Consider the following 288,358-nt stretch of genomic DNA (forward strand, 5'->3'; position numbering starts at 1 on the left):
AATATTAACAATAGTAATAGTATTAATAATAATAATAAGTAGCATTTATGTATCATTTTAAGGTTTGCAAAACATTTTACATATATTATCAAATTTGATTCCCCAATAACAGCAGGAGGTAGATGCTATTATTATCCTCATTTTGTAGATGTGAAAACTGAGGCTAACAGAGGTTAAATGATTTGCCCAAGGTCATACAACTAGTAAGGAGAAATCTAATCAAAGCTGACTGTTGGAGGTAGGCCTAGCAGCCTTCTTCATCCCCACCCTCCAGCTTCATAAAGCACTTTGTTTTGCCCCTCTGTGGTAAAATTTTTTTTACACATTTGTTCTTTTCTGGACTTTTAAAAACCCAATTTGTTTCTACTTACAAAGAATTCTCAATGAAGAACCTCTCTCCACCAATGCAGATAGGCATCTTGTCTATAATTTAGAGTTATAGAGAATGCTCAGACAATGAGAGGTTAACTGAATTACCTATAATCATATACTTGTATATGTCAACTTGAACCCAGGGCTTTTTGGCTCCAAGGCCAGGAAACTACTAAGCTGCATGGCTTCTCAGAAGTAATGTATTTACCATTTGTTGTTATGATACAAGGCATATCCCACTATATTCTGGGCAGGGCTTAACTCAAACCAATGCCATGATAATTTATGTTCAATATTGGAATGGACTGAGATACTTGTTTATGTCATTCGACAATTAACAAAAAGAAATTTACTTAGCCATATGGAGAGATGGATATTCGACATGGCCATGCATCAGGGACACCTCTAGCTGATTCAGCTGGATGAAGCTTACCTGCCTCTGAGCTGACCATCATGGCCCCCCAGCTAAGAACTCTTGGAGTTCCTCCTGGCTGTTTTAGAAACTAACAAGTGATGTTCATATCTTGATTCTAAGATAATCAAGTCTTAAGGATGGTTTTAATTCTGTTTTAAGGGAAAAAATAGCCTAGCATGGGTGTGAACCAGGTTAGACTATTGCATCAGTCATACCCTATTATCTATCTATCCATCTATCCTCTATCATCCATCCATCCATCTATGTATCATCTATCATCCATCTCTCTATCATCTGTCTCTCTTTCATCCATGCATCTATCTATCTATCTATCTATCTATCTATCTATCTATCTATCTATCTATCATCCATCCATCATCTATCATCATCTATTTATCATCCATCTATGTATCATCTGTCTCTCTATCATCCATCTATCTATCATATATCTATCTATCCACACATATAACTATACATTGTTTCATCAAGGAAACACCCCATGTTTCTTGAAGAAACAAAGGGGGGACTGTAATGATTGTAATGACGCCACCTGCTGGAGACTTACTGTAGGAAAGCTCCACCATGAGGAGAAGGCCTCTGAGGGCAAGGCCATGCAGCTTTTCTTTGGCATCAGGAAGTGATGTTTGCTTGTGGGAGGAAGAGAGGGTGAGGCTGGCGCTCGCATGCTCTTTCCTCAGAACTCAGGTGGAGAAGGGAGCTAGAAATGCACTCTCCCTTTAATAGATAGGTGAATCTAGGCCTTTCTCTTTCTTTTCACCAAATTATCATTATCCTTAATAAATGTTTAAAAGTCTAACTCTTGCTAAAGCTTATAATTTATTGGTGACCACTCATTAGATATTTTAGACAGACTAGCTAGAATTTTAACCCCTTACAACATATATGTATATATGTGTGTATACACACAGTACCTACTGTGTGCCGGGCACTATACTAGGCATTGGGAATACAAAGACAAAAAAGAAAGAAAAATTATAGACCTAGATGTGTATATGTGCGTATGTGTATATATATATATATATATATATATATGTGTGTGTGTGTGTGTGTGTATGAAAGAGAGAGAGAATAGTGCCTGACACACAGTAGGTACTCTTTATGTGTGTGTATGCTAGACATTGGGGATATAAAGACAAAAAAGAAAAATAATTTTTTGCTCTCAAGGTGTGTGTTTACATGTATTAGTTTATAAGGCTGTAAGGACCATGAGGACAGAGGATACCATGATGACAGGGACTGTCTTTCTTTCTTTTTTTTTTTTTGCAGGGCAATGGGGGTGAAGTGACTTGCCCAGGGTCACACAGCTAGTAAGTGTCAAGTGTCTGAGGCCAAATTTGAACTCAGGTACTCCTGAATCCAGGGCCACTGCTTTATCCACTGTGCCACCTAGCTGCCCCCCCCAGGGACTGTCTTTCTTTTTCTTTTTTATATGCATAGCACTTAGCCCAGTGCCAAGCACATAGTAGGCACTTAATAAATGCTTATTGAATTGAAACTTTCTAGGCCTATTTCCTCATCTTTAAAATGAAGGGAGGGCAGCTAGGTGGCACAGTGGATAAAGCACCATCCCTGGATTCAGGAGGACCTGAGTTCAAATCCAGCTTCAGGCATCTGACAGTTACTAGCTGTGTGACCCTGGGCAAGTCACTTAACCCCAATTGCCTCACACACACAAAAAAACACCTAAGGTAACTTGAGCAACTTGGGCCTTAGTTTCCTCATCTGTAAAATGAGGGGATTAGATTATATGGCTTCTAAGATCACTCACAGCTCTGTATCTATGAGCCTTTGATCTAACCTGGTGACTTTGGCTAGACTGGCCCTTGGTTAGACAACCAAGCAGGGTTTGTCACTGAGGACATTCCCACTTGGCATAGGTCCTGCCAGAGAAGGTACCTTACTGGCCCTGCCTTCCAGAAGCTCAGATCAGCTTCATGCCCTGATGAAAGACTAGAGGATGACTCTAGAGGAGACCTTGCATTTATTGAACTGAATAAAGTGGGCTAAATTGTTGTTAGGCCCATCCCCCTTAATGAGATTTCACACACAGAGACTTGGGAAAGATTTCCGGATAAGGGATGAAGTGTGAGGCCAAGCACCTGACAGGTCTACTCACCTTTCTTCTGCCAAAATGAAGAAAGCTCATCATCCCTCACCCCAACCTGAGGCTAGTTTGTTTTGACAAACAGCCTGGGAAAGAGGGAGTTGCTGCTGACACACTGCTTCTAAGCCTTATCTGGAGAATGCCTGACACCAGCCTCTGAAGGAAGTTATAAAAATATGCTTATGTTGCTGGTCCGTCTTGATAAGATTTCCAAACTGGAGCCCAGGTTAGGAAAAAAAAACCCTAACAACTTCGGTTTCTCTGCTTTTGGCCCCAGATGAACCCAGACCAATTTTCTAGGCTGTTGTGATAAAATGGGGTGTGGCATCCCCTCTTGTCCACTGGTAGGTGTCAGGCCTACCCTTCATAGTCACCAACAAAGGGTAAAATGGGGGGGGGGAAGGGGAGGAGAATCTGTCTTCTCTTGTAGTGGCTTTTAAACCTCCCATGTTGGGGAACATGCTAACTTCATGAAGCCTCTCTCCTAGAGGACCTTTCTATATATTATGCTACCATTAATTTTTTCCCAAGATAAAGAAAATGATTATCAGGAAGTGAGTCCCTAACAGAATCATAAATCACAGAGTGACTCCCAGTTACTAAGCATCAAAGGAAGGGAGGCAGCGGGCAGCTAGGTGGCACAATGGATAAAGCACTGGCCCTGGAGTCAGGAGAACCTGAGTTCAAATCCAACCTGAGACACTTGACACTGTGTGACCCTGGGCAAGTCACTTAACCCCCATTGCCCTGAAAAACCCCCAAACAAACAAACAAAGGAAGGGAGGCAGAGACAGAATCCACAGACACAGAGACAGAAACTGAGGAGGTAAAGAAGGAACGTGCATTTATTTAAACAGCCTTTTAAGAATTGAAATAATCCCTTTCTGAATTCCTATTAAGACAAGATCTCAATTTGGGAGTAATCACTGGGGCTATTGTCTTTGCTTATTACTGATCTCTGAGCCACAGGGGTATGTTGGCAATTGTTTAACAACCAGCTCTCTGGGGAAAACTGTGCTTATGATATACTTTTAAATTTAATCTGGATTATTAACATTTTCTCTACCACTTTCTTAAGTCTAGCAATCAAAAAACAATAAACCAAGCCCTGTCTTATATCATCTACTAATTTCTGAGGTATAACAGTGCATGCTGAACATTGAACAATTGGCTTCCATGAGCTGGTCTAAGCTGGCTCCAGCACATCCCTATTGGGACTCCTCAATAACTCAAGACTGGAAATGATCACAGAATTCGGAAAACTAGACAGAGAGAGGGAAGCTAAGTGGTGCAATGGATAGAATCAGCATCTTTGTGAGTTCAAATCCAGTCTTAGATACTTCTTAGCTGTGTGATCCTGGGCAAGTCACTTAACTCTGTTTGCCTCAGTTTCCTCATCTGGAAATAGAGCTGGAGAAAGAAATAGCAAACCACTCCAGTACCTCTGCCATGAAAACCCAAATGGGGTCACAAAGAAACAGATACAATTGAAACAATGCAACAACAACAGCAACAACAGGCAGACACAGTCCATAAGGATGTACCTCAAGCAGCAGGTGGAATATCAGAGCTGGAGAAGATCATAAAGATCATTAAATTCAATCTTCTCACTTTGTAGATTGGGGAACTAAGGCCCAAAGAAGGGTAGTAACTTAGCCAAAGTCACTTATCGAGTCATTGGTACATCTGGGACTAACACCTCAAATCTCTGACTCGCAGAGCCAGGGCACCTTCGTTGTACCACACTCTGAATCTTGAAGTGAGAAAGATGCTAAGAGGTCATCTAGTCCATTCCCCAACCTGATTCCAGAATCCTGCCTACATTGTCTCAAACAAATACTAATCCAACTTCTGCTTGGACACTTTCAGTGACACTTTCCCCATGCCATAACATATTGAATCCCACAATAGAATGTAAACTCTTTGAGGAAAAAGACTGGTTTTTCTCTTTGCATTCTCAGCACCTAGGACAGTGCTGGCACATAATGATTAATAATAAGGATAGCTTGCATTTATATAGCACTTACTACATACCAGGCACTGTGCTAAGTGCTTTACACTCATTATTTCATTTGATCCCCACAACAACCCTGCAAGGTAGGTGCTATTACCGTATCACCCCCATTTTACAGGTGAGGAAACTGACGCAAACAGAGGTTAAGTGACCTGGCCAGGGTCACACAGCTAGTAAATATCTGAGGCCAGATTGGAACTCAGGTCTTTCAGGCCAAGAGTAACTGGTTTATAGGAGGTGCTTAATAAATGTTTATTCAATTGAATTAAACTGAATCCACTGGGTCACCTAACTGCCCTCCATAGCAGCTTCTTAATAAATGCTTATTGATTAACAGTTTACTGCACTTACAGTGAAATGATACAGTAGAAATAGTACTGTTCTGGAAGACAGAAGACCTAGATTCAAGTCCTAGACAAATGACTTAACTTCTCTGAACCTCATGTGTAAAATAGGATTAGCAATAATGGTACTACCTCCTCCCCAAATAAGGAGGAAAATCCTTTATCTATTTTCCAGGATTTTAGAAATATGAGTTATCATCGTGGACACCTCAAATTGTTAAAAAAAATTCATCCTATGAAGCCAAAAATCTGTCCCCCTGGAAACTTCACCTCTTGGGCCTAGTTCTGTACTATGCGGTTCCATGTAAGAACCCTCCAAATATTTGAAGGCATTTCCCATTTCCCATTAGTCTTGCTTTCTCCCATAATTTGCTCTACCTCCTAGCTTCCTTATTTCCATTCATAATACTACCATCCAGTCACCCAAGTTCAAAACTTCACATTGTCATCTTTAATAAACTCCCTCTCAATTGCATCCTTCACCCCAAAACCCTCAAGTACTATTGGTTTTAACCACTATGTGTATCTCCATCCCAACACACACAAGAAGGGGGCAGCTAGGTGGTGCAGTGGATAAAGCATTGGCCCTAGAATCAGGAGGACCTGAGTTCAAATCTGGCCTCAGACACTTGACACTTACTAGCTGTGTGACCCTGGGCAAGTCACTTAACCCTCATTGCCCTGCAAAAACACACACACACACACACACACACACACACACACGAATGTAAGCTCTTTGAGGGCAGGGACTCTTTCATTTATGTCTTTGTACCCCAACTGCCTAACACAGTGCCTAGTACATCTCTCTCCACCTGTTGAAATTCCATCTGTCCTTTGAGGCTTATGTTTGATGTGAACATGACAGCCTTTCCTCAATTCCCTCCATCAGAAATGCCCTATTCTTCCTCAGAGCAATCATAGCACTTCCCTTGAATATCTCTTCCCATGTTATTAAAAGTCTTCTTTGGGTTCTAGTTATTTGTATATGGCCTTGCCTCCCTTACTAGTTGTAGTTTCCTCAAGGGCAGGGATCCTATCTTGTCTCAACCAATTAGTAAGCATTGCACACAGTAAGCCTTTCATGCGTATTTGGTGGGGCAGACATGATCAGTTTCCAGACTTGTCTTTGGGGATTGCCTTCAGGGCCAGTTTATTAACCACACAAGACAGTTAGCTTCATAATCATACAGTTAGTCATTTTGGGCCAAATGTGATAGTACTCAGCTGACTTAGCTAATGGATTCACTTGACTTAGTCCCAAAGGACTTTTGGCCATTTCTAAAATTCAAACCCATCTTCAAATACTGAAATTTCCACCAGTAAAGGGATTATTCTAAGGAGTATGTTTCAGGATAGGGAAGCAATTGCAAGGGAGGTATACATTGAAGCAATGGCAATGTTATTGGATTAAGCATCCTTCCATTGGATTAAACATTTGCTCTGCAGGGTGATTTGAAATGGACAACACTCAGGTGCATAAGTTCCAGTATTTATTTTTCCTGAACTTGCGATTTCATTAGTAAAGAGAATTCCTTCTACTAATGCAAGTCTGCATCTTCTCTGTGATTTAAAGTCTTCAAGAGTTTCCTGAAGCTTCAAAGGTTAAATGACTTGCCCATGATCCCACAGCCAGTATATGTTAGATGCAGGATTTGAACCCACATCTCCCTGTCACTATAAGCCAAGCTATTTGCTCTTTTGTTTATGTCACATGACTTTATACACATGGCTCACATTTATGGTCTACCAAAGACTCATTCCTACTTCTACTTGAATGGTATAATATCTGACACTTAGTTAGCACTTAACAAATGTTTGATTAATTAAAAAGAATGACTGATGTCCCACATCTTCTGGGCAATAGAAAGGACTTCAGCTTAAAAGAGAGTTCTCTTTGAAAGTTTGAATAAACCACTTGAAAAGCAGCCTGAATGGAATATTGGTCTGAGGACATCTGTAACCTTTTTGGAGGGGTTGCATAATTCACCCCTAAGTCTTAGCCTTCTGATTATTGATAAGACAAGCCTCCTGACTCCTTAAACTCCTGATTTCTAGCCTAGAAAGATCACTCAGGATCATGTTGTCCTCAAGAGAAATGAAAATTTGGATATTCTCATTCTAGAGCATTTAATTTACACCAGCAAATCAATTAAGCACCTACTGTGTGTTGAAGACTATACTAGGCAGCAGAATACAAGAATTAGTAAGATTCAGTCTCTATCCTCAATGAGCTTACAGTCTAGGTTTGAAGAAAAGGCTACATATTAAAGAGATGTACACGGAGGAGAAATTCTCTTGTGGGAAGGAGCTAATATAATTTTCTTGTTTTTGAATACAGAGTTCTTTCAGCTTTCTTCTAGTAAAAGGCAAGTAACTCTTACCATAGGGAGTAAAGATGAATTCTTCACATTCGATTTGACATGAGGGTTAGGACATATTGAGGAATTAAGGGACTATTAAAGTTTAGCTTGGCCAACTAGATAGCAGGAGGGATGCACTTAAGAAGTAAGGGGAGATAATATTCAATAGACCCGGGACAGCACCAACTCCAGATTCCTTTCCCATCCCACCCCTCATTCAAGCTTTTCCCACCCCATCCCCAAAAAGAACTTTCCATTGCCAGGTGGTCACCACATCTACCCTCTATAAAAGCTTTGGCCTTTCTTCCATTTGAGGAGAATGTTTCTAAACCATCTCCTTCCTGTGAAGGGAAGTCTTTGACCTCCCTCTTGGTCACTTTCTCTAGCACCAGAATAAAAGACCAGCTTTATTCTAATTGGATTGTGTGAGAGTTGTAATTCTTTATAGAGGAATATCTAAGGACCCTCATCACCTATTCTCCCCTCCCCCCTCCCATATTTCTGGCGCCCAACATGGGACACGAGAAATTCCTCTTGCCACAAAACCCAGAGCTAAGAACTCCTTTTGTATATTTTCTCTCTCATGCCTGACTCTATCCCTTGCCGGTGCTCTTGGAGTGGTAGAGTTGGGAGTCAGTTTTTTCACTTGATGGTGGTGGACTGTGCGGCATCTCCCTAATCTCAGCCAGACATTCAAACCATGTTGGAATCCTCCCATGGGACAGAGAGAGAGCATATTCTGAGGGATTCCCCTTTGGGTGCATTCTGAACAATGGGCTAAATTTGATCTTGGAACTTGGAAACTTGAAAAAAAACAATTGGACTCATTTTGTGCTAGAGAAAGACCTCATGGTCTTAAGCCAGATCAGCCCCTACCACAGGGTCATACAGAGCTCTATTGCCTAATGAAAACAAGTTTCTCTCCCTCAACTGGTACAAATAAAGCCGGTTGACCAAATGACCACCTGTTATGTGCCTAGTAGTTGGTTAGGCACTGTTAGGAATAGAGAAAGAGGAATTATATGTGGTCCCTATCCTCTGAGAGTTTACAATCTACTTGAGGCTATACAGTTATCCCTTCCACACTGCAACTTTTCCCATCAAGGTGATGTAGGAGGCAAAAAAGGGGTTAACAGAAAAACCTAAGACCCAAGCTCTAATTCAGATATGAGCTCTAAGAAGTATTCAGGCCCCAGTTAATGGATAACTTCTTCATTAATATAAGTCAGGGCCTAGCTTTCCATGTACCCACATTAATCAGTACCCATAACAAGAACATAACAAGAACATAAAGGGGCAGGTCATATAACAATGATACACTGACAGGCTATAGAAACTCAAACTAAAAATAAATGATAAATGAAGATATTTTGAAACTAAGCATGGGAATCAGAAAGAGACATGTGCAGAAAAGGCCAAATTTGTCCCCAGATTCACCTTCTGATGTGCAAACCCCCAAAACACACCTCCATAGAAAAAAGGTACCCTCCTTGGGGGTTGGCTTAGGTCCCCAGGAATTTCAGATTAGGATAGGCCCTCCCCTGTACCTCCCTAAGGTAGAAATTATTATGAGACTGATAATCAACTAATCTATACTATAAATATAACTTATTTTCTTTCCTAATTTGAGAGATGCCTTTTCTCTATTCTGGTTCTCTCCCTGTGGTCACTCATAGTATTGCAATAAAACTTGGGAAACTGAGTCACTGAGTCTAGTAATTCTTTTGGGACAACTCACAATCAATTTGACCCTAATTCCATCACACATCTCTAGTCCACATCAAAGGTTTCAATACATCCCAGATCAGCATAAGAAATTAAACAGGATTTTGGGGGGAGTTTTGTGGAAGCCACAGATGACACATGAAGACCATCAGATGACACAGAAAGTTTGGAAACTCAGAAATGCATAAAATAGATGTATAGTATTGTATAATATTGGCATATTTTATTTTTTAACAATGTAATAAAAGGAAAAAATACAGACTTTTTCTCTGGTATGAAGGGAGGACCAAAGATTTTTCAGGGATTTTCCAGGTGGAGAGGGTGGGGGAGTACCAAAGCCCTAACCCCAGAGATGTGGAAGGGATAACTAACCGTACATGTGAAATAAGGTAAAATAGAATGTCTATCTACAAGTTCCTGCAGGCTTTAGCACCACCCGCTCTTTGAGAGAGTACACTGTAGAGTCAGAAAGGGACAAGAAAGTTGGAAGAAAACAGTGTTGTGGCTATGACTGCCTGGTGTACTGGCCACTAAGGACTAGGAAGGACAAAGGAAGCTCAACCCACGCCCTACCGGGGTGAGTCAAAGAAAGTGCAGCTGAACTTTTAGTTCCCAAACGGGAGTGTGTGTGTGTGTGTGTGTGTGTGTGTGTGTGTGTGTGTGTTTAGATTTTAAAAGATGAAACGTTCAACAGTGTGGAGAATTGAGATGGAGGGATGAGCCCTGTGGGAAGAACAATGGGGTAGGGTGGGGGCCAGGGAGTGGTCCAGAGAGAGATGAGAAGGGAATGCTTGAGGGGAGGGAATTCAAAGTCCCAGTGTATTACATCTCTATTTCATTGCTCCCTGTGTCTGCTATTAATAGCTATGTCCCACATGTGTTCACTTGAAGTTATTTGGAATATAGAACTTAATTGTTCCCCTGCTGGCAAACACAGCTAAGCCAACCACAGCACTGGCCAAACTTTTTTCTATCTGAAGTGCATGGGGCCTCATTTGCCTCTTGCCTGCTCCCTAGTGACTGTTGGACAGAAGCAGGTCATGGATTCTGGGTTTTTGTCTCCAGGTACTCCAGAAAGGAGTGACAACACAAAGGGTTTGCCTCTCTGATTCTACAGGAATAGAATTTCAAAGGCAATTGAAATTACTGTGGTGTGGTGGAAAGGGAATGAGCCAAGGAGGGCTTCTGAAGAGAAGAAGAGAGAATCAGTCTGCATTCATCTAGTCCCTCTCTCACATAAGTGTATGGTCTGGAGTAGTTTCTTTGCTTCTTTTTGCCTCAGTTTCCATTTCTGCAAAAACAAGGGGGCTGAAGTAGATAACAATTAAGATCCCTGCTGGGTCTGACATTCTGTGATTTTATATTAGGCTACCCAAGCCACTGCTATTCCTGGGTCAAAGGCAGGAATTTCTTTTAAAATGTCCTTATATTTTTCTCTTGAGGGTTCCCCCCCCTTTATCTGTCTTGTTAGGGCCATAGGCAAATACTTCAGTACTAATTCCCCTGATCCCAAAGTAGACAACAAATGACCCTGATAACTCAGTCTATTGTAAGTTAAATATTTTTAAATACACCTTTAAAGTACTTAAAGTCTCTTTTGGGACACCATGTCTTTTGAAAAGATCTGACCTTGCCTCTGACCTTGACCAGCCTCTTTTTCACCAATCTCTTGGTTCCTCTTTTTTTTTAATAAAAGTATTTTATTATTTTCCAGTTACACGTAGAGATAGTTTTCAACATTTGTTTTTATAAGATTTCAAATTTCAAATTTTTCTCCCTCCTTCCCCTCCCTCTCCCCCTCCCCTAGACAACAGGTAATCTGATATAATGTGTATATATATGTGTATATATATATTTTATATTAAGCATATTTCTGCATTAGTTATGTTATAAAAGAAGAATCAGAGCAAAAAGGAAAAACCTCAAAAAAGAAAAACAACAGCACCAAAAATAAAAGAAATAGTATGGTTCAATCAGCATCCATATTCCACAGTTCTTTTTTTTTTCTTTTCTGGATTTTCTGGAGAGCATTTTCCATCATGAGTCCTTTGGAACTTTCTTGTACCATTGCATTATTGAGAAGAATCTAGTCTATCACAGTTGATCAACACATAACGTTGATGATACTGTATATAATGTTATTCTGGTTCTGCTCATCTCACTCATCATCAGTTCATGCAAGTCCTTCCAGGTTTCTCTGAAATCCTCTTGCTCATTGTTTCTTACAGTACAATAGTATTCCATTACATGCATATACCACAACTTGTTCAGCCATTCTCCAATTGATGGGCAGCCCCTCAATTTCCAATTCCTTGCCACCACAAAAAGAGCAGCTATAAATATGTTTGTATATGTGGGTCCTTTTTCCTTTCTTATGATCTCTTTGGGAAAAAGACCCAAAAGTGGTATTGCTGAGTCAAAGGGTATGCACAGCTTTAAAGTCCTTTGGGCATAATTCCAAATTGCTCTTCAGAATAGTTGGATCAGTTCACAGCTCCATCTTGGTTCCTCTTGACCTAGCCCTAGACACACCCTCTTGCTCTTCCTTCCCCTAGATCACATTAGATTTCCCTTCTTCTCCACCCAGCTTGAATGAATGAATGAATGCATAACATTACTTATTATCCACTAAGTACTGGGGATATAAACAGAAAACCTGAGACAATCCCTGGCTCTCAAGGAGCTCACATGCTAATAGGAAGGCAAAACACATCTAAGAGCTTTCAGCTGTAAATCAGATGGAAAGGCCCAGTGGTCCTTTGGGTAAAGAAGAGGGTAAGGCATCTTCTTTGGTGTCATTTCCACTGACAAAACTGTATCACTTTCTGAAGTTGAAGCATTTGACAATGTCAAGGACTTTGGTGTTGAGAACCGTCTTTCCTAGGTCTTCAGGGTTGCTAAGAAGACAAAGGAGAAGGGGGACAGCTGCAACCCCTGCACAAGAAGTTGCCAGGTTCACAGTAGTTACTCCTCTGTATAATGGTTGTAGGTGTCAGACTAGAATCAGAGTTTGGGATGAGGGGGTAAGGAGGTGGGGAGGAGAGGTGCTGCTATTCCCAGAGTCCCTGGAGTCCCAGTCTCCACCTGGAGGTGGAGATGGGTCAGCCATTGGTATACTATGTGCCTGCCAGGTATTGTGCTAAGTTCTGGAAATACAAAGAAAGACATAAATATAGTACCTTCTCTCAAGGAGTTCACATTCTGGTGGGGTAGACAATAAGCACACAACTATGTATATAAAAGATACATGCAGAGTTGTTGAGTCATTTCAGTCATGACTTCGCGACTCCCTATGGGATTTTCTTGGCAAAGATACTGGAGTGGTTTGCCATTTCCTTCTCCAGCTCATTTTACAGATGAGGAAACTGAGGCAAACAGGATTCAGTGACTAACCCAGAGACATACAGGTAGTAAGTATCAGAGGCTGGATTTGAACTCAGGAAGAATCCTCCTGATTCCAGGCCCTTTCCACTATACTACCTCACTGCCCCTTATATACAGAGTAGATGGAAGGTAACCTCAAAGGGAAGGAGTAGGACGTTATTTGTCATAGGGGAAAATGGTGGTGGGGGTCTTTAGGTATTCCTCCGTAAAGAATTACTTTCTAGCACACAGTCCAACTGACTTTCCTCCTATAGACTTTTATCTCCCCTTACTTCTTAGGTGTGTCCATCCTGATATCTATTTGGCCAGTTTAAACTTTAATAGTCCCTTGATTCCTTGATATGTCTGTCCTGTCCTAAGCTCCATGTCACATTGAAGAGGAAAGGGTCCAGCAAAGGCCTCTTGCAGAAGGTGGGATTTGAGCTGAGTCTTGAAGGAAGTCAGAGAAGAAAGGCAGGATATGGAAGTAATGTTTCATTGTGGGTCCCAGAATGTGATCAAGAAAAGATCATAGAATATTACAGTTAGGAGGAACCTTAGAAATTATCTAGTCCACACCTCTACACGCACGCACACACGCACACACACACACATACACACATACACGCAACACAGAGCAAATTGAAGGCTAGAGAAAGACAACTAATAACAGAAAGAGGACTAGAACTCAGGCTCCTTGCCAGTACCCCTTCCCATACCCCATGTTGCCTCTACTTGCTTTTTTTTTTTTTTTTTGCAGGGCTATGGGGGTTAAGTGACTTGCCCAGAGTCACACAGCTAGTAAATGTCAAGTGTCTGAGGCCAGATTTGAACTCAGGTCCTCCTGAATCCAGGGCCAGTGATTTATCCACTGCACCACCTAGCTGCCCCCCTCTACTTGCTTTTTAAATTATAGAAGTATTACATGCAGCTATATGATGGACACACAGAGTTCCAAGGCAGGGGTTCTTTTTAAAAAATTATTATTTGTTTTAGGCTTTTAGATTATTTTCATTCATTCATTCATTTGTTCTTTCCTTCTTGTATTCATTTGTTTGTTTGTTTTGGGCTTCTGAGTTCCAAAGCCTCTCCCTCTAGGACATTGCTTCTTAATCCCTTCTGTGTCACAGCCCCCTCTGGCTGACTGGCAAAGCCTATGGATCCCTTCTCAGAACAGTGTTTTAAATATATGAGATAAAACAGAGGATTGCAAAAGAAACCAATTGTACTGAAATAGTTATAAAAATACTTTTAAATATAAGCTTGGGGACCCCAAGTTGAAAACCCCTTTCTTAGAGCCTCAAACACTAGACCGGAGGGGAGTCAAGGGATCCCCATCTACTAGAGAAAACAGGCAGTGCTTAAAGTCAGTCTCCATCCTTGTCCGGGCCGCAGGGTCCCCCTCCAGGAAAGAAATCTGATTATATTGGTTGGCCTTCTCCCTACTTCAGGGTGGGGGGTGTGAGGATTAATGGTCCCCTCCCCATCTTAAGTGCTATTTTAGGGACCCAGCCAATGGAGAGGGGCACATCGAATGACTCAACTATACCTTTTGGCCATGACTATTTAAATTAGTTTTGTTTTTTGGGTTTTTTTAAGAGGCTGAAGCAGGGGAAGTGGGTAGAAGTGGGAGAGGATGCTTGAGAGCACTCCCTTTGCTGAAACTGGACTAAAGGTTTCTGTTCTTGCTTGTTTTGCTGAGGACAGGACCCGCGTGGGCCAGACCCTGGAGAATCAGCTCACAACAGGAGGAAAGGCTCTGTCGATCCAGCTGGGAGGACAGAGTAGCCTTCAGCATTTGAGGCTTCCTAACACAAGAGAGGTCGGTGCCAAGGCCCAGGCCAGGATTAGCATTTCACCCTGGGCCGCTGCCCGGCCAGCAGGGAGCTGCTTGAGCCCCTGGCCGAGGGCAGATCTGGCTAAGGTTATTCATTCCCTGAGTAGGGCCCTGGGGAATTTGGTTCCCGGCCACTCCAAGGCCCCAGAGGGGGAGACTGCCAGAGGTCAGTTGGTCAGTTAACAAGTACTTAGTAAGCTCTTACTATGTGCCAGGCGCCATGCTGAGTAAGAACTAGGGATACAAAGAAAGGCAAAAATCAGGGACCCCTGTGTTTAAGGGGGTCATGGGCATGCATGTCCCAGCTTAGACAAACTCAAAGCCTTCTACCACCTACCTTTCCAGCTTCATCTTTTCAAAACAACAACAACAACAAAGAAAAAAAAAACAGCCTTAAAAAAAAAGCAGGTAAAGAGGAAAAAGCACTGGATTTTGCATCAGAAAACTTCACTTTCCAATCTCACCTCTATTCCTGGCTACATCTGTGACCCTAGGCACATCACTTCACTTCGCCAGCCTGGGCTTCCCCAGCTATAACAGGAAGGGGTTGGACTCCATGGCTTATGAGGTCCTTTCTAGCTCAAGACCAATGATCCAATGATAATCCACGTTTCTATAACGCTCTTTCACAACACCCCTAGAGGTTTGATCCTATGCCTCTTGGAGGAGCTAGTCTTAATCTTTTTAGAAATGAGGAAACTAAAACTCAGAGACAGGTACCTTGAGTCATACAAGTAGTTAGTGACCAAGCCAGAAGGACAGCTGCTGGGCACTCCTGGCTCCCCCCACCCCTGGACCCTGAGTTGGGGTTTTTGAGTTCCTTAGCCTGTCCCGGGGTGAAGAAGAAGAGGCCTGCACATATACAAACTTTCTTTGGGAACTATGGACCTGACAAACATTTGGGGGTGAAGGGTGTAAGGAGGGAAAAAAGACAAGGGTTAGAGTGAAAGTCTGCTTAGGCCCCCACTTCACTGGACCCAGACAAGACACACTCTCTCTTGCATTTGCCTGATCCTCCCAACCAGAAGAGAATTCTGGGATCCAGAACGAATAGACCTGACTCTACATCTTCCAGAGAAAAGAAATAGAGGCATCCCCTTGCAGAGCCCAAGCTGGTAGGACTCAAGAATGACCTTGTTAGATAGGCCTGTCCTGAGTTACTGGGTAAGCCGAACAGCCTCACCTTCTTCCATTCTGGCTTTTCCCTGGAATGAAGAGAAGCAGAGCATCTAATAATTAATTGATTATGGTTGATTATAATTGATTAATTATTAATGATGATTATTAGTAATTAAATAATGACTACTTATTTATTGACTAATTAGTTAATAATCATGAAGGATAGTCATGCTAATAGCATTTCTATTGCACCTACTTCATGCCAGGCACTGAGCTAAACACTTTTTATAAATATCTCCTCATTTGATCCTCACTACAAGGCTGGCAGGTTACTATTATTATCCCGATTTTACAAGAGAGGAAACTAAGGCCAACAGAGGTGGAGTGACTTGCCCAGGGTCATATAGCTAGAAAGTATCCAGGGGACAGATGTGAACTCAGGTCTTCCTGATTTGAGGCCCAGCGCTCTATCCACCTCACTGTGTATCTACCTCTAAGTGACTTCAAAAGAACATTTAATTCAACAAACATTTCTTAAGTTCCTTCTATATAAAAAGCACCATATCAAGGCAGGTAGGTGCTGCAGTGGATAAAGCACCAGCCCTGGATTCAGGAGGACCTGAGTTCAAATCTGGCCTCAGACACTTGACACTTACTACCTGTATGACCCTGGGCAAGTCACTTAACCCTCATTGCCCTGCAAAAAAAACAAAAACAAAAACAGACAAAAGTGCCATATCAGGTTGCTATGGATGACAAAGATGGAAAACAGATGATGATAGATTTAGAGCAAGGAGAGGCTTCAAAGGCCACCTATTATACTACCTTATTTTATAGATTTCATCAAAGTGATTTACACAAGAGCACACAGGTGCATGGGACAGATTTGAATTTCTGACTACAGAGCAACCTTCCTTCGACTGTGCCATGCTACCTGCTCTCAATCAATAGCTTCTCCAAATACAATCAGGAAGGGACAGGGGAATGACTGATAAGTGTGCCTCCCACTATATGTGCTACAAGGTAGCTATGAGTCAGATATAGTGACTGAAAATTTGAGGAAAGATCTCTAAGCTGGAGTAATTAAGGAAAACTTTTTACAGAGGAAGCAGCAGCTGAGCAGGTCTTTGAAGGAAGATGAATATGAGGAGGCGTGCATTCTGGGAATGGGATATATGTACATCCTGATGGTGGGAAAGGGCAAAAAACAGCAACAAGCCTGGCTTGGCCAGAATATAGAGTGCACAAAGGGGAGTAAGGTAAAACAAGGTTGGAAACATAAGTTGAAATCAGATGTTTGGTTTTGGTGCTGTTATTTTTCTTTTTTGAGGTTTTTCCTTTTTGCTCTGATTCTTCTCTTATAACATGACTAATACAGAAATATGTTTAATGTTATTATACATATATAACCTATATCGGATTACCTGTTGTCTAGAGGAGGGGAGATGGAGGGAGAAAAATTTGAAATTGGAAATCTTATAAAAACAAATGTTGAAAACTATCTCTACATGTAACTGGAAAATAATAAAATACTTTTATTTAAAAAATGAAAAAAAAGAAATCAGATGGTGGAGAGATTTAAATTCCAGGCTAAGAATTTTATTACTTTATCATATAGGCAATAGGGAGTAACTGATGTTTTTTGAGCAGGAAGGTGACACAGTCAGACCTGATCATTAAAATAACAAATTTGTCCACTCTGTGGACAGATTGAAGAAAGAATGGAGACAGGAAGATCATTTAGGAGGCTCCTTTAATAGGTCAAGTAAGAGGTGATAGAGGCCTGAACTAAGGTGATGAGAGCCTAATGGCACAAATGAAAAGGAGACCGATTTGAGGAACACTGTGAGGTAGAACCAATAAATTATGGCAATTAACTAAATGTAGGGAATCCAAAAGAGGAAGAATCAAAGATAACTCTGAAGTGTCGAGCCTGGGAAACTGAAAGGATGGTAGCACCATCAAGCAGAATAGGGAGGAACTGACTGGAGATGTAGGTTGATGGTTTCATTTTTTGACATGCTGAGTTTGAAGTGCTAAAGAAACATCCAAGTGATGTCCAGCAGGCACCTGGGAATGAAAGACTGAAACTAGAGGGAAGCTTGAGGAGGAAACATTTAAGAAGTTCTCTGTAGAGAAGTCATAACTGAAGGCATGTATGAGTTTTTAGGGGGGGGGGAGGAAGTGAAGAGAAAGAAAATGGCTAAGGGATATCCTTGGGTATGTACATGTCATTGGGCATCCTTCATTTTTGAAGAGGACAGTAACACCAGAAGGTGATGTCTTGACTTGTGCATGAATTGGAATTATTTCATTTATTTATTTACTTATTTATTTTTGCACAGCAATGAGGGTTAAGTGACTTGCCCAGGGTCACACAGCTAGTAAGTGTCAAATGTCTGAGGCTAGATTTGAACTCAGGTCCTCCTGAATCCAGGACCGGTGCTTTATCCATTGCGCCACCTAGCTGCTCCCATGAGTTGGAATTAAGCAAGGCAGAGACGCACAAAGTTTTCAGTCTCACTCTCCTTTGGAGAGTGTCAAAATAAAAAACCAGTGGTAAGTTTCAGAAGCCAGACTATAAGCGGTTGAAGACTGAGAGAGTAGAGTATGAATATAGGGGATTCTTTTGAAGGCTTAAGCCATGAAGGATCATACTTTGAAGAAATAGCATCAACAGAAAACATTGTTCATTTGAGGGGAGAAGAGATGTGTTTGGATAGGATTGAGTATGTTTGTAAGAAGAAAAGTAAAGGCCAATAGAGATGAAGATAAAGAAGATAAAGGCAGAAGAGTGAGAGAAAGAGGGAAAAGAGGAAAGAGAATCAGAATGAGTGAGGATGTAAGAGTTTGAGATATGATCATGTTTGCACTCAATTCTCGGCTTTATTCAATGTTAGCACAGGACTGATGCTGAATGACGTCTTACTATGAAATGTTACAAATTCCATTTCTGTAAATATCATTTATACAGCCTCCTATGGTTTACAAAGTATAGGTACTGCTATTCCAATCTTACAGCTGGGGAAATTGGGACTTAAAGAAGTGGGATTTCGTCTCTTACTTGTACACAGAGGCCTGGTAAGTGCTAGAAATGGGACTTGAAACCAAGTCTTCTGACTCAATGTCTGGTGCTCATGTGTTGTTGCCATAGACGGTACATTTAAAAAATAGCTGTTTACGTCTGTCGAGAGAGAGAGTAAGATTCATGCTTCCTTATGTTAGCCAGAAGATCAAATAAAGAGAAAGCCCTCACCTACCTGGTGCAGTAATTGATGGGCCAGTGTGCTGTTCTTTCACTTGCTTGTTCCTTTGCTATCTGAACGTCCCAGGTCCTTACAAACAAGGATGGACAGATGAAGAAACCATGGCTAGTGTTTTATGTCATTTTGTGTTTCATGTTGTTTTTAGAGGTGGGAGCACTGATATTCCCAGTGTGTTACCAGGTGCCTTGGCCCTACTTGAGTACAGGAGAAAATGGGTGGGATTAGCCATGATGGCTGAAAGAGAAGCCAGAAATTATGAAGAATGATTGGGAAATCTGGTCCGGTTGGATAAGTGAGAGTACTTGGGGGGAAAGATTGAAGCATGAATGTCACTCTGGTCTTTAGGAACCCAGTCTACCATTCTCCCTTAAATGGAATAGGGGAACACATCCTTTTGTCAGCAGTGGGGAAGACTATTCACCTATTACCTAAACTCCCATTTCTGTATTCTCTCTTCATGTCAGCGATTTCTGTGGCCATTTAACCATCTCTTGTCACTTTCATTAATATGATTCTATAGTCCTGGAAGCCACCTCCTCTTTGACCCTCGCTCACACCCCAGGCCCAGGGATTTCTGGGGTTCTGTTGTTCTGAGCATGTATATGTGTGTGTGTTTGTATTTATGTGTGTGGAGGGATATCTTTGGATAAATGTAAAGCACAACTATATTCTTGTCTCTCCATCTTCCAACTAATGGAGACTCAATACCATGTAGGACCATGCGTGCCTTCCTGCAGTGGTTGGAGAGGGCTGGAGGGATGAGGATAATCAGACTAAAAAATGTGATTTGTGTCTTTATAACTGTAGAGGAAGAATAATACCCCAAATCAGAAAGGATTTTTCTCTTTTGACACAAAGAATTTTCTTTATTTGGATTAATAAAAACAAAAAACTAGATTGGACATAGTGTTAAGAGGCATAAATATAATTAAAATATCAACAACAAAAAGATTAGCCCCAGTGAGCCAGTCAAAGCCAACACTGAACAATGGAATTAACAGAGCGCACATCTGAGGCTATATCTGGGCTCACCTCTATATTCTGACCAACTCTTGAACTCAAGGTATTAGTTAAAGATTAAAGAATGTCCAGGGGCAGCTAGGTGGCACAGTAGATAAAGCATGGGCCCTGGATTCAGGAGGACCTGAGTTCACATCCGGCCTCAGACACTTGACATTTATATATCACTGGGATCCTTTGAAATTAGTACTGATTAGAGACGATGAGATGGACTAAAAAATCTTTTATGGTACTCTCCAACCCTCTGAATCTCTAAATACTTGAACAATACGCAGGAAATACAATAGTATGTGGGCAAGCTACATTTTCTGCAAGTGAAAAAGAGCAGGACCCAGCTGTACAGTCTGAGTTGGGTGAGGTCAAAATAGGGAACTCACCCATTGATGCATCCCAGGTGGGGGGAGAGATAACATAAGCATATATAGCATAAAGTCAAAGACACCAAGTGAAACAGAACAGCAGGATACATATAAACACTGGCAAACAACATTTTGGAAAAACTTTAAATTACTTAAGAGGGACAAGGAAAATACAGGGAAATAGATTTCAGGTACAAACTTGCTATTGGATCAGCACTCCTTAAAAAAAATCTTTTAAAAATTCAAATATTTTGAGGGGCAGCTAGGTGGCGCAGTGGATAAAGCACCGGCCCTGGATTCAGGAGGATCTGAGTTCAAATATGGACTCAGACACTTGACACTTACTAACTGTGTGATCCTGAGCAAGTCATTTAACCCTCATTGCCCCGCAAAAACCCCAAAACTCCCCAAAAAACAAAACTAACAACAACAAAAAAGAAATGAAAGAAATAAAAAAGATTCAAATACTTTAGTCATTACTGTACATTGCAGAATTCACCTGAGAATTTTAGAATCATAAACTGAGAGGTGGAATGATCTTCCTGCCTCTTTTTTTTCCTTTCTTTAAATAAATGGATTAAAAGGCATGTTTGCAAAGCATTTAACAGTGTCAAGCACTGTCCTAAGCGAAAGGGACAAATATAAATATAAAAGTGAGACATCACTTGCTCTCAAGGACCTCCCGTTTTATTGGGGGCAGTGGAGGGGTTGGGTGGAGGCAGATATATAGCACAGAGAGCAGTGCCCTGGGGAGGGAATTAAAACCAAGGACTATAGAGAGTCAAGGGATGGTGAGTGGACCCTGCAGTAGTCAGATACACCCACATGTTGGGCTGGACGTGGTGGGTTGGGTGAGAGTGCAGCTACTCACCAGTCAGAACAGATTTGCCCCGGACCAGTTCCAAAACTAAGTGGACTGACTCCCTCAGGGAGATGGCCAAGAATCCAGAGGTGCTGCTGCTCTGGGCAAGGAGAAGGGGGCAGGGAGGGACAGTGACAGGATAGATGGGTGGATGGGGTGCTTATTTAGAAACAAGGAAAGGGCAGCTAGGTGGTGCAGTGGATAAAGCACCGGACCTGGATTCAGGAGGACCCAAGTTCAAATCCAGCCTCAGACACTTGACACTTACTAGCTGTGTGACCCTGGGCAAGTCACTTAACCCTCACTGGCCTGCAAAAAAGAAAAAGAAATTAAATTAAATTAAATTAAATGAAACAAGGAAATACTATTCAGCCAATACCTTCCATGAAAGCACAGAGCTTCTTTAGAATGAGGCAGTACAGGGTTGAGCTGAGCTTCTAGCCCCTGACAATGGCCTCTGTGAATTGGTAACAATACCATCTTCTATGCTACAAAAGGCCAAAGCTCTGTAAATGAGGGTAGGGTGATACTGTCTTCACAAAACAACTGTAAACCCAAATATTTTTGGAGCCAAATATTGATGATTTCCTCAACATCTTCCTTGTGGATCCCAAAACTAATTCTCATCCTATATAAATTCATTCCCATAAGAGCCTCTTATAGGGTTATAACATTTCCAATCCACTTTCTCATGGAAAAAACGCAAGCTTGTTTTCTTGTAAAGTGATTTGCAACTTCTTCTGGGATGCCAGGGAATGAACTAATTTGAAGGCTTCGGGGAATGCAGATTGTTTGGGGTTTTGTTGTTGTTTTGGGCAGAGAGCAGGGGAGTGTCTTTTACTATCCAGGGCATCCATCAGTGCTTACACAACCACCTCCCTTTGGTGATAATTTAGTGTTAACTTGGGTTTTCATCTTGCAGGAGATGGAACAGTGCATGGAATTAAGAAAACATAAATGCAACATAGACTTGCTGAGAGTTCAGAGAAATCTGTGAGAGGGAAAGAAAAGCAATGACAAAAACAAACCAAAAACCACCCCCAAAACCCGACAACAACAACTAAGCTTTCAAGCTCAAAACAGAGAAGTCAGGCTGCCTGGCTGATTTCTAGTGTAGCCCAGCAAGGGCCATTCAGTTCCTCACAAATCAACTCCCTCCCAAGGATTTCTCTCCAAGATGAATTCTGCAATTCTTTGTCAGGCCAGGCAGGAGAATCTAGGGATGGGAATTCCCTGAAGAATATAAAAATGGATCCTATGCTTCCAAAAAAGATCTAGGAAATCCCAGGGAAGATTCTATTTCTCCTCCCTCCACAAAGGGGCTGAGAGAAATATAGGCACTGAATGACCGCTTGTGTCTCTAGTAAGCCGGTGCTGAGAAACGCCAAAGATAGCCACGGGCAGCCACTCGTAACAACATCCAGAGGGCCCCCTTCTCTCTTCCTTAGGGACAGATGTTGTTTTCTCTGAGGCCTCTCTCCTGAGGAAGAAGTAGGCCCGGCCATGGCTCTCGATATTCTGGCTGCTTCCATGTTATCTCCTCCATCCACACAGGGGTCTTGCTTTCTTGTTTTGCTGGAATTTGTAGCTTGTGGGTTTTGTGCTCCTCTTCTCTAGGTGCTTGTTCTCTCTGAGTAAACCAGCAAGGCTTCTCCCAGGACACCCAGTAGAAGGCTGCAAATAATTATCGAAAGGTTAGCTTTCAACCCGCAGGAGATTCCTGGCCTCTGTCCACTGAAGGCCAGTGACCGCTGCCTTGTCCATAGCCGCAGCTCTAGTGACCCAATTGGCCCCAGCCCATGACACTCTGGCACCTTCCAGATTTCTTACCACCACTGAGTGAATGTCTGTGCAGGAATTGACATATTGAGATTGAAAAGAGTAGGGACAATCCTTCCGTATACCCTAGTTAAACATATTCCTCATATAAGAGCAACCAGATGGTCTCAGTGACCACAGGAATTCCATTGTCCTCCCCAATGCTGCTGCTTGGTATTTATTTCCCTTCTTCCTTTTCCTGCTCCAGGTGCTGCTACATAGGACCATATTTCCTGTCCCTGCATGTCCCCCAAGCCCACCTCCACCGCCCGACACACACACACCCTTCTGAGAAAGAAAGGAGATGTGTCCTGCTCTCTATAGCCAACGTCATCCCAACCTGGCCCATCTCCTTGTCCACTCATCCCTTTATCCCTCGGTCCCCTTTCTTGACTCCCCTTACTCCAACTGCAGCTCCAGTGACAAAACCGAAACCAAACCATTCCTGAGTTGGCTTTTCCCTGAAATGTCAGAGACTCTTATTTTACCTAGGCAAGTAGGTAGCAAAAAGACAGAGCCCAGACCTGGAGTCAGGATGACTGTAGTTCTCAGACAGTTACTGATTGTGTGATCCTAGGCAAATCAATAAAGTTCTATCAACCTTCGTTTCCTCATCTGTAAAATGAGGGCAATAATAAGCACCCACCTCAAGGTTCATTGCAAGGATCAAATGAAATAACACATTAAAGAGCTTTGCAAACCTTAAAGCACTATTCAAATGTTAATTATAAATATTATTGCTTCAGTCCTTTACAGGGACATGGGGAAGGTAGGGAAATTGGGTTGGATAGCTTACCCCAGAGTTAAAAAGTCCAAGCAACTCACTGCCTTTCATATTTCCAGTTCATGATGACAACAGGCTGTGACAAACTGAAGTTTGTCCACACAGGAATAAGCAGTTTGGTATAATACCATTTTCTTCATTTTTACATGAAAGTAGCTGGGTATAATGGCCCATGCCAGTAATCTCTGCTACTCTGGAGAGTCAGTAGAGCTTGGGAGTTGTGAGATGCAGTGGGCTAAGCCCACCCAGTGTCCCACTTAAGTCTGGCATCAACAGAGCAAGTCCTCAGGGGAGGAGAGCCACCAGGCTGCCTCATTAAATCAGCCCAGGTCAGAAACAGAACATGTCAAGTCTCCCAAGCCAATAAGTAATGGATTGGGTCTGTGAGCAGCCCCTACTGGATGAAACCCAGTCTCAAAAAAAGAAGAAAAAATCCATGAAAATGCAATGATTTAATGGCACCTTTTATATGAATGGCTTAAACTCCAGTCTTATGAGAGCAAGAAGAATGATATGGTGGTCAGAAGTGTGAGCTATTGGCCAAAAAACGTGAATGTAATATTAAAAGGAATTAAGAGAGGCATAATGTCCAGAATGAGGGAGCTAATCTCCTCTCTGTGTTCTGCCCCACTAATTCCCAAATATGTTACTCATAATTTTTATAATTTTTCATCATAAGAATGAATAAAGCTAGTATGTCAATATTCTGTCTTCTGCCAGTCCCCCTGACCATTCCCTTTCCAACCCCAGTCCCACTTCTAGTCACTATAGTAAATTTATAAGTAAAAGGGGGTAATAGCAGGAGACAAGATTGCGAAGGAGAGCCTATATGTTACATACAACCCATCGCAAAGATCAAAAGAGTATAACTTATAAATTGTATAATATATTACCCAAAAGTCACATCCTGGTAATAGGTGCTGAACTGAGGGAGCTAGGCCTTGCTGACAGGGCTTTCTGGTCCTACAACATGTAAATCTCAGACAATTTCCAGACATCCATAAGACCAGCAGAATACCAAATGGTGCTGATAACTCTGAGATGATGGAGACATGTTAACTTCAAACTTTCACAAACAACTTTGAGATGATTTGGATATGTTAATGAACTAACCCCAAAGTGGCACAGATAAGGGTTGTCTGTTTCCCCCTCCCAAAAAAAACCCCTATAAACATAAGACCTCAAACTTCTGATGATGAGAATTCTTCTATGTTCATCTAAGTCCACACTGCTGAGTGTTCCCCACTGTAATCCATGGTTACACGAGTGGTTCTCTGTGCCTCTCCCAATCCCCATCCTCTTCCTCACACTTCCTGCCTTCACCATCCCATCCCCCGTCCCCATGCCATCTGCCTCTGTACCCCTTTCACCACTTATTTGTGTATCCTCAGTGCCTTGTAAAAATGTAACTGCAGCCCCACTAGCCACTGCCATTGTGGGCTTTCCTGATGAGCAGTCAAAGAACAGAGCATGCCTGCCCCTGTTTCAGAATCTTATTATTTAATAAATTAACAATCAATTCAAGTCTCTCACAGGGTCTCTTAGTGGAAGAAGGGTTCAGGAGTCAGGTTTCTCTTCTGATAGCAAATGGCTAGTGTGATTTGGGGGTTTGGGGGGAGAGTATATTTCTTCTTCACCAGCTAGCTCATTCTGCAACTGTGGTGGTTGAAGGCTAGGAATGGAGAGAGAATGAGATATGTTCCCAACCCTTAGAATGCATTTCCCTATAGAAACTGTATTATATAAATAAGTTACACCAAAAAAAATGAAAGAAAAGTTACAAAGCTAGCTATACCACTCTCACCACTCTTTACCCATTTTATGCTACTTAAGCAATTCAAGCAATAAGCTGTAATTTGATCAGTGTAGGGACTCCCAGTAGAATTTCTACTAAGGATATTACAAGTACCCTTTACTCCAGTCTTTAACTTTTAGTGTTAGAGAGTTGCCAAAGGCTCTGACAGGTTAAGTGATTTGCCCATGGTCACACAGTAGTGCCAAGATGTGAACCTGGGTCTTCTTGACTCCAAACCTAGAATTCTACCTATTCTACCTACTTATTCTACTCATATTCTATACCATGTCATGCTGTCTCATCTGTAGCTAAAGCTTCTGAGTTCTAGCCTAGGAACACCAAGAGGGTTTCAATGAGGAAATGGGTTATGAGTTCTAAACAACTGATTTATCAACTTTTGGAATATCACCCTTGAGTGAGTTGGTGAATAATGTTGCCATTGTGGAGCTCCAGAATGGAGGCTGGCTCTCTTCAAAAATAGTCACAGCTATGGTTTTTCCAGTAACCGTGTATGGGGTGAAAGTTGGACTATAAGGAGAGCTGAGGACCACAGAATTGATGCTTTAGAACTGTGGTTCTGGAAGTCTTTACACAGTCCCTTGGACAGCAAGAAGATCAAATCAGTTAATATTTAAAGAAATTAATACAGGCTATTCACTGGAAGGTCAAATACTGAAGCTGAAGCTTAAATACTTTGGCCACATAATGAGAAGTTGGGACTCATTGGAAAAGACCCTGGTGTTGGGGAAGGTTAAAGACAAAAGGAGTAAAGGACAGCAGAGGATGAGATAGATATAAAGTGTCATGGAAACAATGAACTTGGACAGACTTTGGGAGATGGTGGAGGACAGAAGGGCCCGGTGTACTGTGGTCCATGGGGTCACTAAGAGTTGGAAATGACTGAATGACTCAACAACAACATGTCTTATTACTATCCTGGAGACCCCTTGTAGTGAACTTTTCAGAGGACATTGTCAAGAGTCCCACAGGATGGGCAGACATGAATGGGTTAAGATCTGAGTCATTGGAGGGAGCTTCCAAATCAATAAGCTCACAGATGCCTTTGAGGGTTGAGGGCCTTACTCAATTAGATTGCCCCCTAAATCTGTGTGATCCCAAAGAAAGTATACTCTTTTCCTACACAGGTAGGACAAGTATGGAGAGTCACAGTGAGCTGAGGTCAAGGGGGGGAAGGATGGTTTTTACACTTAAAAGTTTTTGTTTCTGCTCCATTTTCTCAAGGCCTTACTAGCTAGGTGATGTAGTGTATAGAGCACAGGGTCTGGAGTCAGGAAGACCTGAGTTCAAAGCCAATATCAAATACTTGCTAGCTGTGTGACCCTGGTCAAGTCACTTAACCTCTATTTGCCTCAGTTTCTCATATGTAAAATAAGGATACACTGGAGAAGGAAATGGCAAACCACTCCAGCATCTTTGCCAAGAAGACCCCAACAAAATCTATGTAGAGTCAAACACAACTGAACAACAACAAAAAGCTAGGTGATAAGAGCTCACCTAATTAGCCAATTTGTACAGAGAACCATACTGAACTAGTTGAAAGTACTTCCCCATTGGGGAGCCCAGGACCTTAGACAGTTCTTTTTCATGTACACAGTTATAGGCAGCTAGGGAGTAGAGTGTTGGACTTGGAGTCAGGAAGATCTGAGTTCAAATCTTGAGTCAGACATACTTACTAGCTATGTCATGTTGGGCAACCAATCAAGAAGAACCTCTTCAGTGTCTGCTGTGTGGTAGGTACTGTGCTAGGTGCAGGGGATATAAGTACAAAGAATGAAACACTCCCCACCCTCTGGAAGCTTATACTCTAGTCAGGGAGACAAGAAGTATGCCTGAAATATATATGTCTATGTCTATGTCTATGTCTATGTCTATGTCTATGTCTATGTCTATGTCTATGTCTATGTCTATGTCTATGTCTATGTCTATGTCTGTGTCTGTGTCTGTGTCTGTGTCTGTGTCTGTGTCTACATCTCTGTATTTATTAACCTTATATTTTAGCTATATATATATATAATATAAATATAACTTTATATTTTAGCTATATATATATAAATATATATATATATAGCTAAAATATAAGGTTAATAAATACAGATACATAAAAGTAGTTAAATTTAAGGAAGAGAGGAATTCTCGAAGATCGAGGTAAGGAGAGAGGACTTTCTAGACACTGGGGACAGCCGGTGTAAAGATGGAAAGTATTCCCTTCTTACCTCTGTCTTATAGAACTCTCTTCCTTTAAGATGATGTTCAAACACAAACTTATAGAGGATGGGGATTCTTTGTACCTGAACACCGCTTGTCCCATATATCCCATGTATCTATCCCATATACACAGTTACAGGCAGCTAGGGGGTAGAGGGCTGGACAGGGGATGGAGCGTTGTTTGTGAACAATAGAGCCATAGCCAATTAGTCTGGGTTGAAGAATAGAGGGGTAGAGGGATAGATGAGTAGATAGTAATGTCCATTGAGGCTAGAAAGATAGGTTGGGGTCAGATTGGTAAGGCTTTAAAAGCTAAATTGAGGATTTTCTATTATTTTTTCATCTGAGAGGCAACAGGAAGCTACTGGAGTTGATTGAAAAGGAGAGTCACATGATCAGGTCTGAGTTTAAGGAAAATTATTTTGTCAGCAATATGTAGGATAGACTGGAATGGGGAGAATCTTGAGGCACAGAGAGTAATTAGGAGGCTACTGCAATAATCTAGGCATGAGGTAATGAGGGGTGAAATAAGGTGGTAGCAGTGTGAATAAAGAGGACCAATTTAACTTCTTTCAGCCTCAGTTTCTTCAATTATAAGATGTAAATAAAAATAGCATCTAATTTATAGAGCTGTTGTAAGATGATATGAGAGAATACATGTAAAACATTCTGTAATCCTATGTCATATTAACAATTTGAAAAATAATTTGCAGGGCAATGATGGTGAAGTGACTTCCCCAAGGTCACATAGCTAGTAAGTGTCAAGTGTCTGAGGCCGAATTTGAACTCAGGTCCTCCTGAATCCAGGGCCAGTGCTCTATCCACTGTACCACCTAGCTCCCCCTATATTAACAATTTTTAATAGGCTATTATTATTGTGTGCTTTTAACTATTTCTGGGATCCCATTAACACAAAATCCCTGCTTTGGTCACTGAGGAGCAATAGCAGCTTAATGTAATCCCCTTAACAATAGGAAGCCCTTATAAAGCATGTGAAATGCCTCAGTGGAAAAGAGTGACTAAGGTAGAATTTTATACACTGTGACCCAAGGAGACACTTTGGAGTAGGGTGGATGGTCTCTCAGCACCACCTATTTTTGCTAGTTATAAAGCTGAGAATTCTTTTTGTCATCTTTCATTCAGTCGTGTCTGACTCTTCATGACCCCATTTGAGGTTTTCTTGGCAGAGTGATTTGCCATTTCCTTCTCCAGCTTATTTTCCAGATGAGGAAACTGAGGCAAACAAGATAAAGTGACTTGCCCAGGGTCACCCAGCTATTAAGTATCTGAGATCAGATTTTATTTAACTCAGAAAGGTGAAGTCTTCCTGACTCCAGGCCAGGTGCTCTATCCATTGCAGGACCTTAATAAATGCTTGTTGATAGAGTGACAATCAATACCCAAAGGCTGAACATAAATACAGAATCCTAAAAACAAAGGAATCATCCTTTTTGCCCCAAATCCCCTGTTCTGAAAGGAAGGAGAATTTATAGTTAGCAACACAGCAACAATGTTCAACAACCAAGGTCTTCTGTCTAATTTTGGATTACAATAGATTAATACACTCCCAACATGAACCCTTTTTATAAGCAAAACCATATAAATTTGAAGTATATTAATAAAAAATAAAGTTGAAATCTGAATTTTCTTCCTTTGGATTATCTGATCTTTTTATTTCAAGGGTATGAAGCTAGTCAGCAACAGTAATCATTCTAAATTACTATAACTATTATTATTAATGTTATTGGCATTTTTAGAAATTGACCAATATTGACTGTACATGTATGTTTTTACTATAGTTGGACAATGTATTTTGTTTTTGTTTTGTTTTTTGGTGGGGCAATGAGGGTTAAGTGACGTGCCCAGGGTTACACAGCTAGTAAGTGTCAAGTGTCTGAGGCCGTATTTGAACTAAGATCTTCCTGAATCCAGGGCTGTTGCTTTATCCACTGCACCATCTAGCTGCCCCCTGGACAATGTATTTTAAAGATGCCTAGTTCAAATCCTAATTGGGAAATAAACATGTTACTCAAATCCTTGATAGCATTTTAAATAGTATTTTCTTCACAGACCAACCTAAACTACAAGGGGTTATCAGGCCACTACCACGAGCTCTTTACCTATTCCTACCATTTCTGCTGACATCTACCCCAAGAGCTAATTAAGACAGTTGTATGTGTGCAGTGAGAAAAGGTCTCTGTATGAAAGATAGAAGCAAAATATGAAGCACAGTCTGACACTCCCTTGCTGGTGGGTCTTTTGTGGTTGGAAAAATTCTTTGAGGCTGAAAACATGCCCTCTTTAAACTCAAGGGTTCTCCAAAAAAATCAGGAAATTCCAAAGTCAAGGTTCCTTCTGTGGTGATCACACATGTTCTGTTGCCTTGTTTTGGGTACACGTACCACAGAGCAGGCACTGCTTTCCATTTTGTTGAGTGCACGTAACAAAATACACAAGTTCTGAAAAGTTGTGACAGGTTATGAAACATGACAGAGTTATATGTGAATGTTTTGACTGCTGCTCTTACTATCCAATCAATCTCAACACTTGGTTGCTTGCCAGTATCCCCATCCCAAGTTCTCATGTTCAGATCAACCTCAAATTGTTAAATGTTGAAAGATCACATAGGACCTCATGAAACATTATTATGCTAACGTTACATTGTAACAATTTAGAATCTGTCAAGCTTGAAATGATAGTGATTTGGGGGGAATCTCAAAAGCAGAATTGGAGAGAATCTCAAGAACAGAAACCAAGTCATTTTCCTTCTCATGAAATTTTGGTAGCTAAATTTCAACTTGCCCCCAATTCATGACATTCCTTAGATAGGCATCTTCCAGCTGGGTGGGGAAAAAGATGTCTAAGCATGGGACGAATCCTTTATTTTATATTTCTAAAGTGTAACTTATTACCAATTTTAGACATTTGTCCTACCACTTCTGATACTTTCCCCTAGGGCTTTGAACTCTGCAAGGCCATTGACTATCCGATTCCTCAGCTCCTTTCCTCTCTGTTTATATGAATTCTATACTTTCCTTAGAGCACAACTGTGCTTGTTGATAGACTTAGTGTGTATACATATGTACATACTTATGTGGATGTGCATAAAAACACATATATACACAAATACATATACACGAAAACATACACCAAGCAAAAGTGATATCTCCCTCCTCTACATACCCATAGCATTTATCTGTACCACTCATTTGACTCAATCATACAATGAATTGCGCGGTCATTTTTTTTACATGTAAATGTCTCATCTCCCGGACTGTAAGGTTCTTGAGGGTAAGGACATTGACTTTTTTTGTAATCCCCACAATACATTGTCATCAAAAACACTTGTTTGAATGAGGGATTAGTGTCCAGATTCAATCTGGGGAGTTAAGCAACAAAGGGAGAGCTTTTTCATAGAAATGCTTCCCAATGGAATGGAAAAAACCATCTTTACCCTCCCTACTCACCCACCTGATTCAGCCTCAGGGTGAGGAATGGAACAGTTTTGTCCTTGGAAGCCCCTTTTTTCTTTTACTGTGAAATCACCCAGCTCCATCTTATTGATCTGCATACTTGTAGGATGGAGGAGTTTGTGGACCACTGCCCCATGATCCTCCTCTCATCTGATGAAATATTTCAAACCATTACTTAAGTGTCACTTGCTATGCGGTATGAGGATAATGTTTTGTTTTCTTTTCCTCTTGTTCCTTCCTTTCCAGAACAGAAATTGGCCCCTATTCACTGCCTAGGAACTCTTTTTCTAGCAATTTTGAAAAATGAGGATAGATTCTTATCAGTCTGTGATGGTGTAGGTATCATCTTACCCACAAGCAGGGTGGGAAGAAGCTCCATGGCTTCTGAAACTCCTTTCTTAGCTCTACAGGCACCAAGAGGAAACCTACAGTGGAGTTTCTTCACCTCCTTGTCCTCCAAAAGACAAAAATCATCCCTTTCATTTGGCACTGAGTACATGATTCTTTCACAGGAACTAACAGCTGACATAGATTTCCTTCAAAGACCCAAATGTGGAAGCTGTCTCCACCCCAACACTTAGGCTAAAACTACAAAGCTTCTTCCTTCTGAGATTAAAAAAATCCTACCAGAATCCTGTTTTACTTTTGTAGCCAATGTAACTACCAAAAAGAAGATGTTCTACGATTAGGGAGGCCACAATAGACCACATTAAGTAGCAGGTATATATGGCCCTCCCAGACCAGCTCTGGAATGTTAAGACTTACTCTGAAAAAAATCATGCTAATCATCAGAATTAGTCATGAAAGCAAGCACCCTATAATACTGGCAATAATAACATTAACAGATAATTGTCCATTAATAATAATTAATCAATTAATTATATTATGCTCTAGAGTTTGTAAAACAGCTTATCTCAGCCTTGTAAATAAATGCAACATGGCATAGTGGATAGAGGACAGTAAGACTGGGGTTCAATCCTGACTCAACACATACTGGCTTCTTGATCCTGAGAAACTCACTGAACCTTTCAGCCCTTCAGGTAATTCTCTACAATTATCTGTTGTAAACTGGCCAAGCTACATTGGTAAAAGGGAGTTTCCTTCCTAGAAGTTCCCTACACCATATGAAATCATAGTATGGAACTCCCCCTAGACACAACTTCCAGTCAAAAAAAGATCTAAGTTCATAGAATATACCAGTCTACTTGAGTGTTTCAGAAACTTTCAGGCACCATATATGTGGGAGTTGCTTTTGCTGTTCTCATCATCATTATGACCACCCTGATATCTCCTTGATTCTGGATAGGGGGAACACTACTCAGTCTAAAGAAGAATGTCTTACCCTAATCAATGTCATTCTTTTGAAATCCTCCTAATCCCCTACCCCAAATCTATGTTATAATTCTTCATGGGCGGCTAGGTGACTTATTGGATAGAGTGCTGGTTCTGGAGTCAGGAATACCAATCTTCATGAGTTCAGATCTGGCCTCAGACACTTACTAGCTGTGTGCCCCATGGCAAGTCACCTAACCCTGTTTGCCTCAGTTTTCTCATCTGGAAAATAAGCTAGTTAAGGAAATAGTAAACCACTCCAGTGTCTCTGCCAAGAAAACCCCAAATGGGATCACAAATAGTAGGACATGGCTGAATAACAACAACATAATTTTTTTTTGGGCGGGGCAGTGGGGGTTAAGTGACTTGCCCAGAGTCACACAGCTAGTAACTGTCAAGTGTCTGAGGCCAGATTTGAACTCAGGTACTCCTGAATCCAGGGCTGGTGCTTTATCCACTGTGCCACCTAGCTGCCCCAACAACATAATTCTTGATACTGTTGAAAGAAAAATGAAAAATGAAGAAAAGATCTAGTTTTGAAATTAATTTTTAACTAGAATTTTTTCTTTCCCATTAGTTTTGAAGCATAATTAAATGGAAAAAAAACCCTTTATCTGCCAAATAAAACATTTACACCAAAACAGAAAAGGGTTTCTAGACATGGAAAGTTTTAAGCCTGAAAGGAATTCAGGGTGTCTTGTTTGAAGCAATCCCAACAATTCCAATCCAGTTGCCCTCCTACTCAGTATACTGCATTCGTCAGTCAAACACAGTGGATTAACCCATGAGCGAATATGTAGGAGGGGGTGGATGAAAACAGCACGATTACAGCTCAGACACCTCCTTGGAAGGGTGAGGAGGCTTCAGGCTGGGACTCTGCTATCTGCCATGTAGCTAAAGGTGATCTGCTTTGGCTGAAGCCACTTATTACCTCTTCAGGTTATTTTCCTTTATGGGATTAATTTTAATGTCTAGGACATGGCCACATGGATCTGATCAAAAAGAGCCAATAAAATATTTGTGGTTAGCAGAACACACCATTGTTTTCGCTTCCAAGCTAGTCCATGAAAGATCAGAAGCTCATAGACTTAGAGCAAGACCAGAGATACCATCTAGTTCAGACCCTCATTGTATTCTTTTTCTTACTTTGTTGCATTTATATTTTTAATGAAATCTTATTTTTAAAAATTAACAAGCACTTATTTTCTCCTCCTCTCATCTCCCTTTCCTCACTGGAAACTGAGAAAGAAACAAAAACCTTGTAATAAATATATGTAGTCAAGCAAAACAAATCACCATGTTGGCCATGATCAAAAAAAGTTTCTCTCATTCTGAACATTTAGTCCATCATCTTTCTTTGAGAGGGTAGGCAACATCCTTTGGCATCTATTTAGGGAATCATGGTTGATCATTGTATTGAGTTCTTAAGTCTTTAAAAGTTTGTTTTTACTATGTTGTTAAAGAATAAATTGTTCTCAGGGCAGCTAGGTGATGCAGTGGATAGAGCACTGGACCTGGCTTCAGGAGGACCTGAGTTCAAATCCAGCCTCAGACACTTAACACTTATTAGCTGCGTGACCCTGGGCAAGTCACTTAACCCTCATTGCCCTGCAAAAAATTAAAAAAGAAAAGAAAAAGAATAAATTGTTCTCTTGGTTCTTCCCTTGTTTGAAAGATGAGGTAACTGAGCCCCAGAGAGTTTAAGTGACAGGCCCATAGTCATGTAGATAATAAGGGTCGAGGCAAGATTCCTGTCCAAGTCCTCTGACTCTGGATACAGTGTTCTTTCCACAGTGCCACACCTCCTTCTCAACTGGGAGAAGGAGAACCAATGAACAACTCTATGTTTCATTAATCCTTCTGTACGGTCTTCCCTAGCCCTGTAGAACAACAACAAAAATCACATGGCAATAACAAGGGCTGGTCACTGCCAATGGATCCAGCTGTTCATTATTACAGCCTTCCAAGGGCTGTTCTTTCCTTGTAGTTAGGTCAATCATTAACACACTGCTGCTTCTCAAGATTTCCTATTCCTGGGATTGTTAAGGGTTCATACAAATCAATCCACGAATAGAGCTGGGGGTAAATCCCATAATAAATACGAGAAAAACCATGAGAAATGTATCATTTCCTAAGAGTGGAGAATTCCCTAACTCCTTTTACCAAGACAAAGTACAAACCTCAAACACTTATCTGTGAAGGCTTGTGTGATAGAAAGGTATCTTCTACTCTGTATTTATCTTGTATGGTCTCATTTATAGATAGATATATAGACATAGTGATATATAGATATAACTATATTCTAGAAATCTGGCATATATAGTTATATGTAGACATATATATATATTATATTATATTATTATATAGAGATATAACTAACTATTGACCTCCCTGGCTTCCTTTAAGTTCCACCTTCCCACAGGAAGCCTTTCCTAACCCCTCTTAATCCCAGTGTCTTCCCTCTGTTAATCTCTCATTTATGCTGTTCTGTAGCTTGTTTTGGATATATTTGTTTACATGTTGTAACCAAATTAGATTCTATGCTCCTTGACGGCAGGGACTGCTCTTTGACTCTTGTAGTATCCTCAGCTCTTAACATAGTGCCTGGCACATGGTAGACACTTACCATATGTTTATTGGCTGATTGATATAGATTTGATAGGTAGTCTTTCTCATCAGAATGTAAACTCTTTATATGGAAGGAACTGTTGTTGTCTTTCTTCCTATCCCTATCACTTAGTACATGGCCTGGTACATCATAAGTGCATAATAAATGGTTATTGATCATCTAGTGTCATGTACTTTATAAGTATCCGAGGTAGGATTTGAACCTAGGGCTTCCTGGCTCCAAGGCCAGGACTTTATCTTGAATACCACATTGCCTTTTAAATAACAAACACATGGCTTTCAATTAATTCTTTGCATATGGAAAATATCATACCACATTAGCAAGAACCAATTTTAGAAAGACAACTAGAAACCCTGATGTCTATTCTAACTCTGCCATAAGACAATATAATCACGAATTTGTTTTGCTTGCACAAATGTTTAGAGATGTTACAGCACCATGGTGGCCTAGAAAAGACATAGATTGAGAGCCAGAAGGGGCTTCAGAATATCTAGCCCTCTCATTTTACAGATTAGGAAACTGGGAACCCCAAAAGAGAAATGACTTGATTGAGGTCACACGGATAGCAAATGACATAGGTAGGATTTGAACACAGGGCTTTGGATTCTGGAACCAGCGTTCTCCCCTCTCTACCATTTCTGTCTCTTGGAGGAAAAAAAAATCTGAATTTAAGTCCTAGCTCTCTAATTAACTGGCTGTATGACCTTGAGGAAGTCTCTCCATAGCTTGGGGACCTTGTATTCTCACTACAAAATAGGGATAATAAAACCCAGCCTGCCTACCTCACAGGGTTGTTGTGAAGATCATCTGAGATAATGGATGTGAAAGTACTTTGTAAACTGTAAAAATAATCGGTAGGGTATGTTTGTTATTATGCTTGTGACCACAATTAGAAATACATGGCAGTTGCCACAGCTGTTTCCAATAATCCTAAGTAAGGAGGCATAAAAGTCTCCTTCCCCCCATCCCAGGCTGCTTATAGGTAGCTGACAAAAGCAGAAAGAGCCTGGGCCTCAGGCTAGAGCTCAAGATGAGCCATCATTGGGCTATGCTGACAGATCTCTCTGAATGGAGGATCAATCAGGAAACCAAGAGAGCACAGAAAGATAGATGTCTTTATAGCAGATCATCATGGTACTGGGAACCCATGTGTGTTTCTGGTCCCTGGAAAAAGTCTCATGCATTAGGCTATTTTTATAAGCTAACTGATATCTTAGGCTTAGAATGTGCTAAAGTGATGACACCATATGACAAGGTCAGTAGCAACTGTGTCCTTGACCACACCTTCCAAAACCTCTCTTTTGGGACTGCATAGCTCTGGCAATCAGGGTTAATGGGACCCTGACACCAGTGGCCAGCATACCCTCCAGAGTGAATCAAAATTCTCTGGGTGGTTGGGTATAGGATTTTGTGCCTTCTCCTACAGATGAAGAAACCGAGGTTCAGAGAAACCCAAGGTCACAAGAGTAAGAAATGGCAGAATTAGGTTCAAATACAAATGACTTTGTTGTTGTTGTTGTTATTGTTTTTATTACAAATCCAGCACTCATTCTGTACCACACTGCTCGTCACGAATCATGCCATCAAATTCAAATGCCCAATGGCCCTCTCCTATCACCGAATTTACCAAACCAACAGGATCTGGCCCCTGTGCTTGTACAAAATACCAAATCACCAGTGCCCATTTTATTCCTAAACAATGGTACTCGCCAAACCAACAGCCAACTCCCATCCTTAAACAAAATACTTACCAAGCCACCATTGCAATGTCCAGGACTGTGTCAAACAGCAAAATCGAAAAACCAGCTGTCATAACCTGCAGAAACAATTTTAAGAAAAGGTCTAAGTGGAGCATCTAGGTGGCACAGTGGATAAAGCACCAGTCTTGGATTCAAGAGAACCTGAGTTCAAATTCGGCCTCAGACACTTGACATTTATTAGCTGTGTGACCCTGGGCAACTCATTTAACCCTCATTGCCCCGCAAAACAAACCAAAAAAAAAAAAAGAGAAAAGAAAGAAAAGGTGTAAGTGACATCTGGCTTGTCCTTTCTCATGGACTCAGTTTAGTTCCATGCGGTAACACAGCATCCTTCCTTCTCATTTCCTGCCCCTCTTCCACATCCACCTCCCTCTGGTCCTTTGGCCCTACCTGTGATTCAGGTCATAATTGTGCATTTAATATTGCTTCTGAATCATTATTCTATGCACAGAATTTTTACATTTACTGATTCCTAGCAGCACATTAGGTGCTGAAAATGCCCTTTGCCAAGTTGTTTGGGATAAATGAAGGAGCACAAAGGACTCTGAGATCAATTTTCTTGCTTCTGAACTTTACTAGTTATTCTGTTGAGGATTTGTTTACCATGACTGGGTATACTTATTTCTACCTTCCAAGAAAGACAAACAACACAACAAAGAATTCCTTTCTTCAAAAACAAACAAAAGCCACTCTCCTAGAAAGCACTCAGTTGGGTTGTTAACTAGGATCTAAATAAACTAAAGCCACAACGTGTAGAAACATAGCCCTACACTAGAAGTAGAAAAGGGACTTTGGATTTTTAAAAAATAGCTCTTGCCAACACTTAAGAGTCTCTGACTGGCATTTAGGCCCCTTCTAGCCCCTCTCTCCTAAAAGGGGGCATGTGGTTTCTACTTACCACTTCCCATATCACACATGTCTCTAGGAAGGGCCTTTTATTAAAAGTGCTCATTTCTATCTTGTCTAACTTGTATAGAATTAATCTCCAGGACACAGTAATTTTAAGAGGCCCAACAATGCTTTGTAACATGTAGACCAGTAGCTCTGAATTATGTTTTACAAAGTATCTGTCCACCTGCCATTGTCCATAGCACATTCTCTTGCCCTCTACATGTCTGTTCTAAGGGTTTACAGGTTATAATGGGAAGAGTATATTAACTTACCAAGTTACCAAGTATGCAAGCTTCCAGAAGTCGGGGGAGAAAAAAACAGTTTCTCTACTTCTTCATTGGGCAGCCAAAATGGGGAAATGGATAGAACACCAGGCCTAGAATCAGGAAGACCTGAGTTCAAATCTATACTCAGGCACTTACTAGCTGTGTGACCCTGGGCAAGTGATTTAAACCTATGTCTCTGTTTCCTCATCTGTAAAATGAGCTGGAGAAGGAAATGGCAAACCTCTCTAGTATCTCTGACAAGAACCCAAAATGGGGTCATGAAGAATTGGACAGGACTGAAGTGACTGAACAGCAACTCCTTAATTAGCAGAAAATTATCTTGTTGTTGTTGATAAAGAGGCTCCAACTGGACCCATATGTCTTCAGGTAGGCTCACAGTGGAAAGTAAAGGATGAATGTAAGACTTTTTGAAGGGTCAAGGAAAGAATTTGGTGGCTGTTAGGGTGCCCAGTTTGGAACTTGATCAATTACTGTTGTATTATTATTGAACATTTTATGTCAATGCCTTGTTTCACCAGTGAGAAAGAAAAGATCTTAACCAGGTTTTGCTTCTTCTATACTCTTTATACCCAATGTCTAGCCCAGTACTAGTCATACAGGGTGTCCCAAAAGACTTAGTTCAATTTCAAGCTCTTAAAGCCTATTAAAAAAACTATGTACTGGAGACTAATTCTGTACAAATAAGGCAAGATGAAAATGAGCACTTTTAATAAAATTCCCTCCCTAGAAACATATGTCTCTATTAAAGCTGGGGCACTATGTATAGTAGACGCTTAAATGCCTCTAGAATTAAATTAGTGACTGGTTAAGAGAAAGAATCCAATCTACTATAGTTACTACTGTAAAATTAAAACAAACAGCCTGTTTTACATTCAGATCATTAAAATGCTGATTAGATCTGTAGGAATTTTAGGCAATAAGAAGTTGTTTGTATTAACTTGGGTTTTCTCCCTTCCTTTGCAGAGTTCCAAGTAAGGCAGCTGAATTATACTAGAAAAGGCACTGGACTGGGGGGTTCAAGGAAGTTTGGGTTTGAATCTTGGCTCAGCTATTGTATACCTGTGTATTGTTGGGAAAGACCTTTAATCTCTCTGAGCTGAGCCTCTGGGTCCTCATTTGTAGAATGAGAGGGTTGGGCTACACTGGGGGATCTTAACTGGGTTTTTAAAAATAATTTTGATAATTCTATTTCCCTAAAATTGGTTTCCTTGGTAATTATAGTTTATTATATTTAATTATATTTATTTTTATTTATATTTGTAATTATATTTAATTATATTTAAAAAACACTGTTCTGTTTCTCAATGGCAGGATGTGGGCGGGAGAAAATGCAGATATGAAAATAAAATTGGATTTAATAAACAAATAAATAAACATGATTAAGAGAAGTGGCCCAAATGCTTCGACAGACTGCCATGATTTAAAAAAATAAATAAATAAAGAACTCAGACTACACCATCCTAAGATTCATTATAGTTCTATGGGTAATAAACCCATAACTGAAGTACCCTTGTCTGACTTTTTACCTTCATTATCACAAAAACAGATGTGAAAAAAGGGATGGGGGGTGGGGACAGCTTTTTCTAAAGGGGAAATATCAGCATATAGTGTTGAGAGAATAGGGTTAATTCTCAGTGATTTAAGAATTGATTAACCAGTTTGTGGACGAACCAGGCCCCTGACTGCTGCCACAACTTCTACTTCTTTCCACCTCTCCTGCTGCCTAATCTCTACATGTATCATGGCCAGTCCACATGACCGCTGGAGGATTTGCCACAAATAAGTTACAGAGGCCACATGTTGGCAAATATGGTAAGAAGTGCAGAAGCTTAGTGGGGTATAAAGTTGAAGCTATTAGCCGAGAGTGGATGATTCCCTTTCTTCCCATTATCTATGGATTTCAATTAGTCATGCACACATTAGCATGGAGATTGAGTTGGCTATATTCCCAATGGATTATGAAGCAGCTTCCCTTTCTTGAAGCCCCAGGACTTCATGAAAAGAAGCAGGATTGAATTAATCTGATCCAGAGGCAAAGAGGAGAGAGGAGAGGGGAGAATGGCTGCATTGGGGGAAAAGGAAAAACTTGGTTCTATCCCTACCACCAAAAAACCCCCCAAAATAAAAACCACCCCAAATGGATATGAAAGTAGTTAAAACAGATTATAAAGGACAAACTAAAAACTGCTATAATTAAGGAAAACCGTAATGTGACTAATAAAACCTGCTAATCTAACACACTACCTCTGTCACCCCCAGCCTTGGGGGAAACACAATCCTGTCCAACTCTGCCACGGTCTATGGCCTGGATGATTAGATGATTACTTCAAATGAGGGACCCTGGTGGTCAGTGGCAAAGTAGTGATAATTGGTATTATCCTGGTGGTCAATGACAAAGTGGTTATAATTGATATTATTCCTACAGGCTATTTTAGGGAGCTAATAATAATTAATAAAGGCTTATGATCAGTATGACTCCTCAAAACCTATAAAAAGAGTTCAATTCTCCTTGGAACACTGGGAAATGTGAGATATAAGACCAAATCTCAGTTCTCATTTAAGGGTCCAAATTTACTATGGGAAGCAGAGACAACTTGGGTGACCCAAGAGTATCTCTGGCAAGGCTGGTTTCTATTTAGCCTATGGGCAAGCACTGTGGAAACACCATAGTCAAGGGAAGGGTACTTAACCCTGTTTAGAGATTATAATGTAACTGTACTAGCCAACATAAAATTATTATAATAATACCGTGCATGTCATTACTTATAATATTTCAATGAGACTGTGAACTCATCAACATTGATACTCCTTTCATTCATTCAGATCAAATCCATCCACATCTGCCCATACTGAGTAATACCAAGCCTGGCCATGTCCTTCCATAAGTCAGCTAGAGGGGTCCTCCTTTGGGGCTGAGGGCCTTCCTCAGCTCCCCTTGATCTTGTTTGCACACAAGCTGTTCAACAGTTATCTCTTGCTATTCTTACATTAAGAGCTCTTTTTCCGCCCAACTTATATGCAGTGAATAAAGCATTGGACTTGCAGTCAGGGGGCGGAGCCAAGATGGCGGAGAGGAAGCAGCAAGCTGCCTGAGCTCTCCTTCTGTTCCCTCAAAACAAACATTAAATCAAGCCTCTGGACGGATTCTGAAACTACAGAACCTGCAAAGAGACAGAGAGACACAGTCCTCCAACCAGAGATAATTTAGAAGACTTCAGGAAAAGGTTGGTCTGACTCGGGCAAAAGGGAGGCCCAGCGCAGGGCAGCAACCCAGCGCCGAGGGGGTCGGGGCAAGTCAGCAGGAGCTGCGGGCCACAGCCGAACAACTGAGGCTCCCGGAACCTGGGACTTGCAGTCAGGAAGATCTGAATTGGAACCTGCCTCAGACACTTACTAGCTGTGTGAGCCTCAGCAGGTAACTCGGCTTCTGATTGCCTCAGTTTCCTAATATGCAAAATGGGAACAATAATAATACTGACCTTACAGGGTTGTGAGGACAGAATGAGTTAACATATATATAGTAATTTGAAAACCTTGAAGCACTGTATAAATGCTAGCTCATTATTAGTATTATTATTGTTATCTTCAATTATTAAGAAACTATGGTATTCTGGGGGCAGCTAGGTGGCACAGTGGATAAAGCACTGGCCCCGGATTCAGAAGGACCCAAGTTCAAATCTGGCCTGAGACACTTGACACGTACTAGCTGTGTGACCCTGGGCAAGTCACTTAACCCTCATTGCCCCGCAAGGAAAAAAAAAAAAGAAACTATGGTATTCCATCAAGTCAATAAGCATTTATTAAGCACCTGCTATGTTCCAAGCACTGTACCAAGGGCAGGGGATATCACAGGCATGTGTTACTGGAAGAAAAATAGGTTTATAAAGATGGGTTTTTACTTCAGGGAGAATCTTAAGGACATTTAAGAACTGTGTATATTTTCAAAGTGCTTCAGAGTACAGTTATCCCCTTCAACATCTTGACTTTCCCCACCAAGGTTTTATCAAGGGTCAGCATAAAAAATTAAATGGGAATTTTGGGGGAGTTTTTCAGAAGCCACAGAGGATACATGAAGGCCAGCAGATAGCACAGAAAAAGTTTTAAAATTCAGAAATGCATAAAATATATGTATGGTGTTGTATAATAGCAATGTATTTTATCTTCTAATACCATAGTAATTCAGGCTTCTTCTTTAGAACCAAATGAGGGCCAAAAATGTTATGTTAATTTTCCAGATCTTGGGGGTTGCTGTGCCCCTAACTCCCATCGATATGGAAGGGATAACTGTATTTTGACTAACCAGATGGAATGGGGCAGGTAAAAAACTAAGATCAGATCCCCCAAATGAACTATTTAGCTACACAATCACATGCAGGCCAGCCACAGGCTTTCTGACCACCAGAAGCTGTACTTATACCACAATTAAGAGGAAATCTTATCTGTGCCACCTAGAAGCTGCCTACTCCTGAGGATGCCGACTCTACCTGTATTTCTTCTTATCTTTAAATAAACCATAAGTCTGCCAGAGGCCCTCCTTTGGGGCTGAGGGCCTTCCTCAGCTTCTCTTGATCTTGTTTGCACACAAGCCATTCAACAGTTATCTCTTGCTATCCTTACATTAATAACTCTTCCCCCCCCCAACTTATATGCAGTTAATAAGGCATGGGACTTGGAGTCAGGAAGATCTGAGTTGGAACCTGCCTCAGACTTTTACTAGCTGTGTGAGCCTCGGCAGGTCACTTGGCCTGTGATTGCCTCAGTTTCCTAATATGAAAAATGGGCATATATGGTGACAACTGTTCAGAGCACTGCCTGAAAATGAGACAAACCAAATTCCAACAATTCCAAGAGTAGCCTCCTCTCTGTTCTTCACATACAACACCCTGTCCCCCATCTCTTTGCCTTTTTGATGTCATTCACTCATGACCAGAAAGGGCTCCCTCCTCACCTCAAACTTACAGAATTCTTCTCTTTCTTGAAGATGCAGCTCAAACATAACCTTCTATGTCATCCCCTCACCTGTCAGTGACCTCCCTCCCAAACTACCTTGTATTTAACTACTTTGAATTTATCTGCATTTATTTACTTTTCATTTATTCTACATATAATATATATGCCCTTGCTGTCTCCCCTCCCCCTGTAACGTAAGTTCTTTATGAGTAAATCATTTCATTTATTGTGGTTGTATCTCCAGAGCCTAGCACACAGTAGGTGCTTAATAAATGCAGATAGGAAAAAAATAAATACAGATAGGTAGTACAGTGGATAGAATTCCAGGCCTGGATTCATGAAGATCTTTCTTCCTCAGTTCAAATACGGCCTCAGACACTTACTAGCTATGTGACCCTGGGCAAGTCACCTAACCCTGTTTGTCTCATTTTCTCCATCCATAAATTGAGCTGGAGAAGGAAATGACAAACCATTCCAGTATCTTTCACAAGAAAACCCCAAATGGAGTCATGAAAGATCAGAAATAACTGAAAAATGACAAAACAACAATAACAATAAATGTTTATGGGTTGATTGATTGAGGATAGAAAACTAGAAATAGGTATGTCTGCAGGACTCCAGTCCAAATCATTAGGGGCCAGATAGTCAATGACAGCTGAGATCTCAAAGCATAATAACCTAAACTAGGCACAGTCAATGTACTAAGAGAAAAAGGCAAGGGAATGTACAGAAACATTACCTAATCCCCATTCTCCCTCCCCCAACACCTTCTTTTTTAATTTCCTGGCTGAAGCTCACCAGGCCACCTACACAAAATGTTCATCACCATGGCACTGGTTTTCAGTCCCTGAAAATAGAATAAACTTCCCTGATTCAATCAGCTGTTGATGGCTGATACAGACTGGTTAGCCCCTCAACCAACTGATCTATCTCCACTATCAAATATAAAATCCTCTGCTTGGTTAATAAAGTCCTTCACAACTTAGCCCCTTCTTACTTTTCCAATCTTCTTACATTTCACTCCTGTCTTTGAACTCTAAGATCCAGTCACACAGGTCTTCTTGCAGGTCTTCAAACATACCACTCCACCTTCTGAGTCCACAACTTTTCTTTTTCTTTCTTTCTTTTTTCTGGGTGAGGCAATGAGGGTTAAGTGACTTGCCCAAGGTCACACAGCTTGTAAGTGTCAAGCGTCTTAGGCCACATTTGAACTCAGGTCCTCCTGAATTCAGGGCTGATGCTTTATCCACTGTGCCACCTAGCTGCCCGCTCTGAGTCCATGACTTTTCACAGGTGGTCCCCTGTCCCTGCAATACTCCCCCTCTGCCTCCTGGCTTCCTTGAAGACTCAATTTAAATCCCACCTTTCCCCATCAACCCCCACTGCAGGTGCCTTTCCTTTGAGCCTGCCTTCAAGTTACACTATACTGTACAGATCTTGTACATACAAGATTGTTTGCATCATCTCCTCCATTAGAATGTGAGCTCCTTACAGGCAGCAGCCAAGTTTTTGCTTTTCTTTGTATCCTCAGTGTTTACCTAACACAATGCCTAGTGCATAGTAGGTACCTAATAAATGATTCTTGGCTTCCATCTGCTGCTTGTTGCTGGTAGGCCAGATAAATACAAGACGGGCCCATAGAACTGAGTAGAGAGTTGCAAAGTATGGCTAGATAGAAGGAGGGGAGGACAGAGAAGAAGAAAGCAAGACAGGATCCTTTTTTTCTGTCACAAGTTGGAATTAGACTTATGTCTTTAAGACCTGATCAATTTCAAGATCTATGTCTTGCTGCTTATTAACTAGAGATCCATTAGTTTCTTTCTTTTTGTCCCTTTTTTTAGGGGGGTGGGGCAGGGTAATGAGGGTTAAGTGACTTGTCCAGGGTCACACAGCCAGTATGTGTCAAGTATCTGAGGTCAGATTTGAACTCAGGTCCTCCTGAATCCAGGGCCAGTGCTTTATTCACTGCACCACCTAATTGCCCCCATTAGTTTCAACAAAGCTTTCTGGCCTAGATTCAATGATCTCCTGGTACACCCCAAAGCCAAGGCAAACCCCACTCCAGGTATTTGGAGGGGAACTCAGAGAGCTCAGGCAGGTTCCTGCCTTTTCTCTGCCATCTTTAAAAACAAGAGAGGTTGAAAATTTTATCACTGGAGGATATTTCAAGGACCATCCAAGTCAAATCATTCATTTCACAAATAAAAAATTGAGATCTGAGATGTTGAGTCCCTTTGACATGGTCACATCATAGATAAATCACATTATAGGAAAATCAAACATAGAAAAAAATTGTATAATAAGATATGAGGTCAGAAAACAAGTGGCCAGTTGGTGGATAGAATGCTGGGCCTTGAGACAGGCAGAACTGAATTCAAATATGGCCTCAGATATTTACTAGCTATGTCACCCTGGGCAAGTCACTTCACTCTATTTGCCTTAGTTCTCTCATCTGTAAAGCAAACTGGAAAAGGAAATGAAGTCACAAAGAGTTGGTCACAGAAGAATGTGCTGAGATCATTTTCCAACCAAGGACAGCTTGGAAGGTCGGAAGCAGGGGGCTGCCGTGCTCACAATCTGGTGAGAGGGCTGAGCCCTTGGCAAGGAGGAGATTGTAGGGGTCTCTGCTAGTGCCAAGGTGGAGTTTGAGTTTTTCACCCCTGTTGGGAACCAGGAAGTAGGCTTAAGTAGCAGTGGCCCAGGTGTGGGAGGAGCACACGGTCTTCAGAGCTAACAAAAACAGCACTCGAAGTTTTGCTGTCTGTTTAATTAGCAAGTTGGCCTGGGGCTATCTATGGACCAGGAAACAGGCCAGGTGAGTGGAAACCCTGCCCCTCCTTAAATCATTGCAGCTGGGACCCCCTGAAGCTTGGGACAGTACAGCTTGGAAACAGTGCCCCACTTTAAGGAGCTAGAAGTCAAGTAAAAGATAGGCAAGATGAGCAGACAGAGAAAGGTGAGGACCATAGAAAGCTTCTTTAGTGACAAGGAAGATCAAGATGCACCCTCAGAAGAGGATAGCAACATCAGGGCTCCTATATCCAAAGCTTCCAAGAAAAAATATGAATTGGTCTCAGGCCATATTGGCTCTCAAAAAGTACTTTGAAGATAAAGTCAGAGAAGTAGAGGAAAAAATTGAAAAAGAAATGAGGGTGATGCAGGAAAGACATGAGAAAAAAGTCAACAGCTTGAAAAGCCAAATGGAAAAGCTCTCTGATGAAAATAATTGCCTAAGAATTGGGACTGAACAAATGGAAGCTAGTGACTTTATGAGAAACCAAGACACAATAAAGCAAATCCAAATGAATAAGAAAAGAGGGCAATGTGAAATATTTTCTTGGAAAAACTGCTGACGTGGAAAATAGATCCAGGAGAGATAATTTGAAAATTACTGGACTACTTGAAAACCATGATCAAGGAAAGCGCTTAGACATCATCTTCCAAGAAATTGTAAGGGAAAATTGCCATGATATTTTAGAAGCAGAAGGTAAAACAGAAATTCAAAGAATCCACTAATCACCTCCGGAAAGAGATCCCAAAAAAGAAAACTCCCAGGAATATTATAGCCAAATTCCAGAGCTCCCAGGTCAAGGAGAAAATATTGCAAGCTGCCAAAAAGAAAGAATTCAAGAACTGTGGAGCCCTAGTCAAGATAGCACAAGATCTAGCAGCTTCTACATTAAAGGACCAGAGGGCATGGAATATGATATTCCAGAGGGCAAAGGAATCGGTATTACCAAGAATCACATATCCAGCAAAACTGTGTATAATCTTTCAGAGGAAAAAAGGGGATTTCAATGAAAAAGGGGACTTTCAGGTATTCATGATGAAAAGACCTGAACTGAATCAAAAATTTATTATTTAGTTTCCAATAGCCATTGGACAAAGCACCCACCCCGGACCCAGGAAGACCCCAGCCCCAATCTGGCCTCAAACACAAGACACTCACCCACTGTATGACCCCAGACATGTCACCCAACTCCAACTACTCCACAAAAAGAGATAAACAAAAAATAAATACTTTGCAAATATCATCCCTTCATAATCAATTCCCACTTGTGCCCTCTGTCTAAATTTATTTCTATCATCTGCCCTAATACTGAGAAAGCTCTTATGGGTTAGATGTATCATTTTCTGTGTAGGAATATAAACAGTTTAACCTTTAACATCTCTCTTAATTTATTTTTCCTGTTTACCTATTTATGGTTCTCTAGGGTCTTGCATTTGAAAGTAAAATTTTCCATTCAGTTCATGTCTTTTCATCATGAAACTGATATTGATTGAACACAGACTTAAAAAGAAAAAAAAGAGTACTTGTGGACTGTACATATATAACCTATATCAGATTAGTTGCTGTCTTATGGAGGGCGAGGAAAGAGAGGAAGGGAGAAAAATCTGGACCTCTAAATCTTATGAAAATGAATGTTGAAAACTACCTTTAACAAACAGAAGAACATTGTACACAGTATCATCAACATTGTATGTTGATCAACTGTGATAGACTAGATTCTTCTCACCAATGCAATGGTACAGGAGAGTTCCAGGGGACTCATGATGGAAGGGGATCTCCAAATCCAGAAGAAAAAAAAAAGAACTGTGGAGTATGGATGCTGATTGAACAATACTATTTCTTTTGTTTTTTCTATTTTGAGGTTTTTCCTCATTGCTCTGATTCTTCTCCTATAACAGGACTAATGCAGAAATATGTTTAATGTTATTATACATATATTTTATAAATATATATGTATAATATTATTACACATACATATATATGTATATATACGTGTATGTATATATATATATATAAACCTATTTCAGATTACCTGCTGTCTAGGGGAGGGGGAGGGAGGGAGGGAGGGAGGGAGGGAGGGAGTGAGAAAAATCTGAAATTGGAAAGCTTGTATAAACAAATGCTGAGAACTATCTTTACATGTAACTGGAAAAAACAATAAAATACTTTTATCAGAAAAAAAAAAGAAAACTACCTTTACATGTTTATTATTATTTTTTTTTTAGTGAGGCAATTGGGGTTAAGTGACTTGCCCAGGGTCACTCAGCTAGTAAGTGTCTGAGGCCAGATTTGAACTCAGGTACTCCTGACTCCAGGGCCAGTGCTCTATCCACTGCACCACCTAGCTGCCCCTACTACCTTTACTTGTAACTGAAAAAGTAAATGTTTGTTAAAAACAAACAAACAAACAAAACCCCTCCAAGTTGGATTAACACCAGTTAGCCTACAAGAAGTTCTGTCCCCCTCAGACACATTCTCAGGGTCACCCTATAAATTCCATAGCACTCAGGCTATCTGAATTGTCTCACAATAGAGAGAGCTCAATTATGCCTACATCCCAATGAGCCAGCTTTGTTATGACTTCGGATATTTATTTAGGGAAATATGCTTTTGTTTTCAGGATTCTATTTCCTGCTGCTTAAGATTCCCTCAGCTCAGACTGGGAAGTTAACATAGAACCAACAGATGACTGGACATTATACTAGCAGCCTGAACTTCTGTGGGGGAGGAGAGCCTGGCATTCTGAGAGTCTGCTCAGCCTGCTTCATGGGAGTTTTTCCCAACCCTGGAAGCAAATATCCCTCTTCTCGTTTCCTAGAGGAAGAAACAGTCGTGGCAATGTGGACTGTGGCATGGGCAGTAAATAAGGCCAGAGCTGGAAAGAGGCCTGACCTGGTGCTAGAAGAACGCTGGGCTGGGAGGAAGATCTGAGTGCTCCTCCTGGCAATGCCACTCACTGGCCTATGGGAAAAGTTTTCTCACCTAGAAAATGAGGAAGTTGACCAAGGTGAACCAAGAGGTTCCTTTCAACTGTGACATTTTATGATCCTCTGTCCCCATGCTTGCTATTTCGCCATTTCATGCCCAATCATAGAGCCTAGCTGAGTCTCCCGATTCCCTCTCTAGTGCCTTCGTGTCTCATGATCCCTGCCCGGTGCCCTAGATGGCCATGAGCAGAAACGAATAACTCTCCCACCACATCTGAACAACACAGGCCTCCCCAGCCATAGGCTGGGAGTTGCCAAAAATATCAGAACTCAATACAATGTGTCAGCCATGCTGCTTTGAACTTCCTGCCTTTGTCAACAGATGTCACAACCTCAATGTTATTTGAACAGATTTGGGTGTTTAAAGTAGATCAGATTTTGTTTTTTAAATATTCATTTGGTCCCAAGACAAATTCCGTTTTTAAGGGGAGGGGGGAGGGGACAGACCCTGAGTCAGGTGTTTGGGGGAGTTGGATTGTCTTTTATGGGAAATGTGTGTCTGAGACTGAAGTGATTGCTTAGAGAAACTTTGTCGCACCCTAAGGAAGTGGTTTAGGGTATAGAGCTGGAAGGGACCTTGGACATCATCCAGTCTGACCCTTTCATTTTACAGTTGAGAAAGGCTCAGAGTCTCTTCCCCATGACCACAAAGGAAGGAAAGGAAATTTCCCAGCGCCTTCCCCCAACCCCCAAATACTGGCTAGGTTTTATTTAAGCTGATAATAAATGCAAAGGACTTGTATCCAAGTCCATAAACAGTCAAGACAAATATTCTTCCCTCTCCTGTAAGCCCTGCCTCCACAGGATCCTGTGTGGGCCTCTAGACTTAAAGTAATCCCCTGAGTGGAGGGTTTTGACCCTGAGGAGGAAGCATGCTTTGTTGCTGGAGAGTCAAGCAACCTTCTCCTCCAGTGGGCCTCACTGCCTCCAGAAACCCAGATAATCCTTCAAATTTAGGTGATTACCCCAGAGTTGAGAAGCCCTTGTTCAGAGAGCTAGAGTGAAGTCCTTTCTCAGACATGTACAGTCCATGCATCTCATAGTACCTCTGAAGGCAGGGTCTGGGTTTTATGTTCTACATCATGGCTCTAAGGGAAGGTTCTTGGCGTCTGTCAAAGAGCCAACTCAAAACTGAGTGATGCTCTTGTTTAGTCTTGTCCAACACTTTGTGACCTTGTGGACCATAGCACGCCAGCCTTTCTATCCTCCACTATCTCTGAAGGCCTGTCCAAGCTCACGTTTATTGCTTCCATGATACTATCCATCCATCTTATCCTCTGCCATTCCCTTTTCCTTTTACCTTCAATCTTAAATTTTCAATCCAATTAAGTAATACACAACACTTAACACTTAGGGCTAGGCCTGCATCCATGGCTTGACATCAGTTTCCATTTCTGGGACTCCCTAAATCATGCTGATTTCTTCATCAGTTTTTAAAGCCTCTACCTTCAGCTTAGATTCTCTAAAAGACCTGACATACAGCAAGATAAACAGTTCCACGTCTTCTGTACTGATCTTGGATATCTGCCAGGGCAGAAGATTTCTATTCTCCAAGGAGTCAACTGTCAAGCAAGACCTCCCTGTTCTTTTCCTTCAGGAGTCAGCAAACTGATGTCAGTATAAGTCTGGATGATGAAATATATTTGTTGTGAAGCTATTTTGCACCTTCAAAAATGGGTTTTAAAAAGGTTCAGTCTGTATTTTTTAAAATTACATTCTGGCAGCTTTGTATTTTGTAATCCCAGTCTCCTTCAAAAATCTGCTCATAAGGAAAAAACAGATGTACATCGAAAGAGCTAAATCAATATTTGTTCATTGATCGACTGTAGCTCAGAAGTTGGCTGATCTTAGGTGTGAATGTTGCTAAGCCACAATTGGATATCTCCACAAGTCCATTATTAGTATTATTCATGATAGCTCATACCTTTTGCAAATAGTTCTCAAAAGTCAGTGGAGCTGAAAAAGCACTACACTTCAAATCAGAAGAGGTGGATTCGAATTCTGCCTCCAATTTTTAATACCTGTGTTGCTGTGGGAAAGTCACTAAACCTCTCACCCTTTGTGTCTTCAGCTATAAAAATGGAGATGACTCCTAAACCACCTATCTTACACAGATATTGTAAGCACAGTCAAATGTGTCACATGCTTTATAAACTTTCTGGGTTTCCACTGTCACTATCATTCAAGGGGAAAACCAGCAAAGACTGAATTAGAGAAGAGGAGGAAGAAAGCTTGGAGCTGGTTGGGCAAACACTGAGAAGTGTTTTTTCCAACTGGGAAAAAGAATGATGGTGTTTTAGGCTGGCAAGCAGATTGTATGCGGCCATATTTCTTTCAACTTCTGCCAAATTACAGGGAAGGGAAAAGAAGAGATCTGGGAAAGGACCTAAAAGCTTGTGGGCAATGACTTTAATAGAAACTTAGGGGTGAGGAGAGTCATTGTATTCATTTTCTAAATGCAACCTTCTTTATCCAAAGTTGCCTATTAGAGCATTTGATGTCAAACTGGCTGGAGCAATGGAGCAATAAATATGCCCTCCTGAAGATTCTTAAGTGAATCAGGAGACTCCTTTCATTGTAGAGGTGGAAGCCTATGGGTGGGGAATACTGAATATACCATAGGCACCAAAGACAAATTGGTTAGCTTTACTGAACTGTTTTTGTCTCCTTTTTTAATCTTGTAAGAGATGGCTTTATGAGGAAGGAAATAAATAAATAAATAGATGAATGAATAAAAAAATAAACAAATAAATGTGTGTACACATATATTTATTTGTGTACACACATACATATGTGTATGTATGTGCATGTATGTATATGTATATCCATAGGTGGATATACATTTATTTCTTTTTAATAGTATTTTATTTTTTTCAGTGACATGTAAAGACAAATTTTAACATTCATTTTTTTTTTAGTGAGGCAATTGGGGTTGTGACTTGCCCAGGGTCACACAGCTAGTAAGTGTTAAGTGTCTGAGGCCGGATTTGAACTCAGGTACTCCTGACTCCAGGGCCAGTGCTCTATCCACTGTGCCACCTAGCTGCCCCTTAACATTCATTTTTTAAAAAAATTTTGAGTTCCAAATTTCCTGCCTCCTTCATTTCCCCTCTCCCTAAGGTGGTAAGCAATTTGATATAGGTTATATATATGCAATCATGAAAAACATATTTCCATATTATTCATGTTGTGAAAGAAGAAACAGAGCAAAAGAAAAAAAATGTGAAAAAGAAAAAGTGAAAATAGTATGCTTCAATCTGCATTCAGACTCCATCAGTCCTTTCTCTGGAAGTAGCTAGCATTTTTCATCATAAGTCCTTTGGAATTGTCTTAGATCACTGTATTGCTGAGAATAACTAAGTCATTCGTAGCTGATCATCACAATTTTGCTATTAATGTCTATAATGTTCTCCTGGTTCTGTTCACTTCACTCAGTATTAGTTCATGTAAATCTTTCCAAGTTTTTCTGAATTCCACCTGCTTATCATTTCTTATAGCACAATAGTATTATCATAACTTGTTCAGCCATTCCCCAATTGGTGGGCATCCCTCAATTTCTAATTCTTTGCCATCACAAAAAGAGCTGCTTTAAATATTTTTGTACATAAAGGTTCTTTCTTCTTTTTATTTTATCACTTTGGGATATAGACCTGGTAGTGTTATTGCTATATCAAAGGGGACACAGTTTTATAGCACTTTGAGCATAATTCAAAATTGCTCTTCAAAATGGTTGGATCAGTTCACAACTCTACCAAAAGTGCATTAGCATCCCAATTTTTAGAAGCAAGTGTGATACAAAAAACCCACAATTAAAATAAAATATTCATAAAAGAGAATCAAGAAGAAAAGGGGAATGAATATTCAAGAGTGAGTAGAAGTATTGATTAATCAGGAATTAATATTTACAATGCTTCACATTTAGGCAGTATTTCATGGTTTACAAAGTCATCACTTTACCACAACACTTTGGGATGGGTAGTGCAAAGTAATAACATCCTCATTTTCCAAAAGAGTAAACTGAAGCTCAGAGAGCTAGACTTTTTTGCCATTTTCATTTTGGGAAGTCACATAGTGGGAGGAGGCATAGAAAGATTTTGAGCAGGATTACAGATATGATCATTATTTTTCCCCAAAGATTTACTGAGCTTCCCTAGTACAGTGGAGGGCAAGTCATCTTTCCAGTCACCCGGGTTTTCATAACTTCAATGTCCTCTTCATCTTCTCACTTTTCCTCACCTCACATCTATAAAAACAATCAGCTGCCAGACTCCAGTGATTCTACTTCTGCTTCTCCCATCTGTCTCCTCATTACAAACATGGCCACAACCATAATGCAGGCCCTCATCACCTCTGGACTATGGCAATAGCCTGCTGATTGATCCCCTGCCTCAAGTTCCTCCCCACTTTATATTCATTCTCCATACAATTGTCAAAATGATTTCCTTGAAGTGCAGGTCTGACAATGTCATTCCCTTACTCAATAAACCCTAATATCAAATATTATTTCATCTAGATCATCCTGTTTTTATTTGTTTTGTGTAAGTTTTATAATGTACATAATTATTAGAGAAATAGTATATAATTTATACACATGCATATATATGTGTATATGTATATTATATACAGTGATATTGGAAATGCATGTTTAAAAATTTTTTGCGAATAAGAGTGATCAAAGAAATTGGGAGACCACAATTTTTTTGTTTTTGTTTTTGTGAGGCAATGAGGGTTAAGTGACGTGCCCAAGGTCACACAGTAAGTGTCAAGTGTCTGAGACTGGATTTGAACTCAGGTCCTCTTGAATCCAGAGCCAGTGCTTTATCCACTGCGCCGCCTAGCTGCCCCCTGAGACCACTAATCTAGATGCATGAATTGCTTACTTTTATGATTTAGTGGCCCCAGATATATCATTCATTTGAGTCCTTCACATCAATTATATTATTAATTTAAAAGAAAGGGCATGGAGTAGCTAGGTGGCACAGTGGATAAAGCACCAGCCCTGGATTCAGGAGGACTTGCATTTAAATCTGGCCTCAGACACTTGACATTTACTAGCTCTGTGACCCTAGGCAAGTCATTTAACCCTCATTGCCCTGTGCCAGAGAGAGAGAGAGAAAGAGAGAGAGACAATAGAAAAATGCATAAATGCCATGGGACCACTGCTTATATTGATTTCACAGACTAGAATCTGATGGGATGTGACCAATACCACCTCATAGGTCAATTTCATGTAGTTATAATAGGTTTTCACTGTCATATTTCAAGGGATGTGATTGGACCTGCCTTATATCCAAATCCATGTAATAATGAATAGGAAATAATGGAGCTCAACTTTATTTAAATGCTGCTCAGAGAAAATTCAATCTGATACATGTCATATGAATTGAAGGTTATAAGATCTAATTAAATAAGCTGGGAAGCAGAAAATAATATAAGCATATACCTGTGTTGAAAGAGATTTGACAACTTCTTCACTTGGCAACCAGTCAAAATGTGAAGAGTAATTATATAGTGGCTTATGACCACAGAGGGAAAGGGGGAGGTCTAGACAAGTTGAACCATTTCTCAGGCTTCAAACAACTCTTCTGCTCTTGTTTTCTATTGGAAATCTTCTGTATTCTTAGAGTGTGTTAAGGAAATAGTGTTCAGACCCAGGAAGAAGCTAATCCCACTGAATTCTGTCATGGACAGGACATATCTACAGTATCATATTCAGTTCATAAAATTTTAGAAAGGATACTCACAGGCTGCAAATTATTCGGTGGGGAGTACCAAGCACAGTGAGAGACCTCTAGGTCATAGGCTATAAGATGATTCTTTGAAAGAATTAAAGCTACTTAGTCTAGAGAAGACTTAGGGGAGACACGATAGCCAGGTTCACATTCTCCTGGTCATTTATCACCTTTATTAGCTTTGGAAGACATTTAATCTCTCTTGACCCCAGGCTTCTCCTCTATAAAACCAGAGGGTTAGATTCAATGACCTCTAAGGTTCCTTCCTACTCTAAGTCTAAATCTAATGATCTTAAGTATCTGAGGGGCCATTCCATGGATGAGACTTGTTCTTCTTGTCCACAGAGGACAGAAATAGGAGAAATGGGTGAGAGCTACAGGGAAAGAGATTCAGGCCCTATGTAAGGAAAACCTTCCTAGGAATTAGAGCTATCTGAAAGGAGAATGCCCTGCCTAAGGCAGCAGTGAGCTGCCCCTCACTTGAGATCTCCAAGTGAAGTTTTTTGATGACTACTTATTCAGGATGGTTTAGAGGTGATTTTAGTTTGAGTCAATATTGCACAGGATTGTCTTGGAGGTTCCTGAGATTGAGAAATCAGTGGATTTGCTCATCATAGTATTTTTCATCAGTCTTAATATCACATTTTTCATAGTACTTCATGGAAGAGGTGCATGCTTGAAGGACATTGGTCTTGTGTACTCATCAGCTACATATGGTGCCTCTAATTTCTGAGACTACGGAGAGACTATTGTGTGAACAATAGCTCTTTTCATGGAGCTATATAAATAATGGTTGTCCTTATGACATTTTGGCTTAGGATAGCAGCTGGTTTTTGCAAATGACCGAAGGGTTTGAGTTTGTGGCCTGTTAAATGTATGAAAATAATCTGCCACTAGCTACGTGTGACTCTCTACAAATTACTTCGCCTCTCTAATAGCTGTGTGCCAGACTGTTACTCTTGTTTTCCTTTAGGTTCTTTCTTTGCTATACCTTTTGAAGTTGTGGACCAAAGAGTCTTTAAATCACAACCTGATTCTTGTTCTCTTTTATTTTTAATTGTTCTACTTCACTACACCTCAAAGCAGCTGGTTAGATTTTCTATTCTCTGTTTTTTGTTTTTGTTTTTGGTTTTGGTTTTTTTAGTGAGGCAATTGGGGTTAAGTGACTTGCCCAGGGTCACACAGCTAGTAAGTGTCAAGTGTCTGAGGCCGAATTTGAACTTAGGTCCTCCTGAATCCAGGGCCGGTGCTTTAACCACTGTGCCATCTAGCTGCCCCCAATTTTCTATTCTCTGAAAATGGACTAAGGAGCTTTTAATTTCTACCTGAATCAGCTCTTCTCTGGGAAACTGTGGACACAGGGGGAAGTGTCCAATACGCAGGTGGTGATACAGGAATGGAGCTTAGGAGAGTTCTAAAGCTCAGACATGCCGATCTAGATGTTATCATCATAGACATGTTCATCAAACCCATCAGAGTTGATGACATCACAAAGAAAGATGGTAGAGGGAGAGAAGAGCCAAAAAAGGGGAAAAAGAAGAAAGGAAAGGACTGCACAGGAGATGACAGGAAAGGGGAGACAAGAGAAGAGAGCATTTTGATAAATCCAGTTATGGAGAGACATAAATGATAATCTAGCAAATGACGGAACACTTGGACAGGTGGAGCAGGTGCATCAGGAGAGAGAAGCATCACGAAAACTTGGAGAGGAGAGAATAGGCAGGAGAAAAAAGCATTCAGTAGGTCAAAGGGTTCAGAGACAGAAAAAAAAGTTTGAGGACTGAGAAAAAGCCACTCAACTTGGCAATTGAGAAATCATTGGTGATTTTGGAAAGACCAGTTTCAGTTGACTAATGAGGTCAGAAGCCAGACTGAAAAGGGTTGAGAAATGAGTGGGAGGGGACGAAATAGATTGCAACCAGTGTAGATAACTTTTTCTAGCAATGAAAGGGAGGAGAATACAGGACAATAGCTTGAGGTCATTCTATGGTCGAGTGAAGACTTTTTTAAGGATGTGGTGAGCACCACATGAAACTATCACCATCCCAGAGTGAAGAGGGACATGACTGGAATATCTGTCTGCATTCTGATGTTGCTCTGGCTTTCCTTTTTTCTTCCATATGAAAGCTTGATAAGTAAAGAGGGGACAAATTAGGAAGGAAGGCTTCTTCCCAGTCTATTGCAAGTTATTTCAGGTTAAAGCTTGGTAAACCCTGGAGCTGGCTTTCAATCTCATTTCACAAGGCATGCTTCACAAATCAGTTTCATTTAAAACCTATTTAAGACCTCATAGTCTGAATGTGAGGGTTAACAGTGGTAAAAAGATCAGCCATCCTGGGAAGGCCATGCTTTCAGCATCTAAAACAGGAGAATTCTGATTCATTTAAAGAGAATATTTAATAGTCAGAAGCTATATTTGGAAATGAGACAAATTTAAGCATCAAAAAGTTTCAGATGAATATGCCATAATTATATTTACCCAAGGCCCCTGAGGACTTTTTTTTAAAAACTCCCTTTGAAGGAGTAATAATTTCAGCACATCCTATTGTTAGAGTCAGCTATCCTGGGACTGAAAGAGCAGTTTTACAGACAGGTTTTGATAGACCCAGATGCTTCCTTCCTCTATTAACAGGTAGGAAATTGAGCACCCATTTGGGAAAAAAACCCCAACTAATTGCCATCTTTGATCTGCCTACTTCCTCCAACCGTGACTGTCCCTGAAGAAGCCAAGCCTCATCAAGAGCAGTGCCGCACATTGGAGTCATCAGGCCAATGGATCAGCTCCCATTTGGTTTGGGCTGATGAAGGAGAAGAAAAAGGAAGATGCGGGGGAGGAAGATGACTGCTCTCTTAGAAACTTGCCTTTGCAAAAGCTTCCCCCAATCAAGTTTCCACTTGAAAGATTTATAAAGGCCACAAAACTCTCGATGTTTCTGCTGTACAAGTCCTAGTGCCCAATACAGTACCAATGATGCTACTCATGAACACACCTCTTCACATATGTGGTAGCTAGATGAACCAGGACCTCCAGCCATTCTGGCATTGACCACCTTAGAAAGAGCTTCCACCACATAAGAAGTGTAAAGGAAGTTTGGTAAGCTTTATAGGGATTTGCACTGGCCACTTCACACCAAGAATGAAGAAAGCTGTGGCAGAAAACTATGGCTATGTTTCAAATACATTCCCCCCTCCAAATCTGAAACAAGTTAATAACCTTTTCGAACCCTATTCCCACTCATGTGTGGGCAGAGTGCACTGATGTAGTTAAAGGAAAATTCCTGTCCCCCTCCCCCATATCACAGTACAAAGGGAAGTCAGCCATATTCATAGAAACTGAAAAGAGGAGAGGCAATGGCAGAAGGGAAGTAGAATATAAAGGTCGTGGGGCTAGCAGTCAGAAGAGTTGGCTTCCAGGCCAGCTAGAACCTACTGTAGCTGTCTGATAGCTATTAGCTGTCAGAAAAATAGGTAAGCAAAACTGAGCAATGAAGCAAATCTGCCTGATAGTGTATGTAACCTTCCTTCCCCAAAGTCCCCCACCTCTCTACCTGGGCAGTATACCAGGGCCATGCCAGGAAACTGAATCACTTCCATATGAATTGTCTTTGGAAGATTCTGAAGATCACCTGGCAGGATACTGATGGTTTTTGTTTTGTTTTGTTTTTTATTTTGCTTTTTGTTTGTTTGTGCGTGTGTTGGTTTGTTTTGTTTTTTTGCAGGGCAATGAGGGTCACACAACTACTAAGTGTCTAGTGTCTGAGGCTAGACTTGAACTCAGGTCCTCCTGAATCCAGAGCTGGTGCTCTACTGTGCCACCTAGCTGCCCCCTGATGTTCTTTCTTGAATGAAACTGCTAAGCATTCAAACTCTACTGCAGAAAGTGCAACTCCAATGGGCTGGCCGTGTTGTTCAGATGCCAAATGTATGCTTGCCTAAAAGACTATTTTAGAGAAAACTGACACAAGACAAGTGCTCCCATGGTGATCATAATAAGCACACAAGGACATGCTCAAGGTCTCTCTGAACAACCTTGGAATTGAGTGATATGAGCTGCTGGCACAGGACCACAAAGCATGATGTGCCTGTATCAAAGAAGGTGCTGAGCTCTATGAGCAAAGTCAAATAGAAGTAACTCAAAAAAAATGTAAGATGCACAAATTTAGAGAATCCACCCCAAATGTTCACATGGGCTATTTGTGCCCGACCTGTGGTAGAGCATTCTGAGCTCACATTGGTCTGATCAGCCACAGTCAGACACACTGTAACTTGACTCCAATATAGGGATGTCATTTTGGTCCTCATTGAGCACAAAGGACAACAATCACAACCATCTGCTGCCTTGTGAATCCACACACTTAATGGCTTTAGCACCCCTTCTTTGGCATCTTCTCTACCATAAGGAGAGTGCATCCTTACACTGGTTCTCTAGACCAGTTTCCCATCTCTTAACTGAGGGGGTTAAATTAGATCATCTGTAACGACCCTTTCAGCTTGAATGATCTGAGATTCTCTTCATATACTAGGTTAGCTCTCCCTGGAAAAGAGAATTAGAATGGAAGAGAGAACAAACTAAGTCTTCATATTGAACACAGTCTATTTTTTTTTTGAGGAGTGAGAAAGCTTGGGCTGGGGCTGCTGTGGACTACCCCAGTATTAGGGCAAATTGAGTTGAATTTCTTTAGTTTTATACCAGTAAGCAAAACCAACTGGGTTGTAATCTTCCTCCATTACACATCCAAAGCTAGGAGAAATAGAACTGATTTGTTAAAGTGAAATGTATTTGTGTATTGTAAAATAGTTTAGAAAATAGATTTTAATTCTGCACCCTCAAAGATGGCAGAGGAAAGAGCTCCTGATACAATTACCCCAAAAACAGCAATAAAAGAACCCCATAGAGCAGAAAAACGCACAAAAATACAGGCTGAGATTATCTTCCAGCCATAGATCAATGAAAGGGGGCCATGCTGAGCTACTGGTAAAGTCCAACCCCCTGATTGCGCTGACAGAGACCCCAGGCACGTCTCACCAGAGGAATTTAACCCCTGAGCCTTTGAATCAGCTGCAGCACCAGCATCTTCTGGAACTAAGCCCTAAGCTCGTGGTCAGGTGAGAGGGTTGAACAGCAGGGGGTGGGGGTGAGGGGGAAGTGCAGGGGTGTCAGCGGGACCTAGGGAGGAATTGGCTGTCCCACCCCAGCAGGGAACCAGAAAGAAATCCTGAGTGTCGGGAGGCCCAGGTCGGGGAGGGGCACAGGCTTGTTGAAGCTAAAAACCATCACAGTGCTCTACTGGCTGGTTAACTAGCAAGTTGGCTTGAGGTTATCTTCAGACCAGAGAACAGGCCAGGTGAGAGAAAAACTTGCTCTCCCTCAAGCCAAAACACCTGGGACAGCAGTGTAGCTGAGTAGCAGGGCCCCCCAGTGGGGAGTTAAAAGTCAAGTAAAAGCAAGATGAGCATGTAAAGAAAGTTCAGAATTATAGAAAGTTTCTTCAGCACCGAGGAAGATCAAGATGCACCCTCAGAAGAGTATAACAATCTCAGGGCCCCTACATCCAAAGCTTCCAAGAAAAATATGAACTTATCTCAGGCCATGGAAGCTCTCAAAAGGGACTTTGAAGACAAAGTAGGAGAGAAAGAAGGAAGATGTAGAGAGGGGGAGGAAAGAATGGAAAGAGAAATGAAAGAGATTCAGCAGAATCATGAGAAAAAAGTCAACAGTTTGAAAAGTCAAATGGAAAAGGAGATAAAAAAGCTGTCTGGTGAAAATAATTGCCTAAGAATTAGGATTGAAGAAATGTAAGCTAGTGACTTTAGGAGAAACCAAGACACAGTAAAGCAAATCCAATTGAATGAAAAAATAGAGGGCAATGTGAAATATCTCCTTGGAAAAACAGTTGATCTGGAAAATAAATCCAGGAGAGATAATCTGAAAACCATGACCAAAATAAGAGCTAAGATACCATCCTCTAAGAGATTGTCAGGGAAAATTGCCCTGATATTCTAGAAGCAGAAGCTAAAATAGAAATTGAAAGAATATACAGATCACCTCCTGAAAGAGATCCCAAAAGGAAAACCTCCAGGAATATTATAGCCAAATTCCAGAAATCCCAGGTCAAAGAGAAAATATTGCAAGCAGCTAGAAAAAAGGAATTAAAATACTGTGGAGCTCCAATAAGGATAAAACAAGATCTAGCAGCATCTACATTAAAGAACCAGAGGGCATGGAATATGATATTCCAGAGGGCAAAGGAACTGGGACTACAGCCAAGAATCATGTACCCAGCAAAATGGGACTTCAATGAAAAAAGAGGACTTTCAGGCATTTGTGATGAAAAGACCTGAACTGAACAAAAATTTGACTTTCAAATACAAGACCCTGGAGAATCATAAAAAGGTAAACAGGAAAAAGAAATCACAAGGGACATTAAAAGGTTAAACTGTTTACATTCATGCATAAGAAAATAATACTTCCAACTCATAAGAACTTTTTAAGTAAGGAATACACAGAGGACACAGGTCTGAACTGAATATGAAGGGATGGTATTTGTAAAGCATTTATTTTTTGTGTATCCTTGTTCTTTGTGGAGCAAACAGGGTGGGTTGTCTTATGTCTGGGGCTGGATTTGGGCTCTGGGCCTCCTGGGCCCAGGGCTGGTGCTTTGTCCACTGTGCCACCTAGCTAACCCATGATGACATCTTTGAAATAGGGTTGAGGGGTAGGAGGAATAGACTGGGGGAGGGGGAAGGGGAGAGGTAGCTCACATGAAGGAAACAAGAAAAAAAGCTTATGGAGGGGAGGGGAAAAGGGGGAAGGAGTGGGGGAGTGAGTGAACCTTACTATGTTCAGAATTGTCTCAAAGAGGGAACAACATACATATTCAAGTGGGTATAGTTATATATTTTTGCCCTGAGGAAAAATTGGAGGGGAAGGAGATGGAGGTGGAATAGAGGGGAAAGAAGGAAGGGAAGTTTGGGGGAGGGAGCTGTAAAAGCAAAACACTTTCAAAGAAGGTGAAGATGTTCTGCATAAAAGCACATGTATGACATATATTGAATTGCTTTATTTCATAGGGAGAGTTGAGAAGGGAGGGAGGAAGAAAAATTTAAGAAAACAGAATTAGCTCAAAGACCTTAACCTCATCAGAGTGGGCTCAAAGAGGGAATAACACACACATACCCAATTGGGAAGAGTAATCTATTTAACCCTTACAGGAAAGTAGGAGGGGAAGAGGATGAGGAGGGAAGGGTGAATGAAGGGAGGGCAGAGCAGGGGAGGGGGCAGTCAGTAACAAAACACTTTTGAGGAGGAATAGGGTAAAATAAGACAGAAAATAGAGTAAATATCATTGGAAGGGAATAGGATGGAGGGAAATAGTTATGATGACTGACTGCAATGTCAAAACGTATGGTACTTACTCTCCTGGGCTATCGTGAAGAGAATTCTTTGTCAAGTTTAAGGTACTATATAAAAGTTATGATTCTATCAGAAAAACCTGGAAAGACCCACATGAACTGAAGCAGAGAGAAACGTACAGTATACAAAATAACAGCAATAGTGTAAGATGATCTGCTGGGAAGCACATGGTTATCTTCAGCAAGGCAATGATCCAATATAACTCTGAAGAACTTAAGAAAATTGTAATCCATCTACAGAGAAAGAACTGATGGTATTTGAAAACAAACACATTTTTTTGACAATTCCTTAATCTGAAGTTTTGTTTTTATCTGTTTTCTCTCACATCCTAGCTAATGTAGAGTTGTTTTCCATAACTACTCATGTATAATTTATATTGAACTGCTTGAGTTCTTGGGGTGGGGGTGGGAAGGGAGGGAGGAAAAGAAGTTGGAACACAAAGTTTTTTTTTAAAATGAATGTCAAAATTTGCTTTTACATGTAATAAAATTCTACAAAAAAATTCTGCACCCTCTTCCCCTATCCCATCCATAAAGACTTGCTGAATACAATGGGGGTTTAGAAGGCAATCCCAAATCAGTCTTTACACTGATTTCCCCCAGTGCAGGATCAAATGAAGAGTGGTAGGGAACTAGAAAAAAGCAAAAGGCTAAACAAGCCCTAATTCATCAGTAAAAGCAAGGACACAGTCTTGATCTAATGGCTACTGGCATAGGGTCAGCTCAGCCCATGTCCAGGAACCAGGCCATAACATGGAACTGAATGAGGAATTGAATAATTCTAGAAATATCTTTATTGCTGAAATCAGTATTTCAGAACTTACAAAACAGAGATACTTGCCCAAGGTAGTATGCATTATTTCTGCTGCTCTTTCCTGACCTGCGAGGCAGCCATTGATTATCTGCCTGTAGACTCTGGTATGCACATCAGCCCAAGGTCTCCCAGGTCTCTATCTGCCTGCTTGCCAGGCCGGTGGGTCTTCACCCAGACAACTGATCATCTGATGTCCCGGAATGTGAACACCAGAGCTGCATAGCAGCTGTTGGATGGCACACAGGGTCTTTCCCTGAAATTTAGTATGGAACATTTCTGAATGCACCACAAAGTCAGTGACTGCATCTGGCCTGAGAGTCATGGAACTGGAAGAGAGGGCAGAAGCAGCTGTTGAAAACAAACCATTGGGCAGTTGGGGTGGGGAGGAAAAGAAAGAACATCTGCCAAGTTCCAATTACCATTGGGAAACCTGCTGCCCTGTGAATCCACACATTTAATGACTTTGGCATACTTTCCATAGGCATTATGATACCCAAAGAACCACTGGACTGGGCAGCTGTTCAATGTCAAAGTTTCCCAGATCATATCAAAGGAAGGTGCCACCTGGAGACTAACTGCCTCGGGGTAAGAAGCAGCAGCTTAGTGGAGTGTAAACAAAATCATCACTTCACAGCAGCTGAACTCTGATGAATTTGCAATGGCCTATCTTGGTTCTAGAGAGAAAAATTAAAAAAAAATAACACCTTACCGTCTTCATGGTAGAGAGTTGGGAAACTATGGAAAAAGAACATTTAATATAGCTTCAGACATAGTCATTTTGCTAGTCAGTATGGCTTAAGCTATTTTTCTTTGTTACATGAGAGTTTTCTGGGGAGAGAAGTTTACAGGAAAATAATGTGTAGAAAAACAAAAGGCAACCAAGAGGGCTTAAAAAAAACCCCACCACGAACCAACATGGCCATGGCATCATTAGCTATATGTCCTTAACTAAAAAATTTAAGTTATCTGGGCCATAGTATAGTGCAAGGAGCACTGGAGAGCTGTGGGTCTCAGTTTCCTGTCTGTAAAATAAAGGGGCTGAATTAGGTGAACTCCAAGATCCCTTGGTCCTACAAAAATGAAAGGTTTAGACAACATGGTCTCTAACGGTCCTAAAACGCTAAGATTACAGGATTCCTAAGAGTGTTATTGGACAATATTAAAATCAAGCTAAGTAAGATGTCAACTGAAGGTTATTTTTTTTCTCACAATGATGAACACACCCTATAGTTAAACACCAAATGGAAAATTCAGAACTGAACCCAGAAACTCAGATTAACCATGATACTTCCCACTTCTGTACCCCGCCCCTATACCTTGTCTCATGTCTTGGCTCAACTAAAAATTCAGCTGTTCTGCTTATTTAGTCTTCAGTGTTCCAGAGACACATCCAGACTAAATGGCTCTACTCTGCCCAGAGAGTAGGCTGAATATCTAGCTCTCATACCAACTTATTTTCCTTGCTTTCATCTGTTTCCCATTAGTTTCCATTGGTCTCAATTTCCTAGCGCATTTTTTAATATTGTGCTGTTTTCTAGTGGATAGAGTGTTGGGACTGGAGTCAGGAAGACTTATCTTCCCTCGTTTGAATCTGGCCTGAGACACTTCCAGCTGTGTGACACTGGGCAAGTCACTTAATCCTGTTTGCCTCAGTTCCTCATCTGTAAAATGAGTTGGGAGATGGAAATGCCAAACCAGTCCAGTATCTCTGCCAAGAAAATCCCAAATGGGGTCACAAAGAGTCAGACACAACTGAAAAATGACTTAACTTGACAATAATAATAATAATAATGCAAGAATCTAATATTTAGGGGGAAAAGCATTATCTAGGAGATTGCTGAAATTCCAACAACCTTCTGACTCCTATAATGTCATACAAGTTATAAAGTAGAACCACCATAACTCAGTATAGCAGACCCATGGCTGCCTGAGGACTCCATTACTCATCTGTCTGAACAGCATTTTCCACAAGGTCTTGGAGCTACCAAATTCTTGAGTCCTAGAGGATTTTCCTAGGACCTGTACTAGATACCTGGATACCTCTGAAGGGTGGGGGAGAGAACCTCTCTCTCCATGCCCTGGCTTGTCTCTATGACCAGGGAAGAAACTTCCCATTCCACCAATAAAGAGGTCAGCAAGAGAACTCAATAGAATTAATGAGGATTCAACTGGCCAACTGAGAAGCTAACTTGGTCCCAGTAAGGATAGTACAAAAACAGAAAAGTCTATTAAAGTTTTTGCTCCCATTATAGTGTCAAGTAAGAATTTCAGTGCCTCCTGGTACAGACAATCTCAGGGTCTCAAACTAGATCAAAAATGGAGAAATTTGCTCAGGTACCTTGACTTTCTGTTTATTTTACCTGAGTAAGTAGGCAGTTGCCATTCTTTAGTACAGGTATAATTTTTACTAACCAGATTAAACTACTTAGAGCTAAGGAAATGATCCTTTATGCAAAGGCAAGTAATTAGAGCTCAAAGGAAGGAAAGGAGAAACTAGGGAGGTGGGAGAAGGAGCAGAATGATTTTATTATTGGAAAAACCAACAAATCCAAGACCAAGGTTTGGGGATTTTAAAAATTTTTAGGGGGTCTATGACCCATTTGGCAGTCTAGTGAAGCCTAAGGATCTCATCTCAGAATCATGTTTTTTAAGTGCATAAAACAAAATACACGGGGTTACACAGAAAAGCAATTATATTAAAATATAGTCATCAAAATATTTTGAAATATCAAGCCCCCAGGCTCCATGTTAAGAACCCCTATTCTAGACTAAAAACAGAACACACGGGGGCTGCTAGGTGGCGCAGTGGATAAATCACTGGCCCTGGATTCAGGAGGACCTGAGTTCAAATCTTACCTCAACCACTTGACACTTATGAGCTATGTGACCCTGAGCAAATCACTTAATCCTCACTGCCCTGCAAAAAAAAAAAAAAAAAAAAAAAAAGCAACTGTGCTCTACTGTGTATATGTGAAGACTTATTCTGGTGTTTAAGTTCAGGAAAAAAAACCCAACAGAACACAAGCCTCTTGTTATCACCTCCATTAGACAGTAAGAATAGGACTGCCTTTTGCCACTTTTTGTATCCTCAGTGCTTATCATAGTGCCTGGGTCACAGTGAGTGATTAATGAATGTATGTTGATTGATTGACCTCTGTCCTGATACAGTGGAGAGGAGCTGGTGGGAGACTGACAACCAGCTGACCTGAGAGTCCTTACTGAAAGGAAAAGGCAGCTGAATCAATGCTTTTACTTCCCCTTATTGATCATCTGAGTTTTCATAGAACCACAAATCTCAGAACTGATTAAAGATACATTGGTAATGACAATGCCTGCTGTGTAGAAAACTGAAAACTATTAGGCTCAGTTGTCTCATTCAATGGGAAAAGGGAATTAGGCTAGCTGGGAAGAAGCAGACATCCAGCCTTCTTTCTGGAGGGCATTGAAAAGGTGATAGAGAATGGCTCAAAGCATAGATTGTCAACAGCTGGAGCCTACAGTTGATGATACTTAAACAATACTACATGCCCCATAATCTTTTGCCTTTTTATATAACTGCTACCTGACACCATTCCTTTGACCTATTGTGTTGTAAGGCAGTAAGAGGGCTAAGCAGATTTAGCCATGGGTCTGGAATCAGGAAGTACTGAGTTCAAATCCAGCCTCAGATATTTACTAGGTATGTGACCTTAAGCACCAGACAAATTCTGTTTGTCTCAGTTTCCTCATCTATAAAATAGAGATAATAATAGCACCTTCCTCCCAAAATTGTTGCAAAGATCAAATGAGACAATACTTGGAGAGTGCTGTGCATAGTAACTGGAACATAATAGGTACTATATAAATGCTATTATTATTTATTGCTGTCATCATCATCATCTGTCAGAAATTATGAGACTTTCATAATAAACTGATACAAAGTGAAGTGTGAAGACTGAAGAGAACAATTTATACTCTAGCAATGCTAGAACATACAATTATGAAAGAATTAAGATCTCTGATCAGTACAATGATGGGGTCATTATTTCAGAGGACCAAGGATGAAGAAGGCTCCCCACCTTCTGAAAGAAAGGTGATGGACAAAATATGCAGGATGAGGCACATTCTTCAACATGGCCAATAGGAGAATTTGTTTTGCTTGATACTACATATTGATTAACAGAGTTTTTCTTTCTTCTTTTTTCCTCCCTTTTCACACTGGGGGAACAGGAGGGAGAAGTAAACACTTGATAACTGAAAAATAATATAAAACTTAATTTCAAAAACATATGTGGGGCAAGCACTACAACCCTAGTTTCCGCCACACCAATAAACTCCAGGAGAAGAGATTAACAATACAGCAACTCAATTTGGATAGATTGCCAACCCTTCTACTTTAGGAAAGAAAGAAAGGCCAGTGAACTACGAGAGAAGCAAATCAAGCCTGGGAATGTCTGTAAGAATGTAAAGCAGAATTCTCCCATCAGAAATAGTGACAGAATGCCATTCATCTCCACAAAGTCACCCACCTTCTCAACATGGGACAATCAGGGACTTTCAAATGGCACATTTCTCACCTGTACAGCAAGAAGCTACACTAAGCTGCTGCAACAGGGTGAGGAAAAACAACTCTCTATTCACTTTCTTTATCTAGGTATCAAACCAAATATTTAGAAAATCTCCCAAGCTATGATGTTTGGAAGGTCAAAGAGCTACTGTCTTTTGGCTATCAAGGAACCATTTCATTCCCTCTTCACTTTTCCAAGCAAAAACATCAGATGATTTATAATAATAGAGAAAATAGCAAAAAAATGCAGCACATTGTAGCTGTCACTGAAGATGGTTACCCAAACATATACTTCCCCTTCTTTTTCCTAGCAAGAGCTTAGTGCCAGGAGGTTCTGTTCTGTCTTTGCAGCAACAACCTCATATTTAATGCTGCTTCTCCCTGAAACTATACCAACACAAGGTAGAACCAGTGTTTTGTTGTTGTTGTTGTTTTCCAGGTCAATGGGAGGTTAAGTGACTTGCCCAGGGTCACACAGCTGGTACGTGTCAAGTGTCTGAGCCCAGATTTGAACTCAGGTACTCCTGAATCCAGGGCCAGTGCTTTATCCGCTGTGCCATCTAGGCGCTCCTGTTGTTGTTTTTTTAAACCAACACAAAGAGAGAGAAGAATCCTCACTTGGAGCATAGTATCCCAGAGATGGCATCGAAGAGGTCCTTACAAGTCATCTAGTACAACCCTTTCATTTAAAATTTAAGGAAACTGAGGCCCGGTGAGGTTAAGTGTCTTGCCCACAGTTACACAGGTAGTTTGTAGCAGTTGGGATTTGAACTCAGGCTTTCTGCCTCCAATTAGCATTCTTTTCACTGAACCATGCTACCTTGGTGTTACTGTCACTAGAATCTAGAAGGTACATATACAATTCCAATTATGTGAAAAGATGATATGAACTGGCCTTCAAAGAAATGGAGGCCAGATCTCTGGAAGGGGTCAAGTACAGCTGCAGCCAGGCACAACATTGGCCCAAAAGGGTAGAAAGCCAGAGATGAATTTACCCCTTAGGACTGACTGACTTCCTTTGGTTTTCTGAGCAGATCACTCTTTCCATTGTTGAAGCAACTGTTGGCATGCTGCTTTTGAAGAGCAGCCTGAAAAAAATTTTAAAGGCACTGGATAAAGTGATTAAGTAAAGCCCTCTGTTTTGCAAAGCTGAAAATAACATTTAAAACTCAAGTTAACATTGTGCCTGGCAATGTTAAGTCCCTGAAGAAACCAGCAGGGTGGGAAAACTGGGGGCTGGGGGGGGGTGAGAAAGGAGGGAGAGGGATGTGAATAAAAGAAAGGAAGACAGTTGTTTTAAATGGCATATCTCTTGCTATCTCTTCCTGCTGGGTTATCTTGGTAATATACAGAAATGCTGATGATTTGTGAGGATTTCATTTGTCTCCTGAACTTTGCTGATGTTTTTAACTAACTGAAACAATTAACAACTTCCCCAAAGTTTCAGGATAAAAGATAAACCCACAAAAATCATCAACATTTCTTTATATTACCAACACAATCCAGCAGGAAGAGTTACAAAGATTCCATTGAAAATAACTACAGATACTATACTTGGGAGTCTACCTGCTAAGACACACACAGGAACTCTATGAACACAATTACAAAAAAACTCTATGTAAATAAGGGCAAACCTAAATAACTGGAGGGGGCAACTAGGTGGCACAGTGGATAGAGCACTGGGTCTGGAATCAGAAAGACCTGACTTCAAATCCAAGTTCAGACACTCACTTCCTAGCTGTGTGACCCTGGAAAAATTACTTAACCCTGTTTGACTCAGTTTCCTCGTCTATAAAATGAGCTGGAGAAGGAAATGGCAAACCACTCCAATATCTTTGCCAAGAAAACTCCGAATGAGGTCATGAAGAGTCGGACATGACTGAAAAATGATTGAACAAGATGCATCGGTTTTGCAAATGTGATTCAAATTAGGACCAAAAAATCCAAGAAAATCCCAAATGGACTAAAAAAGAGTCAGACAAAACTAAAACAAAAATACTTGGAGAAATTTTAATTACTGATGGATAGGCTCAGTCAATATGATAATAGTGATAATACTACCTAAATTAATTCACTTATTCAATGCCATACCAATCACACTACCAAGAGATTACTTTATAGAACTGGGGGAAAAAATTATCTGGAGGAACAGAAGGTCAAGAACATCAAGGAAATCAGTGAAAAAAAAATGGGAATGAAGGGGACCTAGCAGTACCAGATCTTGAACTACTACAGTGCTTTAATCATCAAAACAATTTGGTCCTGGGTTGAAAGAAGTGAAATGATCAGTGGAACAAATTAGGCACTCAATATACAAAAGTAAATGAACACAGTAACTTAGCATTTTATAAACCCCAAAATCCCAGCTACTGGGGCAAGAACTTACTATCCAACAAAAATGTTTGAGAAAACTGGAAAAATAATATGGGAGAAACTAAGTATAGAACAATATCTTATATCATATACCAAGATAAACTCCAAATGGGTATATGAGAAGTAGGAAACTGGGGAAAAAAACTTTGCAACAAGTTTCTCATTTTTAGCTGCATTTGTTTTATTTCTGCAAAATTTAAAAAATTTTATATATTAAAAATAATCTGGGGCAGCTAGGTGGCGCAGTGGATAGAGCACCGGCCCTGGAATCAGGAGGACCTGAGTTCAAATACGGCCGCAGACACTCAGCACTTACTAGCTGTATGATCCTGGGCAAGTCACTTAACCCCAACTGCCTCACAAAGAAAAAAAAAATTATCTATTTTACCTCCTGAACCTTTCTACTGCTATTTGATTCTGAACTCTTCCCCTATCCATAGATCTGACAGGTAATTTCTCCTATGCTCCTCTAATTTACTTATGACAACACTCTAAATCATATACCCATCAGATTGGCAAATATGATAAAGAAGGAAAATGACCAATGCTGACAGGGCTGTGAGAAAACAGGTATTTTATGCATTAACTGTTGGTAGATCTGTGAACTGGTCCAATCATTCTAGAATACAATTGAACTATGCCTAAAAAGCTACTAAATTATACATACCCTTTCACCCAAATCAATCTGGGAGGTGAACACCCTGAGGATTTCTGGCCAGAACAGAAATAATTGCTATTTACATTCCAAGAAGCTTATGCTCCAATGTAAGAGACAACGTATATAAACAGGTATGCACATGTAATGTAGGCACTAGCCAATGAAGATCCAGTCCTGGAAGTATGTACAGAAGTTTCTGCCCGCTGCCAACCCCCATGAAGAAGCTTGGGGAGCTACTTCTGCATGTGCTCGACATCATGAACTGAAGGCGCCCAGCTCCCCACTTTGAAACATGTGCAGGAGTTCTGGGACTGAATCCTGTTTGTTTATTGTATGATAAAGATGGGTCTTTTTAGATGGCAGCTAAGCTCCAACCGATTACAAAAGCAAAAAGTCCCAATGACTTGATTTTTCTCCTTTTCCTTCCTGGGGGCCATGAGGCTTGAGGACAATTCTTTGGGTTTCAGTAAGCAGGTTTGGTGGTACCCTCACCCTATCATGCTGGCCTGTGAGCACATAGCCTCCCAGGTAAGCCTATGTTTTGGCTACAGATGCTTCATTTAAGTCTCATAAAGTATTATTCAAATTCTGGCTATTAATTATTTTTAATCATAACCATTTAGTACTAATTAAATACTAGAAAAGTGATCAATAAGACAGATATAAGAATGCAAAAAAATTAAAATTTAATAGCCTAGCATTCAAAAAACCCACAAACATAAATTAACTAGGAGAGAATTTCCTATTTGATAAGATTTGAGAAAATAAGAAAGCAGTCTGATAGAATTAAGTTTAGACCTACATTTTATACTGTGATGTTGAAAATCTAAATGTGTGGTTGCCTTAAATTAGAAGTTTTAGCACCAGTCTTTGGGCATTAAGCATTTATTAAAGCATACTAGATATTAGTAAAAAGGAAAACACATGGAGTTAAGAAAAGGCCTATCTAGCCTAGAGTTCCAACCTGGTCTGGTTCTTCCTCAAGTCCTCCCCCACGAGCCTGTTTCAACCATGAACTCCCTCTCAAACTGAGTGTGGAAGCTTTTTATAGGTCTGGAGCAGAGGCAGTCCTTACACACTGCTTCAAGCTGATTGGTAGGTGTCATCGAAATCCATTGGTTCACTAGACTTGAAGGTGGTCTCTGTTGAGTTCAAAGTCCTTAGCTTCTGAGAACAATACCTCCTTAAGGGCAAGCCAGTGGATGGAGGCAATTAATGTCTCAAATGGTAAATTCCCATAATCCAAATCTCATATGGATTTAACAACTGAGGATAATTATGACAGCAAAAAAATGTTAATTTGCTTTGACTCAGAATATAATATACAATATGCAATAATTCCAAATAATAAATGTTTTAAGCTTAGTAAAAATAGTACTTCTAGAATTAATTTACACTCATCATGGTAATCAATTTACCAAGAAAATACTTTATATCATTTGATCAAATAATCAGTTGGAAAAACAAACAATTTAGAATATGGGAGAATAATACTTCCAGACTTGATATTGTATCATGAAATCAAGGTCATCTGATCTTTACAAAAAAGTATTCTAAAAATATCAGAACTCTTGGCAACTTGCATGGTTTCCAAATTATCATTGATTCTTCTAATGCTATAATAATTTTCTTTATGGAATCTAATTAACTTGAAGTAGGCTAATCAGCAGTCAATCACCCTTACTTAATTCAATCAATACCATGTACCATATTAAATACAAAATTACTATGTGACCCGAATATTAATGCTAAGGTGATAAAAAAATTAGAAAAATATAAATTTCACAGCTATGGGTAAGAAGTGAATTCTTTTTTTTGTTTTGTTTCTTGTTTTCTGGGGGTCTTTTTGTGGGGCAATGGGGGTTAAATGACTTGCCCAGGGTCACACAGCTAGTAAGTGTCAAGTGTCTGAGGCTGGATTTGAACTCAGGTACTCCTGAATCCAGGGCCGGTGCTTTATCTACTGTGCCACCTAGCCGCCCTGAAGAAGTGAACTCTTAACCAAGCAAATAATAGAGATAGTTAAGAAGATAAAATAGGAGATACTGGCCACATGAAATTGAAAAGCTTTTGAAGAAAGAAAATTACATTTATGATAAAAAGGGAAGCAGCCAATTGGAAAAAAAAATTTCTAGAATCAAATTTCTCCAATAAGTGTATGATATCCAAGATGAATAAAAAATAGCAATACTGCATAAAAGATCAAAAACCATTCCCCAATAATTAAGTGATCAAGTGATATGAATAAACAATTCTCAAGAGAATTGAAAGCTGCTAGCAGTCATATGTAATGTAATTGGATAGAAGTAAAAAGAAAATTTGGAAGTGGCAATGCTTTTATTAATTAAAAAAAGAAATGCAACTCAAAACAACCCCAAATTTTTGTCTCATCTAAAAAACTGACAAACACAAGGGGGAAAAATGGATAGGATCAATGTTGGAATGGTTGTAGAATAAAATAGGGATGCATTGTTGATGCAACTGAATTAATTGGTCCAACCATTCCGGAAAGTAATTTGTAATTATGTAAATATATTGACTATAATGTCTATACTGTTTGGCCCAGAGATTCCACTCTGAGCATATACCCCCAAGAAATCAATGAGAAAATATTTATCAAGGAACATTTTGGGGTAGCAAAACATTACATACAAAGTAAATCAATGCCCATCAACTGGAGAAAGGCTAGGAAAATTGTGGAGCATGAATGTAATGGAATATTACTGTGACATAAGAAACTATAAATATATGAATACAGAAAATGACTCATGAACTAATACAAAGTGAAAGAAATAAAATCAGTAAAGCAATATGTATAATGTCTACAACAACATAAATGAAAAGAACGACAAAGCAATCACCACTGAATACTGTGAAATTATAAACAATCTTGGCTCCACTGAAGAGACAGAAGGCACCTCTGCTTCAACCCCATTCCCACCTCCTTCTCTGCAGAGGTGGAAGAACATAGATATTGAATACTGAACATCCAGTCAGACTTTTTTTAGATATATTGTTTGGTCACTAGAAGTTGGGGGATGGGAATTAGGAAAGGTTTCAGGGTTATATCTGAATCTTGTCTGGAAAAAACCACTGGAATTCTATGAGGCAGAAATGAGGGAGAAGTGCATTCAGGAAATGGAAGGCAACAACTTCATAGGCATGGAGACAGGAGACGAAATGTTATGTGAGAGTTCTGCTGGACTGCAGATGACAGAAGGAAAAGAAGTGTCCCATCAGGCTGGAAAGACAGGTTGGGACCAAGTTGCACAGGGCTCTCAATAAACAGAGGAGTTTATATTTTATTCCAGAAACAAAAAAGGGAACCACTGGAGCTGACTGAGGAGGGAGTAGCATGGATGTGTGCTTAAGGAAAAACCCTTTGTCATCATTGTTTAGGACTGGAGTGTGGAGAGATTTGAAACAAAGACATCAATCAGGTTATTGCAACAAAAAAAAATATCCAGTTAAAGGGTGATGACATTCTGAACTAAGGTGGTGATTATGGGAATAGAGTCAGATGGGAAAATGAATGAATGAAAAAATATTTATAAGTATTTATTATATATGTCAGGGGCAACTAGGTGGCTCAGTGAATAGAGCACCAGTCCTGGAATCAGAAGGGCCTAAGTTCAAATCCAGCCTCGGAGACTTTCTAGCTGTGGTGACTGAAACAACTCAACAACAACATATGTGCCAAGCTCTATGCCAAACATCACACGTCCCCAACTTGAATAATACTAATCTAGGGGCAGCTTGGTGGCACAGTGGATAAAGCACAGGCCTTGGATTCAGGAGAACCTAAGTTCAAATCTGGCCTCAGACACTTGACACGTACTAGCTGTGTGACCCTGGACAAGTCACTTAACCCTCATTGTCCCCCCCCCCCAATGCAAGGGGTGTGTAGAGTTGAGGAGGATTGGCATAAGAGAACATGAAGTAAAGACTGGAGAGTTTGTGTCTACATAGACCATGACTGATTAATATAGGGAGAGGGAAAGAGATAAAGGGTGAGAAATTATTAGCCTTAAAGGTGGTAGTGCTGTTGTTCAGTTGTGTCCAACTCTTGGTGACCCCATTTAAGGTTTTCTTGGCAGAGATACTGAAGTAGTTTGCCATTTCCTTTTCCATCTCATTTTACAGATGAGGAAACTGAGGCAAATAGAGTTAAGTGACTTGGGCAGCGTCACACAGCTAGTAAATATCCAAGGCCAGATTTGAATTCAGGACCTGACTTCAGGTCCTGCGCTGCATCCACTGAGCCACCCAGCTGCCCTAGGTAGTAGTAAGTGGCAGGTAATAAATGATTCTCAGGGCAGCTAGGTGACACAATGGATAAAGCACCAGACCTGGATTCAGGAGGACCTGAGTTCAAACCAAGCCTCAAACACTTGACACTTACCAGCTGTGTGACCTTGGGCAAGTCACTTATCCCTCATTGCCCTACCAAAAAAAAAAAAAAAGAATGATTCTCAGACTCTAAGTGGCCTTGTAGATGGTGGTTGGACACGTATGTTGATCCTGGCTTTCTGATACAGTTGTTCCTACTCAAAGGAGGTTGGAGGAGGGTCAGGGTGGTCATGGTGATTCCCCTGCTCAGACAAAAGTGATGCAGAAAAAAAGGATAAAGCTAATCATATTTTTTTTATTTAAAAAAATTTTTTTAAAGAATGTAAGTTCTTTGAGGAGAGAGACCATCTCAGTTTTTTATTTATACACCCACTACTGAACATGGTGTTTGTAACATTGTAAATATGTAATATTAATTTTGATTCACTTTTTGCTTTTATTTTTTTATTTTCTTAATAGTATTTTCCAGTTACATGTAAAGATAGTTTTCAACATTAGTGTTTATAAGATTTTGAGTTCCAAATTTTTCTACCTCCCTTCTTTCCCTCCCTCTCCCCAAGATAGCAAGCAATCTGATATGTTATATATGTACAATTACATTAAACATATTTCCACATTAATCACGTTGTGAAAGAAGAATCAGAACAAAAGGGGGAAACCTCAAAAAAGAAAAAAAATTAAATGAAAGTAGTATGGTTCAATCTGCATTCAGATTCCACAGTTCTTTTTCTGGATGTGGAGAATATTTTCCATCATGAGTCCTTCAGAATTGTCTTGGATCATTGTATTGCTGAGAAGAGCTAAGTCTATCACAGCTGATCATCAGACAATGTTGCTGTCTGTTATTAGGTACAATGTTCTCCTAGTTCTGCTCACTTCACCCATCATCAGCCCACTTAGGTCTTCCCAGGTTTTTCTGAAATCTGCTTGTTCATCATTTCTTATAGCACAATAGTATTCTATTACATTCATATACCACAACTTTTCACCCATTCCCCAATCGATGGGCAAACCCTCAATTTCTAATTCTTTGCCACCACAAAGATAGCTGCTATAAATATTTTTGTACATGTGGGTCCTTTTCCCTTTTTTATGATCTCTTTGGGATACAACCCTAGTAGTGGTATTACTGGGTCCAAGGGTACGTACATTCCCATAGCCTTTTAGGAGTAATTCCAAATTGCTCTTCACGATGGTTGGATCATTACACAACTCCACAGACAATGAATTAGTGTTACAATTTTTCCACATCTTCAACAGTTATTGTTTTTGTTTTTTGTCATATTAGCCAATCTGATAGGTATAAGGTGGTACCTCAGAGTTGTTTTAATTTGCATTTCTCCAATCAATTTTCTCATACGGCAATAGATTGCTTTGATTTTTTTCATCTGAAAACTGCCTGTTCATATCCTTTGACCATTTCTCAATTGGGGAATGACTTGTATTCTAATAAATTTGATTCAATTCTCTCTATATTCTTACAAGTTAGGAAAAAGTCCTAGGAGAAAAATTGCCTTTTCTTTTGATTCTCTTAAACAAACATCCTACCAATTCTTCTCAAGTGGAAGAAAAAAAAATAATAAATGCCATTTACATAACAGTCAGATCTGCAAAGTGCTTTTGCCTATCAAATCAAGTCAATTAGCATTTATTAAGTGTCTACTCTGGGCAGTTAGTTGACACAGTAGTTAGAGGGCTGGTCTTGGAATCAGAAAGACTCATCTTCTTGAGTTCAAATCTGATCTCAGACACTTATAGCAGTGACTCTGGGCAAGTCACTTCACCCTGCTCGCCTCAGTTTCCTCTTCTGTAAAATAAGCTGGAAAAAGAAATGGCAAACTACTCTAGTATCCTTGTCAGGAAAACCACCAATGGGGTCATGAAGAGTCAAACATTACTGGAAAATGATTGAACAACAAAAAAAGTGTCCGGTATGTGCTAAACAATGAGGAAACAAAAACGGTAAATTGTTCCTGCTCTCAAGGAGCTCACAGTCAACTTGCAAATAACAATGTACAAACAAAATATATACAGGATAAGTTGAAAGTAGTCTCTGGGGAAATCATTAAGATTCAGAAGGGTGGGGAAAGGCTTCTTGAAGAAGGTAGTAGGGTTATCCCTTCTACATCGTGACTTTCCCCATTGCAGTCTCAATATATGGCAGGTCGGCATACGAAATTAAAAGGGAATTTGGGGGAGTTTTGCAGAAGCCACAGACAACACACAAATGGCCAGCAGATGACATAGAAAGTGTTTTTTCACACAGTATTTTTACTTAATATTGACCTACACATAGCCTATGACCAAATACTTAACCCAGATTTTACAATAAGGTATTGTAAATACCTCATAAAAGAAAAAGAAAAGATTCAGATCTCCTCTGGTACAAAGGGAGGGCCAAGAAATTTTACATGGATTTTCCAGATCACAGGGGTGCCACACCTCTCACCCCAGCGACATGGAAGGGATAACTGTATTTGAACTGAGATTTACAGGAAGCCAAGGAAACTAGGAAGTGAAGAGGAAGAGGGAAAAGGTTCTAGCCATAGGGGAAAGCCAGGGAAAACACTCAGAACCAGAGATCAAAGTGTTGTGTTCAGGGGCAGCTAGGTGGCTCAGTGGATAAAGCAAAGACCCTGGATTCAGGAGGACCTGAATTCAAATCCAGCCTCAGACACTTGACACTTACTAGTTGTGTGACCCTGGGCAAGTCACTTAACCATCACTGCCTCACCAAAAAAAAAAAAAAAAAAGTTGTGTTCAAGGATTAGCCAGAAGGTCAATTTCACTGGATTACAGAGGATGTGGAGGGGAGTAAATTGTAAGAAGACTGGAGAGGTAGGAAGGGGTCAAATTATGAAGGATTCGATGAGACAAACAGAGAATGTTACCTTTGACCCTGGAGGTGATGGGGAGGCACTTAAGTTTACTGGGTCAGGGGAGGGAAAGATGACACATGGTCATACATGTGCTTTAGAAAGATCACTTTGGCAGCTGAGCAGAGGGTAGACAGCAAGGGGGAGAAATATGAGGCAGGAAGACCAGGCAGAAGAGCATTGTAATCATCCAGGTGTGAGGAGATGAGGGACTGCACCATTCTCATTTGATCAAGAGAAAAAAACCATCATGCTTTGACTGTACATGTATAATGTGTATCAAACTATTTCAATGATGGGGGAGGGAAGTGAGGGGAGGAGAGAATTTGGAACTAAAAATTGTCCAAAGCAAAGATTAAAATTTGTTTTTATATGAAACTGGGGGAAAAATAATTGAAATTCAAAAAATAGTATGCTTCTACATTTTGAAGGGAAAAGAATAGACACATCCACTTCAATGAATACTTCTTTGGCTCTGTGATCCACGGTTTTGGACATTCTCTCCAGTGTCAGAGATTGCAACTCATCCAGGCCTTCCAGTTGTTTTCAACTCTTGTTCCTGTCCTATCATAGATCCACCGGGAGGGGATCCACCCATATGTTGAGTGGCTTACTCAAACTTTCTTGGCCAACGAAGTATATGGGCTCTACACTACTTGTCTCTTGCTCTTACTATGTGACTGATGCTTTTTTTCCCTAATCCTTTATTTCTTGAATGCCACTTTAATGCTGCTTCTCTTGTATAATTCGTCATGCCGGGAGAGGGGATGGAGCATACTCCCACCTACAGTGTGCTTTTCTATTGAAATGATCCTCAACTTCAATTCTCCATAGACTGTACTACATATTCCATGGACTCTCAGCCACGTGACAACACAGGAAAAACATGGTTTGTTTGTTTTTTTAAAGACAGGCCTTTGTTTCAGGAAGAAGCTAAGGTCATTTTAAGAAGTGTGCAATCCCCCCAAAGCAATCCAATTATTTTCCTTATAATTTTGAGTCCAGTTCACTGTCCATTTGCAGTGTCTGTCCCAGGTAGAGCTACTGAAGGAACCAATCTATGGTTTATGCATCCAACTGTATACCATAGCCTGAACAAGAGCCACACTCATCACAAATAGGAGTAAGTGAGGCTGGTGGGGCAAATTACCAATTTAAAAGCAGAGAGACTGGATTCTAATCCCATCTTTTCTTCAGAATTTCAGCTTTATATTGGAAAATTACTTCCTTTCCGACCCATTTCATGCAAATGGGAAACAAAGAAACAAAGAAGCCAGATCAGTCTGGGTTGCTGAGAGAATTAATTAAGCTGATTTTTATCTCCTCTCTTTCTCCCGTAATGGGAATAAAGGAGAAGCAACGGTCAAACAGGAGTGCATGCTGGAAGAGAACAGCGCAAGGCATACACAGAGCCCCAGAAGGGTATGACCTGGGCAGGAGAAGGCCACACAGAAGCAGACAAATAAAAGTAAAAAATGCATTCCATAAAATCCACTGCCAAGCTCCTCCTAAAAGTCTGTTTCCTCTACTTTCTCTCCTATCACTCAGGTCTTTCTGGCTTCTGACCTCATTGGTCAATTGAAACCTATCTCTCCAAAGATATCAATGATCTCTTCATCGTCAAATCTGATGGTCTTTTCTCAGTATCTGACACAGGTGACTGCAAGCAATGGCGAGTGTTACAACTGTGCCTTCAGACGTAAAAGAAGGCTCAGCAGCCACTTCTGGAGAAGGTGGCTGGGGATCACTATTGAAGAGGCAGGTGGGTCTCAGGGAGGCCTCATTGATGGATGAGAGAAAGAGGTCCCAGATGAAGGAAAGGTTGATCATTATGGAAGTGGAAGGGGTAGGTAGTGGGGGGGGGGAGGGGTTGAGAAGGATGAGGATAAAAGCACAGGAAGTGAGGACTGGAGGCAGCTCACCTCTACATAGCCCATGATTGATTAATATAGGGATAGGGAGATATTTCAGATCTTCTTAGTTCTCATCCTACCTCTCTGTCCACTCTTTCTTAGCCACAATTGCCAGACTGTCCCATATCCCAGCCCATAAATGTCAAATTCTCTCAAATCTCTGACATGGGCCTCCCTCTCTTGTCTTTAAGTACCCTCTTTGAGAAAGATCTCATAAGATCCCATGGGACTCAGTTACCATCTCAAATGTACACGATTCTCATATCTCTGCTAGGCTCCAGTATCATGTCACCAATTGCCTGTTGGATAGTTCTAACTGTGTATCCCTCAGGTATCTCAAACTTAACATATCCAAAACAGAGCTCAATTCTCTTTCCACCAAAAACCTCTCCTTTTCCTATTTTTCTTATTTCTCTGGTGGGGGGAGAGGGGGTACACACTTCCAGTCATTTAGATTCACAATCTCAGAATCATCCTCTACTCTTCACTCTCCCTCACACCAAATCCAATCAGTTGGGGAGTCTCCTCAATTCTACCTCCACAACATGTATTACATCCATCTTCTCTCTGTTCACACATAGACTGCCTTAACTCAGGCCCTTGTCAGCTCTCCCCTAGACTATTGCAAAGGCCTCTTGAATGGTCTCCCTGTCTCTAGTCTCTTCTTCCCCAACCATCCTACACACATCTAAGTGATTTTCCTAAAGCCCAATCTAATGTCCGAAGTTATGATAAGGCCTAATAGTATTTTATTAGATCCAAAGGGGAAATAAATCACAGGAAGGCCTACTGGTAGAGTGGAAAGAATGTTGGCTTTAGAGCTTGAGAAGTTGGATTTGAATCCTGGCCCTACCGGCCAGATACTGCTGTGTGACTTCTGGCAACTTACTTCATCGCTCTTTTATCAAATGAGGAGGTTGGACTGGATGACCTCCAAGGTCCCTTCCAGCTATAAATCTATGATCCCCAAAAAAGAATTGCTCCATATGAGGAATATTTTTATCGATATATATTAGACATCCCTAAAAGTAAAGAACAACCATGTTGGCAGGGGGAAGGGAAGAGAGCAAACATTTATATGGTGCCTACTATGTGCCAGAAACTGTGCTAAACATTCTTTACAAATATTATCTTATTTGATCCTCACAATAACTCTTTGAGTTAGGTACTGTTATTATCCCCATTTCAGAGTTGAGGAAAATGAGGTAGACAGAGGTTAAGCAATTTGCCCAAGGTCACACAGCTAGTCAGTGTCTGAAGGTGGATTTGAATTTAGGTCTTCCTGACTCTAGGCCCAGAGTTCTATCCATCAAGCCACGAACTACCCAAAAGCACAGAACTGGAAGAGATCTCAAGCAACGGGTCCTGAAGTATTCTTTAGTCCAGCCCATACCCTAGGAAACCATGCCTGGAAAAACATACGAGAAGTGATCACCTGGGCTATTCTAGAAGATCTGTAGGGGAGAGAAACCCATCACCTCTCCAGACTGCCTATTATACTTTGGGACAGCTCTAACTGGTAGATAGTTATTCTGTTGACATAAGCCTAGAGTTGCCTCTTTCTAACTTTTACCCATCACTCCTCATTCTACCCTCTAAGGGCAAACAGAACATGTCTAATCCCTATTTCACATGACATGCATTTACATAATTGAAGACAGCTGGGATAGCCTTCCCCCTTCCCAACCTCCCTCATTCTCCAAGTCAAAACATTACCAGTTTCCTCAACAGATACTCTTATGGGAGGGAGTGTGGTAGAGTGAAAAGAAAAATAGATTAAAAATCAAAAGATTTGAGTTTGAAGCCCAGCTCAGCCTTTCACTGCCTGTATGACCTAGAGATACAACATAAATTACATGCAAGTATCCATATTCCTTCGAGGGTAGGATATTTTCATGAGGTAATAGAGTACAGTAGGAAAATCACTACGCCTAGAGTTATGAGAACCAGGACTGAATCCTAGCTCAAAAGCCAGCCTACCATAGTGACCACTAATGACAACCTTTCTGAGCCTCAATTTCTGCATCTATACAAAATGAGGATAGTAACACATACTCATTAACTGCTTGTAGGGGGAAAATGTAAAAGACTATATAATAAGAAGTTATTATCTTGAAATGTTGTAGAAAACAAGTTCTGCTGCCTTAAACACACATTCATTCACTCCACAGTGGAGTTCTACAGGGTAATAGAATTCTTTGCAAACTTTTTTCTAAATTAATCTCATGATTCAATGGTCCAGAACATTGCTGGCACCTACTGACCTTGTGATCAGAAAATCTTGGGCAAAAAAATCCAAATCAACAAGATGAATAATAATTATGAACCTCAAATTGAGGTTATTTCTTCAGTAAATAAGCAGAAACAAATTTACTCAAGTTCCAAAGTTGTGAAACATGGAATAGTTATCATACTTTATGGGAGAGTCAATGGCACTAAAAATAGCCCCCCCCAAATGAGTGCATAATCCAATACAAAAAAAGGAATAATAAGCTTTTCCAAAAATAGCAAAATTTCCATCAATATCACTCCCTCCTCTAATACTCTGGCTTCAATTCAACTCAACAAACGTTTATTAGGAAATGGATGCTTGACATATTCTAAAACAATCCAAAAATTTATTTCTCTTTTTACACATCCTCTGGGAAAACCTTGTTCATAAACAAACAATTCCCAGATAACTAACTTCTTTACTGACCTGTTTTCATACTGATTCGACTAAAAAAGAGAAATCTCTCCAGCTCCCCCATCATTCTTCTGCTTTTTCACCAGTGATGTAATGGAAAAATATTGACATGCTCTTATTATTGTTATGTTAAAGGAAAATTGTTATGTAAGGAAAATTATGCTTCCTTGAGGTTTTAATTTTCCATGAAAAAAAATCATTCTCATTACTATGAAGCCATTCAGAGAATGAAAAAGAAAAATGACTTTACCAGGAAACATCCATAATTAGATTTTTTGGGGAAGTACACTCTTTTAATATAAGTTATAGCATATAACAGGTTCAAACGGTTTAACTTAAAAAACAAAACGCTTCAGTCAACTGAAAAGGATGAGAAAGAAATGGAATGGGATAAGCAAATCATAAGGTACACATTCAAGGGAGCTTTGGAATATGAAGGAGATTGGGTGAAACAAAGAGACACCCAAAGGCAGACTTTAAGAGAAGCAACTGGCAAGAAATACAACTACTGTTCTGAGGAAGGAAGAGCTGCTTGTCTGGAATAAGTTTTGCAATTTGGCTTCCACTAAGCAGGTGAGTTCCAGCTAAGAAATGGAAGCAGGAGATGACCCATATATACTGCTGTTCACCACCATTTTGTCCCTGTTCCTGAATTTCACATTCCCACCCACCCACCCCATGCTCCCCACCAAAATTTCAGATGGTACTCAAATACTAATGGGGGATTAGTCAGTATGGGTACTTTGTGTGTTGACACAGATGACACTCATCTCCTGGACAACTTAGTTGAGTATTTGGAAATTTACTGTTTGAAAAAATTTATCTGCTCTCAGGTCAATCTCTTCCTATTGAGTCAGGCCAGAATTCAGGATAGACATATAATCCCTTATCAGGCTCACACTCAGCATCTTTCCAAAATGGTAGAACTCACTAGAAGCTTGTGATCTGCTGACCTATTTCTTCAGGAGTCCAGGGTCACCAATGCACCCCAATTGGACACTGAGCCAGAAGTCACAGGTTAAAATCCTAGGTTGGGATTTCTATTACCCCTACCTGCCAAGAAATCTGAGGGGAACCTCTAGTGGACAACTTTATATACATGATTCTTCTTCATGAACTCTACAATTCAGCTAAATTGCCTTTCTTGGTATTCCCTAAACATTAAACTCCATGTCTGTCTTCATGGCTCTGTACTAGGCTGGTCTTGTGCCTGGAATGTATTCCCACCTCAACTCCACCTCTTAGATTTCCTAAGGTTCCTTCAAAACTCAGCTCAAGTGCCCCTTTCTACATAAGGCCTTTCCTAATTCACCATCACCACCACCACCAATTGTATTTTTCCTTTGAAATTACCTTATATTTACTGTCCATTAATTTATTTTATTTTAAATTTATGGAATGAAACAAGCATTTTCATAACAGTACAATAAAAAAGACCACTGTATATGAAATTACAAATCTACTATGCACAACTTGATATTCCTTTCATATATACAACAAAATTATCATGTAATTTTTTTTTCTTCCCTCACCCCATCCCTACCCTAAAGATGGCTACCATTAGACACAAATGTGTGTATATATGTATGCACGTATATATAATACACACATATGTATATACACATATATGTACGTATACACACACACATACGTAAAATTATTCTATACATACTTCTATTTATTGGTCCTTTCTCTGGATGCAGTTTTCTTTCTTCATATGTCCTTTATAGTTCATTTGAGTATTTATAATAGACAAATTTTGCTCAAAGTCTTTTCTTAGAGGGGGGAGGCAGGGCAATAAGGGTTAAGTAACTTGCCCAGGGTCACACAGCTAGTAAGTGTCAAGTGTCTGAGACCAGATTTGAACTCAGGTCCTCCTGAATGCTGGGCCTTTGCTTTATCCACTGTGCCACCTAGCTGCCCCTCAAAATCATTCTTAAAACAATATTGCTGTTACTGTATATAATGTTCTCTTTGTTCTGTTCATTTCACTCTTCATTATTTCATGTCTTTCCATGTTTTTTCTAAAATCACTAAGCTCATCATTCCTTATAGCACAGTAATATTCTACCACAATCATATACCATAACTTGTTTAGCCATTCCCCAATTGATGGGCATCCCCGCAATTTCCAGTTCTTTGCTACCACAAAGAGAGTTACTATAAACATTTTAGAAATATAATTTCTTTTCCTTTTCCCTAATCATTTAAAATATATGTGTATATTTATAAATATATATTTATACATATATGTGTATTTATATATTTATAAATATACATCTATATATTTATTTATTTATAAATATATAGATGTATATATATATACACTTAAAAAAATATGTGTATGTATGATTTGCTCCAAGAGGGTGTCAGCTCCTGAAAGACATCAACTGTCTCACTTTTGTCTTCATTTCTACAGAACCTAACACCACACCTAGTACATATAGGCACTTAATAAATGCTTACTGATCAACTGATTGATTGACACCTGACCACATCTCTTTAGTAGGCAGCATGATAATGAATTGCTAATCCAGAGGTATAACTTAGAATTTCTGGGTTGGATGGGGCAGCTAGGTGGCACAGTGGATAAAGCACTGGCCCTGGATTCAGGAGTACCTGAGTTCAAATGTGGCCTCAGACACTTAACACTTACTAGCTGTGTGACCCTGGGCAAGTCACTTAACCCCAATTGCCTCCAAAAAAAAAAATGAATGTTGAGAATTTCTGGGTTGGTATGAGCTTGGGGGCAACTAGGTGGTATAGGGGAGTCAAGAAGTCATTTCGCTAGAGTTCAAATCTGGCCTCAGACACTTACTAGCTGTGTAACCCTGGGCAAGTCACTTAACCCTGTTTGCCTCAGTTTCCTCATCTGTAAAATGAGCTGGAGAAGAAAATGGCAAATCACTGCAGTATCTTTTCCAAGAAAACCCCAAAATGGGCTCACAAAGAGTCAGTCACAACTGAAACGACTGAACGATAATAACAAGCATCCTTGAAGGCCATCTAAACATCATCCCAGGCCATTTAGTGGCATTAGACTGGTCTTATTTTATAGCAAATAGTCACCGTAGTACATGAAAAAAACACATAACCCAAAAAACAAAAAGAAAAAAAAAGAAAAAAGGGAGAAAGAAAGAGAGAGAGAGAGAGAGAGAGAGAAAGAAAGAAAGAAAGAAAGAAAGAAAGAAAGAAAGAAAGAAAGAAAGAAAGAAAGAAAGAAAGAAAGGGGAAAAAAAGAGAAAAAACTTATAGAAGACTTTCACCACCATCTCTGTGTTTTCTGCCTGTGGGGAACTTAGCACTTCCTACCAGACACATGCAGAGATGGTTAATTAATTACATAATGAACAAGGTGTATTGGCATATGTGTAACTGTGCAGATAAATTATATGAGACAAACTGGCCATACTGCATCTACATGCAGGGAAAAGGAGGATGACAGGCCTCCTATGCCCCATATCTCCCCTCCTCATCCCACCACAGACAAAGCAAACACAAACCTCAGCTTGCTGGTGTGCCCTCCAGATTTCTTTTTTTTTCCTTTTTAAATTTTGAGTTCCAAATTCTTTTCCTTCCTCCAGCCCCTCCCCACCCATTGAGAAGGCAAGCAATATGATATCAATTATACATGTAAAATCAAGCAAAACATATTTCCTTATTAGCCATATTGCAAAAAAAAATAAGAAAAACAGTGGGAAAAAAATTACATTTCAGTTTGCACTCAGAGTTCCTCCAGGTTTTCTAAATGCCACAATTTCCCCTCAATTTTCTGGGTTACAAAATGGCCACAGGGAAGGCCTCTTTCTTCAGTTCCTTGTTCCACCAAAAGAGCATGGAAATGTTTTGGAATTTTTGTTTAAAACAAGTTTATAACTGTGCGCTAGAGGAGAATATACCAATTTCCTCATCTGTAAAATGAGAGGACCAAACCAGATAATCCCTAAAATTTCTTCTAACTCTAAATCCTATGATCCACAGGAGAGAATGGGACGTCTAAAGGGATTAATTTTGATTGAGGAGGTAGGGAGAAGACTTGATTGGGGGGGTCGGGAATGGTAGACCCTGGTGGGGGAAGCAGAGGGGAAGTCTTTGGGTCTCCAGGGAGCACATGAGGACACTGGGACCTAACCAAAAGAAATAAACAAATCCTATGATCCGACAACCCAGGAAATAAACAACAAAAGAAAAACATATCCATATAGCATGATGGTGGGCTTGGTCCTACATACAAATATTCTGAGAACTAAGATCTCACTCTTTTTTGGTTCTTATTTCATCCCTCTAGTTCTCAACAGATTTGCCTCTCTCAAATATTCCAAAATTGTCCACCACAACAAAGCCAGTCGTCTTGTTTTGATCTCTCAGGCAGGGAGCTCCTGGAATTCCCCTTCCTATTTCTTTATATTTGCCACAAACAGAATCCAAACCCATCCTCCAGCCTCCCATCTCACAGGCAGCACCCCAGGTTTTGGGGGAGGGCAAGGAGCGTAAACTGGAACTATCCAGGCTCAGGCAGAATTCATTTACTGCCAGTCTTCATAATCAAGCATTTCCCTGTCTCAGAGCCCCAGGGTGAGTTCCCCCACATTACACAAATATAGTCCTTCCTTTAGCTCATTCTTTAAGGTCTGCACTGTGGGGAAAAAGCCATTAGCCCCTTCCCATACACACTACAGTCCAGACAAACCAACCTTCTTGCTATCCCTCACACATGAAACTGCAGAGTCTGTGCCTGGCAAAGGGAAAATATCTGGCAAGTTAGAAAACAAAGGAAGGGAGAGAAAAGAAAACTAAGGAAGAAGGTCAGACATAGGCAAGACAGGAGAAGTTAGGGTATAAGAGAATAAATAGGTAATTGGAGCCTGAAAGACTGTGTGTGTGATAATGACCCCCAAAAAGGCCAATGGAAGGAAAAAGGACAGGAACTAAAAGAGAATGCCCACACATTGTGCCTCCTTTCCCTACAGATGCCTCTGCTGTCCTTGTCTTTCTTGGGGTCCCTGCCTCTCCCAATTCCTTGAAGAGCCCAAGAGGAGGCCCTGTGTAAGGGCTGGGGCTCTATATACTGGACTATCCACTTGCTCCACTAATCCCTTTTCACATGACAGCCCTTCAAACACTTTAAGGCAGTTATTCAATCCTCCCCTTCAGCATTTTCTTCTCCACACCCAACATCCTCCATTCCTTCAAGAAATCTTCAGATGGCGTGGATTCAAGGCCCTTTACCATTCTTATTGTGTTGTTCTAGCTGTTCTCCAACTCATCAATGTCCTTCCTAAAGTATTTTTCCCAGAAGTGAACACAACCCTTCAGAAGGGGCCTGACCAGGGAAGGGTGCAGTGAGGATCCATGACCTCCTATTTGATGGATTGATGTCTCTTAATGCAGCTCCAGATTGTTATACCTATTCTTTGGCTGCTATTAACACACCATGGACTCATACCCAGCTTATAGTCTACTAAAACCTCCAGATCTTTTTGAGATAAATGCCGTATAGCCATCCCTCCTCCAATCCTGTATTTGCAAAGTCATTGTTTAGAACCCAAGTATGAGACTTTATATCTATCCACATCAAATTTCATTCTCATAGATTCAGTTCAGTTTTAGTCTGTCAATAGATTTTTGGAGCCTTATTCTGCCATCCATTGTGTTAGCTGTGCCTCCTGGATTTGTGTCATCTGCAAATCAGATGCCATGAATACCTTTACCCAAGTTATTGACAAAGTATTAAAGATAAGGAAGCTCTCTGGCAAGGGCCTTGACCAATGTGATAATGATTAATTCAACCAGTTCTGAATCCATCTTTCTGTACTACCATCTAGATCCTAGCCCACATCTTTTCTATAATAATAAGAAATGTGTTATAAAACGCTGCTGAAAAGTAGGTTATCTATAGAGAGCTATGTTGTAGCAACCAAACATAATTTAGTCATTTTAGCTGTGTCTGATTCTTCATGACTCCATTTGGGGTTTTCTTGGCAAAGATATTAGAATAGTTTTGTCATTCCCTTCTCCAGCTCATTTTACAGATTAGGAAACTGAGGCAGAGTTAAGTGACTTGCCCAGGGTCACACAGCTAGGAAGTATCTGAGGCCAGATTTGAACTCAGGAAGAGGAGTCCATAGGTTGCTCCCTTCTCTGCAATTTATAATCTTAGAGATTTGCCTCAAGTATTTAGAAGTCCAATGACTTTCTCAGCAACACAGTCTTCCTGGTTTCAAGGCCAGATCCTTAGCTACTTTGCCCTGATGTCTGTCAAATTTATAACCTTGTCGGGGCAGCTAGATGGCACAATGGATAGAGTACTGGCCCTGGATTTAGGAGGACCTGAGTTCAAATCCGACCTCAGACATTTGACACTAGCTGTGTGGCCTTGGGCAAGTCACTTAACCCCAATTGCCTCACCCCCCTCCAAAAAAAAGGCATGGGTCAGATTTATAACCTTGTCAAAAAAGGAAATAATGGTTAGTTTGATGTGATCAAAGACTTATATTGGATCTTTGTTATTGCTGATATTTTTACTAAATGTTCCCTAACCGCCTCTATGTTCTAGACAAACCATGGCCTTCAAGGCCAAATCTGGAGAGGCATGTTTTTTGTATCTGGAGCTAAGAATGTTTCTGACATTTTAAAATACAATAAAACTTTAATTGTGTTTCAAAATGTCACAACCATTCTTAGCTCTGGCCTTACAAAAACAGGCTGCAAGCAATATCTGGTCTGTGGGCAGTAGTTTGCCAACCCTTCTTTGGGAATTTTACCAAGAATGAAAGTGTACCAAGGAAATTTATACAACAAAATACTTGAGTGCCTACAAGTTATAGAAATGTACTTGGAGGGGCAGCTAGGTGGCGCAGTGGATAGAGTACTGGCTCTGAATTCAGGAGGACCTGAGTTCAAATGTGATCTCAGACACTTGACACTTACTAGCTGTGTGACCCTGGGCAAGTCACCTCATTGCCCCACCAAAAAAAAAAAAAAAGCATGTGGTATCAGAAATGTACTTGGGAGACTGTTATCAGACACTGAATGCAGGCTTATCATGTACTTCAAGGGATACATAATCTCATTGATGTAGGCACTCTTAAAAGTGTTGACTAGGGGCAGCTAGGTGGAACAGTGGATAGAGCACTGGCCCTGGAGTCAGGAGTACCTGAGTTCAAATCCGGCTTCAGACACTTAATATTTACTAGCTGTGTGACCCTGGGCAAGTCACTTAACCCCAACTGCCTCACTTAAAAAAAAAAAAAAAGGGTCGACTAAAGCCTGTCCACACCTCTCATCCTATCTATGTAATTCTTGTTCTTGTCTCCCTGTGAATACTCCATGGAGGTTGTTTTTCTTTCTTTGACAAGCATCTATTAAGTGCTTAGTATGTGTCAAGTACTGTGCTTAGTGCAAATATTATCTCATTTGATCCACACAACCACCGGGGAAGGTAGGTGCTTTTATTATCCTCCATTTTACAGATGATGAAAACCAAAGCAGATAGAGGTTAAGTGACTTGCCCAAGGTCACACAACTATTACGTGTCTGAACCCAGATTTTGACTTGGGTGCTCTGAACTCCATGTCTAGGGCTCTACACAGTGCATCACTGAGATACCTCATCCAATGTGATAGACAGAAGCTTTCCCATAGGTCTTTTAAAATTCCGTGTATACTGATACAGCACTTGGACTGTCCATCTATCATCTCTTACTGTCACTAGTTGACCAACCCACCTCCTTTTCTAATTATACACTTCCTGGAATGTATCTACTTGTGCCTCTTTTTGAATACATTATCATTGGCAACATGTTACATGCCGTGAGTGCTCTTTGAGTCACCTATAATTTTGATTCTTTGAAGACTGGACATTCCATAACACACAATGATATTGTATCACCAGATGCTGGTGTTAAAGAAATGAGTTTTTGTGTCAAGGAACAGTTCAGGATTATTCAAAATTATGTGCAGTTTTCTAAATGCTATCCAACCTGCTCTCTTCTGTTCAATCCTGGATTCAGATCACTGTGCATTCGCAATGTCCACCAAGACACAAGTACTGATGGATCAACTCAGTGGACAATCCAAATGCATGAATAAGAGGTATTCTTCAGCCATTTGATATTTCCTGTGTGGATTATTAGACAAATCTCATTGAGGAAGTCCTATTGTATTCTTAAGTTTGATGTAGGCGTCACTAGTTTATAAGAACATCTGGAAGTCCTCCTCCTATCTTCCATAAGGAATTCTTCTACCTGCCCTCTTCAAGGACATTCTTCTTGACAATGGAGAACACTGCCTTGGTCTTATTCTATTGTTTATAAAAATCACTAACTCTAATTGCTTCCATCATAAAAAGCCAGAGTGGTATTTTTTTAACTCCTACAAAAATAGAAAAACTTCCACCAATGAACTTTATGACATTTTGACATTCCAAATGTTAAGTCCCAAGAGCATCTGTTAGCAATTCTTTTCAAAACTCATTTTATAAATAAGAATGGACATGAGGTATTCTATCCTTGAAAATTAAGTTGAAAAAAAGCATTGGCTCTGGAGGCAGAGGACCTAAAATGAATCTTGTCTCTGCTATTTAACTACCAGCGTGACCATGGGTAAGTCAGGTCACCTCTATGGTCCAGTGAGTAAATGAGGGTGAGAGGGAAACAACTCCTGCTCAATAATTCTCTGGAACTCAGTGGCGGCAATGTGTCAAAGGCTCATTTGTTGTCATTCTTGTGAGAATGGACACCCCAGTGTGTAGCCAGTGGGTGCCAAGAATGGAGGCTCATAGGCCCCGTTTTAACCCCTAGTCCCTAATGCTAATGGACCCTCCCCTTTTTCATCATTGGTGGATTACTCAACAGTTACAATCTGCAAGCAAAAATTAGCTAACCAGGATGCAGTATTCCTAACCCTAATTTCCATAATTATTCTTTGGGTTCTTAGCCAATGGGGGAGGTGACACAGGGACATTTCTTCAATCTTCCCTTATATGGACACAGCCCAGGAAAGGACCTAATTGAGACCAGCTCAGGGCTCCTTGAACCATGTGATTTTGTTTGCTGGAGGGGAAAGAGGGGGACTGAGACCTTTGTCCTCAAACAGGTCCAGAGGAGTGTAATTTGAATAGCAACTATTATATCCTTATTGAGAAAAGACCATTCCCCATTTCCTCATAGAGGGGATTCTACCTGATGATTTTTAATATCTCTGCTGATTCTAAATTCCATGATTCTACATATTTCCCAGGACAATATCTTGGTCAAGAAAAATATAAATATACCACTGTAATTAGAATATTGCACATACTAAATGCTTACTACATGTTGCACTGAATTCAAGAGAGAAAGTTTTAAGTCACTAATTCTTAAGTTGATTCCTTACTCAGGGAAGGTTGCCGGCTCTGTATAAAGTGCAATGTGATACTAAAGAGAAGCTAAATGGCACCGTGGCTAGAGTGACAAGCCATGAGTCAGAAAGACTCATCTTCCTGAGTTTAAATCTGGTCTCAGATTTACTAGCTGTGTGACCCTGGACAAGTCACTTAACCCTGTTTGCCTCAATTTCCTCATCTATAAAATGAGCTAGAGAAGAAAATGGCAAACCACTGCAGTGTCTGCCAAGAAAACCCCAAATGGGGTCATGAAGAGTTGGACATGACTGAAAATGACTAAAGAATATTCTAAAGGACACATCTCAAAACTACTCCCACTGAAGTCATACCATACACTTCTGAGAAAATAATGATTAATAATGGATTTCTTGGGGGGACCCAGAGATCAGTTTCAGTCCTTTCTTCCCCCTTACCCCCCCCAATTCCAGCAAGTCCAGTTCTTGAGGAACTTCAGCAAATCTGGTCTGGGACAAACCCAAGAAACAAAAGAAATGGAGTTAGATTCTTTTGTTTAGCTAAGAGAAGGACCACAGGTAGATAATGGACTTTGCCTTAGGCAACTTGAGTGAGGGTTATCTGTAGAGTTCATTTTAATTTAGACCACCCTCAAGTCATGTCAACCAATGGAATTGAATGATGCTAACCAATTAGCTTAGATCAATGTATAACGACCCGCCTCTATCAAAAGGGGATAAAACCCTTGGCTACACAAGGGTCACTCTCTTTGTCCTATCTCTTTACCCACTCTCTTGGCCCTGAACACGCTCTCTCTTGGTGTTTGTTCTTCCTCTTAGGACAATGTAGGTGTGAAGGCCTGAGACCATGAGAAGTTAGGGAGACACAGGGTCAATACTTTACTGATATATAATATTAATAATAAATGCTTACTGCCCAAAATGATATAATAGCAATTGATATATAAATAGTAATCAATTAATTTATAAAGTACAGTAGTAGCAATAATTTTAAAAAACACACACTAAAAGCAGGAAACAAACCAGGGTAGTAGCTTCCAGATCTTGTCCACATCTCCCCTAAATTTTTCAATACTTTGAAAAGTCCTCTTATATAAGAGCACTCTTTGCTTGGTTTCTTTTGTTTGAGGTAGAGTTGTTTTTTTTTTCTGTGTGTTTCTTTTTAAAGAAACTCCTATATAAGAATTCAGCGTAGTGCGGTGGTCAGAACATACAGGGAAATGTTGTTATGGAGATTGCTTTAAGGTCTCCCAGCAATCCCAGTGTATAATTAGTGCTGAAAACCACATAACAACCATCCAGGAGATCTCCATGGCAACCATTAAACCTATATTTTCCTATTTGCAGCAGCTGTTCTGAATCAAAGACTCTTTACACAGGTTTTTTAAATATTGTGAATAGTACATCAATTGCTTTCTTTATTAGTCAAAGTGTGACTAAATAAACTATGGGCTGTGGGGTTCTCTCTCTCTCAAGCCCCAGCAGCCTTGTAGAGTTTCATCCACATGCTGGTACTTAAGAAGTGTTTGATGAGTGGAATGGAATGGAGCTTTGAATGACATCTTCATACAAAGTACAAGCTGCCCAAGTACCCAGTCGATTTGATCAATTGAGTCAAATAACCAATCAGCTCAGAAAAGGAATCAAACAGATTGTTGGATGGCACTGATCACCGGATGGACTAAATGCACCAGGCAGTTCAGTCAAAATTGTTCAATCAGAAGCTTTCTGCAGATAATTGCCACTTAAAAGAGCTCTTGGGCCATGCAACTTGATTTCTGTAAGCAAGAATTTCTTTTGGCTGTCACTGGTCTGCTTTTATTTTGAAAAATGAAAATGGAAATTAGAAGGCCAGATTCCTGATCACATTTTCTTCCTTGGCCTTGGTCCAGGTTCCTTTCCTCACTACTACAACTAACAGATTACTCAGATTCGAATCCTGACATCCATGGGACCCCATCTAAAGAAGGGTCTTGTTGTCTTCCATATGAATTGTTAATTGCGCTGTCAAGGGAATGGCAAGCAAGAAAATGCAACTCAAAAAAAAAAAAGAAAAAAGAAAAGGTAAATGGGAAAAGAAAAAAGAAAAAAAGAAAATGCAACTCCATTCTTGTGATAAACACTATCTAAACCCTTCATAGAAAAGAGACAATGGAGAAAGCAGATCTGCCCAACTACTTGTGTTTTCTTTCAAGGAACATGATCTTTAGACTGGTAAAGGTAGCCCAAATGTAATTAAGAGGGAACTGAAGAGGCTATGAATAAGGAAATAGAAATTGCAAATAATCATTTGAAAAAATGCTTAACCTCTCTAAAAAAAACCCAGAAAGAAATGCATGTTAAGACAACTTTTGAGGTATTACCTCACACCCATCAAATTGGTCAAATTATCTCTCTCTCTCTCTCTTTTTTTTTTGGCGGGGCAATGAGGGTTAAGTGACTTGCCCAAGGTCACACAGCTAGTAAGTGTCAAGTGTTTGAGGCCAGATTTGAACTCAGGTCCTCCTGAATCCAGGGCCAGTGCTTTATCCACCGTGCCACCTAGCCGCTCCCAAATTGGTCAAATTAAAGGCAAAATATTCAGTGCTGGTGGGCCTGCAGGGAAGTAGACAGTCACACATTGCTGGTGGTATTATAAATTTGCATAATATTTTTGCCTAGTGATCTGATTGTACACAAGAACTACAAAACTATCATACAATTTGACCCACTAATCCTATTACTGGAAATATGTCCTGATGATATAATGAAAAAGGCAAAAAGGTATATGGAATAAAGTAATAGTGGAATTAGAATATTACTTGCATTAATTATAATTTTATATATATAATTGAGAAAGAAAAGTATACATAGACATGTATACTTTTCTTTTTCTATATGTATGTATATGTACATAAATTATATCACTATAATGAAATATTTTTGTTGTTCTTTAGTCATTTCAGAATCTTCATAACCTCATTTGGGGTTTTCTTGGCAAAGATCCTGCAGTGGTTTGCCATTTCGTTCTTCAGATCATTTTACAGATGAGGAAACTAAGGCAAATAGAGTTAAGTGATTTGCCGAAGGTCATACACCATTTGTATGTATGTATGAGTATATATAATGTGAGTATGTATATGTAAACACATATATGTGTGTATATACATAAATATATGCATATCAGAGCTAGGCAGTACAGTGGATAGAGCCCTGGACCTGGAATCAGGAAGACCTGACCTCAGATCTGGCCTCAGACACTTGTTTACTATCTGTGTGGTCCTGGATAAGTCATTTAACTTCTGTTTACCCCAATTTCCTCATCTTTAAAATGGGAATACTTCCAAAATTAGAAGGGATACAGAAAGCTGGGAAACAATCTTTATGGCCAGTACCTCTGATAAAGGCCTCATTTCTAAAATATATAGGGAACTAAATCAAATTTATAAGAATCCAAGTCATTCCCCAATTGAGAAATGGTCAAAGGATAGGAACAGGCAGTTTTCTGATGAAGAAATCAAAGCTATCTATTCCCATATGAAAAAAATGTTCTAAATAACTATTGATTAGAGAGATGCAAATTAAAACAACTCTAAGATAACACCTGACACCAATCAGATTGGCTAAAATGACAAAAAAGGAAAATAATAAATGTTGGAAAAGCTGTGGGAAAATTGGAAAACTAATGCATTGTTGGTGGAGCTGTGAACTGATCCAACCATTCTGGAGAGCAATTTGGAATTATGCCCAAAGAGCTATAAAGCTATGCATTCCCTTTGACCCAGCAATAACACTATTGGGTCTTTTCCCCAAAGAATTCATGGAAAGGGGAAAGGGACCCACATGTACAAAAATATTTATAGCTGCTCTTTTTGTGGGGGCAAGGAATTGGAAATTGAGGGGCTGCCCATCAACTGGGGAATGGCTGAACAAGTTGTGGTATATGAATGTAATGGAATTCTATTGTGCTATAAGAAACGATGAGCAGGTAGAGTTCAGAGAAACCTGGAAGGACTTCCATGAACTGATGATGAGTGAGATGAGCAGAACCAGAAGAACATTATACACAATATCATCAACACTATGTGTTGATCAACTGTGATAGATTAGACTCTTCTCACCAATCCAACGGAACAAGAATGTTCCAAAGGACTCATGAAGGAAAAGGCTCTCCAAATCCAGGGGGGAAAAAAAGGAACTGTGGAATATGGATACTGATTGGACCATACTGTTTCTTTTGTTTTTGATGCTGTTGGTTTTCTGATTTCAGGTTTTTCCTTTGTTCTCTGATCCTTCTCATATAACATGACTAATGCAGAAATATGTTTAATGTTATTATGTATATTTAACCTATATCAGATTGCCTGCTGTCTAGGGGAGGGGAGGAGGGGGCAGAAAAATTTGAAATTTGAAATCTTATATAAACAAATCTTGAAAACTATTTCTACATGTAACTGGAAAATAATAAAATAAAATGGGAATACTAATAAAACCTATTTAAATTAAATAATACTTGTAAGGCACTTAACATAGGGCCTGGCACATAGTAATCACTATATAAATGATAGCTCGTCTTATGATTATTATGATTATTACATATTATTATCGAGATTAGGAGAAGTCAAATAAATGCAAAGATATTATTAAAGTATATTTTTGTGGTAAACATTTTTGAATTTAGACCAATCTGGCTAGAATAGGATATAGGATGTATGATTGAGCTGGTTTAGAATTTGACTGAAGGGCAAGCTGACAGTTTATACTGACCCATCTTACTGAAGTACCAATAGTATTGTTAAACAGATCCCTGAAAATGCCGAATGCTACCCCTAACAGATCACTGATGTGTTATGCTACTCTCTGTCTCCTGGAAGCAGCGAAAGTGAATCTGTGAAGAGCAGCTCCTGCCTAATAAACATGATTAGAGCTCATCAGAATTGGAATCCTTGAGCTGGAAGGAACCTTAATAACTGTCTATTCCCACTGAGACCCCTGGGAAGGTATGCAATGGAAACTCGGCCAGCTAGTTCACTGGAAGTGTTCTGCTTTATTCCTTGAGGAGCTCTGGTTTAAATATGTAACCACGATTCCTTTTGATTCCACTATATCTTATCACCTTTATTCATTAATTTAGCGCTTACTGTCTACGAATCAATTAACAAGCATTTATTAAACACCTATTTTATGTGCCTGGAACCAGGGAAACGGAGACAGAAACAAAATATCCCCTACCCTACAGGATCTTACATTCTTTTGGAGAGGATAGAAGAGATTAACCTTTAATGTAGGATGTATGTAGAATAGATGCATAATGATTTTGTTGAGGGTGACACACTGAGGGAAGTAGGAAAGGGCTCTTGAAGGAGGTGGCCCTTGAGCTGAACCTTGACTAAGGGGTGGAGGTGAAGAGAGAGTGCGTTCCAAGCAGGGGGTACAGCCTAGGCAAAGGCATAGCTACGGGAGACGGGATGCCACATACAGTAAACAGTTAATAGGCCAGTTTGGCTGGAGTGAAAAGTGTATGAAGAGTAGTATTGCATAATCAATATGTAAAACCAGATTGTTATTTCAAGTCCATCACAATCTGGCTGCAATCAGAGGGCTTTCTAGTTTATCCTAAAGTCAGTGGGGAGCCACTGAAGTTTCTTAAGTAGGTCAGACCTGCAGTTTAGGTACTGTGCTAGGTACCAATCAGCACGTATATATGCATATATGTAAAACCATACTATGCCTACTTCTATTTTTCAATTCTTTCTCTGGATGTGGATAGTATCTTCCTTCATTTGAGTATTTGTAATACTTAGAATAACTTAGTTGTTCAAAGAGGAACTTTGAACAATATTGCTGTTACTGTATACAACATTCTCTTGGTTCTGCTCATTTCCCTCTTTATTATTTTATGCAAGTCTTTATATGTTTTTCTAAAATGAAGCAGTTCAGAATTTCTTATAATACAGTAGTATTCCATCACGATCATATACCACAATTTGTTCAGCCATTCCCCAACTGACAGTTGCCTCAGTTTCCAGTTCTTTCCCACCACAAACAGAGCTGCTATAAATATTTTAGAACATACAGGTTCTTCTTCCTTTTTCCCTGATCACCTTGGGAAACAGTGGTATTGCTGGGCTTTATGTCTTTTGCCATAATTCCACGTTGGTCTCCAAAATGGTTAGATCAGTTCATACTTCCAACAGCATATCAGTGCCCCAACTTTTCCACATCCCCTCCAACATTTGTCATTTTCCCCTTCTATCATTTTAGCTAATGACAGATGTGAAGTGATATCTCAAAGTAGTTTTAATTTGCGTTTCTCTAATCAATAATGATTTAGAGCACTTTTTCATATGATTATATATAGCTTTGATTTCTTAATTTAAAAAACCTGCCTGTTCATATCCTTTGACTGTTTCTCAATTGGGGAATGACTTATAAGTTTGACAAAGTTCTCTCTATATATGATATGGGACCTTCATTTGAGAAAATATCTATAAAATCCTCCCCCCTCGATTTTTCACTTTCCTTCTAATCTTGGCAACAATTTATTTGTACAAAACCTTTTAAATGTAATGTAATCAAAATCATTACAAATATTGTCAAGTAATAATACTTGTTCTATATGCCATATAGGGTTACTGTGGGGAAAGTAATTTGTAACCAGAGAAATGAACTAAAATTGTTATTGTTATTAGTGTTACTGGGTCATCTAGTTCATCTCCCCAACGAAATAAATTTATTCCCTTTATAACATACCTGACAAGCCTCTATATAAACATCTCTAGTGGTGGAGAACTCACTACATAAGGTAGTCCATTCCATTTTCACATATTTCTAACTGTCAGTAAGTTCTATCTTTTTTTTTTTTTTAGTGAGGCAATTGGGGGTTAAGTGACTTGCCCAGGGTCACACAGCTAGTAAGTGTTAAGTGTCTGAGGCCGGATTTGAACTCAGGTACTCCTGACTCCAGGGCCAGTGCTCTATCCACTGTGCCACCTAGCTGCCCCTTATGTAAGTTCTATCTTACACTGAGCTGAAATTTGCCTCCTGGAAATTGACCCACTGCCCCTAGTTCTTCCCTCCACAGCAATGCCAAACAAATCTAATCTCTCTAGAAGCAACAGGATGTAATAGAAAGAGCCCTGCATTTAAAAGCTCTGTGTTCAAATCCTGATTCTTCTACTTACTAAATGGAAAAACAAGAAGGTATATTAGAAAAAAGATTTTACAGAGCTAAACAAAATAATAGCAAAATTCATTTGAAGGGGGGAAAGATCTAGAATGTTAAGGGCTTAGCTTGGCATGCAGCAGATGCTTAATGAATGTTTATTGATTTATTAAAATAATGAAAAAGGTAGAACTAACAGGAGAACAGTACTTCTAAACTTCAGTTTACATTACATCATAAAGCAGTAATCAAAGTCCATTAAGGCATGATTTTTTAAAAAGTAGATTAATAGAACAAATAAGATAAAGAAGAATCATGAAAAAATGAAATTAGTAGCCCAGCCAATGTTCAAAAACCTCAAAACATAAATTTCCTGAGAAAGAACTCCCTATTTGATAACAATGCTGAGAAACAACACGGCTATTAAGGAAATATAGTTTGCAATCAGTATCATAGTGCTTGCCTTCTCAAGGGGTGGGAGAGGGGAGGGAAGGAAGATCCCTTTTAGTGCTAAATCCCATGATCTTCTTCATATTTGAAGAACTTACCCTCAAATATTCGTAGATCCACTCTTTGCAATTAGGCTAAACCCTCACAGTATTTTCCAACCACTAAGGTACCTTTTCCAGGGACCATAATGAATTCACAAAGGGCTAATTGCTTTAAGCTATGTACTAACTAGTATTTCAGTCTGTAGTCTCCGTAGGTGGCCAAATCCTGAATTCTTCTATATCTATCCCTGGACACCTTTTTTTATTCTGAAAAGAGATGTTAGTATCTTGGAAGGAAAGGCCATGGAAGCAAGCCAGACTCAGGGGAAAGAATCAGTCTGCTTATTAAAGATAAAGAACTTCTAAAACAGGATCATATCCTTTGTTTCCATTCTCACCACCCACTCCAGCTGGAATCATGGAGATCCATCCCATGAGAGTCATATTCTTCAGCTTCCACTGAGACCTCTATTCTGCTACTGTTCTATATACTACACAGGGCTACTGTGCTGATGCTTTTATTCATCTCTCAATCTCTTCCTGATAAATTCCTTACAACAGTCATTCCACTTGCTCTCAAAGACAAGAGACCAACACCTCACCCTACAGGCTTGCATACAAATCTGACTAGACTAGTCTGAAGCCATTTCAGAGACAGTGAGGTGGCAAAGTGGATAGAGTGCTGGGCCCAGAGTCAGGAAGACCTGAGTTCAAATCGGACACACTTTGGTGACTGGGTGATCAATCAATATTTATTAAGCACCTATTATTATATGTGAGGAACTGTGCTAAGTGCTGGAAATACAAAAAGAGGCAAAAGATAGTCCCTGCCCTCAAGAAGCTCACATTCTAATGAGGCAAACGACATGAAAGCAAATATATAACAACATGCTCCATGCAGGATAAATAGGAAATAATTAACAGAAAGGAGGCACTGGGATTAAGAGGGGTTGGGAGGGGCAGCTAGGTGGCGCAGTGGATGGAGCACCGGCTCTGGATTCAGGAGTACCTGAGTTCAAATCCGACCTCAGACACTTGACACTTACTAGCTGTGTGACCCTGGGCAAGTCACTTAACCCTCATTGCCCTGCAAAAATGAATGAATGAATGAATGAATGAATGAATAAACAAACAAACAAAAGGGGAAGTTGGGAAAGGCTTCCTGTGAAAGTTGGGGTTTTAGTTGAGACTTCAAGAAAACCGGGGAAGTCAATAGGTAAAGCTGAGGAGGGACATCATTCCAGGGATGAGGGACAGCCAGAGAGAATACCCAGAGCCAAGAGATGGAGGTTAATGGAACCTGAGGAGTGTCACTGGATTGAAGAGTGTGTGGATGCATGGTGGATAGTGATGTATAAAAAGACTGGAAAGGTAAGGCAGGGGCTAGGTAACAAAGACCTCTGAATACCAAATGGAGAATTTTGTATTTGCTCCTAGAGGCAATAGGAAGCCCCTGGGGTTTAGTGAGTAGGGGGATGACATGGGCAGCCCTATGCTTTAGAAAAATCACTTTAGTGGCTGAATGGAAAATGGATTGGAGTGGGGAGAGGCTTGAGTCAGGCAGATGCACCAGTAGTTATTGCGATAGTACAGGCATGAGGTGATGAAAGCCTGTACTGGAGTAATGGCAAGTCACTCAGCTTCTCTCTGCCTCAGTTTCTTCAACTGTAAAATGGAGATAATAATAGCACCGACCTCACAGGGTTGTTGTGAAGATTAAATGAGATATTTGTAAAGTACTTGGCACAATATCTGGCACACAACAAACACTTAATAAATGTTTATTCTTCTCCCCTTCCTTATTTCTATCAATGGTTATCACATTTGGTCACCTTACCAGATAAACAAGCCAACTTTTTGACTTATCCCAGCAACCCACAGACACAAACACACCAGCAAGTCCCCACTGGGTGGTCCTAATTCACCCAAAAACACAAAAGACAAGACCAGTGTTGGACCCAAGGTCTAAGAAAATCCCCCATGGCTGGTTTGCATGCCATCAGTTTGTGGGGTAGGACAGTGAATTTGTCGATATTTTTAAAGATTCCCATTCCATGGGGCAGCTAGGTGGCGCAGTGGATAGAGCACTGGACCTGGATTCAAAAGGACCTGAGTTCAAATCTGGCTTCAGACACTTGACACTTACTAGCTGTGTGATCACTGGGCAAGTCACTTAACCCTCATTGCCTCACACACACACAAACTATTCCCATTCTATTATCTACTGCTTTTCTTATATTTCCCTCTCAATTGAGTGGAATCTGAAAACTTCATCTATGTTTTGATGCAAGTTGCTGATAAAATATATTGAACAGAACAGGGTTGTGGGCAAAGCCCTACCACAGTGGGTTTTCTTTCCCTCTAAAAACCTATTCCCCTTTCCCATGACCATTTTTATTAGTGTTACAACCACAATTCCAGCATCCCTGGCTACAAAATTTAGCATCACTTTTGACTCTTCCCTCTCTCTCATTCTCTATATTCAGTGTCACAAAATTCCATTATTTCAAAATGTCTCTCAGATTAATATTTTCTTCTCTATTTCTATAGCCACCAATTCATTCATGTTATGGCAATAGGACTCCCAACTGACTTCACTAACTTCAATTCATCTTTGAACAGGATGGTTTTTCTAACACATCACTTTCATCATATGATTCTCAACTTCAAGACCTCCTCCACCAAAAGAAGTCTCATACTAGGCCAAATAATGATCAAGAAATCCAATGGAAAAAACCATAAAAATGACCTCTTTCATTCCCCAAACTGCACAAAGACTAAGGTAGGACCCAAGGGTAAGAGGATAGGATAGTCCCCCCACCCTGCAAAGTCAACACATTACATCCAAGTTTGACCAAAAAGGTAACCTGCAAGGTTCTGTGACAGGGGCAGAAAGGAAGGATTCCCTGGGAAAGCCCCAGGATAGTCAGCCTCAGGCTGAGGACCTTGGAAAGGTGGAAGGTGAAAGGGAAGGGGAGGAGTAGCAACCAAGTTCAAGTTCAGTCCCAAACAGCCAAGGTCCACAAGTTCTGAGGTTCCTAATATTCAGTCCTGAGACACCAGAGAGGACCCTGAAGATTCAGCACTCCAAACCTCAAGGATCCAAAAGGCTCAACTCCTGGGAGGTGAAGGTTCCAAAAGACTCAGGGTGAGACCTAGGAGGCTGACTCCATTCCCTAAGGCACATCAAGGGACAGAGCCCAGCTGTGGCACAAAGCCTTGATTCAGAAACTAAAGCCATAAAGATGCATAAGTCAAAGAAGCTCCCACAAGTATCAAAAATGGTTACAAATCTAACTTTATAACAAATGCAAGCAGAGACTCGAAGGAAAAAAAATAGATTTTCCACAAGCACTGCATGAATACTTAGAAGCAATGAAGAGATTAAAAAATTAAATAAAAGCTACTGGGGGAAAGATGAAAAAAGAAAATGAGTAGATTAGAAGGAAAAATGGCAAACTTTATCCAAAAAATAGAATCCCTGAAAATTAGAAATAGACCAAATAGAAATTAATATCTCTGTGAAGAAGAAAAAATATTAGAACAAAAACAAAAGACTGAAAAAGATATAAGAAAATTTAAGATATCTAATCTCAAAAGCAAACTTAACTGGAAGACAGATTAGGGAGAGCCGATTTAAGAATTGCTGGACTTTCTAAAAACCATGATTTTTTTTTTTGCTTCATTTAATATTTTATTTTTCCCCAATTACACGTAAAAACAATTTTTAAAACTTTTTTAAAAAAAAAAGTTGAGATTTTTCTTTTAGTGAGGCAATTGGGGTTAAGTAACTTGCCCAGGGTCACACAGCTAGTAAGTGTTAAGTGTCTGAGGCGGGATTTGAACTCAGGTACTCCTGACTCCAGGGCCATTGCTCTATCTACTGCGCCACCTAGCTGCCCCAAGAGATTTTTCTTTTAATCATAAAAGTATTTTATTATTTTTCAGTTACATGTAAAAATAGTTTTCAACATCTGTTTGCCTCAGCTTCCTCATCTGTAAAATGAGGATAATAATGACACCTCCCTCCCAGGACTGTTTGTGAGGATCAAAAGAGATCATTGTAAAGCAAAATGCCTGCACATAGTAAGGGCTATATAAATGTTAGCTATTATTATGATTTCTCTCTTTTTTTTCTTTTTGTGAGGCAATTGGGGTTAAGTGACTTGCCTAGAGTCACACGGCTAGTAAGTATCAAATGTCTGAGGCTGGATTTGAACTCAGGACCTCCCGAATCCAGGGCTGGTGCTCTATCTACTGTACCACCTAGCTGCCCCTATTATTATTACTCAAGAGGGGAAAGAGAAAGAAGGGTAAAAGGAGGACCACAATAGTATAGAAATAATGAAGAAAGGGGTAGAACTTACTATTTCTCATAACTGGAGTTCATGGGAAGAATATATGGAAGAAGTAATTGGGAGAGTAGATATCAGATAAACCTTACTCTTACCTGAAACAGTCAAAAGAGAGTTGAACACACACACACACACACACACACACACACACACACATGCACACAAAGACTTACGTAGAAATACATCAAATGCAACAGGGAAATAAGCCAGGAATGGGATTAAAAGAGCATGAGATGGGGGCAGCTAGATGGCGCAGTGGATAGAGCACTGGCCCTGGATTCAGGAGTACCTGAATTCAAATCCGGCCTCAGACACTTAACACTTACTAGCTGTGTGACCCTGGGCAAGTGACTTAACCCCAATTGCCTTACTAAAAAAAAAAAAAAAGAGCATGAGATGACACTGGGGAGGGCAAATAGTCACAAGCAAAATAAATTTCCTAACATTGAAAGGAGAATGAAAAAGGAAAAAAAATCACAACTAGAATCTAATTGAGGCTTTCCCTCAGACAACTGGGGAATAGCTGAACCAATTATGGCAAATGGAAATGATAAAAGAAATTAATTCCAGAGAATCCTGGATAGTATTAATCAATGTGGAATCCAGTGTGCAGAACCAAGATAACAGTTTATACAGACAGCAGCCCTGTAAAACAAAATAGCTTTGAAAGACTTAAGAATTGGGGCAGCTAGATGGTGCAGTGGATAGAGCACCGGCCCTGGATTCAGGAGATCCTGAGTTCAAATCCAGCCCCAGACACTTGACACTTACTATCTGTGTGACCCTGGACAAGTCACTTAACCCCAATTGCCTCACACAAAAAACAAAAAACAAAACCAAAAAAAAAAAACCCAACAAAAAAAGAAAGACTTAAGAATTGGGGCAGCTAGGTGGCACAGTGGATAAAGTACTGGCCCTGGATTCAGGAGGACCTGAGCTCAAATTTGGCCTCAGACACTTGACACTTACTAGCTGTTTGACCCTGGGCAAGTCACTTAATCCTCATTGCCCTGGGAAAAAAAAAGAAAAAGAAAAAGAGGGGCAGCTGGGTGGCACAGTGGATAAAGTACCGGCCCTGGATTCAGGAGGACCTCAGAGGACCCAAAATGAAGCTCATCTTACCCACCTCCTGAAGGAGAGGTGATGGATATAAGGTATAGAGACCTGTGGATTCATTTTGCTTTGATCATGTGTATTTATTACAAGTGTTTTCCCTCCTTTTTCTCCCTCAAAGTTAATAGAAGAGGGTGGAGGGTGGGGAGAGAAGGGATGCCAAAAAGTGTGGGGGCAAGGGGAACACCAAAGAGAACAGAGAGAAATTCAGAAGGAAGTACAGATAAAAATGACCATTTTCAAAATAACATGAAATTTATTACATACTTAAAAAAAATAAGCAAGCAATATGAAATGAAAATCCATGGTTTCATATAGAACCCTCTTTGTATTCTGAATATACTGAAATGTGTTTTTTTGGGGGGAGGTGGTGTTTAAATTCAGAATACAAAAATATTTTTTAAAAAACAACAACCAAAAAACCTGTCCCTGTCCTCAAGGATATTATATTCTTTTGTAAAACAGCATCTACACAGAAAAGCAAATACAAAAATGATACAAAGTAGATACAAAATAATTCCTAGGAAAGAGTTTGAGCAAATGCATGGAGAAGGTAGGGACTAATTTGGTTGGAATGTAGAATGTGTGAAGAAGAAAAATACATAATAAACGTCACGCCTTCAGGCTACCTGGCTAAACCTTAGCCATTCTTTGAGGCCCTATTCAAATTTCACCTTTTAGGACTACTCTAGGGGCAGCTAGGTGGCACAGTGGATAGAGCACCCAGCCCTGGATTCAGGAGGACCTCAGTTCAAATTCGACCTCAGACACTAAACACTTACTAGCTGTGTGACCCTGGGCAAGTCACTTAACCCCAATTGCCCCCCAAAACAAAACAAAACAACTACTCTAACCCTGAACCTTTTATGGAACCTCAGTGTCAACACCACTAACTACTCTGTATGTGTGTTAGGTTGGTATTCTATTATTAACAATAAGAACCGAGAGCTTCAGAGACAATTAGGTGGCTTAATGGATAGAATCCTAGGCCTGGAGTTAGGAAAACCAGTGTTCAAATCTGGCCTCAGACAACACTGGTCAAGTGCTTATCCGCTGTCTGCCTCAGTTTTCTCATCTGTAAAATAGTGATAATAATAGCACCTATTTCCCAGGGTTATTATGGGCATCAAATGAGACGATATTTATAATGTGCTCGCACAATGTCTGGCATATAGTTATTCATAGAGGTGACTTACCCAGGGTCACAGAGCTAGTAAATGTCAGAGGAAAGATCTGAACAGACTCTAAGCCCAACACTCTATTCGCTGTGCCACACAGCTGTCTGTCTCTCTAGGACTCAGTTAATAATAAATACTTAATAAATACTTTTTTTCCTTCCTTCCAAGAATGCAGGTACCACATCTCATAAAACTAAAGAATATCGTGCCATATAAATACTGGCTAATTATTATTACTAAGAAACTTCTTCTGAAATACCCTCAGCACCTGGGCATTTGGAGAACTTGGCAAATACTTGTGGACAGATCCTATCTGAACAAAGAAGGATTCTCAGGGAAGGAATTTGTCCATAGAAATAAAAATACTTCAAACATCACAATTGTCAACAATATCAAGGATTCAGTAAACCTTAAAATTTCCTTCAGTGAAGAGCTACTTCAGGCAAATTGGGAGCTGAATAAAACATCACTCGAACAACTCCTTTCCCCTCTCCAAAAAACAAAACAAAAAAATCCTAAACAAACAAACAAGGCAAGAAACACATTCTGCAAACTGCCAAAGGCAGTTTGAGTCTCCAAAGGCCCCAAACAGCTCGCAAACTTCAGATGCTGGTGTACGGGCCTGTTGCTGCCTCACCAGGCCCAAGACGATGGCAGCCTGCACAGCATTTGTTCATTAGTTACATAGATACAAAGCAACCAAATGGAAAACAGATTCTGGAATCTCTGAACTTCCCCAAAGGCCCAGGTTGCTGACTGAAGACTGTTCAGTCTCCTCCACTGGCTCCCTCTCAACACAAATACACTCTGGCCTCAGCTGCTGCTTCTTTCGACTGCCACTGAGAACTCCAATCAGTCTGACGTTTATGAGGCTGACACGAGGCACTACTCAATCTAGGAAAAATGCTCATGTGAGAATTTAAATCAGCTGGAGAGCCCCACCAGAGCATAACAACATCTAGAACTTGGACCACATTTCCCTCATTTGTGACATCGCTTCTATACATTTTGTTATTTTGATCTTAAACCTCACTCTCTTCTTTCTGTCTTGAGGATTAACCTTACAAATATGAGGGAAACCAAACCCTTTATAATGTTATCCTAAGACTGTAGGGAACTACAATTGGGTTTCCTGTGCTGACATTTGCTTGTACCTGAAATCAATTTGCAGGGTTGAATATCAAGAAAATATGAATTGATTCTTTTGGAGTATTTCTCAAGAAAAGAGCATAATTATACACAGTGGTGTATCAGCCCCTTTTCTTACCCAGAGGAGCCTGGGACTGACAGGTCACAGAATGACATAATCTCAGTCTAAAAGGAGACTATAGAGATCCTCTAACCCAATCTCTTTATTTTGTAGATAAGGAAACTGAGGCCTAGAGAAATAGACAGCTAAGTAGCACAGTGAATAGTGTTGGGCTTAGAGTCAATTCAAATCTTTCCTCTGACATTTACTAGTAAGTCACCTCTATGAGCCTCAGTTTCCTCATTTGTAAAGCAAGGATAATAGTAACATCTATCTCCAAGGGTATGATCAAATGAGATAACAGAGGTTTAAGCACTTTGAAACCCTTAAGGGGCTAAATAAATGCTAGCTATTATTAGCCCTTGTGTGTTGAAGCAGCTGCAAGAGTGACAGTTGTTTGCAAGCTTCAGATGGGAGGAAAGCCTATTCTCTAGAAGAGTGGAAAGTTGTTTTGATCACACACTCCATCAGTAAAAATTGTTTTCACATGTTCCCCTCTGCATGTGTATTTACTTAATTACAAATAATATAGGAAACTCTCTAAGACTTTAAGTTGTCAAGAAGGTGCTGAACTTGTATTGGTTGAGAAAGAGAGTTTCCTCACTGAGGCGTTCCAGGTATTAATGACATCCCAGGCCCAGCCTCTATCCTTATCCATGTACTATTCTGATAATTAATCAATCAATCAGTAAACATTTATTAAACACCTACTATATGCCAAGCACTGTGCTAAATGCTGGGGATACAAAAAGGTGCAAAAGACAGTCCCTGACCTCGAGGAGCTTATAATCTAATGGGAGAGATAACCTACAAATATGTGCTAATAAACTATATAGAGGATAAATAAGAAATAACTAATAGAAAGAATAAGGTAGTTAGATGGTGCAGTGAATAGAGGGGCTAAAGTGAAGAAGACTCATTTTCCTGAGTTCAAATCTGGCCTCAGAAATTTACTAGTCATGTGACTCTGGGCAAGTCACTTAATCCCCTTTGCCTCAATTTCCTCATCTGTAAAATGAGCTGGAGAAGGAAATGGCAAACCACTCCAGGATCTTTGCCAAAAAAAAAAAAACAACCCAAAATGGGGTCACAAAGAGTTGGACACGACTGAACAACAAAAACAGAAGGAAGGCATTAGAATTAAGAGGGATGAGGAAAGATTGTCTATAGATGAGACTTTCTCTGGAACCTGAAGGAAGGCAGGAGGCAGAGATGAAGAGGCAGAGAATTCCAGGCAAGGAAGACAGCCAGAGAAAATACCCAGACCTGAGAGATGGAGTATCTTATTCATCGAACAGCCAGGAGGGCAGGGTCACTGGGCCAAAGAATGTGGGGGGACAGGGGTAAGGTGTAAGAAGACTGGAAATGGGAGGGAGGGGCTTGGTTATGAAAGGTCTTGAACTCGAGGATTCTGCATTTGATTCTCAAAGCAATGGGGAGCCACTTGATTTTATTTAGTAGGAGGTGACATAGTCACATCAGTGCCTTTAGGAAAATGACTTTAGGACCTTCAGGGAGGGTGGACTGGATTAGGGAGGGAATTGTGTCAGACAGAACTAGCTGGCTATTTCAGTAGTCCAAGTATGAAGGGATTAGGGCCTGGTGGTAGTATCAGAAGAAAGAAGGAGTTATATTCAAGAGCTATTGCAAAAGTGAAATCAACAGGTATCGGCAATGGATTAGATCTGAGGGAGAAAGGGTGATAGATATTGAGGAGTCAGGATGACACCTAGGCTTTGAGCTGGGGGTACTGAGAGGATGGTAGTACCCTCAAGAGTAATAGGGAGGGGCAGCTAGGTGGCACAGTGGATAAAGCACCAGCCCTGGATTCAGGAAGACCCGAGTTCAAATCCGGCCTCAGACACTTGACACTTACTAGCTGTGTGACCCTGGGCAAGTCATTTAACCCTCATTGCCCCGCGCAAAAAAAAAAAAAAAAAAAAAAAAAAAGAGTAATAGGGAAGTTTGGAAGGGGTGAAAATTTGGAAGAAAAACATAGTGAGTTCAATTTTGGATATGTATAGGACATCCAGACTGAGATATCTGAAAGACAGTTATAGATGCAAGACTAGAGGTCAGTGGAGAAGTTAGTGACAGATAAATAGACTTGAGAATCATCAATATCAAGATGATAATTAAGTTGATGGGTGAAGTAGCATAGAAAAGGAAAAAGACCTAGTCCAGAGCCCTGCGGGACACCCACAGTAAATGGGTATGACCTGGATTAACTTACAGCAAAAGAGACAGCAAATGAGTGATGAGACAGCTAGAACCAAGGCAGAGGGATGTCCTAGAGAGATGAGAGCATTCGTGGCAAAAGCTGCATGGAGAGCAAGGAGAAAGAGGATTGAGAAAAGGCCACTGCATTTGTCAATAAGAGATCACCAGTAACTTTGCAGGGAGCCATTTGGGTTGAATGATGAGGTGGGAAGCCATATCACAGGGGAGCTAAGAAGAGAGTGAGAGGCATTGTATTATAGATCCACTAAGGATGGCCATCTATAGCCAAGGGACTTATTCACAAAGGACAGAAAACATAGAGAATGACAGTTGGGATGAAGGATCAAATGAGGCTTTTTGAGGATGGGGGAGACACAGGAAGGTTTGTGGGCAGTAGGGAAACAGCCAGTAAATAGGGAGAAATTAAAGAAAAGTGGGTGAATAACAGTAGAGAATTGAGGATGACACCTAGGTTATAAATCTGAGGGCTTTGAAGGACCAAGGTGTCCTTTATTTAATCAAAAAGTTTAGAAGAGAGCAAGTTTTTATGGGTATGTGGAAAGTAATGAGCTCCTATATATTTATATTTATATTGAGTTAAAATGCTTAAAGGACAAATGTCTAAAATATAGTTCATGATCTGGTACTGGAGCTCAGATGACAGACCAGAGCTGGATGTTTCCATCTGGTAGTCATCCACATAGACATGACATAGGGGTTGATTACATAATCAAGTAAGTTTACAGAGAGAATAGAGGGAGGCCAAGGACAGGGCCTTGAAGTGTATACATAGTTAGGAGACATAAAATGGATGAAGACACCTCAAAGGAAATTAAGAATAATCATACAGGCAGGAGCAGATCCGAGAAAGAGTAGAGAGAATATCTAGGAGGAAAGAGTGGTCGATAATGTCACCCAGCCATACAACAAGTAAAGTTGGTGCCCATCATATGAGGAATGGGTAAAAAAATTATGATATAAGAAAGTAGTTGAATATTATTGTGCCATAAGAAATGATAAAGGGAATGGATTCGCAGGCTTATAAGAACTGATGCAGTGAAGTGAACAGAACCAGGAAAATAATTTATACAATAACTTCAATATTATAAAGAAAAACAAACTTGAAAAATGTAAGAACTCCACTCAATACGACCAGCAATGCATCCAGAGAATCAATGATGAAGCATGCTCCACACTGACTAACAAAGACTCAAGGTATAAATTAATATCTGCGTTAGGTCATGGTCAATGTATAGATCACAAAACTCATTGGAAAAGGCCCTGATGTTGGGAAAGATTGGAAGCAAAAGAAAAGGGGGATGGCAGAGGATAAGATGGATAGATAGTGTCATGGAAGAAATGAACATGAGCTTTTACAAACTTAAGGAAATAGTGGAGGACTGAAGGACCTGGTGTGTTATGGTCCATGGGGTCACCAAAACTCAGACACAACTGAATGAATAAAAAAATGTAGATTTTTTTGTTTATGCTTTTTTTTTCATGTTTTAGTCTGAGAGTTAGATATTTTATTCTTTGAAGTACCAACATTTTCACAGAGGGCATTCAAATATTGACAGGCCCCCCCAGACTGCCCCATCAATTATAGACCAGAGGGAATATCACCCCTCTTTAGGTAACCAGAGAGGGACAGTTCCGAGTCCTGGTGGGGTCTATCAGGGTTTGACACAGCCTCTTGGAAAAGGATCAACCTCATTAAGATAAGATGCACACATTCTCCAGCGGTGCAAGTCCTTTCTATCTTTCAGGATGCCCAACCCAGGATCCTTTAGCTAAAAACAGCAAGAGAGGCTAGAAGCAGCACAGGGTAGGAGGAAGAGGGCTACACTTGCAGCCAGAAAACTCTGGTCTGAATCCTCCCTTTACCACCAAAGGACTGGTCACCCATGTAACCTTGGACAAATCACTCACCTCCAGTTTTCTCCTCTGTAAAATTCTTGTTCTACATACTTCCTAGTTTTGCTGTGAAGAAGGTGCTTTGTAAATGGCAAAGCACTATAGAACTGTGACCAATTCTTATGAATAAATATACATGGAATTGAAATGAATGCAAGCCCGCAGGGAGCAAACTTCACCTTCTTCTTCTGTGCAGGAAGCATACTAAAATAAGATCCCCAAGATCCAAAGTATAGTCTATATACATTCATTTACAAATATTTAAAAATGCTTGGATCTTTGAACATGCATTTTGGATGTGGGTGAAAAGCTTTCCAGCGATGGGAGCATGTTGCAATTGAGTTACACAAGTGCTCCTGGTAGTGAGTGACCTGTAGGTGGTATTTATGTGGATCTGCTCCACCAAATCTTAACTATGCTTTTTTAAAAAGTTTATTTTCTTTTGCTGAGGATGAAGGGTTGGAGATGGAGAGGGGAAATGATAATAATACTGATGCCCCCCAAAAAGAAAAAGAGAGTCATTATAGTATTTTAAGTAAGCAGAAGAGAACAGAAAATTAAGAAGGAGACACACACAGATATTTAGGACATCTTTGAAACTAACGTGAAATTTATTATATAACTTGGAAAAGAATTCCAAGCAGTATATAATAATGAGATGTAGTGTTTTATATTGCAGTCCTCTTTTTCTATTCTTCTTTGTATATGGAAAAGTTTGTGTTTGTCAATATTTACCAAGTTAATAATAATAGCATATCGCCCTATAAGAAAAATGCATATTCTGCCAGAAAGGGTCAGACAGATTCTACCAAGTAGAGTTTCTATGTAGCATTGTTGTTGTTAAGTTGTTCAGTTATGTCTGATTCTTCGTGACCATAACACGCCATGCCCTTCTATCTTCCACTGTCTCTCAAAGTTTGTCCAAGGTCATGTTCATTGATTCTATGACACTATCCATCTCATCTTCTGCCATCCCCTTTTCCTTTTGTCTTCAATCTTTCCCAACATCCGGGTCTTTTCCAATGAGTCCTATCTTCTCGTTATGTGGCCAAAGTATTTAAGCTTCCACTTCAGTATTTGACAATCTAGTGAAGAGCCTGAATTAATTTCTCTAAGTATTGACTGATTTGATCTCCTTACTGTCCAAGAACTCCCCAAAATATTCTCTAGCACCACAATTCAAAAGTGTCAACTCTGTGGCACTCAATTTTTCTTACAATCCAACTCTCACAGTCATACATCACTACTGAAAAAAACATAGATTTGACTATACAGACCTTTGTCAGCAAGGTGATGTCTCTGCTTTTTACTATGCTGTCTGGATTTGCCATAGCTTTCCTCCCAAGGAGCAAGCATCTTTTAATTTCAGCTGCCGTCTGCAGGGATCTTTGAGCCCAAGAATATAAAACATGACACTGCTTTCATTTCTTCTCCCTCTATTTGCCAGGAATTAATGGGACTAGTTGCCATAATCTTAGGGATTTTTTGCTGTTAACCTTCAAGCCAGCTTTTATATTCTCCTTTTTTCACCCTCATCAAGAGGCTTCTTAATTCTTCTTTACTTAAATGAAGTACAAAAGCCAAATTCATATAATGCTAAAACTGGGGAGTGGCTTAATTGTTTGCCTAGACCATCCCCCTCATTCCAGGAAGAATCACAACTCAAACCATCCAGCAAATTAAAAATCTACACTATGTGTAATTAGTTATGGAAGAAGAAACTCTTGGATTTCCTTCAGTAACTCCATTCCAAAATTTAACGAGGGAGAACAGAGACTCTTAGAGTATCTGTCTTGCTAGGCAAAGCTTCATGTTAAAAAAAAAACAACAACTGCCCTTCCTAATCCTGAACATAAGATTTAATTACTATGACTTTGGCCTATGTTGTCATTGGAGCAACATCATTAAAAAGTGAATAACATGAACCAAAAATATCCCTGCGGAGTTTCCATTCAAAGGGCACAAACAAAAGAAGAATGACACATTCTTTGGGGGGAAAATTGTAACAATCTTAGGCTGAGGAAGTACATTCCAAAGATGTTCTCTCCACTTTGGGTGACATGGTATTTCCTTTTCATATATGATTTAGAAGGGCAGTTAGGTGGTACAGTGGATAGAGTGCCAGGTCTGGAGTCAGGAAGATTCATCTTTCTGAATTCAAATCTGGCCTCAGACACTCACTAGCTGCGTGATTCTGGGCAAGTCACTTTTTTCCCCACAAGTCACTGTTTGCTTCAGTTTCCTCAAAATAAATGAGCTGGAGAAGAAAATGGCAAAGTGCTCGCGGGTCTTTGCCAAGAAAACCCTAAATGGGGTCATGAAGAGTCAGACATGACCAAAAGCCAACCAAATGACATATGATTTAGAGCTAGAAGACACCTTCCAGATTATCTGGTCCAACCCCTTTATTATAAGAATTAGCCCAGAGGTTAAGTGATGTACTTAAGATCACAAAGGTAGTGAGTAGGGCTGAACTTCAAACTCGGAACTTCTGACTCCATACCTACCCAGTGCTCTTTCTGCTACCGGATACTTTTCTTTCTCCTTAAACTACTCAACTCTATCTTGATTCTTTAACTATGAATTTTATAAATAGTTTTTTATAGTCCCTTCCTACCTTTGGTTCAGCTCCCCATCTAGGCTATTGGGGGGAATGGGTGGAGCAATGTGGGTTAAGTGACTTGCCCAGGGTCACACAGCTAGTGTCAAGTGTCTGAGGCTGGATTTGAACTCAGGTCCTCTTGAATCCAGGGCTGGTGCTTTATCCACTAGCTAGCTGCCCCCTAGGCTATTTTTTAATGTTCTCTAACCTTGTCCTTGCCCTTTTACCAGAGATGTTTTGAGTCCACCTAAGGAAATCAGTTTGGTGCCTCCTTTATAATCCTACCATGGAAAGCAAAAATAATACCTGTCCTTTTCATATCTCCCTGGAATAGAATAAGAATTCTTTATATAATGATAATAAAAGATGCGTTGAATACTTTAGATTTCTATCTGAATCAGAATTGCAGTGCTGGGTTCACGGACATCGAGTTTATGTTCTCTCTTTATATTTAAACACAGCCTGGAAGATCGATCAGACCAGTATAGATGAGACAACATGAAGACCCAGAGGTTCCTGAGATGGCTAATGGCAACAAGCATTAATATGAACTTGCTATGGATAGGCACTGTGTAATCAGCTAGATGTTTCTACCCTACCCCTCTCTCTTACCTTGGCAAAGAAAATCCAGGCTGTGTGCTGTCCTGGAGCCATGCTGTTTTTTAGCTTTGCTGAACTTAACATCAAAAAGAATCCCAAGAATCCACTGGATGGAGAAAATAGAAAAAAAAAGATATTTTATTAATGAAACCAGTGTTCTTTCAGGCAGTTAGTTCTCTTACAATTTTTTGGATATCTCATATTTGCCCTGATTTCACCAAAACAATTTTTCTCTATATTTTGTTTTCCCAAGTCATTATATTTATTGAATTCTATTCAAGCAATGTTTACTTAGCAACTACTGTGTGCAAACCACTGTGTTAGGCATTGGGGGAAATAGAAATTTTAGATAAGATAGATTCCCACTTGGTTTGGGAGCTTACAGGGTAATGTGGCAGAGAAGTAACTATGGGAATGGGCTTTAGACCTTCAAGTTCATTGACATAGGAACTCCTATTAAGAACATGTAGGAGGGGGCAGCTAGGTGGCGCAGTGGATAGAGCACTGGCCCTGGATTCAGAAGCACCTGAGTTCAAATCCAGCTTCAGACACTTGACACTTACTAGCTGTGTGACCTTGGGCAAGTCACTTAACCCTCATTGCCCAACCAAAAAAACAAACAAACAAAAAAATTATGTAGGAACAAAAATTTAGAACTGAAATGGAATTCACTTTCCAGATGAGAACCTGAGCTTCAGAAAAGTGAAATGATTTATTCAAGATCACATTGGCATTATGTGACAAAGCTAAGATCCAAACCCAAGTACTCCCAAATCTAGGATTTTTTCCCCCTGGTACCATGAAAGTACTTCTAACAATATAAATTGGAACCTAGTTTTAGAGAGTTACCTGAGACAAGGGAAGTTAAGCAATTTGCCCAGGGTCATCCATTCACTATGTATCACAGCGGGGGACTTGAGGAAGCTAGCTTTCTATCCACTACACCATGTAACCTCTGACATAAATAGCTAATATACAACAATCTCATTAGATGAGGGGAAAAGTCACGACTAATTGGTAGATCAAAGAAGGCTTCAAGGAAGTAACCACATTTGAGCAGGACTTTAAAAGACTGGAGCTAGGTGGTGTAGTGGATAAAGCACCGGCCCTGGATTCAGGAGGACCTGAGTTCAAATCTGGCCTCAGACACTTGACACTTACTAGCTGTGTGACCCTGGGCAAGTCACTTAACCCTCATTGCCCCACAAAAAAAAAAAGAAAAAAAGGAGAAAAAAGAGATTGGCAAGAATACAAAGGGTGGGAAAAGGGAAGTAAGGGGTCTTGAGTGGGAAAGGATATTCCAGGAATAAGAATAGTGAAGTACAAAGACAGGGTCTCCATGGCAGATGTCAAATGGCTCTGTCTACTTGGATAGTAAAATGTAGGCCAAATGTATTGTATAAGGCTTAAAGGAGAACATAAAGTACTTGAGGGCAAAGATGGTTTTGTTTTTGTCCATACATCCCCAGTTCCTTGCACAGTGTCTCCTGGCATGTAATAGGCATTTAATAAAATGGTTGTTTTTATTCTGCCAAATTGTGTCAAACACTAGATGTTCATTTGTAAGTAACTCAAGTAACGTTCCCAGTAACAAAAAGATTTGTAAAAGTGTTTCTAACAACAATAAACAGTATTTCTGCCACTTCAAATTCTAACATTCAACGGAAAAGAAAATCCAGTCAACAAATATTCATTGAAAATACTGGGGGGGGGGGAGGGGCGGAGCCAAGATGGCGAGGAAAGACATTAAGCTCACAAGGCTCCTGATTAGATAACCCCCAAAAATAACAATAAAAGAACCCTTGGGGCAGAAAAACACACAAAAATGCGGGCTGAGAGTTTTCTCCAGCTATAGATAGATTTCAGGGGGCTGTGCTGGGCCACGAATAAAGCCTATCCCCGCAATCAGGCCAACACACCAGACACCCGCCAGAGGCATTTGTCCCAGTGCCTCTGAATCAGCTGCAACACCAGCGTCTGCTGGAACTGAGCACATGGTCAGACTGAACGGCTGGCCTGGGGGTGGGGAGGTAAGTGCAGGGGTACCAGTGGATTGGGGGGAAGGATTCGACTGTCCCACCCCAGCGGGCAACTAGGAAGAAATCCTGAGCGGCAGGAGACCCAGGTTTGGGAGGGGAGCAGGGGAGCAGTCTCATTGGAAGCTGAGAACCACACCACAGAAAGCTTTGCTGGTTGGTTTCTTAGTAAATATGCCTGAGGTTATCTCTGGACCTGAGAACAGGCCAGGTGAGATCAAAGCCCCCCCCCCCCCCAACCCAAAACACCTGGGACCCTCTGAAGCTGAGAACAGGAGGAGCCGAGAAGCAGCACCCCCCCCCCCAGTGGAGAGTTTAAAATCAAATGAAAGCGAGGCCAGGCAGGCTGAGAAGAAGCCCAACCATCCCCTGGGCCATGCTGTAGCTTGAATAGTGTGTCCTGGAAGCAGCACCACACACTTAAAGAAGGAGTTAAAAGACAAGAAATAGTAAGCCAGGATGAGCAGGCAGAGAAAGCAGAAGACCATCGAAAACTTCTTTGGGGGTAAGGTAGACCACAACACAACCTCAGAAGAAGAAGATAATAACAGGGTCAAAGCTCCAACATCCAAAGCTTCCAAGAAAAATATGAACTGGTCTCAGGCCATGGAAGCTCTCAAAAGGGACTCTGAAGAATGGAAAGGGAAATGAAAGCGATGCAGGAGAGTCATGAGAAAAAAGTCAACAGTTTGAAAAGCCAAATGGAAAAGGAGATTAAAAAACTGTCTGATGAAAATAACTGCCTAAGAATTAGGATTGAATAAATGGAAGCTAGTGACTTTATGAGAAACCAAGACACAGTAAAGCAAATCCAATTGAATGAAAAAATAGAGGGCAGTGTGAAATATCTCCTTGGAAAAACAGCTGACCTAGAAAATAAATCTAGGAGAGAGAATTTGAAAATCATTGGACTACCTGAAAACCATGACCAAAACAAGAGCTTAGACACCATCCTCCAAGAGATTGTGAGGGAAAATTGCCCTGATATTCTAGAAGCAGAAGCTAAAATAGAAATTGAAAGAATCCACTGATCACCTCCTGAAAGAGATCCCCAAAGGAAAACCTCCAGGAATATTATAGCCAAATTCCAGAACTCCCAGGTCAAGGAGAAAATACTGCAAGCAACTAGAAAAAAGGAATTCAAATACTGTGGAGCCCCAATAAGGATAAAGCAAGATCTAGCAGCTTCTACATTAAAGGACTGAAGGGCATGGAATATGATATTCCAGAGGGCAAAGGAACTGGGACTTCAGCCAAAAATCATGTACCCAGCAAAACTGTGTATAATTTTTCAGAGGCAAAAATGGGATTTCAATGAGAAAGAGGTCTTTCAAGCATTTGTGATGAAAAGACCTGAACTGAATAGAAAATTTGACTTTCAAATACAAGATCCTGGAGAAGCATAAAAAGGTAAACAGGAAAAAGACTTTGTGAGGGACATTAAAAGATCAAACTGTTTACATTCCTACATGGGAAGATAATACTTTGAAATCATAAGAACTATCTCAGTAAGAAATTCAGGGGCAGCTGGATGGTGCAGTGGATAGAGCGCCGGCCCTGGACTCAGGAGAACCTGGGTTCAGGTGTGACCTTGGACACTTGACAATTGATGGCTGTGTGACCCTGGGCAAGTCGCTTGGCCCTGGTTGCCTCACCAAAAAACAAAACAAAACAAATTCTTTACAAGAAATTCACAGAAGACAGGGCTGAACTGAATGTGAAGGGATGATATCTGTAAAGCATTTATGTTTTGTTCTTTGTAGGGCAGATGGAGAGGGGCGTCTTATATCTGGGGCTGGATTTGGGCTTGGGGGGCCTCCTGGGTCCAGGGCTGGTACTTTGTCCACTGTGCCACCTAGCTAATCCATGATGACATCATTAAAATAGGGTTGAGGTGTAGGAGGAATAAACTGGGGGAAGGAGAAGGGGAGAGATGGTCTGGGGAGAGGTATTTCACATGAAGGAAACAAGAAGAAAGCTTATGGAGGAGAGTAGAAGAGGGGGAAGGAGTTGAACCTTAATATCATCAGAATTTGCTCAAAGAAGGACTAACATACATACTCAAGTAGGTATAGTAATATATTTTTGCCCTTGGGGGGTGGGAGAAAAGGGGGGTGGAGAAGGGAAGGAGGAAAGGGCAGATTGGGGGAGAGAGCAGTAAAAAGCAAAACATTTTCAAGGAAGATGAAGATGTTTTGCATTACTGCATCAGTATGACATACTGAATTGCTTGATCTCATAGGGAGGGTTGAGGAGGGTGGGAGGAAGAAAAATTTAGAACACAGAATTAGCTCAGGGACCCTGATCTCATTGGAGTGGGCTCATGGAGGGAATAGATTTCATACCCAATTGGGAGGAGTAATCTAACCCTGCAGGAAAGTAGGAGGGGAAGAGGATAAGGAAGGAAGGATGAAAAAAGGGAATGCAGAGTGAGGGAGAGGATAGTTGGAAGTAAAACACTATTGAGGAGGAATAGGTAAAAAGAAGATAGAGTAAATGTCATGGGAAGGGAGTGGGATGGAGGGAAATAGTTATGATGATTGATTATAATGGCAAAATGTATGGTACCTACTTTGCTGGGCTTTTGTGAAGAAGATTCTCTGTCAAGCTTAAGGTACTATATAAAGGTTATGATGAACAGGATACTATCAGGAAAACCCAGAGAGACCTACATGAGCTGAAGCAGAGTGAAATGTACTGTATACAAAATAACAGCAATAGTGGGGGATGATCTGCTGAGAAGCATGTGGTTGTTCTCAGCAAGGCAATGATCCAATGTAACCCTGAGGGACTTAAGAAGATTGCAGCCCATCTGCAGAGAAAGAACTGATAGTATCTGAAAACAGATGGAAACACATTTAAAATTTTTTTTCATTTCCTCTTTGACAATTCCTTAATCTGAAGTTTTGGGGTTTTTTACTGTTTTCTCTCACAACTAGCTAATATGGGAATTTTTCCATGACTACTCATGTATAACTTATTTTGAATTGATTGAGTTCTTGTGGGTGGGGGGGTGGGAATGGAGGGGGGAAGAGAAGTTGGAACACAAAGTTTTTTAAAAATTGATGTTAAAATTTTGTTTTTACATATATTTTGGAAAATAAAATTCTATTCAGAATTTTAAAAAAACAAAACAAACAAAAAAAGAATGTATAAATGTACAAGGTTATAATTTAAAGGCCCTGCTTTTGTTTCTAACTAAATGGAATTGATGAAGCTGATCATAAGTTCAAGATAAGACTTATTTAAAGCAAAATTTTAATGAAAAGTTTTACAGTTATCCCTGAGAAATGTAAGAAAATGTTTTCAGATAAAAGGTAAGAAAAAGTAATAAATGATTTAGGTTTTTTAAAAAAAGAAAATACTAGGGGCAGCTAGGTGGCACAGTGGATAAAGCACTGGCCTTTGATTCAGGAGGACCTGAGTTCAAATCCAGCCTCAGACACTTGACACTGTGTGACCCTGGGGAAGTCACTTAACCCAATTGCCCTGAAAAAAAAAAGTACTATGTGTACAAAAAACTATAGAACTGTGCATACCCTTTGACCCAGCAACACCACTATTAGGTCTTTATCCCAAAGAGATCATAAAAAAGGGAAAAGGACCCACATGTACAAAATATTTATAGTTGCTCTTTTAGTGGTGGCAAAGAATTGGAAATTGAGGGGATGCCCATCAATTAGGGAATGACTGAACAAGTTGTGGTATATGAATGTAATGGAATACTATTGTGCTGTAAGAAACGACAGAGCAGGCAGATTTCAGAAAAACCTGGAAAGACTTAAATGGACTGATGCTGAGTGAAATGAGCAGAACCAGGAGAACATTGTACACAGTATCAGCAACATTGTATGATGATCAACTGTGATAGACTTAACTCTTCTCAGCAATACAATGAGCCAAGATAATTCCAAAAGACTCATGATGGAAAATGCCCTCCACATCTAGAAAAAAGAACTGTGGAATCTAGATGCAGATTGAACCATACCGTTTGTACTTTTTTTTTTTTTTTTGAGGTTTTCCCATTTTGTTCTGATTCTTCTTTCACAACATAACTAATATATAACCCATATCAGATTGCTTGCTGTCTTAGGGAGTGGGGAGGGAAGAAGAAAAATTTGGACCTAGAAATCTTATAAAAACTAACGGTTAATGTTGAAGAGCAGCTAAGTGGTGCAGTGGATAGAGCACTGGCCCTGGATTCGGGAAAACTGAGTTCAAATCCGGCCTCAGACACTTGATACTTACTAGCTGTGTGACTCTAGGAAAGTCACTTAACCGTCACTGCCCCTCAAAAAAAAAAGTTGAAAACTATCTCCACATGTAACTAGAAAATAATAAAATACTTTTATGATAAAAACATTAAGAATTTTTAAAAACCTAATTTTTTTAAAGTATTGTGTGGTAGGTAATCTGGAGGAAATAAAGAGGTAAATGTTCTAGGTCTCATTTTCCCCATTTTCAGACAAGGAAGTTCTTGGCCTATTTTTGTCTCATGGTCCCCTTTGACAATCTGGTGAAACCTATAGACCCCTTGTTTTAATAAATTTTAAATGCATAAAATACAGTACATAGAATTACCCAGGAAACCAATTATTTTAAAATACACTTATCTGAATTTTTTTTAAACCAAGTTCTCAAGTCCCGGGTCATGAACTGTTTTTCTAGATGGTCTCCTGGTTCACTCCTAGTTCTGACAATCTATGATTCAATGATTCCTATTAATTTTTATCTCTACAATATACCTCCCTTCTAACAGAGCTATCTTACTTCGACCCTCACCTTTCACCCCTTGCCTATTGTACCAACTTCCCAACTAATCTCCCTTCCACCAGCCTTGCCTCTCTCCAATCCAATTCCCCCAACTGCCAAAATATTATTCCTAAAGCCTACAAAGATAATCAAATCAAGATCAAATGAGATAATATTTATAAAATGTAATTAGCATATTGTCCAGTACACAATAGGTACTTAATAAATGCTTACCCTCTTTCCTTCCCCCAGTAAATCTGACGCTGCCATTTCCCACTGAAAAAAATGTAAAAGCGATTTCCCTTTTGCTTGCACATTAAAATGCAGATTACAGTGCCTGGCATATAAGGCCTCAACAACCAGGGACCAATCTGTTATTTGTTGTTTGTTGTTATGGTTGTTGTTTGTGGTGGGTGGTAGTGGTGGTTGAGTCCTGTCCAATTCTTCATGACCCCATTTTGGGTTTTCCTGGCAAAGATACTGGAGTGGTTTTCCATTTTATAGACGAAGAACTGAGGAAACCAGGCTTAAGTGACTTGCCCAGGGTCACACAGCTAGTAAGTGTCTAGGGAAAGATTTGAGCTCAGGCAGATAAGTCTTTCTGACTCCAGTCCTAGCAGTCTATCCACTGTGCCACCTAGCTGCCCATATAAATGCTAGCCATCATCATCGTCGTCGTCGACTTTGCTAGGAATAGGCTACTTGACAAGGGGAACAATTTTCATTTTGAGGTCCTAGCAATATATTGAGATCTTTCTCCAGGAGATCCCTAAATGGGGGAATCTGTATACAAGAGTCTGCTCTCAGAACCAGCTGCTTGGCTCCTGTTTGTGACTGAGTGTGCTTAGGACACGGTTATGGGGATCAGCTTTACATTTAGGGCAGTTTTGCCATGGAGGCTTAAATCACTCAGTCGCTTATAACAGAAAGGCAGAATAGTTCCATGAGAAGGCAGAGTCCTAGAAGTCAGGTAGCCTAGAATTCTATTCCTTGGCAATGCTTCTGACACCTCCTTTAACTTTCCCCATCTATAAAATGGGACTGAGAGTACTTGCTTTCAATGTAGGAATATTTTGCACAACCTCACACGTATGATTGATATCATACTGCTTGCCTTCTCAACGAGTGGAGCAGGGGCTAGTGGGAAGAGAATTTGGAACTCAATTTTTTTTTTAAATGAATGTTAAAGTCTATTATAAAAAAAATTTAAAGGACTTTACTTGCCTTTTGTTTTGGTTCATAAGAACGAATCACAGACTTATAGAAAAGCTGAGAGAAAGCTTAGAGATGATTTAAGAGCAATCATCTAATGTTAACAGATTAAGAACAGTATGACACAAAGGATCACTGGCCTCGATACTTGATGGCTTCCATGTAAGTTTTGGCTCTGCCTCCAGCTATGTGACCCCTCTGAGCCTCAGTTTCCTCCTATGTACAAGGCAGATAATAATGCTTTCACTACCTACCTCATGAGAGGCTTCAAAGAAAGCAACATAAATTTTAAATCTTAAAATACTGTATAGATGTGAATAATAATAATAATTGTCATTAATATTATAAATGAAGAAATGAGAAAACTGAGTCCAAAAAACCTGAAGTCACTTTGCCATGGTGACAGAGGTAACAAGTCAGACAGCCAGGAATGGAACCCTGCCTTTTGATTCCTAATTCAATACCTTTTCTGCTCCATCATGAAAATTCAGTGAGATTAGGTTTGAGATAAGCCGGATTCCCTCATGAGAGAGCTCACAAGGTAGACTGGGAGAGAAAAGTAAGAAATAACCCTGTTCCAATCCTTTCGGCAGTTTTTAATTTAATTCCCCAGCATAGATTGCCTAGAGTCACAGAAATAAAGTCAAAAAGCATTTTTAAACCCCCAATGTGTGCCAGGAACAACGCTAAAGGCAGAGGATACAAAGAAAGGCAAAAATAGCCTCTGAGTTGCTTTTGTTCAGTCATTTTCAGTTGTGTTCGACTCTTTGTGACCCCATTTTGGGTATTCTTGGCAAAGATACTGAAGTGATTTGTCATTTCCTTCTCCCACTCATTTTACAGATAAGGAAACTGCAGTAAGCAGGGTTAAGTGACTTGCCCAGGGTCACACAGCTAGGAAGCATCTGAGGCCAAATTTGAATTCATAAAGACTCCAAACCCATCACTCTCTCCACTGTACCACCTAGCTGCCCCCCAACCCCAGCTGCAGAGTCTCTTAGGTGCTCATAATCTGAGGAGGAAAACAATATACAATTACATACAATCAAACACAAATACATGGTAAATTGGGGGTAATCTCAGAGGGAAAACACTAGTATTTGATTGGAAGAGGCTTCTTCCAAGAGGTAGGATTGTAGCTGAGACTTGAAGAAAACCAGGGAAGCCAGAAAGGGAAATGAATAGGGAGGGAATTCCAGGGATGGGGGATAGCCCATAAAAATTCAGGGTTGTGACTTGGGATGTCTTATGCAAAAAAAAAACCCAAAACCCAAAAACCAAAACCAAAACGAAAAGAAAGAAACTAGCAAGAAAGCCAGAGTCAGTAGATCATAGAGTATATGGAGAAGAGTGAGGTGGAAGAAGACAGGAAAGGTAGCAAGGGGTCAGGTTATGAAAGACTTTAAAAACCCTCAACCCTGGGGAGATAAATTTGGGTGTGGCTGCTGCCTTTGTGTCCTGAGGAGAGAGATGGCTTGAGAGATCCAAAGCCACCCCTCACCCAATTCCCCAAGCCACCACCAGTGGGGGATGGTCCTCCCTCACTAAGGGAACTTTCCACAGTCAAATGGTCACCCCCATCAGTCCTCTATAAAAGCACCTGCCTGTCTCCTGCTCGAGGATATTGGGTGTCCTAGAGCCACTGTCTCTGTGCCATGCCTTTCTCCCCATAAGAAATCCAAGGATTTCTTTCATGGTTTCCTTTCCCTTTCCTTCCCCTTCCTTTAAATAAACGACTATCTTATTCTAAAAACAAAACAAAACAAGCAGGATTTTATGTTTGGTCCTAAGGAGCCGTTGGAGTTTACTTAGTAGAGTTACAGGAAGGATTTTTTTTTGGGGGGGGGGAAGGAGCAGGTTAAGGGGGATATGGTCAGACTCATCCTTGCAGAAGATCACTTTGGTAGATGAGTGGAAGATAGACTGGAGTAGGTAGAGACAAGGCTGGGAGACCAATTGACAGGCTGTTTCAATAGTTCAAACTAGAAGTGGTTAGGGTCTATACCAGGGTGATGACAGGAGTCCTCTGAATCCAGAACCCACAGTTTATAAACACTCGTAATACAGTGGAAAGAAACTCCCAGGGGTCTTCTCTTACTGTCCCTCCACTTTTTTCCCCTCTTAATTTTTTCTCTCTCTGACCTCTCCTCACATTTTAAAGCACTAGAATATCTAGGGATAAGGGACAGGAAGAGAGGGGACATGGGTAGCAAGGGGATCAGGGCAGTAAAAAAAGGGCAACAACCACTTCAATTATACCACACACACACACACACACACACACAAAGCCCATCTCTGTGCTTAAGTTACTGAGTATATGCATTTGTCTCTGATTCTCTGTGACCCCATTTGGGGTTTTCTTTGCAAAGATACTGGTGTAGTTTGTCCTTTTCTTTTCCCCACTCATTTTACAGGTGAGGAAACTGAGGTGCACAGGTTAAGTGACTTGCTCAGGGCCACACAGCTAATAAGTGTCTGAGGCCAGATTTGAACTCAGGAAGATGAGTCTTCCTGGCTTCAGGTCCTGCACTCTATCCAGTGCACCACACAGCTGCTTAAGCTACTACTACTGACCTTAAAATAGACATTTATAGAAAGTGTACTCACTATTTCAGGTTAATTTAATATTTCTGTGAAATACTTCTGAATGCTTTTAAAATGTTTAGTATTTTGTTTTTTCCCAATTACATGCAAAAACAATTTTAACATTCATTTTTAAAACTCTGAATTCCAAATTCTCTCCCTTCCTTTCTCCTTACCCCCCTTATTGAGAAGGCAAGCAATTTGATACAAATTATACATGTGTAGTAATGCAAAGTAGGTTTCCATATTAGTCATGTTGTGACTACTTCTGAATTCTTTATGCATCAACATCAAACTCATCCTTTGCAAACTCCCCTCCTCTCCCCCAACAGTTTTCCCCTCCTTGTAGTGGCAGTAAATTTGAAAGGATGGGAGGAGGACAGGAGGAGGGGAATCTCTAGGACCCTCCCTGAACGGCTCTGGAATTCACCCGAGATAGTTTCATGAATGGGATGCATCCTCTCTCAGGATTTAGCCTTCAATCGGGAAGATCAGTAACATGGCTTAGAGAAAGGAACCCTTTTTTATACCAAGAAAACCTCTGTACTCTCATGAGGAGGAAAATGAAGAAGACAGACTTCTCTCCCTGTTAAAATGTAATACATCAGTTTGTATGTCAGGTTGTGGGCAGTAGCAAATTAAAGAGGACCAAACTGAAGCAAAGATGTCACCCCACAGAGCAAGGCAACACTAATGGGCCACAAATTGTGTCTCTGCTCAAAATAATGAAACATCAGTTTGACATTCCCTTCTTTGTCTTTCTAGTAATTCTGTCAAATAATAAAACCTCCAGGAAAACACAATCATATGTACAAGTGTGGCACTAAAGAATTATATTTTATAATCATAGCTAAGAGTAAACTGAATAATAAATAAACAAGCTAATATACTCTGGAAGAGATATTTTAGTCAAGCTTTCCAAAAATCTGTAACCAGGGAATTTAAAATGAGCTAAGGCTCAAGCACATAAAAGAATCTCAACAAAGTACATTCAAGCCTTTGCTTGAATATCATTTATATCTAGGAGCTATTCATGACTTGTTGATTTAAAAAAAAAAAATAGGATGGGGGCGGCTAGGTGGCGCAGTGGATAGAGCACTGGCCCTGGAGTCAGGAGTACCTGAGTTCAAATCCGGCCTCAGACACTTAACACTTACTAGCTGTGTGACCCTGGGCAAGTCACTTAACCCCAATTGCCTCACTAAAAAAAAAAAAAAAATTTAGAAGTAGGTCATGTATGCTGTGCTAAAGTTTAAGCCCTAAGGTCAATAGGTATTGCCCTGGGCAGCTAGGTGGCACAGTGGATAGAGCACCAGCCTGGAGTCAGGAGTACCTGAGTTCAAATCCGGCCTCAGACACTTAACACTTACTAGCTGTGTGACCCTGGGCAAGTCACTTAACCCCAATTGCCCCGCCAAGAAAAAACAAACAAAACAAACAACAAAAAAAATAGGATGAACTTTTAGGCTCATGACATCATCAAGTTAAATCTGGAAAGGGTGGTGTTGTTGTTCAGTCGTTGGTAAAGATACTGGAGTGGTTTGCCATTTCCTTCTCCAGCTCATTTTACAGATGGGAAAACTGAGGCAAAGAGAGTAAAGTGACTTGCCCAGGGTCACATGGCTAACAATTGGTTGAGCTAGTCCTGAGACCCAGGTCTTCTGTTCCCAACTCCAGTGTCTTCCCATTACGTTGTTATGTGGGACTTTTTAATAGGATTTTTTCCCCAAAGTATTGACAAGTACCTATAGTAATGGGAGCCTTTTTCCATATTAGGAGGTCTGACAACAATAAGACCCCCACTTTGGAGGAAGTATTGTGCAGAGGGGAGACCACAGACGTGTAGTCAGAGGTGCACTGGAGAGAGCACTAGATTTCAACACGGTCGACCTGAATTTAAATCCCTTCACCTCTCTAGATCTCAGTCTCCTCACCTGTAAAATGAAGGAATTGGGGGCTGATGATCTCTAAAGTCCCCAGCTCTAAGTCTGGTTTGAAATCTCAACTGTGCTCCTTAGTACCTATGTGACCTTGGGCAAACCACTTAAACTCCCTAGGGATCAATTTCCTCTTCTTTACAATGAGGGGGTTAGACTAGATGCTGTCTAAAGTTCCTTCTGGTTCTAAATCTTTTAATTTACTAGCCAAACAGTAAACTAGAAGCTGGGAAACTAAGTGGTGCAGTGGATAGAGCACTGGGCCTGGAGTCAGGAAGACGAGTTCAAAAATGGCCTCAGACACTTAGTAGCTATGTGACCCTGAGCAAGTCACTTAACCCTCTTTGCCTGAGTTTCCTCATCTGTGAAATGAGCTGGAGAAGGAAATGAAAAACCACTCCAGTATCTTTGCCAAGAAACCCCTAAACGGAGCCAAGAAGTCAGACACACCTCAACAGCAACAAACTAGAAGCTAACAAATTTGGATTCTAGTCTAGCTCCTACTACCAACCAGTTGGATTAGGTGAACTTCCAGCTCCATAATTCTAGGATCCCATGAGTTTGAGGTCAGGTGTTGGGAAACTGATATTCTAATTTAAGGCTCTGACTTCATTTGAAAGTTAAATAATAAATGATCTTTGCATCTGTCTACTGTTCTGTATTACCCACTAGACTGTAAACTCCTTGAGAATGGAGATTGAGTCTGATGCATCTTCTGTCTCTCCCCCCACTTCTCCCCAAAGCACCTAGCACAATGCTGATCACCCATAAATGCCTGTTATATGTCTGAGTGATCTTTGCTTCCTCCTTATACTCCACACAGCCTCTGCAATTCATGAAGTTAACGGATTGTATTGGGCTTTTTCCAACAGAAATTCAGCTTTACCTTGGAAAACTTCAGGTAACATAAATGGCTAGAGTGCTGGATCAGACTCAAACACTCACAAGCTATGGGACCACAGGCAAGTTACTTAACTTCTCCAAGATTCCATTTGCTCATCTATAAAATGAGGCTCCAAAAAGATAAAGTGTTTCTCCGAATTTAAAGTGCAATCTAAGTAGTAGTAGGATTTTTTTTTTTTGGGGGGGGGAGGTGTTCTTTTCTTAAAGATTACCTACAGGGGCAGTGAGGTGGCGCAGTGGATAGAGCATTGGCCCTGGATTCAGGAGGACCTGAGTTCAAATCTGACCTCAGACACTTGACACTTACTAGCTGTGTGACCCTGGGCAAGTCACTTAACCCCAATTGCCTCACCAAAAAAAAAAAAAAAGAAAGAAAGAAAAAAAGATTACCTAGCACAGCAGCTGGTGTGGAATCTGTAGAAATACAGGAATGGAAACTCCAGGGCCCTGAAAAGATCACCTGAGGGACAAAGAATACAATGCATAAAACACTGGCAAGAGATAGATACATACATACATACATATATAAGTCAGTCAGACGGGGCAGCTAGGTGGCGCAGTGGATAGAGCACTGGCCCTGGATTCAGGAGTACCTGAGTTCAAATCCAGCCTCAGACACTTAACACTTACTAGCTGTGTGACCTGGGCAAGTCACTTAACCCCCATTGCCTCACTAAAAAAAAAAAATTAAAAATAATAAAAATAATAAGTCAGTCAGACAAACAAGTAAATGGATAAATAAGAATAGATAAATCAACATATGTAATTAAATAAATGAATAGATTGAAAAATAGATTAAAATGGATAAATAAGAGTAATTAAATGAATAAATAATAATTAGATAAATTAATAAATCAATGAATAAATAGATAAACGGACAAACTTCCATTATCATCAGTGAAACACAATTAGCCAGTCATTGGTCCAGTATTCCTTTGATTCTTTCCAATTACCTACTGGTTTTATTGGTGCTTCTCTGGTGCAGAATGGAAAGTGGGAGAGTAGAGAACATTTTTCAAAAGAGCCTTTTACGAGGGGGAAAGAGTAGCCTTACACAACTAACATTCAATGATGAATAAATTCCACAGGCATCTTTCAAAGTCTTCACGTTTAGAGGGCAAAGAAGGAACAAGTTCCATGCAAACAGTGTGTGTTCATTTAACTTCAGGGTCCAAAGGCTACATTTATTTCTACTGAAGTAAGTTCATTCTTTTAGTTCCACTTAGTGGAATAGGAAATGCTCACACACATTGGCTGTGTCCCTCTGTGGAATTTGAACTCGGTCATAGACAATAAGTCAAGAGGTTTTTAAAAAATGTTTTAAGCCCTTCCAAATATGTCCAGAGAAAGAGAACTGAGCATTTCCTTCCAAATCTGGAATTCTTTCATCTCTGAGGGGTCTTGCCTTCAGAACTGTGGTCCTCAGAAAATCTGAGTCTTCGACTGATGGGGCTATAACATTTATTGAATAATCATAGTGTTGCTTCCTGAGCAAAACTCACAAGAACAAGTTTACAAGTATTCCACTGATTAACTTGAATTAGATATTTCCCATAATACATGTACAGTAATCCTTTGACAATCTGGTCAGACATATAAATGCAATCTTGTTTTAGTTGTTTTGTTGTTATTGTTTTTTTAGTAGCATAAATCACAGCCAAGTTGACCGACATTCTTAGTGATGTTTAGGTCTCAGGAAACAGACCCAAAAAAAAAAAAGCAATTTTCTCTCTTAAGATTAAAGAATAATGCCCAAATTGGAGGAGCCATCTGCAGCCATTTAGCAAAATCCACATTGGAGAAAAGAATCCCTACTACAATACATGCAATATAAGTAACATATCTAGCGTTGGTTTGAAAATTCATAGTGAGGATGAGCCCCTTACATCCTAAGGCAACCCATTCAACTATGGGAGCATCCTAATTCTTAGTATTTCCTTATATGAAACACAAGTTTGTCTCTTCACAACTGCCTCCCATTGGTCCCAGTTCCACCCTCTAAGACCAAACAAAAGTCATCAAATCCTTGTCTCCAGGCTAATGAGGTTAGGATTTAGACACATCCAAGTTTGTGCCTTTCTCAAGCACTTAGGGGTTTTCTTGAACAGTTCTAAGGTAGTTACAATACTAGTAATTATCCCTATCCTGGAACATGACTCATTTTTACAAATAAAATTATATTGATATCTTTTGTTTTTACATTGCCTGAATCTCCTTCTGTATCTCTTCCTTCACTTTACAGAGCCACCCCTTATGACCCCCCCAAAAAAATATTGAATAGAAAAAGAGGGGAAAAGAAGAGAAAAAACAACCAGTAAAACCAATTTGTCAACAAAAAAAAATCTGAAAACAAATGCAAGGTTCCACACTTGTGGACCTCCCATCTTTGCAAAGGAGCAAGGAGAGGTGTTTTCTCATATCTCTTTGGAGCCATTCTTGTTCTTTATAATTCTCTTAGCATTCACTTGGGGCAACTAGGTGTGGCAGTAGATAGAATGCTAGGCTTGGAATCAGGAAGACTCATCTTCCAGAGTTCAAATCTTGCCTCAGACACTATCTATGTGACTCAGGACAAGTCACTTGATCCTGTGTGCCTCAATTTCTTCATCTGTAAAATTAGCTGGAGAAAGATATGTAGTATTTTTTTTTGCAGGACAATGAGGATAAAGTGACTTGCCCAGGGGCACACAGCTAGTAAGGGTTAAGTGTCTGAGGCAAGATTTGAACTCGGGTCCTCCTGAGTGCTTTATCCACTGTGTCACCTAGCTGACCCCCTGGAGAAGGGTATGGAAAACCATTCCAGCATCTTTGCCAAGAAAACTCCAAATAGGGTCATGAAGAATCAGACACTACTGAAACAACTGAATAACAACAACATTTGCTTTTGATTATGTTGTGGTATTTGTCCTATTTATATTGTGGTAGTCATTTTATATCCTTTTCTTCACTTTCCTTACTTCATTCTGTATCAGTTCATGTACATGTGCTGTGAGAAGCACAATAATATTTCATTACATTCATGGACCACATTTTGTTTAACCATTCAGTTCCCAATCAACAGACAACACTTTGTTCCTGGAAAGTGATTTGTAATCGATAGAATCCATGATTTCAGCAGTGTGGATATTCATTAGCATATCACAACCCTATATCTATACCTTAACAACCTTATATCTATACCTTAACAGCTAGTCTTCTTGAGTTGCTGAGACTGAACAAATATAGCATCTGGTGGCCAACTTTCTGATGATGACCTTCTCTGAGCTTATGCCAGCTGGTCTTTGGATGACGGGAGCACACATGGTTCATTGCTGGGCATATACCAAGCTTCCCCAGCTTAGTAGGACTTGCTAGGGCTCTTATTCTTCTGGCCTTTGAAAACTTAAATCATCTTCATTTCACAGTGAAGTATCAGAGTAGAGCTCTTAATTTATATAATTCTTCAAACAGGTAGATAATAATATCCTTATCTAGATTTTAAGAAATTCTGCTATTAGTCTTTTCAATTATATCTTCAATCCATTGATAAAAATCAAGTGGTACTATAATTGTTCCAGGAATTTTAAATCTTACATTAAATAAAAAATAAAGTAGTGAAATTCATTTTTTAAAAACACCAAAATACGATAGATTGCCTCCCCAAAAAGGAAAGCTATGTACCACAATGGAATAAAATAGTACCTTTAGACATTACAGAAAATGGTATGAATATATGATCAAGAAATAATTTTTTAAAATAAGAAAACAGGAAAATCTTTAAAATGATAAACATAAGAATTCCTTTATTAAGCACTTAGAAACCTCACTTTAAGTGATCATGAAATCTCAATCTACAAAATGAATTTGAAACTCTACTTTTCAAAAATGATATGTGTAAAAATAGAGGACTATGGGTTCAGGAGGTATGGTACTCGACCTTTGCATATCAGTTTATTCACTTTTAAGACAAGAATAATACCACTTGATTGATTATACATAACTTTGGGACTCTCTCTCCTTTTCCATTCCTACTATTACTGCTAACCATATTCCAGGCAAATGGAAAAACCTCCTTACACCCAGACTTCTTTATCCCTCCAATCAATCCTAAACATACATACTAAATTAAGCTTTCTTTAATTGTGGCCCACTCTGCTTCCAAATCATTCAACAGACTACCACTGCCTACCAAATAAAATCCTGACACTTTGTCCTAAAATTTCAGGCCTTCTCCAATGTACAAGGGCTGTCTTCTCAGTCCCTTCTAATTATTGTTTCCCAATATGAACACTATACTGCAACCTATCGGGACTAATCTTTGTTTGGACACAAAGATACAATATGATTTCCTGGCTCTTCATCTTTCCCCAATCCTATTCCTCTGTCTGGAATGACTTCCTGTCTTATCTTTGTCTTTTTTAAAAATTTATTTTATTTTTAATTTATGGAATAAATAATAATTTCCATAACATTGTATAATTTAAAAGATTGCACATGAAACTGAAAATCTATTATATACATTGACATAAAATAAATTTATATAAAATTTTTTTCCTCTTTTTTCCCTTCCCACCCCTAGAGATGGCTACCATTAGACACAAATAGGTATAGATTTGTAAAATTATTCTATACAAACTTCTATGTATCAATTCTTTCTCCGGATGCAGTCTTTCTTCACATGTCCTTTGTGGTTAATTTGGATATTTTTTATAGTCAAAAATGACTTAGTCGCTCAAAGTTGTTCTTAAAACAATATTGCTGTTACTATTTACAATGTTCTCCTGGTTCTGCTCATTTCCCTCTTCATTATGTTGTGTTAGTCTTGCCATATTTTTCTAAGATCACTGAACTCATCATTTCTCACAGCATGGTAGGATTGGGGAATGGCTGAACAAGTTGTGGTACATGATTGTGATGACATACTACTGCTTTTGTCTTTCATAATTCCATCAATTCTTTCAGCTCTTGATTCAATACACCTTCTACACGGGGCTTCTCTGATTACCCTGTAACTGTCTTATTTTGTCACCAAGTTCTTGTCTTTTGCAGCCATGATTTTTATTACCTTCCCCAACTTCAGGTGCAGAGACACCAGCCCAGATGAACAGCATCAGGTTCCACTGAGTGTGTGAAAGACTGAGAAGTCTCCCTGGCCTTATATTTGCAGCTTCTGCTCTCTCATTCCATAACTATTTTCAGTGGATTTGAGCCGTGACTGCCCCTTCAAGTGAATTGGACTAAATGACCTGTGAAGTGGTTTCTCCATGAGTCTATGATTGAATCCCATGATCCATAGAGCTGTCCCTCTGTGAAAGGTTTTTAAGGAAGATAAATGGCAGTTAGCTTCTGTATAAGTTTATTCATCTGTAAAATGGGAGTAATGCCACCTGCCTTACCTATTCTGCATGTTTTCCAGGAGGATCTCCTTTCATTTCAGATTATACATGGTAAAGGGGAACAGGAACAGTATAAATAAGTTTAATACAAAAGTAATAAAAAAATTACAGAAAACTCCTCCTTGCCATAATGGTTTCACCAGAAATGCCAAGAAAATACAAAATGAACTAGTTTAGGTTTCAGCTCTTTTTATTCCCCAGCCCAGCCCTGGAAGGAAATGCTTAAGAAGGTGGGCTGAGAGTGGGAGAAGAACCTAGCTGAAAGCTTGTCTCATAAGCAAGTAAGAATGGAGAAAAATCTAACCACTTCCTGTTTTCCTGGGTCAGGAAGTTCCACATTGTTTTGAACTGGCTAGGTTTGTCCTCAGTTTCACACTAAAACAACCTCTTTACCTAGGATCCCTTTGGCTCCCCTGACTTTCTTTTTACAGTTAAACATTCAAAAGCAGCAAACAAATCAACCTCAAAGATGGGAGCCAAAATATCTTTGAACTCGAAACACCCCTGAGGATTGTCAAGAATAGTACTGACTTCAACCATGGTAGGGACCCAAAGAAAAGTGCCTAGTGAAGCCCTACCTCTCCTTCAAAACAAATGCTCAGGAAAGCACAGGCTAGCATCAAAATGTAGAGATGTGCACCATTTTAGCAAGGATCATTTGGTTTAACAATTTATGTGAATACTTTTGGCAATCAACATACTGCATTATGCTGAAGATCATAGATGTATTGACTGAGCCCCTGCAGGACTCTGTCCAAGGTTTATTGGCACAGTGAAATCACCTTTATTCTTTGAGAACCACAGAATATGCAAGTTGGCAGAAAAGAGTATTCCTGTGGCCACATTCAAGTTGGTATCTAATCTCTCCACCCCAGGCTCAACTGTAGTTTCAACATCAGGAGTAGAAAATGCATGGTGGTCACCTCCAAGTAAACAATGAGGATTGTCTTAATGATTTCTAAAGCACTGGTCACCCTATATAACATGATCCTTTCTGGTTCTTATGCTACTCCAATTTTCAACCACTGTGGGCATTCTGGGAAGTCCAGGAAAGGGATCATATCACCATAAGGTCTTTTCCAATGCCATCATCAGCTCAATATGCTGCTGTAACCAAGAAACCAACAACATGGTAGCTATTATAGCTGAATTATAGAGCTGGAAGGAGCCATAGAGCCCAAATTCTCTGATTTTATGGATAAGGAAATGGAGATCCAATAAGGCTGTGATGTGCATAAGGTGTCATAGGTGGTCAGTGGTAGAGCCACCCACTAGAACCAAAATTCAAGTCCAGGACTCAGGAGAACTCAAGTCTTCCCCAGTGCAGTATGTCTTCTCATAAAGAACATAAAGAACTTAAAGGTATTTCAAGAAATTTGTAGTTTTAACTTTACCTGTGGGATGAGATGCAAAGGCCAACAGGACCATGCTAAAAAAAGAAATGACAAAGTGTTACATATGAATTCTGTAAGTAAAAGAAACTTTTAACCTATTCTATCAGGCAGCAAAGTTTTTCTCAAAGCAAATTCTCCAGGATAACAATTTTTTATTAACTATATATTGCATTCTATGGCTTACCAGTGACTGGCACACAATTATTAAAAGTTTGTTAACTTGCCTTGTCATACCATAACTTTGCCTTAATATACTTTACCTTCTTCCCATTTACTGAAAGAGATGAAAAACTTAAAATGAATCTTACGTTGATGTGCAAATCCAGTCACCATTTACCTTAGATCTCAAGCTCTACTCCTTATCCCTAAGTTTCCTGTCTGGCCTCAGTCATGTTATTTTTCTCAGTTCCTCTTAATGGAATGCCCAACTAAGCCATCATTAGTACAATATGGTACTGGAACCAAAAAGCCAACAACATGGCATCCATTATTGCTGAACTATAGGCTGGAAGAAGCCATATATCTCAATCTTCCCCCAATCCCAGTGTTAGAAAGATAAACAGAGGCCATACCCAATTTACTAGTGGGTCCTGTTTCAATGTTCTTTTTTTTAATTATAAACTTGATCAACATCAATGAGCATGAACACTTCCATATACAAAGAAGGTCAGAAAAGGTGTCCATGTAAAGCCATGAATCTATGCATTCTGGACAGCTTGTTTTTATTTTGTTTTTCTGAGAGTTTCTGTTAAAGTTCCTTGTTTAGAACCTGAAATGCACTATTTCAGAGAAACAATTTTACATGGAGTAATTAAGTAACCAAGCCTGCCTACAAAAATATACTTAACTACATTTCTAATCATCCTAGCTTGAGTCCTGGGATCAGGAGACCACTAGGTGGATGAAATTCTCATCATTTGAGAATTTGACTTATAGCATTGTGTTCCCTTCATATGCAAAGATGTTCATTTGGATAGGTAAAACATGAACATGGATTACTTTATAAAATGAGGTAGCGGCCATCAATCATGACTCGAACTGAAACAGTGGGTGAGTAAACTTGAATGGCATGTTCCCAGAACCTACCACCATACCTTAGTCATGGTAAGTGTCATTTGAAAATGATATGGATTGAATTAAAGATGCAGAAAGTCCTAAGTACAGGCTTCTCTACTTGGGGGTTGGGATCAGGGAAAAGAGGAGGTCAGGCCTGGCTAGGGGGCAATAGGGGCAGAGACCACATGAAGACACAATTTCTGCCAAGTTGGATGGGGAGAGGGCAAAATTAAAGGGGAGAGATAAAGAGTGGTATGCTTGGGGCAGCTAGGTGGCGCAGTAGATAGAGGACTGGCCCTGGATTCAGGAGGACCTGAGTTCAAATCCAGCCTCAGACACTTGACACTTACTAGCTGTGTGACCCTGGGCAAGTCACTTAACCCCAATTGCCTCACACACACATACACAAAAAAAGAGTGATATGCTTCATCAGACCAGCCCAACTTTGCCTTAGAGCTAATGAGACAGAGGAGATAAGGGGGTATTGTCAGTGTTATTACTCCCACTGTAGAATAGTTGGAGAAAAGAGGGTACCGAAGGAGAAAAAAAAATAACCTTTAAGAAATAAGTAGCCCTGGGGCAGCTAGGTGGTGCAGTGGATACCAGCCCTGGATTCAGGAGGACCTGAGTTCAAATTTGGCCTCAGACACTGTGTGACTCTGGGCAAGTCACTTCACCCTCATTGTCCCGCAGAAAGAAAGAAAGAAAGAAAGAAAGAAAGAAAGAAAGAAAGAAAGAAAGAAAGAAAGAAAGAAAGAAAGAAAGAAAGAAAGAAAGAAAGAAAGAAAGAAAGAAAGAAAGAAAGAAAGAAAGAAAGAAAGAAAGAAAGAAAGAAAGTTGCCCTTTGAAACTAGGGGCTATTGAGCTAGAAGCCCAAAGTCAAAGGAAAAAGCTTGATGAGAAAATTGGTCCTTTACCCACCATCGTAATTTTACAAGAACTAAATTTATAATTATTTTAGTCATTGCTAGTATGTACATTCTTGACAGAAATCTCTGGGAAGTCTATAATGTGAAATTACATATAGTAGTTGTAGCCATGGAATGATAGGATTAAATAATGTGCTAATTTGGAAAAAAAAAAGAACACATCAGAATATGGCACCCATTTCTTCTCTGCTAAACAATAAACAAACTAAACAATAAACTCTCCCTATGCTTTTTTGTTTTGTTTTGTTTTTACTGAGGCATTTGGGGTTAAGTGACTTGCCCAGGGTCACACAGCTAGTAAGTGTTAAGTGTCTGAGGCTGCATTTGAACTCAGGTACTCCTGACTCCAGGGCCGGCTCTCTATCCACTGCGCCACCTAGCTGCCCCGCCTCCCTATGCTAATAGCCAATAAATCTTCCTTCAATTCTATCCAAGTCTAATTGTCAGTGATGTTGTTATTTCTCAAAGAGGACCATGATATCAGGGTGATGTCATGACTTACACTGAATTGGATTTAAGTGAGGGAGGGCTATGCAAATTCACCAACCTCACTCTCTCCTCCAGAGTCATCCTGGTCCATGGCAAGATATAGATCAGGACGACTAGAGATGGCTCCAGATGTTCAAGGTAATTGGGGTTAAGTGACTTGCCCAGGGTCACACCACTAGTAAGTGTCTGAGGTAAGATTTGAACTCAGGTCCTCCCAACTTCAAGGCCAGTGCTATATCCAATGTACCACCAAGCCAAGACAGAATTCCTAAGTTTCCTTTGGAGCTTTAAAACAACACCATTTCAAAGAAACCTCATATGTAAAATAAAGGGTTTGGGCTGGATGATCATTAAGCCCTAAAATTCTCTGCTTCTGAGCCCCTGGAAAATTGTTCTTCCATTTAAACAACTATAGACTAAGTGAAGCCAGAAGTATCCTGGAAAAACCCAGACTAAGGGTGTCTGAAAGTAAGCTGCACACCAGAATTTCCCATAGGCGTCATTAATTGATAATTAATTAAAGGTCCCTAAAAACCAAGGTCAAGCTTTGAAATTTGTGTTTTGTTTTAGATGGGGAGACAGACTTGTCATCTCATTTATTTGAAGAGTTCCTCATGGTGAAACTCTCTCCACCAATGCAAACATATAACTTATGGTCTAAGAGTTGCCTGAAAGGTTGAGACAGCCATAGTCATAGTGATAATATGTATCAAAGCCAGGATTTGAATACAGGTTTTTAGCCACAACCCTATGCTGCTTCCCCACATTACTTCTACCATATAACATAGCTGTGAACCCAGAAGAAAGAAAAAAAGGCCCAAACTATTCACTTTTAATGGTTATCCCCACCTCTTGCATATACATTCTTCCTTCTTCCCCTCCATCCTTTCTTCTCTACTTCCCTTTTATCCATCCAACTGATCAACACCACCCCCCCCCTTGCCTCTAGTATCTCACTGCTCTGCTCAGAATCATTAAACAGAAAGATTCAGGGAATAAATATTCCCTCAGAAAAGGGGGGGTGGCTGGACTAAAGTTTCAAAAACTTCTCACCACTTGTCTCTCACTAAAAAATTGAAAGCTCAAACCAAGTTCCCTGCCTTGGCCGGCAAGGCTTTGAGTTGGCAACGCAGAAGCACAGATGACCCATAAATCCACACATAATGGAAAGCTTTGGATGCTCATTCCTCTGTGTTTTCAATGCCATTGAAAAGCCAAACAGTGCCCCCAGTATTGATTCACACATTTTCATCACTTGTGCCGAAAGAAAAGACTTGGCAATGGGATTTTGGCGTGAGCTGGCTGACCCCCAGTCTCAGCCAGGAAGCTGTAAGCATCAGACTCACAGGCAATAAATATACACATGATAAAAATAAAGGAATGGATAGGACTAGGGAAGAGAGCACAGGAAAATTAGCGATAGGTCAAAAAAGCTCTAAATCTTCACTTTTCCATATTCCTCATTCCTTTGATTGTTTGATTTGGCTCGAAGTTTTGCCTGAAATGGTACAATGCCATGGAAGCATTTAAAAAACAAAACAAAAAAAATCCTGAGTTTTTAGTCAAGTCCCATAAAAAGGCTTTCACTACAACATTCAGGCAAGGTAGACCAGATGGGAGTCTTCTATTTGCTCCAATGGAAGCTCTCATCCATGCTTGGAGCAAAGCCTGCTGTTTAAAAGGCATTCTTCAATATAAATATTTAGTTGAGTATCAGGTTTACCTTGAAATGAGAATAACAGTTCTCTGTGGATGCTGGAAGCAAGGCTGCTCACTCCAGAAATAATGGATGACCAAATGGACAAAAGGTTCACCCCCAACTTGACTCCGTTATTACCTCAGTGTGACTACATGTAAGCCTTCCTGGATTTCCCCAAACCAAGCTAACTTGGCTTCTTGTGCTGAAGCCTAGAGTGGACAGTGGGAGACTAGACTTTCCTGCTACAAAAAAGCCATACACGTTAACCTGCTCTTCTATTAAATCATTTTAATTTCTGTCCAGTTCACAGTTCATTCCTTTGAACTAATCTGGTGAGGAGGAACAGTGTCTCAAAGTGTTCAGAATTGTTCAGAACATGACTGGAAAATGTTTTTGAAAAATTAAAGCAAAAGACAACATTTTAAAAAGATGACGAGGTTAGTAATTTTACCTGAATATGTAGTTTAGGTACTGCTGGTCAATGTCACTAGGGAGTCAAAGGGAAGGGAAAAGGGAAAATTACTGTCAGTTGTTTTGCAAATATAAAATATTTCTATTTCTCTACTAAGGCATTACTAGTGGCACATTGTTACGAAAGAACAAGAAGCAGTATTAAGGGTCCTTCAAATGCAAACTAGCACCTGGATTTTAAAAAAAATATCAGTGTAGTGAATTCCCAGTGAGCAAACTCACTCCCCACCAATGTAGATTATTGCATGATCTGTTACTTACGGAGCATTGTCTGGTGTGACGGGTAAAACTAAATGTGTGTGGTTACCCTACCTGTCCCCTCATGGGGAAAGCTAACTGGGACAACAGTTTAACAGTTTAGGTATTAAACATTTATTAAAATATATTAGACGTTAACAAAGAGAGAACAAGAATAGGAAAACCCTATTCTCACACACTGCTGTCTCATGCTCACACAGCAGGGGGCCCGTGTAATATTAATAATATTCTCACACTGGGCAGGGCACTGAGAGATGGAATAATTTGATGAGTATCACCCAACCAGTATGTTTCAGCAGCAGGTGACAAGACAAAGGTCATTGTGACTCTGGGCACGGTTCTCTATCCATTATGTCACACGACCTTTCACCTGGATTTTCAAGAATTTTTTGTTTGTTTCATTCAAATCAGATACGTTTTCGCATGAAGAAGGGGACACTTGGCTGAGAGAAGCCATAGAGATCATATAAAACAGCAACCATTTTTTGGTGATCTCCTGGGAATATGGCCCAAAGAGCATGTGACCCAAGTGAGGACATCCAACACTTGAGATGCAGAATTGACTTAATGCTCATCTGGGAGAGTTTAATTTAAAAGAAAATTTGAAAGCAGTATGTTTCTTTAGGTTTAATCCAGGAATAGCCACTCAAGGCGGCTCTCAAGGAAACTCCAAATTAAGTATCCTCCGCTCATTTCCTTCATCTAACTAAGCTGACAAAAAAGTGACTACTTGGACCAACCCCATCCTGTATACCAAAGGTTCACTGTATCCAGAGAATAGAGCTGATAACTATATAGGCTTCTTTCTATGTGTGTCCAGATTCAAACTGAAAAACTATGGGGATTACTTACTGCCTCTATAGGCTAGAAGTAAGCTCAGGGCATAAGGTTGACAGCTGAGTAACTTAGAGAAAATTGTACACATGGGTATGTACTGAGATTACAAAATTTCAGATAGCAATAACAGAGATGAGAATAGCCTTTGGGACCTAAATCTGTTGCCCTCCCATAATCCTATGCTGCAGAGCTTTGGGTCCCCAAGTTTATAGGTCACTAGCTATTGGGATGAATGGCTGCAGATCATTCCTTTTCTTTAATCAAAAACAAAAACAAAATCCAAAAAAACTTCCAAAATTTACCTTAACGTGTTGGATTTCTGGGCCTTGTGAAGTATTTTGTAAGTGCCTGTAAATGAAATAAAACATGCCACTGATATGTGCTCACTCTAGTAAACAAACTAAGCTAGCTCACCGTCATTGAATCACATAAGCAAAGGGCTGGAAGGGTCTCTCAAGGTCAGAGCAAGGTCCAGATGAGACGGTACTACGACCTGATAGATGAGCACCCATCCTCTTTCTAAAGGTCTACAAGAGAGCTGTCACAATCTATGCTGCTGCATTCCAACATATAAGCGGCTTAAAGAGAATACTAAACAGGCAAGGGTTAGTCATTCACTAGTACAGTGGCCAGCAAAAGCTGAATTTCCCTTACATGTCAGCTATGGTAAACAGAAACACAGAGCACCGTTCAGATTCCAAACTCAGTCAGAGTGGCACGTTTTCTCACAATACAGTATGGCTCACAACATGACATAGGCCAAAACCTGCCCCCCCACACACACACACAATTAAATGAGCCCTTTATGTAAACCCACTCTGGAATTTTCTGGTATCCAGTTGAAAGAAAATGACCTTGACATAAATTTCTGTGCATATTCCCAGGATTTTTGAGGAAAGACTTGCCAACATTCCATAAATTGGTCTGGGGAAGTGAATCTTAAGTCACAATGTCTTAATTAAAGTTTTCCATGAATGACAGGAAGAGGTAGTCGGGACTGATATAATTGAGGGAAAATTCCAAAGAAGCCAAAGCAATTCAGAAAACCACCAGTGGATTCTGACCCAATCCAAGTCTACTTTGGTGCCTGGAGTCCGCTTCTCCTCTCATCCACATCTCCTCTAACAGGAAGGTATCTTTGATTTGAAGAAGCATGAGTGGGATCTGACTCTTTCCTCAAATTCTCCCTTCTTTCCTCCACTCTTCCAAATCTTAAATACTTTCCTATTATCAAAACCTTCGTGATTTTTTTCCTGGAGTGCTTTTTAAACTTACCTACACAGAATAAGTGAATGGTAGCCCAGAAATATCCAATTTGATCAAACTGTAACAAAGGACAAATAAGTGAATTATTTCAGGCAGGAAAAGATAGATATCCTACATCGTGTGCACAAGGCAACAAGGACAGTGGTGTCTACAGAACGCATGGCATGCTCCAGAGGTTAACGGTGGCCAGGGCAGACAAACTCTGAGACCCTCTTAACCTTCTGATGGGTTGTCAGTAAGGGAAGTCTTTAAGGACATCATATTTCAAAACACAACTTCAAAGTTGGATGTTTCAGCCATTGGTCTCTGACTGTAGTTGAAAGAAAAGGGGGAATGGTAAAAGCACCTACTATGTGCTAAGTAGGCACTGTGCTAAATGCAGTTGGATCTGTCCCCTGGGTCACTCTTCAGGCCATATACCCAGGAGATCTCACACACACACACACACACACACACACACACACACACACACACAATGCTTGCTATTTTATATAATCTCTATGGCTCCCCCTGCCTAAGTTTCCCTTTCTTTACATGGAAATGTATCTTATTTGGATGAAATGTGGTCTCATTTGACTCTCACAACAGCCTTTGAAGTATGTGCTACTATTATCCCCATTTTACAGGTTAAGGAAACTGAGGCAAACAGAAGCTAAATGACTTATCCAGGGTCACAAAGCTAGTAAATAAATGTCTGAGGCTGGATTTGAACTTGGGTCTTCCTTACTTCAGGTCCCAGCACTCTAACCACTATGCCACATTGATGCCTTTCAAAGTAGATGGTAGAAAAGATAGCATAACTTCTCCATGAATCACAGAATCACAAGATTACAGAACTTGTGTTGCAAAAGGCTTCTTCAGTGGTCTTCTGCTCCTAGGGTATCAAACTCGAACAGAAATGGGGGGCTACTAAATAGTACATAAGGATCCTAGCAGCTACATATTGGCTTTAGAAACCACATTTTGCCATTATCTATGCTCGATGGTATTTTTATTTATTTTGTTAAATGTTTCCCAATTAAATTTTAATCTGGTTCTGCTGGGCCACATGTTTGATATCTCTAATCTAGTCCATCTTAAAAAAGGTGTCCCTGGGGCAGCTAGATGGTGCAGGGGATAGAGCACCGGCCCTGGATTCAGGAGGATCTGAGTTCAAATCCAGCCTCAGACACTTAACACTTACTAGCTGTGTGACCCTGGGCAAGTCACTTAACCCCACTGCCTCACCAAAAAAAAAAAAAAGGGTGTCCCAAAACTCCTAATGTACTTTCAACTTGGGGGAATCATTAAGCTTTTGGGGACAGCCTGTATAAGAAATAAATACTCAGGATAACATACCCAACAAGGGGACATATAGCCACTACTTGAAACACTCAAAGGAAAGGGAACCCATCACCTCTCATAGCAGCCCCTTTTACTTCTGGATAGTTCTAAATGTTAGGAAACTTTTTCTGACATCAAACCTAAACTGATCCCTTTGCAACTTCTATTTATTGTTTCTGGTTCTGTCCTCAGAAACCAAAAAGAAATCTTTCCACATGCCAGACCTTCAAATACATGAATATAACTATCCTGTCCTCCACTGGGTCTTCTCTTCTCCAGGTTAAAGTGCCCTCAACTGATTTTTATATAACATGGACTCAGAGCCCTTCACCATCTCCTTTGTCCTCCTTCAGACCCTTCCCTGTTTACCAATGCCCTTTTTAAAACTTTGGCACCCAGAACTGAAAACTAAAATCCACATGAGGTCTGATCAGGGCAGAGAACAGAGGGATTAGCACCTCTTATTTCTGGATGATTTACCTCCCAAGACCAAGTTCATACTAGTTTCTTGTGAATGTCACATCCCAATGCTGACTCACACTGAGCAGACAGTTCCCTAAAACTCTCATCTCTTCTTCAAAACAACTACTTTCTAACTAGGCCTCCCCTCTCTTATTCTTGTCGAGCTGGTTTTGGGGTTTTCTTTTTTGAACCCAAGTATAAGTAGTAGGCTTCCACCAGTCGCAGACGACCATGGATCAGCGCCTTGAAGAGCCACAGGCCACAGTGTGGCTGTGCAGTCTGATACAGGAGCTGCAGCTCCTGCTGCAAGGAGGACATCAGAAAACTGCGCTCTCTGTTGCCCTTGGGCTCCTGCATCTCATTCATTTTTCTTCCTCTGGAGCTTGGAGGCCCATCTCAACTGCCCGCAAACTGCTCCTGAGTACTGAACTCCATTGGGCGCCATCCTTGGCCATCTCCTTCCAGCTGCTGATGTCTATTCCCAGAGCCCTCAAGTCTCGCTTGCATACATCTCTGTAGCGAAGCTGGGGGTGTCCAGCAGGTCTTTGGCCTGAGGCTAACTCACCATAGAGTAGGTCTTTAGGAATGCGCCTGTCTTGCATGTGGTGCACATGACCGAGCCAGTGCAGCCATCTTTGTTTCAGTAGTGTGTAGATGCTCAAAGTTGCATGCGTTGGAGTACTTCTGTGTTGGTGATCCTATCTGACCAAGATATGCAAAGGATGTACTGAAGGCAGCACATGTGGAAGCTGTTAAGCTTCTTCTCTTGTCTAGTATACATAGTCCATGTTTCACTGTCATACAGTAAGGTACACAGGACGCATGCTCTATAGACGGCAAATTTGGTTTGTCTTGTCAGTTTACTGTTTGCCCAGACATGCTTGGCAAGCTTAGCCATGGTTGAAGTAGCTTTCCCAATCCTCTGATTGATCTCAGAATCAAGTGACAAATTGTCACTGACAATAGAGCCAAGATACGAAAATTGGTTTACGACATCCAACTGGTAGCTACTGATGTGTATCAATGGAGGTGACATAGCACTCTGACACATGACTTTCGTCTTTTTAAGATTAATGTTTAGGCCAAAGTTCGTGCAAGCTTGGGAGAGGCGATCCATCAGGGTCTGCAATTCACGCTCTGAGTGACAGGCAAGTGCAGCATCATCGGTGAAAACCAAGTGTAAGTAAGACTTTATATTCATCTCTATTGAACTTAATAATAGTAGCTAACATTTATATAGCAAGAGGCACTTTGTTCAGCACTTAACAATTATTATCTCATTTGATCCTCACAACAATCCTGGAAAGTAGGTACTATTATTATTCCCATTTTACAGATGAGGAAACTGAGGGAAAGAGTCGTTAAGTGATTTACCCAAGGTCACAAAGCTAGTACTTGTCTGAGATCAGATCTGACTTCGGGTATTCTTGACCCTTGATCCGGTACTTTTCCAATGCACCATTTTAGATTCAGTCCAATTTTCTAGCCCATCAAAACCTTTTTGGATCCTCCTATTATCTATTAGCCCTTCCAGCGTTGTAAACTCTGAAAATCTGCTAAACACAGTATTGCTCCTCTGGACCAAACTTAAGCAATTGTAGCAAGTGAAGGTAGCTGCCCAGGAGTCAGAAAGCCCACAGAAGTCTCCACTCCAGGAAGGGGGAAAAAAGGAAAGAGAGAAAGGGGAAAGAGTCTGGGTTCCAAAAAGTAGACTGAAATACTCATGGTTTTCTACAGCTAAATTTCTATGTAGCACTTCTCTGACAGAGTTCCACTGGGGCGTTTATGTTAACTGGGATTAGTAGGGAGGAAGAAATAGGCTGCTTCCTTCTCTCTGGAGATCAGCTTCAGAGCCTAGAGCTATTGCCTCAAGCCTAAAGAGAGGAAAACTGAAGACTGTCACTTGAGGCTTTACAATACTGCTAAAAGGTGGGGATTGGGAATAACCAGGAAGTTAAGCCCAGTCTTATGTATAAGAAGAAATCATGTGAGTATGTGTATTAGTCAAAAAACTTAACAGTGAGATATAATAATAATAATAATAATAATAATAACAGGGGCAGAGCCAAGATGGCGGAGAAGAAGCAGCAAGCTGCCTGAGCTCTCCTTCTGTTCCCTCAAAAAGAACATTAAATCAAGCCTCTGGACGGATTCTGAAACTACAGAACCTGCAAAGAGACAGAGAGAGACACAGTCTTCCAACCAGAGATAATTTAGAAGACTTCAGGAAAAGGTCTGTCTGACTTGGGCAAAAGGGAGGCCCAGCGCAGGGCAGCAACCCAGCGCCGAGGCGGTCAGGGCAAGTCAGCAGGAGTTGCGGGCCACAGCTGAACAACTGAGGCCCCTGGAACCTGGCTCAAAAATCTGGTGGCCAAGAAGGACAGTGGAAAAACCTACCTGCACCGGCCGGGAGGGCCATGAACGGGTCAGGCGGGATCAGGTGCCACGATTGGATGCCTGGCCGAGCGCTCAGACAGGAAGTGCAGGGGGGGCAAACTGCACACACTATAAAGGCCTCAGAGTAAAAAGCTGGTCACACAGCACCTATACCCCTGCACAGGAAGCCCAAAACAGGGACCCTGGTGCCCCCAGAGCAGACCTCAACTTAAAAAATAAATAAATAAGCTGCAATAATGAGTAAGAAGCAAAAAAGAGCCCTCTCCATTGAGAGCTTCTGTATCAATATGGAAGAAGCCAACGCAAACTCAGATGAGGACAATACCCTCAAATTGCCTACATGTGAAGCCTCATGAGGGAAGGTGAATTGGTCTCAAGAACAAAAAGCCTTCCTGGAAGAGCTCAAAAAGGATTTTAAAAATCAATTGAGGGGCAGCTAGATGGCGCAGTGGATAGAGTACCGGCCCTGGAGTCAGGAGGACCTGAGTTCAAAGCCGGCCTCAGACACTTAACACTTACTAGCTGTGTGACCCTGGGCAAGTCACTTAACCCCAATTGCCTCACCAAAAAAAAAAAGTCAATTGAAAGAGGTAGAAGAAAAAATGGGGAGAGAAATGAAAGCAAAAGCAGAAAACTATGAAAAAAAGAATCAGCAGCTTGGAAAAGGAAGCACAAAAATTGACTGGCCAAATGGAAAAAAAAGAGCATAATTTCACTGAAGAAAACAATGCTTTAAAAAATTCATTTGGCCAAATGGAAAAAAAGGTGCATAATCTCATTGAAGAAAACAAAGCCTTAAAAAATTCACTTGGCCAAATGGAAAAAAACATGCATAATCTCACTGAAGAAAACAATGCCTTAAAAGTTAAAATTGGCAGTTGGAAGATAAGGAATCCATGAGACACCAGGAATCAGTGAAGCAGAATCAAAAGAATGAAAAAATAGAAGAAAATGTGAAATACCTCATTGGAAAGACAACTGATCTGGAAAACAGATCGAGGAGAGACAATCTGAGAATCATTGGTCTGCCTGAAAGCCATGACCAGAAAAAGAATCTAGACACCATATTCCAGGAAATTATTAAGGAGAACTGCCCTGATATCATAGAATCAGAGAATAAAATCATCATTGAAAGAATCCACTGATCACCTCCTGAAAGAGAGCCCAAAAGGAAAACTCCAAGAAATATTGTAGTCAAATTCCAGAATTATCAGGTGAAGGAGAAAATACTCCAAGCAGCCAGAAAGAAGCAATTTAAATATCATGGAGCCACAGTCAGGATTGCTCAGGACCTGGCAGCTTCAACATTAAAGGACCGCAAGGCTTGGAATATGATATTCTGGAAGGCAAAGGAGCTTGGATTGCAGCCGAGAATCTATTACCCAGCAAAACTGATCATTCTCTTTCAGGGGAAAAGATGGAAATTTAATGACATTGGAGACTTTCAATCTTTCCTGACGAAAAGACCAGAACTGAATAGAAAATTCAATCTTAACATACAAGACTCAAGAGAAGTTTAAAAAGGTAAACAGAGGGGGAAAAAAAGGGGTTACTCAATTAGGTTAAACTGCTTATATCCCTACGCGGGAAGATAATACTCATAACTCTTAAGAACTATAAATATATTTGGGCAGAGAGAAGGAGTTTACACAGAGGGTATAAATATAAATTGTCTTTGATGTGATGATACAAAAAAAAAATTAAGGGATTAAAAAGGGAGTCTAAGGGGAGGAAAGGAAAGGGGAGGTGAAATGGGATGAATTATATCATATGAAGAAGTGAAAAAAAAAACCTATTACAATAGAGGGAAAGAAAGGAGGGGTGAGCATTGTTTCAACCCTACTCTCATTAAATTTGATTCAAAGAGGGAATAACAGATACATTAATTGGGTTAAAGAAACTTAGCGCATTCTTTAGGGAAGCAAAGGGGGAAGGGAAAGGGGGGACTGATGAGAGGACAAAAGCAAGGGAGCAAAAGGTAAAGAAAAGAGAGGGAGGTGATAAAAAGGGAGGGCAGATTGGGGGATGCTGGAGTAAGAAGTAAAATGTTGGTGAGGAGGAATAGGGTGAAAGAAGGGGGAAAAGTACAAAGGGGGTAAATAAAATGGAGGGGAATAGACAGTCAGTAATAGTAACTGTGAATGTGAATGGGATGAACTCTGCTATGAAATGGAAGTGAATTGCAGAGTGGATTAAAAACCAGAATCCTACAATATGCTGTTTACAAGAAACACATTTGAAGCAGAGGGATACACACAGAGTAAAGGTAAAAGGCTAGAGCAGAATGGATTATGCTTCAGCTAAAGTAAAAAAAGCAAGGGTAGCAATCTTTATCTCAGACAAAGCACAGGCAAAAATAGATCTCATTAAAAGAGATAAGGAAGGAAATTACATCTTGCTAAAAGGTACTGTAGATAATGAAGTAATATCAATATTAAATATGTATGCGCCAAGTGGTATAGCATCCAAGTTCTTAGAGGAGAAATTAAATGAGTTACAAGAGGAATTAGACAGTAATACTATACTAGTGGGGGATCTGAATCTCCCCCTCTCAGAATTAGATAAATCTAGCCAAAAAATAAATAAGAAAGAAGTGAAAGAGGTGAATAGACTACTAGAAAAGTTACACATGATAGATGTCTGGAGAAAATTGAATGGGGATAGAAAGGAATATACCTTTTTCTCAGCAGTACATGGCACATTTTCAAAAATTGACCATGTATTAGGGCACAAAAACATCATAGTCAAATGTAGAAAGGCAGAAATAGTAAATGCATCCTTCTCAGATCATGATGCAATAAAAATTACATTTAAGAAAGAGCCAGGGAAAAATAGAATGAAAATCAATTGGAAACTAAATAATATCATTCTAAAGAATGAATGGGCCAAACAACAAATCATAGAAACAATCAATAACTATATCCAAGAGAATGACAATAATGAGAAAACATACCAAAATCTATGGGATGCAGCCAAAGCAGTGCTTAGGGGAAAATTTATAGCTCTAAATGCTTACATGAATAAAAAAGAGAAAGAGGAGATTGATGAATTGAGCATGCAACTTAAAAAGCTATAAAAAGAACAAATTAGAAATCCCCAATTAGATACTAAACTAGAGATCCTGAAAATTAAAGGAGAAATTAATAAGATTGAAAACAAAAAACTACAGAATTAATCAATAAAACTAAGAGCTGGTTTTATGAAAAAACCAATAAAATAGATAAAATATTGGTTAATTTGATTAAAAAAAAGAAAGAAGAAAACCAAATCACCAGTATCAAAAATGAAAAGGGTGATGTTACCACCAATGAAGTGGAAATTAAATCAATAATTAGGAATTATTTTGCCCAACTGTATGCCAATAAATTTGACAATCTAAATGAAATGGATGAATATTTACAAAAATACAAACTGCCCAGGTTAACTGAAGAGGAAATAAAATCCTTAAATAATCCCATATTAGAAAAAGAAATTGAACAAGCCATTAATGAACTCCCTAAGAAAAAATCCCCAGGGCCAGATGGGTTTATGGGTGAATTTTACCAAACATTTAAAGAACAATTAATTCCAATATTATACAAATTATTTGGAAAAATAGGTGACACAAATATGGTGGTGATACCAAAACCAGGCAAAGCAAAAACAGAGAAAGAAAATTATAGACCAATTTCCCTAATGAATATTGATGCTAAAATCTTAAATAAGATATTAGCAAAGAGATTACAGCAAATGATCACCAGGATAATACACTATGACCAGGTGTATACCAGGAATGCAGGGCTGGTTCAACATTAGGAAAACTATTAACATAATCAACCACATCAATAAGAAAACCAACCAAAATCATATGATTATCTCAATAGATGCAGAGAAAGCTTTTGACAAAATACAGCACCCATTCCTAATAAAAACACCAGAGAGTTTAGGAATAGGTGGAGCTTTCCTTAAAATAATAAACAGTATCTACCTAAAGCCATCAGCAAGTATTATATGCAATGGAGATAAATTAGAGGCCTTCCCAATAAGATCAGGGGTGAAACAGGGATGTCCATTATCACCCCTATTATTTAATATTGTCCTAGAAATGTTAGCTTTAGAAATCAGAGAAAAGAAAGGAATTAAAGGATTTAGAGTAGGCAAGGAGGAAACAAAACTATCACTCTTTGCAGATGATATGATGGTATACTTAAAGAATCCTAGAGAACCAACTCAAAAATTACTTGAAACAATTAACTTTAGCAAAGTAGCAGGATATAAAACAAATCCACATAAATTATCAGCATTTCTATACATGACCAACAAAGTCCAGCAGCAAGAGATAGAAAGAGAAATTCCATTTAAAGTAATGGTAGATAATATAAAATACTTGGGAGTCTACTTGCCAAGACAAACCCAGGAACTCTATGAATACACTACCAAACACTCTTCACACAAATCAAATCAGATCTAAATAATTGTAAAGATATCAATTGCTCATGGATAGGCAGAGCTAATATAGTAAAAATGACAATACTGTCTAAATTAATTTACTTATTCAGTGCCATGCCAATCAGACTACCTAAAAATTATTTTATAGAGCTAGAAAAAATAATAACAAAATTCAACTGGATAAACCATAAATCAAGAATATCCAGGGAAATAATGAAAAAAAATTCACAGGAAGGTGGGTTAGCAGTACCAAACCTGGAGCTTTACTATAAAGTGGCAGTCATCCAAACTATCTGGTACTGGCTAAAAAACAGAGTGGTAGATCAATGGAATAGGCTAGGCACAGGAAATGCAGTAGTAAATGACACTAGTAATGTAGTGTTTGATAAACCCAAAGACTCCAGCTTCTGGGATAGGAACTCAGTATTTGACAAAAACTGCTGGGAAAACTGGAAGATAGTATGGCAGAAATTAGGCATAGACCAACATCTTACACCTTATACTAAAATAAGGTCAAAATGGATACACGATTTAGACATAAGAGGTGATACCATAGGTAAATTAGGAGAGAAAGGAATAGTCTACCTATTCCTATCTTTGGAAAGGAAAACAGTTTATGACCAAACAAGAGATAGAGTATATTATAAAATACAAAATGGATGATTTTGATTACATTAAATTAAAAAATTTTTGTACAAACAGAAGCAATGCATCCAAAATTAGAAGGGAGGCAGAAAGCTGGGAAACAATTTTTGTGGCCAGTACTTCTGATAAAGGCCTCATCTCTAAAATATATAGGGAACTAAATCAAATTTATAAGAATCCAAGTCATTCCCCAATTGAGAAATGGTCAAAGGATAGGAACAGGCAGTTTTCTGATGAAGAAACCAAAGCTATCTATTCCCATATGAAAAAATGCTCTAAATCTCTAATGATTAGAGAGATGCAAATTAAAACAACTCTGAGGTACCACCTGACACCTATCAGATTGGCTAAAATGACAAAAAAGGAAGATAATAAATGTTGGAGAAGCTGTGGGAAAATTGGAACACTAATGCATTGTTGGTGGAGCTGTGAACTGATCCAACCATTCTGGAGAGCAATTTGGAATTATGCCCAAAGGGCGATAAAGCTCTCCATACCCTTTGACCCAGCAATACCACTTTTGGGTCTTTTTCCCAAAGAAATCATGGAAAGGGGAAAGGGACCCACATGTACAAAAATATTTATAGCTGCTCTTTATGTGGTGGCAAGGAATTGGAAGTTGAGGGGATGCTCATCAATTGGGGAATGGCTGAACAAGTTGTGGTATACGAATAAAATGGAATACTATTGTGCTGTAAGAAATGATGAGCAGGGGGAGTTCAGAGAAACCTGGAGGGTCTTGCCTGGGCTGATGATGAGTGAGATGAGCAGAACCAGAAGAACATTGTACACAGTATCATCAACATTGAGTGTTGATCTACTGTGATGGACTATATTCTTCTCACCAATGCAATGGTACAGAAGAGTTCCAGGGAACTCATGATAGAAGAGGATCTCCAAATCCAAGGAAAAAAAAAGAACTGTGGAGTATAGATGCTGAATGAACCATACTATTTCTTTTGTTTTTGGTGCTACTGTTTTTTCTATTTTGAGGTTTTCATCATTGCTCTGATTTTTCTCTTAAAACATGACTAATGTAAAAATAGGATTAATGTTATTATGTATATATATATATATATATATATATATATCTGCCTCAGTTTTCTCATCTGTAAAATGGGGTTCAAAATAGTAACTACCTCTCAGGGTCATTGTGAGGATCAAATGAAATTATAATATATATATAATATATATATATATATAACCTATATCAGATTACCTGCTGTCTAGAGGAGGGAGAAGGGAGGGGAGGGAGGGAGAAAAATCTGAAATTGGAAAGCTTGTATAAACAATCTGAAATTGGAAACCTTGTATAAACAAAAGTTGTGAACTATCTTTACATGTAATAGAAAAATAAATAAATTAATTAATTTTTTTAAAATAAAGAATAATAATAACAAAAACAGCATGTATATAGTGCCTGCTACAAGCCACACATTTTACAAATATTGTCTCATTTAATCCTGACAACAACTCTGGGAGGTGGGTGCTATTATCTCCATTTTGGAGTTTAAAAAAAACAAGCCAGGGGCAGCTAGGTGGTACAGTGGATAGAGCACTGGCACCAGATTCAGGAGTACCTGAGTTCAAATCCATCCTCAGACACTTGACACTTACTAGCTGTGTGACCCTGGGCAAGTCACTTATCCCTCATTGCCCTGCAAAAACAAATATAAAAAAGTCCCTGAGTCAGATGGTGGTAAAGTGACATACCCAAGATCACATAAGTAGCAAGTATCTGAGGTAAGATTTGAACTTGTTTTCCTGACTCCAGACCCAGCACTATATCCACTACAACACAGGATCATCATAATGATGATGATAGCTAACGTGTATAGCACTTCCTTTATGCCAGGAATTAGGCTGTGTTTTACAATTATAATTTCATTTGATCCTCACAATGACCCTGAGAGGTAGTTACTATTTTGAACCCCATTTTACAGATGAGAAAACTGAGGCAGAGATGCCTAGGATCACACAGTTAGCAAGTGTCTGAGGTGTGATTTGAACTCAGATCTTCCTTATGGAAAGGCAACTGAATTGTTCAATGGATAGAATGTTGGGCCTGGAAACAAGAAGACCTCAATTCAAATCCTACCTCAGACACTTACTAGTTGTGTGACCCTGGACAAATCATTTCATCTCTGTTTGCCTTGGTTTCCCTATCTGTAAAATAAGCTGGAGAAGGAAATGGCAAACCGCTCCAGTATCTTTACCAAGAAAACCCTATGGACAGTATTGGTATGCTATGGTCTGTGGGATCATAAAGAGTTGGACACAACTGAATGACTTCCTAACTCCAGACTAGTGCTCTATCCACTGAACCATTTGGGTGCTTCTACTGGGTTTCTTCACTGTCTCTGCTTTTGCTCTTAGGGTAGCAGATAAAGTGAAAATCGTTCCAAAAGTCAACCAAGGGGGCAGCTAGGTGGTGCAGTGGATAGAGGACTGGCCCTGGATTCAGGAAGACCTGAGTTCAAATCCAGCCTCAGACACTTGACACTTACTAGCTGTGTGACCCTGGGCAAGTCACTTAACCCTCATTGCCCACAAAAAAAAAAGTCAACCAAGGTTACAAGAGCCATGCCAAGATAGGCCAGGTGCACATGGTTGGGAGGGAGATGGAGAGAGAAGGGAGTACAACTTGATCCAGTCTCAGTTTCAATTAAAGACTCAATGTGCTACAGTGGAAACAACACCTGATTTGGGGGCAGAAAACCTGTGGTCAAATCCCAACTCGGTAGCTGGCTATCTGTGTTCATTTTAGCCATGCTTAAGCGGGCTGGACTTCCATCTTCTCATGTGTAAAGGAGAGAACAAAATTACTTTTAAAGGTCTCTCCAAGCTCCCCACCTATGATCCTCACAGTCACTCATTCCTGTTTTCCTGCATGTCTACCAGTGCAGCAGATGGCAATCACGCTCCTTGTTATCACAGTGCTACAACACTAGCAGACAGGAAAAGGACAGGACAAAACCCGGGAAGCTGTGTGTTGTTTTAAAGTAACAATAGTCATTGGCATGCACCTAGCACTTATACAGTATATGCGGTTTACAAAGCACTTTCCACACTGCAAGCCAACAGGGATTGTAATGCCACACTAGCGTTCTCATTTTTACAAATGAGCAAACTCAAACATGGAAAGAAGAAATGATTTGTCCATGGTCACATATCTAGTAAGTAAAACCTCTCCAACTCAAAAACAGGTCATCTGAAGCTAGGTCTAATGTTCTTTCCACTATATCTGTCAGAACTCTACAAGCCTGGGCTATCCCAAGTCAACAATAATTCATCAAAAACTGGCACTAAGTGCCCACTAAGCTACATGTGCTAGGCACTGGAGATATAAATTGTTGTTGTTCAGTCGTTTCAGTTGCTTCTGACCCTTGGTGACCCCATTTGGGGTTTTCTTGGCAAAGATACTGGAGTGGTTTGCCATTTCCTTCTCCAGGGAATATAAATGCAAAGCATGAAATAGAGTGTGTTGGAAAAAGTAAAGTTCTGTAGCTTGAAGGCAGCTAGGTGACACTGGAAGACCTGAGTTCAAATCCAGCTTCAGACACTTACTAGCTGTGTGACCCTGGGCAAGTCACTGCACCTTTGTTTGCCTCAGTTTCCTCATCTGTAAAATGGGGGAGAATAATAGAACCTACCTCTTGGGATGATATGAGCATCAAATGATTTAATGTGACTAAAGCACTCTAAGGCCAAAAAGGACCATATAAATACCAGCTATTGTTACTATTTATATTTCAGAGCATGGGCAACATGAAGGGCAAAACTAATTTATGGATCTGTACTTACTTGTGAGTCATAAAAGGGAAGACATCCTGCAGCAGCCAGGAGGAAGATAACACTGTGGAGAGAAAGACAATGAACAAAGACATTACCTCTTCATGTTAAGGGTTTCACAGACCCTCCCTAGTCAAAGTGAATGAGGAGAGACCAAAAACCAAGTCCACTTCTCATCTATCTTTCCAAGCCCAGGTTGTCATCCCACATTACCTGGGCAGCTTTCCTATCTGAGGCTTGGAGGTGGATGTGATGCATCTGACAATAGGGAGCTTGACACCTGAAGATCTATATGCCTACTAGCAGGCTCTCAGGAAAACAAATGACTGGGGACCAAAGAATGACAAAAGACAAGAGGACTGGCTGGCTGCCTCTTCATTTTTTAGCTGTCTACATTACCGACCCCAAGATGCTCTATCTTTCCACCCTCTACTGATTTAGCACAATTGTTCATTAGACCAGGGGTTCTTAACCTGGTGTATCCGTGGACAGATTTTAAGGGGTCTGTGAACTGGGATAAGGAAAACAAAATACATCAACACTAACCTCTAAATGAAAATGATCATTTCAACAAGCAGGATGGTTACAGAAAAACCTGGGAAGACTTATATGAACTGACTCAAAGTGAAGTGAGCAGAACCAGGAAAGCACTGTACACAGCAACAGCAATACTATAATGATGATCAACTGAGAAAGACTTAGCTACTCTGATCAAGACAATAATCTAAGACAATTTCAAAGGATCCATGATGAAAAATGCTATCCACCTCCAGAGAGAGAACTGATGAACTTGGAGTGTAGACTGAAGCATACTTTTTTACTTTCTTTTTCTTGGTGTTTTTTTTTTGGGGGGGGTCTGTGTTTTCTTTTGCAACATGGCTAACAAGGAAATATGTTTTACATAACTTCACATGTATAATTTATATAATATTGCTTGCATTCTCAAGAAGTGGTGAAGGGGGGCAGCTAGGTGGCACAATGGATAGAGCACCGACTCTGGAGTCAGGAGGGCCTGAGTTCAAATTCAGCCTCAGACACTTGACACTTATTAGCTGTGTGACCCTGGGCAGGTCACTTAACCCCAATTGCCTCACCAAAAAAAAAGTGGTGAAGGGATCAGAGAAAGGGAGAGAAATTAGAACTCGGAGTTTTAAAAAATGAATGCTAAAAGTTTTTATATATAATTGGGAAATAATTAATGAAATAAAAATTTTAAAGGAAATGATAATTTACTTCAATTATGAATTTTTTGAAAAAAATTTATTCTGAGGAAGGGTCTATAACTTTCACTAGAAGGTCAAAAAGAGTTAATGGCTCAAAAAAAAAAATCCAGTTAAGAACCCTTATTCTGTGATCACCCAGGTATAATTTATCTCAAATTGCTTACTGTCTCAGGGAGGGGGAAGTAGAAGGGAGGGAGAGAATTTCAAATTTTAAAAAATTAATGTTAAAAATTGTTTTACATATAATTGGGGAAAATAGAATGTTATCAAAGTAAAAAAAAAAAGGACCCTTGTCCAAGACTGCAAACGCAGGTATTTCAACTTATCTAAACTTTATAAGCCCACCTCCAAATGCCTAACACAGTCCTCTGCACATAGTAGGTGCCTTGCAAATGTTTAAGTGTAACTGAATTTTTGAACTAGTAATTTGCCAGGAAAAAAGCCTTTTGCAATAAATCTGCAAATCCTGATTGGCTCCATCAAGAAAACTAAATGCCCCTTTGCATAGGGGATTTTGACCAGCTGTGCCTAACCATGCTGGAAAGGTGTAGTAATTCAACACCAGTTCAGACCAAATTAATTGTTAGTTACAGTTACTGAAGGAAAACACCGTGCAAAGCATATTAAGAATCTCCCCCACAAGATGACAATGTTCTCAATCGCCTCATATTTTGGAAAGAAAATGTTCTTTGTTTCATGGAAAGTTGATATTCTACAAAGTGATTGAAACTGTCTAACTTTTTTTACTTCCCTTTGGTTATTTCGTTTCCTCCAGGGTTTCAACATCTAAACTTCCTTGACTTAGCATACAATTTTGGTTTAGAGAGAGTGTAGGGAGGGATAACCAAAATTATATAATGATGATGATGGTGGTGGTGATGATGATGATGATGATAAAAACAACAGCACCTACTATGTGCTAGGCACCATGCTAAGTGCTTTACAAATATCATCTAATTTGTTCCTTGTAACTGCCCTGAGAGAGATGTTATTATTGTTATCCCCATTTTATTTCTGAAGAAACTGAGGCAGTTCGATGTTAAGTGACTTGCCCAGGGTCACACAGTGTCTAGGGCTAGATTTGAACTCAGATCTTCCTGACTTCAGATCAAGTAACTCTATCCACTGTGCCACCTAGAGTTGCAAGAGACCTGCTTATCTGTTCTCATCCATACATAAAAAGGAATGTCCTCTGATACTATTCCCAACAACCTCTGATTAAAGTCCTCCAGTGATGGGGAATCCACCCCTGAGACTAGCTCCTTGAGAGCAGGGATTGTCTTGTTCAGTCCTTGTAACCTCAGCCCCGGTATCCACATGGCTTATCCACATTTAATAAGTGCTTGCTGAATTGCCTTGCTATAACTGTTAGGAAGTTTTCCCCTACATTATACTGAAATCTGACTCTCTGTAAGTCCCAGCCTCCTAATTCTTTCTCTCCCAGAGCAAGCAGAACAGTCCAAGGACCCCAATTCAAGTCCTTTCTCTGACACTACCTGGGTGATCTTCAGAAAGTCACTTAACTGCTCTTGGCCTCAGTTTCCTCATCTGTAAATTGAACTCGATGTCCACTAAGGTCTCTTCCAGCTCTAAATCTGAAACCTTCCATAGGACATCCCTTCAAACACATGAAGACTGCTACTGTGTCTCCCCTCCCGCCCCCACCCCAAAGGCTGTTGCTCTCTCTAGGTTCCAGTTCCTTCAACTAGACCCCTCACTATCCTGATTGCCCTTTCTAGACACATTTCAGCTGGGTGGTGCAATGCATAGAGCTTTGTGGCTGGAGTCAGGAAGACCTGAGTTCAAATCCAACATCAGATAGCTGTGTGATCCTAAACAAATCACTTAACCTGTTTACCTCAGTTTCCTCACCTGTATAATTGAGATAATAACAGCACTTACCTCGAATGGTTGAAGTATGAGTAGGAATTCAGTACTTAGCACAGCACCTCGATCATATTGGGCACTATGTAAATGCTTATTCCCGGACCCATATTCCTACCATCAAGATCTTTGACCTAAAATGTTGCACCTAGAACTGAACACAAGAGTCCCGTTGTGATCTGACCAGGGCAGAATGCAGGGAGATTTTCGCTTTCTTTGTTTTGGACACCAAGACTCATTTAACGCTGTCTGTGACAGTGTTGGGCAGATTTTGAACTGCTTTATCACCCTGTTGACATATATTGAACTTGCAATCCCGTAAAACTCCTAGAAATTTTTTCGTGCAAAGTACCTGATACTTGTGCAATGGATTTTTTTCAACCGTGAAGGACTTTACACCTCCTCATATTAGATTTTAGTACACGGGCTTGGCCCGTTGCTCCATCCTACTGAGATTTTGGGGCATCCTGTCTTTGATTTCCAGCGTGTGAGCTATTCTTCTCAGGTTCATATTATCAGCAAATTTGATAAGCAGGCCATCTATGCCTTCATCTGAATCACTTATAAGAAAGAGCACATGGCCAAGGACACATCATTCCTAAGGCATACTACTAGAGATCTCCTCCGAATTGGCAGAGGTGCATGTTGTAAATGGAGCATAAATTACTCTAAGTCAAAAGTTAGAAGTCAGAGGTTTGTGTCACATTCATTTGTTCAACAAAATGGTAACTGTGTGTAGAGCACTGTTAGGCCTAGGGAAGATATGAAGTTTAAGTAATCCCCCCACCTGGTGGGGCTTAGAGTCTATAATAGCCAATAACAGTATAGGGAAGGGGAAGCTGGGTGGTACAGTGCATAGAGCACTAGGTCTGGGGTCAGGAAGACCCAAGTTCAAATCTGGTCTCAGACATTTACTAGCTGTGTGACCCTGGGCAAGTCACTTAACCCTGTTGGCCTCAGTTTTCTCATCTATAAAATGAGCTAGAGAAGGAAATGGCAAACCACTCCAGTATCACTGTCAATAAAACCCCAAATGCAATTGGAGTTGGACACAGTTGAATAACAGCAAATAATACTATAACATAATATGTATATTATGTCATAGTATTATATGATTTTTGATAATAATAAAGATTATTATATATAAGCACACTGGAAGAGCCGCACAATAAATTGTGACAAGGTCTAACAGACTAGCAGGGGGAAGGTCATTACTGACTTGAGTTTTAATGTATGAGTAGGAATTCAGTTGGTGAAGAAAGGATGACATTTCAAGCAAAAGAAACCACGTGATTAAGATATAACACTGGAAAGATGTAGGTGTTTTAGGAGACAGAGGGTAGTCCAGTTTGGCTCCAGCAAAACATTCTTGGACATGAGTAATGTGAGATGAGGTTGGAATGGCAAGGTGGTAACAGACTGTAAAGAAATTTGAACACCAGAAAAAAAAAATCTAAACTCTATTTAATAAGGGAGTCACTAAAATTTTTTGAGCAGAGTAAAGCAATTTCAACCTGTAATCCAAGCTGAGGAGAATAAATCTAAATAGGTGGGAATTGTCCTCCTCCAAATACCCAATAAGAGATTATCAGGAATTTTGCTAAGGCAAACAGGTATGGGGTCACAGTGTTGGACACAACTGAAAAAGACTGAACAACAAGATGTACAAAAGACATGTGATATCTGTTTAAGACTCTTTTAGTGTTGTTGTATTTTTAAACCCAATTATACAGAACAGTCTGGTCCTACTCAGTACTATAAATAATCCATCTCAAAGAACCACTGCCATCCTAATAAAGTGGAGCGTTTGTATACGACTGAATTCAAGGGTGGGGAGGAAGCTGGAAAAACAAGCCAGAGAAATACGGTTTGAATTCGGATTTTCTAACTATCTGTGTGATCCTAGACTAGTCACTCAACCTTTGTGGGCCTCAGTTTCTTCATCTGTAAAATGAGGGGGTTTGACCAAATGATCCCCCAGATGCCTTCAAATTAACATCCTTGAAAGAGGGAGACCACCCCCTTGTAGATGTAAAGGGAGTGTCCTAACATGGTCTTTTACTTAACTACATCATCTCATTGGATCCTCACTGGAAATGAAGGTCAGGCTCAGAGGTTTAAGTGACTCACCAGTGGTCACACAACTGCTAAGTATTGAAATCTAAATATGAACCCAGGGTTTACCTGACTCCAGATCCAATTCTCCTAGGAAACAGACTTTAAAGAATGGTCTTTATTTCTTAAATGGTATTAGAATGACCGTGCATGCGTACATGAAAGAACAAGACAATAATTCCAAGGCAACATGTCAAAAAGTATATGATAATGCAGTCAGGCAGTCAATGTAGTCAGTAACTCATGGAGAAAGGTCAAACTGGGCTGGAGTTGTCAGGGAAGGCTTTATGAATGCTAAGTACTAGTCTAGAGCATTGGACTTAAAATCTAGAAAATGAGCTTTGAATCCCATCCCTGACACAACCTATCAGGGACTCAGTTACCTCATCTGTAAAATGGAAATAACAATACTTGGAAACCTACCATTGTTGAGAGGAAAGTGCTTTACAAACCTTAAAGAACCTTATAAATGTGAGTTGTTGAAGAAAGAAAAAAATCTGATCTATCAGAGGCTAGACAGAAAAGTGGCTGATTTAATAGTAGACTTATCAGTAGTAGCATGAATAATAATAATCACAGATAGATGATTTGGTGTTTATGTAAAAAAAGATACAATTTTTATAAAAGACAGTATATGCACTCTCTATCCCTGGGTGATAAATTCCAGAAATCCCTGGATGGAGTCAACATGTAAAATATTTCCTCGACGAAAGTCCTCCATGGATATTTTGGGGCTTGGGTTTGAGGTTTGAGTGGTGGGCTGAAGGGGGCAAGGTAACCAGAGAAGGAAGCAGGTTGGTCAAGTTGGATTGATTGCTTGGTTTCTACATTTCTGCCCTTCAGTATAGTAAAAGAATGAGAGAAACGCCTCCAGCTCATGGGCTGGACTCCCTCGGGAAGACTGATGGAAGGAAAGAGGACAGAAGATCAGAAAGCAGTAACGGAAGAAGTGCCCAGCCTAATGATCATGGAGCCAACCAAGCAAGGCATAAAATGCTTTAGTCAGCTGCCCACTTTTCCTCCCAAAGTTCTTTGGCAGTCATCTGCTAAATCTTTTGCTTACATCTGGAAGAACGTAGCAATTAGGTGTTATAGGTCTTTAACACCTCTCTGTAATTCCTGGTAATCTCTCTTTTAATAAGAAGGGTTTTCCTGGAATTCCGAGCATTCTATACCCCACCCCCTACCCCCAGTAGTAGTAACAATGGGGAGGGAGGAAGGAGAGTGTCTGGACCTAGACCAGGGAACAGGAAGCAATGGAATGTTTGAAACCACCAATCCTAAATCCCTGAATTAGGAAGCTTTCATCACTTCAGAGTTTCCTACCTATATTACAGAGCAAGAAGATGGAGTTGGTTAAATGCTCCGGTCAAAACCACAAAATTGCAAAACCATAAGGAACTTTGGCGATCAGTTGGTCCAACCTCTTATTTTAGAGACAAGGAAACAGAGGTAAAAGGTTTGGTGCCCTGCTCGGCATCACACAGCAGAGCTGGGTTTAAACTCCTGGCTCGTGTTCTCAGTCCTGGTTTCATGTTCCCTGGCTACATTTCCAGTGCTCTTTCCACATCACCACACTGGTTATTTACGAAGTTCTGAATACCCACATTTTTAACCAAATTTTACCAAATGCAAAAAATTTTTCTCTTATTTGTATTTCGCTTCTCCATCACTATTCTACAATTGTTGTTCACTCACATCTGACTCTCTGTGACCCCTTTTTGGAGTTTTCTTGATAAAAATACCGGAGTGGTTTGCCATTTCCCATTTCACTTCATTTTACAGATGAGGAAACTAAGACAAACAGGGTTAAGTGACTTGCCCAGAGTTATACAGCTAACAAATGTCAGAGGCTGGATTTGAACTTGGGTATTCCTGACACCCTCTATTTACTACACCACCTAGCCACCCCCTCTCCCACAATAGTTTATCATTCATTTTTTTTTCTTTAGTGAGGCAATTGGGGTTAAGTGACTTGCCCACTGTCACACAGCTAGTAAGTTTTAAGTGTCTGAGGTCAGATTTGAACTCAGGTCCTCCTGAATCCAGGGCCAGTGCTCTATCCACTGGGTCACCTAGCTGCCCCTTATAATTCATTATTAATTGTTTGAGTACCAACAGCTAAAATCTGGCACAGGGATCCCCTCCCACCCCTAAGCCCACCCTGCCCACTCCAGGAAGAATTATCTAATGAATCTTTGGGGGAAAAATAATAAAACAATACAATGACATGAACAATGCAAAAGATAATATGGTTTCTATGTGTTAAATGCCAGCATCCATAATTCATTAATGTCTCTGTTCTAGTGTGACAAATACAAATATTTATTCTGGATCAAAGCGAGCATGAATGTCCAGTTTTAGACTCAGGGACTTCTTGACTTACCTACAGATTTTTGCAGGAGATACAAGCTGAATGAAAATAAAGAGACTAGAATTAAAACTCACATCTTCATGAATAATGATGAAAGGAGATAGACTTAATATACGTTAATAGGGGAGGCTTGAAACCTTATTATACAATTAAATTTATGAGGCTCCTGAATGGGCAGAATGAATCCAATTTTGGGGGGTGAGCCACTTCAACAAAACCTTTCTGAGTTTACAAATCAAGGGTTTTTTGTTTAGTTTTGTTTTTACTATTAACTATGGAACCCACACAGCATCTGGATGGCCGTTTCCACCCATCTAAAGCACTTAGCCATTCAGTCAACAAGGACCTATTAAGTATTCACACACATAAAGTATGTGTGCGTGCCAAGCACTGTGCCTAGTGCTAGGGATACAAAGAAAAGAAAAGCAAACTAACAACTCCATTCCCTGCTCACAGTCTAATGGAAAACAATATGCAAACCAGTATATCTGTGTGTGTGTATACATACTTTATGCATATTGTATATGTATACATGTGTATGTGTAAGTATATGTGCATATATATATATAGGATGAATTGGTGATAATCATTAGAGGCAAGGCCTTGCTATTATAGAAGGTGGGACTTGGAGGAAGACAAGGAAGCCAGGAGGTGGAGATGGGAAAGGATAGCATTCCTGGGATGGGAGACAGAAAAAATGCCGAGAGCCAAGAGATGGAGTGTCTTGTGCAAGGAACAGCCAGGAGCCTAGTGTCACTGGTAATAAATTAAAATGTGTTTGATTTCCTATTCAAATATATTTATTCTCATGGGGAAAAGAATCCCCTAAAAGATTAATTGATTAGACTAGTGTAGCATAAATTGTTCTTTGGCTGTAATGATTACCTTAAGATTTCATATAAAACTAAAAAAAAAAAAACAAGTTTTAGTGGTTTGTTGTAGATTGGGGGTAAGAGGAGAGCCTTATACATTTCACTCTTCCTTTCAAAACGACAACTTTGATTTTATCTTTTTAAGGAATTCCCTCCACTGATGTGATTCTATGCCCTTGTTGAGCTGACCAAGAACACCTATTACTTGTCAATGCCATCTGGTGGCAGTATATCCAAATTGCAGGGGCAGGTCTTGTGAAGAAACAAACCAACACTTCAATAGTTTGGTTAAAAGGGGAAAGATGTAAGGCTCTGATCTCCATTTTGGCTGTGTATTTAAAGTATTCTGGAGTTGACCTAGAGGTGATATGTCTGTTTTTCAGGGCATAATTTGGTAAATTTTATCTTTTAAGACACTAAAATCAATTCAATTACTAAAAATGTTCTTTCAATTTCTAGAAGTGAACCTTCTGGATCTTTTGACCAGATTTCAGAAATAGAATAATGGTGAGTGGGCAAATGAATAAGCTATGTTGCTATGTAGGAAATAACTTATTAATGATCCACTTCTCTTTGCTCAGATGGCAAGTTAGGTTAAGTAAGTGGATCAACTAAATCCTTTAAGCTAAATGGTACTTCAGTATCCTAAAGAAAAGGAGTACACCTCTTCCAAAGCCAAACTTATACCCAGTGAAAGAATTACATTCATACTGGAGAGACAATGATCACCACAATACTTCAATCTTCAAGCTATGTCATGTGTAAAAAGACTGAGTCCACAAGCCACTACTTTATAGTCATACCTTGACACTTGTACACATGTAAATATGAACATAGTATTCTCTTTTAAATTGGTTTCAACTTTTTTAATAAAGTTAAATGTGTATAAAGAACTAATGAAAATAGCTAAATAAGTATGGTGGGAAGGAGAGGAGAGGCCAGGACAAACCCTCTCTGTAATAGTAAAGTAATTCTCATTCCAACGAAACTCTCATTTCCCAGAAGGTCAAAAACTTGATCCTTGAAACTAGTAACTGTTGACTATCAAATTATAAGGCAGAACAATAAATCCAAGGCATGAAATACAACTGCATTCCCAAGTGGGCATTATAAACCTCTTCTCTGTCTAAAGCAGAGCAGGGGGCACTGCCCATTTGTACAATTAGTTACCTCTTTTGAAATGCACTTCTGGTACAGACAGACAATAACTTCCGATGCATTATGCAATGTGAAGAACACGGGAATGGACTGAAACAAAAGTAGGAAAGTAACCATCAAAAATCAGTACATTTTCCAGCAATGTTCCTAGTATAAGAGACCTGATTTTTATTTTTAAGAAAAAGTCAACAAGTGCAACAAAAATGTATGATCTTCTAGCAAAACAGAATATAAACACTTTTGTTTGTTCTGTTTATGATAAAACATAAGTCTTTATTTACAATGGGAGCTTTCTCACCAACTGGTAAGGAAAAAACCCCAGTCATATGTTATTCTTCAAATTGGAGTTACAAAAAACTCCTAAATTCACTTCTTTTTCCTTCTGAAGCTATTTTGTGGAGATTGTTATTTACAGACACTCTTAAACTCAGAGCCCCGTGAAGACTGCTAGGTATATATCCTATTGACAAAAAGAATAGGACCATAAACATCAAGCATTTACAGGATTACTTTTTGTAGCAGCAAAGAATTGAAATCAAAATGAACCCCATCGATTAGGATGACTAAACAAATTGTGTTACATAGATGTAATGGAATATTGTGCTGCTTTTAAGAAGTGATGAATCTAGACTGCACATGTATAATTTATATTGAATTGCGTGAGTTCTTAAGGGGGTGGGGAGGGCGGGAGGAAGAGAATTTGGAACACAAAGTTTTAAAAATCGATGTGAAAGTTTGTTTATACATGTAACTTGGGGAAAATCCTAAATAAATAAAATAATAAGAAATGATGAATCTAGAGAAGCCTGGAAAGATTTACATGAATTGATACAAAGTGAATCAACAAAACAATAAAAACAAATATTACAATAATGTAAATAGAAAGAGAAACAACTATAAACAATTGAAAATTAGTGTTGAAAATGACAAAAAAACCCATTTTAAGCCATGCCAAATGTGCTGATTTGTTATTGTTATTGTTTACTAATTGTTTGTTACAAGGAGAATACCACAGGGAAGTAGTGTCGGGAAAGATAGAAAAGGACACCAATAAAACATTTAAAAACTCACGGAAAAAAATAAAACCAAGTTCAGTAGAAGACGTGAACAAGCAGGGCAATTTTATTACTACCTTATTAATTTTTTTTTTGGTGGGTGAGGCAATTGGGGTTAAGTGACTTGCTCAGGGTCACACAGCTAGTAAGTGTTAAGTGTCTGAGGCTGGATTTGAACTCAGGTCCTCCTGACTCCAGGGCCAGTCCTCTATCCACTGCACCACCTAGCTGCCCCCTACCTTATTAAATTTAATATGCATTTTAATAAACTATGTAACATAGGTTTTTAAGTTCATATGCAATCTTCTTTTTGTTCTTCCCATACTGAAATGCTTGTGAGTTTTGATGATTCATAAATGCATGACAAAAAAGAAAAGAAAAATCATATGATTAAAAAAAATGAATGTTGCAAAATAAAAGAAAACAAAGCTAGCCCCAAAGAAAAGATAGAAAACACATCCTCTCAACTACTTTGCAGAAGTCAGGGGTTCACAGGTATGGAACATGGGTTAGACTTTTTTTTTAATGTATTGATCAGTTTTGATGAATTTTTTTCTTCTTCCTTTTTTTCTTTAAAAAAAAAATTCTTTTTTAATAGGAACTGTTCCCTGAGAAGAGGAGGCTATACAGGGAGAAATATAGGTGATGTAAAAGCAAAAGATATTTTAAAAATAGATAGAAACCTATTTTTTAAAAAAACTTTGCTAAAATCTAGGTGAGTTATACCCAAAGCCTTCCCTTTGTCTACTACTTTAGTAGTATCAAAAAAGGAAAAGAGGTTAGCATGGTATAACCTATTCTTGATCAATCTATGTTTGCTCTTTGTAATCACTGCTTCACTCTCTGGAAATTCATCGGAAATTTCTTTAATTCCCTGTTTTAGAATCTTTCCAGAAATTGAATTTAAGCTCATTGGCTTATAGTTTTCAGATTCTGTTCTCTTCCCCCACCCCTTTTTTAAAAAATAAGGACATTTTCCCTTCTTCAATCTTCTGCTATCTCTTCTGTTTTAGGTGATCTTTCAAATATCATCCACAATAACCACACCTATGTATTTCAAGATATGATGTTGTAGTTTATCTGGGACGAGGAACCTTCATTTACCAATGAAAGCTTACTATCTTACTATCTCTCCTTATTTATCTTTTTTTTTTTTTAAGTGAGGCAATTGGGGTTAAGTGACTCGCCCAGGGTCACACAGCTAGTAAGTGTCAAGTGTCTGAGGCCGGATTTGAACTCAGGTACTCCTGACTTCAGGGCCGGTGGCTATCCACTGCGCCACCTAGCTGCCCCTCCTTATTTATCTTGAGTGTCACCTCCCTCTTAGTCAATTTTGTTCTGTCATTTCCAGTTCAAAGGTCCTTCTCCTTGGCAGATACAAGTGAAACAAAATGAGATTTGAGCCTAACCCTCCCTCCCTCCTTCCTTCTTTCCCTCTTGCTCTTGATCTCTCGCTTTCACTAATAACCTGGAAACTAAGGTGCTGCTTATCAACTGAAGAATAACTTAACAGAATATAGCATATGAATGTAACAGAATACTACTGTGCTAAATGACAAAAGACATTTTCAGAGAAACTTGGGAAGGCTTGTGTGAACTGATACAGAATGAAGTAAGCAAAAGCAGAACAATTTATACTAGAAGATCAACATTGTAAAAATAACCAATTTTGAAAGACTTAATGATCAACAATGATTCCAGAGGACTGATGATGAACAGTGCTACCCATCTCCTGACAGAGAGGTAATGAACTTAAGATGCTGAATGAAACCTACAGTTTTGGATATGGCCAACATCCAAATTTGTTTTACTTGACTATACTTTTTTGTTATAGGAGGATTTTTTTTTGTTTTAAAAGGAAAAGGTGGGTAAAGGTGGGAGGAAAAAATAAATGCTTAACAATGAGAAAAATGAATTACAAAAAGAAAAATGAAGACAAAAAATTGAGCAGCTCTTCCTTCTCTCTGGTGTTGTCATCCTCCTATTTACTCTAAGCAAAAGCCCCATCTAATTTACTCCTTTGATGCTCCTCTTCCTTCTAATATGTCTAAAACAAACAAAAAAGTCTTGTTTGTGGTCCTTAGCTTCCCTTACCAGCTTCAGCTTATTCTGAGTTTTTGCATTCCTGATATTATTTTTACATGACATTACCACACTCATTCATTGTCTGTAATCTAGCCTTATTTTTATTTTATGTTAATTTCTTTTTCAAATATAAGTTTTATGGTTAGTTACCCATACATCCAAACTGGTCTCTTCAGACAAATCTGATTTCCTTTCCTCACTTTAATTGTTTCCTTTTATGTCTTTGGGGAGGTGGGGGGGTAGTCTTTCATTTGTGAGTATGTCCTGCTTCCTTAGCTAACTTCACCCAAAGTATTTTATATCATGGGATCCTATCTATCTTTCCTCCAACCCTTTGAAATCTGCTTTCTCCAAATCTAGGCTACATATCAGACTACATATAGATTTCTAATCTTTCTCTATCACAAGTTTTATGATGGAATGGTGTTAAGGGCTAAAATTCTAGCTATACTGTCTAAAATATCTAATGAGTGGTCGCCAATAAATTATAAGCTTTAGCAAGAGTTAGACTTTTAAGCATTTATTAAGGAGAATAAGAATTTGGTAAAGAGAGAGAGAAAGGCCTAGATTCCTATCTATTAAAGGGAGAGCATGTTTCTAGCTCCGCTCTCCACCACAGTCCAAAGGAAAAAGAGCGAGACAGAGCGCCAGTTTCTTCCTTCTTCCTCCCACTAGCCAACGTCACTTCCTGACGCCGAAGAAAAGACTCCTGGTGTTGCCCTCAAAGACCTTCACTTCATGGGCGGAACTCTTCTACAGTAAGTCTCCAGCAGGTGGCATCATTCCAATCGTTACAATGGATACTTTCTCTCTGCTCCCACCCACCAGAGTACCCATCATTTTCACCCCAACAATCAGCATCAGATCCAGAATAAAATTGCCCCTTCCTGGATATTCTTCCTCTTGAAGGATGAAATTATCAACAAAGCAAATAAAGAAGGTATTGGTTTGGATAGAGCACCTGCCCTGGAGTCAGGAGGGCCTAAGTTCAAATCCAGCCTCAGACACTTAACACTTACTACCTGTGTGACCCTGGGCAAGTCACTTAACTCCAATTGCCTCACCAAAAAAAAAAAGGTATTGGTCATTCGACTTTTTTTTGTTGTTGTTGTTTGTTTTAGTGGGGCAATGAGGGTTAAGTGACTTGCCCAGGGTCACACAGCTAGTAAGTGTCAAGTGTCTGAGGCTGGATTTGAACTCAGGTTTTCTGAATCCTGGGCAGGTATTTTATCCACCGTGCCACCTAGCTGCCCTCGGTCATTCTACTTTTGGAAGAAAGAGTTCCAACAAATGTCTGGATAATTGAAGCCCCCATCACTACTCTAGTATGTCTCTGTGCTGGGTCTATGATGCTTCCCAAACTCTTTTTCTATTTCTTCCTTTAGTCCAAATAAATATTAAGTATACTCCAATGACAAAATCACTTCTGTTTCTGCCTCCTTTGACTTTTACCCAAATAATCTCTGTCATGTTTTACCACCTCTAGTTCCTGGATTCCATGATTCTTTAATTTTGTAATTATCTCCATTTTATAGTTGAGGAAACTAAGGCTTGCTGAGCAATAATTTACTTATTCTAAGTCACGCTCCTAGAAAGTTGCTGAGTTAGGACTTTCAAAATCAGGCCTCCTAACTCCATATCCTCTGTATGTTCCATTTGTTGGGGATGTTCTTGCAAAAGTAATTCTTAGTCAGAAAAAGATTGGACAAGAGAGTTCCTGAGGCCCTTTCCAAGTCTGAGGTTCTGTGCCTATAGTCTTAACTATCCTTTCCTTCCTCTAGTCCTTAATAAAATTCAACACGAATCTAGTTTTGGGGTTTGTTTTTGTTTTTGCGGGGCAGTGGGGGTTAAGTGACTTTCCCAGCGTCACACAGCTAGTAAGTATCAAGTGTCTGAGCCTGGATTTGAACTCAGGTACTCCTGAATCCAGGGCCGGTGCTCTATCGACTGCGCCACCTAGCTGCCCCCACGAATCTAGTTTTAATAAGTGCTTGTCACCATTTTGTAAAAGTCGTATTTATCACTTTTATATAGTGTAAGAAGATAGTTAAAAGGCCAGCTGTTTTCTTGAGTACTTCACTGAGAAGGAAAGTACAACTGGCTATGCAAAACCAGCCTTAATTCCACAGCTGGACTCTGACTGCAACCCCCCCCACACACACACACACCTCACCAAACAACTTCAACTAGGACCCTCTGTTATGAGCATCTTGAGCATCGTAGCACACCACCTCCATAGGAGAAACATCATGGAAAATAATGTTTGAGAGAATCTGACACCAAAATTTACATACTTATCCTTTGTGGAGCCAACTTGCATTATGCAGCATTAGTTTTAGGAACCATTAAAAAAAAAAAAAAGTGCCCTGCAGCCAAAACCGGCTCCAGTTTGCCCAGCTAAGTTAACTAGGTCCACATGGGTTTCATCCTTTCTGTGGATTCTCACACCCACACACCACCTTCATTTGTTGAATGAGTTTAGTGCTAGAGACCCTGAGAGAGATTAAGAGAGGGAGAGAAAGACAGAGACAGAGAAACAGACAGAGACAAGAGAGACAGAGACTCTGATGTAAAGCCAAGAAAGCAGAATCAAAGGATAAATAAAGTGCCCAACCTTTCTGTCAACAAGCCTTCATCCAGACTAAGTAGTGACCTTATCTTCCTGAAGTAGAAGAACCCTCTGGTGTGGTGAACCAAAATCATGATGACATCACCTGATATTTGTACAAATGGGAGACTGGGTTCTGATCATCAGCCTGTTCAAATTCAGAATAGGCAGAGAAGAATACAATACCCTCAGCTAAATCCTTGAAGGTCTAGAAGATTTAAGGTTCTAGGAAAGAATGCCAGTCGGATTTGGATAAACAATAAATATTGGATATATGTGCCCATAAAAGTAATGCCATACTTCCTCCTGCAAGCTGCCTGAAGCGAACATCATCTCTGTGAACTTATTAAGTCCAGGAGGGTGGGGTAAGTGTGCTCCATTACTCTAAGTACCTGGGGAGTGAATTGAAATCTTTTCTCTCCTGCTCCAACAACCCTAACTATTGCATCATCCATTTGTGGTTTATAGGCAGCGGAGGGACTTTAGGGACACAGAAGCAAATTATTGGCGCAAAGTAGACCTGGCCCCAAGAGCCAGAGGTCTAGACAAAGGAGCAAGTTAGAGATCCTCTCTTTATTATATAAGCCCAGACATTCCAACAAGCAATAACATTGCTGTAATAACAATTCCTTTAACAAATGACGTAGGTAAGTCAGTTATGAGTTTCGAAGAGAGAAAATCTGGTAAATACCACTCAAAAATGTACTTATAAACTTACTATTTCAATTCCATCCTATGTGTTTTTGTTCTGGTGTAAATGTATGAGAACAAGGTTTCAAGGCCTTGTCAGTCAGTCAATAAGCATTTATTAAGTACTTACTATGTGCATTGTGAAATAGCTGCACCCCATTGGGAAGCTGTCAAACATACATTGGCACACCCATTGGTTAGAGAATAAATCTTCCATGATCTCTACCTAATGCCTCGAATGAACCAGCCAATCATTCAGATAGCCATTTTCAAGCCAACTAAAGTCCCATGCTTAGTGATATCTCTTAATTGTTTCGTTTTAAATCAGAAAAATCCAAGAAGATGCTAGTTTATGCTACCTGTGCAGTAAACACACAGGGTTGTTTTTTTGTTTTGTTTTTAAAAATAAGCATTTCTTTCTCTGGGGGGAAGTTACAACAGCACAGAGACTGAATTGACACAGCTTGGCTTCGCCCACTCTAAGAAGGATAACTCTCAAAGACAGGATTCTGTGTAAGTGCTTGCAGTTCTAATGAGTGGGAGCTGAATGAGTACAAGTCTAAGAGTTGGGAGACCTGAGTCTTAGTCCAAGTTAATAATTTCTGTCACCTTGTATAAGCTGCTTAATTTCTTTGTACATTCTGGGCTTCAGTAATCATCCATCAAATCAGGAAAGAGAATACTTGTAATATGATCAATCTCACCACTTGTTTTAAAGATCATATAACATGTTGCTTTGAAGAAACACATTTAAAGTACTGGGAAAAAATCTAGGGTAATATAACACTCTGCTTACCATCATCATCATCATCATTGCTGACATTTATAAAGTATGTAAATCGCCTTATTATACATTCTCATTTGAGCTTCAAAATAACCCTGTGAGGCAGTACTGTGGGAATTATCTCTATTCAACAGATGGGGAAACTGAGGTTCAGAAAGAGAAAGTTATTTGCTCATTGTCACAAAGGTGAAATGTCTGAATCAGGATTTGAACCCAGGCCTTCACTCTGCCATACTGTCTCCAGCGTCAAAAGAAGGAGGAGAAAAAATAAAACAAAAAAGCCTCTGAACAATAATAAATAGTTCCAATAAAATTTGTGTGCTCTACTGGATAGCAAAGGCAAGAGAGAACCTTTCAGGCCAGACAATTGTGTGTAAATAAAACTTCATGTCAGAATTAATGATACTAATGAATAATAATAGCTATAATGTATGTAGTGCTTTAAGATCTGAAAAGTACTTTCCAAATACTATCTCATTTTATCCTCATAACAACTCTCGGATTTAGATGCTATTCTTATCATCGTTTTATAGTTGAGGAAACTGAAGCAGAGAGAGGTTAGATGACTTCAAGCGATTGATCAATAATCAATGAATAAACATTTATTTTCTACTATGTGCTTGGCACTATTCCTGCCCAGGGACACCCAGCTAGTAAGTGTCAGAAACCATATTTGAACAGTGACAACATCAAGAGAGAGGGAACAAAGAACAGTCAGTGTTCAAATGAACTATTTTGGGCCAGGAATAAATTGGTATTATTAATCAAACATCTTCTCTTTGAACTTATCCAGTATAAATTTGTACTTCTTTTCCCACAGACAAAACAATATAAAACAAACAAAAAACTATTAAAACTACATAAGCCCATGTGTCTGTTTTAATTCTGAAGTTACATTTTACAAGGCTTACTCTTTTTCTAGTTTTCAATTTTGTGCAAGTTGTTTTTAATTTGGTTTGCCAACTAATAAAATGGTTACACATTCTAAAATTTTGACCATAAACTGATGGTTAAAACTTGGAATGCTTTTACTATAAAAAACAATGTTAGATTCCCAGGCTAGACCACAAGATTACTGAAATCAAAATGTTGTACTAAATTACCAATAGTTCTGAATCATGGGAACAAAAAGTCATGGGGTTTAAGAAGGACAAAGGGAAAGTTTTCCTAATGTCCTAAATGACAGGGTTACTTTAGCCTTTAACACTTAAATACCCCACCCCAGGCATGCCCTACTCCCCACTAAAGTCCTCTGTACATCAAAATTATCTATTTTATTCCCCTTTGGGAGAAAAAAAAACAGCTAAGTGTTAGAAAGACTCAGTTATAATTTTACAGGTATGAAAAGATCTGCTCCAGGGGAGAAGGCTCCTTCTGCTAATAGATAAAAGCAACTGTTACGAGATTTCTAGTTTTAGAAAGTTGCCTGGGAAGGGGCAGCTAGGTGGCCCAGTGGATCAAGCATCGGCCCTGGATTCAGGAAGACCTGAGTTCAAATCCAGCCTCAGACACTTGACACTTACTAGCTGTGTGATCCTGGGCAAGTCACTTAACCCCCATTGCCCTGCAAAACAAACAAAGAAAAACAAAAAAACCCAGAAAGTTGCCTGGGAATACTGCAAGGTTAAGAGACTTTCCCAGAGTCAGACAGCCAGTATGGATGTGTCAGAAGAGGGATCTGAACTCTGATCTTGGTTATTCAGAAAATAGCCCTTTATCCATTATACTAAGACAGATCTGTGAATTAATTTGCTGTACAAGACCTATGAAGCAAGGTAGTGTGATGGATAGAGGTGGTATCAGATTAGATAAGCTTGAGTTCAAGTCTCTCCTCAGGGACATGATTGCTAGGTGACCTTAGGCCTTTGTTCTCAGTGTCTCAGACTACTTTCTGACACCATTGTTGTAAATAGGTACCAATTTGCATTGGTAGAGGGAGTATTCTCACTGGGAGTTCCCTAAGCCATATCCAGAATTGATTCTTCCCTAAGATTTTTTATTTTTTATTTTTAAAAGAGGATAGTTGTCAACCTATAAGAATATTTAATAGGTAGAAATTAATGTATAGTAAGAAAAAAAGGGAAGAATTCAGGCAGTTATAGGGGAAGAGGTTGCTTTGTGCGAAGGCACCATGGATCCTGCTCCTCCCCACCCTAGCCTTGCCTAGGAATCTAAACCCCAAGATCAGCTGCATTGTTATTTTTGCTTTCCCCAAGAACAGTTTATTCCTGACTTCTACTTATACATTCTTAGAGTCTCCAAGATGGTAATTTTTTTATGAGAGTTTCAATGTCAAAGGTCACAGATGAGAGTAAGGAATAAGGTAAGATGGGATGTGTTTGTGTACATACAAGTCACTGGTATATCAGGGGTTTAAAAGCCAGTGATTGTCTATAATATACCATCTAGATTGTATTATTTAGTCAATGCTTAGATTTTTTACTTATTTTTCCTAACATACCAACATGACATTTTACAAATAGATCAATTCACTGTGCTACCTTCTGTCTTTAAAGGGAATACAAGAAAGAGCCATTTTTGACAGAGAGAATACACAATTACTTTAGACCACAAACCTGGACTTTGAACATGGATGAATTGGAAAACATAGATTATGGCTCGGGATGGGTACATTTTATTCAAGGGAAAAAAGATAGATTTTTTTATGTGGGAGGAGATAGAAAGGGGGTAGAATAGAATAGCAGATGGAGTTATATATTCATGTGAGGAAAGCCAGAAACCAGAGGGAAGAAGCACAGAGGATAGCAAGTGAGCAAAGATCAATAGAGGCAGAAACAGTAGTAATATTGCTATCTGAGTAGACAGACCACCCTGATAGAAACAAAGAAACAGTTGAGGAGTGCAGAAAAAATATCACAAACTTGACACAAAGGCATAATATAATAGTGATGGAGGACTTCTTAATTGGCCAGACATCTGCTGCAGCCTTCTCTCTCTGCCTAAAGCAAAGAGCTAATAACTTCTCAATATGACTTCATGATAATCTTATCCTTGAAATGAATTATTTTGTCAGTGTTTTCCAATATCCCAACAAATGTGGGGTTTGGTGGCTTTGATCCATCTCCAAGACCATCATTTTCTAATGTTTTCCCAGTCTTTTCTCCAGTTGAGTTACTCTATGAGCTTACTTCTCATATTATTGTCCATGCGGTGTTTGACTGTATTGATTTTGCTTATCTACCACATTCCATTATCTTGACACATTCCATTATTAACATTTCTAAATTCTCCCTGGTATTTTGATGTTTTGTTACTATTTCCTCCCATGATTGCTTAGCTGAATTCAGTTCTCATCCCTTTCATAACCTAATAATGTTTATTCTTCCTTTTGTAAAGGAGTATCCTTGTTGTACTCACCAAAAGGCAAAAGGGAGGCAATTAATATAATAATAATAATATAGAAAAGCTCTGTTCCCAGAGCTGACCCTTACTTTTTAAAGGCCGTGTATGTCTAATCCTTCAGCCAGCCAACTAGTTGAAGTTTCCTATGTCCTCTTGGCTGCCTTGACCAAAGCCCCATATTTCCATCACATTAAACCAAGAAACATCTTCACTTCATGGGCAGGTTATCTAGGCAGTTACTTCATACTCTAATGACTAATTGTTTAAGAAAATTTCTAAATTCTTCCCATATACTTTGGTCTTTTGATTGTCTGTTATCCACTTAAGCATCTCTCATGATTTCTTTTTTTTTAATTAATAAAGTATTTTATTTTTTTCCCGTTACACGTAAAGATAGTTTTCAACTTTTGTTTATACAGGCTTTCCAATTTCATATTTTTCTCCCTCCCTCCCCCCTCCCCTAGACAGCAGGTAATCTGATATAGGTTTTATATATATATAATATGTAACACATTGATCCTATTTCTGCATTAGTCATGTTATAAGAGAAAAATCAGAGCAATGATGAAAAACCTCAAAATAGAAAAAACAACAGCACGAAAAACAAAAGAAATAGTATGGTTCATTCAGCATCTATACTCCACAGTTCTTTTTTTTTTTTTCTTGGATTTGGAGATCCTCTTCTATCAATCTCTCATGATTTCTTGCATTTTCTTGCATCCTGTTTTAGCATCTATTTCTTCAAGTACTTTTCCCCTTGTTTCTTATACTCAATATTTTTAAAATTATATTCTAAATTTCTTCAGTTTGCTTATTGTCTTTTTGGAAAATTTTAATATTTGAGAGAAAATTTACTACAATATTCATTTCTATTGTCACAAGTGCAGCATAGTGGCTAAAGAACAAGTCTTAAGAATCAAGATCTGGGTTTGAGTCCCTCACCTGACACATACTGATTGTGTGACCTTGGGCAAGTCCTTTAACCACTCAGAGTCCCAGGAAACTCTCTAATACTAGAAACTGGAGAGAAGATGTTAATCTGTATTTGTAGAGAAAGTTCCTCACCTTTCTACTGGCATTAACTCTCTGTTTTCTTCCTGTTCGTCTCATGGCTACCAAGACAAATATATTATTCATGTTAATGGTTCTAAATTGTCTAGCAAAGTTGACATTCCAAATTAAACAATACTCTGTCCCTTCCTTAACTGTGCACAAAGATCACTGGCATTTGTAGTTAAGAAAACACATCACATTGAGAGGTTTAAACTCCTCTGTGAGCTTCTCAGATTAGGTCTGAGATTTAGCTACAAGGGAAACAGTGCTCTGTTTTTCTCTTCTTAAGAGGCAACTCGTTCAGAATGTTGCTTATTCTGGATACATCATTTCCCACAGTATCCACATGTATCAAGCATGAGCTATATTTCTTCCTCATGGCCATAGAATTGCAGCCTGGGGTGGCCCCCCTGAATCCTCACACACAAAGGAAAGCATGTGGCTTCCTCCACTCCTCATCCTTGAACCCTGCTTGGGTGTTGGAGAGAGAAGAACTACTAATGTACAAACATGACAGCCAGAAGCCATTTAGTGACAGATAATAAAGCATTCCTCAATGATCCCAGAGTACTCCACAGTGATGCAATATGGTTTAATAACTGATGTTAATGAGGAAGGCTCTCAGTCATGAGAAAAGATTAAATTAGGTTCAGAATTCTCTGCTTAAGAGATAGGGACTGGACCTGGAATTTCATTGATATAGAGAACTCTTGATTTTTCTTTCACAACATGACTAATGTAGAAATCTGTTTAACATGACTGTACATGTATAACCTATATCATCACATTGCTTGCTGTCTTGGGGAGGGAAGAGGAGGGAGAAAAATTTGGAACTCAAAATCTTACAAAAATGAATGTTATGGGGCAGCTAGGTGGTACAGTGGATAAAGCACTGGCCCTAGATTCAGGAGGACCTGAGTTCAAATGTGACCCCAGACACTTGACACTTACTAGCTATGTGACCCTGGCAAAAAAAAAAAAAAAAAAAGCCCTCTAAGGAATAATCTCAGAAAATTAATTAGTCATATACTTGTATCTGCATGGAAATATCATGATTTTAACTAAAACTATTTGAGTGCTATTTCAAACACTGGAAATAATGTTAAGAAAACCAAGTTCTTTTTAACAAGAGAGAATTGTACATTGGCCCAATGACTCTTTTTTCTTCATTACTTACCAATCTAGATAATGCCCTAGAACCTGCGTAGATTATCCCCACAAACATCATTGAAGAGGGAAGCCATGCCAGAACCTTGGCCCTGAGGGGGAAAAATTCACAATTCATTACCAAGCAGCATGTCAATCATAAGAGGCACAACTAATTAGGAACAGAGCCTGCAGAGAGACCACAGAGGTTAAGAGTGGTGATTTGACAGTAATTGACAGGTTGTGTGAGATATATTTTTGTGTCCAATGAAAAATGAGTTAGGCAAAGTCCTCCCTCACTCTTTTGAGAAAGAAAGGAAGGGAGAGGGGGAAGAAAGAAAAAAGGAAGGGGGAGAGAAAAAATGAGGGGGAATGAAAGAAAGAGAGAAATGAAGGAAAAAAGAGAGAGACAAAGGAAAAGAAGAAAAAGAAAGGAAGAAAGAAAGAAAAAGAAAACTACACTCCTGTTTAATCTTCCCTTTATATTTCTTACTGATCCTCTTTATAATGGGGATTGATATGAAATGGAAACAGAGTATTATAACCCAGAAGAAGGAAGAGAATTTGAATGTTAACCAGAGTTTTGGGGGGAGGGGAAGTGGGAGGAATTTCATCCTGGGTTCTAAATTTTAAAAGTGCTGCCAAAACTTGCAGTCCTTCAGCAGTGTAGAAACAACAAGAGTTTAGCACCTACTTGGCAAGGATAATTAATTAAAATAGAAAGGATTAGATGATGAAATGGGGTGGGGTGAGCTCCCTCCTTGCCACACCTCTGCTCCTTTCCCTTCAAGGGTGCCCTTATACAGCAGGGTCCCCAGTAGCTTTGTGCCAGGCTTCTTAGGGTCTCTGTCTATCCTATGAGGTAGTAGCCCACACTCCTTGATTTTAAATGAGGGTACCTTCCATACCATTTACCCCAGGAATGGCTTTGTGGTATTCTGCAAAGAAGGAAACAATCATTTCTATGTGTCAGGCACTGTACTAAGTACTTCACAAATATTATCTCATTTGATATTCACAACAACCTTGAGAGGTAGGTACTACTATTTTCCTCATTTTACAGTTGAGGGAACTGAGGCAAAGGAAAAGTAACTTGTCCAGAGTCACACAGCTAGTAAGTGTCTGAGGCCAAATTTGCTCAATCCACTTCATCACCCAGCTGCCTCTAGGCAGACTTTGGGGAGATGATGTAGTACAATGTAAAGAACATTCATTGGCCCTGGAGTCAGAGACCCTGAGTTCCATTCTCACCCCTGAATCTTCATAACGTCTTAATAATACCAGTAGGTCACCTGAACTCCTTGAGCTTATTTTCCTTATCTGTAAAATTAACAGGAAGGAAGGAGATGGCCTCTGACATCTCTTCCAGTTATAGATCTGTGATTATTCTGGGAGCAAAAATTCCTAGTTATACAGCTCTGCAAATAAGTGAGCTATTCTTTATCTCTCAAATAGGTTAAAAATAAAAGTCACAGACTAGTGCCAAATTGCATGGTTGTTGTTTTTTTTAATGACCGATTGTTGTTCCTTCTGTTTGACTAAGAAAGCTTCTTTTGACAAATGTACCTGACAGCTCCACCCAACCATAGCAAAAGGAATGACAGACTCACAGGACAGGAGCCAAATGAAGAGTGATGAAAAGCCATCTCTACAACCTCACAATGGCTGCTTAAACCATTAATCTGACATTTCCTGTACACCCAGTTTCTGGGAATCTTCAAGGACTAAGGAGAAATTTTCTTTGATTCAATTATAGCACTACTAGGAACCGCCTTTTCAGCATGATTTATAGCTTGTAACATGCTATAATCTTGTCCCAAACAAGAAAAGCACTTCTTTTCCCTGGACAATCTAGGGTGCAGGTTACTGGTGCTTACATCTCACCTCCTGTCACTTATAAATGGGTTTCCATCTGCCAATTGAAACTCCTAGGGTCATTTTAACAACCAACACAAACAAATGAAGCTATTCCAGCAAAAGGCATGAATTTCAGGTAATTCACGGCTGAGTGTCAGTTATCGGAAATTGCCCAACAAGAATGGCACTTGCCCACATGTAAAGTTCTTCAAAGGTTTGGATTGCATGTGCAGACATAGCATCCACTCACACCCCCATATGGGATCATACCTGCCTTTGTTCAAATTGCTGAACCCTGAAAAAACAGTTCCTTGCCTACTACAAGGCAAAATTAAAACACAAATCATCTGTGAGCAATTCCCTGGCTCCCAGAAGCACTGGAGTAAAGAGATGTCTGAAATCTAAACCCCAAGGCAGAGTGGGGAAAACAGAATCTTGCTTTGGGGCCAAAACCTTCTCTAATGTTTCAAGAAGGGTCAGCCTGTTGCTAAACTTCTTCCAGGAAAAGGCTTCAGCATTAAGTGTCTCTGGGTCTAGCTGACATGGGTTAATGCAGATAGGATAGGAGCTTGAAACAGAAACAACTGAGTGTGGTATAGTGATAGGAAGGATAGAGTGGAGACATCAACACCAAGAATGGATCAGCTCCTTTAAGGAAGGAGGCTGTGCTTTGGGTAAAACAGCAGCTGGCACAGCTGGAAGCATAGGTCCTCAGTATGTAAGGTCAATGAGGTTGCAAATATTTGTTCTTGATTCCTCCTTGTGAAATAAACAAAGCAAACTCCTGCTGGTTTAGATATTCCAAGAGACACCAATAAGGTTGAAAAGTCAGTAGACCTGAAGGAAAAGAAAAAATCTCTGGGGGAACATCTTGTCTATTTATCCTTCTACCCAAAAACACAATTTAAAAAAACTAAAGGAAAGAAACAAAACAGAGCAAAATGAAAACAAGAGTCACTCTTTAAATCAAAAAGATTTTGGCAAATTGCTGAAATATTCATTACCTTGCATTAGACACACACAGCCCCCTAAAACAGAAAAGATAATTTCTCTCTGCATGTGCCATTGGCCATAGACACTCTGGGAACTGGTACCTGGGTTGCCATAAAGGACTATGATGGATATTGACACTGAACTAAGCTACCTCCAACAAAATTTGAAAGTCTTTAGAAGCATGAACTCTGAGTTGAAAGGGAAGTCAGAGGTTTCATCCAAGAAGTACTTAACAGGAATGTACTCTTCAACAAACCCAACAAGTGGTCATCGAGTCTCCACTTGAAGATCTTCTTCAGTGAGGAGGAAGCTGCTGCTTTCTGAGGCAGCCCACTCTACTGTGAGACAGCCCTAATTGGGAGGGAAATGTTTCTCCCTACATTCAATATATTTAATCTACCTCTCTGAAATTACCAATGATCTTTTTTTCTAGTGTCACCTACTGGGGTCAAGCAGGAAAAAGTATATAAAGCCTTTTCTATATAACAGACCTTCAAATAGTTGAAGGCAACTGATGGTTTCCCTTCTCCAGGCTAAACATTCCATTTCCTTCTAAAAGCATAATCTTCAAGCCTTTCATCATCTTGATTACTCTACTCCAGCTTATCAATGTAGTACCCGTGACTGACCCAGGGCACAGTACAAAAACAAACAAACAAACAAACAAAAACTACCAAAATCCTCAACCTAAGTATCATGCTTCAGTTAACAAAGTCTAAGAAAGCTTCTTTGACCACCATGTTACAATGGTTCATTCATATTGAGCTTAAAGTCTTCTAAGAACCCCAAATATTTTTCATATGAATTTGAAACAGAAACAGTCGCCCTCACTTTGAGTCTTGCCTTTAAATGTTTTGGTGTCATTCTCTTCTGCATTTGTGTCTTGAGTGTCCCTGCCACCATAACAGCTATTATGGCAGATTTCTGTTTTTGTTTGTCCATTATTCCATCCAATTTCTTGACTTTGGGTTCGATGTTTGGGCTGGGCTAGCACCTCCGGAGGGAAGGTCTCAGCTGGCTCTGTTGCTGCTTTCTTGGGCAACTGAGGGTTAGGTTATCTCAGGGTCTCAGGGACGGGCTGGGGACCTGTGAGCTTTCAGTGCTTTGAAGGGGTCTGATGACAAATTATAGTTGTTGCTCCCCTATTCTAAGTGTAAGGGGCTAAAATCCTAGCTATACTATCTAAAATCTAATGAGTGGTCACCAATAAATTATAGGCTTTAGCAAGAGTATTTTTATTTATTAAAGAGCATTAAGATCAGAGAGAAAGGTGAAAATCTAACTATTTTCTAAGAGACCCCATCATCCGACCCACCATGGAGAGGTCAGGAACCAAAAGAGGAAAAAAGCTCTCTCCCAGTGTCCGCTTCCTACTTTATGTGTTCCTCCCAGAAATGGGAGGCTCCCCAAGTTGATTGGCTGGTAGCCTTGATAGGCAGTACCCACGGGCAAACATCAATTCCTGACGCCAAGGACCTTGACCACATGGCTTGCCCTCAGACACCTTCTCCTCATGGCAGAGCTTTCCTACAGTAGCTCTCCAGCAGGTGGCATCATTCCAATAGTTACATAAGCTCAGCAAATTCTTGACCTGGGTTTGGATATGAACAATAGCAGAATCCCACTGGTAGACAGTAGAGAGCCTATCAGCCAGCTAGAAAACTTTATTCATTCAAAGTGACAGAACTATAGGTTACCCTTTGATCTGAGATTCCTGCCCTGGTTATTCCTTTACAGTCTGGACTAGAAGCTGGAACCGAGTCCTCACTCTGCTCCTGATGTCTGGGTCATACAGCTGTTGTTTGCTTCTGAAATTCCTTCTTTCTCAATACACTGCCCAGGATCTCCCTACCCAGGAATGCCACCTTTGGGCACAGGTACTTCCTCAACCCATGCTGGATATGTTACTCAGAACTCAATAGTGGACCATGAAGCTTCAGGTTATTACCTGTCCCACTATGGGTAGGTGGTATGGGTCCTCTCTCCTTAGTTCACAGTCTCTTCCTGGGTGCTGGAGTACTCCAAACGTAGCATGCTCCTGGTCTGACCCTGTCCCAAATGTCCACAGATCTCTGTCTGACTCACTGTGCCAAGCTGGGCTAGAAAAATGACTCACTGTGACTTTTGCTGGATCTCCCCTATGAGATTCAAGCTAGTTCATTTTCTAGGTCAGTTTGGGGGAATTTTTGTGGAAGAGTTTGCTGCACCACTTCCTACTACTCTGCCATCTTGGCTCTGTCTCCTCCCCACCAGGTGGCTTCTTCTTAAGAATCAATTTACCAGGTCAAAGAGAAAGTGGCTGTGGTTACTCACAGGCCAGGCAGGCTGAGAAGAAGCCCAATCACCCCCTGGGCCATGCTGTAGCTCAGAACACTGTGTTCTGAAAGCAACACTACATTTTAAGAAGGAGTTAAAAGGGGCAGCTAGGTGGCGCAGTGGATAGAGCACTGGCCCTGGATTCAGGAGGACCTGAGTTCAAATCCAGCCTCAGACACTTGACACTTACTAGCTGTGTGACCCTGGGCAAGTCACTTAATCCCAATTGCCTCACCAAAAAAAAAAAAAAAAAAAAAAAAAGGAGTTAAAAGCCAAGAAAGAGGGGATCAAGATGAGTAGGCAAAGAAAACAGCAGACCATCGAAACCTTCTTTGGGGCCAAGGTAGACCAGAATACACCCTCAGAAGAAGATAATAACAAAGTTAAATCTCCTGCATCCAAAGCTTCCAAAAAAAATATGAATTGGGCTCAGGCCATGGAAGTACTCAAAAAGGACTTTGAAGAGAAAGTAGGAGAGATAGAAGGAAGATTTAGAGAGGTGGAGGAAAGAATGGAAAGGGAAATGAGAGCAATGCAGGAGAGTCATGAGAAAAAAGTCAACAGCTTAAAAGATAAATGGAAAAGGAGATACAAAAGCTCTCTGAAGAAAATAATTGCCTAAGAATTAGGATTGAACAAATGGAAGCTAGTGACTTTATGAGAAACCAAGACACAGTAAAGCAAATCCAAATGAATAAAAAAAATAGAGGGCAATATGAAATATCTCCTTGGAAAAACAGCTGACCTGGAAAATAGATCCAGGAGAGATAATTTGAAAATCACTGGACTACCTGAAAATCATGACCAAAATAAGAGCCTAGACATCATCTTCCAAGAAATTGTCAGGGAAAATTGCCTTGATATTCTAGAAGCAGAAGGTAAAACAGAAATTGAAAGAATACACTGATCGCCTCCTGATAGAGATCCCAAAAGGAAAATTCCAGGAATATTATAACCAAATTCCAGAGATCCCAGGTCAAGGAGAAAATATCGCAAGCAGCTAGAAAGAAGGAATTCAAATACTGTGGAGCCAGTCAGGATAACACAAGATCTAGCAGCTTCTACATTAAAGGACTGAAGCACATGGAATATGATATTCCAGAGGGCAAAGGAAGAGCCAATTTACCAGGTATATGCTTCAGGGAATTCAATGAAAGAAAGAAAGTCTCTATATACACCAAAATAGTCAAAGCAACACTTTTTTTTTTAAGTGAGGCAATTGGGGCTAAGTGACTTGCCCAGGGTCACACAGCTAGTGAGTGTTAAGTGTCTGAGGCCGGATTTGAACTCAGGTACTCCTGACTCCAGGGCCGGTGCTCTATCCACTGCACCAACTAGCTGCCCCTAAAGCAGCACTTTTTTAATAACAAAGAACTGGAAAAAGTATATGCCCATCAATTGGGGAATGGCTAAACAAATTGTGGCACATGAATATAATGGAATATTACTATGTTGCAAAACTGATGGTGATGAAAAATTCAGAGAAGCAAGGAAGATTGATATTAACTAATTCAAAGTGAAGTAAGCAGAGCCAGGAAAACAGTAAACACAATGATTATAACAATTAAGTGGAAAGAACAATAACAAAACAACCCAAACTGAATGCTATGACATTATAAGGACTAAACTTGGCCCCAAAGAAAAGATAGGGGAACACTATTCACTCACTCCTCAATGCTTTTTTTTGCAAAGGTGGAGACCCTCATATTTATCATTTTTTAAATACGTCGGTTAGTTTTGATGAACTTTGTCTTCTTCCTCTTTTAAAAATTCTCATTATTTATTAATTATGTATGATAAGAGTTGCCTCTCTGGGAGGGGATGAGGGTACAGATGCAGTAGGGAATTTAGCTGATATGGAAACAAAAGATTTCAGTAAATTTTTTTTAAGAGCCAATGTGCTATAACAGAAAGAGCAATGGACTAGATGGTCAGACACGAATATAAATCTCAGTTCAGATGCTACGTCAAGTAACCTAACCTCTCTGTAAAGTAAGGATAATCATATCGATACTGGCTATCTCATAGAGTTGCTCTGGGGGAAGTGCTTTATGAATCTTAGAGTACCATAGATAAATGAGCTTTTATCACTATTATGGTAACTTCTGTTTCTCAGGAAGCCTCAAAACTCCCACTGCTTCTAGGCTCTTCCCTTATCCTTCTAGGTAGGGTCCCCAGATTAGGCTGGGGTTGTAGCATCAAACTCAAATAGAAAAATGACCACTAAACCTTACATAATGATCCCTATAGCTGCTTATTGACTTATAAAACCGCATAGCACAGAGGTAGCTAGGTGGCACAGTGGATAAAGTACTGGCCCCAGATTCAGGAGGATCTGAGTTCAAATCCAGCCTCAGACACTTGACACTTAATAGCTGTGTGACCCTGGGCAAGTCACTTAACCTTCATTGCCTGAAAAAATAAAATAAAATAAACTGCATAGTAACATTACCTATGATCTATTGTATTTTTATTTATTTTGTTAAATATTTTTCAACTACATTTTAATCTGGCTCCTGGCCACACTCCAAAAATGTTGTGGGTCACATGCAAATACTGGCAAATTACTTGACACCTCAGGGCTAGAGGATCAGAGGAACAGACTTTTCCAGCTGGAAAGGCCCTTAGAGGATGACTAGTCCAGCATCTTGATTTTATAGATAATGAAACTGAATTTCAGACGGCTGAAGTTACTTGCCCAAGATCATGCAGATGGTCAAGAGAAGAGCTGAAATTGGAATGCAGGTCCATATTCAAGCCTCTCTCCAGTAGACCATGCTGAAATGTCAACAGGATAAGAAGTATATTGGGGGGGGGGGGGGAATGGCCTAGGCAGAGAAATAAACCACCCTCTAGTCCTTGGCCATTCAGTCCTATGCAGATCACATGAGATCAGCCAAGGAGTGATGCGGCCTAGAGTGGAGAGTCAGGAGAACCAGATGCTATTCTTGGCTTTGTCACTAAATGACAAAAAGAGAAAAATACTCATTCTGAAGTCAGGAGATCAGAGATTGAGTGCAATCTCTGCTGCTTACTACCTGCGGGACCTTGGGCAAATCACTCAACTTCCTTTGGCCTTAATTTCCTCAACTGTAAAATGAGGTAGGAAGGTTGACCTGGTTGGCCTTTGAAATCCTTTCCAGTTCTAGATCGATGGGACAGCTAGGTGGTGCAGAGGATAGAGCACTGGGCCTAATGTCATGAAGACCAGACACTTATTAGCTATGAGACCCTGGGCAAAACACTTAACCCTGTTTGCCTCAGTTTCCTCACCTATAAAATGAACTGGAGAAGGAAATGACAAACCACTCCAGTATCTTTGCCAAGAAAACCCCCCAAAAGGGTCATGAAGAATCAGACAATAAAAATGGCTGGGGGCAGCTAGGTGGTACAGTGGATAAAGCACCAGCTCTGGATTCAGGAGGACCCGAGTTCAAATCTGGCCTCAGACACTTGACACTTACTAGCTGTGTGACCCTGGGCAAGTCACTTAACCCTTATTGCCCCACAAAAACAAAAACAAAAAACAAAAAATAAAATTAAAATGGCTAATGATCATTATCTGTGAGACCTAAGGCAAATCATTTGAGTTCTTTCTGCCTCCATTTCTTAATCGACAAAATGGGGAAAATACTTCTCATACATGACACTGGGTTGTGATAACCGATTTATCTATGCCCTTGTTGAGACACTGTTAATGAAGAAGAAATCCACTTAATGAAAAATGAGGAAAATTATTTGTTGTTCAGTCATTTTTCAGTCCTGTATGACTCTTCACAACCCCATTTGGGGTTTTCTTGGCAAAGATATTGGAGCAGTGTGTCATTTCCATTTCCAGATCATTTTGCAGGTGTGGAAACTGAGGCAAACAAGGTTAAGTGACTTGCCCAGGATCATACAGCTAGAGTCTCAGATCATATTTTAACTCAGGAAGATGAGTCTTGCTGACTGCAGGCCCTGACTCTATTCCCTGTACCACCTAACTTCCAAGAGGAATATTATATTTTCTCTAAAATTCACTGAGAAGATACCGCTGGTTTTTAGAGGTTTCTTGATAACCATCATCCTAACCTTATATGATTGAACACTCTTTGGTGGAAGAGAGATTTGCGCCACAAAGCCTAAGACCTAAAGAATGCCTCTCTCAACCACAAGCTATATGGAAAACTACCAAATTAAATTTATAATACTTGGGAACAAACACCTTTGCACAAATGTTGGGTATAACCCTTGACTTGAACCACATTTTTAAAAGGTAAATTTAATCCATTTTAAGGCATGCAGGGTTTGAAGAATTCAATGCTATCAAAATTGAAAAGAAAAATTTCTCAGTGCCATGGAAATCAACTAGAGACGGGACTGACAAAGGTATGAAACTATATACTGAATTATTGAACATGCACTGAACTGAACATATGGCAGGTTTTTATTTAATTTTCTTTTTTATTATGAACTCAAATATCAACAAACATGAATATTTCAATAGACAAAGAAAAACAAAGGGGATCAGAGAGGGAACTTCAGTTATGTTCATTTTTTCCATTACAGACATCTTTTTGTTGTTGTTGTTGTTGTTGTTGTTTAGTTGTTTCAGTCATGTCTGATTCTCTATGACCCATTTGGGGGTTTCCTTGGCAAAGGGACTGGAGTGGTTTGCCATTTCCTTCCTCCAGCTCATTTTACAGATGAGGAAACTGAGGTATACAGAGTTAAATGACTTGCCCAAGGTCACACAGCTAGTATCTAAGGTCAGATTTAAACTAGGAAGATGACTCTTCCTGGGTCCCAGCCCAGTGCTCTATCTACTGAGCCACATAGCTGCCCACATACATCTTGGGGTTTTGGTTTGGGTTTTTGCAATAATTCAAATTTGATAAAGTCATTCCAATGCTGCCTTCCTTGTCCATGACCCCTCTGGAAATTCATTCTGCTCTATTTTTATTTTTTAAATGATTCACTGACAGTCTTTTCTTCCTTTTTCAGTATTACCATAAGTACCATCTCTCCAACTCTCCCCCACCAAAAAAGAAAAAAAGAAAAAAGAAAATCATCTCTTATAACAAATAAGTAAAGCCATGCAAAACAAATCCACCAAAGGGTCATGTCTGAACATGCACATCTCAGCCTGCACCCCTAGTTCATCACCCCTCTGCTAAAAGGTGGGAAGCATCATTCATCATAAGTCCTCTGGAGTTGTGTTTGGTCATTTCATTGACCAAAGTTCTTAAGTCTTTCACAGTTTTTTCATTGTAAAATGTATTATCCTATAAATTGTTCTGTTGGTTGAGCTCATTTCACTCTGTATCAGTTCATATAAGTCTTCTCAGGTTTCTCTGAAACCATCCCTTTCATCAAGTCATAATACAATAACATTCCCCTACATCTACCTATCATAAGTTGTTTGGTCATCCCCTAGTTGATAGGCAACCAAGTTGTTTCTAGTTCTTTGCTACCACAAAAAAAAATGCTGCTATAAGTATTTTTGCACTTATAGGTCCTTTGCCTCTCTTTTTTTATTCTGTTTTGTTTTGTTTTGTTTTGGTGAGACAATTGGGGTTAAGTGACTTGCCCAGGGTCACACAGCTAGTAAGTGTTAAGTGTCTGCGGTCAGATTTGAATGCAGGCCTGGTGCTCTATCCACTGCACCACCTAGCTGGGCCACCTCTCTTTTTGATATCTTTGGGAGTAAAAGCCTAGCAAAGGTATTGCTGGGAGGGCTGTTCCACCATCAGCTGCAAGACAGACTCATCCTGAACTTGTATGGAAACAGCTCAGAATGACAAAAGATGGGGTCAACACTTCTGAAGGTATGTAATAAACAACTGCCTTTGAGAAAACTACAATATTATTCGGGGAAGGCATATATATTCCCTGTACTATTTACCAATCATGATAAACAAAAACCACTTTTTATTAAGCTGTGAGCATTAGTCCTGCCTGCCACACATGGGAGCAAATACTGCTCAGAAAAACTGCACAGGGTAAAGAAAAGAGGAACTGACTCCATCTCCAGTGAGACCCTACTTACTCTGTAGTCAGGAAAGGACAGGATAGGGGTACCTTCTGAAATCTTTACACATAAATCTAAGAACTGAAATAGACAATACTGCTGTCATGGATACTGTGAACAGCACGGAAAGTACTGGGGTTGGGGATGGGGACCAAGTATTATTCAAATTTTTAAGAAGTATTATTTATTAGAAAACTATTGTTATTTTTTTAAATCCCACCTTCTCCTATATGGAAGATTATATTTTCTCCATTGGGGCAGGCAAGTAAGACAACACCTGAATGTATAAGTAATCACAGGCATTTTACAGAGAGAAAGGAATCATCCCTTATAACTGAAACAAAACCCTAAGGACTGAAGCCAACAGGTGAGAGGACTTGGTGAAATTAATAGATTTTTGTTTTCTTCTCTTGGCTTCCTTGAGTCCTAGGAAGATGACAATTTAAGATCCAGAAATGTCATCTTTCTCTAAGTATAAATTAGGTGCCCATTTCTGATACACTGGGCCTTGCAAGTGGTTTTGCAAACATTAACAATGCCACCAAATCTCTACCCATGGCCCCACTTCTGGGCACTCCTAGGACACACAAAAAGGTCTACCTTTTAACATACACTGTTATGAGCTATCCTCTTGTATTCCAGTAAGCACTAGTATTATTCATACTTAAAAAGGTGCCCTGTATTTCCTTACTCCAACAATCTAGAGGAAAAAATGTAAGATTTCCTCTGTAAAATTTACCCCCTAGCAGACTGCCACTGTCAATGGCAAGTGAACCTCCAAAGACTTGGCAACACCAAAAATCTTACCTTGAGGTTGTAATACCTAATGTTTTATGTAACCAGTTCTGGTCATGCTTCCCTATTTATATCATCCAGAAGGTTCCAACCATTTGGGGGAATTAAAAAATGTTCTTGTAGTCTTTCTCTCTGTCTCTGTCTCTGTCTCCACCACACCTCTCGATCTCCATTCCTCTCCCTTCCCCCATGATGGTGTTAGTCAGTGAGTTTCCACAAAAATTGCATACTAGCAATCATATTTCTAAGTTGACTTTTCAGGATTCAAAGGTTTCCCTATTCAACAGGAACTTCAAGGAAAACCAGAAAATAATTTGGCAGAAAATAGGTTTAGACCAGAATCTTACCCCATATGCTACCACAAGAAACACATAAATATACTGCCTAAAGTATAAAAGCCATTAAAGAATGGAAATATCTTTCAGGTCTATGAATAAGGAAAAAATTCTTAATTAAGCAAGGGATAAAGGTGATTGTAAAAGAACAAAATGAACAACTTTATTTAATAAAGTGGAAAAACATTTGCAAAAAAATAAAAAACTGCAAGGAGAAGTCTTTGCACCAACTATATCATTAAATTTTATATCTAAGATATATAGAATTGATAGAAAGAAAGAAGGAAAGAAAGGAGAGAGGGAAGAAAAGGAAGGAAAAGGAGAGACAGAAAGAAATTAAGACCAAAATTCATTCCCCATATAAGCAGCTTTCAAAGAAGGAAATGCAAACTATTAGCAACTATATGGCTGGGAAATGTTCCAAACCACTAATAAGAGAAATTAAAATCTCTAAGGTAGCAGTTCTCAAAGTGTGATCCACAGACCACTGAGGGGTCCTTGAGGTCTTTGCAGGGGGTGTGTAAGGTCAAAACTATATTCATAATAATAAATATATTAATTTGCCTATTAAAACACTCCTCTTTTTTCCAACTACACATCTAAGAGTAGATTTTCTTCATAGAATTCAACCAAAATACCATATCACAAAAGATTGAATGCAAAAGCCAATATGAAAATCCAACTGTCTTCTATTAAGCCAGACAATGAAGACATTTGCAAAACTAGACAGCTAGGTAGCACAACAGAGAGTAAGTATAACCTGAGTTTAACTCCAACCTCAGACACTTACTAGCTGTGTGATCCTCAGTAAATCACTTAAGTTCTCTGTGCCTCAGTTTCCTCATCTATAAAATGGAGATGATAATAGCACCTACCTCCCAAGATCATTGAGGATCAAATGAGATAATATTTGTAGTATTTTGCAAACCTTAAAAGCACTATATAAATGCTAGCTATTATCACTATTATTAACATAAAAAATACTATTCTTCTTGAATATTTTTGTTTTAGAAATTAGTTTTCATAAAAATGCACTATTTGTTAACATATAATGGGTTTATTGTTGCTATTTTAAATGAGTTAATTTTTAGTCACCTTTAATATTTTTTCCAATTATATGTAAAGACAAGTTTTAGCATTCATTTAAAAAATATTTTACATTCCAAATTTTTCCTTCCCTCCCCTCCCCTCATGAGTTAATATTTTAAATTTTTTTCTGCTTTAATTTCTAATATTTTTGTTGTTGTTTAGTCATTTCAGTCATGTCCAACTCTGTGACCCCATTTGGGATCTTCTTGGCAAAGATACTGGAATGATTTGCCATTTCCTTCTTCAGCTCCTTTTACAGATGTGGAAACTGAGCCAGAGAGGGTTAAGTGACTTGCTTAGGGTCACACAGCTAGTGTTTGAGGTCAGATTTGAACTCAGGAAGATGTCTTCCGGACTCCAGGCCCAGCCCTCTATCCTACACCACCTAGCTGTCCCCAACAGCTGGAGTTTATATAGCATGTTACAGCTTTCAACATGCTTGATCTACACTGACTTATGATTTAGCCTCATAAGCAACATGAGTAAGGTAGAGCAAGTATTTATTATTATTATTATTATTCCCATTTTTCAGGGGTTCGGAGGGAGTTGGCCTGAAGGTAAAAATTTGTTGGATGGGTTTATCTTATAGACAATTGGTGCTTGGTACAGTCGGATAATACCAGAGTCAAGAATTGTGATTTAATCACAAATATAGGAAAGTTCTGAGTGAGGAAACACCTACCAATACTAGGCGGCACCAGTTTGAGACCTCTTTTTTTAGAGAGCTTCCTACAGTGCTGACAGGTCACTTATCCAAGGTCAAAGAGACCATACAGGCCATAGGTTAGATTTGAACCCAAATGTTCTCAACTTCAAGGTATTTACTACACTATGCAAAAAAAAACAAAAGCAAAAACAATTTTTAAAACCATCGATCACACTCTATCAATTGTTTTCAAGCCTGAAATAAAGCGAATATTTAGACAGGTCTCATCCAACAGGAACAAGACACAGACAGATACACTAACCTTGCATCTTCTGCTTCAATCCCCTTTAATTATATTTGTCCCTAGAAAGGCGTAACACCCATCTACCCTCATTGCCAAGAGAAAATATCATTGCTAATTCTAGCCTCAGATAAGATCTCTGCTGCCTGATCTGGACTGGGCCAAGTCTCCAAGGGTTAAATAAATACCTGGGAAATTCTGGCCCCTACAAACATCTTTCACCTCTAAGCTCCTAAGGCAGGTTGGGCTGGCTTAGCCACAAGATGATCCAAAGAGAGATTCAGGAAAAAGGGCCCCCAGCAGACTTTATAGCTTTGTTGATTACCTCAAACCCTAATTGTTCCTTGAAGGGCACTGTTTGGAAATTATTACCACTTTGGATTTATGTGCACGTAAACACATTTTTATTACTACAAATACTCGTATTGTGGCCTTGCCTGAGTTTTTCCAGGTGTGCTCTTTAGTAGCAGAGAGCCCGAAGAAACAAGTGTTAACCCAGGCAGCTAGCATAAGTTGGTTGGCATGAATAATAAAACTGTTGTAATTGAGATGAGAACTAATTAAATTAAATCACTTGTTTTTCAAATAGAGCATGCATTATTGAGTGAACATCTGCTCCTTGAAAACACTCCGAAATTTATCCCTTCTTTTCTCGCCAGGCTCAGTGGTTGGAATTTTTAATAAATCCCTCATATTCTACTGACACCTAGTGGATTTTGGCAGTTATTTCTAAACAGGAAAAATAACAAGACCATAACCAGGGTCAATTTGGATAGAGGAAACAGTGCTGGATGTCTACTTCCTCTCCCTTTTAACAACATCTCCCAATAATATCCATTACTGGCACATTTTGTCCCTCGCTTAATCTCATTTCTTTTCTCTGTTCTTCCTTCTTTTTCTCCTTGGTTTCTCCATCCTCGTCTTCTTCACTCAATCATATTTCTTTGATAAACCACAGCCTACTTGAACTGGAAAATAGCTATAATGCTATGGAGCAGAATTCTGGACAAGATGACTCTTGCCTTGTAATTCATCCAATGTGGGGGTAAGGGGTGGGGGGTGGAAATGGCAATTAAGCACCAAATGGAAGTTTCACATAAAGTCAGTTCCATATACCATAGCTTTTGCTCCAAAGGAAGACCTTGGGCTGAGTCAGATTTCCATTTTGGGGGAGAATTCTTCAGCTGTTTCTATCTACCTCTCCCAACACCTCCGTGGGGGAAACAATGAAGGAGCCTCCCTGGCCCTCATTCCCCCAAAATTCAATTCACAATAACTGATGTTTTTATAAAGCTTTAAAGCTTGCAAAGAATAATAAATGTATGTCACTTGAGCCTAACAGTCCTAAAGAACAAATGAGAACGTGATATTAGGAAATTGAAGTTCACTAGCTACCTAAAATGATTAAGTGAAACAGAAGAGTTATGAGAGAAAAGCGGATCTCTTCTTCTTGGTTAATATAAAGAAAGGGAAATATTGGCACTTAAGAGTTCTTTTAGTACACATCCAGGAGTCCTGCTATGATACCAAAGATGAATATATAAATGAATATATACATATATACATATATATATATACACATACATATACACACATACATACCTATACACAAAACATGCATATATAAATATATATACAATATACAATGCACATATACAAACATATATATTCCTTAGAAGCCAATGACTTTTGATCCTAGTTCTGAAAAGATTGAAGCTTCCTGCAAAAAAAAAAAAGTTAATAAAAATAAGTTTCCCAAGGGGCAGCTAGGTGGCGCAGTGGATAAAGCGCCGGCCCTGGATTCAGGAGTACCTGAGTTCAAATCCGGCCTCAGACACTTATTAGCTGTGTGACTCTGGGCAAGTCACTTAACCCCAAATTGCCTCACTAAAATAAAAAACAAAAACAAAAAACACTTGAGAAACCTTGCAGTACTAAGTCAGGTTTTACAATTATAACCATTGTTATTATTACACTAGAAACAATAGGGAGAAGACTGAAGTTTTCAATTGAGCAGGAGAGCATCATCATCAAATTTGTTTTATATGAAATCGGCACTTGTGTAGAAGCTAAATAGAATGAGAAACTGGACCCAGGGAGAACAAATAGGAGGCTACAGAAATAGTTGAGGTGAAAAGCAAGGGCCTGAACTAAGAGAATAGCCCAGTAAGAAGAGAGAAGAGGACAGGTGGGAGAAATATTGTGGAGGCAGAATCAACAAGGCTTGGTAACTAACTGATCACTTTGGCAGCTAATAGATAGGGACAAGGTAAGGCTAATTTTGAGCTTTCAAACATGAATAAATGGAAGAGGAATAGATTTATGGAAAGAAAATCCTAAAATATTTCTTAAATATTGTTAGCTGATTTTTAAAGCAATTGCTACTTTTATATGCTATAAAAGGGACTTAATCATTTTGTGTTGGTAAACACCTTTCCTTTTGGACAAAATTTTGGAAGAAATAAAATTTGGTTTTTTGGGAGTGGTTAACACTGTGTAAATACAAGTAAACATTTTTTCAAAAGAAAACTAAGGGGACAACTAGGTGATACAGTGCATAGAGCACTGGACCTAGAGTCAGGAGGATTTGAGTTCAAATCTGGCCTCAGATACTTACTAGCTCTGTGACCCTTGGCAAGTCACTTAACCCCAACTGCCTCCAAAGAAAAAAAGAAAGATAAACACTTTCCTTGTGCCCAAGAAGAAAAGGCTTCATGCTTTCACAAAAAGGAGCCCAAGGGCAGCAAGGAGTAAAACATTAAAAGATGTCTCCATAAGAATCATGGCTGCATTTCTTCCCATGGTAGGAATTATCCACAAGAGCAGTAGGAGGGGCAGCTAGGTGGCGCAGTGGATAAAGCACCAGCCCTGGATTCAGGAGGACCTGAGTTCAAATCTGGCCTCAGACACTTGACACTTACTAGCTGTGTGACCCTGGGCAAGTCACTTAACCATCATTGCCTCGCACCAAAAAAAAAAAAAAAAGAAAAGAAAGAACAGTAGGAAAGGATGGGGGAACCTAATATGCCAATTTCCTCTGGTCAACATGGACCTGAAGGAAACAAGCGATCCTGTTCTCTCCAGATCCATTGCAGCAAGGGACTCACTATGGCTGAAAATAAAGAAAATTTAGGAAGTGCCCCCACTCTGGTAGGGGGCCCCTATAAGACTTAATGAGGAGGAGCTGGGAAAAAAGGAAAGTAGAACAAATAAACAAAGTAGTGAAAGAGGGGCAGCTAGGTGGCACAGTGGCTAGATAAAGCACCTGCCCTGGATTCAGGAGGACCTCAGTTCAAATCTGGCCTCAGACACTTGACATTTACTAGCTGTGTGACCCTGGGCAAGTCACTTAACCCTCATTGCCTCACAAAAAATAAATTTAAAAAAACAAAGTAGTGAAAGAATGTCAGAGTAAAAAACAAAAAACAAAAAAGGGGGGAAATGGGGGCTTGGGAATCAGTCAAGGAAAAGGAAAGTAACATGAATTCAGCCAGGGGAAATAGAGAAAAGAAAGAATTGCTATAGTGCAAAGGGCTGTGAGTGAGGCCCACGGGCCATTGACTATGTGCAATGCTCTCTTCCAGTTTCACCCTCCAGACTACAATGCAGTCCAACAGTCCTGAGGATGAAGTGGCAAAGACATATATCCCAGTAACTCTTCTTTCCTTGTCTGGCTTCTGTGGCAAAAACATCAAGTGAGAATATGGATTCAGGGACCAGAGCCTGGATCAAGAAGGGCAATACTGGCGCTACTGCTCCCACTGTTGCCCCAGGTATTTGGAGCTAAAGATGCTCGTGCTCAGGTCAGCCCAGCCCAGTCTTCACATCAGGTGCAGCTCCCTGAATCTGGCAGGAGCCTTAATTAAAACAAGCACTGGAAGCTAGAGGAAGTATAATTATCACTTCCACATCAAGACTTTCCCCATGGTGGTTTTAATATATGGCAGGTCAGCATAAGAAATTAAATGGGAATGTGGGGGGGAGTTTTTCAGAAGCCCCAGACAACACTTGAAGGTCAACAGATGACACAGAAAAAGTTAAGAAATTCAGAAATGCATGAAATATATATATATATATATACATATATAGTATTATATATCAACATATTTTATCTTTTAATACCATAATAATTCAGACTCCTCTGGTATGAAAGGAGGGCCAGAAAATTTTAAATAGATTTTCCATATCACAAAGGTGCCATTCCTCTAACACTCTTGGTGTAAAAGGCATAACTGTAGTCTGTTCTCTGTCACCAAGTGCTATGTCACAGATACTACCATCCCTGACCCCCTAGACTGAGCAGCAGCTATAGTGCCACTTAGCAGAAAAAGACCAGTGGAAACATGATGGTGTGCTGAGTGTGCTTGTCCACCACGAAAATTTTTCTCTTTGTAGAAAGTCTTGGGTTTTTCTCTTTTGTTCTGATTCTTCTTTTACAACATGACTAATGAAGAAATATGTTTAATGTGATTGTACATATATAACCTATATCATATTGCTTTCTGTCTGGTGGAGGGGGGAAGAAAAATTTGGAACTAGAAATCTTATGAAAACAAATGTTGAAAACTATCTTTACATGTAACTGGAAATAATAAAATACTTTTATGATTAAGAAAACAAAACAAAAAAAGAACCTCTTGGACTACTTGGCAGAATTCCAAGTTCAGTGGAACAAGATGAGACACATTGTGTTACAACACTTATCCAAAAGACTCAACAACATAAAAGCTATATAGCAAACTCATGCATTTGTGTCCTCTTTGCCTGTTAGAAAAGATAATTGAGAAACATAGGAAGACATGTATGAACTGATGCAAAATGAAGTGAGCAGAACCAGGAGAAAATTGTATACAATAACAGCAACACTGTAACAATGATCAACTGTGAAAGACTTAGCTCCTCTGATCAATGCAATGATCCACAATTCCAAAGGACTCATGATGAAAAATTCTATCTGCCTCTAAAGAGATGGACTGAGTATAAATTGAAGCATTTATTTTATTTTTTGCACATTGTTTTTTTTTTCCTTCGATAAACCTTTTTATTTATTTTTTAGTTCCAAATTCTATCCTTTCCTCTCCCCCCTCTCCACTCGCTGAGGCAGTAAGCAATCAGATATAGGTCATATATGTACAATTATGTAAAATATTTCTATATTAGTCATTTTGTATAAGACTCAAAAGAAAAAATGAAAGAAAGAAAGTGAAAACAGCATGCTTCAGTCTGTTCTCAGTCAATATCAGTTCTTTCTTTGGAAGTGGATAATATACTTCATCATTAGTCCTTTGGGATTGTCTTGGATACTTGTACTTCTGAGAACAGATAAGTCATTCACAGTTCTTCATAGTACAATATTGCTGTTACTGTGTACAACATTCTCCTGGTTTTGTTCACTTCACTATATATCAGTTTATGTAAGTCTTTCCAGGTTTTTCTGAAATCATTCTGCTTGTCATTTCTTATAGCACAATAATAATCCATTACAATTATATACCTCAGCTTCTTTAGCCATTCCCCAATTGATGGGCATTCCTTTGATTTCTAATTCTTAGCCACTACAAAAAGAGTTGCTATAAATATTTTTATACGAACATGTCCTTTTCTCTTTTTTTGGATGTCTTTGGGATATAAACCTAGCAGTGGTATTGCTGGATCAAAGGGTATGCACAGTTCTATAGCCCTTTGGGCATAGTTCCAAATTGCTCTTAAGAATGGTTAGATCCATTCACAACTCTACCAACAGTGGATTAGCAACCTAGTTTTCTCACATCCCCTCCAACATTTCCTTTTTTGTTATATTAGCCATTCTGATAGATGTGAGGTGGTACCTCAGAGTTTTAATTTGCATTTCTCTGTGATTTACAGCATTTTTGTATGACTATAAGTAGCTTTGATTTCTTTGTCTGAAAACTGCCTGTTCATATCCTTTGACCATTTATCAATTGGGGAATGACTTGTATTTTTATTAATTTGACTCAATTCTCTATATATTTGAGAAATGAGGCCTTTATCAGTGATACTTGTTGCAAAAAAATCTTTCCTGGTTTTCTGCTTTCCTTATAATTTTGGTTACATTGGTTTTGTTTGTACAAAAGCTTTTTAATTTTATATAATCAAAATTATCTATGTTACATTTTGTAATGTTCTCTATATCTTCTTTGGTCCTAAATTCTTTCCCTGACAGATAAACTATTCCATGTTCTCTTTTTTTTGGGGGGGTGGGGGTGGGGCAATGAGGGTTAAGTGACTTGCCCAGGGTCACACAGCTAGCGTCAAGTGTCTGAGGCCAGATTTGAACTCAGGTACTCCTGAATCCAGGGCTGGTGCTTTATCCACCTAGCTGCCCCTCCATGTTCTCTTAATTTGCTTATGTTATCCCCCTTTATGTGTAAATCATGTACCCATTTTGATATTATTTTAGTATATGGTGTGAGATGTTGGTCTATACCTAGTTTTTGCCATACTGTTTTCCAGTTTTCCCAGCAGTTTTTGTTAAATAATGAGTGTTTGTCCTAAAAGCTTGAATCTTTGGGTTTATCATATAATAGATTACCATAATCATTTACTACTGTGCAATTCAAATCTATTCTATTCCACTGATCTAACACTCTATTTCTTGGCCAGGACTAGATTGTTTTGACAATTACTATTTTATAATGTGATGAAATTGAAGGATTTAGCAGATACTCAAAGACCCACCTGGAGATTAATCTATACTGATTGAATCAAGTGAGAGTGATTGACTGCTGATTAAGCCTACTTCAAGTTAATTGGATTATAATCACACCTGGCTATCCCTTAAGAAGCTATTGTTCTCAGAAGCTAGACTGTGAACTCAACTTGAGAACACCTTCAAAACCAATGGATTTGGATGACGCCAACCAATCAGCTTGAAGCAGTGTGTAAGGACCGCCTCTGTTCCAGACCTATAAAAAGCTTCCACAATCAGCTTGCTAGAGAGTTCCTGATTAAGGCAGGACTTGAGGAAGAACCCAACCAGGCTGGAACTCTAGGCTAGGTAGCACTACTTTTTCTTAACTTTCTGAACTCTTTGTAAATATCTGTGTGCTTTAATAAATGTTTAATGCCCAAAGACTGGTGCTGAAGCTTCTAATTTAAGATGGCCACAATTTAGATTTTAAACATCACAGTTTGGCAACCACGAAGGGATAAACCAAACATTCATCTTCTGATCTTCTGATTGGGTAAGATTTCCCCTCCCCTGTCCCCTTAAATTGGAAAGTACTGCCAAGTATAGGCTGTTTTAAATTTCAAATGGATCTTTTAAACATCCTAAGTATCCCTTTTCTAGCTTTACATTCACTAATCAGAGATGTTGGCCAGTTTGAATTTGATGAATATATTTTTAAAATTTTTACTCCTCTTTTTGGTTTTGTGGGGCTTTGTGGTGTGGTATGGAGAATTTGGCATGCCCTAGATAATATTAGGATAAAGATGATTCCCCAGGATTCCCCATTAGGGAAGCTACTTATGGATTGGAATGAAGGAAAACTTAGACTAGATACAACCATGACCAGAGGAGGGATTATCAGACTGTGTTTTATGTGGCATGAGGAATTACAGGAAGAATGACCCAAATATGGGTCATTTGATCCCCAAATATTGAGACATTTGCAAAGAACCCTAACTGGTACAGCCAGACCAACTTCTTTCGCATTTTTTCCAATGAAGTCCTTTATACCCTTGAGCTTTTGTTCTATTTTAAAATTTTCTTTATATTTTTGCATTTTTTTGCAATGTGACTAACGTGGAAACGTGTTTTGCTTAACTTTGCATGTATAATATCATATTGCTTGCCTTCCCAATGGGTGGGGAAGGGACTGGAAGGAGGAAGAGAATTTGGAACACAGCATTTAAAAATTAATGTTAAAAAAAGGGCAGCTAGGTGGCGCAGTGAATAGGGCACCAGCCCTGGATTCAGGAGGACCTGAGTTCAAATCCAGCCTCAGACACTTAACATTTACTAGCTGTGTGACTCTGGGCAAATCGCTTAACCCCAATTGCCTCACCAAAAAAAAAAAGATAATCATTTACTATCATAAGACCCATACCACCAACATGGGCAGGGTCAGTGCTATGAAATACTAACGAAAATCAAACTTACTTAGGGAAATTCACACTATCATTATCTAGTGGCAGGCCTCAAACAGCTGTCAAAGTGATATAAAAATACAAGTCTCTCTATGTCCCTATTACTTCTAGGATCAAAATATAAACTTTTCTGTTTGGCATTTAAAGTCCCTCATAAACTAACCCTCACCCACTTTTCCACATTTATTTCCACGTCCCTTTCCTTCATACACTATATTGTCCAGCCAAATGGGCTGTTCCTCACAGACGGCACTTTGCTCTTGGTCTCCATGCTTTTGCCCCAACTCTTCCCCATGCCCAAGACATGCCTTCAGAATCCATCATTTCCTTCAAGGCTCAGCACAAAAGTCACCTCTACAGAAAGTCTTTCCTAACACCTCCAGCTACCTGTACCTGCCCTTCAAATTATCTTGTCTCTCTTGTATCTTTTATACAGGTTGACTTCCTCATTTATAATGTAAGCTCCTTGAGGGCAGAAACTATTTTGAATTTGGATCCCCAGCACATAACACAGTGACTGGAACTTAGTAGGTGCTTAATATTTTTTTATTGTGTAATTAATGGTTTTTAATGAAGATAGATTGGGGGGGTGGAGCAATGAGGGTTAAGTGACTTGCCCAGGGTCACACAGCTAATAAGTGTCAAATGTCTGAATCCGTATTTGAACTCAGGTCCTCCTGAATCCAGGGCCAGTGCTTTACCCACTGTGCCACCTAGCTGCCCTTAAGGTAATAGACTTTTGCTTTAAAGTAAACAACTGAAGGGCAGCTAGGTGGCCCAGTGGCTAGAGCATGGCTTTGGCATCAGGATTACCAGAGTTCAAAAGTGGCCTAAGATACTCACTAGCTGTATGACCTGGGGCAAGTCACTTAACCCTGATTGCCCCCCCCAAAAAAAATTTTTTTTAATTATCCTTTACTCTAGAAGTATAAGCAGGTCCCTAATTCACTAACTGGCTAATTGTTCTTACCTCTTAGTAATATAGCTATTAGTTTGGAATTTTTAATCAAGACATATGTTGATGGTTCTCTAACAAGGTCCTCTGATGGAAAATTAAGGCAGAGGGGTAAGGAAGCTTCTGTTTGATCAGCTGGAAACCTTCTTTTGCAAACTGGAGAAAGGAATGTTAGCTAAGATCATAGCTTCAGCTCTATGAGCATTTGTGTTAAGCCAATACAGTTTCTCTCATTTCAAAATAATTTTTTCTCTCTCTTTAGAGTAGTTGAAAAGTGTTAAGTGGAAGGAGACTGAAAGCAACTTTTTGAGTTCCAAGAAATTACAGCAAATTATTTACAAAGAATTAGATGTAAATTTTAAGTGGCTTGAGACCAAGGGTTCTATTGGACTAAATTTTCCATCTTCATGAAGGACCAACTGACAAAAGAGTCTGAACAACACTATAATTTCAGAACAGTATTGACTACATCCACTTTAAGGCACGATGGGTCACAATGTTCCCGTAGGATCACAGCTCAAAAGTGCCTAACTATTTCTGCAAGGGATTGAATATCTGTTAGAAAAATCACATTAAAAGTTCTCCAAGAACTTGGCAACCGCAACAGCTGCTATACAACAATAACAACAAACATGTGGCTGAAGAAACAGTGGGTATCTTTCCTAAAACAGAAGGCTCTGTGATCATCCAGGATTAGGTGCTAATGACCAATGGCCTTGGCAAAAAAAAAAAAAAGGAAAAAAAAAGCCTTAAAGGAAAATGACTCATACAAGAGTCACTTTTATGGAATCAGGATAATATGTGGCCAGAGGCTGACTCATATTTGCAAATCTTAGATATTTTCAACATATTAATAATTGGACCATCAAGTCGAGAAAATGGATTAAAAGAAAAACACCATCCTTTGACTCCAACCAAGCTGTAGTTTCCTGGATTACAGCTTTAAAATCTACTGGGATTTGGCCACAAATTTCTTTTATGGGTTGTTTTATGAGTTGGAATCAACTTTCTCTCTCCTCTCTGCTGACCTGAAGCCTCAACAATTCTTCAAATTTGTATTATCTGAAAACTGAAACTTAGTGCCTGCTCTGTAGCATTTTTTTCCACAGGATTTTTTAGGGAATTCTGAATGTTTATTGTGGACATATGAAGCTCCCTGAAAGGCCTACTATATAGTAAAAATGTAATACTAGGGTAGTCCTCTTTTAAAGGGCAAATTACTTCATGTGAAAAGCCTCTGTTTGAATTCTATTCATCAATATTTACAAAACCCTGAAATGATCTAATTTCAAGTTTAAAAAAAGCATTCCATGAAAATATTAATTTATTATTATTGACCAAATGATATCAGGTAAATAATTACTTCCTACTGGTAATAATTAGGCAAAACTAGGTAAAATTTGTGAAGTGCATTAACTCTTCTCATTTTCAGTGATATCACTTGGCAGAGGCTTACAAATTAACCAAAACCCAATCATTTAAGAGCTTTAAAAAAAACCAATAGGACCTAAAAGAAATCAGGTAATAGGAAAAACATTCTTAAGCTTCCATTCTTATGATTTTTCTTTGCTAATTTTTCAGGTGATTTTATAATTGCAGAGAAATCTGAATGCAATAAACACATGAATTCTTTTCTGATCTAGCAAGCATTTAAGTGCTTACTACTTACATTAGTGTTGAGTGAAGGTAGCAATTTAACAATTCTCCAGTTAATGTGAAGTAATCAAAATAATAATAATAATTAAAACCATCAAATGGATTTGCTGAATTGAATTGAATTATGTGACAAAATTAACTAAATAAATGAGAAACCTTAATTTAATTTGCATGTAGAAAAGCAGCAGGACACACTAGAATGACTGCTGACAGTCAGGAAGAGACCTGGACTTGAATCCCATCTCTGAGAATTACTTGCTAAATGAACCTGAACAAGTCATTTAACTTTGGTTTTCTCTAATCTGTGATTCTCCTCATACCTCTGAGTACTTTTCAGTGTCCTTTACTAGATCTTCATCCAAGGTGCAGCCAATAACAATGGTTGTCCCTGCCCTCCCCCCCCCCCACAAGGCTCTATCTTGGGTCCTCTTCTCTTCTCTCTATAAGATTTCACTTGGTCACCTCAACAATTAAATCATGGATTTAATTATTATCTCTATGTCAAAACAATGCTCAGATCTATTTATGTAGCCCTAGCCTCCAGTCTCATGTCTCCAAATGTCTATTGGACATTTTATACTTGACCTCCCATAAATAAATTCAAGTCCAAAACTGAACTCATTATCTTTCTCCCTAAAGTGTTCCTTCTTGCTAACTGTTCTATTACACCTGAGGATACCATTGTCCTCTTAGTTATCCAGGCTCCTAACCTAGATGGCATTCTAAACATCTTACTCCCTCTCACCACCAACACCCCCCCATATCCAATCAATCACCAAATCCTGTCAATCCCACCTTAATAATATCTTTTCTATATGCCTTCTGGGCCATAACAACTTATGTCTCGCCACTGGACTCCAGTGAATCTGGAGAGGTGAGGCTGATGACTGCACAGCTCTGCCTCACTTATATTCAATTTACTTGTAAGTCAAGACATCACCCTCCTGATGTCATTGGTTCTCTCCAAGAATGAAGGATGAACAACAATCCATATGTCTACTTCTCTTCTCTGATATGGCCACCACCATGATACTGGCCTTCATCATCTCATACCTGGACTATTATAATAGCCTGCTGGCTGGTCTCCGGGCCTTTCAGCAAGAGGAGGGGTCTCTCTCCATTTCCAGTCCATCTTCCATCTAGCTGTTCAACTTGATTTTCCTAAAGTAAAGGTCTGACCATGTCACCTCCCCACTCAATAAACTCCAGTGGCTCCCTATCACCTCCAAAATCAAATATAGAATCATGTTTGACTTTTAAAACCAGGTCCCATCATACCTTTTCAGTCTTCTTAGGACTTACTCGATTCCACATACTCAGTGACAACCATCTCTGCACTCTGGGTTTTTTCACTTGCCGCCCCCATCCCTAGAATTCTTTTACTCCTTATCTCTGTCTCCTGGCTTCCCTGGCTCTCTTTAGTTTTTTTTTTTGGGGGGGGGCGGGGGGGATTGTTTGTTTATTTGGGGTTTTTGCAGGGCAATGAGGGTTAAGTGGCTTGCCCAGGGTCACACAGCTAGTAAGTGTCAAGTGTCTGAGGTCAGATTTGAACTCAGATCCTCCTGAATCAAGGGCCAGTGCTTTATCCACTGTGCTACCTAGCTGCCCCCTCTCTTTAGGTTTTAATTAAAATCTCACCTGTGCAAGAAGCCTTTTGCAATCCTCTTTAATGCCAGTGTCTTCCCTCTGAGATTATATCCAGTTTATCCTGTCTGTGCCTTGTTTGGACACAACTGTTTAGACTGTGAGCTACTTGAGAACAGGGACTCTTTTTTTGCCTTTCTTTTAATCCTCAGCACCTAGATCAGTGCCTGGCACTAGTAGGTACTTAATAAATTTTTGTCAACTTGACTTACACGTAAAATGGACATACCTAATTCACAGGGTTGTTATGAGAATCAAATGAGCTAAAGAATACATAGTGCAGGGGGCAACTAGGTGGCACAGTGGATAGAGCACTGGCCCTGGATTCAGGAGGACCTGAGTTCAAATCCAACCCTCAGACCCTTGACACTTACTAGCTGTGTGACTCTGGGCAAGTCACTTAACCCCAATTGCCTCACCAAAAAAAAAAAAAAAGAATACATAGTGCTTTGCAAACCTTAAAGTGATACAAAAACATTAGTTACTGGGCATTATTATCATAGCTTCACCCTGATTATATGGCAAGTAATAAGAGAATAGGTTTAGCTAGGATGGGGAAAAGTCAAAGGGACCAGAGTAGATTCTTTGATTATAGAAAAATATTATGAGCACAAAGATATTTTTTCCAATCTGATAAACATTCAGTGCCTATTGTACACAAAACTAAATGAGAAGCTTTTAAGGGGAATAAGATATAAATTAAAGAGTCTTTGACCTGCCCTAAGATATTTTAACAAATCAGCTTTAAAGACAGTTTATAATAATTGCATCAGTGTATTAGACATCAATTTAAGTCTTAAACTCTACATCTCATCCCAGCTATGAGTTAACCTATGTCTCAGAAAAAACCCAAACCATTACATTTTTTTAAATCAAAGAGTCAGATGAAAAGCCTAAGAAAGCAACATGAGTTGCTTATAAGTACATAGCTAATAAATTGTGCCAAGACAGAATTCACTGTACCTGGAACTGCTGTTGATCTCTACCCAACCCAGCTTCCAAGAAATGTGAAGCAAAAGTCCACCAATTAATGTCTGCCACCTGAAATAATACAATTATCAACAGAAAGATCACAGAGGATAAGGTTACTGTGTCATAAAACATACTGTCTACAGTCCAAGAACATTCATGGCCTAACATCAAATGCAAACACATTAAATTATTTTACAGTTATGAATTTCCTTCCTTGAAAGAGCCTCTTTCAAGGGAGAATGTGGTTAGGAAGAGAATAGTTTCCTATGTCATTTATAATTTTTAGGCCCATCTTCAGCCTTTTAAAAGAGGCTTTGGGTGGCACAGTAGATCAAATGCTGGGCATGGAGTTCAAATCTGGTCTCAGACACTTACTATGTGACCCCTAGGCAAATGACTAAATCTCTGTTTGCTTCAGTTTCCTCAACTATAAAATGGGAACAATAAGAGCCTCTATGTCACAGGGTTATTGAGAATATTAAATATTTTTATTGTGAGGATTAAATACTTTGTTGTGAGGATTAAATATTATTTGTAAAAACACTTAGCATGATGCCTGGCACACAATAGGCTTTTAATAAATGCTTATTCCTTTCCCCTGCCCCCATTTTATACTTGGAGACAGGTATTACCACATAGGAAACTTTTGTGGTCAGCATCCTCTGTCAAGCAGAGGACTAGAAATCCATTGCATTTATGGTAGCAATTTTTTACATGCTGCTAAAGATTTGGTACTTAGCAACAAGGCTACCTAAAGCCATTGGTTTGGTTTTTTGGTTGTTTTTTTTTCCTAGCAGTTTTCTTCTATAGGAGCAGCTGATGTATTCTTTTTTTTTTCCTGACTGCCATATGGAATAGAAATATGCAGATTTTTAGAGTATGTTGATTTTGGAAGAGCCCAAATCTCTCAAGTTTCAAATCAAGTAACTAAGAAGTCCTTTGTATTCTCCCTGGTGAATGGCATTGGCACAGATCATGGCTCATTTTTAGGAGTAAAAACAGCTGTGGGGGACTATAAACGGGTCTAAAGGAGATAAGTTGGTACCTGAGCTTTGCCCTTTCTTTATTGCTCCAAATTGGGCTAGTCCAAAAAGGTCTGAAGTCAGAATAGATCAAGTTTCATAAATCATTTACTATGCTCCAAAACACTGAACAGAACATTACAATTTTTTGTCATTGGGCTATACTCAATCACTGATCATATTTAATGTGGATCTCCCCTCCTAGAATATAAAGTACTACAAGTAGGAACTGTTTCATTCACTCTATTTATATCTCTTAGTGGCACCTAAGTAGTAAATGCTTGATAGATATTTATTGAGTAATCCATTGCTAAAGACACTACTACAAAACTGTACTTAGGCTAAGAACTTAAATAATCGGTTCTGGACTTAAAAAAAATCATTGCCATATGCCCACAGGCTTGTGGGTAACTAAAAACTAAATAACTTCCTCATCATAAGAATATTCCATTCTACATGAGACTCCAGCTCCATAAGATAGACCTACATCAATGACTCTTTTGCTTCATTGTGGCTTGAAAGTTCCCTGAAGAAACAAGCATTGGTAGGTTCCATCCAGTTTAGAAAGGCTATAAATAGCAGCCCAGCCATGAACAGTTTGTCACCCAATATTAGCTGAACTAAATTCTGGGAGGGTCTTCACTAAAATATAATCTAAAATAATCCATGGAGACCATCAACCAAGGACACAGTGACCTATATTGACAGAGGGATTACTTACAAGGTGAAACCATGGATCTTTTCAAATATTGATGTTTTCATAGTATTAGAGTGAACTTCTTTAGAAGGATCACTTCTATACTCATAATTCTCAATTATGCCCTTTAAGTTTGTGGGGTTTTTTTCCAATCAATCAATAAATATTTATTAAGCTCCTCTCAAAGTAGGAATGACAGAGGGGTGTGTAATTTAAGATTCTAAATGTGGATTCTAATGTGTTCCCCCAGTTTGGGGGAAACTGACTAAAAATCACTGATAAAACGAGTTTAGGTTTTTAAGGGTTTATTGGAAAATAGAAAGAAAAAGATTGAGAACAGAATTCTAACAGTCTGGCATTCCTATCTTTCCTCAAATCTCCTGTGAAGTCCTCTGCCCCCACCACCATCAAGTCCGGAAGTCAAAAAAGGCCCGCGCTCTCTGCGCAGGCTCCCTTTCCTCCTTCCTGTCTCCTCCCAGACCATAGGAGGCTCCTCCAGTTGATTGGCTGGTAGACTTGATAGACAGCACCCATGAGCAAGCGTCATTTCCTGACGCCAAGGAAAAGCTACAATGCCTCTGAGGCATTTTCCTCATGGTGGAGCTCTCCACAGCAAGTCTCCAGTAGGTGGCGTCATTCCAATCATTACAGTGGACAATTTGCTGGAGGAGATGGAATGGAATGGGATTGCTTAGACAAGTAGAGGGGTTAGCCTTGGTAAGGGGTAATGTCGCTTTATTGTGTGAAACAGGGGTAAAGGAAGAAAAAAGGAACCAAATGCACCTGAATGAGATGAGATGAAGAAGAGGAGAGATGAGGAAGCTCATGGCAGATTGCCAAGGGTCTCATCTGAGAAGGTGGAAGCCATGGGAAGTCTGAGGAAGGATGAAAAGGTTTGCTTGGAAGAGCCCCTGTGGAGAGGGGGAGAGCAAGTTGATTGAGGGGGTAGAGTAGGGTTGCCTAGCAGCAGTGAGGGCCCAATTCAGATTACATAACATGAATTTGTAGTGAACCTGGTCAGAACAGTTGCGTGATTTTCTCCACCCTCATTCACTAATACAAATGAAGACACCAAGTTATGGGAGTGATCCAAGGCTGAGGCTCTACTAGAAGCAGTTAGCGACATGAAAAAGGAATTAGACCCTATTCATGAGAGGAAGGCAGTGTAAAGTTGAATTGATTCACCAAGGAGTCAAGATGGAGAGAAGAGGAGAGGAGAGAGTGACTAGTGCAGAGGAGATGGCCTGGGAGAGAATTAAGGGGTCAAGGGACTGGAAATCACAGTACAGATAAAGAGTAGGGTTATGCAAGAGACAGCAGAGGGATAGGTGAAAAGCCAACAAATTAAGTCAAATAAGGAGAGATGGGGGGGGCGGTTAGCAAGTACAAGGATATGATAATCTTTATGCCCTGGATCTCTAGGTTGTTTTGGAACTTCTTCATTCCCCCTTAAATTTTTATTAAGTTCTCATTCAGGGAAACTGGGAGAATTCTGGGTTCCTCCGGGGATTCCTTGGGCAGCCAGGTGGCACAGTGGAAGCAAAAGTTGAGTGGAGAAGTAGTTCATGGGAGATAAGTAGATTTGAAGAACTGAGGGATTAGTGTTTGAGGGAGAATTCATAGGTATGTCTCAATTTCCTAGTTTGAGGGCAAGAGTTGGGGAAAACGGAAAAACTGTAAGGCAGGCATCCCACTCAATGAAGAAAAAAGGGGAATGACATGGGGGTCTGTAGACAACAACTAGGAGAATATTGATTGGGTGGTAGATATGAATAGCATGAATCTCAAAGGAAGAGAAGTTACTGAGTGATAGAGGCAGGAAGAGAACCTGGAAATGGCAATGGGAAGCAAGGAGTATTCCAACTCTGCCATCTTGACCAGTGAGCCAAGGAGAACCAGTGATGGTACAAAAAGGCAGCCCACATGGGCAACTTTTTGGCAAATGATTATGACAGAGTGAAAGTCAACACCTGCTCTGGGATAATAAAAGTCTTGGACTCAGTGGATGTGTTGATTACTTTCACAGAACTCCTTTTCTTCTTTCTGTTCTGTTCTAATGGATGGTTTATTGGGTAAAGGAAGGGAAAGAATCATTCAGAAATAAAAGTTATGTAAAATAAAAGATCTATTAGATTTTTTAAAATAAAAACAAAGTTCATTCTTATAATTTGGAAGAACTGTGACGTCTCCAAACTAGAAAGAAAAAAAGAGAGAAAACACTAATAAGTAAGCTAGACTAAATTTACAGATGAAGGGGAAAATCATGCAGGCTGAATTCCAGGGAATCCCTTTTGTTGTTGTTGAATCATTTCAGTCACGTCCAATTCTTACTGACCCTATTTGGGGTTGTTGTGGTAAAGATACTAGAGGGGTTTGCCATTTCCTTCTCTAGCTCATTTTACAGATGAGAAAACTAAGGCAAATGGGGTAAAGTGACTTGCCCAAGGTCACACAACTAGTAAGTGTCTGAGACTGAATCTGAACCCAGGTCTTCCTGATTCTGGGCCTGGTGCTCTTTCTACTATGCCACCTGGCTACCCAAGGGATCCCTGGAGGAACCCAGAATCCTCCCAGTTTCCCAGAATGAGAGCTTGATAAAAATTTAAGGGTGAACGCAAAAGTGCAAAAGCAACCTAGGGACCCAGGGCATAACCCCTAGGACCTAGTTGAGTGGGCCTTAAGGTTTTAGCACTAAGTTCTAAAAGTAAAATTTTTTTAAAAAACTTAAAATTTTGGAGTATTATTACTATGCCAAGAGTTATGCTGGGGGAAAAAGAAGTATTAAAGGTTGTTACTTTCCAATGGGCACTATCTTAACACTTTTAATAATGTCCACCTGAGGTCACTTACCTGACCTCCAGTCAATAAATAATAAGAACTCACATCTACACCAATCAACAACCATTTATTGTGTTAACTTAATAGCCCATGGGCTGGGGGGCTGGATCTGTGATTTTATCAGTGAAGGTAGCTCCTGGTGAGCAACTTCCTTGGCCAGGGCAGATAAAGACCTATTCTGCAACTTAGAGAGTTACTTGAGGCATGTCAAGGTTAGGTGACTTGTCCAGGGTCACAGAATCATTCTCTAGCAACAGCAGGACTTGAACCCAAATCTTCTGACCTCCAAGGCCAGCTCTCTCCACTAAATCACACTGTCTCTCTTATTAAGGAGATAAAGGTAAAAATGAAACAGTTCCTGCCCTCAGGGAGCTTATGTTCTCTTGGAGGAAATATCATAGCCATACAAAACAAATACAAAAGTCACTGAAGTAGAGGGAAATAGGGTAGAGGTACGTGCCTGGGGGAGAGAGATCAGGAAAGATATCATATAGAAGATGGATCTGAGCTGGGTTATTTACAGAGCACATGCTGTCTGCAGAACTCACAAAAACAGAACATTCCCAGAGAAAAAAATGTAGTGGGCAGCACCTTTGGAGCCAATGAAAAGGAAATGACTTTTTCTATATAGTCTAGTAAATAACTGAAGAGAACTCCTCTCCAGTTTTATTCTCTAGGATATTTTATTCTATTCTCTAGAATATTTTATTCTCTCTTGTGGCATTGTCTGACATCATTTGTTGTTGTTTTCAAGTTGTTTTTCAGTCGTGTTTGACTCTCCATAAACTCATGGCGTTTTCTGGGCAAAGATACTGGAGTGGTTTGCCATTTCCTTCTCCATGTCATTTTACAGATGAGGAAACTGAAGCAAACAAGGTTAAGTGACTTGTCCAGGGTCGCCCAACTCTTGTCTGAGACCATATTTAAATTCATGAAGATGAGGTCTTCCTCATTCCAAACATGGTGCTCTGTGCACTATGGCGCCGCGCCATCTAGTGGCCATTTGTTTCATACTAATGTATTCAAAAGGCACTTACCCTTGGAATAAGGTGGGGTAGGTGAATTTCAAGATAGACAGGACATACTGAAAAACAAACACAAAGTTTGAAGACATTATAAATCTCTCATGTACCATAAGGAAATCCCTCGACCTGTGATTTCCTCCCTAGTAAAGAAATATCCCCTACTGACGCAGACTGCTAGCTTCTCTACAACTTTTAGTCTTTTTTTTGGTAATAAACATTTTTATTTATAGTTTGGGTTCCATTTTTATACCTCCTTCCCTCCCCCATCCCCCCTACCCCCTCCCTGAAGTGGCAAGCAATCAGATAAGGGTTATACATATACGATTATGTAAAACATTACCATATTTGTCATTTTGTACAAGAAAACGAAGAGAAAAATGAAACAAAGTAAAAAATAGCATGCTTCAGTCTGTGTTCCATCAATATCAGTTCTTTCTTTGGAGGTGGATAGTTGGCTTTATCATTAGTCCTTTGGGATTGTCTTGGAACATTGTATTGTTGAGAATAACAAGTTATAGTCTTAGGGGCAGCTAGGTGGCGCAGTGGATAGAGCACCAGCCCTGGATTCAGGAGTACCTGAGTTCAAATCCAGCCTCAGACACTTAACACTTACTAGCTGTGTGACCCTGGGCAAGTCACTTAACCCCAATTGCCTCACTAAAAAAAAAAAAAAAAAAACAAAAACAAAAACAAAAACAAGTTATAGTCTTAAGGAGTTGCCTAGAAAGCAGAGAGGCTAAGTCCCTTGACCAAGATAACCCAGCTAGTAAGTGTCAGAGGTAGAATTTGAACCCAAGTCTTTGTGTCTCCAAGGACAGCTCTCAATCTACTATGGCACACTGCCTCTGACAACATTTCTGTCCCATCCTTGAACCTTGTACAGTGGATCCCTCAAAGCCCCAAAGATTCAAATAATCAGTCAGTCCCCTTAATATAGGCATATTCAAAAACCCCCAGGAAAAAGCTTAAATTGTTTCATTAGATCCACCTCAGATCAGTTATCTAATCTCCAATCAACAAACAATAATAACTCATATTTAATGTCAATCAACAAACATTTATTATGTTTATAAACTGCTTAAAACCTCCATTAAGGGAGTCCAAAGTAATAAGCCACTGAAAGCTATTGCCTAAGTCTAACAGTCAACAGAGAGCTAACCTTGGAGTCCAGAAAAACTGGGTTCGTAAGTTTAATATGATGGTACATATATATCCTATATCAGATTGTTTTCTGTCTTGGGGAGAGGGGAAGGGAGCAAGGGAGAAAAATTTGGAACTAAAAATCTTATGAAAACAAATGTGGAAAACTATCTTTACATGTAACTGGAAAATAATAAAATATTTTTATGTTAAAAATAAAATAATAAAATTCTTAAAAAGTAAAAATAGGTTCAAATCCTGCTTCAGACATATATTGGCTGGTGACTCTGGGCAAGTCATTCAACCTCAGTGTCCCTGTTTTTCAGTCATTTTTCCAACTCTTTGACCCCATGTGGGACCTTCTTGGCAAAGATACTGAAGGGGCTTGCCATTTCCTTCTCCAGCTCATTTTACAGATGAGGAAACTTAGACAAACAGGGTGAAGTGACTCCCAGGGTCCCACAGCTAATAAGTGACGCCAGATTTGAGCTCAGGAAGATGAGTTTTCCAGATTCCAGGCCTGGTGCTCTATCCATGGTGCTGAGTAGCTGCCCCTGGGCAATTCTCTAAGACTAAGTTTCAGAGCAAGTTTCAATCAACCTCATGGGTACCCCGGGCTCCCTACCCAACCCTCACCCTCTTTCCAACTCTAGCTCCCCTTTCAATAGCATTTTCCCTCATGAGGATGGACAATTCTTGAGGGGCAATCACTGTCTTGCTTGCTTATTTTTCTATCCCCAAGTACTTAATACATACAGTTCCTTTCACGTAGCTAAGGTCTTACTAACATCTAAATGCTTTATTATTTCTTAATTGGTACAAGACATTATACAGTGTCATCAACATTATGTGTTGATCAACTGTGACAAACTTGATTCTTCTCAGCAATACAATGGTACAAGATGGTTCCAAATGACTCATCATGGAAGATGCTCTCCAAATCCAGAAAAAAAAAGAACTGTGGAATATGGATGCAGATTAAATGATACTATTTCTTTTGTTTTTGGTGCTGTTGTTTTTCTTTTTTTGAGGCTTTTCCTTTTTGCTCTGATTCTTCTTTCACAGCAAGACTAATGCAGAAATTTGTTTAATGTGATTTTACATATATAACCTATATCAGATTACTTGCTGTCTTAGGGAGGGGGAGGGAGGGGAGGAAGGGAGAGAAATTTGAAACTAGAAATCTTATGAAAACAAATGTTAAAAACTATCTCTACATGTAACTGGAAAATAATAAAATACTTTTATAATTAAAAAAACAACAATTGGTACCAGAAGTTTCCTCACTAGAGATTCTCTAGACCAGTGAGTGAAATCACTGGTAACGTCCAAAACAAGTGGCTTTATTTGCCTCTGTGAGAACATACTTTGCTTTTGTAGTTCCTTAAACATTTTACTGCTTCTAAAAATCAATAGCATTTTATTTGGTTTAGCAATTCTCGGTAGATCTGGCTGTGGATTAGATTACCTAGCCATGTTTTCTGTTGGGCAACATATCCATTTAGGGGATGCATCCCAGATAACTGCAAATTAGACTTAACTCATGCTTTGCAGAGTAACAATCAAGAATATGGATCTTGTTCCATGAGCTTTCACTGTTGTTCAGTTGTTTTCAGTCGGGTCTGACTCTTCGTGACCCCTTTTGGGGTGTTCTTGGCAGATCCTGGAGTGGTTTGCCATTTCCTTCTCCAGCTCATTTCGCAGATAAGGAAACTGAGGTAAACAGGGTCACACAGCTGTCTGAGCCACATTTTACCTCCAGTCTTCCTGACTCCAGGCCTGGCGCTGTATCTACTGTGCCATCTACCTGCCCTGTGGGCTGTGCAGTTGTGTAATTCTGCCCCACCCATATGCAGCCTGCTGACCCAGTTATTTCTAACCTAATGTGAAAGCACAGAGAGACACACAAGGACAACCTTCCACAAGGACTGCAACATATGTATATGGACATAATGATAGCTAATGTTTGTACAGTTTTACAGTTTACAAGGGCCTTACATAGGTTCCCATTTGATCCTCCCAACAATCCTGAGAAGCAGGTGCTATTATATCATCCCTACTTTTTTTTTTTGGTGAGGCAATTGGGGTTAAGTGATTTGCCCAAGGTCACACAGCTAGTACGTGTTAAGTGTCTGAGGCTGGCTTTGAACTCAGGTCCTCCTGACTCCAGGGCCAGTGCTCTATCCACTGTGCCACCTAGCTGCCCCATATCATCCCTATTTTAAAGATGAGAAAACTGAGGCAGGCAGAGGTGCAGTGACTTGCCCTGAGTCACAGAGGTAATAAGTATCTGTGGCCACATTTGAACTCGGGACTTCCTGACTCTAGGCCCTAGCTGCCTCTCAAGAGGGCAAAACCACAACATACTGTGTAAATATAAGAACCAAACTTGGCCCAAACAAGAAAACACATCTCTCCCCCTCTCCCTCTCCCTTTCCCTCTTCCTGTCCTCCTCCCCCTCTCCCCCTCTCTCCCTCTTTCCCTCTTTCCCTCTTTCCCTCTTTCCCTCTTTCCCTCTCCCCCTCCCTCTCCTTTGTAGAGGTGAGAGACCATGGGTGTGGAACAGACTATGTTCTGCTAGATTCGGTTACAGTGCTGCTTAGCTTTGCCAAACTGCTTTTTTTCCTTCTTTCATTCTTTGTTACAGACAATTCTCAGGGAAGGGGAGGAATCGGGTATATACCTGGAAACACAGCTGATGTAAAGATAAAATATCATTTTTTAAATGTAAAAGACAAATATTAATTCAGTGTCAATTGTCTGCTCAAAAAGACCAGGGAACTCAGAGTCAGGAGAGCTGAGTTTGACCCCCAACTCTGACACCTCTACTTTTTGTTCATCTGTAAAATGGAGATTAATACAACTTACTATCTACCTCACCTAGCTATTTAAAAGGGCTTTCCAAACTTTAAAGCTATATTCACGGGGGCAGCTAGGTGGCGCAGTGGATAAAGCACCGCCCTTGGATTCAGGAGGACCTGAGTTCAAATCCGACCTCAGACACTTTACACTTACTAGCTGTGTGACCCTGGGCAAGCCACTTGACCCTCATTGCCCCCAACAAAAATAAATAAATAAATAAATAAATAAATAAATAAATAAATAAATAAATAAATAAATAAATAAATAAATAAATAAATAAATAAAATAAAGTTATAGTCACCATCGTGACTGTGTCAGCACATAATATGCCTCTAGTCCCTGAAGAAACTGAAATCTACATCTTTTAAATTTTCTCCCTTTAGCAATTCATGTTACTAAAGAGTACCACTTAGGGTCTAAGCCTTTGGTGAGAAAGCAAGGCTATGTCTGTTTCTCCAAGTCAGGGAGGAGATGTACAAGTGAGTGATTGGAAGGAGATATTTGAGACGTTAGGATATCCTTTCTGGTTTGCTTCTCCCCAGATTCCAGACCTGGGTTTCTAAGCTGATTTTTGTGGCACTGACTCCTTTATAAGTCTCGTGAAGCCAATGGATCTCTTCTATGAATTGTGGTGAGTAAAACCATATGTGGTCGCCTTATTTCTGTCCCAAGTTTGGGGAAAATTAGCTGGGGTTCCTAATATAGTTATTACTTACAAATTAGTAGCTTTAGCACCAGTTTTAATAAATGCTTAATGCCCCAAGAAGCTAAAGCTTCCAATTTATAAGTAACAACTATATTAGGAACCCCAGCTAATTTTCCCCAAACTTGGGACAGAAATAAGATGACCACACATTTAGTTTTACTTGTCAAAGAATAATATTTTTAAAGCATAAATAAAATACAGAGAGTTACCAAGGAAAACAATTATGTTGAAATACAGTTATCAAAATATATTTTAAAACAAATTCGCAGGCTCCAGGTCAAGAACCACAGAGGGCCTGGATGCTGTGCTGGCCCTAATTCATTGCCATAATTTCTCCCCAAGGGTTAGTCATGTACTAGGGGAACTCATGCCTCTGCATTAGACAAAATAGAGTGAGGAACTGGTTCTCCCATAGACATCACCCAGCCTGTGCCAAGTGATTGACCCTTCCTTTAATTAAACCCTTTGCTGTCCCTGATAGATACAAATATTGTTTTAAAACACAAAGTATGGAAAAGGTAAATACAGATTCCAACCTCTATGTGTCATAAAGACATTGGCATGGGCCACCTTTCACACAAAAAGATGATGCTACTGGCATGAAATGAAATTCCTAGACAATGTGATACGAATTTCAGTGAATGGAAATACCTACTCACAACCTAGTGAATTCTTAGCCTAAGTACCCATAATTCTACCTGGTGTCATTGGTTTATAGATTTTAAAGAAGTACTTATTACTCTGCAACAAGTATATATTGTATTGAAATAAAAAGTGTATGGGGGGCAGTTAGGTGGCTCAGTGGATAGAGCACCTGCCCTGGAGTCAGGAGGACCTGAGTTCAAATCCGGCCTCAGACACTTAACACTTACTAGCTGTGTGACCCTGGGCAAGTCACTTAACCCCAATTGCTTCACAAAAAAAAAAAAAAAAAGTATGGGGTAAGATGGGAAGAGAGGAAGGACAGCAGCTCTATAAGTTTGTTTATCAAATAAAGTAGTATTTGTTTTTTGTTTGTTTTATGAAGTAGTATTTGTAAAAGTACTTAGCACAGTACAGGGCACATAGTAGTAGCTTTATAAGGGCAACTAGGTGGGGCTGTGGCTAGAGTGCTAGTCCTGGAGTCAGGAAGACTCAACTTCATGAGTTAAAATCCAACCTCAAACACTTACTTAACTGTAACCCTGGGCAAGTCACTGAACCCGTTTGCCTCAGTTCCTCATGTATAAAATGAGCTGGAGAAGGAAGTGAAAACCACTCCAGTATCTGGGTCAAGAAACCCCCAAAAGAGGTTACAGAGTCTGAAGTGAATGAAAAACAACTCAACAAAGAGAAGCCATCATTTCGTTCCCTTCGTTGGTATAGGGCTCAAGGGGACTTCCCCTACAAATGCAGACTTACAACTGTGTCCAACATTCTTTGGAGTGCTGACAAATCGACTGACTTGCACATTTAGCCCATCAAAGCCAGGGCCTGAAGCTTGGCTCTCTATTTACTATACTACTGATTTGATTTACATAATTGCACATGTATAACATATATGTGCTTACTGCCGCAGGGAGGGAAGAGAGGGATAGAGAGAAAGAGAATTTGGAATTCAAAACTTTAAATAAAAATGTTTAAAAATAAAATCAAGTCACTTAACCTCAATTGCCTCACTGAAAAATAAATAAATAAATAAATAAAATTGGGGCAACTAGGTGGCGCAGTGGATAGAGCACCAGCCCTGGAGTCAGGAGTACCCGAGTTCAAATCCGGCCTCAGACACTTAACACTGACTAGCTGTGTGAACCTGGGCAAGTCACTTAACCCCAATTGCCTCACTGAAAAAAAATTTTTTTTAAATATATAGATAAATAAATAGAAAAATAAATAAATAAAATAAAATCTCCTTTAAAATAGTTTTCTATTTCTAAAATAATTTCTATTTCTCTCTCTCCTACTTAAAAAATAGTTTTCTAGGGGCAACTAGGTGGTGCAGTAGATAAAGCACTGGCTCTGGATTCAGGAGTTCCTGAGTTCAAATCCAGCCTCAGACACTTGACACTTACTAGCTGTGTGACCCTGGGCAAGTCACTTAACCCCCATTGCCCCACAAAAAAAAAAGTTTTCTGTAGTAGGTAACATTTTCTGTTTTTTCCTCCAATTCCCCAGGACAGAGAGAGATAACACCTTTTGAAAGCATACCTAATGACCACATTTCCCATCTCTTAAAATCTTTTAAGTCTAAACTATTTGCAGTCAAATAAAGTTATGCTATGAACTTCTATAATACAGTCTTTAAACAGGTCATAGACACCAAAAAAAAAAAATCTGGCTACCTTGAAACAGTGCTGGTTTATGAAAGTAACAAAGAAATTAACAGCTATGGGGAGACCTTTTTTTGCTTTTGTTTTGTTTTTACAATCCTACCACTTAGTTATACATGCTAAAGAATCATAACACTTGTATATGAAACAAAAGTTCTGATTTTTAAAAAAATTTTATGTTCAAGGTGGGAAAAGAGGAGAAAAGAAAAGAGAAAATTGACTAGAGAAAACAAGAAAAATTGACTAGCAAGGTAATAGCATCTCCTTCATATACCATTTTTAGATATTTACGTGGAATTAGCAACTTTCCATAACTCTTCAACATAACAATCTGAATATATTACAATATTTTACTAAAAAATACTTTTATAACTAGAGAATAAAAGTAATTTGAAAATAATGCTCTCAGATGAGGAACATGTACAAATCTTTAATATAAGAAATTAGAACTAAGACTATTAAAGAGAAAAGATTTTAGTGGGTTTTTTTAATAAAAAACGTCCTTCATCTCATTAATAAAATACCATTATTCAGCACACACAGATTTTTTTCTTTAACAAAAAAGATTTTAGCTTTAACTTATGTGTGGTTTGGAACAGGAAAAGACTGGAGAAGGGTGTTATTTCTTTTGGGGGGGGGAGGCAGGGCAATGAGGGTTAAGTGACTTGCCCAGGGTCACACAGCTAGTAAGTATTTGAGACTGGATTTGAACTCAGGTCCTTCAGAATCCAGAGCCAGTGTGCCACCTAGCTGCCTCAGCATTTTTTTTTTTTACTTATAAAAAATAACACCTGGGGAAAACCCGAGTTCAAAAAAACAAACCAAAAAAACAAAAATACTTAATTTGATACTAAATAATATCTAGGTTGGGATGTCCATTAGAACTACAAAAAAGAGGGGCAGCTAGGTGGTACAGTGGATAAAGCACTGGCCTTGGATTCAGGAGGACCTGAGTTCAAATCTGGCCTCAGACACTTGACACTTACTAGCTGTGTGACCCTGGGCAAGTCACTTAACCCCAATTGCCTCACCAAAAAAAAAAAAAAAAAAAAAAAAGAACAAAAAAAAAGAAGGAAAGAAGAGAGGGAGGGAGGGAGGGAGGAAGAAAGGAAATAAGCACATTCCAGGAAATATCTCATTTGATCCACACAACCCTTGAGAGTAGGTGCTATTATTATTCCCATTTTACAGTTGAAGAAACTGAGGCAGAGAGGGGTTAAGTGACTTGCCCAGGGTCACACAACTAATGTCAGAGGGCATATTTGAACTCGGGTCTTTCTGATTCCAGGACTGTCATTCCATCCACTGAGCTACTGCCTGCCTCTGGCAAGAGAATAAAGTCATTGGCTATTAACCTGTCCAAGGATAGTGTGTGACAAGCAATTTAACTCCTTACCTCCAAGATCCTTTACTTAAGTGAGAATATGAAGGTGAAAGCCTCACAAAAATATAAAGCCATATAAATGTCTACTAGTGCTATAACAAAAATGTTGAATTTTATCAACCTTCCCAGCCAGGGCCAAGATACCATCTCGGGAAAGTTCCCTGATCTAAAAAACCCACAAACCTCACTTGCAAACCAAGCCTTAAATTCCCAAATGCAAAACAACTTTTGTATCCCACAATTTAACTGAAAATGTAAATGGTATAAATGTCGGCTAAAACTTTAACTTAAAGGAGGCATCTAGGTAGCACAGTGGGATAGAATGCTAGGCCAGCCATCAGGAAGACTTGTTAGTCTCAATACTAATAGCTTGACCGCATATAATCAGTCACTTAACCTGTACCTAATCTCAGTTTCCTCAGATAAATTAAGCTATTATTATAGCAAGTATGAGATATATTTTAGCTTTAATAAGCACTTGTTCCCTTTCCAAATGAAAAGAGAATGAGATTTATTATTTCACAGGAAATCTTTTTATGTTCTGCTATGAAATTGAAAAGACTTTGATATCTACATTTATAATTTTTTTAAAAGAGCATAAGATTTGGAAACAGCAAACCCTAATTTTAGTTCCGGCTAAGACTTCCCAGTTCTGTAAATATGCAAAAGTCACTTAACCACCTTGGGCTTTTTCCTTTATCTATAAAATAAGGACAATTAAATATAATCCTTAACTACCTCATAGGATTGTGGTTAGGAAATGTGAGTTATTTGCTCAGTCCTGTAGTCAATAAACACTTATTGAGACACTTTCCACAGTGCTTAGGACAATGCAGAAAAAAAAATGATTAAGAACATTCCTAGCTCTCTACAATAAAACACGAAATCAAATAACTAAACACTTAACAGGAGGTCAGCACTGGGGGAGGGGAGGAAGTGTAGGAAGGGACAGATCCAAAGGACAAAGGAGGACCCAAGCTAGAAAGCTGAAAAGATAGGGGATCCAAGGAATGGGGAAGGTTTCAAAAGAAGCCAAGACTGGCAGGTGTTAGTGAAAAGGATCCTGGATTTAGAGATAGAGCACCAGATGTTGGATCTGGGCCAAAGGCCTATGTAACTTTAGGCAAGTCTCTTAATGCCTCCAGGCACACGTTTGCTCTTTTTTGTAAAGGAGTGGATGCCAGTGAAAAAGTGGATGCCTAGATTTCAACCAAACTCCAAGCCCAGACAGGTCTAAATCTTATTAAATAATTTTGCTGAAGGCAGACTCTTCAGCAAGTACCCACAAGACCCCCCAATTTTTTCCCTTTACTGGTCCCCAAACCAACCTTGGTCTAGGATCTTCTTGCATATAGGAAAAATGCCCTAGTTTTTATTTGTCCTTTAATAACTTTTAAAGCTTATATGGAATAATAATTTCTACCCAAATGTCTCTTATCCTCATTTCCTGACAAACCCTAACCTTCCTAACTATGCCATGTGACAATTCTTCATTGCTTTTAAATTAGAATTCAAGTTTAAAATTTTATATCATTTTATAAACTTAAAACACCTGGAGAAGGAAAGAGGAAGGGGGAGAGGTGCCAAAAATGGGTTAGTGATTAGGGATTCAGAGCGAGTCCCATTGCCCCAGCACACAGTCTTCATTTTCCTCAGGAGAGCAAGAATTATCTGAGTTGAAAAGGTTTGTTTAGGAGAGCTAGGGTCCTTGAACTTTTGGGGGGAAAAACATAAATTAAAAAAATTGCATAGCAAACATTTATATAATGCCCACTATGTGGCAGGTACAGCAACAAGGTGGTGCAGTGCAAAAGAGTCAGGAATCAGGGAGGCTTGAGTTCAAATCCAGGCTCAGATACTTCCTAGCTGTTTGACCCTGGGCAAGTCCCTTAACCCTATTTGCCTCAGCTTCCTCATCTGTACAATGAGCTGGAGAAGAAAATGACAAACCACTCCAAAATCTTTGCAAAGAAAACCTCAAAAAAGGGTCACAAAGAGTGGGATACAACTGAACAGCTGAATGTGACCTACACTGTGATAAATTGCTTTACAAATATTTCACTTGATCCTCACAAATCTAGGAGGTAGGTGCTATTAATAGCACCTTGTGTTTCAATAAAGTTGGTTTCCTTTTAATCCTATGTGTTCCATTTTATGAACTTAAAAATATTGCTCTGAGGCTTCACCAGACAGCTAAAGGGCAGAGAAACAAAAAAGTTCGAGTACCTGGTTTTGTTTTTTGTTCTTGTTGTTGCTTTTTAGAGGAATTGGTTTGGAGACAGAACTTGCCTTTTTTTTTTTTTTAAACTTCTAAGAGACTTCTTTACCAAGGGAGATTCAGTGGCATACACAGGTAATGACTTTGAGGAAGAAAAAGACAGAAGTTGTAGAAGATGAAAAGGATCATCTAGTTTAATCTCATTTTATAGCTGAGAAAACTAAGGCGGAAAAGAATTAATAATTTGTTCAGGGTCCCATAGCTACTGGGTGCCACTGGTAGGATTTGAACCTAGATTTTTCTTGGGTCAAAATCCAGTACTCTATTCACTATGATAGGCTGCTCTTGTGGCACAGTGGAATTAACCTGTTTTTCCACTTTTTCCAAAGAGAGAGAATTCTTCATTCTCACCCTTAACCCCAACCACTAGATGTACAGTGGCTAGAATGCGCCACTTGGGGTCAGGAACACCCCAGTTTGAATCCTACCTTGTTCACTTAATAGCGGTCTGACGTTAGGAAAACATTTAACCCTCTTTCAGCATCAGTTACACCAGATCTGGAAAACGGGTATATGGACAACAGAATTGTTGGGACACGCGTGAAGCACTACATAAATGCTCGTTATTCTCTAGGGGCCAATAGACTAGGAAGCTTTGGGGGGGGGGGTGACCCGAAGGAATGTATCGGAGGTCTTAAAACAAAATGGTGCGTGATTTTGGGATTTTGAAGGGGGTTTGGAGGTCACTGAACTGTCCTTCTAACTAAAAATGACCAGAAAGAAGCAGGAGTTATCTATGGAATCCAAGGTTCTGCAGCAACAGAAACAATCTCGGGGAGGCTGCGAGGATCCAAAGCGACACTGGAAAGTGACATCCCGCGCCCACGACCTCGCCCTTCTCTCTCACCTTGTTCGTGAGGTAGGTGGCCAGGTAGAAGGCACAGAAAGTGAGACCCGGGGATGGTCTCTTTGTATACATCTGTCAAAGCATCCTCTCTGGGCGGACGAGCAAGAGAGCAGGGGTCGTTTCCTACCCGGCTCGGCTAAAGCCAGGGCGCTGAAAAATCTGCAGTGAGGAGAAGATGCCACGACAGACACACGTTGCTCTGCCTGCGCTCCAATAAGCAAAAAGGACAGCCCTCCCCGGGTTCTGCCTTCTTAAAGGGGCCATGCCACTTTTAGATATCCCAGAGAACGAGCTTTGATTTGCCCGCCGAGACGTCTGGAGCGGGACAAGCAAGGGGGGAGTTTCTCAGCTCTCCTAGATGAAGGCAAATTAACCCCAGCTGTAGGAAAAAGGCAAAGGGGCGGGGGGGGGGGGCCAGGGAAATTAGTAGGAACCTAATTGTGCCCATCTGAACGTGTGATTTGTATAAATGTCACTAAATCCCTGTAGCTTAATTCAATTCAACAGTAAACCCCTATCCCGCGAAAGGTTCTGGGCTAAAGAGATAAAGATGAAAAATGATCCACCCAGTCCATGCCCCAGGGAGTGGGGAATTTTTTATCTTGGGAAGCTGGGCAGACCTAGAGTCACAAAAATTCATCTTACTGAATTCAAATCTGGCCTCAGATACTTCCCAGCTGTGTTACCCTGGGCAAGTCGCTTAACCCTTTTTGCCTCAGTTTCCTCATCAGTGGAGCTGGAGAAGGAAATGGCAAACCCCTTCCAGTACCTTTGCCAAGAAAACATCGAATAGAGTGATGAAGAGTCAACTAAACAACAACTGAATGGCTAAGTTTCCCAAAACATGGGTAACAGGAAGCCCAGGTAAAAACAATAGTAGCTAACATTTATATGTGCCAAGTACAATACTAAGTGCTTTACAAATATTATGTTCTTCAATTCTCACAACAATCCTGGAAGGTAGGTACTGTTATGACTCTCATTTTACAGATGAGGAAATGGAGACAGACAGAGGTTAGATGTCTTGCACACTATCAGTTCCCATTTGACTATAAACTCCTTAAGAGCAAGGACTGTTGTGTCGTAAGGATTTGTTGTTTTTGTTTGTTTGTTTGGCTTTTATATCCCAGCATTTAGCACAGTACCCAGTACATTTTAGGTGTTTAATAAGTGTTTCCTGACTTACTGACTTAAATTGAACTGAATTTGGGTTGTCACCAGATTAACCCTTTGATGTTCAAAGGACTCTATGAATTCAAATTCAAAGGACTCTGACATTTCCAAGAACTCTTTCTTTCCTGGAATCACATATAACGTCTCCCTCAAAAGATACTAGCAGCCAGAGGCATTAGTAGATTTCTTGCAAAAACATATGGTAGAGAATCAGTCAAACAGAATCAAGAGAATGAAAAAAATAGAAGAAAATGTGAAATACCTCATTGAAAAGACAACTGACCTGGAAAACAGATCCAGGAGAGATAATTTGAGAATTATTGGACTGCCTGAAAGCCATGATCAGAAAAAGAATCTAGACACCATATTCCAAGAAATTATTAAGGAGAACTGTCCTGATATTAAAGAATCAGAGGATAAAATAGTCATTGAAAGAATCCACCGATCACATCCTGAAAGAAACCCCCAAAAGGAAAACTCCAAGGAATATTGTAGCCAAATTCCAGAATTATCAGGTGAAGGAGAAAATACTCCAAACAGCCAGAAAGAAGCAATTTAAATATCATGGAACCACAGTCAGGATTGCTCAGGACCTGGCAGCTTCAACATTAAAGGATTGCAAGGCTTGGAATATGATATTCCAGAAGGCAAAGGAGCTTGGATTATAGTCAAGAATCTATTACCCAGCAAAACTGACTTTCAGGGGAAAAGATGGACATCCAATGAAATAGGGGACTTTCAAGGTTTCCTGGTGAAAAGACCAGAACTGAATAGAAAATTCGATCTTAACATACAAGACTCAAGAAAAGTTTAAAAAGGTAAACAGGAGGGAAAAATGGTACTCAATAAGGTTAAACTGTTTGCATCCCCACACAGGAAAATAATACTTATAACTCTTGAGAATTGTATATGTATTTGGGAAGACAGAAGGATTATATACAGAGGGTATAAATATTAAAAAAATATATATGGTAGCGTCTACCTCATGTTTGAGAGTTTAGGCATTAGACTTTATAGAAAAAGGAAAGAATTGCACTTGAACAAAGAATTCCCACCCCAACAGACCTGTATGAAAAGAGGGGGATTTTCCAGATTTCTTTTTTTTTCTAACTCTTGGCTTTGCTCTAAAGACATGACTCAAGAAGTCTGTGGGAAAGTCTCTCAAGGAAGATATGAGTTTGAATCCTGCCTCAGACACTAAGTAACTATACAATCGTGGGTGAGTTAATTAACCTCTGTTTGCCTCAGTTTCCTTATCTGAAAAACAGAGACAATGACAGCATCTATATACTAGGGTTGTTTTGAGGATCTAATGGGATAATATATTTTAAATTTTACATAAATTCAACCTATTATTAAATACTTCAGGTATCATCATCTCTAGTTTAAAGATTAAACTGAGGCCCAAAAAAGAGACATAGGACTGTCCTGACTCCAAGTCCAGCAATCATTCCCACTACCAGCAGCATCTTCTACTGTGTTTATGGTGGGTATTGTGAGAAAATGGGTAGTTGTCTCCTCTCAATGAGGATATAACAGTCAATCATACTCCTCCTGACCTGTTTTTAGGACAAAGGTCTCAGATCCCCTCCTCCCTCTCTAGCTAACAAAATCAAATGGTTCAAGGAGTCCTGGTCTCAATATGGTCTCCTCCTGAGTTATGCCCATATAAGGAAGAACTGATATGGGATGGGAATACTGTGTTCTGATTAGCTAGTTTTTAGATTGTAACCATTGAGTGATCGGACCAATGATGAAAAAAGGGGAGGGTCCATCCGCATTAGGGACTAGGGTTTAAAATAGGGCCTATGCCCCATTCTTTGCACCCACTAGCTGCACACTAGGGCTCCTCCTTCTCACAAGAAGGGAATAAATGAGCCTTTGGCACGTCGCTGCTGAGTTCCTGAGAATTACTGAAAAGAGGATTGTTTTCCCTCACAGGTATATAGAAATAAAGGTAATTTTTGGTAGACTGTTTTGAGGAAATGGGGAATGGTCTCCTCTCAATAAGAATATAATAGTCACCATTCAAATTATACTCCTCTGGACCTGTTTGAGGAAAAAGGTCTCTTTACCCCCCCACCTCCCCAAACAAAATCACATGGGAAGCCCTGAGCTGGTCTCAACTAGGTCTGCTACTAAGCTATGTCCATATAAAGGAAGATTGAATAATTGTCCCTGTATGACCTCCCATGTTGGCTAAGAAATATTGTGTTCTGGTTAGCTAGTTTTTGCACATAGATTGTAACTCTTGAGTAATTGGACCAGTGATGAAAAAGGGGAGGGTCCATTTGCCTTAGGGACTACAGTTTAAAACTGAGCCTGCAAGCCCCCATCCTTTGCACCCACCAGCTGCACACTGGGTTGCCCATTCTCACAAGAATGACAATAAATGAGCCTTTGACACATCACCAACGCTGAGTTCCAAAAGTTATTGGAGTGATTTTTCTCACAAGTCCCTTTTCACCTGAGAGAGATATAGGGAGATCTCCCTATACCTGTAAAGTGAGGTTTTTACTAGATGAAAGGTTCTTTACCTGGAATCTATGAACTTTTTAAAAATATTTTTTGATAATATTTGTTATGGACCTGGAATACCTCAGAAGTTGGAAATCAAGGAACCTTCTCCTTGAGATGCTAAACAGAAGTACAGACACACCTAAAGAGATAGGACCATTGGGTGTGGCTGCTGCCTTTGTGGCATGAGGGGGAGGGAGATCGCTGGAGTGATCCCTGTTAAGTCCCCTTATTGGGGGAGGACTGTCGCCCCAGCCACCACCAGTGGGGGGGACAGTCCTCCCCCAATAAGGGGACTTTCCACAGTCAGATCACCCCGTCGGACCACCATTGGTCCTCTATAAAAGTACTTGCCTGTCTCCTGCTCAAGGAGATAGGTATCTCAGAGAACCATGCCTCTGAGCCATGCCTTCTCCCCATGAGAAGTGCAAGGACTTCTCTCTTGGTTTCCTTTTCCTAGCACCTAAATAAAATATTATTTTATTCTAATTGGATTTGTGTGCAAGAGGGTGTAATTCTTTAAAGAGGAATTCCTAAGAACCCCTACCCCCAATCCCCACCAATTTCCCCCATAACAATATTTATACCTCAACATTATTGAAATACAATTTCAATTCCTTCATAATTCAATTTGTAATTCAGTTGTAATACAATCCAATTCCTTTGTAATCCTATATATGTTATTCATTTAAAAACATTCTGAGAAGTCCATATCCAACTGACAAAGGGGTCCATGACACAGTGAAGGATAGGAACCTTTGGACTAGATGTTGTCTTTGGTGCCTTCTCACCTAGATCTTATGATGCTATGAGGGGGAAGGAGGTCAAAAGGTGCATACCCTTTTAATCCAGCAATACCACTACCAGGTCTGTATACCAAAGAGATGGGGGAAGGGAAAAAGACCTACTTGTTCAAAAATAATTATAGCAACTCTTTTTGTGGTGGCAAAGAATTGGAAATTGAGGGGATGCCCACCAATTGGGGAATAACTGAACAAGTTGTAGTATATGAAGTTAATGGAATACAACTGTGCTATAAGAAATGATGAGCAGGGGAGCAGCTAGGTGGCGCAGTGGATAGAGCACTGGCCCTGGATTCAGGAGGACCTGAGTTCAAATCCGGCCTCAGACACTTGACACTTACTAGCTGTGTGACCCTGGGCAAGTCACTTAACCCCAATTGCCTCACCCAAAAAGAGAGAGAGAGAGAGAGAGAGAGAGAGAGAGAGAGAGAGAGAGAGAGAGAGAGAGAGAGAAATGATGAGCAGGAAGCTTTCAGAAAAACCTGGAAAGACTTACATGAACTGATGCAGAGTGAAATGAGGAGAACCAGGAGACATTGTACACAATAACAGCAATATTACATGATGATCAACTTTGAATGACTTAACTATTCTCAGCAATACAATGATCCAAGACAACTCCAAAGTTCTTATGATTAAAAAAATGCTATTCACATCCAAAGAACTGATGGAGTCTGAATGCAGATTTAGAGCACACTATTTTCACTTTATTTTTGTTTTGTTTTTTTTTCCTTTTGGTCTGTTTCTTTTTTCATAACATGGCTAATATGCAAATATTTTTACATGATTGCACATATATAACCAATATCAAATTGTCTACCATCTTGCAAGGGGGTGAGGGACGGAGGGAGGATATTCAGAACTCGACATTTTTTTAAAAAGTGAATGTTAATAGACACTGATGCCCTGCTCCTCAGTGAACCTCTGGAAGATTCTCTGGATAAAAAGAAAATGGGCACTGATACTGTTCCACAGTTGACTGTTTTGGCCACATGGGTTTCCTGCAATTCTGCCTCACTACCATTGTATTTTGAGGTTGTGCTTATTCTCCTTCTGATGGATTCCCTTATGAAGCGAAGCGCTTTGTAATTACTGTTGTTGCTATTTGAGTACATACTTTTTCTTTTTAAAAAAATGAAAGGTAAAATTGTCTTTATGTGTAATTGGGAAAAAATACTACTTCATTATTAGGGCTGTTAGAAACAGTATATATAGGCAGAGGGCATGGGTGTAAATGGACTATGATGGAAATTAAGTGGTGAGAAAGAGGGATCCACTTGGAGAAGAGGGATTGGAGAAGTAGAATGTGGTAAATTATCTTACATAGAGGAGACACAAAAGAGCTTTTATAGTAGAGGAACAGATGGGGGTAGGGGTGACAGACAACATGAACCTTACTCTTATCAGAATTGCCTCAAAGATTGAATAACATACACCCCCAATTGGGTATAGAAATCTTTCTTACCCTACAGGGAAGTAGGAGGGGAAGAAGATAAGAGAAAGGGGGACTGCTTATAGAAGGAAGGGAGGATTGAGGGAGGCAGTGGTCAAAGGCAAAACACTTTAGAGAAGTGACAGGGTGAAAGGAGAGAAAGAAAAGGATAAACAGGGATAAAAATAGGATGGAGGGAAATACACAATAATTCTAACTGGAAAATGTTTACAGCAAGTGTCTCTAATAAAGGCCTCATTTCTCAAATATATAGAGAACTGAGTGAAATTTATAAGAATACAAGCCGAGGGCAGCTAGGTGATGCAGTGAATAAAGCACTGGCCCTGGATTCAGGAGAACCTGGGTTTGAATCTGACCTCAGACACTTGACACTTACTAGCTGTGTGACCTTGGGCAAGTCACTTAACCTTCATTGCACCACCAAGAAAAAAAAAAGAATACAAGCTATTCCCCAATTTATAAATGGTCAAAGGATAAGGACAGATAGTTCTCAGACAAAGTAATCAAAGCTATCTATAATTCATATGAAAGAATGCTCTAAATAATTATTGATTAGGAGGTACCACCTCATACCCTTCAGATTAGGCTAATATGACATAAAGGGAAAGTGACAAATATTGGAGGGGGTGTGGGAAAATTGGGACACTACAGTACTGTTGGTAGAGTTGTAAATTGATACAACCATTCTGGAAAGCAATTTGAAACTATGTCCAGAGGGCTATAAAACCTTGCATATCCTTTGATCCAGCAGTACTACTACCAGGTCTGTATCCCAAAGACATTAAACAAAAAATGGAAAAGGACCTAGGAGTACAAAAATATTTATAGCAGCTCTTTTTGTGGTGGCAAAGAAATGGAGACTGAGGGGATGCCCATGAATTGGGGAATGACTGAACAAGTTGTGGGATATGATTATGATGGAATACCACTGTACTATAAGAAATGATAGACCCTAGACAAGTCACTTAACCCTGATTGCCTCACCCCCCAAAAAGAAAGAAAGAAAGAAAGAAAGAAAGAAAGAAAGAAAGAAAGAAAGAAAGAAAGAAAGAAAGAAAGAAAGAAATTATAAACAGAATGCTTTCAGAAAAACCCAGAAAGACTCACATGAATTGATACAGAGTGAAGTGAGCAGAAGTAGGAGAACATTATACACAGTAACAGTAATATTGTATGATAATCATCTATGAATGACTTAGCTATTCTTAGCAATGATCTAAGACAATTCCAAAGAACCTATGATGAAAAATGCTATCCATCTCCAGAGAAAGAATTGATGAAGTCTGAATGCAGATTGAAACAAACTTTTAAAAAATGTTCTTTATTTTTCTTGGGGGGGTTTTCTGGAGGCGGGGAGGGTTGTATTTTCTTTTACAACATAACTAATATGGAAATATGTTTTGCATTACTCTACATGTATAATCTATGTCAAATTGCTTGCTTTCTCAGTGAGGGGAGAGATGAGAAAGGGAAGGAGAGAGAAAATTTGGAACTCAAAAAAATTTTTAATGAATGTTAAAAATTGTTTTTACATGTAATTGGGAAAATACATGTGACTTGTGAAATTTAACGTGTGGTCGCCTTATTCCTGTCCCAATGAGTCAAGAATTTAAACATTATTGATATGAAAAGCTAAAGCTATAACTAGTGCAGGGTGAATGGGACTTTGTCCTAAGGCAAAGACAGGGTAGGATAGAGTGTGCTTCATTTCAGGGTGAGTAAGCAACTTGCCACTCCCAAATTTCCTAGAGTGCTTCTCTCTCAGAGGCCACTTTCTTGCCCTGGTGGAAGAATTTCTAGGTTAAAATTCTGTTAATTGCCAATGGAGAGTCACTCCAAGGTTCCAAATGGAAGAGAGCCCAAATCATTAGGAAGCTTGCAGTGAGGCAAGAATTTAAAGGATTGATTGGGCAGATGCATGAAGAGAATTTAGAAGGCTCTTAGAACAACCTAAGAAAGAAGGGATCGGGGTATGAATTAAGGAAATTGCAGTAAAAGTGGAGAACAGAGAGTAGACATTTAAGAAATGTCAAAGGAAGAATGGAAAGAACTTGGTAACATTGTATTGGTCGGTTTAGGGGGTTGAGAAACACACTTTATACTATTCTCAGCTTTCAAGAATAGTTTTTTCCGAGGGGGCTGCTAGGTGGCGCAGTGGATAAAGTGCCGACTCTGGAATACTTCATACTTTATAGAAGAAAAAAATGACCTTACAATTTATGTATTCCTATCCCCTTGATTTACAGATGAGGAAACTGAGGAATACTTAAGTGAAATAACTTGCCCGTGATTACATAGCTAGTTAGTAGAAAAGCTTAGATTAGAATCCAGGTCTCCTGAGTCCCAGTCCAGTGGTTTCTCTACTATAAAATTCATTGAACCTCATTGAAGTTACTTCAAAAAATAACCTGTCAGTCAACAAGCATTTAAGTAATGCCTACTATGCACCAGGTTCTGTGCTGGAAATACAAAGAAAGGCATAAAACAGTCTCTGCTCTTAACGAGTTTACATTCTCATGGGAGAGATGGAATCTAAGTAAAAATAAGATATATACAGAGTAGATGAAAGGTAACTTCAGAGAAGAAGGCACTAGCAGCTGAGGGGCCTGGGAGGCCTCCTGTTTTAAAAAAAATGGTGGGGGCAGCTAGGTGGCGCAGTGGATAAAGCACTGGCCCTGGATTCAGGAGGACCTGAGTTCAAATCCGACCTCAGACACTTGACACTTATTAGATGTGTGACCCTGGGCAAGTCACTTAACCCCCCATTGCCCTGCAAAAACAAAAAAAAACAAAAAATGGTACTTGAGCTTGAAGGAAGTCATGGAAACCAGAATGCTGAGATGAAATGGGAGAGAGAGCATTCCAGGCACAGGGGACAGATTGCACAAAGGCATGGAGAGGGAAATGTCGTTGCTCACACATAGGCCAATGTAGCTGATCTATAGAGTATGGGAAGAGGAGCAAATGGAAAGATTAAAGAAGCCAGGTTATGATGGGTTTTATATTTGATCCTGGTGCTGAGGGGGCCACTGGTGCTCATGGGAGGCAGGGAAAAGTTATATGGTCAGACCTACACTTTGGAAAAAAAACTATTCTTTTTTGGGGGTGGAGGGGGCAGGGCAATGAGGGTTAAGTGACTTGCCCAGGGTCACACAGCTCATAAGTGTCAAGTGTCTGAGACTGGATTTCAACTCAGGTCCTCCTGAATCCAGGGCCAGTGCTTCATCTACTGTGCCACCTATCTGCCAGGCTAGAGACACTTTGAAGATAGAAATGACAAGACTTGTTACCAGATAGGCTAGGAGTGAGTAAGATCGAGGGACAGAGGATGACATCAAGCTTGTGAGTCTGGGTAACTGGTAGAATGACTCAACAGTAATAGGGAAATTCAGAAAAGGTGAGGGTTTGGGCTGTGTAGTTTATGTCTACGCAATCTCAAGGGGATCTCTACTGTGATAAAGCAATCCTTTTACACTTTACTAATTGACTGACTATCCCAGTCTCCACAGTGGCTCTTCCAACCTTTTAAATTCCCCCTTAAATCTCCCATGGCTCTCCCTCCTCCACCCTCTCAGCTGAGAACTTGACTCATATTTCACTAGAAAAACTGAGGCCACGCAAAGAACTCCCTCTTCTTGCTTGTTCCTCTGCTTGTATCTCCCAGTTGTCCTCTGCCACCATCTCTAGCTTCACTCTTGTCTCACTTGAAGTAGCTCTTCTTCTTGCCAAGTCAGATCCCTCTACAGAGGCACATTCTAACCCATGTACTCCAGCAGATTGCCTCTTCTGTCATCCATACTCACTTTTTTTTTTTTGCGGGGCAATTAGGGTTAAGTGACTTGCCCAGGGTCACACAGCTAGTAAGTGTTAAGTGTCTGAGGCCAGATTTGAACTCAGGTACTCCTGAATTCAAGGCCAGTGCTTTATCCACTGTACCACCTAGCTGCCCCCATACTCACTTTTATCTTCAATTTCTATACTTGTCTACTGCCTGCTTCCTTACCACCTGCAAACTTGTCTGTCTCCTTAAAAAAACATCACTTGAGGAACAGCTAAGTGGTGCAGTGGATAGAGCACTGGTCTTGGAATCAGGAGGACCTGAGTTCAAATCCAACCTCAGACACTTGAAACTTACTAGCTGTGTGACCCTGGGCAAGTCATTTAACCCTCATTGCCCTGCAAAACAAACAAACAAAACCATAATTTTATCTATCAATATCTTCTCTTTTATGGCTAAATTCCTTGAGAAGTTCATCTACAACAGGTATCTGTACTTCCTTTTCTCTTACTCTCTTCTTAACTCTTGATCCTCATCGAGAATGAAGGATGAGGGCAGCTAGGTGGTACAGTGGATAGAGCATTGGCCCTGGATTCAGGAGGACCTGAGTTCAAATCCAGTCTCAGACACTTGACACTTACTAACTGTGTGACCCTGGGCAAGTCACTTAACCCCAATTGCCTCACCAAAGAGAGAGAGAGAGAGAGAGAGAGAGAGAGAGAATGAAGGATGAACAACTTCTTAACTGTACAATCTGACTTCCAAACTCATTCCACCAAAAGTGCTTTACACAAAGGTTCTACCTTGGGACATTGTTGGAAGGATCAAAGGACAAAAGATTTGTTTTAAAAAAGTGTTTGGCACATAGTAGGTGATATATAAATATTTACTCCCTTCCCCCCTCCTCTTTTCTTGATTCCTGGCTTTCTCCAAGTCCCAACTAAAATCTTACCTTCTATAGGAAATCTCAGTGACTATGTTTTCCCTCTGTTGATTATCTCTAATTTATCATACAAGTGGATTGTTTGTACAAAGTTATTTGCATATTGTCTCCACCATTACAGTGTAAGCTTTTTGAGAGCACAGACTATCTTTTGCCTTTCTCTATATCCCCAGTGCTTAGCACAGAGCACAAAATAAATGCTTATTAGATGATTGTTCTTGTCACACTGAGTCAGAGATACCTATGGGACATCCTGTTCAAGACATCCACAAAGCAGCTGGTTACACATAACCCTACTGGGTGGATAGTCATAGATCTGGGGATTATTTGTATAGAGATTACCTTTGAACCCAGGAGAGATGATGAGATTACCAAGTGACATAGTATACAACAAAAAGGAAAGAGGGGAATGAAAGATTCTATTCCCACATTGCTGGCACTCTCCTAGACATTTCCCCCAGATAAGAATTCCCAGATATTGTTCACAGATTTGTAGAGATACCAATGACCTTTTGCCAAGAAAAAGTATTATACCCTTCCTGATATGATACTGCTTCTTTAGAGTGTAAGGGTAAATTCTGGGTCTCCAAGCAAAAAAAAAGTGCTAAAAAGTTTCCCTTCCATGCCAGGGGTGTGGTAGAGGCAACATGCAGAGCCAACTAGCAAGAACCAATTGTTAAATGTTCAGTGTAAGCATTTACACCAAGGAACCCAACAAATCAGAGCATGATTTATTGTTTTGTCAATTGTCTAGACATTAGAAAATGGAGGGATACAGATAATAATTACTTAATAGTGCAGATTAAACTTAAAAAGATGTTTTGTGTACAATTTTTTGGAAAGCTGGTAGTTAACTATTGACCTCTGCCCTTTGCCCTTTATTAATTGTAATATTAACAAGAAGGTGCTTAGGAGGTTGTGTGTGTGTGTGTGTGTACACACACACACACACACACACAGAGTTGTTGTTCTTGTTCTACTGTTCACTTGTATCTGAATCTTCATGACCCCATGGACCATAGCCTACCAAGCCCTTCTATCTTCCACTATCTCCCAAAGTCTGTCCAAGTTCATGTTCATTGCTTCCATGACATCTATCCATCTCATCCTCTGCCATTCCCTTCACCTTCAATCTTTCCCAACATCATGGGTCTTTTCCAATTAGTCCTGTAATTAATCTGGAATTCTATCACCTCCACTAGCCTTAATGTTAGTAATGCTTCCAAAGCCCCTCTTGACTTCATTTTGCAGGATGTCATTATTATCAGTAATGTTAAACTTTTTCTTGTATAGTTGTTCTGTATATTATTGCCACCTATTCTCAATTTTTTCTTTTTTTGTTACGTCCCTACCATTTTTGTCTTTTATCATGCTCATGTACATGAAACATTCCCTTGATTTCTCTAATTTTCTTGAAGAGATTTCCTCTTTCTATTTCTATTGTTCTTCTCTTTCTTTGCATTGTTCATTTAAGAAAACTTTTTTATCTCTTCTTGTTATTTTCCTGAATTCAAGTAAATATATCTTTCCTTTTCTCATTTACTTTTTTTTTCAGAGCAATGAGGGTTAAGTGACTTGCCCAGGGTCACAGTCACACAGCTAGTAAAGGTCAAGTGTCTGAGGTGGGATTTGAACTCAGGTGCTCCTGAATCCAGGGCCAGTGCTTTATCCACTGTGCCACCTAGCTACCCCTCTCATTTACTTTTCACTTTCCTGCTTTCCTCAGCTATTTGTAAAGCTTCCTCAGACAGCTATTTTGCTTTCTTGCTCTTCTTTTCTTTGGAATGTTTTTTGTTGCTGCCTGCTATACAATATTGCAAATTTCTGTACATAGTTCTTCAGGCACCCTATCTACCAGATCTAATCCTTTAAATCTGTCCACTTCTACTTTGTGTTCATAGAATATATTATTTTAGATCATACACACACACACACACACATATGTATATGGTCTGGTGGTTTTTCCTACTTTCTTCAATTTAAGTATGAGTTTTGCAGTAAGAAGCTCATGATCTGAGCCTTAGTCAGCTGCAGATCTTTTTTTAATTGAGTGTATAGAACTTTTCTACCTTTGGCTGCAAAGTATATAGTCAATCTGATTTCAATATTGACCATCTGGCAGTGTTGGTATTGACCTAGTTATCTTGACAAACTCTATTAGTCTCTGCCCTGCTTCACTTTGTACTTCAAGGCCAAACTTGCCTGTTATTGCAACTGTCTTTTGACTTCCTACTTTAGCATTTGAATCCCCTATAATGAATATAAAATTTTTTATTAATGTTTTTTTCTAGAAGATGTTATAGGTCTTCAAGAACAGATCAACTTTGGCCTCTTTGGCCTCAATGGTTTGTCTTTGATTCAAACAGATATTCTGTCATTTTTGAGATTATACCCTTTTATTAACTATGAGGGCTACTCCATTATTTTTTCATTTTGTTTAAGTTTTTATTTTTACATAGGGAAAAATCAAACATACATTTAACCCAATTTAGTTGCAAGTTCCTTAGTTTTTGCCCTTTCCAGCTTGGCGATATGAGCCACTGACTTTGGACCCAGAATGTTGCCACCCCAGTGACGATGGATCTCATCATATCTGTCATTGTAATTGGTTTTGATGACTCCTACCAGCTTAGCCAGGGCTCCCTTATCTTCAGGGTTAACCTTTGTTAAGGCAATACTTGTGCAAGTCTTTCTGTGAACTAAATGACCCAGCCTGGCTTTACCTTTAATAATACAGTAAGGAACTCCCATTTTTCAGCACAAGGCAAGTAGGGAGACCACTAGCTCAATGGGATCCACATCATGTGCAATCACTACCAACTGTGCCTTCTTGTTTTCTACCAGAGTAGTAACAGTGTTAACACCTGCTCTGAGGACAGGTGGTCTCTTAGTGAGGACATCTCTTTGCCTGCAGCTTTTTGCTCAGCTCGAGCCAGCAGCCTTTGCTTCTTCTCTTGCTTTGTCTCAGGTCTGTATTTGTGAGCCAGTTTAAACAGCTAAGTAGCTGTCTGACAATCTAAAGCCTGGGTAAACTGGTTAATTGCTGGTGGCGCTTTCAAACACTTATAAAGGATAGATCTTTGATGCGGCAGTCTGATATATCGAAGGTATTTGACAAATCGATCGAGGTCCCTTTTGGGCGGGATGTCCTGACCAGTGCCAAAGTTCTTGGGCCACTTCTCAAACAAAGGATTAACCATTTTCTTGGCCTCCTGCTTCTTTACAACAGCAGGGACTGGAGCCACCTTCTTCCCTTTGGGCATCTTGGAAGGCAGAATGAGAAAAAAAAGTACCCTATTTCTTAAAGGATTCTTGCCCATGGTAGTATAGGTAATGATCAACTGAATGAAATTCACCCATTCCCGCCCATTCTGGTTTACTGACACCTAAGATGTTGATGTTTAGTCTTTCCATCTCCTGTTTGACCATATCCAGCTTACCTGGGTTCATAGATCTCACATTCCATGTTCTTACGCAATATTGATCCTTACAGCATTGGACTTTCCTTTTGTCACCAGGCTCATCCGCAGCTGACTTGTCTTTCAGCTTTGGCCCAGCTGCTTCATTACTTGTCCTATGCTCTTCCCCAGGTATTCTGACCTGAGGGGCTCATCTTTGGGTATCATATCACTTATCACTCTAATGCTCTCTGTGGTGTTTTCTTGACAAAGATACTGGAGTGGTTTGCCATTTCCTTCTCCATCAGATCACCTTTTGCCTATCTATGACATCCATTCTGGGTAACCCTTCATGGTATAGCTCATAATATCATTTAGCTACACAAGCCCTCTGCCATGACAAGGCAGTGACTCAGGAGGGGTCTATGTGCCTATGTTCTTTAAGAATGTGGGGACATAGGGGCAGCTAGGTGGCACAGTGGATAGAACACTGGCCCTGGATTCAGGAGAACCTGAGTTCAAATCTGGCCTCAGACACTTCACACTTACTAGCTGTGTGACCCTGGGCACGTCACTTAACCCTCATTGCCCTGCAAAAAATAATGATAATAATGTGGGGACATAGCCAAAGACAAACTTGGAAAAAGCCCAATGAGACAGAGACAACAGAGGTACAAATATGAAGATGGACACTGAAAAGAGAAATACACACCCACATGCTTACAAACACAGGCATACTGACAATAAGTACAAAGCTCCCTGCAGTGATGGACATGATAAAGAAAGTAGCTGATGGTTATGTAACTAGAACTTTTAGCTTATAATGAGTATGGCATCCTGCTAGGTGGTGCCACGGTGCACAGAGCACTGTGGCTTCAGGATAGACCTGAGTTCCAAACTAACCTCAAACACTTACTAGTTACATAACCCTGACAGGTGCTTACCTTCTCTATCTGCCTCAGTTTCCTAAACCATAATATGGTTGATAATAGCGCCTACCTTTGTAGGGTTGGTATGAAGATCAAATGAGAAAATAAGTGTAATTGTACATTATAAATAATTGTAATTGCACTTTGTAAACCTTAAAGCTCTGTGTAAATGCAAGTTATTATTATTGTCTCATACAATTTCCCCTCCCCCCTCCCCCCTCCAAAACAAAATTCAGTTGGGAAAGTGGGTCAATCATTATTTTTCCCCATCCACAGATGAGGAAACCAAGCTGGCTATAGGCCTTGTCACACAGATAGTAAATGGCAAAATACTGTCCCCAAACTATGTTTTCTAATTACGAATATATTACAAATGACTTGATTAGAGAGAAATAATAGAGTGTTTAAGTTTCATGTCACTGCAGAGTTGAGAGTAGTAGAAGAGAGATTCCTTCCAAGTGCTTGTTTTGTTTTGTTTGGAGTGGGGTGGGGGTTGGGAAGTGGTTCAGAGCAGACCCCATTGTTCCCTGGCATGGGAAACACCCCATGAGAAAACATGAGCTACAAATCTTACTCTGCAATGTATTAGTGTAAACTCTTGCCTGTAGCACAGAGGAAAAGGGACTTTTCCAGGAATACAAAGGCAGTATATGCCAAGAGGAAGGATGTTAACTCAAGTTTTCCTGACTGGGAAGTCAGTTCCCTCTCCACTGCCTCCCAGCATACCTGCAGTCAGTTTTAGAAGGAGATGCTGAAGTCACTGTAATCCTTGTGTCATAGGGACCCACAGTACAGAGGGCCTGGATTAGATTTCAGGGGTTTATCATATTGTTCTTCCCTCAAGCCTCCTACTTGGAAACCAAATCCCTATTTAATAGTTCCTGTTCTCAATCAATAAATATTTATTAAACACCTACTATGTGCTTGGCACTTTGCTAAGTGCTATACTCTCTACTTATTAGCACTTACCACTCATATCACCAAAGAACCCAACCATAGTTGGAGATTAGGTTAATTAAAGCATTTATTTAACTCTTACTCTGTGCTAGGCATTGTACACTAACAGCAGAAATATAAACAAAAGCAAAAAACAAGACCCTTCCTGACTTCAAGGAGCTTACATTCTAATAGAGCAAGATGACATCTAAAAAGGGAGTAGGGGAGGTAGCTTGTGGGGGATAAGGTCAAAAAGTAGTCCTCTGGTCAAGGATGAGTTGGGTTGAAACTGAGCCTGGATGACTAGTTAGATACACCTCATGTGAAAGAACTCACCTATGAGAAGATGAGGCCAGAGTTATGTTGACAATTCAGATTAAATTTAAGGTATTTTGTCCATAGATTTTTTTGGATAGCTAGCTGTTAAACATTTACTAGCACACCTCTGACCTTTGCCCATTGTTAATTGTAATATTAGCTTAGCCATTATGAGAAGGCCACTGGGACTGAGACTGAGACATAGTCCAGGAGGCTTGGGGCTGAGCTGGGTTGGAATAATGAGACTTAACTTTCAACAATCCATTTGGTTGTCCATCCACTTTTTTTTATGGGGGCAAGGGGATACTACTATGATGATGATGATGACGACTACTACTACTACTACTACTACTACTAATTATTATTATTATTATTATTATTATAGCATTTATATAGTACCCACAATGTGTCAGCCACTATGCTAAGTGCTTTACAAATAGTATCTCATTTGGTCCTCACAACAACTCTGGAGTGTAGGTGCTATCATTATCCCCATTTTACAGTTGAGGAAACCGAGGCAGAGGTTAACTTACTTTTCCAATGTCAAACAACTACTAAGTGTCTGAGGCTAGATTCAAACTCAGGTCTTCTGACTCCAGGAGATCCAGCACTCTATCCAGTGGGCTACTAACTGCCTTTTGGGTATTCCCCAAGGTTATTCACTGTCAGTACCAAAATCAGGGACCATTAATAATATTCTACTCACTGTCTTTTCCAGTAGCAAATCTCTCATGGCCACAAGCTTCTCTTTACTAGAAACCCCTTATGACCTGGTGTTGTTCTGAAGGTGTTGCCATCTTCTCATGTGGACCACTCTAAAAGTACTCTCTATTGAAAGAAATTATTTTACTATTATACTAATAACCACTTATTAAATTAGGATCCAGACTTTTCTCCTTTGTTTCCTCATTTAAGGTACAGCCCCTGTAATAAGTCATGACTTTTTTTTTTTGGTGAGGCAGTTGAGGTTAAGTGACTTGCCCAGGGTCACACAGCTAGTAAGTGTTAAGTGTCTGAGGCCAGATTTGAACTCAGGTCCTCCTGAATCCAGGGCTGGTGCTCTATCCACTGCGCTGCCTTGCTGCCCCCAAGTCATGACTTTTTACTTTACATAACTGATTGCCCTAGACCTCAAAGAAGATGCTCTTCAATTTTGGGTGGGATTCCAGCCAAATAGGATACCTAACCTCTGTTTAGAGTGTAAACAGAATGCAGTCTGGGTGAGTTCTTACCTCAAGGAAATGTACCCCCATTCTTGTACCCCTCCATTAGAGTTTAGGGTGACCCAACTCATGAAGGAGAAAACCAATCACAGGGGTCTGGATGGAGATGGATTCCCCTGTCTAGAGTGCTAGAGGTGGCTGAGTCTCATAATCAAGTCAAGTTCTCAGCAGGAGCTGAAAACTTCTAGCCCACCTGCTCATTAAAAATCCACCAATCTGGATTGATTTTCACTTTCAAGGGGCATTCCCTTTCCAAAAAATATATAAGTCTTACAGGTTTTCCATGCCTTTTTCTTTGGTTACTGAGAGAAACCATTGATCATCAATTTATTGATTGCCTGCTGGTCTAGTTAATAAATTGATTATTAATTATCAGAAATTATCTCTCAGTGTTTTTTATTTGTTATACTATGTGCCATTTTCTTTCTCTACAACTTCCTGAAGTCTGTTTCTTTCCACAGATATTCTGAAAAGAGGACTCTGGAAGTTCCCTCCTGAATCAGCCAATTCAATTAAACAAACATTTATGAAGTGCATTGTATTCAGCCTGGGAAAGGAACTAACAGGATATCTTCCACATGAGGTATCATGCAGGGAACAACCATGGCCAAGATCAGAAAAGACTTCCTATAGAAGTTGAATTTTATCTAGGACATGACTCTTGGGGCTAGCATCTTGCCCTTAGCTTGTTTGTTAACAACAGTGCCTACAATGGTGCCTGAGTAACACAAAAGACCTGTCTCGTCTCAGCATGGTGATATTTATGGGGCTTTGGCCCCATATTTACAATATCATCCTTCTTGCAGATTCACATCTAGATAGTCAAAAGGACAGCACTGTGCTTGTAAACAGGGCCTAGAGAACATATATACTGCATCCCTTTCCTCTTTTGTAACTATTTGAGAAGTCACTGGAAGATGAGTTTGCTTTTTTAAAGGCCGCAAGGTAGCATGGTTTAATCCTTCAGCCATCCAGTGGGTAACCACTCTATACATTCATCAATTTCGACTGAGTAACTTCTGTATATGTCATAAAGCCACAAAAATGTGATAGCTTCTTGACATTTCCTTTACATCTTCCTTATAGCCGTTCTCAAGGATTCAAAGGCTTCTGCAAAAAAAAAAAAAAAAAAAAAAAAGATTCAAAGGCTTTCATGAGAAAGAGGGACCAAGATTGTTCTGCTTGGACTAAGAGGGCATGAATGGGTAAAAATTGCAAAGAAGTTGATTTCTAGCTCATTGTTGGGAAGATCTCTTGAATGTGGCTGAGAGTACCTCAGAGGATAGTGGATTTCCCCTCACTACTTATATATTAAATTAATATATAATAGCATCGTAATATTATATAATATTATATATAATATACACATAATATAGTAACAGTGTATAATAATATACGACTAATATGGTAAAACTATGTAATATGATGTTAGATATAAATAGTAACAAGAGATAACAATATTATATACTACATAAACAATATAGTAGCAATGGCTTCAGGCAATGGCTTGTGGGTCAAGATTGGATGGCTTCTAAAGTTCCTTCCAACTCAGTGATTCTGATACTCTGGGTTGAGGAGAGAGTTGTGGTAAAGAAGTAAAGAAATTGGAGTATCAAAATATTTTTCCATAGTTTGGTATTAATGAGGGTGGTAGTAGAGGGAAGGGAAATAGGATGGTGGATGAACTGGGTAGAAAAGTCATGGGAAGGATTTTTTTTAGCACTAGGAAAACCTAACCATGTTTGTAGACAAATGAGAGGGGAAAGTGCTGTGGAAAAGATTGAAAATGGATAAGAGGGGCAGCTAGGTGGTGTAGTGGATAGAGCACTGGCCCTGGATTCAGGAGGACCTGAGTTCAAATCTGGCCTCATACACTTAACACTTACTAGCTGTGTGACCCTGGGCAAGTCACTTAACCCCAATTGCCTCACCAAAAAAAAAAAAAAAAAAAAACAATGGATATGAGACACTAGCTGGCAGCTACAAGAAGGAATAAATTTGCATGGAGCAATGAACTTTAGAAAGAAGTCGGGATGTCTCTTATATGACCAGAAGAAAAGAAAGAAATGGGTATGACACAAGGGAGTCTTGAAAAGTAGAAGGAGGGGCAGCTAGGTGGTGCAGTGGATAGAGCACCAGCCCTGGAGTCAGGAGGACCTGAGTTCAAATCTGGTCTCAGACGCTTAACACTTACTAGCTGTGTGACCCTGGGCAAGTCACTTAACCCCAATGGCCTCACCAAAAACAAACAGAAAAGTAGAAGGAATAGAGTTGAGGAAACCTCAAACTTCTCAATGAAGAATTAGGGTAAGTCATCTGATGTAAGTATTCTTGTGTTTCCTTCATTTCAAAGAGGACCAAGGACACCATGGGGTAGGGGGTGGGAGGATGGGGGGAGGGGTTGATATCTTGACTGGTATGTTAACTAGATTTAAGTGAGGCAGAGTTGCAGAGTTGCACAAAATCATCAGTCTCACTCTCTTTTCCAGTCACTGAAGTTCAGTGACAAAACAAGTCAGGATGACTATTGATGGCCAGGAATACAATGGATGACCTTGGCATCTTGGATGTCTGATCAAGCTCTAAGCACTCCCCAGAATCTGCTTCAGCTACCTTCATGACTGTTGGAACAAATTGTTCTCTTCCACCCATTTGGCCAGGGGAAGTCTTCACCTGCTAGGGGTAGACATTCCTCTAACTCACCAATGGGTTTAAGTCTTGTCCTATGGGGTGTTAAGGGAGGACTAGCATCCCTGGTATGAAGGCTTGCTGAGCTCTTTTCAGGACTGCTCATTCATCTTTTGTGTCCAACTGATCACCTAACTCTCACCTGTGGCTCCAAGAAGCTCTGAGAGTAGCAGCCACGCCTCCATTAAAATTATCAAGGCAGATGGGCTAAATTAATATATAATAACATATTAACAATATACAATATTATATGTAACATAGGAATGACATAGTAACAATATATAACAATATTATACATTCTATGAATAATATAGTAACAATATGTAACATATAAATTGTAACAACATATAAAAAGATTATATACTACATAAACAATATAGTAGCAATACATTTTATAACAGTAATAATATATCATATAATATCTAAACAATATATACAACATTATATTTCATCCAATATACATTATTACAATATTGTAAATAACATATATTTGCTGATCGTTTACCTATCTTGGATACCAAAACCCTATCAGAGAAATTTAATACAAAATTTTGAGTTCCAAATTCTCTCCCTCTCTCCCACCCTTCCCTCACAAACTTAGAAAGCAAGCAATATGATTTCAATTATACATGTAAAATGATACAAAACATATTTCCATATTAGCCATGTTGCAGGAAAATACAATTAAATGCAAGAAACAAAGAAAGTGGGAAAAAGTATGCTTCAATAAGAACTCAGAGTTCATCAGTTCTCTCTATGTAGGTGAATAGCATTTTTCATCACAGATCCTTTGGAATTGTCTTGGATCATTCTCTTGATCAGAGTAGCTAAGTCTTTCACAGCTGATCATTGGGGTTTTGGAGGGGCAGGGCAATGAGGGTTAAGTGACTTGCCCGGGATCACAAAGATAGTAGGTGTCAAGTGTCTGAGGTCAGATTTGAACTCAGGTCCTCCCGAATCCAGGGCCAGTGCTTTATCCACTGCACCCCCTAGCTGCCCCCATAGCTGATCATTGTTACAATATTTCTGTTACAGTGCACAATGTCATCCTGGTTCTGCTCACTTCACTTCACATGAGTCTATACAAGTCTTCCCGAGTTTTTCTGAAATCATCCTGCTTGTCATTTCTTATAGCACAATGGTATTCCATCACAATTATATACCACAACATGTTCACCCATTACCCAATTGATGGGCATCCCCTCTATTTCAAATTCTTTGCCATAACAAAAAGATCTGCTACAAATGTTTTAGACAAATAGATCTTTACCCCTTTTCTTTGATTTCTTTGGAATACAGACATAGTAATAGTAGTAATCAAAGGGTTTGCACAGTTTTATAGCCTTTGGGGCAAGTTCCAAATTGTTCTTCAGAATAACCAGACCAATTCACAACTCCACCAGCTGTGCAATAGTATACCTATTTTCTCACATCCCCTCCAAAATTTATGTTCTTTTCTGTCATGTTAGATAATCTAATAGGTATGAGGCAGTACCTCAGAGTTGTTTTAATTTACATTTCTCTAGTCAATAATGACTTAAGCATTTTTATGTGACTATTTACTAGTCTTTGATTTCATCTTTAGAAAACTGCCTGTTCATATCATTTATCAACTGAGTAATGGCTCTTTTTTAAAAAATAGGGGGGCAGCTAGGTGGTGTAGTGGATAAAGTACCAGCCCTGGATTCATGAGTACCTGAGTTCAAATCCAACCACAGACACTTGACACAACTAGCTGTGTGACCCTGGGCAAGTCACTTAACCCTCACTGCCTTGCAAAAATAAATAAATAGATAGATAGATTGATTAATTAATTAATAGATAAATAAATGAATGAATGAATGGATAAATAAATAAATAAACTTGGCTCAGTTCCCTATTTATTTGAGAAATGAGGTCAGAGAAAATTGCTGTAAAAGTTTCCCCTCAGTTTCTTGCTTTCCTTCTAATTTTGGTTACATTGGTTTTGTTTGTGCAAAGCCTTTTTATTTTCATGTATCTTTCCCCCTATTCCTGCCCCTTACTCCCAGCTTTTCTTTTCCTATTGATAATACAATAAATCCTATCAGTTACTTAGTCTTTACCTGACACAATTAGCTGTCATGTGCTATCAATTTGTCCTTTATAACATCTCTTGCATTTGTCCCCAATTCTCCACTTATATTAACAGTGCCCTAGAATCAACCTTCATCGATAATCACTATATAAATGTTAGCTATTACTGTTACTATTCATCACTTCTGACTTGTATAATTTTTTTAAACTTAATGCCTTTTGGTTTTATGCCACATACATTTTCAAACACACACTTCCCCCATTTCCTATGCAGGGAGCTTTCCTTTGCAATATTTTTTTTTTCAAAAGTCATTCCCAAATGACAATATATACCACATTCTACACCAATAGTTCCCCACCTCTGCAATAAAAGGAAAGAGATACAGTTTCTCAACTTCTCTCAGGGGCCAAGCATGGCCATCATAATTACCCAGCATTCAGTTTTGTTTTGTTTTTAACTGTTCTTTCTATTAAGATTGTTGTAGATGACTCTGAGGTATTACCTCACACATATCAAAGTGGCAAATATAACAAAAACAGAAAATATTGGATGTTGGAGGGGATGTGGGAAAGCTGGGGCACTAATCCACTCTTGGTAGAGTTGTGAAAAAATCCCATTATTCTGGAGAGCAGTTTGAAACTATGCCCAAAGGGCTATAAAATTATGCATGCCCTTTGATCCAGCAATACCACTGCTAGGTTTAGATCCCAAAGACATACCCCAAAAGAGAAAAAGACCTATTTGTACAAAAATATTTATAGCAGCCCTTTTTGTGGTGGCTTAGAATTGGAAATCAAAGAAATGCCCATCAACTGGGAAATCCTAAACAAGCTGTGACATGATGGTAATGGAATATTATCGTGCTATAAGAAATGACAAGCAGGATGATTTCAGAAAGGCCTATAAAGACTTGTGACTTGTATGAACTGATATATAGTGAAGTGAGTAGAACCAAGAGAGCATTGTGCACAGAAACAGCAATATTATTTGATGAAGGACTGTGAATGACAACTATTCTCAACAATACAATGATCCAATTCGATTCCAAAGAACTATTGATGAAATATACTATCCACCTCCAAAGAAAGAACTGACATTGATGGAACACAGACTGAAGCATGCTGTTTTTCACTTTATTTCTTGCATTTTTTAATTTGATTTTTCTTGTACAAAATGACTAATATGGAAATGTTTTATATAATCGCACAGGTATAACCCATATCTGATTACTTTCTGCCTCAGGAAGGAGGGAGGGGAGGGAGGGAAGGAGGGACAAAAATTAGAACTCAAAAATATAAATAAAAATATTTATTATTTTAGAAAATTAAATCTGAAGATCTTTTAAAAATAAGATTATTGCAGATGCTGTGCTTATTTTTAATTTTGCATAATTCATTTTGTATCCATTCATATAATTCTTCCCACATTTCTCTGAATTCTTCATATGTGTCATTTTTTACAGTGTCAGACATTGTATCTCTTATGGTAAGAGAATAAGTGAATTTCCCAATATTGTGACTACAGCTTCCCCCTTCCATCAATGTGTGACAGTTGAATAGTATAAGGTGCCTGGGGTGGAGTGGGTGGAGGGGATTAAAGCTAGTGGTTATAGGAATGGGTTAATGAAACTGGAAGCTGACCCTTATTGTTGCTTTTGTTTTACTGTGCTTTTATTAATTTGATTACACATTTATTCTACCTATACATAATTAGGAAACAATATGGAAGCTTCAATCTCTTGATTTGATTGGATAACCTAAGGAAAGAAAAGCAACCACAATTACACAGGTGCCAAGGAGACAGTAGTAGATGACTGAGTACCTGTGAGAGGCACACAGGAAAGAGTTTGCCTTCTGGTGTTGGGTGGTATGTATGTCAGGCAGGCTGGGCACTACATGCCCAGAGTCCTTACCAGTAAATATGACTAGGCATTGATCACAGTACCCACTATCTGTTATCCTATTACCAAAATAGTCTTCTTACCTAAGAGGTCTGACTGCATCACTCCCTTATTCAAAAAAATCTTTAATGGCTCTCTATTGCCTCTAATAGTGGTCTGCAAACTTTTTTTTTTGGTTGTGCATCTCCATCATAGTGCATAGCCCATTATATGTATGTTTACTTATTTATAAATTATATACATGTACTACTGTATTAGTAAGTATTTACCTTATAGAATTTATACACAAAACTTTAAAAAGGATGAGGAAAGGAACAAGCATGTATAAATGAAAGCCACTGGCATCCGTAAAATGGGGAATATAATAGCACCTACCTCTGAGAATCAAATGAGATAAAAATTGTAAAGCACTTAGCACAGTGCCTAGCACTATGTAAATGTTAGCTAGCAGCAACAGCAGCAACAGCTTAGTTACTATGTGCCAGACACTGTTCTATATGTTTTTACAAATGCTATCCCATTTGATTCTCACAATAACCCTAGGAGGTAGGTGCCATTTCATTTTTGTTCAGTCACATCCAATTCTTCATGACCCCATTTGAGGCTTTCCTGGCAAAGATACTAGAATAGTTTGCAATTTCCTTCTCCAGTTCATTTTACAGATGAAGAACTGAGGCAAACAGAGTTAAGTAACTTGCCCAGGATCACACAGCTAGTGTCTGTGGTCAGATTTGAACTCAGGAAGATAGTCTTCCTGACTCCAGGACCAGCACTCTATCCACAGTGCCACCAAGCTGCCCCATTCACCTCGTTTCAGGAAAACCTGAGTTAAAATCTAACTTCAGACATTCACTAGTTGTATGATCCCGGAAAAGTCGCTTTGCCTCAGTTTTGTCATTTGTAAAATGTGGATAAGACTAGCACCTATCTCCCAAGGTTGTTGTGAGGATCAAATGAAATAACATTTGTAAAAAGTACTTAGGCAAACAAACTTCTCCTCAACAAACTTCCTTTATCTCAAAGGGTTGTTGTGAGAATAAAATGAGATAATATTTGTAAAAAGCACTTAGCGCAGTACCTGGCACATAGTATATAAATGCACTATATAAATGCTTATTGCCTTCCTCCACTCAACAGCAAATCAGCCTATTAAAATAGAAGCTTCTAAATAAACAAACAAATAAATGAATGAATAGATGAATGAATGAACAAATAAATAAATAAATGAGTAGATAGATAGATAGATAGATGGATAGATAGATAGATAGATAGATAGATAGATAGATAGATAGATAGATAGATAGATAGATAGATAGATAGATAGACAAATGAACAAACAAACAAATAAACAGATAGATAAATGAAATAAAAACTTCCTCAGGCCTGGTATTGTGTAATTTTTTTTTGTCTTTGTTATCTCCAGTGTCTTGTATGTAATAGACATTTAATAAATGTTTATTTGTTGGATCGAATTGAAAGGGCACATAGATATATGTCTGTGGCAAAGAAGCATAATGCAAAATGAAGTTAAATTATGCCATACAAACACAAAACCTAGGATACTCCTGGACATTGCCTTTGTCGAGTTTACCAACATGATACACACAACTATACATTAAACTTTTATTTTCATCAGCAAAAGTAAATACCTAATTAGCAACAAGTAGGATGATTTCAGAAAGGTCTGGAAAGACTTGTATGAACTGATGTATGGTGAAGTAAACAGAACCAAGCAATATTATTTGATGAAGAACTGTGAATGACTATTCTCAGCAATACAATGATCCAAGACAATCCCAAAGGACTATTGAGGAAACATACTATCCACCTCCAAAGAAAGAACAGATATTGATTGAACACAGACTGAAGCATGCTATTTTTCACTTTCTTTTGTTTTTTTTTCCTTTTATTCAAGTTTTCTTACACAAAAATGCACATGTATAGCCCATATCTGATTGCTTACTGCGGCAGGGAGAGGGGAGTGGAGGGAGGGAAAGAGGGATAAAATTTGGAACTCAAACCCATAAATAACAATGTTTGTTAATTTAAAAAAAATACCTAATTAGCACAGCCATTTTTATCCCCTTTATTTTTGCCTTGCTACAGTCTGGGTTTTTAACAATGTGTTTTGAAAACCATCAAGTTTGTACAGACTGGATTCTCAGTCAAAATTACTCGTGTTATATTAGAATTCAGCCCTTCAGTCTCTGTTATATTGTTGTTGGAAAGATCCAGTAGTTCTAATTCATACATTTTGTCTGTGAAGGCTCTGGGCAAGCTTTCTATACCATTGCAACAGAGCGTTAACTCTATAAGTCTTTGAAGACCCAAAAAAACAGGTAGGGTGTGAAACTTGTTTCTGTCCAAATACAGAAATGCTAGCTGAGTGTTATTTACAAAGATATCTCCTGGAAGAATGTTTATATTATTTCCAGAAAGATTAAGAAACTCCAGCTGCTTAAACACTGAGAAGAAATGAGAGGGAACATCAGACACTAAATTATTTGACAGGTCAAGCCTCCTTAAGTTAGAATTGCCAATGAATGAAAGGGAAGAAATATTTTGGATGTTGTTCCTAGAAATTGAGAAATGCTCTAAGGTGGGGAGGAGAGTGGATGCAGAAAATGGAATCTTCTTGAAATTATTATTGTCAAGGAGCAAGTCATTCAGGTTTGTCAAGTTTTCAAATAAATTCTCTGGTAAACTGCTTATTTCATTATTGGAAAGATCAAGGATCTTCAGGTTAGGGATAGGATCAAAAATTCCTGCAGGGACCACGTGAAGATGATTACCAGGCATCATTAAGGTTTCTAGCCGAGAAAGACCCACAAATATATTTGCTGACAACTGCAGGCTGTTTTGAGAGAGGTCCAAGTAAGTAAGTCTTTCCAAGGAGGCAAAAATCTTTCCATGGAGTGCACTCAGTTTGTTTTCAGCCAAGTTTAGCCAAACAAGTTGTTTTGTGTTTTGAAACAAGGCAGGTGGCAGCTCTGTCAAATCGTTGCCAGCCAGATCCAGGGAAAGGATGCTTTTGCCAATATCATCAAAGGTATCATTCTGCAAGGAGAGTTTGTTGTAGGACAAGCCAAGAAAAGTTAGATTGACGAAGGGTTGAAAGGCTCCGGGCGGAACCTGGGTTAAGTGATTTTCATTCAGAAAGAGGGTCTCAGTTTCTTGAGCAATTCCCCGGGGAATGTCAGAGAGGTTGGCCAAGCGGCAATCTGTCAGTGAAAGGCTGCAAAGGCAGTTCTGGGGGCAGCTAAACTGGGTGAGGGCAGCTCCAAAGAGCAGCAAGAAAAATCCCCAGAGCATGTTTACAACCTGTGTTGTTTGAGAAGAGGAGAGAAAACAGATCAATTTGTTGCTACTCTCTCGATAATCGTATAGTGTGGTACAGCAGAAATAAATCCTCCCCAGTAGAACATAAAGTGCATGAGAGCTAGCACTACTTTCTGTTTTGTCTTTATGTCCTTAGCACCTTGTATGGTGCCTTGCACATAGGAGGTGTTTGCTGGGTTGGATTGGGTCTGACTGGGAATTGGGAATTTGTGGAATTGAGACCTGGGTTCTAGTGCTGGTTTTGTCACTAACTAGCTGGGTGACTTCATTTCTTTGGGCCACTGTTTCTTCATCCATTAAATGGTCTATGATCTCTAAGCTCTCTTCTGGGGCCATCTCCACTTGTCCTAATGTGTATCTCCCCACCAGACCCAGATGGCTCTGAAGGAGAGAGTGGGGCTGGTAACTTTGCACAGCTCTCCTTCACTTTAGTCCAATTCACCACAAGTCATGATATCATCTCCTGATGTGATGGTCCTCTTTGAGAATGAAGGACAAACAAGAACAAGAACAAGATCTCTTGAGTTCTAGAGTACTATCAATATAACTGGAGTCCAGAGAACACAGTTAATTATCACCTTTCATGATTTAAAAGTATGGAATAAGAATTTATATCTATAAAGTGGTTTGAGATAATCAAATAAAAGAAATATATATATATATATATTTTTAAAAATAAAGCATTATAGGGACAGCTAGGTAGCGCAGTGGATAAAGCACTGGCCCTGGATTCAAGAGTACCTGAGTTCAAATCTGGCCTCAGACACTTAACACTTACCAGCTGTGTGACCCTGGGCAAATCACTTAACCCTTACTGCCTCACAAAATATATATATATATATATATATAATTTAAAAATAAAGCATTATTTGCCATGAATCTCATCTTTAAGTTTTATGTCTAGATAGACAAAGGCAAAGAAGATCTCTTCTCTTCTCTCTTGGCCATAAACAATAATCTCTAAGCAGATGATTCACGGATCTATATAACTTGGGGGGATTTTGGGGGGGAGGGCAATGAGGGTTAAGTGACTTGTCCAGGGTCACACAGCTAGTTAAGTGTCTAGTGTCTGAGGATGGATTTGAACTCAGGTCCTCCTGAATACAAGGCCAGTGCTTTATCCACTGTACCACCTAGCTGCCCCCTACTTGTTTTTAATCTTTAAATTTATTCTGGCCTTTTTCTATTCACCAGTGTGAACTTTACAACTCTGCAAATTGGTAGATAAAAGATGAATTACAGGAATACAGTATAATTAATGAGGTGAAAATAATAAATTACTAAAGAGAAAAAAATGAACCTGTTTAAAAATACATTGTCCGAGGAGACTCTTGGTTTCCCTTGGAAGACGATTTAAAGAAACCCAAATCCAGCTACCTTGGTTAGATTGCAAATTCCTTGAAACCAGGGACTGTATTTTTTCCTTTCTTTGCATCCCCAACATTTAGCACAGTGCCTGGCACAGGGCAGACACTTAATAAATGTTATTGACTGATGAATGATTACAAATGCACTACTGCACTCCTCTACTTGCAACAACTAAAGTTATGTCTAGACAGCCAAAGGCACAGAGGATCTGTATAGTATCATAGACCCTCTTCTCCTCTCTCTTCTCTTCTCTATACTTCATACTTTCTTGGTCACCTCATCAGCAGTCATGGATTTCATTACCAGACCTATGCAAATGATTCACAAATCTATATATTTACTTCCTTTAAAGTTTAGGTATGACTTACCTTGATGTTAGACAGGTCTGTTACAAACTCTGAAAACTTCTATTCACTAAAATATGGCCACAATAAAGGTGATATTCACCTGAAATTTCTTTCGGTTCTTTTGGTCATTTGACAAATGGATCTCAGACCTTGTAATTTCCCCGTCAACTTTGCTGCTATTTTCTTTGGCAGAATTCACTTAGAAAACCAGTACAATTGAAAAATCGAAGTCCCCAGAAAACAGAAGTTGATTTTAGAGGTAACTATGCTGATTCATCCAACCAGAAGTCTTGCACTATTTCAACAGCCCAGAGTTTCCTCTGTTTCACAAAGCAAACCTGAGCACTGAAGTGGGAGCCAAACCAGCAGGTTTGTCATTGCAACACAGTCAGTCATTATTACTCATACTAGGGTTCTGCTCTTTATCATGTACAAAAAACAAAACCAGAAAAGCAAGCCTTCATTGTATGGTACCTATCATCAAGAACAAATGGACAGTTGTTTTCTTTCTTCCTTTTTGAATAGTGGAAGAGGATATCTTAAATGTAGTAACACTTTGGAAATTTTAACTAATATCTTGCTAATGCTATATTTTAAAAGCACCACATAATAATGTCCTACCCTGAAAACAAACCACTGGCTTTTGAGTAATCAGGTTGAAATAATTTTAGGCACTTAACAAATTTCATTGCAGAAAAAAAAAAACCTTAAGAGAATAGATAATACATGAATAAACCTTGATTATTCAGCAGTGTTCTTAACCTAGTTTTTCCCCAGCACAGAACAATTTTACAAAAGTTAAATTAATTTTAAAGAAGCCTAATTAATTACAAGAAAAATAAGACATTTTAACGTCTTGCTAACAGATTGACCACACATTGTGAAATAGGTATTGTTTTCTACTTTATTTGAAAAGCAAACATAATTATTAGTACTCTGTTTATTACCACTGAATAAAGGATCACTGATATGGGTTAAATATAAAAGAAAAAAATAAAGAATATATTGCTAAGTATATTACAGTTTGACTAAACCGACTTCTTCCACAATTCTTGAAAATTATTTTAAAGTCATTATTGTTACTTAAGCCTGGTTTTTCTGTTATCAACATTTATACAAACTGAAAAGAATCTAGGACAAAGATACAAGAGCCTTCTTCAAGCTATACATAATGGGGAACTAGACACCAAGGACCCAGTCCCTGGAGTATGTTAAGTGTGCTCTGCTGACCCCCTTGGTGAGCCTGCTTCTTCCTGGGCAGGCTTAATAGAAGGCTCTGCCCTCCACTTTGGTACATGAATAGTTCTGCAGTATGAAGAAAACTATTGTAATTGGCTGCTGAGCAGTAACTGAGCATGTATACCAAAGGTTCCCATGGAGGAACTCAACTTCTATTCTTCCCTAGTGGTTTTCCAGTGGGGAGGTCAGACTATTGTGGGTCTCCCAGTGCCTCACTTCCCTGGTCACCATGAAGCTGAGGGAATGTTTTTTGTCTCCAGCATTTCATTCTTATATCAAGTATAGGAGACAGAATGGACTTGTCTATGACTTCATGAACTTTATAAAGTTGGAAGAGCAGCTGGAGGTCTGAGTAATGATCTGTTTGACCTGGCCCACTGGATGATCAAGTTGGTGCCTGAGACACCATTTTTTGCAAGCAAGGGAGCTATGCTAAACCCAAAAGTGAACTTGGTGAGAGGAATGTTTTGTAGCAATCACTTTAAGTTTGGCTCCACTTTCCCTGGAGACTGAGATAGAGAGAGAAGAGGGTGCTCCTAGATTTGGAGGTTTTGTATTTTAGGCCTTGCTGTATCTTCTCAGTAAAAATCTCCTTGTAAAAGTTAATTGGGGCAGCTAGGTGGCGCAGTGGATAAAGCACCAGCCCTGGATTCAGGAGGACCTGAGTTCAAATCTGGCCTCAGACACTTGACACTTACTAGCTGTGTGACCCTGGGCAAGTCACTTAACCCCCATTGCCCAGCAAAAAAAAAAAAAAAAAAGATAGGATATCAATTGGTTAAAATTATATTGGTGCTAATCACTGATTATATTAGAGAGAAATTAACTGGTCAAATGACATTGAGGGGAATATATCAGAACAAGGGCTTGAGCCAATTGCATTAAAATGCCACTGCCCCTTAGGGGTGTCTCTAGAACCCTGGGAGATATAGTAACCTCACTCTCAGGACCTGACAGGCAGTATTAGTTGGGATGGGAAGACAGAGTCCTGAATCTTATTTACACAGAAGTCTCCTGGGGTAGCTAGCTAGGTAGTGCGGTTGATAGAGAGATAGGCCTCGGGTCAGGAAGCAGTGATTTAAAATCTAGTCTCAGATACTTACTAGCTGTGTGACCCTGGGAAAGTCACTTCATCCTGTCTCAGTTTCCTCACCTATAAAATGAACTGGAGAAGGAAATGGCAAACCACTCCAATATCTTTGCCAAGAAAATCCCAAATAGGGTCAGGAAGAGCTGGACACAACAGAAACAACTCAACAACAACAAAAATGGGGATGATATTAACACCTGTAGGGTTGTCATGAGGACCAAATGAGATGATATTTGTCAAGCACTTAGCATAGTGCCTGGAATATAGTAGATATTAACGTGTTCATTTCCTTCTTTCCTTCCTTCCTAGAGAATTTTTATACATCTTATTAAAGGGAGGGTATATGAGCACTTTGAAAGAGAAACATGATCACCCAGAGGGGTTTATAAATCATAGACCAGCATACCATAGAGGACTTTGAAATCCTGCCTCTGACATTTCTGGCTATGAGATCATAAGAGGAATGGAAGAGGTGGATGGGAATGATCCCATAGGGTGTGAAGCCCCACCACACCCAAGCTTAGTGCATTCCTGTGCAAAAAGCCATCCTGTGTTCATCAAGAACAAGTCATACCAGCTAAACAAATTTCCTTTCTTGATGGGATTACTAGATTAGTAGGCCAGAAGACTGCCACTGACAAGGCATAATTAGATTTCAGTACCAACAACAATAATAACTAACATTTATATAGAACTTAAAGTGTTGTTTTAAAGGCAAAGTTCCAAGGGTCTTTCCTCATCTATAAATGATGCCATTCAACTGGATGATCTGTAAGATTCCCTTCTAGCTCTGAATCCTAGGAACTATGTGCAGAGCCATTATTAGCCATCCTGGGAACTCAGGGAATGCGCAGTCCATGTCCAGGGAAAGCAACATGAAACATGTCTTCAAATCACCTTTGGAGTTAAGTTTGGACAGGAGTTAAGGGACAAACCTAAAAGGGAGATCGCAGACCGAAGGACATAGAGCCCCATGGGGAAGAGGCCCTGGGGGAAGAAAGGAAAAGGAGGTCCCATATCAACACCCCCATGGGTCGCTGGAGAGTCTGCCATTAAAGTGGTGTGGAGTTGGATGAGGAAAGAGCTCAGATAAGGTACAGATATCAGGGGAAAGAAGCACACTTCATTATTCTTGTTAACTAAGTGCTAAGCTCAGTGGTTTCCAATTGCTGAAGTCCATACCAGCGCCCTCTAAAAGTCTGGCTGGTCACCCTACTCCAGTTAGTGCTCTGATTATGAGCAGAGTATTTTTCTTAGAACAAACTTGTGGGGTAGGTAGGGCAAGTATTACTATCTCTATTTTATACCTGAGGAAACTGGGGTTAGAAAAGTTTCAGTAAAATACTTTTCACACAAATAAAATCAGATCTAAATAATTGGGAAAATATCAATTGCTCATGGATAGGCTGAACTAATATAATAAAAATTACAATTCTGCCAAAATTAATTTATTTATTCAGTGCCATACCAATCAGACTACCTAAAAATTATATTTTATAGCCAGAAAAAATAATAAAATAATTCATCTGAAAAGAACAAAAGGTCAAGAATATCAAGAGAACTCATGACAAAAAATGCACAGGAAGGTGGGTTAGCGGTTCCAAACCTGGAGCTTTATTATAAAGCAGCAGTCATCAAAACTATCTGGTACTGACTAAGAAATAGAGTGGCGGATCAATGGAATAGGTTAGGTGCAGGAGGCACAGTAGTAAATGACTATAGTCATTACTGTTTGATAAACCCAAAGACTCCAGCTTCTGGGATAAAAACTCACTACTTGACAAAAACTGTTAGGAAAACTGGAAGATAGTATGGCAGAAACTAGGCATAGACCAACATCGTACGCTATATATCAAAATAAGGTCAAAATGGGTACATGATGGGGGCAGCTAGATGGTGCAGTGGATAGAGCACCGGCCCTGGATTCAGGAGGACCTGAGTTCAAATCTGGCCTCGGACACTTGACACTTACTAGCTGTGTGACCGTGGGCAAGTCACTTAACCCCCATTGCCCCGCAAAAAAAAAAAAAAAAATCAAAAAAAAAATGGGTACATGATTTAGACGTAAAGGGTGATAAATTAGGATAGGAAGGAATAGTTTACCTCTCAGATCTTTGGAAAGGAGAACAGTTTATGAGATAGAGAATATTATGAAATGAAAAATGGATGATTTTGATTACATTAAATTAAAAAGGTTTTGTACAAACAGAAGCAATGCATCCAAAATCAGAAGGGAAGCAGAAAGCTGGGAAACAATTTTACAACCAGTGTTTCTGATAAAGGCCTCATTTCTAAAAATATGTAGGGAACTAAATCAAATTAATAATAATGCAAGCCATTCCCCAACTGAGAAATGGTCAAAGGATATGAAAAGGCAGTTTTCTGATGAAGAAGTCAAAGCTATCTATTGCCATATGAAATGCTCTAAATCACTATTGATTAGAGAAATGCAAATTAAAACAACTGAGGTACCACCTGACACCTATCAGATCGGCTAATATGACAAAAAAGGAAAATAATTAATGTCGGAGAAGCTGTGGAAAAATTGGAACACTAATGCATTTTTGGTGGAGCTGTGAACTGATCTGGCCATTCTGGAGAGCAATTTGGAACTATGCCCAAAGGGCTATAAAACTGTGCATACCCTTTGACCCAGCAATACCACTATTAGGTCTATATCCCAAAGAGATCATAAAAAAGAGAAAAGTACTCACATGTAGAAAAATATTTATAGCTGCTCTTTTTGTGGTGGCAAAGAATTGGAAACTGAGGGTATGCCAATCAATTGGGGAATGGCTAAACAAGTTGTAGTACATGAATGTAATAAAATATTATTGTGCTGTAAGAAACGATAAACAGGCAGATTTCAGAAAAACCTGGAAATACTTAAATTGATGCTGAGTGAAATGAGAAGAACCAGGAGGACATTGTACACAGTAACAACATTGTGTGATAATCAATTGTGATAGACTTAACTCTTCTCAACAATACAATGATACAAGATAATTCCAAAGGACTCATTGATGGAGAATGCTCTCCACATCAGCAGGAGAGAACTGTGGAATCTGAATGCAAATTGAACCATACTGTTTCTACTAATTTTGTTGGGTTTTTTTTCCTTTTGGGTTTTTTTCCCCTTTTGTTCTTATTCTTCTTTCACAAAATGGCTAATGTGAAAATGTGTTTAATGTGATTATACATATATAACCAATATCAGATTGCTTGTTGTCTGGGGGAGGGGAGAGGGAAGGGAAGGGAAGGAGGGAGAAAAAATTGGAACTAGAAATCTTATAAAAACAAATGTTGAAAATTATCTCTAAATGTAACTGGAAAATAATAAAATACTTTTATGATTTTAAAAAAAGAAGAGTTTCAGTAACTTATTCAAAATAACACAACTAATTTTTGTTGTTGTTAAGCTATATCCAACTTTTTGTGACCCCATTTGGAGTTTTCTTGGCAAAGATACTGGAGTGGTTTGCCATTTCCTTCTCTAAAGCATTTTAATATAAATTTACATTGATAGTCACATAGCTAGTAAGTATCTGAGGCTGGATTTGAACTCAAAAAGATGAGTCTTCCTGCCTTCAGGCTGGGCACTTGCCATAGTGCCACCTAGCTGCCCCCAATACAGGTAATTATTGGTATCCTTTGTATTACACCATTGGGGCAGCTAGGTAGTACAGTGGCTAGAGTGCCAGGCATGGAGTCAAGAAGACTATCTTGCTACAGACACTAGCTGTGTGACCCTGGGCAAGTCACTTCACCCTGTTTGCCTCAGTTTCCTCATCTGTAAAATGATCTGGAAAAGGAAATGGCAAACCACTCCATTATTTTCACCAAGAAAACCCCAAATGAGGTCACAAAGAGTCAGACATCACTAAAACAACTGAACAACAACAGAATTGTACTATACCATACTCCCTGCTATCACATAGTCAATAATGGGATTTGTGATCTTAGGCTTCATTAGCAGAAGCATCAAAAATCACAGTAACCCAAAGGCAGCAGAGACCCCAAAAGCCATCTAGTCCAACCTGCTCCTAAACAAGAATCACTTCTACAACATTCCTGACAAACAGTCATCCAACATTGGCTAGGATACCTCCAAGAAGGGAGAACTCACTTCTTCTAAGGCAAACCACACCATCTCTACCTGAGGAATATTTTTATTTCTTTCTTCCCTTCCTTCCTTCCTTCCTTTCTTTAAAAAATAATAAAGAGTTTTATTTAAAGTTGTGAATTCCAATTTTTTTTACTCCTTCCCACCTACCCCTTTCCCCTCACTGAGAAGGTAAGCAATCAGATATAGGTTATACATGTGCAATTATGTAAAACATCACCATATTAGTCATTTTGTATAAGAAAACAAATAAAAAATGAAAATGAAAAATAGCATGCTTCAGTCTGTTCAGTCAATATCAGTTCTTTGGAGGTGTATAGTATGCTTCATCATTATTCCTTTGGTATTGCCTTGGATCATTGTTTTCCTGAGAATAGTTAAGTCATTAACAGTTCTTCATCAAACAATATTGTTGTATCTGTGCAAAATGTTCTCTTGGTTCTGCTCATTTCACTATACCTCAGTTCACAAAAGTCTTTCTAGGCCTTTCTGAAATCATCCTGCTTGTCATTTCTTATAGCACAATAATATTCCATTATAATCATATACCACACAGCTTGTTTATCCATTCCCCAATTGGTGGGCATTCCTCTGATTTCCAATTCTTAGCCACTACAAAAAGAGCTGCTATAAATATTTTTGTACAAATAGATTTTTTTCTCTTTTTGGGAATGTCTTTGGGATATAAACCTAGCAGTGGTATTGCTGGATCACAGGGTGTGCACAGTTCTATAGCTCCTTGAACATAGTTCCAAACTGCTCTCCAGAATGGTTGGATCTTTTCACAACTCCACCAACAGTGGATTAGCATCCCAGTTTTCCCACATCCCCTCCAACATCCACTATTTTCCCTTTTTGTTATATTTGCCACTCTGATAGGTGTGAGGTGATACCTCAGAGTTGTTTTAATTTGCATTTCTCTGATCAATAGTGATCTGGAACATTTTTCCATATGACTTTTGATAGCTTTGATTTCTTTGTCTGAAAACTTCCTGTTAATATCCTTTGACGATTTATCAATTGGGGAATGACTTGTACTTTTATAAATTTGTCTTAGTTCTCTATATATTTGAGAAATGAGGCTAAATGTCCCTTGGTCTGGCCAGTCAGCCAATCCTGAACCTATATAATTATACTATCACCTAACCCGCATCTCTCCATATTTTCCACAAGGAGAGCAATGAGAAACTTTGACAAATGCTTTGACATGATCTAAGTAAAGTATGCCAATAATCATTCTCCTGATCTAAAATGTAACTGTCACACACAAAAAAAAACTTAGTCTGGTACAGCCTATTCTTGGTGAAGGTATGCTGGTTCTTTGTAATAATCTCCACTTCCTTTTTAAAAACTATTTGTTAGCCATCTTTTTAATAATGTAATAGGTAAGGGGTTCATGGGGTAACCACTGCCACTGGTAGTGCTCTCACCTGGATATATGGACACCTGATTACTGAAGTGGATGCTTACTCTAACTTGCTCTCTCACTGTCTCAGATCTAGTGTTACAGAAAAGCACCACCACACATGGTTCCACTCACATTCTTAGGGTAACCTTGCTGGGAAGAAATATTTACTACTCTAGCTCTTGAGCTCCCACCAATGAATGTCTAACCAGCCACTCACTACAATGCCCACTTTTAGCTCTTATACAACACATTTCCTTAACAAAAAAGGAAAGAAATAATAATAATATCACAGGTGCTCATATAGTTACACAAATATATAAATAATGAATATATCAAAACCGCATCTAGACCTGTGTCACACTCAACTCCCAAAGTACTCAGTATTTGTGGGGAGAGTGGATATATGTATGTATGTACACATATATACATATACATACACATAGATACACACATATCCATCCATCCATTTATCTAACTATCTATCTATCTATCTACTCTCTGTCTGTCTGTCTATCTATCTACAGAAAGCTGCCAAGGAGACAAGAGTAAGGAAATGCTGACTTACTAGATTTACTCTTTTTTTTTTTTTTTTGGCGGGGCAATGGGGGTTAAGTGACTTGCCCAGGGTCACGCAGCTAGTGTCAAGTGTCTGAAGCCAAATTTGAACTCAGGTCCTCCTGAATCCAGGGCTGGTGCTTTATCCACTGCGCCACCTAGCTGCCCCCTAGATTTACTCTTCATCCCCAACCGACTGCTTCCTTATTCCCAATCCTCTCAACCCATCCCCAACCCACCCCCATCACCACATCCCACCCTAAGGCTGCTTCCCCCTTCCACTATGGAAATCCAGCTAGACAGCTAATAACCTTGCTTTCATCTTAAACCTTTTCCGTTTTCACTTCTTAAATCTTCTCACAATGAATGAATCTCGGTTCCCCCTTGATGACATACATCCCATCACTCGGTCCAGTACTTTCTCCATACCCAAGCTCACTTACCTCTTTGGGGAGTTGGAATCCTCCTTGCCCCACGTTGCCAATTCTAGATTCTACTTCAACCACTACCATTCAGTAACCTCTTCTCTTTTGAGGTTAACTCAGTCTATATCTAGCACCCAATCTGACAGCCCATCCTTATGAGAATAGTAATAGCTCTGAAGATGAGACTGACTGGCAGGACACCTGCCACAATCCCTACTGAGCAGGTACTAGGTCAGTGTTCACTTTGTATGTGCTGGGGGTGGTAGACATCAGTGAAGAGACCTCCTTTTTACTTCTTTCAATCTCCAGGACACTTTCTTCGGTGAATTCAGTATCTGGCTCATAGTTTTTCTTTCCTTCCAAATGCCTGCTCTTATACTATGGGACTTCAGCAAGCATACTGATACTTCTTCAAACACCCTAACCCTCTAGTTCCTCCATTTACTCATTTTCCTTGACCTGCTCCTCCCAACCTCAGCCACATCCAGAGATGGTCATAGCTTTGATCTTGCTAACAGTTACAAGTGTTTTGCTTCTGATAACAATCTTTTGTCATTCCACCTCTCCTTCTGCTCTGTCTTTGTCCTTAACGCAACCTCCTATCCCTCCACTCCTCAATTCTTTCCCAAGTCATGACCCCTGGACTAGCCACAGTCTCTTCGCTCTTGCATCTTGAAACAATTGGTGAAACAATTCAACTCTGCACTGTGCTCTTCTCTCTGAGTCTGCAATCTTCAGTCTTGCATGGCTCCTACTGTCTGCTGCTTTTGTTTCTACTCATTGCTATTGAACAAAGTTGGAGAAAATCCCTAAACCATGCTGCATGGGTTGACATAATCTCAACTGGGCCCTCACTGTGGCTAGGCAATCTTTTTTTTTTTTTTTTTTTTGGTGAGGCAATTGGGGTTAAGTGACTTGCCCAGGGTCACACAGCTAGTAAGTATTAAGTGTCTGAGGCCAGATTTGAACTCAGGTCCTCCTGACTCCAGGGCCGGTGCTCTATCCACTGAGCCACTTAGATGCCCCCCATGGCAAGGCAATCTTTAAAAAGAAAAAATTGTAACCCCACTCCCACACATACTCATTGTGCCTTCCTTCTCCCCTTACATTGTATATATTTGTATGCAAGTGGTTGTTTGCCTGTTTGCCTGCCCCATTAGAATGGAAGCTCTTTGGGGGCGGCTAGGTGGCACAGTGGGTAAAGCACCAGCCCTCAGACACTTGACACTTACCAGCTGTGTGACCCTGGACAAGTCACTTAATCCCCATTTCCCTGCAAAAAAAAAAAAAAATGGAAGCTCTTTGAGGGCAGAGACCGTGTTTTTGTTTTTCTTTGCGTCCTCATAGTTGCTGGCATATAGCAGGAACTTGAGAAATACTTAAGTGTTTCCTGCCAGCCTCAACTGATTTGGAGTTTCAGCACTCCTTACACTCTTATGATAACCTTCTTATGCCTTTTCCTCCTTCCTCTCTATATCTTAAAAAAATCTATATTAACCACCATGTGACCAGTCATCTTTTTATTTATATATTTCTTTGAAATCTTTCTCTGGCATAGTAGATAGAGTGCCTGGTCTAGAGTCAGGAAGACTCATCTTCCTGAGTTCAAATCTAGTCTCAGATCTTTACTAGCAGTGTGACCCTGGGCAAGTCACTTAGCCCTGTTTGCCTCAAGTTCCCTCATCTATCAAAAGAGCTGAAGAAAAAAATGGCAAACCACTGCAGTATCTCTGCCAAGAAAACCCCAAATGGGGTCATGAAGAGTCAGACACATCTGAAATGACACAGCAACAAAACAATAAATCTGTACTTCAACTGAGTATATGGCTCTGTCTCTGTTCCTTGAAATCCCTGGAGCCAAATGACAAAATATAAATTATAGTTTGGTTAAACATCCAAGGAAATTCAGCAAGCACAAATCTGTTGGAAGCTGATTTTTTTTGTGGGGCAATGAGGGTTAAGTGACTTGCCCAGGGCCACACAGCTCAAGTGTCTGAGGCCGGATTTGAACTCAGGTCCTCCTGAATCCAGGGCTGGTGCTTTATCCACTTTGCCACCTAGCAGCCCTGCAGCTGATTTTTTTAAATCTAAGATTAGGCATTAAATATTTATTAAATAAATGAAGAGAACAGGTACTAAACTCTTAACCCTGGTGAAATGAGACTATTTTTCACTATCACATCACAGCTGAAAGGACCAAAGGTCACACGGATTTGATTGGTTTAGGCAGCACAGATTCTTGACCTATCCTTTGTTTAAAAAAAAAATTAATGTCAATAATGTCCATGAGACAGGGGCAGCTAGGTAGTGCAGTGGATAGAGCACCGGCCATGGATTCAGGAGGACCTGAGTTCAAATCCGGCCTCAGACACTTGACACTTAATAGCTGTATGACCCTGGGCAAGTTAACCCCAATTGCCCCACCAAAAAAATTCTCTCCTCAAATAATGTCCATGAGAGAGTTTGTCAAAATTAATAATAGGACTATCCACCTCCAGAGAAAGAACTGATATTAATGGAACATACACTGAAGTGTGCTATTTTTCACTTTCATTTTTTTCTCTTATTCAAATTTTCTTACACAAAATGACTAATATGGTAATGTTTTACATAATCGTACATGTATAACCCATATCTGATTGCTTACTGCCTCGGGGAGGGGGGAAGGGAGGGAGGGAAGGAGAGACAAAAATTGGAACCCAAAACTATAAATAAAATGTTTATTTCTTTAAAAAATTAATAATAGGGACCACAAGCTGAAGATTATTCTTTGTGACTACTGCTATCTGCTCAACTTCACATTAAAATGGCTCTTTGCTCCATCATTGACTCTCTGAATGAGATTATATTCTAACCAACAAAGCTTCTTAAACTGTGGGTCAAGAATGTGGGGGGGGGTCACAAAAAATTGAGAGTAAATGTTTGATTTCTATATGTACTTTATTCTTCTTAATTAATTATTTATTTATTTATTTATTTATTTATTTATTTTTAGTGAGACAATTGGGGTTAAGTGACTTGCCCAGGGTCACACAGCCAGTAAGTGTTAAATGTCTGAGGCCAGATTTGAACTCAGGTACTCCTGACTCCAAGGCTGGTGCTCTATCCACTGCACCATCTAGCTGCCCCACTATATGTACTTTATACACACACACACATACACACATATCTATATAACCAGAGTTGAATAAAAGTTTCTCTGGTGAAAAGGGGTCTCAAATGGAAAAAGTTTAAGAAGCCCTGTTCTAACACACCAGTTGGTTGTTTTCCCCCTTTTCAAACATAGCAATTGTTTGTGGATAGATGCTATCTTAACTGACAAGACAAATATTTGAAAAGTTATCATTTCAAGTTTTAAAGCCATACACAACTTGAAATTGAAGTAAGTAGTCCAGACCTATTCTAATACTGATTTCCAATTTCCTGACCTTTCCAATTTGCTCTCTGAAGTATTCTTCTACATGTTTTGTGCTTTACTCTTCCTAGGATCTTCCTTCTTTGTTTCTTTTTTTTTTTCTTTTACATGAATTCCATCTTAAATTCACTAGTCTCACCTGGTGGATCCTCCCTTTTCCTTTCCTTCTTCTTTAAAGGCTTTCCAGGATTCATCTCATTTCTAGCTCCATCCTGTGGTAAAATAATGGAATTTGGCAGACACCCAGGGTCCGACCTGATTGACTTAGTAGTGTTTGAATTGGGTGTGAATGAGAAACTATTAAGTACCCACTGAAGATGATTAGATTTTAGCCACACCTGGCTGGCCCTGTTAAGCCCAGTTTAAAATTGGCCAACCCTGAGAAGGAGCGTCCTCAGAGGCTGTGGACTGCATCATCAACAGAGGACCAGTCTCAGCCACACAACTTGAAGAACCTCCCCTTTGGGGGAGGGAGAAAAACATAGAAAAAGTGACTCCCAATAGGACATGGCTCTCTCTATTGCCTTGGAGGAGCTTTCGGAGTGGACTGGAGACTGGCTGCATGACCGAGTCCTATAGAAATTACGGCCTCCTGGTGGTGAGTTAATAAAATCCAGCTCTTTGAATTAGCTGAGCTGAAATTGAGTTTCGGTTTTGAGACAGCCTTTGCTAGAGCCAGGGAGATTATCTATTTTCCTCTTTCCCTATTCCCTTGTCATTGGTTTAATTAATTTCACCTTTGCTGTGTATTTTATTCCTATTAATAAAACCTGATTTGTTTGTGGAAAAGAGGCTGTTGATCCCCTTTCTTATTGGCCTGGGAGAAATAACTAAAAAAGGCAGTTCAGAGGGGAGGAAACTTTGGACCTAGAGGTCCCTCATTATTTTCTGAACCCCAATATTACAATGAGCCACCCAATTAACTCTCCCCATATTAAATTTGGCCCCAACAATCCACGTACCCTAAACTTTCATATGTCTTTCACTCCTAATTCCTCTCACACCCCAACCTACTTGGGGATACCAAAGAGAATCTTACCCCCCCCCCCACAAATCCATGAATCTGATTTATCAGGCTTGCCCTCCCACCCACCCACCCATCCTGCTTTGGCTGATGTTCTACAACATTTTAGTGTGGATATTTTGAAGTCAATTCTGAAGCAGGGGAGCCAAGAATAGAAAAGACCAATAGTCATCAGGGACAGTATTTGACCATTATGTTTCTCTACAAGGTTGATAACAAATGTCCCTGGTTGAATTCTGTGTTTCAACAATTAGTAAAACAAATGACAACCCAATAGGAGAGGACCTCCATAAACCATGAGAATCTGGTCTGGTAACTTGATAATTCAACCCATTCAAGTCAACAAATATTTATTAAGCATATAATATGTACCAAGCATTATGCAAAGGGCTGAAACACAGAAAATCTCTGAAATAGTGCCTACCCTTAGTGACAACTTTCTCCTGATAAAATATAGATAGATAGATCATACAGCATCATTCGAGGAGCTGAGAGGGCACTTACAACTGAGAACCACAGGAAATGCATAGTATAGGGCAGGCATAGGGCTCAGCTTCTGCAAAGGCACAGAAGGAAGAATAGAGCAAACCTTCTTAAACTGTGGGTCTCAACTCCATATGGGGTCTCATAATTGAATGTGGGGGTCTTAAAAAGTTTAGCAACAGTAGAAGGTTATGCATACCTATTTCATATACCTATATACTTAGGATCCTGTAAAAATTTGTTGGGCAAAAAGGGGTCATGAGTGGAAAAAGTTTAAGAAGCCCTGGAATACAGTAACAAGTTCTGGGGAGCAGTAAGTAGGGCCGTTTGATTGGAATTGACCAATTAGATTAGATTAGCCATGGATTAAAATAGATTATGATTAAAGTGGGAAGGGGAGTAATGTGAAATAATATTGGAGTTTCCAGCTTCAAATGCCAGGCAGAGGAGTATTTTATCTGTGTCAATTGAGATATTTAGAAGGGAAGGACCAGTGTTTTAGAAATATTGATATGGTAGCTATGTGTTGGATGGATTGAAGAGAAGAGTTTGTACATAGGTAGCCCAATAAGAAGGAAATTTCAATATTCCAGGTGAGAACCTAGGAGTGGAGGGAGAGGGATGAATTGAGGATAGTGAAGGACCTGTTCAAGAGATATTGTGGAGATAGAATCAAGACTTGGCAACTGACTGGTTACTGAGGCAAGAGGAAATTTCATTGTTTCAGAACCAGTGGGGACCTTAAGAGTCATCCTGCAATCCTGCCACAGATGAGGAAACTGAGGTCCATAAAGGTTAAATGACTTAGCCAAGGTCACATGGGTAGCAAGTGAAAGAACTTGGATTTATAATCAAATGATTTGAACCCAGTGCTTTTGACTCTAAATTCGCTGTTCTTTTCCAGTGGGAGCAGCAAAGGATGACTTTTAGGTAGAGAACCTGAATGCCTTGGGAGTGGTGCCTTAAAGTGAAATAAATCTGCAGGAGGAGGAGTGGTTTTAGCAAGGGAGTGAATCAAGTCTGTTTAGGACACGCTAAGATTTTGAAGGTCACCCTGGCAAATTGTAAACTTAGACCCAGCCACTGTCCAGTTCTAGTCCTTCTGAATAGTTTTTTCCTTTCTTTTCTTTTTTTTTGCAGGGCAAAGAGGGTTAAGTGACTTGCCCAGGGTCACTAGCTAGTAAGTGTCAAGTGTCTGAGACCGGATTTGAACTCGGGTCCTTCTGAATCCAGGGCCAGTGCTTTATCCACTGTGCCACCTAGCTGCCCCTCTCTAAGTAGTTTTTAAAGTATTCTACCATCACCTCTGAAGCTCATCCTGACCCTCTTCTTTTTTTTTTTTTTTTTTAGTGAGGCAATTGGGGTTAAGTGACTTGTCCAGGGTCACACAGACAGTAAGTGTTAAGTGTCTGAGGCCGGATCTGAACTCAGGTACTCCTGACTCAAAGGCCAGTGCTCTATCCACTGTGCCACCTAGCTGCCCCAGATTTAATCTATTCTTTTTTTTTTTTTTTTTTTGGTGAAGCAATTGGGGTTAAGTGACTTGCCCAGGGTCACACAGCTAGTAAGTGTTTAAGTTTCTGAGATCACATTTGAACTCAGGTACTCCTGAATCCGGGGCCAGTGCTCTATCCACTGCGCCATCTAGCTGCCCCCCCTGACCCTCTTCTAAGGCCCGTTTCTCCCGAATCAGAACCGGGATAAATGAGATGCTGAGTCCCAGGTCAATTTCAGTGGGTGACTTAGGCAGGTCCAGTGGTGCCTCTAACATCCCTCCCCGGTAGTCTGCAGGGAGAACGAGTGCAATGACATAAGGCTGCAGCTGCCAATAGCAGACACGCCCTTCCCCTCCCCCAACAGCCGTTTCCCCTCCCCCTAAGACTGCCCTGGGAACTTGAAAACAACTGGGTAGAAAACGCCGGCACTGGCTTCAGTCGGGTCGGCGTCGGCGTCGGAAATGAGGTCAAGCTCCGGTGGGTGGGGCGGGGCGGTGAGCCGACGCAAGCGGAAGCGCGGGGAGAGAGGACCAATGGGAAGCGATCGTCGCCGGGGTGAGGGCGGAAGAGAAGAGATTTAGTTCCGGACGTCGCCGTCGCCATCTGTCACCTCCGCCTCCGGCTCCCGCTGCCGCCGTCTACACCGGGCCTCGCCGCCGCCTCCGCCTCCGCCTCCGCCTCCGCCTCATCGTCCTAGACCTCTACGGTGCTCGCTCTCTCATTCTGCCGCTCGCTTCTCTGTACGTGTGTCCCCTGCAGATGGATCTAGTCGGTGTCACCACTCCTGAGCCCAGGCCAGGGTCGGCTTGGGGGCCAAACAAGGTGAGGGGCGGGGCGGCTAGGAGGCCTGGGGGTGGGGGTGGGGCGGCGACGACCCTCAGGGACCCCGGTTCCTTCTCCTAGCCTCTGAGGGCCTGAGTCAAGTTTCCCCTCGGGCGGAGGATGGGGTGGGGGGTCCTTGGTCCTTAAAAAAAGGGGGGGGGGTGACTTGCGGAGGGGCCTCTCTTCGAAACCGCTGGGTGATGAGTCCGGGGCTTTACCTACTTTACCTTTCTTTACCCCTTGGGAAGCCCTCGGTGTTCGTTCACCCCCGGCTCTGTCTGGAAAAAAAGACTTGGAAACGTTGGTTATTGTAGACCAGCTCGGCCGGGGATGGACTGGCCGTTTGGTGTCTGTAGTGGCCCATGGCTGTAGAATTCTCCCTTCCTTCTCTTGGCAAATATAAGGGGCCCCTCACCATTGCTTTGAAATGTCGAAGTGGGGTGAAGGCTGAACTAGGCTTTCCCCATCCAGCGCCAAAGAAGTACTGGGAGGTTCTTACTTAGTTTTCAACATTAGTCGTCCCCTTTTCTTATGAGGGTGACCTGAAACTTAATACACATTTCACATTTTCTCTTTTCATGATCCGTTGCCAGAAGTGTTTCTAAGCCAGAATGCATCATTCTGTGGGAGAATGAATCACCATTTCTTTTCTGTCCTCATTTTGGTTGTGATGTATGTGTGTTTTAGTTTGCTGAGACTTGCTTTTATTCCTCGGCTTTTGTTGTCAACCGATTATGGTTCTGAATAGTAAACAAATAAGAATTCTGGTTTCAAAATCAGCTTTTTTTTTCTTTTCACCTTGAGTAGGTGGTCATTTAGAGAATATTATATGGGACTTTAGGTGACATCTTTCTGAAAGGTGGAATAATTATTTGGTTAAAAAAACATTTAGTTACAAATGAATTTAAAGAAAATAACTTTGTTTTCATTAAAGTGCCTATAGAAGTTCTTTGAAGTAAGGAGAATCACTTTAGCTTCATCTGAACTCTTAACTTTTTTGTTTGCTGACTAATAGGATGAGTTTTACATTAGATATCTGGACCTATTCATCAAGGCCACTAGTAGTATAGAAGTGATACTGGATGGTATTTTTAGTGTCTCTCATGACTTTACATTTTTCAGGAAAGCAGTTATTATGATCATCGAAGAAATGCAAAGAAAAATTAAACACAATACTTTTAGGTATTGTTTTTACATAAAGAATACTTTCCTATGTTTGCAGGAAAGGTGTTATCCCACTTATTATGAGTGAGTTTAAATGAATGACTGGAAAAGCAATTATTAAGCACTTAATGCTTATTAAGCACTCCATTGCTTTTGCTGAGCACTGTTAAGCTATTGGGATATAAATCAAAAGCCAAGGGTTCCCGCTTTTCAAAGGGAAGCTTTATGTTGCTAGGTGTTATTTGCTCCTCTGTTCTAATGGGGAGGGGCATGCAGCAAAACACAGCTGGGGGCAGGTAGATGGCTCAGTAGATAAAGCACAGGCCCTGGATTGAGGAGGACCTGAGTTCAAATCGGGTTCAGACACTTGACACTAGCTGTGTGACCCTGGGGAAGTCACTTAACCCTCATTGCCCTGCAAAAAACCCACAAACAAGCAAAAAACACAGCTGCAGTGGTATCCAGAGAAGGGCCCTTTGGTCTAGGAAGTTACAGGGAAAATGAGTTGAGCCACAAAGAGTATATTGATAAACCTCACCAGGAAATCTAGCAGAATTGGTTTTCTTATAATTCCAGACCTGGTGAGCTGGTGACAGGAAAGGAAGGGTACTCAAACCAGCAAGACTGTTGGCGAGAGGGGCAGCTAGGTGGCACAGTGGATGGAGCACCGACGGGCCCTGGAGTCAGGAGGACCTGAGTTCAAATCCAGCCTCAGACACTTAACACTTACTAGCTATGTGACCTTGAGCAAGTCACTTAACCCAATTGCCTCACCAAAAAAAAAAAAAAAAAGACTATTGGTGAGGATGTGGAGATGGGGATAGTAAGAAGTAAAATGAAAAATTGAGATGGAGAGTTTTCTGAAAGTGATTCAAAAGAGTAGAGGCCCCAAAGCTGAAGTTCCATTGTTGCTTAGTCTCTGCTTAAGGTTGTATTATTTCTTTTGGTAAATTTATGAATATAAAATTAATCAGCATATGGTATTGTTAATAAATGCCAATTAAATTTCATTCAATTATAATGAAGCTGACAAAGAACATGAAGAAAAACAAAGTTATCTTCTGAATGATAGGGGGTCTTATTTTTAGAGCAAATGTTGTTTTTATAAAATTTATAAAATGGGTAGAGATGATATATTTGGATTTCTCTCTGGTCACATCTACAAAATTACATTTTAGTCTACTGCTGTTTAAATGCTTAGGTACTGTGGCAAAAGATGGGGGGTGGGTACAGGGACAGCTAGGTGTGAAAGTGGATAAAACACCAGCCCTGGATTCAGGAGGACCTGAGTTCAAATGTGGCCTCAGACACTTGACACTTACTAGCTATGTGACCCTGGGCAAGTCACTTAACCCCAATTGCCTCACCACCCCCCCCCAAAAGGGGGTGGGGTACAAGGTAAGATATAATCCTTGCCCTATAATGAATAGGAAGAATATTTGTTAGTAAGGAGGAATTTTATGCTTAATGGTAGTAACGCATTTAGTAAATTTAGGAACAATAAAGCAGTAAGCTTGTCTGTTAGAGAGATTTTTGGAGAATATCTGCTAAATTAGGTATTTATTTAAATGACTATCATGGGCCAGGCACTAGGGATACAGAGACAAATATGAAACAGCTCTTAGTCTCAAGCTTACCCCTCTGTTGTGGGAAACAACATAAACATTTATGTGAGTCTATACAAAATAATTTTGGGGGAGAGGCACTAACAGGGTAGGGGGAGGAAGATCAAGAAAGGCCTTATGCAGGGAAGGTGATATTTGAACTGAGCTTTGAAGGAAGTAAGAGACTAAAAAGAGGAACCACAGGGGGGCAGCTTGATGGTGCAGTGGATAGAGCACTGGCCCTGGATTCAGGAGGACCTGAGTTCAAATGCGGCCTCAGACACTTAACACTTACTAGCTGTGTGAGACTGGGCAAATCACTTAACCCCAATTGCCTCACCAAAAAAAAAAAAAGAAAGCACATTCTAGACATTTTGGTATTATTACATACATTTGGAAAGTTGGAATGAAATCAGTTTGAGGATTATTTTGAATGCTAGTTTGAATTTAAATTTGATCCCATAGACCTATGGTGATGTGCCAGGTCCCCTTAAAAATGTAACCGCCACTCTTAGGGTTTATAAGCTAATGTCTTATATATTTCTGAACAGGACTAGTTGGTACTCAGCTAATTGTAAGAATAAAAGAAATGAAAAACAAACAAAAAAGAATAAAAGAAATAAGTTCCTAGAAATGTCTGAAATCACTAGAAGAAAGACAAGGAATGTGGAATAGTCAAAGACAAATGTTGCCTTGGACCAGTCTGGCAATCCCACTAAATAATTTCTGTTCTGTTTTTTAATATTAGTGTTAAGTTGATGACCCATACTCAGGTAGTAGGTAGCGATTGCAGGGAATCTATATCTAATTAAAAGGTTGTTTTTTTAAGATTAATCTTGGTGGGGATATGAAAAGCAGATTGGAAGTGGGATAGAATAGAACCTAGACCAGGGATGAGACTGTGTCATCCTGTCACACGGGACTATACATACTAGGTAGTTTTGATGGAGAAGGAACAGAGGACATGCATTATTAAGAAAACATTAACAAGGGGCAGCTAGGTGGCACAGTGGATAAAGCACTGATCCTGGATTCAGGAGGGCCTGAGTTCAGATGTGGCCTCAGACACTTGATACTAGCTGTGTGACCCTGGGCAAGTCACTTAACCCTAATTGCCCCACAAAAACAAAGCAAAACATTAACAGATGATGTATCTAGATACAAGTAATGCTGGCTGAGGAGAAACAGGTCAGAAGTAGATGGCCAGATGGCCTGGGGGGTAGCCAGATGGCATGTGAAGAATTTTTTCAGGGAATTGGGGGCATAGCTTCTGGAGGCTTAGTTTGTACCATGCTAGTCCAGGTGAGAAAAAGAACAACGGTATCAGCAGCAGGGCAGATGGCAGGGTGTCCTGGGTTTAGAGATTAGCAGAGTACAGCCTTGAAAGGTGAAAACCCTGGTGCCAGAGGCAGAGGCCCTTTGAGAAAGAGTTGGAATTCCCTTATAAGTTTATTGAAGTTCAGAAAATGCTTAAGTTAGATCCCGAGTTAGATCACTTCCAAGGTGTCAAAGGTGATTCACTCCAGAGCTTCAAAATATGAAGAGGCCTGGGAAGATGAGTTTAGTTTTGGGACAAAAAGAGGCCAAGGTAATGACTTGATTGATTTTATAGATGTGCATATATATATATATATATGCATTTATGTACTTATTATTTTCTTGCTTTTGAGAAATGTATTCTCACTTGTTTAGGTGGCATGTTAAATTAGGTGGTTTTATCCTTTGTGTGTGTCACAAACTTTTGGTAGTCTAGAGATGCTATGGTCCAGTTCTTGGAACTGTGTTTTTTGCCTACATTCATAATTGAAGTAAATGGTAAATTTCAGTTAGAAATTACTGAAAATAAAAGTGTGATCTTTTTTTTTCCCACCCAAGTTGATAGGACCCTCGAGATCAATTCAGGTCTGTGAAGAGTAGCTTAAGAACCCCTACATCAGAGTTGGATCTGAAAAGGTTTTGATAGGCTACAGGATTGGCTAGAATCTAATAAAATGGTATTTAGTAGGGATGGAGGAAACATGTCAGGATAGCAGTTTGTCGGAAAAGGATCTTAGAAGGCTTTCTGTTCAAAATGAATTGAGTGTGATTAAGACAGCCAGAAAAGCTAACATTAAAGGAGGCCGCATTCAAGAGAGACTAGGTTATCTGGGAGGGGGAGGGGGGGAGGAGGAGCAGAAGTGACAGTAACGGCAGCAGCAGCAGAAGTAATAATGATAATTAGCACTTATATAGTACTTTAAGGTTTGCAAAGAGCTGTACATACATTATCTCATTTGATTCTTGCAACAATTCTGGGAGATAGGTACTGTTATTACCCCTGGATTACAGATGAGGAAACTGAGACATGTTGAGGTCAAATGACTTGCTCAGTAAGTGTCTGAGAAAGAATTTGAACTCTGGTTTTCTTCTTTCCAGGTCAAACATTTTTACTTGCTACAGGAAGTAGTAGTCCCTTGTGCTCTAGTCACACTCATTCTCGGGTGTTGTCTGGATACCACATTTTAAGAAAGACGTTGATCTGGAAAGTGGCCAGGGAAGGGTGACTAAGGGGTAAAGGGCTCAAAATCATGTCATAAGAGGACTGGTTGAGGGAAATGGTCATGCTTAGCCTAGGTGGAGAGGATTTAAGGGGTGGGAATGCTTGGTGATGAGGGCTTTTTTAAGTGTTTGAAGGACTGAGTATTAGACTCATTCTACTTGGCTTCAAAGGATAGAATTAAGAATGAGTAGAAGTTGCAGTGGTAGATTTAGGTTTCTAAGGAAAAATAGGCATGTTGGTCAGTAGACATTTATTAAGTGCCTAATATGTGCCAGACACTATGCTAAGCACTGGGGGATACAGATAGAGAGAAAGAAGAAAAGACAGTTCCTGCCCTCAAAGAGCTTATAGTTTAATAGGGAAAGACAATAGGCAGAAGGAAGTTGGAAGGAGAGGTTGGGGGAGGAAGGTACCTGTCCTGAGAGCATGAGGAAAAAGTCTAGAGTGTAGCCAGGTGGGAAATGAAGAGATGCCTGATCTGGGTTCCCTCTTTATATGGAGGTGGGTGGAGGAGCTCTTCACTCCACAGGATCCAGTCAGAGAGGAAGAGGACGCCTCATTTTTGAAAAGCTCTTTTTGGCATTTTTCCTTTTTCCTGAATATTATAATTGATTTGAGACTGTGTCTCCCTGTTTTGCTCAGTCTAGAAGTGTGTTGGACACTCAGGTACTCCAGTCCCTATGCCCATTGGCACAGAGACTTTGACCTGTTATGTTTTTACTCTGGGCCACTTCAGCCCTCTTTAGGCAGCCAGATGGTCCCCCTATTCATCATACTGATGGTGGACTTAGTGTAAACACTCAATTGGCATAGTCCACTGGAGCTTATGACTCTGGGGTTCAAGAGTTCCACTAGCATCAGCCTCCCCAGTAGCAGGGATTACATTATGTGCTACCATTCCCACCTTGTAATTGATTTTTGGTTTTTGGGCATTTTTTTGTGCAGGGCAGTGGGGGTTAAGTGACTTGCCCAGGGTCACACAGCTAGTATGTGTCAAGTGTCTGAGGCCAGATTTGAACTCAGGTCCTCCTGAATCCAGGGCCAGCACTTTAACCACTGCACCATCTAGCTGCCCCCGTAATTGATTTTTTTGTTTGTTTGTTTTGCGGGGCATTGAGGGTTAAGTGATTTGCCCAGGGTCACACAGCTAGTAAATGTCAAGTGTCTGAGGCCAGATTTGAACTCGGGTCCTCCTGAATTCAGGGCCGGTGCTTTATCCACTGTGCCACCTAGCTGCCCCTTGTAATTGATTTTTATTTTTATTTTTTTTTAGTGAGGCAATTGGGGTTAAGTGACTTGCCCAGGGTCACACAGCTAGTAAGTGTTAAGGTCTGAGGCCGGATTTGAACTCAGGTACTCCTGAATCCAGGGCCAGTGCTCTATCCACTGCACCACCTAGCTGCCCCTGTAATTGATTTTTTTTTTTTTTTTTGTAATTGATTTTTAAGAGATGGTATTTAGTTTTTGAACTCAGGTGTTTAATTCATCAGTTATCTTATTAAATATTAATGTTCTTTATTCTCTAAGATATAAATCTACATTTGATGTTGCTTGCTAAACCTTATTAGGAAACAAAAAATCTAAATTACAAATTGAGAAATATAATTACGTTTTTGTCTTATAGTGTCCTTGGGGCACCCCTCAGAATACAATATCATGTTCCTTGGCTGATGTGATGAGTGAACAGTTAGCTAAAGAGCTACAATTAGAAGATGAAGCTGCTGCTTTTCCAGAAGTTGTTTCGTAAGTATAATTTGCCAAGAACCCTAATTTTCTAGTGGTATAATTTTTAAAAGACCTAGGTTCACATTCTTGCTCTACACTTCTACCTATGTAATTGAAGAGAAGTAATGGAGCATTTATTAAGCACTTACTATGTGCCACGCACCATTCTAAGCACTGAGCACAGCCATTTTTGGGGGGGGCCTTCATCTGAAAAATGAAAGGGTTGGACTGCATGTTTGCGCACATGTGCCTGTGTGCCTTCTAACTCTAAATCTATGACCCTATGAACAATTTATTTTAGACTTTATCTTATTGAGTAAAATGAATTTCTTTGTCTAAAAAGCAGTTTTAGATACAAAATAATAAAGTACAGTCAAATTATGGCCAAAATATGTGTAGTGAATCTATTTCTCATTGTTTCCCTTTGTAAGTAGGGGACTAGTATGTCATTGGTCACAAAAGGAACTGGGAGTGCTAATACACTTAACTCTTTCACATCTCAACTTTCCCCATCATGTTTTCAATATATCTCGGGTTGGCGAAATTAAATAGGAATTTTGAGGGAATTTTGTGGAAGCCACAGAAGACATATGAAGGCCAGCAGACAACACAGAAGAAGTTTAGAAACTCATAAATATATGAAATATATGTATAGTATTGTATAATATCAACCTGAATTTTATATTAAGGCATTCTAGACACCCCATAAAAGAAAAAAAAATCAGACTTCTCTGGTACGAAAGGAAGGCCAAAAATTTTTATGCGCATTTTCCAGATCACTGGGACACAGTGCTCTTAACCCCCAAGATGTGGGAAGAATAACTGCATATAGTTATATTGGTAAATGTGTCCTAAAAATGATTTTCCTGGGGACAGTGGATAATCTTTGTACTTAGAGGATTTTATCAGTTTTACATTTTCTTATTTTGAGTAGTGTTGCTGAAGGACCATTTGTTACTGGAGAAAACATTGATACTTCTAGTGATCTAATGCTGGCTCAGATGCTGCAGATGGAGTTTGACAGAGAATATGATGCCCAACTTCGGCGTGAAGAAAAGAAATTCAATGGCGACAGCAAAGGTATTGTTCTCCTACTGTATGAACTCCATTGGCCGGTAGAAAATGCATACACCATTTTACTAAATAAATCTTCAAATGTTTTATGTCTTTAAGTTTCCATTTCCTTTGAAAATTATCGAATGGTGCATCCTTATGAGGACAGTGATAGCTCTGAAGATGAAGTTGACTGGCAGGACACTCGCCATGATCCCTACAGAGCAGGTACCAGGTCTATATATAAATTTACCTTCTGTATGCTGAGGGTGGTATACATCAGTGTAGCGGGAAGAGGGAGAGACTTCCTTTTTGCTTCTTTATTCTTTCTCTCTCTCTCGCTTTTTTTTTTTGCAATTTCCCCCCCATTTTATGTTTTGTCATTGGATTCATGATCCAGAAATAAATAGCTTTGAAAATTTACCATTTAGTTTACCTATCTTTTAGCTTTAAAATGTTGAATGTCACAGGTTATTGTTCATTATTTGTTTCCTTGTCTTGGTTACCTCTAGCTAAACCTGTCCCTACTCCCAAAAAGGGTTTTATTGGAAAAGGAAAAGATATTACCACCAAACATGATGAAGTAGTGTGTGGAAGAAAAAATACAGCACGAATGGAAAATGTAAGTTATGGAATACATGTCTGCCTTTTAGAACATGGGTCTTGAAGCTATGGCCTTCAGGCCAGTCGTGTCAAAAAAAAAAATGTAAAAGCTGTTGTTAGTGCTCAAGCCATCAAAAAAAAGGTGCTATGTTCTAGAAGCATGTTTGATTGAATAAAAAATATAGAATACTTATAGGAAAAATTTAATTTTTACTTTAAAAACACTTTAATTGACAGAAGAAACTTGCAAAAACTTGAATGCAAATGAATGATACATTTATTGCTTAAAATAAGGGATCACAAGTATCTCAGTAGATAATGCTCTACTAAGCTTTTTAGTTTGAAAACCAGTTTCATCTTAGTGTGAAAAATGACACAGTTAGTCACTTCGATCTTCTGGAAAAAATTGTTATAGTTGGTAATAAGTGAATATTGTTTCTTTATATGTAGTAACAAGAAAATATTATAAGAAAACCTAGAAATTTTAAAAATGTAAGAAATGTTTGCATTATTTATGTCTAATATCTTAAGTCTTTAGTAGTTAGGGCTGAACCTTGTAATATAACAATAATAATGTTTCAAATTTTTACTGGTAGTTTGCACCTGGATTCCAAGTAGGAGATGGAATTGGAATGGATTTAAAACTACCAAATCAGGTCTTTAATGCTTTAAAACAACATGCCTATTCTGAGGAACGTCGGAGTGCCCGTGTCCATGAGAAAAAGGAACATTCTACAGCAGTAAGTGTCAAATTCTTGTGTCTTTGGTCAAAAAACATAGCCTAAACACTTCACTTTGGTATTAGAATATTCACTTTTTTGGGAGAGGGGGGTAGTATCTTTGAACAGGAGGGGAAGCATATCATAGTAAATAGAGCTGGTTTCTGAGACAGGAAGACCTGGGTTTACTTCCTGTCTCTGACACATGCTGGCTGTGTGACCCTGGGCAAGTCACTTAACCCCAATTGCCTCACCAAAAAAAAAAAATCACTTAACTTTCTAGATTAACCCCTAATTTACTGTAATTTTTACATATTTATAATTAAAGCAAAATATATATAGTCTATATACTGATGAATATTTCAGCTTTTTTTCTCATTAAAAAAAAGATTAATTTTATTTAAGTAACCTTTTTAATTTATATATTTATAACCAAACTTTAGTAGTACATAATTAATGACATTAGAGGTACATTTAAGTAGCAAGAACATTAAATAACCAAACCTGTCATCAGAATGTGGGAGAGAGAAAAGTCTAATCACACTTGAGAGTATGAAAATATTTCCACTTAGTTATTTTGTGTGTGTGTGTGTGTGTGTGTGTGTGTGTGTGTGTGTGTGTGTGTGTGTGTGTGTGGAGTTGAGTAATCTTTTACATTGGTAATTCTTTATTTTTACAGGAAAAAGCAGTAGATCCTAAAACACGTTTACTTATGTACAAGATGGTCAATTCTGGAATGCTGGAGACAATCACTGGCTGTATTAGTACAGGAAAGGAATCTGTTGTCTTTCATGCATATGGAGGGAGGTAAATAAGCAAAATATTCTAATTCAAAGAGACTGTTTGAAATAAGAACACTCCCACCCCCCCATAGTATCAGTTATTTACATAGCTATCACTCTCTATATTTTAATACTTATATTGTCTCAGTGTGGCAGGGTCTTTGAGGCCCCAGGGTCATTTCATGCTATGAAGAGGCATTGAAGTAGCATTGAAAAGTAGAGGAATTCCTTTTTAAATGAAATGCTTATAAGAAACTCCCTTTTTTAACTGAAGGAAAGAGAAATGTTTGAAAGCCTCTGTTACATATAAAAATCTTTTAGATCATGATACCTTTGCTAGAAAATTTTTCTGACTTCACTACGTTATATACTATATACATAAAAATAATACTCCAAAATATACTCACATGAAGCAAAAACAAAGCTGCAGAGAGATTTGCAAATCTAATTAATCCTGGTAGAAATACAAGATTTACTTTTGGGGGATAGAGGAGACTGGGGTCTAAATGGGGAAGGTGAAGACTGAGAGCTCCTATAATTCTTGAGGTGGGTAATAGGGGTAAAAGTACACATTATAAGAGGGCTTTGTTCCAGGAAATTGTTGTTGGGCTAGAAGATAAAAGGAGGTACTAATATTGGCCAATTTGATATGTGTGGATCAGCTTTCAATACCTATGATGTAGTGACCTTCATTTTAAGATGCATTAGCTTAAAGCATGCTTCTCCCCCTGCAGTGTGGGAAAAAGTAGAATAGCTTTGGAAGAGTAAGTTGGCTGCAAATTGTATGGCAGTCAGGAGAGCAGATAAAACTTTTCTGATAATGATGGACTCTGGATAGTCAATTAAAAGCTCATGTTATGAAGGAATAAAGAAAGTCTCTAGTAAATATTTGGCTACATGCCAAGCACTGCGCTAAGTGCTAGGCATACAATACAAAGTCGAGACAGTCTCTCACCTCAATAGGCTTACATTCTAACGGGGGAGATAATATAGAGGAGAGCATTAACCAGGGAAGAGAGTTAAAGTTTGGAAATTGACAAAGATGGTAGATGGGTAAAAAAGGGCTGTCCCTAAAGTCTCTTTCTAGAGGAAATGATAATGTTGATTTGATTGCCATTCACAAAACAAGAGGTAGAGAGGATACGCTAGGATTCTGTTATAAGACTGCTCCTTCCCCTTCCCCTCTCCTCAACATGTTACCTTTCTCAAAATGAACAGAGACAGGGAATACTTTAGTTTTCATGTTAAGGAGAAGAGAAAATTAAATACAAGGGGCATGCAGGTTTGTATTCCCATGTTGGCCAATCAGTCTTTTTAAAGCAATTACTACCATAGGTGCTATTGAGGATACAAAAGAGATAAGATTTGAGCTTAGCCCATGAAGTTTAATTATGAAGATACTCCTACCAAGGCAAGCCTTTTAGAAGATTATGTATAATAAAGTGTTTAATTGTGTGATAGAGATCAAGTATCTCATCCAGTGGCACTGAGGAGCTTACAGTCCTGCAAAAGATGTTCTATAGAGCCTTTTGTCCCCTTTTATTGATGACTATAATTACCTTAACAGTTGTTAAGAGAGACATGTGTAGTGTGATTAAAGGAATGGCATAAATCAGTGATGTCAAACTAAAAAAGAAACCGATCCCTGTGGTTGTCACGTTGATTTAGAAAGCCACAAATTAACAATCTGTATTAGATTTTAAAATTTATTTTGTTAACCATTTTCCAATTACATTTTAATCTGGTTGGAGGGAATGAGCTTAAGGCCCAATATATACTGAAGACCTTTGAATCCAGTGACAGAGGGTTTAAGTATTATGGGACTTGAGGAAGAAGAGATGATGGAAGAGAGGGAATTTGACCTCAGAACTAGAAAAATGGACAGGAGAAATAGAGAAGTGTAGTACCTTCCAGGTAAAGGACCAGCACTAGTGAAGCATGAAGGTGATAATTAGCATTTCTCCCTTCTAGCAGCCCATAGGGTAAGTTTATCTATGTTACACACACACACACACACACACACACACACACACACACACTTCATCTAGTTGAAGGCAGTAGCTCTCATGTTCTCTTTTTGCCTTCTCACCACCACCTCACTTATTTCACCTAATTTCTTCAGTCTAAACTTTCCCATTTCTTTCATCAATTTCTCATACATGTTCCCAGACCCTTGGCTCTCTGGTGATTTTCTCTTTAAATGGTTCTGACATGGTCTTACCATGGCAGAGGCAAGTGACGTTACTTTTCTTGTTCTGTTAAGTTTAACTTGAGATAGAACAAGCTTTTTTGGCAGCCTCACTACTGATCTTGTAGTCAGAGAAGTTCTTTTTCATGGGAATGCTTTTCATTACTCCTCAAACCAGGCCAGGTCATTATGAATCTGAAGTGCAAGATTTTATATTTTTAGGCCTTGTTACATGCTCCTTTTGTCTTTATATCACCAGGAAATCCTTTCTGGTGGACATTGCTCATCATTTTTTTGTTTACAATTATTCAACCATTAATGAATTTCAAAAGCATATGTTAAAGGCTTACTACAGATGTCAAGCTGGTACTGTGCGAAGTGCTGGGGATATACATTTTTAAAATAAGTCTCAAGGAACTTATATTCTAATGGGGATAGTTATGGAGGAGAGGTAGCTATGGAGTCACAGAAAATGAGGATTTGATTCACCTGACACAGTTGAATTTCCCTTTAACCTAATCATGTGACTGGACTGCTACCCAAGCCACATTTTCCTTACTATCTTGCAAAGATGTCATGAGAAAGTTTGACATGGACCATTCTGAAATCAAGATACACATTTACAACGTTTTCCACTCTGCCAGTCTAATGATAATGTGCAAAGGGACTTGAAGGGCCAGGTTGTCTGTTTTCGGTATACTAAATAATGAGTTGTTCATATAATCAGAGACATGGAAAATACCTTAAAAAAAGGTCATTTTATCTTCTTTTTATTTTATATCTATCACACCTGGTCTACAAACGGATGAGAATCTAACCTCTTTTTTAAAATATCCTTTATTTCTTTCTTGGGTTTATCACCAGAACCATTAAGGGGGAAAATTATATTACTAAGTCCTACTGAAAAATGATTGTCATCTAGGTAAAAATTGTCTACTAAAACCATAGCTTTTATAGTCAGATTTGTCGATCTTTTTGGAGAAAAAGGTTTGATAGTTTCTCCAATTGGGATGTTCTTTGGAAGTTCTGTTCTCCTTAAAGACTTGGAATATTCCGTTAGAAAAGGCCTTACTTAGGCTCTGGAAATATGCACTGATTGACCCTTTTTTTCCCCTTTATATCAGCATGGAAGATGGGAAAGAAGATAGTAAAGTTATACCTGCAGAATGTGCCCTAAAGGTATTTAAAACAACTCTTAATGAATTCAAGAATCGTGACAAATACATAAAGGATGATTTCAGGTTTAAAGATCGCTTCAGTAAATTGAATCCACGAAAGATCATCCGTATGTGGGCAGAAAAAGAAATGCACAATCTAACAAGGTACAGAAAATCAAAAGGCCAGAAGGGATCTTGGGTGTCTGTCACCATTGTTTTAGGCATCTTAAATGTCAATTTAGGGACCACCAGATAAGGAAACTTCTCAATCTCTCTTCAAAACAGTTTTAAAATACCACGGTGAAATGTTGTCCTCTCTATTACAACAAATTCCCAGAACTAAAATGAAAACCATTTTCTCTCTTTGCCTAGAGAAAATTCAGAGTTAACTGGGCATCTTCCCCTATATAGTTCTTTTATATCACTGAACAATTTTTTTTAATTATCCCTTAGCTTGCTTTTCTACAGATTAAATAATCTATTTTCATTTGCATTGGTACCAAACCAGATACTAAAGATTTTCTTAAGCTTTTGTGTTACATGTAATACAAAATACTTGTAAACTTTTATGACAGAATGTTTTTGTTTACTAGTTTTAATTTTCACTGTATTTACCATTCAGATTTGTGTTTCAGTGAACAATTTAGAGGTGGCTGAAAGCTTGGAGAATATGTATCCAGCCCCCTTATAAAAAATAGCTAAAGAAAACTAGGGCTCTGAGGGCTCTGCATTAGATCATAATAGATCTCAAGTAATTATAATATATTTCCTGATGATTACTCAACATGTGACTGTGACTTGGTTTTGCTTTTTGAAGTACATATTTAGTTAAATGTAAAAGTTAAAAGATAAAATTTATAAATAGAGGCAGAGATGATAAAGGTGGAAGGTATATTTTTAATACGTTTCTGCTGAGATATATTTGTTTGATTTGGAAAAAAAACAACACCACTGCTCATGGTGACTTTTTTCCCCACATGCAGAATGCAAAAGGCTGGTATCTCTTGCCCAGAAGTCATAATGCTTAAGAAACACATTTTGGTCATGTCTTTTATTGGCAAAGATCAAGTCCCAGCTCCCAAACTAAAGGAAGTAAAACTCAGTAGTGAAGACATGAAAGAGGCCTACTATCAAACCCTCCATGTAAGTTGAAATTTTCTTTTACATTTCTATAGAAACTTCCTTTTACATTTCTACATTTTCAGGTGATATGCTGTAGTTTTGAGGAAATTTTTTGTTAATATATCTAAAGGGTATGTTTCCAAATAGTTGGATAAATGAATACCCAGGGTGATTTTATATATTTTTTTTCTATCAGTAGCATTAGTATCATCAGAGAAACATGAGATTTGATAATTTGGTATTCATTCTGTCCCCAAAACTCAACCAAATAAAATTTTATATTATTGTACTTGTACAAAAATGTGATGTCTCATTCCTTTGTTTATACCATAAGTGCTATAGCCCCCCCAATTTAAAAAAAAATGTTTTTACTTTTGTAGATACATTTAGAAAGGAAAGGGTACTTTAAATTTTTTTGTAAAACCAAAAATTTTCCCTCTTGGCACATATATATCTTTAAAAATGACTAGCTATGTGGTAGGTAAGAGGGAACAGAATTCCAAATATGTTTCAGTGCTCTACTCTTTAACATACAAATTGAATAGTGGAGGGCAGCATTTTTGTTTTTGCATTTCCCATGGTGTTCTGAGCTGGGTTTGACTCAGGCCAGTCACCTGTTAGATTAGGTGTAATTGGAACAAAATGAAACACTAAGAGATCATTCAGAAGTTAGCAGAAAGAGACTTAAGAGCCCTTGCATAGCCATAGCAGAAGGATATTCAACAGGGAACAGCACTGAGGACACCCTGAATTGATTCAGCTGAAGGAAGCTCCCCTTGTCTGAGTTGCCCTAAGGGATGCACCAACCAAGCATCACAGGGAGAATTCTTGGAACTCTTTGTGGATGCTTTGTACCCAGGTGACCAGGAAGGATGTCGACAGATTGAGCCTTTGGTGCCCTGAGACAATCAAGACTTGAGGATGAGGGGCGGCTAGGTGGCACAGTGGATAAAGCACTGGCCCTGGATTCAGGAGTACCTGAGTTCAAATCCGACCTCAGACACTTGACATTTACTAGCTGTGTGACCCTGGGCAAGTCACTTAACCCCCATTGCCCCACAAAAAAAAAAAAAAGACTTGAGGATGGTCTCAATATTTTTAAAAGAAAAATTAGCCTAACTTGCATGGGGTGAGGGGTAGGGGTTAGGATATTGGACCTGTCACACTTGGGAAATGGATTTCATATTAAAGTAGGATGATAGGAGGCAGCTAGGTGGTGCTGGGCCAGAAGCCAGGAAGACTCATTTTTCTAAGTTCAGATCTGGCCTCAGACACTTACTAGCTTTGTGACCCTGGGCAAGTCACTTAACCCTGTTTGCCTCAGTTTCCTCATCTGTAAAATGAGCTGCAAAAGAAAATGGCAAAACACTTCAGTATCTTTACCAAGAAAACCCCCACAAGAATATGAACAGACAGTTTTCAGACAAAGAAATCAAAGCTATCTATAGCCATATGAAAAAATACTTTAAATCCCTATTGATCAGAGGAATATAAATTAAAACAACTCTGAGATACCACCTCACACCTGTCAGAGTGGCAAATATAACAAAAAAAGAAAATGTTGGATATAGGAGTGGATATGGGAAAATGGGAACACTAATCCACTGTTGGTGAAGTTGTAAACTGTTCCAACCATTCTGGAGAGCGATTTGGAGCTATGCCCAAAGGGCTATAAAATTGTGCATACCCTTTGATCCAGAAATACCACTGCTAGGTTTATATCCCAGAGACATACCCCAAAAGAGGAAAAGACCAATTGGTACAGAAATATTTATAGCAGCTCTTTTTGTGGTAGCTAAGAATTGGAAATCAAAGGAATGCCCATCAATTGGGGAATGGCTAAACAAGCTGTGGTGTATGATGGTGATGGAATATTATTGTGCTATAGCAAATGACAAGCAGGATGATTTCAGAAAGGCCTGGAAAGACTAATATGAACTGATGTATAGTGAGTGAAGTAAGCAAAACCAGGAGAACATTGTGCTCAGTGACAAGATTGTTGAATGAACTGTGAATGACAACTATTCTCAGCAAGACAATGATCCGAGACAATCCCGAAGGACTAACAATGAAGCACACTATCCACCCCCAAAGAAAGAACTGATACTGATTGAACAGAGTGAAGCATGCTGTTTTTCACTTATTTTCATTTTTTATTCAATTTTTCTCATACAAAATTACTAATACGGTAATACTTTAAATAATTGAATATGTATAACCTACATCTGAATTTTTGGTGCCTCTGGGAGGGGAGAGAGGAAAGGAGGGGTAGAATTTGGAACTCACAACATTAAATATAAATTTTTATTAAAGTGGGGGAGAAGGGAAGAAAACCCCAGATTGGGTAGTGAAGAGTTAGAAAACAACTGAAAAACTATGGAACAAGAAGATGATAATTACACTTAACATGTTAGAATTATTTTCCCCCCATTTAGTTAAAGAACTAAGTTGACACTTTTGCCTATAGTGGAAAATAGAAAGTATATTCAAGCAAAAACTATTTTGTGAGGGAACTAATTTTCTTTTTAGGGGAGTGAAGTGCCTGAAAAGAAAAGGGGATTTCATAATGGGACTTTGAACTGGCAGGACTTTTTATCTACTCCAATTCTCCCATTTTACAGATGAGGACCGTGAGGCTTACATGATTAAGCAATTTGCCATCTTGTGATCTCAAGCCAAGATAAGAATGCAGGGCCTCTGATTCTAAATCCAGTTGCGAGGTCCCTTTTCTGTCTTGTGCCATTAGATCAAGGTATAGAAATTAATTATATTGTTCTCTTCCATTAGAATTAAGTAACTCTCTTTAAATTTTTGTTACAAAAGATGGTTTACTGCTGGGAGAGAGAGAAGAGTATAAAATGTTTTAAAAAATGAATGTGACACGAGAAGAAAAGAATCAGTTTAAGAAACAAAAATAATAGCATTCAGTACTGGCATTAGTAGTAGATACATCAACCTGCTTCTGCCTAACAGGGTGTATAAAGAGGGCTTTTCTCCCTAGTTCCAGAATAGACTCAGAATTGCATGCATGCAGGAGAAGGCTTATTGTGTTAACCTATTTGTGTTAGACTTCTTAAGCTTTTTGCTCAGAGCCCAAATTCTTTCAAAATTATTCAGATTTTACAAATCTGAATCATAGCTGTTTGTATTCAGTCCTATGTGGTGGTGTATTATGTACAGTACAACATAAGGGGGGATATGAGACTTTGTTCTTTATGTTTGAAGTTGATGACTGTTAAAGCATTACTACGGTTAGGTTTTTGCTGTTGTTTTTCCCAATAACAAGCTTATTTCTGCTCCCTTTTGTGGTTCATTGGCTTGCATTTGTGAGATTAGTGATCAGAAATAAAATGACAGTTTGTGATAATGAAATAGTGGAGTTACCTGGCCCAGTAGGTTAGCCAGTTCATGTCCATGGTGTCATTAGCACCGTGCTCTGATGAAAGAACCAGGCAAAGGCACACAAAACCACAGTCATCTTTTCCTTCCTTTCCTCTTATCTTTTTGCTGTCTCCTAACCCCTCCTCAAAAAAACCCAGACTTGACTTGTTGGTCCCTTTGCTCGTTTCAGTCATAGCCATGTGCCGGTCTATGTATAATTCTCTCAGCACTTGCATTTCCTCACAGATGATGCAGCAGTTGTATAAGGAGTGCAGTCTCGTCCATGCTGATTTGAGTGAGTACAACATGCTGTGGCACGCTGGAAAGGTGAGAAGTTCATAGTCCATTAATGTCATTTGCACAGTTGTAATAGAAACTTCCTCTATAGAAAGCAAATCACTTTGTGCCTTGTCTTTGTCCTAGGTCTGGTTGATTGATGTTAGTCAATCTGTGGAGCCAACCCATCCCCATGGTCTGGAGTTCTTGTTTCGAGATTGCAGGAATGTATCACAGGTGAGAATTCAATGATGGCTTAGTGTTAAAGGAGAGTGTTGTTCATAACTAAAATAATTGTAAAGCATTTTAAAAGGGGTAATATGTTCCTCCCAGTATTAGAAGTGAAGTGACTATGAGGCTTTTTGCCCAGTTCTGTTCACCTGATACAGACTCAGATATCTGTTGAATAAGTCAGTTCAGTCAAAGTGATGCTAGTTAGTGAAACAGTTTTGAATTCAAACAAAGAGCAGGAAAGTAAGAGCTATTTTGTGTGTTAAGCTTGTCTTCATAGTTTATGTAATAGGTGACAAATATTTTAGAGATGGAGAAAGAAAAAAGATTTAAATAAGGCCTAAAGAGAGTTAAATTTTTCTGGGATGTTATGGCTTGAATAATAAACTACTATTACAGTCAGAGTGTGAAGGTATTTTATACCCAATTTGTTTGTCTTGAAAAAATGATTTTAATAGTTCAATGACTGACCTTGTACTTTGTCTACTAGTTTTTTCAGAAAGGGGGGGTAAGTGAAGCCCTCGGTGAACGAGACCTCTTCAATGCTGTGTCGGGCTTAAACATAACAGCAGATAATGAAGTTGATTTCCTGGCTGAGGTGAGTGTTTTCGATCTCTGTACAGTTATTTGTCATAATAGGAGACAGGGGCAGAACAGATATTTAAAAGCCCTGGTTAATTTTAAACCCTCATTTCAACCTTTAATTTCAACTTTGTCTCCCTTGAGACCTCTAACAAGTAACAAAAATTGAAATTTCATTTCCTCCTGAGGGGATTTGACTAGATGATTTCTGAAATCTACAATTTGATTTTTTTTTTTTAAGTCTCCATCCCCACATGTTCTCTTGAGAAATGAAAATGACCAAAGTATGGGCAGTAGTTACATTTGATAGTACTGTAAATGTCCTTTCCTTGAAATTCTTTTCCCTTACAGCTTCTGGGATACTCTATTTACCTTCCCCCTTCCCCCCCCTCCCCCTTTCTGCCTGCTAAATTATTTGTCCTCTAGGACTCAGTCTTTAAACCCCTTTTGTTCATCTAACAAATGTTTGTGTATCTACCATGTTATCAGAACTCTGCTAAAATCCAGTTTCTACCCTCTATAAAGGAAGGCATTGGAAGGATTTTTGGTACTCCACTAGTTCTACCAGCATCCCCGATTCAGACCCTCAGAAGAATCTTTGATTCCTCCCTCTCTTTTACCACTCACTTCCTTCATCATCCATTAATACCCTTAACAAACAGAAAGTTCTAACACAATTCTTCCTTTATGGTAGTGGGTTTCAAACTTGTCTTTTTCTTTTTCTGTTGGCATCGCCCTAGTTCAAGCTTTCCTCAGTTATATATAGGTTTTGGGCAGAGTAGGTGGTGCAATAGATAGAGTTGGGAGGACCTGAGTTCAAATCTCACCTCAGACACTTAGTAGCTGTGTGACCCTGGGCAAGTCCCTTAACCCCGATTGCCTCAAATGTCCAGGGCCATGTCCAGACATCCTGATATATATCTTGCCACTGGACCCAGATGGCTCTGGAGGAGGGAATGAGGTTGGTGACCTTGCACAGCCCTCCCTCACTTAAATCCAATTCACTGCAAGTCATGACATCACCTCCTCAAAGCCATGGTTCTCTTTGAGAATGAGGGACAGCCAACAACAATACATAGGTTTCATAGGAGTTAAAACTAGAGGACTGTTTGGACATCTAGTCAACTGATTAGCTAGTCATTTTATTTATTTAGGGGTAGATGATCAATTTTTCTGTTGTTACTTATTTGAAAACAACATGTTAATAGCTCACATGTGTAAGTAACACTATAGTTTTAAAATTTATCAGTATATCAAATGATTGCACACTTTTCACATCAGACCAAACATTTAATAAGCATCTACTACGTCAGGCACTGTGATCAGTTCTAGGAATAGGAAGAGCAAAAAAAGCACAGACTAATGGGAAAGACAGCATGTACAAATGAGATATACAGAATAAATTGGAAAGGATCTCTGTGCAACACTAGTATTACAGGGGTTGGGGGGAGATCAGGAAAAGCTTCTTGAAGAAGGTGAGATTTGGGGGAAGCCATGCCAGCCAGAAGGCAGAGATGAGGATGGAGAAACTTTTGAGGCATGAGGGACAGCCAGTGAAAATGCAAGGAGTAGGAAGATGAAGTGTCATGTCAGAAGAATTAGTCCAAGTTCTCTGCCCCAAAAATGGTCAGCTTTCAAGTTAGGGAAACAATGTCTTAATATTTCTAGTTAAATAGTGGGCACTCAAAATATTTAAATGAATATTCTACAATATGTAAAATAATAGGTAGGTATTTCTCTATCAGGTAGAATAGCATTAGCTTTTCCTGTCTTAGAAGACAGGTTCTGAATCTTCAAAATATCAGCTACTTATTCACCTCCAGAGAGAGAATTGATGAACTCTTGAGTGCAAATTGAAGCATATTTTTTTTTACTTTCTTTATTTTCCTTGTTTTTTTTCTCCCCCATACATGGCTAATGTGGAAATATATTTCGCATGATCTTCATATGCATAATGGATACCATTTCTTGCCTTTTCAATGCATTCAGAAGGGATTAGGAGAGGGAGAGAATTTGGAACCAAAAATAAAATTAACAAAAAAATCTCAGC

At 39.6% G+C, this 288,358-nt stretch overlaps 3 protein-coding genes and 1 pseudogene across 5 annotated transcripts in view; 1 reads left to right on the plus strand and 3 right to left on the minus strand.

Moving 5' to 3' along the window:
* Positions 1-21,420: 21,420 nt before the first annotated feature.
* On the minus strand, positions 21,421-222,102 carry TMEM241 (transmembrane protein 241). 2 transcript variants are annotated; one of them, XM_043976935.1, is made up of 15 exons: positions 221,934-222,102; positions 210,420-210,466; positions 204,817-204,894; positions 177,176-177,257; positions 164,373-164,450; positions 162,343-162,368; positions 154,747-154,798; positions 141,697-141,745; positions 140,724-140,769; positions 139,307-139,342; positions 134,683-134,717; positions 128,304-128,373; positions 114,503-114,596; positions 36,990-37,054; positions 21,421-22,855 (listed from the first exon to the last, which is right to left on the minus strand). In XM_043976935.1, exons 1-15 carry the CDS (start codon positions 222,003-222,005, stop codon positions 22,795-22,797), a joined length of 891 nt encoding a protein of 296 aa, XP_043832870.1. In that variant the 5' UTR covers positions 222,006-222,102; the 3' UTR covers positions 21,421-22,794. The 2 variants fall into 2 exon arrangements, with proteins under 2 accessions (XP_043832870.1, XP_043832871.1); XM_043976936.1 differs by lacking the exon at positions 204,817-204,894.
* Positions 222,103-235,078: 12,976 nt separating this feature from the next.
* On the minus strand, positions 235,079-235,920 carry LOC122747721 (annotated as a pseudogene).
* Positions 235,921-247,985: 12,065 nt separating this feature from the next.
* On the minus strand, positions 247,986-251,330 carry LOC122735406 (leucine-rich repeat-containing protein 15-like). 2 transcript variants are annotated; one of them, XM_043976934.1, is made up of 2 exons: positions 251,203-251,330; positions 247,986-249,369 (listed from the first exon to the last, which is right to left on the minus strand). In XM_043976934.1, exon 2 carries the CDS (start codon positions 249,358-249,360, stop codon positions 248,164-248,166), a length of 1,197 nt encoding a protein of 398 aa, XP_043832869.1. In that variant the 5' UTR covers positions 249,361-249,369; positions 251,203-251,330; the 3' UTR covers positions 247,986-248,163. The 2 variants fall into 2 exon arrangements, with proteins under 2 accessions (XP_043832869.1, XP_043832868.1); XM_043976933.1 differs by having other exon boundaries at positions 251,124-251,299.
* Positions 251,331-267,001: 15,671 nt separating this feature from the next.
* Positions 267,002-288,358, plus strand: part of RIOK3 (RIO kinase 3) — a 23,903-nt gene continuing 2,546 nt past the window's right edge. Inside the window, exons 1-12 of the mRNA XM_043976753.1 lie at positions 267,002-267,182; positions 274,114-274,232; positions 275,149-275,294; positions 275,388-275,495; positions 275,780-275,889; positions 276,467-276,610; positions 277,269-277,396; positions 280,684-280,881; positions 281,700-281,859; positions 285,466-285,546; positions 285,643-285,732; positions 286,217-286,324. Of these exons, the coding sequence (XP_043832688.1) occupies positions 267,120-267,182; positions 274,114-274,232; positions 275,149-275,294; positions 275,388-275,495; positions 275,780-275,889; positions 276,467-276,610; positions 277,269-277,396; positions 280,684-280,881; positions 281,700-281,859; positions 285,466-285,546; positions 285,643-285,732; positions 286,217-286,324 (1,455 nt within the window). The 5' untranslated portion in view covers positions 267,002-267,119. The remainder of the gene's footprint in view (positions 267,183-274,113; positions 274,233-275,148; positions 275,295-275,387; positions 275,496-275,779; positions 275,890-276,466; positions 276,611-277,268; positions 277,397-280,683; positions 280,882-281,699; positions 281,860-285,465; positions 285,547-285,642; positions 285,733-286,216; positions 286,325-288,358) is intronic.

This window comes from Dromiciops gliroides, chromosome 1 (assembly GCF_019393635.1).
Source record: "Dromiciops gliroides isolate mDroGli1 chromosome 1, mDroGli1.pri, whole genome shotgun sequence".
Taxonomy (NCBI): domain Eukaryota; kingdom Metazoa; phylum Chordata; class Mammalia; order Microbiotheria; family Microbiotheriidae; genus Dromiciops; species Dromiciops gliroides.

Coding starts and splice junctions, on each gene's coding strand:
- TMEM241 (XM_043976935.1), bottom strand. CDS start 222,005: ATGTATACAAAGAGACCATCCCCGGGTCTCACTTTCTGTGCCTTCTAC. Junction 162,369..164,372: donor AGAAGTGCATTTCAAAAGAG/GTAACTAATTGT, acceptor ATTTTCATTCAG/CTTGTATCTCCTGCAAAAAT. Junction 141,746..154,746: donor TTCCCTTTTATGACTCACAA/GTAAGTACAGAT, acceptor CCTTTGTTACAG/TTTGATCAAATTGGATATTT.
- LOC122735406 (XM_043976934.1), bottom strand. CDS start 249,360: ATGCTCTGGGGATTTTTCTTGCTGCTCTTTGGAGCTGCCCTCACCCAG.